Source organism: Denticeps clupeoides, chromosome 5 (assembly GCF_900700375.1).
Source record: "Denticeps clupeoides chromosome 5, fDenClu1.1, whole genome shotgun sequence".
NCBI lineage: Eukaryota > Metazoa > Chordata > Actinopteri > Clupeiformes > Denticipitidae > Denticeps > Denticeps clupeoides.
The window spans coordinates 14,818,254-15,070,851 of NC_041711.1; the positions used below are offsets into that span (position 1 = coordinate 14,818,254).

Consider the following 252,598-nt stretch of genomic DNA (forward strand, 5'->3'; position numbering starts at 1 on the left):
TAAAGGCCCTGGGCCCCGGAGGCGGTTGTTTAGAGAGAGAGGGACTTTTAATTCAGCACCTCTGCCAGGCCAGGGGAGTCAAGTCAGCAGAAAGCAAGCATCGTGTGACCAAATCCCCCAGAACTCTCACTCAATTTATTCTGTTACAAATGCATTATAATTATTATTATTTTTTTTTTTGCAAAATGCAGTAAGATTAATTATTCACTTTACAGGGGGATAATTAAAACCAAATTTTCAAGTAATTGAAGGAAACTTATTGTGATATGGTGAGGGAAAGTTGTCAAGTGTGCATTTTGTAGTCTAATTAACACAGACCCACCAAATTTTTTTTTAACTATTTCTATCTACGGTATGTGTGTATGTTTATTTCTTTCTTTGTGTAAGTGTTTGTGTGTGTGTGTGCACAGTTTTCACAGGGCAAACAACACCTGAGCCTGGCAGTTGTATGAATTCCAGAACCAAAGGAAAACACATCACCCTGTTTTAATGTTTTCAAATTATAATTATCCACACACACACATGCACACAAACACACACACACACACGCACTAAAACTATACAAAATGACTACAGAAGAGAGAGGGAATGATCCATTGTGCACACCCACTACTGTTAGAGTGTGGTATACATGGATGATGTCAGGGCAGGCAAATAAACGCACTTCAACCTGACACTTCTGTGAAATCATGAGAAGTGGGAAGCAATTAGCGGGAGAATCGCATCACTTTCCGACGTCATGAGCCATTTAATTGAAGCTTTTCTTAGCCCTGCCAGGGCCACAGCTCAGCTCACAGACATAAGGCCGTGCTTAATTGGGTTTGTTAAGAGTCCCAGTAGTTTGAGCTTTCGCAGGGGTGCTGTCAGATGCTCCAGATGACACTTACGATTTTGAAGGTACCACTTTCACTGTCCACTGTGGTAGTGAAATGGTGGCCCTCCCGTGCCTGCATCATTTACTGGGGCATGCTGTCATAACCTGGTCCTGCTGACATCTGAGCAGTGGTGTCTATGGATGGATTTCAAAGAAACAAAAAAAGAAGTTTATTTATTTATTGTAGAGGAAGGGCATCTTTTCACTTTGCAAACAAGCATAATGGAATAAGGTTGGCGATCAAGCATTCAAGCATGAATTATTATTTATTATTAGTAAATATTATAAATCAGGATTGTTTCTGATGACTACAGAAATGTGTAAATGTACAGAGGAACTTATGATTGTGAATGCTTATTTATATTCAGTGTGATTTAAGGAAGCACCACTAGATGGAGCTGATCCACTGTGGACAATCACTCCCTTTTGGTCTCCAAATGGATGACATCATGCTCACCCATAGTCCTTACTGGATCTGTTCCCTGTCTTCTGCAGCTTTGAAGCCAGGCCTTTCTCTATTCTCTGTTATTGCCGTTGCTGTGAGAGATTTGTGCGTTTTTTGCTTTCGTTCTGACCATCGCACCTGCGTTTCTGTTTGCTTGTACTGCTGCAGAAGCAAAGCGATTTAGTGCTTCTGCAGCTTCATTCATGCAGCGAACATGACAGGCGGTGCTGCTGCTGATAAGAGCTTCTGAAATGTCCTTCTGCCATGTTCACCTTGTATTCAAAGAAGCCTTTACACCAAATTGTGGTCCTCCTGTGCTTCAACCCCAGAAGAAAAACCTAACTACTATAAGTCTCTTCAGGCGATTCACTCAAACATGGCTACTGGGCCTTGGGAATCATTTTTCTTCTTTTGCCTAATTTTCTTTAGCAATGTAAAGGCATGCAGCTTAATTACATGCAGCACAAAAACAGAAGTCATTTATCTATAGTCTCGCTGAGCAGCAACACTCAAAAAACGGGCTCGGTGTAATAGCGAAACAGGATTAATGCATTTTGGATCACACAGGATAAAAATGCCGCCCACCCATAACCTTGCAACAAATATGCATGCTCTGAAATTAATTTGAATGAAGAGCTTGTTGTAAGTGAATTAATGGTGAGTGCATAATTTCTGATGCACTGAACGATTGCATATTCTGAGCATTGTTGTCTTTGCATGCAACGCTTACAAGAGAAATTCGATTGTTATCAGGTCTCAGGTCATATCTGTATCAATCAGGTTGCAATTGATTGGCACATATAGATTTCGGAGGATTGTCAACTCGTCCTTGAATGACCCTACTTATCTTTCCAAGGTTAGCACTCAGAGAATTTAACATTAATACAAGTTTCCCTAGCCTGGCTATGAGCATGGCTAGAGATGTATAAAGAGTACTTTAGACATTCTGCTTCACCATTCAGAGAGTGGCAACTCTATGTCATCATAAGGGAAAAGGTTTTTCCATGCTTTTTCATGCTTTGCCCACCCACAAAATTCTCCTGGAAAAATGCTGACATGACTTCCTGTTTGCACCAAACATCATGGTTGGTGAATGTTATTGATGATGTAATTTCCTTGAATGCTATAGGCCACTCTCCTCCTCGTCCTGCCTCTCTCTTCCTCATTAACATTTAAAGGTACAGAAACGGCGCGTCCTGGGAAAATTTCATGGCTCAAAGTTGCTGTAATTCTGCACCAAGGCTGAATTTCGGAAAGAGACTTCAGATACAGTATTAGGCCACCGCCAATAGAAAGAATAGAACTACTGATAGAAAAGCAAAAAATTAATCAGGGGACCTTTAACATGATTTTTAAATTTGTTCTGTTAAATTGTTTTTGCATTTTTATACAACTGTAGTGTTTCTCATCCCTAATCTTGGAGTAATACATGCAAAAAACTTTCCATTCTAATTTGGCCTTGACATGATGAGCCTGACATGATTCTTAATGGCCTTATAATAAAGGTGGTAGGTTGCAAGTAGTGTGAGTTTGATTGAACAGTTTGTGCAGTACTTTACATTACAGTACTGTACAATTTTTCCTCCCTCTGATGATGAATCTTCAAACTGCTGTACATAGAAACCTTTCAAGTGTACATAGTGTACTGTGTAACAGTCCCAGTATTTATAGAAAAAAAACAGAACAATTCTGCTCGATTGAATCAGATTAAAGGGCTTTGAGTAAAAGAAGAAAGAAAGAAAGAGAAAGAAAGCAGAAATAATAATAAAGTTGCTTGAGAGGCTATAGAGGTCTGAGTCAATTTTCCAGTGCTTTTCTGTATAGCCTCTTCCTCCAAACAACATAATCCCTCAGTGCATTTCCGTCTGAAGTGCCACTGTCTCCAAACAATAAACTGGCAGAGCTGTAACAACCTGGGAACTGAGGGCTTTTACCAACAAAACACACACACACTCACTTTGTTTCTATTCATGTCTTTGTCGGAACCACCAAAATGTCCCTATGCTGGTGTTTGTCACTGTTAACACTCTGGTCCAAATAGGTGCAAACACACTTACCTGACATTTTCAGGCTGGAAGTCCTGTCTGGATAGAGTAGAGAAATCTGCAGCTTCATCTAATAGGCAAAAAAGCCATAATGTGTGTTGCAGTAAGGGAAAAAGGACTGGAGCTGTATCATTTAATAAAACTACCACCCAGGTTCGAGTTCCCTGCATCACATGTCTGCTGGGTCGCATCAAGTGAGTTGTGGTGAGTTCTTTCACCAACACCTCCATGCTGGAATCCACTTACATTTTTATGTTTTTTTCTTTTATTATAAAATGCAATTTTATACAAATAGAATTTTATGCAATCAATTTGTCAGCTTTGGATTCTGTTAATAAAACATGATGCAGCTAATCCTCCTGCTTCTGTAATTCCATGGGGAAATAGGCAAAGGCGAGGAACCATGGAGCAGAAACAGTAAACGTAACATAAAATGGGATGATGGCCGAATAACATTCCACCAAAGACACGCTATGGCTGGGCAGAGTCTGTCCAGGTTGAAGAGCAGATGTCGTGACTGGATTGGGAACAGGTACTCTGGACGAAGGGGTCTGTGGTGATTATTTTTACATTTACATTTATGGCATTTATCAGATGCACTTATCCAGAGCGACTTACAATCAGTCGTTACAGGGACAGTCCCCCCCCTGGAACAACTTAAGTTCAAGTGTCTTGCTCAGGGACACAATGGTAGTAAGTGGGATTTGAACCTGGGTCTCCTGGTTCATAGGTGAGTGTGTTACCCACTAGGCTGTGATTATAATATCATTAATCCGGGACGGTGATCAGGTGCGAGCGTGTGTATGGTGTGCAGCTGCAGGGGCGGTGCAGGGCATCACAGCTTCAAATAAAAAATGAAACAATGGCTATTATAAGCACTGCTCTAAAACATCTTTCTAAATATCTTCAGAATGTCTTCCAGTTTTAGTACAACACCTACGCGGTGGTGCAACGGTAAATAAATGAACAAACAAAGCACCTTAGGGTGTTCACATTTATTTTTTATTTAGTCAGTTCAGTGCATAATGGCAGCGCTCCTCTGGAGAGGTAATTAATATTACAATCAGCTTTGATGAGGCTTACTGAGAGGTGACTCACTGGATGTCACCAGCTGAAGTGGAGAGGACCTGATGCTAACAGTCGCCTCCATTCAAATTAACCCAAAGCTCACATAGTTTTAAAGCCCTTGACATCACAACTTCATCATAATTATGTATAAAGTGCTAATTATATTTAAAAAATTGCTGAACTTTCACATTCAGTCATTCTTGACCATGAGGAGCATGAATCAGAGGGAATTATGAATTCTCATCTGCTCAAAACTTGCTGTTCACAATGTTTTCACTTAAAGTGTTTTTAATGTGTGTCCCTTTTACATTTCCTGCTGTTTTTAAAAAAGTTCTATATAATTCCTACAAGGAGTCGATATTGTAAATGGCCTAAACAACTCATTTCAATTACAAAGCGTCTTTATATATAGTACAGGCCAAAAGTTTCGACACACCTTCTCATTCAATGTGTTTTCTTTATTTTCATGACCATTTACATTGGTAGATTCTCACTGAAGGCATCAAAACTATGAATGAACACATGCGGAGTTATGTACTTAACAAAAAGTGGAGACCTGACCTCCACAGTCACCGGACCTGAACCCAATCGAGATGGTTTGGGGTGAGCTGGACCGTAGAGTGAAGGCAAAGGGGCCAACAAGTGCTAAACACCTCTGAGAACTCCTTCAAGACTGTTGGAAAAGCATTTCAGGTGACGACCTCTTGAAGCTCATCGAGAGAATGCCAAGAGTGTTCAAAGCGGTAATCAGAGCAAAGGGTGGCTTTGAAGAAACTAGAATATAAAACATGTTTTCAGTAATTTCACCTTTTTTTGTTAAGTACATAACTCCACATGTGTTCATTCATAGTATTGATGGCTTCAGTGAGAATCAACCAATGTAAATGGTCATGAAAATAAAGAAAACACATTCATTGAGAAGGTGTGTTCAAACTTTTGGCCTGTACTGTACATACATATGGACATAAATGTGTTTATGTGTATATATCATGTTTGTGTTCATTTAATGAATTATTTAATATTCATCCAAATGCACTACCCCAAAGGCTTTCTGACAAACTTGAATATTTAGTCTGTGGATTTTTAATGCTTTGTGAATTCAACCACTTCTGCCTTCCCATTGGAATAAATGACTCTTATTTGATTTCCATGTATAAATTGTATTGTTGTTACTGTTAAATTATATTAATTCAGAGAGCAGACATGAAAGCCACAATTTAAATCAATTTATTTAGAAAACATTTTTTTCTGAGTTATTTATAGTATGCACATTTTCTTACTTGGTGACAGCAATGTTAATTCAGTAGTGATTTAAGTCAGCACACCCCTTATGAATTTGAAAGTGAAAGTAAAGTGACTGTCATTGTGAAACACAGCACAGCACATGGTGACACAACGAAATGTGTCCTCTGTATTTAACCATCACCCTTGGTGAGCAATGGACAGCCATGATAGCTGGCCGGGGAGCAGTGTGTGGGGACAGTGCTTTTGCTCAGTGGCACCTCTGTGGCACCTTGGCGGTTCGGGATTCGAACTGGCAACATCCTGATTATGGGTCTGCTTCCTTACCCACTAGGCCACTCCTACACTTTCTTACAATTTCAACATGCTGTTAAACCCGAAATGGAGACGTCACTGCACGCAAAGCTGCAGTGACTTTGGGGCTCCTGGTCTGACAGATCAAATAAATAATGGCAATGAAAAGGTATTGTAGTGGCCCTGTGAGAATTCTTTTTAATTCGTTAAAACAAGGGCAATCCACTAATTCCTCTGTTCTTCGTCCCTGGGCCTTCGCTTCCAATAAAGGCGCCTGGCTCTCTTGTACCAGCGCAAAATAATTAAAAACATTTGATCCTTAAGTGGTGAAATGAGCACTGGGGCTTAAATCTCCAGGCCTGGACGAATGCCTGGCTGGCCTCCAAGCTGGTCTTATCTTCGTGTGTATAAAGAGCTGGAAAGAAAGAACAGCGTTCACAGAATGTGATCCTTTCGGTGGGTTGAGAACCATGTGCACCATTTAGGTCAATACTTCAATAAAGACATGGAACGAGTTAAGGGGTCATATTTCCTCGGTGATAAATCAGACCTTGTGCATAGGGAATGTTGTATATAAAGTACATGTTCTGGATTTATCACAAAAGTTGATACAAAAGTTTGCCAATGATGAATAAGAATCAAAATAAGTTTGTTCCTAATAAGAAACAAACTATTCATAAATAAACAGCAGAAAATAATCTTTTAATCTTTTATTGACACATTTGCCATACGGCCAGGGCACAAGAGCCATGAGGCAGTTCAAAGAAATCTCTTTTATACAATTCCCAATTTAAACTCCCATATTACTTCAATCTTTCCAACCCACAAAAGGCGTCTGATTCTGCCCTCCTTACTTCAGCAATATGGTTACATGTCACAATAACATAAAGATTATCTTACACATTCCTGCATGCAAAATACATAAGATTCCCTACGGCTTTAAATGTTCAAACAGTGGGTTGACTTATTCTATACCAACATGCAGTGCCCCCAACCATCTCCTACAGGAAGTAGCTAAACTTTGCCCAGAAAGTTTCTAGGTGTTCCTAGATGTCTCCACCTCTCCCCACCACCACTTGTTTCTGACTCATGTGAGATTTCAAAGCTTGCTGGAACTGCAGCGTTGTCAGTTTTAAATGTTTGAGCCTTGCAAAGCAGAAGTTCTTGGGCAAACAAAAGAGTTGTCATCAAGGTCACAGTGCTGGCATCTTTTGCTTTGTTTTTGCCCCTGTGTAATGTCTCTCTCCATGTAAAAAGATACAAAGGTGAGGGCGATGCTGAAGATCCAGTGGGGCTCTGCACTTTGTGAACCAATGCCAAGTTTGTTGTTTTTATTTACTCGTTTATGTTAATTTCTGCTGCAGGGACATGACTTTCCCTCTGCAGAAGGAGGACAAGAAAAATATCCATCACTGCGTATCATGAATTGAGATCAGAAATTTATGCAAACAGCTTTTGGCAAATAATTAAGGGTTTCAGTGGAACGGCATTGGATGTCAATGGCATTAAATGTCAACTGACTTCTCTTCAGGGATCAGATCCCTCTTGGCCACTTGAGGCTGTTCCATCAACCCGTCACCATTGTTAAACATGTATCCGCTTTTTATGGATGAAAATGTAACTGCCAGCTTCTGCTGTTTTGCGAGCTTGCAGGGGCTGGAGACATGTGGCCCTTTCATCCTGAACCATGGCCTCTCTGTTATTATTTCCATGAGGAGCGTGTGGAGGCATTTGGGAGGGGTCTAGTATCGGTGGCATGATATGAATGCGGAAGCAAATTATCTGACGAAGCCACAGAAGAGCTTTTGGTTTATTGCTTAAAGAAATGATGTGGTGAGATTAATGCATTGAAACAACTGATTATATTTAAATTTCGTGCCATTATATACACGTTGCAGCATGTGGAGCACACTCACTAATTTTTAATCGTTCACCCATGTTGGTGTTTGTTTTGGGAAATGGTGGAGAAACGGAGAAGAAAAAACATGGATCTTGATTTGGCAGAATGTCTCTTTCAGCGGATGCTGAAACCTCAGATTATTGGTGCAACACTAGTCTTGATGCATCAAGTTCAAGTTGAATATAGTACATAGTGAAATGAAACAACATTTAAACAAAATAACTAACATAAAGTGCACATGTGTGACATCGGCAAGCCAAGCTACATATACCAGGTTTGCACACTGCCACTCTTGGCTCATTTATTCCTGGCACACTGTTCCGGGCTAGTTGGAAGGAGCTGGCGGACAGAATTCTTCAAAAACTGAGATCAGGACTCTCACTGAGACACAGTAGGAGAGTGACCTTTTGGTCTCTAAGTCATTCCAGCATCCCCTTGGCTTTCTGTTTGGGATCATTGTCTTGCTGAAATGGGGATTTACTCTCAATCTGTCATACAATGAGGCACAAGTACAAATCTTGCATAGCTTTTATGTACATGAAAGATGGCACAGGGGACCATGATTTACAAAATAAGCACTGTTCAGCATGAAAATTGGAATTTCTTAAGCAGTGAAGCCTTTTCACATAGTCAGATTAGTTCCAGTTAATTCAGATTTCAGATTTGTTCCAATGAAACGTGTGTAAGTTAATGCAACAACAGATTAATTTATGCTACATTTCAACGTTTGTGTGAATGAGCTCTAAAATGAGCTCCCTTCCAAAGCCTACAGTCAGACGCTGAGATTTCATGAACCCTTCCTTCATTTCTACAATGTCCAGTTTAGTCCTGTGGATGGACTCTGGACCTGCTGCTTCAACATACAGCAGCTTCTACAAAGGCTTTGATGCTAAACGGTATGCGGCCCCAGGCACAGACAATTCCAATTTTATCTTATCTGATTGAAATAAACTGTAGATGTTCTTCTTCATAAACCATAACCCTTTCTAGGCAAGATAGACAGATAAATACTTAATTCATTCCAAGTAGAGATTTAGGAAGAAAGGAACTTGTTTCGGGCTAGGTGGTTACCAAACAGCATGGAGAAGTAAAAATGGTGTATTAAATTTAATGCCCTTCATTGTTTTTTTTTGTTTTACCCGACACAGCAACTAGAAAGGATGCTGCATTCGTCTCAGCCCCCCAATCTACAAGCACAAGTACATTAATTACAGACCCTCTGCAGTACAGTAAATGCCATCATCAATAACGGATATAATGACTGGACTGCGCACTGTGTGGTGGACCGATTTAAGCAGTATGCAGCTCATGGGTCGTGAGCTGCAGCCCCTCAATGTTTAGTGGTGTGTTGTTCTGGCTGCAGGCTGAACCTGAGGTTGAAGAGTAGCTTCAGGAGAAGATGGATGGGATAGAGACCTTGGATTAAAAAAGAATACAATAAAGTAATAGCAGCCGACATGTTTCTCCCTCTGTATCATGGTGATCATCTGGATTAGAACAGGGTTCCTTCTCTTATCGCTCGTCGCTGCAGAAAGTGGTGTTGCAAAGGGGGTGCACTTAATCTGGGTTGGATTTTGCCAAGTGAGACATTTATCACGCAGGCCCATTTCTCTGCAGGGGGCTGGCTTCACCTTCTCAGTGTGGACCCACAAAAACTGCTGCTGTGCTGCCTCCTCTCTCTTTCTCCTGTGCTACTCTGGGATCTCTGGGACCCTCCAGTTCTGGTAATTAGACTGTATCTTGGACTGCCAAAGAGGTCCCTGATATTACATACTGCAAAAGATGCTATTCCTGCAGAATGTCACTGCAGACACTCTCTTTGGTTTCTATGCACAATCCTCGCCTAATGATGTTGGATCACAAGATCAGTGGAAGTGTGTAGGAACATCCTGCTGTCATGCATGAGCATGGTGGAAATGGCAGTTCTTCAGTAATGAGCTGCATGTGTGAACGCAGGAAAGCAACACTTCGGGATATATTTCCCAGTGGGTTAGAACTTCCCCACCTGACCAGTATGCATGCTGAAATGAAGAATACCTCTTGAAAATCTTTTTATAGAATCTACAGTCAACTGCTTCATTTGATTAAGTGTTGCCAGGGCGACCCGGCGTAGAAATGTTATGCTGCTAACAACAGTGCAGAAACTACAATCAGTTTGAAACCTGCTGGGAGCATCTTTCCTGAAAGCTACCAGACTTTAAACACTTTTATTCAGTTTGCTTCTGTGAAACACATATTTAATCATATCATGTTACTTAAACTCAATTATCCTACTTTCTGAGGCATTTTAGATGAGAATAAAATAATATCTGCCAGCCCAGCCATTCACAAGTAGAAAGGGGAATCGGTTTCACATTTGAAAACACAAGACAATACATAAAATGGTAATAAATATGACTGTGCAAAATTAGAACAAGGCAATAACTAGTGTATTTACATTTACATTTAGGGCATTTATGAGACACCCTTATATAGAGCGACATACAATCAGTACTCCTGATTGTAAGGATTCAGGGTTAAGTGTCCTGCTCAGGGACACAATGGTAGTAGGTGGAGTTTGAACCTCTTTGTGGTCTTCTGGTGTGTTATACGCTAGGCTATTACCACCCTAGAGCAAGGCCTGTAGTTCAATAGTGCAAGTTCAACATATATAACACTCCTAAAGTAAATAACTTAAAATGTGATATACAGTAGGTTGTAAGACAGCGCTGAACCATTTGATAGGTCATTGTGACACCTTGTATATCACCTGGTTCAGTTAAGGTTGAACAGTTTAACTAGTAACTAAGTGACTGCAACAATGACAGCTAGTTAAAACATTATAGGAAAATACTGAGTAACTCTTCTCCACTGTCACTGTTTTCTTGCCAGCCAGTTAAGATATTTACTCATGAACACTACCACTATGTACCATCCGACCTCTACAACTCATACAAAATGCAGAAGCACGACTGATCTTCACCCTTCCCAAGTTCTCCCACACCACCCCCCTGCTACGCTCCCTCCACTGGCTCCCAGTAGCTGCACGCATCAGGTTCAAAATACTGATGCTGGCCTACAAAGCCAAACATGTAGTAGCACCATCCTACCTCACAGCCCTTATTACACCTCGCACTGCACCTCGTATACTCCGAGCCTCCAGTACTGCTCGCCTGGTCCCCCCATCGCTAAAGGTAAAAGGAAGAAGTTTATCTAGACTCTTCTCCGTCTTGGCCCCTCGGTGGTGGAATGAACTTCCCTTCGAGGTCAGAACAGCTCAGTCACTGAGTATTTTCAAACGGCAGCTCAAGACCTTCATCTTTAGAGAATATTTAGATTAACTTGTAACCTTCTGATTGTCTGACTTATGTCTAGAAACTACAACAGAGTGAATAAAAAGACTGTATTCATAGTTGGGGGTCCTAATGAACCAGAACTGATCACTTCATTGATGGTAACATGAAAGCACGTTGCCAAATGCCTTAAATGTAACACGAACATTGGTGAATGTGCTCACACATTCATATAGTAAAGGCGAGATTCATCTCCCGACTTCGCACTACTCTACGAAGGCATTCACTGTTTTGCTACATGGTCTTCTGACATCTGTTTTAGGTCGACACCATGACAGACAATGCAAGCAGGGAATTATGACTATAAGTATGAGCAGTGCTTATGTATTATGTTATAGCTAATTGGTGGCTAAATGCAGTTTTATTTTCTGTGAAAAAGCATCATATTTGTCTACATAATGTATGTCTTTCCAACATGAAAGTGAAGTGATTGTCATTGTGAAACAACGAAATGTGTCCTCTGCTTTTAACCATCATCCTTGGTGAGCAGTGGGCAGCCATGACAGGCACCCGGGGAGCAGTGTGTAGGTACGGTGCTTGGTGGCTCGGGATTCGATTCCTTAACCGCTAGGCCACCACTGCCCCAATATGCATGACTTATATGTGACTTATAATCTCGCATTGAAGGCATAATTGTGACCACAAGCAGGAAAATAAAGAGGCCACCAGTTTTTACTTCTTAGACAGGTGAATGCGGTGTGTTGGTGTCTTTTAAGTCTCAGATGATCAGTATTGCTGAGTGGGATCATAATTCCACTGAATAGCAAAGCAAAGCTCATTATAAAGTTAAATTCTTTCAACATTTAGCACAACCATTGCATTTTATTTTGGGTCAGTCCCTTCAAAAAAGACATTTGGCTCAGCATTTATCTAATTTCGAGTGCGTGACAAAAAAAAACGAACCTTAACTACAAATCAATGTGGAATTAGGTATGTCAAAATGACTGTGATTGAAAATCAAGTGATGTGATGAATCTCCATTGCTGTCATGACAAACCAGCCCTTTTTTATTTGAGGACTTGAAAATGTACCCTTGTGCTTGGGGTAAGAATGAGTGACAGGCAGTTGGTGATAAAATGGTGAGTTCCATGCATAGTTAAAAAGGTTGTGCATGTGTAGTCTGGCAAAAGGTTCCCTGAACGCCGCTGGTTCTCAGTGACTGATGTATTTCTCCTGTTCTCGCTGTTGTGTACACTCTACAGGGGTTGGCCCTTGAGGGCTCTGTGTGTGTGTGTGTGTGTGTGTGTGTGTCTGTGTACGAGTGTGTATTTGTGAGAATGTGCGAAGGGGCAGCTTGTTTCTTTTCAAGAGCCACTTTTGTGAATTTCGTGATAAGATCAGATTTGAATATTGCCTTGGAGAAGCTTTCTTCCACAGGGGTCCTACAGAAGTGTGGCTGAGGTCGTGTAAGGCTACAGCATGAACGGAAAGCAGAGCGGAGACACGTGGAAGTGTGGAATGGTTCAGAAGACCCAGGTTCAAATCCCACTTACTACCATTGTGTCCCTGAGCAAGACACTTAACCCTAAGTTGCTCCAGGGGGGGACTGTCCCTGTAACTACTGATTGTAAGTCTGATAAATGCTGTTGAGGATAGTGACTATTACTGAGCATTATTGAGACCCTTGTGATTAGTAAGGAGTGTGATTTCATCAAGGGCACATTGGTGGATGAGAAACATCACATTAATGAGTCAATAAATGACAAAATGTTTAGATCATGGGATATAATGGGCTCGGTGTGGCCACCATTTCAACAAGGACCTCTATGCACTTTGCCTGTCTCACTCTGCACGCCCCCTGAATTGGACTCTGGACTCGGTATCTGCACCGTCTTGTTCACCTCAACTTTGCCAGCTGGGCTGAAATATCACCTCCCCTTTACTAACCCGTGACCCTGAACATGAGCCCCCCCCCGCTGCTAACCAAGCCCAAGTGGCATACATTATCAACCACATGAATGGACTTGCAGTGGAGTGGGCCACAGCGCAAAGGTGGTAGTAGCCTAGTGGGTAAGACACTGGCCTGTGAACCAGAAGACCCGGGTTCAAATCCCACTTACTACCATTGTGTCCCTGAGCAAGACACTTAACCTTAAGTTGCTCCAGGGAGACTGTCCCTGTAAATACTGATTGTAAGTTGCTCTGGATAAGGGCGTCTGATAAATGCTGTAAATGTAAACGTGAAATGTAATGGAGCACCCACTGCGTTTTTTCCTTGGGGAATTTCATCATGGTCGTCCAGGAAACAAAACTGCGAGAAAGGTGCGACACTCCACCTCTCCGCCCAGAGCCTCCACACACTTCCCCCAAGAACCACCACTCACCCCCTGCTCCAGCCCTCATGGCCATGAGCAGCAGAGGGACCTGGATCTCTGTCTGTATTGTGGTGGTGGAGGACATTATTCCTGTCTTTACCCAACCTTGTATGCAGCAGGAAAATGCCACCTCTTACCAGGGGCCCAGAGGCTCTGGTGTGCATGGTGTGCACCAAGCCAGCCGGGGGCAGACATGCTTCCCTACACCTGATGGACATCTTTGAGGAGCCAAAAGAAGAATAAATACAACAGTGTCTATTGCTTTAGTCACTCGTTCATTGATCATAGTTATGCTACTGCCGATTCCTGGACTGCCCTTTGGTATATGACCCTGTCTGCTTTTTGGATTACCCCTTATGCCTTCTCGGATTTGAGTGAAAGTGAAAGTGATTGTGAAGCACTGCAGCACTGCACATGGTGACACAACGAAATATGTCCTCTGATTTTAACCATCACCCTTGGTGAGCAGTGGGCAGCCATGATTATGGGTCCGCTTTTGCTTATGGGTCCACGTCCTTACCTTATAGGCCACCACTGCCCCAGTGGTTGATTGACCTTTGAAGTGAAAATTAAAAGTGAAAGTGAACCTTGGTGAGCAGTTGGCAGCCATGACAGGCGCCCCCGGGAGCAGTGTGTGGACTTAATCTGGACTCGGTTCTCGGTTTAACTGTCTTGGCTGTTCTAGGCTTGCTGGGTGACCTGTGCTCCACTTCTGATCTTCCTTCACCATCCCTCTCCCTCTGCTCTGCTGGGATCACAGACGCCACCTCAGAAACCCAGCTAAAGGGAAGACTGTGGAACATGCTGACCCATATTTGCAGAAACCACTCTGTCATAGACTGGGGCTTTTTTTTCTCCTTTTTTGTAAGGATGAGACTGGAGGGATGATTTCTGCACCATTTCACCTCCAGTCTCATGAAATCTGCACGGCCTCTCGCTTCGATTGGGGAATGAAAGCAGACGGGGAAGCGTGTGCATGTGTGTTTGGATCTAAGTAACCAGAGAAGGAAAAAAAAAAACTAATAATAATAAGGGGAAAAAAACACAAGTGCTCCAAGGCGCCCAAGAGCCACCACTCAGCCAAGTGTTTCAGGGCTTGACTGACACACTTTAGGGAAGTGGGGCTGAAATGGGGCATCCGTCATGCTCCTGAAAATCGGGAGAAAGCAAAATCTGGGTCAGTGGCATTGACAGGAGGATAACCAGAAGAGAAAACTTCAAACAGACCTCGCATTTTGGGGGGCAGCTTCACATTTATGTTGCAGAAATCTGTAACTTCACTTGGCACCCAAAAATCAATCACATTCAATTTAAGTACATACACAAATCTCTGGAATGTTTTCAGCATTTTCATTTTGGTTGATCCACATCCCCAAGAAATGTTTATTAGCTATCTTAAATGTCCTGGTTGAGACTTCTCTTGTTGGGTTTAAACGTAGGAACACTACGCTGGAGTAAAGGCTCATTTTTTTTGTTTTCTCTTTTTCGTTTAACTGTTGCTGCCCTCTTAATTTTATCTGCATGTTACCTTAGCATTAATGTTAACAAACAGATTCACTAGAGGACAGCATCACTAGAAGATTTGAGTACATGTTCTGAAGGACAAAGTAGTGTCCAAAGGCCTTTTTGACTAGTATCATTTTTTCATTGGCGTTTTCATGCACTCTGAGTGACAGAATTGTAGAGAAGACCGCAACAGGTTATAATATCACAAGTAAATGTTCAACTGAGGTGGATCTCATGAGGTTTGAAAGCAATTTCTGTTTGCCGCTGGGAGGATTTAAGATCAGTCCTAGGGCTACACAATTAAAAAAAAAAAATCTAATCATAATTTATTTGACAGTTATTGCAAGTGTATTAAAGTGTATTAAAAACTGTAACATTGAACTATGAACTGCGCTGAAACTAGTTACTAGCTAGTTGAGAGTGATCACTTCATTGATGGTTACATGAAAGCTCGTTGTAAGTCGCTCTGGATAAGGGCATCTGCCAAATGCCGTAAATGTGATCTGATTGGAAAGCATAGCTGTCTATCGCACAGGGACATCGACACAACATGGTTAACTGTCATTTCAAATCCTGGTGGTCTGCCACCAAGAAACGCAAAGAGATCAGAACTGTTTTAGCCTGAACTTTGTTTACTCTGCTGCACACCCCTTGGACGAACTCAACACGCCGCGCCCCTACCGTGGCGTCACTGCAGCTGCCTCTCTTCTGCCTGCTCAATGTCTCTCTCTCACCGTCTCAGGCCAAGACAGAGTCTGGGGTTGCAAAATAATCACAGCCATTGTGATTTATATAATCACATTTATTCAAATTGTGATTTCAGTTACAATCTCAAGTCAGCCCTACTCAGGTGTAATCCGGCGCATGTTGTTGCATTTTCCCTGACTGCAGTTCCCCGGTTGGTGTTTCGATGTATGTCTCGATACCTGTTTGGGATGGACATCCTTGGCGCAGCGGTGAAAATACGACTCGCTCATATGTTCTTCCACTTACGCCTCTTGTTATTTATTTTTCCAGCAGATGCCCAGACGCAGAATGGCTGCCATTACTCCTGTTTTACGATGCACTTTGTAACTCAATCAGCTGGGTACATCTGGAGTAATTAAAGAGCACCAAGGTCGATGGAAACTCTGGAGGTACAGGCCTGCGTTGTGTCAGCATGCGCACAACTACTACACGTGTCGTCGTGTTCATCTGGGTGCTGGATGATGTGTCAGAAGGCATTGTGGGTAGATTTGCACTGTAGTCAACAAATCAACTTAATGGAAAGGGAGCAGGTGCCGCGATAAGTGAGTTGACGGTTCGTAATCTGCATGGATGTGTCAATGGTTGCAGAGAGAGATGGATGTCCCTGGGGTTTGAAGCCTGCCAGAAGCGATGAGGTCTGTTTTATGTTCGCTCTCTCTTCTCTGATGATATTTTGAAGAGGCTTTCAGAGGGCCCTTCAGCATTTTTCACCCCAAAAAAATGATAATGAAAAGAGAGGTGTTTGGGGGGGTGATTCAAACCTGAACCTTGGTTTGAATCATTGTGATGTCAGGGACCAAGATCTGTCCTGACCGTCTCCGAGATAATGACTGACACCGTCACTCAATCTCATCCAAAGACCTTTCTATGAAACAGGAAGGCTGGATGTAAAATCTGGCATTATGCAGGAGTGAAATGCACCCCGGCGGAATTTTAAACCCTAGCTCAGGAAACGTCAGGCTGGTGCGTAACCCCTAATAGCCTGGCACAAAGGATCCCTGATCTGAAATCGCATATGGAGGAGGCCAGGATCTTTAATGAGCCAATCGACTCGCAGATGCCCCGGAAACCAAAAAAGGCGCTGCATCAGACTAACATAAAGACATCATGAGCCCCTCGTTCTCTCCCCCCACCTCCCATCTACACACCGATTTGATTTCATTTCTGCACCTTCACCGCACACATCCGACACGCCACCAGAAAGCCACAAGTGGACAGAAGCCCGACCTGCTTGCGATGCTAATTAATGGGAAAAGCTTGATGTTCCACATGGGATTTGCCGAGCAGTTTCACGATGGCCCCAGTGGAAGAAAAAACCTTGATTGGCCCTCTTGATGTATAATTCACATTCAGCACGCACTGCGGCAGGAACGCAGCGGCGTAATGATGTTGACGGCGGCTTCAAACCCCTTTAAAATGATTAAGATGTCCGAGGCATTGGCTCTTTCCGCGTCTTTATCTGCAGAGGATTTCTCTAAAGTGTTCCTTTTTTTGTGTGTGTGTGTGCGCCGCATGAAAAGGCCTGTGTTCGTTTCGGCGGGGCAAACTCACTAATGCAGTGGACGATGGGGTTGGGAGATGGCCTCGCCTTGTGTTTTAAGGAAATTAAATTTGCACGCAAGTGAATAGAATCAAGGAGCAGTAAGTGCAACCATGGTTTTCTCAACAAAAGAAATAATGAAAAAATATATGAGAAAAAAAAAAAAAAACAGCTGCAGGGGCTTCTTTGACCCTGCCGCTTGATGGCTTTTTTCCCTGAAAGTCATTTGCAAGTCTAATTTCATTGATGTGATAACGGTTTATTTTTGTAAAGTTGGTTTCATGCTAAAAAGTATAAAATGTTTTTTTGTACTTTTTTTTTATAGTGAAGTGTTATTGTGTCAATGCCAGCAAACAACAAAGCTGACAAAACTCGCTCCTCTAAAAGCTATCATCCGCCAGTCACAAACAATGGCGAAAATGGGATCATTCCTGTCGAGTGTGTTATGTGTTTTGGCAGCGCGAGCCTTGCCCTCCTCGCTGCCCTTCATTTTTAATTAGTTTTATGACGGAACTGCCCCTGCCTCTTGCCGGGTCGTCATTGTAAATAAGAATTTGCTTTTAATTGGCTGGCCTGCTAAAGGTTATGTAAAAACCTAAAAAAATAAAAAACAGGTACCTTCTTGAGGGCTGTCTGAGGAGGTGGCTTCCTTAATCTTATTCATTTACATTTACATTTTTTATATTTACAGCATTTGTCAGACGCCCTTAACCAGAGCGACTTACAATCAGTAGTTACAGGGACAGTCCCCCCCTGGAACAACTTAAGTGTCTTGCTCAGGGACACAATGGTAGTAAGTGGGATTTGAACCTGGGTCTTCTGGTTCATAGGCGAGTGTGTTACCCACTAGGCTACTACCACCACACTACCACCCTTATGCACCCTTCAGTTCCCCTGACCCTGGTACATTCTGTAATGCCCCGGAAAGCGCCCCTCGGTCTGGACCCTGGCGTTGTACTAAATCTTTCTGTTTCTCTCTTTCAGCGCTCCTTTTCCCTTTTTCCTTCCCTCTCCTAACTCCTCCATTTTTATCTTTCCATAAAAGGCCGGACGTACAAATGGAATATCCCGCTGCCCCTCTATGGTGCTTTGATTGATTTGTGTCCAGAGCCACTCCATTTCTCTTCCAGCGCCGGCTCGGGCGCGGCAGGCCGCTCTGAGGGATGGCTGTGTTTGCTCAACAACTATTTGCCGTGGAGTCCCGGCGCCGAGGATTTACAGGGCGAACGAGACGCAGGGTGGCGAGGAGGTCAGACCGCGCCCACAGGGTTCAGATGCTGCGGCATGTTAATGGCGCTGGGTAATTAAATGGCGTGATGGTTTCTGTATTGGCACTGGCCTGTGCCAAACAGATGAGAGGAAGGGGCGGGTCGTGCCGGGCTGTCAGAGAGGGGGCTGTGTCCTCCGGCCAGCTCAACAGCTTGACATCCATGACCCATAGATTGGATAAGCCTGTAATTACGGGTAGGGCACATCAGCCTGTGTCCTTTTTTTCTTTCTTTCTGCCACCAGCATTTATATGTGTGTGTGTGTGTGTGTGTGTGTGTGTGTGTGTGTGTGTGTGTGTGTGTGTGTGTGTGAGCGAATGACAACATATCATATGTTGATCAGTATCCTTCTGAATTTTATTGTTCAGCCAGCAGTCAGAAGTCATTTGTGGTTGTTGCTGTGGACAACCTCAGTCTGACGTCATTATGCTGTGATTTGTGGGCATTTTGGGACATCTGGCTCCCTAGACATGTTGTAAAAATGTCTTTAGAACACTTGACGTTTTGTTGAATGGTATACATCCATTGATTGGTGATTTGGCAAACTAGCAAAATCAGCTGGAATCATGGTTTTAATTTCCTAGTGTCATTCATTTTAGCAAAAGCTGCATGTTAGGAAAAGGTCTCAATGGTGCTAAGACCAGAAACAATGTTGTTAAATAGTTTTAGCTTTTTTCAGGATTAAAAGGTCCCTACTTGAACCCAAATCCGTCGGGCTCATGGTGGATCAGAACAGTGTCCTGCCCAGGGGCTAAAATCGAACTTTTACTCAGTCTTCAGTCAAGCACTGCGCCGCTGAATATATCTCCATGACACTCTATGACTGGGGATACGTACATTGGAGATGTTCTGGAATAAAAGGGCTGGTAGTCTACCTTTGGTTCTATGTTCTACCTTTGGTTCTAATCTATGTTTGGTTTTATAGTGGTTCTGGTCATGAGATGAATAAAATCAAGGAAACGATTGAAAAAATCAGAGAAAGTGGTGGCTGTTTAAGCCGGTTGTGAATTTGAGTTCAAGAGGAATTGCTTGTGGGTATTGCTGTGGTGGCCTAGCGTGTAAGGGAGTGGACTCGTAACCGAAGGGTTGCGGGTTCAAATCCAGAACTGCCAAGGAGCCACTAAGGTCCCCTTGAGCAGGGCACCGTCCTCGATGCTCAGTATCACAATGACAAAAACAACTCAATTGAGGAACCCAGTTCTTACAGAAGAATGTGAATAGTCACAGTAAAATTAAATAATCTTCAGAAGGTTCTGAAACAATGCACATGACGTATTGACAGGAGAGGGAATAATTAATCCAGGATGAAGGTACATGAACTGTCCATAATCACAGTGGGCTCCTCCCCTTTTTTTCCACACCAGCAGTCTTATCATCTCTAATATACAGGTAAATACCAAACAATCCTTTCTGGTTCATACTTTCCAAGGTTACGAGTTTGGATGCTCTGCCTGTGTTCACTTTGGGTTCTCCAGTTTCCTCCTGATGTACACTAGGTGGTTTGGCGTTTCTGAATTATCTGTATTTGTCTGTATGTATGTGTGTGTGTGTGATCTGAGGTGGGTTGCTGCCCCGCCCTGCACCCAGTGTCCCGGGATGGGCTCTGGCAGCGTGCTCCAGCATCAGAAGTTTGTGTTTGCTGACTGGCCCGACCGGACCGGATCAATTGCTCTATTGAGAACTGAAACTTTTAAAATGTTGTACGACCTCTTCACAAGTTATTAAAAGCACATATTTCTGCAAAATTTTACAATCCCACACAATAATTGCATTTTTTTTGTTCCGCCCGTCGTCACAGTAAAAGCTGTATTGAACTCATGTGTGAACAGAGCAGGTCTTCTATGAGCCACATAAGTGATTGGATCTGGACCTTAATCATGCATGACAACAGCAACAACAGCATAATAGGGGCTGTGGTGGCCTAGCAGTTATGGAAGCAGACCCTTAATCAGAAAGTTCTCCCCGGGCGCCTGTCATGGCTGCCCACTGCTCACCAAGGGTGATGGGTTAAAGCAGAGGACACATTTCGTTGTGTCGCTATGTGCTGTGCTGCAGTGTTTCATAATCACATTCATAATTTTATACCTTAGTGGTATAAAACAGAGAGAACTAAAAGCTTTTTAGGGTTTAAGTACTTGCCCCTGACTAAAGCTTTGTCTTTGCTTTATGCTTCTTTCTTTTCTATTTATGGCCTACGTTGACTGAGTGTGGAATATGATCTTGTTTTCAAAATCACTTTCACTTCTGTGCCCTAGATGATGCTACTTACTAAAGAAATTCATCCATTCCCGTGTGATACTGTGTTGCACGTAGCCTGGGTTGACATGTGTGGCGAGACAATCACCATCCACTTCCCGGTGGATTTTTTGGTACCTTTTTTTTTTCAGGATATGGAGCAGGGCCTGAGAAATCAAAGCCCTGTTTGTCCACTCTTTCCATTCATTAAGAAGTCACGTTCCTCCCAGGATTGTGTGACAGAGAGAGCTCACAGCACCGATTTTCCTTTCTGAGGGGGCCTTTCTTCGGCTCAAAGCCCCCTCATCGAAATTCCCCTCACAGAGGTGAGGATCCCGAGGCCACCGCCTTGACCGGGTTCGCCAGGCACAGCAGAGTCCCTCAAACAAGAGTCCCTCAGGCCTTCCACGGGGGCCGTTTCCACAGCGCCCTCGACCCCCTTTACATTGAACGTCCCACTCCACTCCACCCTCGCCACCCTGACCCAACAAAGTTCAACTTCAAAAGCTCTGACCTTCAGCACACCAGGGCACAAGAAGGGACGAGGAATTCCTGATCTGACTGAGCCTGAAATCCAACGCGACCTTTTCTACGGATGGCAGTATGTATGCGGACTTCGTGGCAGTTCATATAACTAATTATTGTTTTTACATCATGAATATGATAGAACCACACGTCCACGTATCAAGTTTTTCTATGATGGGTTAAGTCCAAAAGAAGTACTGAAATTCTGCCACGTTGCATGAATGATTTATTTTTTTCTACTACAGTGATTTATGAGAAAATGTTTTCGTCCTAAGTAAAACTGTTGGTAATTAATGACATTCTTGTGAAACAATAGAGCCTTTTCACTTTGTTCATTATGTAAGAGTCCTGCTGCAAAAATGATCATATTTGTTCATTATCACACTTTTACTTTTTGATGCTTAAGAACATTTGAAGGCCACCAGACGTTTCATATTCCTGAATCAGTCATGATGGGCAGGTGACAAGACAGTCACGTGCCACAAGGTGACAGTTCCCCATGGCCGGACCCTCTGTGAAAAGAAGCATTTACATTTACAGCATTTTTCAGACCCCCTTATGCAGAGCGATTTACAATCATTAGTTACAGGGACAGTCCCCCCCTGGAGACACTCAGGGTTAAGTGTCTTGCTCAGGGACACAATGGTAGTCAGTGGGATTTGAACCTGGGTCTCCTGGTTCATAGGCGTGTCTCAACAAAACGGCACATTCACATGCATATTATTTTCATATGCGCATTTTTCCGGGACCTGCCTCATCACCTGTGCGCCAGGCCACGCCACGCCACGCCACGCGTCTTCTCCGCCGTTTCCATTGGGCGGCAGTGCGCGTTCCTTTAAGCGCGATCTGCAGCGCCCGCCGCGTCTCATTGGAGCTGCGCGCCGTTGTGGGGAGAGGATGGGCTCCGCAGACCACCACGTCCCGTCCGTCTCACGCACCACGCAGCACGCAGGCCACGGCTCCGGTCCGCGCGCGGCGTGACGCGCAGGGCTTCCCGTGGATGCGTCCCGCGCGCGCGGCGCCGTTCCGGTGCAGGCTGAGGCGCGGACTCTAGGACCGGGGGAGTGGAAGCCGCCAGCGTCCACGCAGCGGCACCGTGGACCTGTCCTTCCCGCGGACCGGGGACGCGCGGCGCGGCGGATCTCCGGAGGAGCCCCGGTTCCCCCAGCCGGACCGACTCGTCTCCCCCTTTTTTTTTTTTTTTTTTTTTTCCTCTCGGACATAATCGAGCTTTTCTCCGGCGTCACGTGCGACAGAAAGTGATCCGCCGCAGTCCGAGCGTGCGTCAGATCTGCGGCAGATCCACTCCGGATTAAAAACTCGCCTCCCGGCTGGATGGGATCCCTCTTTCTCCGTCTCCTCTTTTATTTCACTCGCACCACGACGTGGAGGAGGTGATGCTTTTATTCTCTGCCCAGCTCTGACCCACGCGGAGTCTCCGAACACTTTGTTTTTGGGGGGTGAGACACCGTCTGCTTTTCCTTACTTTACACGCCGCGCGTCCGCCTTTACGTGAAAGTTTCCCCGTGGCGTGGAGAAGCGCATCTTCTTCCTGGGAATAAACGAGAGAGAGAGAGAGAGACGCGCAGCCCACGGGGCGCGATGCCGTCAGACCCACGCATGCTGTACCGTTTAAAAATGCAAAATTTGGAGAGAATCGGATGCTAAAATCCACGGGTCACATGTTTCTTAGAGAGAAACTGTTATTCTGCGGCAAAAAGGCGCCGCATTTTGGTACCAATCTGAGCAAAATAGTATCTATCTATCTATCTATCTATCTATCTATCTATCTATCTATCTATCTATCTATCTATCTATCTATCTATCTATCTATCTATCTATCTATCTATCTATCTATCTATCTATCTATCTACGTGTCTGTAGTGTAAAGTTGCGCGCTACCTTCTTTATTTCAGTGTGGACTGTGGACACGCGCACCTCGCACACACACACGCACGCCGATACACGTCTAGCACACACACACACACACACACACACACACACACACGCGTATAAAAAAAGCACGACCCACAGCCGCATGGCGAGGAGTCACGACGCGCTGCTGAGGAAGTTGTTCTGCGCGAGGTGGGGACCCTTCCCAAAACGGACACGTGGGTTCTATTCACGTCGTGTGGAACCTGGCAGATTTCGCGGAAGGTCCGCGGAAACGAGAGTGACAAGTAACCGCGAACAGACCATTAACAACAACACCCACTGTGACATTAAAGAGGACCGATCGTGGATTCGCGCGCGCCGCTGTGCCCGGTTCGGTCCGGCAGAAGTGACCAGTGGGTCGCGCCGTCCCACGTCCCACGTCCCCAGAACGGCAGCATTAATAATCATTCCGTTTGGTGTTTTACGAGCGCAATAATACCGGCGCAGAGCTCCCGTGATGCATTATTCACGCCGAACACCGAGTTCATATACAGTACCGTTTCTTTTTTATTATTTTCGTCCTACCTACGATTCGATCAGGTTTGTGCTGCGATTCTTCCCCACACGCTGAACCGCGGAGAGATTCAGAAGTTGTCCATAATTCATATTCTGTTCTGAAAGGGTGGGGACAGTCAGTGTTGGTTGCTGAACGTGGTCCATGTTGCAGGTGAAATGTCGCTTCACGATGGAACATCTGCATCCGTGTAGAGAGGAACCTGATCAGCAACTACCAGTGGAAGGATGCTTGATTTATTACAAACCCGTTTTTCAATGATCTTAGCAGATCTGAAAAGTCTGGGGCGTCGGGCAAATCTTTATATCTCCTTGGCAATGGTCATTTATTATTAATATAATAATCGTTTCTATTATTTTTCATGGACAAAAAAACGGACCCTGTATGTGTGTATTTCTTGTATCTGTAGATTTGAGTGAGAAAAAGATGTGTGTATAAGTATAGCCAGAATGTGCATGTTGGAGGTTAGCTGGTATTTTTAGAAGCCCAGAAAGCCCCTTTGGGTTCCACCGTTAATTTGTACGTCAGAACGCTGGAGCTTCTGATGTTGTGTAGGGTACGCAGCGCCGGCTTGCAGCTCCCATGATGCATTATTCACGCCGAACACCGAGTTCACCTTTTTGATTAACGGGAATGTAACATTATGACAAGAGAGTGGCGTACGTAAAAAAAAAAAAAAAAAAAAATCCATTTCGGTTTCATTAAAATGCCAGAACATGAAGGCGGCAATCTCTGATAACGCTGCTTAATGAGTTTATTTACATACAGATCATTATAAAGACTAATTGGGGGGAAATTTCATTTTTAAAAATTGTTTTATTGGCTCCGGTAATTGTGGGGTGGGGGGGTGGGGGTGGTTGGGGCTCGCTTGAGGCGAGAAATGTGGCATAATAAGGGGAACATGCTTGGGGGTCTCGCCGCTTCTACAACAGCTTGGTCGCCTTCGGTGTCTTGGGCAGGCGGCCACTGGGAGGGGCGCGGTGAGGCCGGCAACTCCCAGAGAGCTCCCCGGGTCAATCTGTACTTCCTCTGTGCCATGAAGGTGCAGAATAAAAAGCGAGCTATGGAGACGGGCGTTAATGGCTGCTTCTTGGAACCGGATTCGGGCTTCCCGCCACTTTCGTGCGCCCAGGCGGCAACAGCCACGGCAAGTTGCCGCGGTGAACGAAAGAGGGGAAGTGAGTGGGCGGGACGCCCTGATACACACAATCCCCTTTGCTTAAGCGTGCCCCAGGAGGTGAGATTTGTTTGGGCAGACATCACTGGAGCCTTGCTGGGATGTCTTCATTATACTGGGGCTTATTTTAAGGGGTCGTGGTGACAAAGCATCCAGCTACAACCTCAGTCTTCGCTCCAGGGTCGCCACCAAACTGTAGGCACATGTGCATTTCATGTAAAAAAAAAATAAGATTACTTCATTTTACTAGCAGTCAAGTATTTTGATATTAATTTCCATGGTTATGGCTTACAGAAGATGAAAATCTGATTATTCTAAACCATTCACAATACAGAATACTAACCCTAACCCTAGTCCAACGTCAGAAAATTATCTTAGTAGAAAGGGTGGTAGAAGCCTAGTGGGTAACACACTCGCCTATGAACCTGAAGACCCGGGTTCAAATCCCGCTTACTACCATTGTGTCCCTGAGCAAGACACTTAACCCTGAGTTGCTCCAGGGGGGGACTGTCCCCTGTTACTACTGATTGTAAGTCGATCTGTATAAGGGCGTCTGATAAATGCTGTAAAGTGTAAATGTATCTTCGTTTATACAACCAGTACTTGGGACTGAAGGCGGTTGAATTAAAACATAAAAAGAAATGACCTTTTTTCACCATATTATATTTATTAAGACGTGCTGCGTCAGCATATGCATTCAGCCAATGAGACGTGCGGACGCGATGCAGGGGGGAAAAATCGTTAAGGTATCCAATCCAGAGGAAAAATGAGATTTTGGTCTATTTCCACCGAGTGACATTTTTCATCGCCGGCTTGTATTAAAGTAATCACCAGATCTATTGATCTGACATGCGGCCATTCATTTCTCGCGCCTGCGAAGAGACGCACTCGATGGAGGAGGCCGTCGTTTTTTTTTTTTTTTTTGTTTTTTTTTACTGTGTTTCTGGCACCTTGGCAGCGTCGCCGCTTCAAAGGCCACGCGGTAGCTGTCTGCCGCGTGTCAATATCGAAAACGGCTGGCCAAATTATGGCCTGTCCCCTTTCTGTCTCCCCCCGCATTAGCGCGGCAATATTTCCTCGCTCGTCTCCATTAGGCATGTCCCCGGCGCCAGGAGCTCCGTTCGCTCGCAGCGATCTGCTGTTATTTGTCACCGCGCACCTTGGCGCGGGGGGGTGGGGGGGTGGCGGCCGGTGAGACGGTTTTAATGGCCGGTTCCCTCCACCTGACAAGGTTTTACTGAGCTTCCAGCAGGGCTTCCAGATCTCCCTTCTCCGTGACAAATGACCGCGCTGCCAGGCCAAGTCCGAAAGCCGGACATATTTGGCTTGTTAGGATGTCTTTGGCCATTAAGGAAATCTGCTGGTGGAGAGGGAGCCTTCGTCTAAAAAAAAAAAAAAAAAAAAAGGACGGTGGGGGTGTGAGCGGCGACCGCGACGAGGACGTAGGTGCTGTTACGCAACGGAGCCAGTTCTCCAAGGGCTACCTGGAATACCGGACGGAAACTGCTCCAGTGGAGTGCGGCCAATCTGCCAGCCAATGGCACGGTGCACAGAGTCCTACCCCGTGGACGTTGACGGTTTAAGGGACCTGATGCCCCCCCCCCCCCCCCCACACACACCTTTTCACCTGAGCGGGGAGAAGTACGTCCGTGTTTCCCGCACCGCCCTTAATTCCGCCGGGAATGGGATGTTGGGGCGAGGCTGTTGCGGCGCGACATCCTCCGTTTTTGGCTCGGCAGCGCCGTCGCACCGGCAGCAGGCTAATGTGGCGACATGAGACTTTTAATGGAATCGTTTTCCAACTGTCGCCTTATATTGTGGCTCTGGAAACATATGGGAGCTTCCCCAGGGACGTGGGAGATGAAATAGTGGTCAGTCACTACACGGCGAAATAAGGAGCGAAGTGGCAAGAGGGCTGCCCCCCCCCCAGGATGAAATTGCATTCAGAGCTGTAATCAGTTTCTGTCGTGGGTGTGTATTTGTGTGTTTACGTGCTGGAGGCAAGACAAAAAAAAATACCAAATCATTTTTTTTCTCTTTGCCAGGGTTGGTGCACGCAGAGGTTATGATAATAAAACGATCATATTTATTCCTGGCGCATCTCAGAAGAAAAGTCCTTTTTTTCTCCATCCTGAAACGCTTGCGAAGGTGACGCCCGTGGCAATACCTGAATTTTTACGTTTGACGGCCTTATCCAGATCGCCTTACAGTAAGTAGTTACAGGGACAGTCCGCCCGGAGACATTCAGGGTTAAGTGTCTCGCTCAGGGACACAACGGTAGGAAGTGGGGTTTGAACCTGTGGCTTTCTGGTCTCCTGGTTCATAGTCGAGTGTGTTAACCACTAGGCTACCAGCATTCCTGTATTCCGGGACTGACGAAGAGAAAGGCGGGAAAGTGTAATTGAGTGATGCTGTGCTCCGGTTATTCATTCATGAGGGTCCTCGGCGTGACCTGCGCTGCCGCGGAGATGAACTAACTTCCTTCACAAGTCGCCGCCTTTCAGACAGAGACCTTGGTTCTGTGCGAGGCTGCAGCTGGTCCTGCTGCAGAAATCCTCCTCTGTCCCCGCCCGTCCCCAGCAGGGGACTTCGCCAGCAATATTGCTTTATTTCTGCTTTTCTTTGGTGCGGCTTTGGCAGCGTTGATAGAGTGATGTCGAGTTAAACCGAATGCCCACAATCCCCGCTGTTGGCAGAGGCGTCGTCCTCTGCCGTGTGGGACACTGGGCGGCCAGCCCCGCTGAGGCGGTGACTCAGCGCGCTCTGATTTATGGAGAGCGTTATGAACAGGGCCCGGGGGACCATGGCCTGTGTCTCGCCTCATATTGAAACCTGTCGCCCTGGGATGGGGATGAGTGCTCTGGAAGCCCCGCCCCCTCGCCTCCATCACCATGTGGGTGGCAGGAGAGAGGAGCTGCTATGAAAAGAGCCATAAGACTTTACCAACTGGAGTTGCACTTTCAAACTAGATGGAAAAGAAAAGTATTACATTCAAATATTCACTCAAATATCAGTGGAACATGTATAAGGTGCTCAACAGGAAAAGCTATTTAAAGGTCCCCTTACATATCTTTTTTCTTTTCTTTTTTTTGCTTTTATGTTGGTCTTAGTGGTCTCCTAATACTTTATCAGAAGTCTCTTTCTGAAATTCAGCCGTGGAGCAGAATTACAGCCACTTTGAGCCAGTCCCACAATGCCATTTGCCCAGGATGCGCCATTTCGGTGTGTGTAGCTTTAAATAATAATGAGGAGGAGAGAGGCGGGACGAAGAGGAGAGCGGCCTATAGCAGTTGAGGGGGCTTTCTCTGAAATTAAGTCATCAACACCATTTGCCAACCACAATGTTTAGCGCAGACAGGAAGTCTCGCATGACAGAACTAAAAAATACTCTTTTGCTCAGTTTTACATTTGTAAGTATTTGGCAGTCACCCATTGTGCAAGTTGTCCCACTTAAAAAGATGAGAGAGGTCTGTAATTTTCATCATAGGTACTCTTCAACTGTGAGACACAGAATGTAAAAATATCTAGGAAATCACATTTATAGGGAAATTACCAACATTTACAGTGTTTGTGGAATCCAGCCATGTCAAATAAGTTGGTTGGGTAAGCCAATACTCAAACACGGACTTACACTAAAATATTAGTCTCATGATGAATTTTAATAATAAAAGCAATATTCAAATAAAAGAGCGTCCCCAAAATGATTCACTATTAATAGTAAAAGATCTTAATTACGAACAGATGAGACCTTTTTCCGGTTCAGTGACCTTATTAAAATGCAGGAAAACTTTGTACACACATAAGAAATGCCTTTTTAGAGTTTTATTGAACAGACAAATCTATTACTACAAAGGACTTTTTAGGGCTTTTTGGGCCTTTAGGGCCCTAGTGGTCAAAGGTTTGAATCCCAATCTGCCAAGGTGCCGCTGAGGTGCCACTGAGCAAAGTACCGTCCCCACACACTGCTCCCAGGCCGAGAAACTTTTGAACCCTGATGCAAACTCTGTCTTAAGGCTGAGGAGATGCAATGAATCAGAAAGCCGTTATCACTGCAAAGTCTGCACTCGCAGTGCGGAGTTGTCAGAGGTCAAATGTTTCCTGTAGGTTTGAAAGATTAAAAGATCTAAAAGATCCAGCCAGGTTTAATCTTCAATGTTCTCGCTAATGGAAGGAATTGTTTCATTTTTGCTCAAAATCTCACAATATATTATATTGATTATTTTTATTGATATTGATTCTATTGGTTCTTTTATTAATCATTCATCCTGGCCCCTTTGAAAGGAGCCCAAAAGTATAATGTTTCCACCCCCATGCTTCAGAGAGGGTGTGGTGTTCTTGGGATGCAACTCAGCATTCTTCCCCCTTAATACACAAGTTCTATTTTAGTCTCAATCGACTCATCTCATTCTCCAAATCCTTCTGTGGATCATCCTGGCAAACTTTAGATGGGTCTGGACACGTACTGTCTTAAGCAAGGGGACCTCTTAAATACTGCAGGATTTTAATCCACGATGATGTAGTGTGTTACTAACAGTAAACTTTGTTATTGTGGTCCCAGCTCTCTTCAGGTCACCAGTTCTCCCCGAGTAGTTCTGGGCTGTTTCCTCACCGTTCTCAAGATAATTTGTACCCCAAGAGGAAGACGTGTGCACCTTCACTGGTCTTACGATGGCATGTTGTAGATCTCTGAACACTCAGAGAAAAACCAGCTTTTCCTCAACTCCATTTTCTTATAATTGCTCCAACAGTTGTTCTCTTCTCACCAAGCCGCTTGCATATTGTAGATTGGCTCATCACATTCTTGTGCAGGTGTACAATCTTGTCCCTGGTGGCAACTCTCTGGTCTTGGCCATGGTGGAGGTTGGAGTCTGACTGTTTGAAGGTGTGGACTGGTGTCCTTTATACAGATAAGTAGTTCAAACAGGCGCCATTTATACAGGTAATGAGTGAAGGATAGACAAAGTAATGGCACTGTGAGGGACAGAAATCTTGCTTGTTTGTAGGTGCCAAATACTTACTTTCTGCACCGTATACAAATAAATTCATTAAAAATCATACAATCATACAATTTCCTGGATTTTTTTAACATTCTGTCTCTCTCAGATGAAGTGTACCTATGATAACAATTACTGACCTGTCTCTTCTCATCAAGTGGGGACGAATTGCAAAATCTGGTGCCAGATACTTTTGCCCCACTGTTCACAGCGAGTAGATGGGAGGCAGATTAGAATGATGCTTAGGTGATAGCAGAGCTAAACTCGCATTGTGATGGAGGTCGCTGTTGAGGGATCACCATGATCCGAAATTCCACCCGACCATATTGTACAAATGAGTTTTAGAACGTTGCCCAACTGTGCAATGTTCCTTTACAGCAAATGTTCTGTGCACCATGACATAAACTAGCATTTATTATCCAACTTTATCCGACTGCCTCACGTCCACTGTGTGAACAGATCTCTCCGACAGACTACTTGTTGAGAGCTCCCTTTTGAAGCGTGCTGGCAGACATTGATTGCACTGTCAATTTGTTTGTTTTTTCGTAACCAGCGCTGTGAGTGACCTTTGTCAGTTTGTAAATGAGCAGTTCATGGCGAATGACAGCCGCGAAACTGAGCGGCCCCGCGCCCCAGATTAACTCTGGCCCGGGCTTTTAATGAATAAGAACATGTGATGAACCGCAGTGCGGGGCTTGGTTATTTCACGTTCACTACTGGACAGCCTCCAGGGAGTGGCCAATGGGATCAACATCAATATTAATATTTCCCCCCATCCAGCTACTTCTTCCTGCTCCTCTCCAGACCACACAGCCATGAGGCACGCGCCCCACACACTTCACAAGGAAGTGTCAAGTGGAGTTTGTTTGATATCACCAGTGTATTACTTTTTTTTTCTGCTGGTTAATAAAAATGCCCATTAGGCACTTTAGGAATCTGGTGCTTCCATTTGGTTTTGTTTCAGTGGGAGATGGGTAGAACGTAGACATAAAACTGCTCATCTTAATATTATCACTGCAAAAAAAAAAGAAGTGCATTTGAGGCATAATTACCATGGCGTTAACGAAAGCACCATCAACACTTTAACAGTGGCTCTCGCACACCAAACACGTTTTCTGTTAATCTGCGATCATAATCGTCTGCTGGCGTCTAGGGGCGCGCTGCCTCAAGTCATTGTTTATCCCCTGGATTCAGCCTTAGCTGGTGGAGTCTACAGAAACTCCTGGCTTTACCTGGCTGTGCCCTGACAAGATGCCTAATGACGCCAGGGGACAAAATGTAGTTATTTCTTTGTTTACTTTTTTATTTATTGGATAGTACCAGCAGTTTTTGGAATGCAGCTTGTCCAGTGGTGCCCACTAGATTCTGTGTATTCAGGAATTTAAATTACTGTGCAGAAATGTTACATTTATGACATTTAGCAGATGGCATTATGCCATTTATGCCCTTATCCAGACCGACTTAAAAACAGTAGTTACAGGGACAGTCTTCCCCCTCGAGACACTCAGGGTTAAGTGTCTTGCTCAGGGACACAATGGTAGATGGTCAAGTGGGATTTGAGCCTGGGTCTTCTGAGTCTTGCCCATTTTAGGCACTTTTATTTTGGAAGGGAATATTTAAAAATGTAAAACATATATATTTCAATCATTCGAAAGTGAAAGTGGTATTACGTTTAGTTGATTACAATTATTCTGTCAATCTCTAGCAAGCGAAGTGTTGGATCTGTTAAACTCCTTCCGATCTCCAAAAAATAATGTATTGCTGCTTATAAAATAATAGGTCAAATTAGTTTTTTTCTTTTATTGACGAAAATAAGGAAATTCTGCAATAATCGGTTTAGTTAAATCCGCAGTTGATTAATGTTTGACACCGCTATTTTTTTTTTTTTCAACAAAATTGCTTGCTGCTTAGATAAACAGTGGTTTACTTTTCACTGCTATTGCTTAGAACTACATTTACATTTACAGCATTTATCAGATGCCCTTATCCAGAGCGACTTACAATCAGTAGTTACAGGGACAGTCCCCCCTGGGTTAAGGGTTAAGTGTCTTGCTCAGGGACACGATGGTAGTAAGTGGGGTTTGAACCTGGGTCTTCTGATTCATGGGCGAGTGTGTTACCCATGTTGTTATGCATGATAATTATTTGTGAAGCTTCATTGTGCCAAATGAAAATGACATGATGGAAATAAGTCATGCATGTGCAGTGAATGTGTAAAAATGCACATGGTCATGGTGGTGAGGACAACAATATTATCTGCGAATGTACAGTGTGCTGTCCACAAGCTCACAGCGGCAGGCACTTTCAGTCGGACTGTCGCGGGGGATGACAATCCATCCAACCCGGCAGCAGGAAACAGATCATAGTCACACACCGGGGTCACTTCGGTGAGCACCAGTTCACCTGACCCGTGTCTTTGGACTGTGGGAGGGAGCCCACACAACCCAAACGCCAGGCAGACGGAAATTCTATCAGATCTCGCCCTCGCAGGTCGGGGGTTATTTTGTGTTGTGTGAGGGTTTTATTATGGTGCAGCCCATGAAAAGCTCCTTCCGCCATCTCTTCTGTGGTGTAAAGGATTGGGCGCAACGTCGTTCCCATGTAGAATATTCCACCCAGTCATGCTCAACAAGGGGAAATAATGGGGCATAAAGCAGGGTGTGGAGTAAATCAGGCGTTGGATTCCGGTGCGGTCACTTGTGTTTGGAGCGATTTGGGGTGGATCACTTATCTTTTATTAAACGTGTGGTAGCAGTCTCTCTCTCTCTCTCTTTCTTCCTCCCCCCTCGCCCCTGTCTGGGTCGTGATTTATATTCCCGTCTCTCTCAGCAACGGGCTACAGCTGAGGCTTCCTTTAGACCCGTGAACCGCAGGACTGAATAGCCAATCGGATTGCTTCTTTTTGGGGGGTTTGAGCTGCATTTCAGCGGTGGGGGGGGTGCAAGGTAAATGGGTCAGACGGCTGGGAAGTTGAACGAGAGTCCAGATTGCAGGACTGAACGTCCCCTCAGGAGCAGGAACGCATGCAAGTTGGGGACATTCTGCCAGTCCCCACTAACGTGTGTGTGTAAGAGTGTCTGCACGTGTGTGTGTGTGTGTGTGATGGAGATACATACAGAGAGTCGGTGACTGAATGACGATGTATGTATGTGATGGTGACTGTGAGAGAATGAGACTACGACTTTGTGACTGAGTTCATGTGGTAGAGAATCTGTGTGTGTGTGTCTGTGAGAGACGTACAGACAAGTGTTGTTTGTGTGTGTGTGTGTGTGTGTGTGAGAGAGAGAGAGAGAGAGGTTGTGAGACATACAGTCCGTGTGTGCATTACTTTATGAAGTAGAAATAATGGGAATGGCAATCTAAGCTAAAAGCAGGATTGGTCCTGTGGCTACATCCCTAATCTTCTGTGAAGTGGATTCTGAATCACAGCCGCGTGGTATTTCCCCCTCAGGAGAATAGATTGACTTCCAGCCGTCATAAGACGCCGTTTTTGACTCATGCATTTAACCCATTATCCTTAAAATAACCGTCTCAAGTTTCATTGCACTTGTCATTAGGACAGTGACTCGATGGTTAATGTTCGCGACGGTTCCCGGAGGGGCGGCGGTAGTTCCGAATGCCGACACCGTGGCGTACACGCGTAGCTTTAGCTCTTGCTAAGTAACCGGCGTGGCAGGAGCTGGGGGATTATGCTGGCGCGCTAAGCCAATCCATCAGACTCCGCGGCCCGACTGTCGCCTCCTGCCGACTTTCTGGGAACATCATCGAGGCAGCCGGCCGGCCACGCTGACCGGAAAACATCTTCCTTTCTGGGGCTCGTGCAGATACGGCGATGTTGTGGGTGGGCGCCGGTGATGGCTGGCCCTTGTCGGTGTGTGCACGCCGCCCGACCTTTGCCAGTCGAGCGAAGAATCGATCTAAGACACGGGGGCATAAGGAAGGGAAATAATTGGCCGTATTGGAACTTTACCGCAGCGCAAGTCTCGGTGAAATAGGGACGCGGTGGAGAGCCTGCGTTCTGTTCTTTAAATTGTCCCCTGCGGGACTCTGCCTCGATTTAAAATACTAAGCTGCCCTTTGCGCCACGTGGACCGAGACTGGCATTTTGCATGTGAAGATACCAAATGATTTATCCTCACCAGAGCACCGTAGTTTCTGTCATGACTGAGACGGATAATTTCCACCTCCTGTAAAGTTCCGCCGCTCGCCGTAATCCCCGGGCCCTCGGCTTTAACCTTCCGGGAGACGATGGCGAGTCTCAGTGCTGCTGAGCCTCAGGTGGCGCGTGTCCATTGTTCAACCGCGGGCGCACAAGACGTTTCGGTGTCGCTTCTGAGCTCAGGTCTGAGCCCCGACCGCGCCCTGTTCTCCGTGAGTTCAGAAAAGGCGGGCGGGCAGGCGGGAGGTGGAAGGCTCCAGGCGAAGGAGAAGGAGCACCGCGGCAAAAAGTGGCAGGTGTCGGTCACGCGTTCCGTGCCGAGATGCTCATTAGCGGTGACCCTCCTGTGACCAGGGCACTGCAGTCCACCCTGACTGGAGGGTCCAAGCAAACAAAAGCATCGACGACGGTGGCTAAAGGACTTCTACAGCCGTAGGCGCTCTGTGAAACGTCCCAGCGTTTCTCTTCGGTGAAAACAGGCGGTTAGGTCTCGCTAGGCCTGTTTTTTTGCATAATTAGTAAAATCCATTCTATTCATCTCTATAAACACAACGTTTTTCTTTTTTTTAGTTTTTTTTTGCACTGTGCAACGGTTGACTGGTGCTCGTTTAAATGACATCTTTTCTTGGAGGATCATGGGTAATTTAGTCACGAGGCCAAGCACTGCAGCACTGCTGTGGCTGCTTTTTGGTTTTAAACCAAATGAGAAAAGCGACCCTAATAACCTGGACGAAGTGATATGTCGAATTTAAGAGCGGAGAGACCGCAACGTAATGAGACTTGTTTAAAGCAGACCAGAAATGTGATTTTTTTATTTATTTGCTTTATTCATATGTTCCAGCGTTCAATTCAGGTAAATAGGCCTCCATATGTCACCGGCATGGAAAATCCTTGTCAGGTAAAATTCCATGAACTTGATGTGTGTTTTACACACGTCTTTCATGTAAACACGCATGTTCTCTGGACCGACGTCTTTGACTAATGGGGTAATTATGAGACGGTCCTTCTTCCACCCAACTTACACATCAGTGGATAAAGTTGGCCCAATTCAGAGTGATAATGTGCTGGTCTGAGTTCCTGTTATTAATGAACATTGGAGAGGGGCGGGGCTGTTTCATAACGACGACACCCCCATCCCCTCAGCCTCTGCCGAGCATCTGTGGTGTGCTGGATGGTTGGGTATGATCATCTGACATGGAATAATTGGTTGAACGGGGTTTGTGTGTGTGTTTGTGTGTGTGTGCAGTAGGTATCAGGAGTTTTTTTGTATCTTCACACAAATAGAAATGTTAATAACTCTCAGAGGCAGCAGGCACATCAATTTTTCACCCCGCTCTTTTTTTTTTTTACTGGAAAGGGAGGAGGAAGAAAGAAATGAAGCAAAAGAGGCGAGGGGGAGAACGAAGCCTCGCGTTCCTCCGGGCAAACACCACACTACTGTCAGCCCCCAACCCCCCCCGCTGAGAAAGTGTTGGTCTCTGGCAGACTCTTCGGCTGGATAATTGAATTTGGTTGAATTCAGCAGGGGGAGAGAAATTATTGGGGGGGGGACGCGGCTGGAAGACAAGGTGGAGAAGACGCAGCAACTTGACAAGTGCTGCTGCGCACGATAAATTCTCCTGCAACGGGGAGCCTTCATCTTCTGTCCTCTTGTTCTCCCCCTGCTGCAGCCAGCACAGCGAGATTGTGGGGGCCGTTCCTAATTTTATGGTTGTAGAGAATCACCGGATTCCTCGCTTGTTTGCAGTTGTCAAGGTGTGGTGCAAAGCTATGTTGAATTAAATCAACATAGAATTAGTCTGATTTCCCTCAAAACCTCTAGAAGAAGCATTTTATTCCCACTTTAATTGTAGTAGTAATATTATCTATATTGTTTTTTTGCTATTGCAACTAATGTTCGCATCCATTGGGAATGCAACAGTGCGTGAACCAAGATAAAAATTGCGATTGAAATGTGCATGATTTTGGATCCTGGTTCCAGAAAACAGAATATTGATGCTATTTCAGTAGACCCTGAGGAAGCCTTACCTGAAACTAGGAAACAAGCCCCATGCTTACAGTGTAGTGCCCTATAACAAATGTTGAAAATCTGATTTATCTCTGGCAAAAGAATAGTTTTATCTAGGGATGTGTTTGTAGGTGATATTGGTGAAATGGGTTTGAATTACTGTGAACAGAAGATACTTTTTTTCCCATGTACTTGGTACAGAAAAAGGAACAGAAAAAGAACCCAGCATGACCCCTGTTCAAATGGAGCCATGACACAGTTCTCAACGTTTGAAACTAACCACGGATTTGGATCATTATTACCCTCATAGTATCTGTCTCTAAAGGCCAGGATTATGAAGAAGGTACAATTCATCCCACCAATGGCAGGACAGTATGACCATCAATCACAGGGCAAACACTCACACCAGAGGTGACTTAACATCACGATCCTAACCTGTACATCCTGGAGAAAAGAAGTTCTTTGTCTAGAATTCATGGACATTGTTCAGGTGGATCTTTTTTTCTGGAGCCGAATTGATTCGTGTGGTTACATAGTTCCAGTCCAGAGCTTCACAAATGAGAACCGTGCAGTATGACCACAAGATCAGAAGATCAAATTCATCAACAGATTTTTCTCTTTTTGTTCCACACCTTTTTCTTGCTAATTGCCTGTTCCATGTCTGTCCTCTTGCCATTTCTTCCTTCTTCTCTCTCTCTCTCTCTCTTTCTCTTTCTCTTTCCTGTGAACACTTCAGGGCGTGCGAGTCTAATTGGAAGCCTGCGATATCCACGGTTACCACTGTAATCCAATACCAAGAACTATCCAGTATTTCATAAGGCCAGAAAGCTTCATCCCCAATAAGAAACTCAGAATATAGGTGCATTTAAAAGTACGGCAACATGTTGATCCATGCGCCATCTTAACAATTACCAGCAAGACCTGTTTCCTTGGAAACGACAGAATGTCGTCTTGCATATTCAAATGGAAGAGACTGCATGGGAGATGACAGTTCTGGAAAATGTCACATTGTCACGTTCGGAATTACTGTGTGTGTTTCTTGCTACACATTCCGCTTGATTGTGTCTTCATCGCGGTCTACCAGGAGTGTAGGTGCATCTCTGAAGGAGGGTAGAGGATGGCCTGCTGCATGTTTGAATGAGAAAGCGGGGACTCTCGCCCGTGGCACCTTCTGAAAATGGGAAAAATACAGCAAGGCAACTTTGTGCGACGTGTTTACAGTCGGCGGTGAGGACATGCACAATGGCCTTCTCAAAAGGGACCTGTGGCCAGTGACATCATGCGTGGCCACTGGCCAGCTTGGAATGGCATTTCTTTCCTGTGTCTAGCAGCTCACCAGGGCTTGTGGGGTGGCTTTCAGCGTCTGGGTCACGTGTGGAGCCTTTGTCAGGATTCAATGTGAAAGTGAACGTGGCGAACGTGTCAATTAAGGGTGACGGGCCTTTCAAACGGGAGCTTTTCTAAAGGCCTCGATGGCCAACTAATGACCGGCCACTGCTGGCACATGTTGTTGTCACTCTCGCCGGGACGCCTCATTGTGGACGCGGCGGCCACGCAGGACACTTGTTTTCCGGCTTGGTAGATAATGGGCAAGGGGGTCCAACTTGAGCGGCATGCGCCCAGCAAGCCGGGGTGACACATTCTGACACGGCTGCCTTCGTGTCAGTGTGTGGGTAGAGGGTGATCCCAAAAAAAAAAAAAAAGAAATCCACAGAGTGCATGAATCACAAGGATCACTGTGGTACAAAGAAGTGCGAATCCTTGGCTTTGTTTTCCCACATGCTCTTGGCAGCCAGCAAGCCACATAAATTCTATTTTCATTTTTGGCACAACTCTACATAACCAGAAAACAAAGAGCGAGGGAGATGGGATGGAATATACCATCTAAATGAATCCTAATCTTCATGGGCTGCACCTTCTCATGCAGACAAGCCGTTTCAGAAGGACATCGTCCATTTGCTTCAACAGTTTAATTCTTCTTTAAATATTCATAATAGCAGATTCATAACGTTGTCCAGAAGACGAGTGTAATTTAGAGCTACATAAAACCTCGACTGGGACCCATGTGACCCTGTGTGGAGACCCTGCATGGAGAATGACCCTTCGACCTTTCCCTTGAGGGCAACAGAAGCATGCATGGCGTGTACAAGGCGTCTTTGTGTAGAATATACTTGATGCCTGCACACATTCGCAAGCTCATCGTGTTCAGACTATGTGACTCTGTCTTTCCAGCATTCACGTGCAGGGATTTATTAACTCAGTTGCTAAAATTCATCAGGTGGCAAAAGGTTTTGGCAAGTTTTTTGGGGAGTAATGCTCCGCTTTTGCAGTTTCCTTTACTTTGTTTCTGCAAGCAGCGAGAAGTGCATCGTCTGCTGCTTGTTTTTTCTCCCCCCATTAGTTACTTTCACTGGTGCTGAATCATACGTTACCCTGGTCCTTGAACACCTTTTTTCCATTTAACAACAACGAGCCACTTTGCATCCACAGAGCGAGATCTCATTGATTTGCTGGGGCCTGGAGAGCTGGAACCCTAACGCTTCTCCACTCTCTGCTTTCCCTCTGCAGGACACAAGGACAGGTGAAAGATGAAAGCTCCCATCCCCCTCCAGATCCTGCTCTACGCAACTGTCATCCGGAGCTTGAAAGTGGTGTCAAAGAGAGGATCAGGTAAGGCCGGGCTGACTGGTGTGAATGCTCCAGGTTTGTTTGCCCTTCATAACTGGCATGGTGCTAGTGCTCTGGCTTTGGATTTGTTTTCTGTGAAGGTGGTCAGATTTCAGATCAGAGCTTCCGATCACTGCAGCTAGATACATTTGAGGATGTTTCATGTCGAAGGGCTTCGAAGGACTGACCAAGTGCACCCTTAGAGCTTTTCCTTTTAATACTTGATTTGTATCTGTCCTTTTCTGGCAAGGTTCACGGTGAGCATCGTGCCCTGCCACCCATTCCTGCACAAATTCCTTCTCCATCAGAGGCTGTAGTGTCTGTTGTAAAAGGACTCCTTTTTTCTGATTGATGAGACAACTTTCGTCCGGTGATGGACAAAAGTGTCTCATTCTGTAGATGCCTGTTCTCTGTATACCTCATTACCTTGTGGTTCCATAGCAACAGCTGGCAATGTTCACAGATGTGAACGTTAACGTCGTGGTCCACTGCTGTTAGGAGTGCATAATTCCCTACAGTGTTTTTTTTTTAATAAATGTTTTACACTCAAAGCAAAAAAAAAAAAAATACTAATAATCAAAAGTGTAGAATCCTTGGACAGCTGTGGGTCTGGGTCTGTAGAAATCAGCCTTTGAAATTTCAGTAAAGGCTTTAAGGATGTGAATACAGTGACATCAGGTCATCACAGAGAGCGTGGCCGGCATCTCACTGAGTGAACACAACCTTCATGGTGCTTTTTACAATCGACTCTTGAATGAAAGATTTCTGCTGGGAGACTAAGCAATCACCAGACAGCAGGAACTATTTGAAATGAGCGTCAGGTCCAATTATCTGAAATGTTAGTTTGGTTTCAAATTCACTATACCATTGGTATATTACCAGTCAATCGAGGAGAATCACCTTTTTTACTGTATTGTCAGCTATGAAAGGGGATTGAATAAAGAAGACGATGGGCAGATTGTTCAGCTGACCCCTTATGAAGGCTCTTTATACCACGTGTCCTCATACATCAGCAGCGGCGAATGTGTCATCTGTGTGAACACCGCCAGCTGTTGCTATGGGAGCGAATAAGAAAAGGGAGACGGGACAACAACAAAAAAATCTCAAACCAATAAAATGGTGGCGTGAATGTTGTGTTTTTACCCACTGGCAAATGTGTGTTCAATTTCTGAGTGGCAAATTAATTAAAATCCATCTCCAATGATAAGTGTCCCTGGCCCATTCATGTTCCGAATGCCTCGTAATCAGCCGATGCTTTTCGGTACGTTTCCGTAGCCGGCTGTTTATTTGCAGTTGGCGAGAACGGTTGCGCAGTTTGCCCCGCTCTTGTCTTGCCACAGTAATGGCTGAGATCAGGGAGATACAGAGCGGTGTCCTGTGTCCCGTGGAGGGACAGATGGCACCATTCCTTGCGGGGAGCGGCAGTCTACTCCAGTGCCATTATCAGCTCTAATCTGGAACAGCGGGGTGCTACTGGGTGGCATATTGGAAGTGTCATGCGGGAGCAGATTCACCATGCAGAGTTGTTGGAGGGTAGAACACTGAAAATGGCCCCGAGAGGTCACAGGCTGGACATATACCCGATTAAATGGGTGATGCGAGGGAGCTGACCCTCTGACATGTCAAAGGTCATTCCTTCTTTGTGTGGTAATAGAAAAATCAGCAGGAATACATTGTATGTGTACCAGAAAGGACCAGTAAATGTCTTCAGGTTATTAAGTGGCCTATTGACAACAGCCATATCTGGCATTTTGTAGAGGCAATCACTCTTGTGATAGTGACCTTTCATGTATTGTAGGTACATCAATCAAATGGACTTGTCCCGCCCTCCTCACACATTAAGCATCAAAACCATGTTTTTTTTTTTTTTTTTTGCTCAGAAATGGAAGCCTTAAGTGGCACCCAATTTAAGCAATGTTTGCAGTGCATTTTATCCACCCGTGTTTCTTGTGGTCAACTTTATTCCAGGACAAACGCCGATTTCCAGCCCTTCGCATGTTGGACACAGTCATCTCACCTCAGGCCCGAGTCGGGCTTATCTCACTTTCCCCTGACTGAGGTCCCCTGGGCTCCCTCCCAGGTGGTTGGATGTGTAGCCTGGGGAAGGGATTGGGAAGCTGGCCCTGTAATAAATGAAGGCTCCACAAGGCTTGGTCAGGCCTGCTCCATTGTTCTGCTTGCCTATTAGAGACTGGTGTCTGGCTCGGCCATAAATCACATTGTTCGTCTGGGATGCACTGTAAATCCTGGTTAGACCTGGACAAAATCATTTTGCGGCATTTATTTATACATTTTTTATTTAATTTCCCTCGCTCTGTCCTCCAAAAGCATTTAGTCAAGCACTTGTGCTCCATCCAGGCTGGCCACATCAGATTCCATGTTAAGAAGCATGTTTTTTGCTTTCTCATGGAAAAAAAAAGACTTGTCTGATGAAGACCCCTGAAAATAGAACAGCCCTGGGGCATTTCATTTTCTCAAAAGGTTTCGGTCAGTGGTTTATTCATTTCCTCCTTCTGCTTATGAACACTGGTGTATTATTGTTATTTCGGCATGGCCACAGAGCCACATTCCTATAATTGTTAAATGAATTTGAACAGATACCGAGTCAGTGAATTCAAAATGTAATATCAGGTGCTTTTTCCTGGAAGAATTTTAAATGGCTGAAAAGAGTCCATTGGGCAGACTTGGCAGCATAATGTGTGCTGATTACAGTTCTTCATACCTGTCATTAGTTCCCAATCTCTTGCCGATCGGCAAGTTAACAGTTCTCCGCTGTCCTTCCTCATCAAATGGCTGAAATGCTGATTTTGACTAAATGGATGACTGAACAGTGCAATTATTCTGTTCTACTTGTGACGTTGAACGCAGCGAAGTGTGTCAGGGGGATGGAATCATTTCAGTGTCAGTGCTTCAGACATGACCACAGAAGATGAGCACATCCGTACTGTACTGTTGCCCGCAAGACAAGATCCAGTGGAAGGGGGAGGAAAATGGAAAGGGAAGAGGAGCCAACATGGTGGCCCTCGGGTATTCCAGCAACCAGATGAAAGACAAAAGGCGTTTTACAAATTGGGATGAAGCATATTTTTGTGCGTGATGAGGTGTAGACCATTAACTTTGCTACAGTGTCTTCTACCTTGTCTATTCCACTAGGGTAAGGCAGTATCTCTGTCCAGAGCTCACGCCTCGGAAAACAGGAGAATGAATGTCGATAGGAGGCTGGCCATTTTTTACCTCACCGTTAATCAGTGATGAACCTGCCATTGCCTTTTTAGCAGAATCTGATTATAATTGGATTTCCAGCAATTAAAATTGATATTCAGTCCCCTTGTGGTGCCTGCACCTTTGCTGTTTCCATTGTGCTCTACCCTGGCAAACACAATAGGACTCCATTTATCTCTCTTGTTTTTTGTCAATATGGAAAACCCTCTGCAGAATTGTCTGGCTCCACCGTAGCTAATGTGGAACCCTGGAAAGCACTTCCATGGGCAATTTCTGTTCAGCCATGTCAAATATCAAGCCAAAAAAATTAAATACACCATCAACACAGCAGCCTTGTGTCCTCTCCACCTGCAATTAGTACCTCAAACTGTGGTCGCCCTGAGGTGACATGCTAGGGATGACTTCCACTGAGGTAAACTCCCCATGTGACCTTGACATCGGCGATCACTTGACCATAGTTTACGGTAACAGACAGAAAAGCCCCGGAGAATAGGCTCCTGTCAAAAATTCATTTGTTACTAAACGAAGCATGGTGCCTGCATGTGACGTCCCTTCATTTATCTTAAATCAAAGCAGCACTCATTCACGCTGCGGGGAACTCCAGTCCAGAGTGCTCTGTGATAAACACTTATTCTGACGTACTTTATGCATCTGTGCCCCTCTGGTCCGAGCCTGGTCTCAAACCTTTGAGCCTCAGAGCCTTGAACCAATCGAAAAAGCCCAAACTAGTCCCTGGTGTGGAACTGTGGATGATTTTATATATAACGTTTAAAGTCAGAAGAGCTTGCAGGCATGATTGACAGCTCTCACACAAATATGCCTCCTTATTCTGGACGATTTAACCCCCTTCCTGTCAATAAGCATTGTGGTTGAGCTTCTGGAATGCCAGAAAAATACGGCCTTCTGTGTAAATACGTTTAAAATAACACGCTGCCCATCATATCACCTCCATCTCCACAAATCTGCCATTTGGCCGCTGTGAACAAATTCAGCACCAGCAGTGGAGAACTGTGCCAGGTAGTAGACTCTGCACTTTACTGAGAGATGTGCTGACAGATCTGGCTTCTCAAACGGAAAAAAATAATAAAATCAGTGCCAGCATAACACCTTCTTCTTCATGCCATTAAATAATTAGGGTTGCCACATTTCATGCAATGGGGCATTGCCACAAGTGCCACTTGACCCACCACTGGTAAATCGTACCTACAGGTTTACTATTGATAAACTTCATCACAACTCGGAAAAACGGGACAAACCCTATCCTGTGCTGATTAAATACCGCACATTAAGCGACCTGTAAATGATGCTGTGACTCGGGCTACATACATTTTTTGGTACCCTGCAGAGACTACCAAGGGCATCTGACACTCGGCGAAATATAAAGATCCGACACGTCAAGAGTTTTTCAGTCGCAGACAGTGTCACAACCAATACATCACCATGAAGCCTATCCCTCACCGACCCCAACGTGCCCACTCATTGTTTGACCAATAAAACAAAGGGGCCTTTAATTGGAAAAGACAGTGATTTCTAACAAGGGACGTCAGCGTGGAGCAAATTCAATTATAGCTGTTCACTTGACTTTGTAATTGATATTAAACGATGTTAAATATGGCGCTGAACTGTCAGCAATGACAAGTGGAGGTTGCGCCCAGAGTGAAAGGATGACGCCCTTGGTTTGAAGCGTGCCGTTTTTAACAGGAAGGACCGGAAGCCTCGGAGAGGGTCGGACGGTGAACGCCCACGCAGGCTATTACGAACACAGCACCGGGGGGCTGGTGCGACACTGGGGGATTCAAGCCAACCGTACCGAATATTTATGCTCGCAGTGCCCCTATGAAATTACCCACAGCAATGAAGTACATGCATCAATGAATAATACATTAATAAAAATCAACCCAGGAATGTTCTCAGGATACGCGACGATTTATTGGATAAACAATGTGCCCCCCGACCTAAATCGCAGAAGGGGGGGTTCTCAAGCATATGGTCACAAAATTGGAACACATAAAATTTGTGTAGGCCAGTTTTCAAAAGCAGGGGATCTATTCCGCAAATTAATTTATAATTAGATTCCACCCTCGGGCCAGTTCTTTCCATTTCCAACCAGTTGCGGTATTGATTTGTGGAGCCCGCGATGCGTAATCTGCTCAGCGGCGCTACCGACACACTCTCACTTGCCTTTTTAATGGAGCACCATTGTTTCCTGCTTTCATTTTTAAGGAGCGTTCACATGGGCCAAGTTTCATTTTCGGGCAAATTCCCAGTCGTGTTGTGCTGATCAGCTTCTGTTCCTGATTTAGGCTTTCGGAACGATGATAATGATAATAATTACCACACGGGTGTCATTTTAGAACCCAGCTGTTTGGTTGTTAGCCATGTTTCTCCTGTCACTGACACACAGATTATACACAAATGGACACACTCTGATACACAAACACACACACACACACATTGCGCCATTTAATAATGTAGATGTAGATGCTACTCTGACTGTTTGGCAATCGGGGGGGATGAATCGGACGCTCTGCTCTCCATTCACTCCCCCCGCCAAACAGCAGTGTGGCCTGAGGAGCAAAAAAGACCCGCAAAGACAGAGAGAGGAGCACCCGACACCATCCAATGCCACAAAAAGGTGATCAATCTGAAGACATATTACCCAGCCACTCTCCCAGGAGGCTGTTCTCCACTCCATAATAGTGTTACACGAGTGGAACGGCACTAAATTGGCACAGAACTGGTCTATTGGGACATCTGCAGCAGCGCAGTTAAAGATGTGTAAACTCGGAACAGCCGCTCGGAGCTCACTTAAAAGTGCACTCTGGTCATTTGACGAGTGGTGCCTTTTAACCTTTAAACATCACTGTTAACCCCCGTCTCAAGTGTTATTCTGCTCAAATATAATATATAGACTAAATATTGAAATATGGAACAACTGCCAAAGCTTGTCATATAATTGTCTTTTACTTTAGAGAAGAAGTCTTAAGAGGTTTGGGTGTGGATGGTTATTCATGTCTACCAATTCAAAAGAAAGGGTTAATGCAGCTATGTTCAGAATGCTTCCTGTACAAAATAATCTCTACATAAAGATGGAGATATATTGTATATATTGTACATTAAATATTTTCATTCACACATGATTTGCACCTGAATCTTCAGATCTTTTTTGAAATTCTTCTGAAATTCTTCAGAATTTTTTTTATATATTGTATATGAAATTGTATATGAAATATTTTCATTCACGCATGATTTGCTCCTGAATCTTCTGAATTTTCACTGTCCATCTCCATCTTTATGTAGAGATTATTTATATATATATATACACACACACACCCACCAAAAGTTTGGAGGGTGTCACAAAGTTTTTCTTTTTTGTCAGTTGTTTCTGTGCTGTATTGAAGTATAATTACTAGCATTTTATAAGTTTCAAAGGATTTTATAGACATTTAAAAAAAGTTTATGCAAAGAGGCCAAATCATGACTTATGAAATTTCAATGTTTTGTTCCTCAAGCCACTTACTTCTCACTTTAGTCTTATACTTTAGTGCTCCATCATGCTGGAAAAAAGGCCTCGTTCTTCACCAAACTGTTGGATGGTTGAGAGAAGTTGCTGATGTTTTGGTACCATTCTGTGATCATGGCTGTGTTCTTAGGCAAAATTGTGAGTGAGCCCACTCCCTTGGATGAGAAGTAGCCCCACACATGAATGGTCTCAGGATGCTTTACTTTTGGCACGAGACAGGACTGATGGTAGCGCTCATCTTGTCTTCTCCGGACAATCTGTTTTCCATAAGCTCCAAACAATCGGAAAGGGGCTTCATCAGAGAAAATGTCTTTCCCCCAGTCCTCAGCAGTCCAATCCCTGAACTTTTTTTGCAGAATATCAGTCTGTCCTTTATGTTTTTTCCTGGAGAGAAGTGGCTTCTTTGCTACCCTTCTTAACACCAGTCGTCCTCCAAAACTCTTCACCTCACTATGAGTGCAGATTTACTCACGCCTGCCTGCTGCCATTCCTGAGCAAGGTCTGCACTGGTGGCACCCCCATCCCGCAGCTGAATAATTTTTGGGAGATGGTCATGGCACTTGCTGGACTTTATTGTGCACCCTGAACACTTCATCCTCTCTCCTTGAAGTTTGATGATCTGATAAATGGTTGATTTAGGTGCAATCTTAGTAGCAGCAATATCCCTGCCTGAGTAGAGATTTTTATGCAACACAATGATGGCTGCACGTGTTTCCTTGTAGGTAACCATGGTTAACAGAGGAAGAACAATGATTTCAAGCATCACCCTCCTTTTAATGCATCCAGTCTGCTATTCTAACTCAATCAGCAGGACAGAATGATCTCCAGCCTTGTGCTGGCCAACACTCTCACTTGTGTTAATGAGAGAATCACTGAAATGATCTCAGCAGGTCTAATGTGGCAGGGCTAAAATGCAGTGGAAATGTTAAGTTTTGGAAAGGCACACACCTGTCTATACAGTTCCCACAGTTGACAGTTCAAGTCAGAGTGCAAACCAAACATGAAGTCATAGGAATTGTCTGTAGGATTGTCTCAAGGCACAAATCTGGGGAAGGTTACAAAAATAATTCAGCTGCTTTGAAGGTCCCAATGAGCACAGTAGCCTCCATCATTCGTACGTGAAAGATGTTAAAAGGCATCATGTTTGGGGGAACAAGTTGTGTGTAGTATTCTGAGGGAAAAAAAAAAACTTTATCTATTTTGGAGTGAGGCTGTAACATAACAAAATGCAGAAAAAGCTATGCGCTATGAATACTTTCCGGATGCACTGTAAATCTGTGCCAACCAGGCTGACCCATTGAAGCCACAGGAAGCCCCTGATTAAACTTCTATTGTTTTTTTTTTTGTTTTTTTTAAAGAGGTGGATAATTTTTTTTGGTGAAGGATGAAAAGAGAAAAGAAAACACTCCCATGTCATCAGAAAACTGTTAATAGCTGTCATCCCCACCTCTCCTAATGAATCAGGGATAAAAGTCGGGATCAGAATCATGGGGCCTGTTGTTTCGCATGACATTCTGATCCCTATTAGCATAACGCCATAATTTGGTCGCCGGTTTCATCTGCCTCTGTGAACACGGCAAAGGAAAGGAGCCACCGACAAATCCTCAACGTTCGCTCCTCTCTTCCAGTCACTGCTCAGATAAATTGCTTTCTTCGTTCACAGGCCTTTGACAGGAAATATTCACTGGCATGTGTAAGGGAGATGATTTTGACGATGGTTTGAGACAGGCTGGCTGCGCGCTGCAATGCCCGCTATATTTTGCAGTTGGGGGAGCACATCAGATAATCGATATAGATTTTTTTTTTTTTTGGGTGCAGGAGAATGTCTCTCTTTCTCCGTAATGTGTGTCTTTTCCTTTTTGGTGGAATTTGGTGATGCATCGGTGACTAAACACTGTGGATGTGTGTCATGGTGCGGTAAACTCCATGATGAGTGCCAGAACTGGGAATACAGCGATGCGTCTCCGTCCCTCTTAGGGTTAAGCCCACCTTGGAGAACCTGAATTCATCTCCCCCTGTTTCTTTCTTTTTTTCGTGCAATATTCCCACACGCTGCTTTTACAAAACCTTATTGTTCCACTCTGGGTTAATTAACAAAGGTCGCTGTAAGGGGCTCTTTCTCCCATTGTATGTCCTTACAGAAACCCTTTGGTTCTTTTATATGCTCTGTCACATTTCTGACCAGGCTGGATTCTGTTGCCAGTGGAACTTTGTCTTTAGGGTTGACCTGTCAGAGACAGTCTGCAATACACTGCTCACTTTGACAGCTGCCCCAAACATGAGCCAAGCAGTTCATCGCTGGCAAAGTTGTGAGCTATTCAGTGCCATTATTCCCAGAGCAGATGGCCACACCCTAATGGTAGGGTTATAACGAGGCACCGTGAATTGGCTAAAAAGTCATGTTAATGTGTGAAGATTAAAAACAGTTGAAATAAAATACATTTTGGAAAAGCACAACCATAATCTACCTTCGGCGCCACCTCTGGTCACTAGGTAGTGCACTAGTGTGCGGAATGGGACGTGGCACAGCAGTGTGGAAAACCCAGCACACGGACTGCACGAAAAGCCAAAATGCACAAAGTGCAAAACATGAAGGGATGCTGGACTGGCCCGACTTCAAGTCTTTTACCCACAAGCTAAACTTTGACACTCAAGCAGGTGTGAGTTTCCTGCATTTACAGCATTTATCAGACGCTCTTATACAGAGCGACTTACAATCAGGGACGGTCCCCCCTTTAGCAACCTAGGGTTTTATGATTTGTAACTCAAAATCTACAGAAACTGAATGAGAATTGCTGGTGTCTTCCTCTTGCACGTTGCTTTGGATAAAAGTGTCTGCCAAGTAAAGTAAAGTAAAGGGTTAAATGTCTTGCTCAGGTACACAGTGGTAGTAAGTGGGATTTGAACCTGGGTCATCTGGTTCATAGGTGAGTGTGCTACCACTGCACTGCTGCGCCACGCAGGAACACATCCAACTCCATCCAGCTACACATGCAACATTTTATTATTGTTTTTATAGCCTATTTATTTACTTTATTATTTTAAAAGCATTTTTGCCTTTTTAATTACTATTTTTTTAAGAAAAACAATAAAGTTTATGGTATCATACCAAATCACAAGCTGAGTGCTTAATTTCCTCCCTCCTTAACAACACGGTGGGGTTTTGCTGTTCATTTTCGATTGTTGGATTCGGCATTGCGCCTTTGAAATGGCACTCAGTGTCAGGTGGGTTTCCGTGTGAAACGGGAGAGTGGAGGGCTTACGTGATCACCCCGCACTGAGCTCCTCAATTCTTCATGGCGCCTGAAAAACAAGGGTCTCAAATGGAAAAACGTTTTCCCGAAATATGTTCATATTTCTATCATGCACCCTGTCCAAACAAACACCAGCTGATCTTGCTCTCACTTCCAGAAATGATACCAAGACGCTTTCCTTTAATGGCCTCTACTAGGACACATTTGCATAAGAGCCACTACTAATAATACATTTAATCTATTTTAAAAATTACCTTTCTACAAATATTGGGCGTGAATAATGATTTTAAATGACTGCAGTGTTCCTTAGCAGTTCATTCATGTTACGCAATTGATCACTTGCCAGGCTAATTAAACAAACGGATTTGTCTTGCTCTTTTGAGCCGTCTCTAAACCACAAAGGTATCATTACATTTTCTCCGCTTCGGTGTGAAATGGCAGAATAAAGCTGATATTAAAATTTTAAAAACTCATGAAAACGTTACTGGCCCCGGTCAGCCTGGAAGTGTGCTTTGATGAGAAATAATGGCAGTGATTTAAGAAACGCACTTATGAATTCTCTCTACAGTCGCTGTAATTCCGAGTTGGCTGCAGCGACTCAGTTGCACTATAGGTTCCCCTGCTGCAGGAATGGATTTAGGATTATATGATGCTGTTTGTTCTAACTTCTAATTTCCTCAGCATATAGCATCCGCATAATGTGCCTCCTGAGGTATGATGTTGCTGCTAAAGGGAAGAGGCATTCAGATGGTGCAGAATGATAATGTGGCAAATTGGCCAGTGGACATTTGTTGGACATTTGTAGTTTTTGAGGTCATATTTGAGCTCTGTAGTGAAATTATGTCTTTCACTGTCAGGCCAGAGATGAACAGGTACTAGCCGGGCTTCTCTTATCAAAAAAAGAGTACTCCAACCCTGGATTCCTCTGGACGTGTGCTTAAGATTTTACTACATGCATGGTAGCATGCATTGATGTTTTTGCCATTCATCTGCCTGTCTTCCATATTGTAAACCCCCCCTATGTCTTTACTGTTTTTTTTACGTATATTTCGCTCAATCACAAATATGGCTCATTTAAACCAGGAAATCCCACATTCAGGGAAATAAACAGGGACCTGAGCCATGCGTCTCAGAAATAACTATAAATGTCAAATCACTCAGCCCTTTATAAATGGATTCAGGAGAGTACCGGCTGGTGTTTGTAGCCAATTTTTGGGATTATATGTGTTGCTGATAATGAGCTTTCAACAGGGAAGGGATTCCAGCATGAAGGAGGCCATTACTGCCTTTTCTTGTCGCCTAATTGCAGAAAATCCAGTCCGGCTTTCAAAACTCAGCAGGTTTTTGCAAACCTGCAGAATGTGGTGTGGTTAAGAAATAAAATGAATTCAGTCTCTCCTTCTCCCACTCACTGAAATCACTGCCAGGGATTATCCTTTGAACGCTATCCTTGAACTAGCAGTACATGATACAGTGCGATGGGATTCTATCTCGCTAGCTGCTCCTTCAGGCACGCGGGCCCGGAGTGCTGAAGGTGCGAGTTGATGGCCTACCAATCTTTCTCCGGCCCACTACGGCATTGTTACCGACAACCCAAGGCCACAAATAATTACCCATCCGCTGACTCAACCCTTCAGGACTCCCAGCTTGTACCTGCAGTGTGCCCCACGGGAGACGGGATGAAGAAATTAAATAACAGTTTAACACGTGAGCCTCCTCGGCTTGGTAAATATTAGCTCCAGGTGGAGGGTGCAGGTCTGTGCCCGAGCGATGTTCTTTTTGGAAGTGGTGGTCCTGGTTTTAACCTATTGATTCCTGACTAACTTCCCCTGTTGATTTATGTTTGTGTCGTTCCTGAGAGCTGCTCCAGATCCATAGTCGCAATGAGCAGACTGACAATAAAGATCCACCGACTGAATCAACAAAATCAGGGCTCGATGAATCGGCATCTCGATTAAGCACTTACTTCAGCTCCTGTTTTAGATCCCTAAGCATAATCTGAGTCAGACGGCTGCGGAATATAATATTAGCTTCTTATTGGTGGCAGTGGATTCATATAGGTGATAAGAATGGGAAGATGCTAATCGATGATGGAACCGAGATTCCTACTTTGGAAGGAACCCTTTCCTACTGTGCAAATACATCACCTCATATTTTTCTTTAAACTCTTTATCCATAGACGGAAAATAAATAAAATGTCATGCTTTATTACACTTTGCTGCTATACACACATAATTAATAAAGGTAAACCTGCTACCCTTAATCAATTATTGACGGTATAAATTAAGATATTATTATTTAGAAGGACCGTATTGTGAATCCTTTTGGATTAATCATGTTGACATAAAATAGCATAGTTTATGACATATTTGAAGGTTTACCTTTTTGAACTAATTTACAAAAACAAATGAAGATTACTTACGCTAATTTATCTTCACTCATTTGTTTGCTTTTGTGCGACTAGTAAGTAATGAATTCTAGAAATGGCTGGTAGCTAGTCAGTATGGTTGCTATGGTCGTTTTGTGGTGAAGTTATGTGAGCTGATTGATTTATTTCCAATCGCTCTGTCACACACCCGTGTAAGGAAGTATAATAATCCATTTGACCTGAAGTGTGAGTCTCTGACAGCCTGACACAATTTCATTCAAGTGCTGCACATTCACACTGTAGCATTGCAAGCATTTAGCAGTTAGCATTGGTTCAATTTAATTCAGTTCAATTTCAATTACCACTTATAAACTGATAAAGTTTGTCTCTAAAGAGTTTCTTTTAAACATTAGTGGTGCTGTGCTGTGATAAGGTGGTTACGCAGGGAAATTAATCCAACAGAAATTACTTTTCCATAACTGTAATGGGATTACTTTACTTATTACTTCCTAGTGAATTGCTCTATTCATGTTTTAGTTTCTGAAGTTGCTCTTTACTTAATGCAAAATACAAGGATAAATTAAAAGCTTTCTGAAAAGAGAAATTCTGAAAACACAATGAAGAAATGTATACAAATGTTTTTTCTGGGTTATTTCAATTACAGCTTTTTATTACACATAATGGTCTTGTAATGTTCTATTGTGTGCTGATTTGTGCACATGCTGTTAAACGACCTGTTTGAGATTTGTTGCTTGTTCCCCACATTAGCTCGTACTATATGAAAGGCCGGTGTCATCCTCACATGCTAATGAAATGCCCCGTGTTTTCTAGTGGCGGAGGTTTCAAGCTTGTACATCAGTGCATGTTGTTTAATGCAGTGGATTCAAAATAATGAGTATTTCTCATTGTGCATGCTAGGCTCGGCCTTCAGTTTCATACTTTCATACATTATCAAATCCAGTTTGGGGCTTTTTAGACACAAATAATTGAGTAATCATCTTAAATGAACACTGTCTATTAATGTTAGAGATGGCCAGGACTGACGTCTGTGTGACATAATCATTTTATTATCAGCCGTAGCACCACCTTAATCATAACAGAGAGCTAATGTTGCTAATTATCGAATATTAGCTAATTGCTCATTGAGCCTGTGCCAGCCAGGTTGATGGAACAGGCCCTAAATTGCCGACCGGACTTCTGACGGGTCAAGGGCTTCCTCATGCATTATGTCTCCATTTGTTTCTCATGCCGCCAGGCCTGAGTATGTTGCATATTACTATGTTGTCATGGACAATGTAATGTGTTTTCATATGTTACACAACAAGACACAATCATTTGATCATTTCACTTGATTATAAGATATCAGACTCTCATGTGACAAGAACTACAAAAATGCAGTGTCTGACTCAGAATCAGACTAATTAAATCTGAAGTCTCTATCATTTAGACCGGTGGTTTTCCACCTTTTTTCCTGAAGCCCCCCGCCTGTATCCAAGACCACCCAGGACCCCCCAACCCCAATTCCTTCTTGCATACACACATTAAAAGAATAACAAGATTAATTAAAATAAAGAGTTGTAGGTTTTTGTTCTTATTTTACACTGCAAGGTATATAGATTCTATATAGCTGTAATCATTCCTAAAAATTTATACCTGGCTTGAAATCGACAGAATTCAGCCCAAACCCAACTTGACTTGTTATGCTGTGTGGGGCATTTAGATAAATGAATGTCACACAGTCACAGTTTTTACTGTGACATTTCCATACAGCCATGGCCCTGTGAGCGTTATATTAAATTATCTCTCGCGATAATTAAAGTGGTTGCTGTGAATTGCAAATCACATGACCATTTAATTTTAAAAATTGAGAATTTTACACTTTTACCAATCACCAAAATCGATTTACAAGCAACCAATCATACGTAAAGGATTGGTACTATAGACTGGGTGTTTGTGTTTGCTGACCTGACCCAAGGCAACCTCAGCCTGACTAAAATGATAGTCGGACCAAGATTTATAGCATAAAGGATTATACAGAGTTAATGTACTGCGACCTTTGGCGCCCCTCTGGGTTGGGAAGAACTGATTTTGACAATCGCTGGCATAAATAAAGAATAGCAAAACTACAGTTGGAAGACAACAAGATGTCTGCACCTTTCCCAACTATTCATGGAAGCCTCTGCTAAATAATTATGTGATTATCATTGCTTTGGATAATTGAAGCGGCCTGTCTGGCATGTTTTCATTTACAATTACAGCATTTCTCAGACGCCCTTATCCAGAGCGACTTACAATCAGTAGTTACAGGGACAGTCCCCCCCTGGAGACACTCAGGGTTAAGTGTCTTGCTCAGGGACTCAATGGTAGTAGGTGGGGTTTGAACCTGGGTCTTCTGGTTCATTGGCGAGTGTGTTACCCACTAGGCTACTACCACCCTGCCTTATTTCTCATGATTTTGCTTTGTGTGCATTTTAGTTGTGTAGTTGCATGTTGCATGGCCATTTAACAAAGCTGTTGTGAGTGACTGTTGAAACAAACAAAACCTTGAAAACTTGCCACCACACTCTCTCTGTGTTGTTGTTTTTTTTTTTTTTGTAAGAAAGACTCACAAACCTAGCATCTTTTTTGGCTTCCTCTTCTCTGGTGTTTATCACCATAACAACAATCTGCTGCAACTCCAGGGCTGTGTGAATCTGCTGTACCCACTGCATGCTTCTCTCGCCCAGCCTCTGAGGAAATGGAAGAGATTGTTTTATAAATGAGGCAGTCAATTGAAAGACAGAGACCATCCACTCTCAAACCCCCAGCCTCGGCCCCGCCAGAGAGAGGTGTGCTGGGAAGCACATCCAGATGAATCTTGCATCTCTCCTCTCAGCCAGATATAATGGGCTTCAGATGGCAAAGGTTTTTGATTCTGAGGACTCGACTCATTCATATGCCGCTTCTGCCTCGACTCGAGTTATGCTAATCTGCTTTAGTCAACATGCTGCATTTAATTGTTAATAAGCAGCCGTAAGAGCAGCCTGAGCCTGGATCTTTACAGGATCCTGGTGTAGGGCTGCTCATCTGTGAACTTTGCTTTGTGAGAATGGGCCATGGCGGTTTGCTGGTCACGAACAAAATCAGGGATTCTTATTCTAACGTGCCCTCAACACAAGTGCATTTTGTTCCAAAGCTCTCATTGAGAGCAATTTTGTTGCCTCCCCTTGCCTTTGATCTTAAGGTAATGTGCTTGCTAAAAAGGGGGCGGTTTGCATGTGTTTGCATATATTTGCATATGGATATATGTTATTGTTTGGGAGGGCAGCCACTCCGCATTTTCCCGTCAGAAATCAATGGCAGAACTGAGTCTCATGGAAAATTTGGCCAAATCCATCTGAAAGAAGGCATTGCTGATTCTATGTTTATGTGTGTTACTGCCACGCGAATGTCCTTGGCAGTGTGAAAGCCAGCAGGAGGTCCTGTTCTAAATCCTTTCCCACAAATCCTTCTGTTTTGTATTGTGTATGGATTGCAGTTTAGTATGCATTTCTGCATACTAAAAGTAATATTATATTTTATAACAGTAAAATAGTTTCGATTCAAGACATTGGGAATTGCACGAGATTGCCCGCATCACCATCGTAAACTAATAAGCTGCATTCTTGTTAACTAGATGTGCTAAAGGTCTAAAACAATGTGACTTTGGTTCTATTGGAACGCATAACAATGAGCTGTGTGTCCTTTGTTTGGTTTTTGATCTGTGGCTTCGCTCCCTGGAGTCTCTGGGATTTTCATCCGCATTTCTCATAAAGTGCGGGGCCAAAGGGCTGAGAATGTTAGTGGTCCCGATGAAACGGGCGTGTTGTGTATGTCAGTGGTTCAGCCTGGGATGGTGGGATGCAGGTTTATGTCATTTGGAAATGCGCGTCCTCCATCTGTAATATCATGTCAGTAATCTTCTGAATAATCATAAGCGAATAAAGATCAGGGTTATGTAATACATACATCTGTACATTTGTGTGTGTGTGTGTGCCAGAAAGAGATTGAGAGTCACTCAGGAGTGAGAGGATATGGGATTGTGTGTGTAGAGTTGAAATTGTGTGCATATGTGCGTGCAGGTCTGTGTGTATGTGTGTGTGAGTGAGATGGAGTACAATGGGAGTGTGTGCATTTAAGTGCATAGGTGGTATGTGTGTTTCTGTTTGAATCTAAAGAAATCGAGATTGGATGTGGATTTGTGTGTGTTCCAAAATAATAGTAGAAGGGTGGGCAGGTGATTGACAGGGAGTGTTTGTCATGCATGTGTGTAGAATGCAAAGAAGCACTGTACACATATATAAATAGTAGCAATTAAGAAATTAAAAGCGTGTGTTTCATTGCATGTATGTATTTATTAATGTGTGTTAGTTGCATTTTAGTAGCAAATCTCAAAAACTGAGAATAAAATTGAGGATTGATATTATTCTAATAACATTCTAATAATCTGAGATTCTGGATTTCTGCTATTAGTGTAAAACAGTAAATATTTACCTTTTTGTGTAATGAATTTACCAAATGTGAGGATGTATCTTTAAATTGCAGAAAACAAATGAGCTAATTCATGATCCGTATCATGTCTCAGGGTTGGTTAAGGAATGAGGTGCAAAAGAGTTCATTCATTATGAGAAAAAAGGGATGTATTAGTAGCACAAAAAAAACAGTATGAAGGCCAAATAGAACTGAAAAGCTGAAGAGAAGCAAGATGAGGAAGAGAGACACTCCAAGGCGTGGTCAGTGATGTCTCCGGTAAGGAACACTGGCACAGGGAAGTGCGGCATGTTGCGCCATGGCAGGGAAACGATCCCCTTGTGATCCACGACACCAAGAAGTGGACCAGTCTGTGGTTAAGTGGCTGGAGGGCAGAAGAAGACAAAGACAGCAGCGATGAGGCTTCGTGGGGCGTTGGTCGCAGGGGCCGAGCCCCTCACCGTGCCCGTTCAGCCGAATCAGGAACTCTCCAAAATGGCCACATCAACGACGGCAGTGATGACGAGACTGACAGGTGGGCGGATGGTATGGGTATGCGCCTCCCACCACGCACGTCCTGAACATTGGGAGTTCTGCACCATCCCTCCGATCTCCGGGCACGTAAAGACAACGTATATGGCAGGATAGCAGGATTGCAACAAAGTAACTGCGCCCCGGCTCAGCTGCAGAGAGCGTCCATCCTTCCCGGCAGGCACCGACACCAGCTCCCTGCACACGCCTACCAGCAGGGAGGGATGCTGGAAGCACCAGTGGGGACGTGCAGTGGCAGGGGCTGCACGTGTCCAGTCAATTCCACCCTGCGGTATGATAAGCGGTTGTCAGGTGGTCCAGGTTTGATCCAGGTCATCCAGAGCCAGGGAGGACCAGCAGTGCCCTCAGTGTGAGAGCCCCGTGGTTGCCGCCATCTACCCAGGGACGGATTACGGACCGGGCCAGCAGGGGGCCGCTGCCCAGGGGCCCTTGGGGTGCAGGGGGCCCGTGGGGCCCCTAGCCCAATACAATTTCAAACGCAAACAGTTTTTTTCACATTGGAGAACTTGCAATGCGTAAATCATGGAGAGACCTATCTTTTCCCATGGTAATAACCAGCCTGCTGAATAGAAATGGGATGATTAGCAAAAGTGCTTTGATTTAGAGCATGAATTGTATGACATTCAAATAATGTTTGTTATGGTACGATCTGGTTGTGCTATGTTGCTACCTGTCTCTATAAACAGAGATGGGTAACCTGGTGCTAACATTAACGTGAGGTAATGGCATTAGGCAGTACTGATTATAATTTGAGATCCAACTTACTGTATCAACTTAAGCCACCTTCTTTTCACTTTTTCTGAGGTAAAAAGCGGCAAAAGATTTTGTTAACATCATTCTGATTTTACAACACGGAACACCGCAGTAGTTTGGACCCACAAGTGGCATGGTGACGTAGCAACTAGCCATCCCAGACAATGCCCAGGGGCCCACACGACCCATAATCCGTCCCTGCATCCCCTACCCAGCGTACTCAGCCCTTGGAGGGGGGGGCGCTGTCATGGCTGGGTTCTGCTGAGCTCACAACCAGCACCAATCAGCCTGACAACAGGGCTCTAACCACAGACAGCTTCTGCTGATGAGGCGTCCGTGATTAGAACCCTGTAAAAGGGAAGAGGCTACAGCAGGTTAACACTGCTACGACTGGACAACCTGTGTGTATGTTTCTGTGCTGACAGTTGCCTCACGGTTTGCTTGTGTTCTCCCATTTTTCGGTTCTTTTTGGACTTTGTGCCATTTTTGTGCTATTAATAAATCATTTTTGTCATAATGACTACCGTCTTCATTCCCTAACCAACATTTCATTCCCTAACCAACATCGAGACGTGACAATCCGTTGCCATGTTTCTGTTCTTTGTCGGCCATTTGGTTTCTGTTCTGATCCATGTGAGACACGTAATGATCACCCTACCACTCCTCCTGTATCCCAAAATCTATTCGGATGTGTATGTGTGCGTGTGTGTGTTTTTATATATATATATATATATATATATATATATATATATATATACACACACACACACACACACACACACACACACACACACACACACACACACACACACACTATTTTTATATATAAAATGAAAAAACAAACCTCACATCTGATTTGTCTCCAAATCTGAGTGATTCGTCTCAGTCCGCATAGTCATTTGGTTCTCAGTGGACAGTTTCCCTCAGTAGAGCTTCTCCTCCACCACGACTTTTCACACCACCCTATTTGCTGTGCATTGACAGATGGGAAATGAAAAGGCAAAGTGTTTTCTCAGCTTCAGTAGCCTCTGTGTGTTTAGGACGATGCTGGTGTAGATTTCTGATTTCTGTATGCGCTGATTGACAGCGTTTCCTGTGGCCCCCTCCTCAGTAATGACAGATATCAGAGACTCCAGGGTAATTGCTGCCTGTAGATTAGTGACGGAGGCCTTCAGGATGAGAAAAGGAGGGGCGTGCTTATTTATTTATCTGCATATTGAGACCTTCCCAGTGTGTGTGTCAGCGCTTAATTACAGCGCAATGCAAAGAGACAGACAGATGCTGAGTGTGTATCGCACTCTCTGTACAATGCTGCTGGTGCACGAATCCGTGTGAGCTTCCAACACGCAGTGATATCAAACAAGATTATTCACTTACAGCATTCCGCGGATGCCCTTATCCACAACAACTATTCATAAGCACACCAGTCGGGCTCCTACGCAGACCTTGTGGACCTCCTGTGACCTCACCGCAAGCTATCCCACTTCTGACACCATGTGTAGTGCAGGAAGAAAGCGCCTGGCTCGTTCTTCTTGCAGCCAAGTTGCATGTATGGTACCCCGAGGACACTTGTTCAGGACTAGAAGGGTGATGGTTGGAAAGGTTGGAAAATTGGAAAGGCTTCTCCACTCCATTGACACAAAGCCTGTGTTTGCTACCTTTCATGCCAAAAGGTCAAGGATGCCTACGATACCAGGGCCTTGCCACCCATAGCGGGTAAGGAAGCAGAACATAACCAAAGGTTCATGGGTTCATGGCACCGTCCCCACACACTGCTCCCCTGGTGCCTTTCATGGCTTCACACTGCTTGCTAAGGGTGATGCAGGGTTAAAATCAGAGGACGCATTTCATGGTGTCACTGTGTGCTGTGCTCTGCTGTATATCACAATGACAAAAACAATCTCTTTTTTCTTTTCTTTTTCTTTTCTTTTCTTGCACAACCACTATGTACCATTCGAGTATGGGTTGAATCATAATTGAAACCATGGTCTCAAGAAATATTATGATTCACACTTAATTATTGAAATGCTTTTTTTCAATGGACATGGTGTCACAGAAAACTTTACGTTGCAAGCAAACTATTCTATGTAGGCAGGAAGGTGTTGTTGTAGATTAATCCATGGTTACATATAGTATAACAGAAAGAATTTCTTATATTCTTAGAAATGCAACATGGTGGTGTTGGGCTGAAACGACATTTCAGTATGCTGGATTCTGTGTATGTGGTAGTATTGAATCTTGAATTTTCCAGGGTTTCTGCAGGTTTAAGGAAGCCAAATTTAAGACTTTTAAAGACCTTTTAAGGACACTTTCATCAGATTTAAGACCTTGCCAAAGGCCAGAGTTTTTCTTGGCAGATGCACTTCTAAAATACAAAATCATTTTAAATATTATTAATATAATATTTACATGTTATATTTTATATGTTCATTCTCCTTTCAAAATCTCAAGGGCGACTACAATATTTTTTGTTTGTCATTTGTGAGTAATTTCGGTCAGTTTTTGATATCGGTGACATGGGCTGTTGCCTAGGGAAGCATCAAAAAAATGTTGATGGGTATAATCCCCTGGGATATTTTTTGCAAACCAGACCCTCAAATGATAAATTTGTTTTCGTTTTGTGGAAATAAATAAACAACATTCAGATATTATACAAACCCAGTATAAGAATATATTTTCAGTAGAATCAGTGTGCAAAGTTCCTGAGACCCTGGGCCTGGTAGGTGTGTTCAGGAATCCATTCCTGCTTTTAATAAGCCTCTCGAATGCCCACCTATTGCTTGTATAGCATACTGAGACTGAAAAGTAAATTAGGAACTGATTAGTAGCCATTGACTAAAGGACACTAAAGTTTATTAAAAACAATTTGATGTTAAATAAATGATAGAATGTAAACATGAAAGAGAAAAAAAAATCCCTGTGATACGATATGATGCAAATGATCATATTTGTACCGGTCAATAATAAAAAAAAAAAACATAATGTACAATAATTTTACCCCTTTATTTTAGTTATTTGCATGACAAGGTACAAATCTCTGTTTTCATCTGACTCCTCGGGCGCCTGTCATGGCTGCCCACTGCTCACCAAGGGTGGTGGTTAAAAGCAGAGGACACATTTCATTGTGTCACCGTGTGCTGTGCTGCAGTGTATCACTTTAGTGAATCGAATGGGCAAACGTCCAATTACGGGTATGCTTCTTTACCCACTAGGCCACCACTGCCCCATTTATGCGCAGTCGTCTCACATGCCTTTACAGGCAATCAATGCACAATGTAAAACATTTTGCCGCACAATGATGAGTGGTTTAAGTGCAGATTTGCATGGCCGAGGTGTAGTTAAAGAAGACGCAACATCGACATCAGACTTAAAGAAATAAATAGGAGAAAGATCCCACTGACTGCTCATGAACCTGCCAAGATTAACAGCCCTAACGTGACTGCTGCTTTATGACTAGCACTGCGTCTCTCAGATATACAGCGAACCTGTTTTTATTTATTTATTTATTTATTTACTTCTTTTTGCAGTCACTTCGGTAAGTGTGCCACACGGGGGACAATTTGGTCTCTCGAAAAAGGCAACGTCATTCCCATGCACGTGCTGTGGAACTACCCGGAAGTGGCCACAAATTACTGATTACAAGTAATTTTTAATGATGTTTAAGGCCTTTATTTTGGAAAATCTAATTTAAGACTTTCATTTGATGTTCATTTTGCCATATAACGTAAAAATAAACAAGCTCTCAACAATCAGCTGCTTTCTTAGATTTCCTTTCAAATATCGCAAAAGTCAACCCAGCATGACTTCTCTGATTATTTAACATCAAATCATTCGCTGCCGCCCAGCCCAACGTAAACTTGTCATATCAGCGCGAACGTCCCCCCTCGCCTGTACCTGTTCACCGACATGGCAACCAAAATCTGTGTGAGAATGGTGGGGGTCTTCAGGGGGATGTCCCTGAGCGCGGTGGCTGGCCCCCTTCCTGCCCGTCACACTCGCCACATGTGGCCCCGTTCGCTCAGCTCTTCCGGAGAAAGGGAGCGTCGTGAACATTGCGCTCCCGTTCTCCTTTTATGAATCTTTTCTCCCCCTCATCCTCTGGAGGCGACCGAAGGAGCTGGAATTGGTCTGAGGCGACAATGGACCTGTTCTGCGACGCGCACAAGCCGAGTGAATCGTTATTGGCCGGGGGGGGGGAGGCCTGCCAAGTTCGGGTTTTGTTTCTGTCCCTCCTCTGCAAAGGGAGCGAGACAAAAGGAACAACAGCGAGGGAAGGGGGTGTAAAAGAAGTCGACGGGGAGAGGAGGACTGACGTACCGCGGGAAACACAGGGCTCTCTGAGCGGCACGGACGCCATTCACGGCTAATGCCTTTCGTGGCTGTTAGAATGAAAAAGAAAATTACCTGGGATTCCCCCCCCGCTTTTCTCCTCCGGAGGAGACGCTGCTGTGGGTTCGTCAGGATGTTTCTCTTCACCGAGTTGTCAGGGCTCCGTCAATGGGGCCTTTTTTTAATTGCTCTGTGCCGTGGCTAATTAAGTTGGTCATTTCTATGCGCCTTCGAGCACAGCCTTTCAGGCTTTTGGTCTGTTGTTACATTTGGAGCGGAGCATGAAAACACTCACAAAAAAGAAGAAGAAAGCCTGCTGGTTTTTTCTTGGCCAATTTGATTTATTTCCGATGCCCGACCGCATATTTCTCTGTCTAATTTATTCTCAGTCCCCCGTCCTTGTGTCTGTGTTTATATTTACTGCATCTCTCTGCTTTAATATGATTTTATATCCCCTAAATTGGCTGAGCATGCTTGTGGATTTCCCTGCAGTCTTCAGATCAATACATTCAACATATTAATTAAGTTGCTGCGTTTCTCCCGCGGTGGTCTTCTGGACATACACACATGCCGTCCCGTCCGTATCCTGGGCTGAGGATCGGACACCTGCCTTCACCCAGCTATCCCGCATGTTTATATGGCACAGGGACATTATTGGACTGTAAAGGCAGAATCGGGGTCCAGTAGTGCAGAGACAAAAAACAGCAACAGCGCAAGTAAAGTGCAAGATCCTTTTTTCTGTTGCCTTTTGATTAAATCTGATAAAACTCGCTACAGGGATGTAATTTCAGCATGAAATAAAGTCCAGTTGTGTTTAATCTGTGCAATTTGCTTTTTACAGCAATAACGATATAGCTTTTTATATTCTATAAATGTTACTTTTATTCCAGTCTGTGCATTGGGCTGATTGTAGGAGTTGATTTAAAAAAAGATCTCAACAGCTTGACCCCAACCTCATGAACCTTCGTTTCACTTGACCTTCCACAAAGCAAAATGGCCAAAACGTGCCAGCGGTCTCCAGACAGCTTCTTTCATGTAGCTGGTGTGTATATTTAAGGAAACCCGTTGGTCTGGGCTCTGAACGGAATAAGCATGAGCTTCTCACTCTTGCGTATTGATTCTACCCGGGATGGGATGAGGTCAGCGAGCAGTGGGAGAAAGTGGCGTATCAGTCTACAGGAGGTGCGGGCTGGGTAGGGCCGTATCGACCGCCCCTCCGCCATTGGCTTCCCTGATAAGGATAAGTTGCCCAGAAAGGGTGTCACAGAGGGTGGCGGATGGGAGACGGAGCCCTGGCCTGCTGTGGCTTTGAAAAGAACGGAAGGCAGCGGGTGCAAATCTCGTCCGTCGGGCCTTCCGGACAGTGCCCAGTTGTGCCCGGGAGAGAGTTCTTTCAAAACCAATAGCATTCAGATGGAGGGCTGTGAATAAGCCAGCCTCTGGAGTTTGGGCTTCCTGAATGGCCTGACATTAAAGAAAAAAAATGCCAATCTCTCTCCACCTTCACCATAAATCTTGAGATAATGTTTTTCTTTTTGTATTATCTGTATCATTGGCTGAAAGTGCTGAGGGAAGAGGCCATTTCTCCACAGTTACACTGCGACTTGGCCCCTGTGAATTTTCTGCGCTTGTGTGGAGTCTCTTTATGCGGATGGACCTTATAGACACAGTGTGAAATTGGATGCAATGAGGGCTCCTGCGCCAGTCTATCTCGTCGCTTTCGATTATGACTGAAACAGCAGGTCACCCATTTGCTGTGCGGTTTCTCCAGCCAAATGGGCACACAGGAGCGTCTGCAGTCCCCACAGCTTTCTGCACTCTCAGCAGAAGCACACTTTCTATCGTTCCTTCTCAAATGGGATTAAGATTTCTCTTTTCTGCCTCCTTTCTGGCGTGGCAGTGGGAGAATTTAACCATTCACCGTCTGTCAGGACTTCAGTGGGTGTTATAAGGCCTATTTCTGTGCCATATTACACAGAAATGCATGTAAAGTGCATTTCTGCCTCAGTGAAGCTCATGACCCATCCAGACATGGAGCGTGATTCTCCCGTTTTTTGCCAAGCCCACACGCCCTTGTTTTTATTGCATTGCTGAGTTGATGGGATGCCCCCAGCTGATGGGATACACAGAACACAGAAATGCAGTAGGTCTGTAGAGTAAAAGTGTGAAGGGAATTTTTTTCGTTCTGTTTTATGTCTCCTCTAGGCTTTTTGCCACCCCACATTTAAAAACGGATGAGACAAATATTTTGGAAAATGTCATTTTCAGAATGTGAGTATCTTTTGTTTGGTTGTTTTATGAAAACAAACTACTGATACGGATTTGATGACATTTTCCACATGGATTTTGAAATGTGAAATATAACATTTTTGATCTCCTACTGCTCTACATTTAGTCCATTCACCAGCTGCTTTGATGTGGATTTTGTGACCTTTGCTAGTGCAAGTGATAAACGTAATGAGCATATTGTGACAAAACACAAATGTAAGATTTAGAGTTTAGTGAAAGTGAAGTGATTGTCATTGTGAAACACTGCAGCACAGCACACAGTGACACAATGAAATGTGTCCTCTGCTTTTAACCATCACCCTTGGCGAGCAGTGGGCAGCCGGGAAGCAGTGTGTTGGGACGGTGCTTTGCTCAGTGTCACCTCAGTGTAACCTTGGCGGATCGGGATTCAAACCTTCTGATTACGGGGCCGCTTCCTTACCCGCTAGGTCACCACTGCCTAGTTAGAAATAGTTAGAAATAATCCATTCTGTAATCTGTCACTCTGAAGTTGAGCATGCACTCACCTCTGTATTATTTTGTTTGTATACAGTTGTGAACAATATGGGGCCAAATAACAACATACTGTCATAATAGTATGATAATAATATTTGAGTATACACATGTTTATGTTAGTAGTATTACTAACTAGTGTTGATGTTGTTATTATGCCAGATTTAAAATGTTTCCTGCGTTTATTTATCAGTAAAATGTTTGGGATCTAGCACTTGGGCGCAAGAGTTGGGGTTATAACTATAAACAACTACATCTAAGGCACAAAATGATTCTATTATGTCACCTTTTTACTACACAGACATGCTGAGAGTGCTTTACACCTTTCTTAGAAGGATTAAGACCTCCCGCATCCCCTTCAGTGGCAGAACAGTTTATTAGTCCAGATTGCAGTAATTTATGAGCAATCGTTATTTGATCTCATTCTCTGCGTCCGTCATCTCCAGGCAATTCCAACAGCTCATCGTGTCAACAACAACCACGCAGTCGGCCAGATATGCTGCTTAACTCTCAATATTTGCCGGCTTACCGTTTTCCTCTAATTATTTGTCAGAATTTGCTAATTATTTGTCAGAATTTTTTATAATTTTTTTGCTAGCATTGAATATGGACCTAAGAATATGGATAATATATCACTGGTTTTGATCCACATGCACACACACATGCACACAGCATCCACCCCCCTACCCCGTGCCCCTGTTTCAGTCCAACTGATTATTTCCCCCCCCCTTTCTGCTGAATATGAAAAAAGAGCTTAGGCCGGTAGCCGTTCTGCATGTTTGCATTGTGAGCGCCGAGTCCCGAGGTGCGCGAGGACCGCGCCGGATTGCGCTTCTGTCCCGAGGCTCTCGCCTCTTTTAGTATGCAAATGACAGATTATCTTGGGGGGTCCGTTTGGCACCGGTTATTTCTACCAGGAGGGGATACCAATCATCCCCATCATCATTTGCTTTTGAAATCATTTAAAGCCATTCCCACGTTCCTGCAGACAGAAGGGCGCGACCAAGACCTTGTTTTTCCCCGCGGAGTGCAGCTTCAGCCTCGCATATTTACATCATAAAGGCATCTGAGTCATCGCCATTCCGTCTTGCGCGTTGAAATAAATACATGCTTCCCTGAGCTATTCCTGGCGCCGGCGATAGATGATTGAGTCGCCGTCCTCCTCTGCCACCGCGAGGTTGCACTTCCCATGAACTTGATGCGTTGATGAACCGTCGGCTATTTGAGTATTTGCAATGATGTCTCGTCACGTGGGAAGAGGCCTTTCAGATGCATCGCAATTTTGTCATTTCTGATGATTTTTTGATGTAGACAGATGAAATCTGTAGATGAAATCATAGGCCAAGCTTCTGAAGCATATAATGGCTAGGTGATGTCAACACAGGTAATTATTTAAATGAGGTGACCTAATTTTCACGTTGTTATATACCCTGCAATATGCCTAGTTCCTTTGTATTTTTTTTTCCCGTCTGTTTCATAAGCCTTTTTATGCATTTTGGATGTTTGTTTAATAATGCCTCTACGGATGACTCTTGGAATCAGCATTACTCAACGCCAGACATCTTTCTCAAGTGGCAAACCCCCCTCTTTGATGATGTTTACAGACTAGCGCTTGGCAAATATGTGGATGTTGGCTGAACGCACAGTATTTCTCATCCCTCTTCCTCCCAGAGAGGTGCGGCTCTTTTAATTCCCAGAGGAAGGGAACCTGATGATAGGGAATGTGCTATCCGTGCATTTCTCCCAGGGGCAGAACGGCATGATTTCTACTTATTTAATTATGAATTCTGAACATTACAAACAAAAACACCAGGCTTATTTTATTCCTGACTAAACACACAAACAATGACACTTTCATGCACATTTTCATCTTCCCCTTCCGTCCATTATTCAGAGTATACAATAAAGAGCGGGTCCCAGGTTGGACTTAATGCCATGTTGGAGGTTTGATGCATGGAAACCTGCTGCACTAATATATGTATTTTTTCATTGTCATCAGTCTGTAGCTCCAGTTCCTTATAACCATTTCTGAATAAAATCACTTGTTTCCTTAAAGTGTTTAACATTTTGATTGATTGAGTTGATGTGTATTTGCAGGACCAAAACAAATGAATATTTTCATGAGGTATTTTCCTATAAGTCCTCATGCTTTAACAGACATGGTATTGAAATCCACCATGTCACTGGGTGGTACTATTAGGCTATTTTGTCTGTTGACCTGTTGAATTTCCTCCATCACATTAGACTGCTTGAGTTGTGTGTGTCTTTGGGTTCATATATCATCATTCACTCTGATCAGTTTACTGTCCTTCACCCTTCTGCTGTCACCTGTCACTTAACATAGACACAAATAGCAGAGCCTTACCGTGACACTGTGACAAAGGAAAAATGTGTGACATTCTTAATAAAACCCTAATTTCACCTGAGCTCTGAATGTGATGTGATCATGTTTACTTGTCCAAAACACAATCACGGTGGCTTCTGAATGCACAAATTCAGTCTGATGCTTCCTGAGCAATCAACAGTGTAACTACTCGGCAAAAAATATATTTTTATCATAATGATATTTCTCAATGCACACGATGCAATCAGCAGAAGCATGTGAACAGGGCGATTGGGGCAGGCAGCATTTTATTAATGATAGATAAGACTTGTTTAATAATGGAGCTATTAATATTTACTGAGTGGTTAGTGGTCATTTTTGACCGATGTGCTCACTAAAAAATTTACAGCTGCTAATTATTAGCATTAATATTGCAACCATTAACACCCAATGTGAGCATTCTCAAATCATATCATATTATCTTATTATATCTGCAAATGTATCATACACTTATTTAACAAATATTTTCCATTGAAGCTTCATAATAATCAACTGATCAATGATATAAGCACTAGTAGCAGTGCAGAAAAACACCATTATATTAAAAAAATATATGGAATTTGAATCTGATTGTTTTCTGGTGTTCAAGTCCGCTATTTTCTTGTAGGTATGCATGGTACAGTTACATTTGTTTGTGTGTGTGCGTATGCGCAGTCAGCCACTCTGGGCGATGGCCCCCAACCTACACTCTGATGTCATCGAGCTGAATGGAGTTCAGACTACAGGGTGCAGTGATTTCAGCCATTTACAGCAAGCAAGTGAGCAAGGTTTCCAGCATGTGGACTGCAGCGATCATCTGCCATGTCCAGAGTGGCAGTGAAGTTTAATACAACTCAGGCTTAGTAAGAGTTCAGAGCAACGATGGGAACGATATTTATCGGGACAGGGTAAAAACAGGGCAGCCTGTGATTAACAAGTGAAAACCTGAATTAAGGAACAAGGAGGTTGGGTATCGGTGACTGCACGCTCATCCTGCCCGTTCCAGGGAGACAACAATTCCTCATTTTCAGCACCACTTAGCTCAAAACATCAGCTTGTCTAACATCAATAAAAATCCCTGTGTATAGTGCTGTAAGAGTACTTAACATTTATTTACTCCCATTAGAAACTCATTTCATTCAATTTTTTTCATTCCATATATATAATCCATTTAGCTTGTTACAGTGTGTGGTCTCGCCACTAAGGGATCGCACCACGGCTTGCCTTTAATTATTTCCTTAACTCACTGTAATTGACAGACCTTTATAGGGAGGGGAAGAGAAGACACAATGTGCCCCTGGGCCATAATAAAAGAAACACGTTCGAAAAGCAATTCTTAAATGTCCCTGTGATGAGACATGCCCACAAAACCGGGCATTTCATTTTTTTTGCGTGTGTGTGTTTCTTGACCTTGATCCAATGCAGAAAATGAAGTCGGTTAATGCAAGTGGGCCTAATTTTGGTCGACGGGGTGTAGCATCCCGCTACGCACCAGTCCGCAGGAAGTCCATCTTTCCCAGCATTAGCCTGTATATTCTCCACACCCCCCACAGGCCTAAGAGAAACATTATTTTTTAATAAGCTCCATTATATCATAAACGTGGCAATTTTTCCAATCTTATCAAGGCAAGGTTTATTAATTGAGTCATGTTGCGTTGCCTCGGCAGGGACGTGATGTGCGCAACATTTCCGAGATGAAATGTTGAAGGACGTGTAATAGGTTGTACGTTAATTGTGGAAGTCTGGATTGTATTTTTTACCCTGCTGTGAATCGGGTAATGTGTTGCCACGAAAGCAATCAGTCGGCATTTGGAAGAGAGGGCGAATTACCTGGACGAACACGGACACAAAGGGTGGTGGAGGGAGAATGTCGCCCACTCCAGTTCTGAATTTGCTATAGGTCACCATGAGTGGACTCACTGAGGGCTGGTGACCCGAGCTGTCTGGGGACCTGTCTTTCTCCTGGGTGAGAAGGAGAGAAATGCCCTTAACAAGATGGCCACTGCATGTTTTGGGAGAAGAACTACTCACTGTTCTTCTTCGTGTTGAAGGGAGAGGGGCTATGTCTTCCTTCCCCTTCGCCTGTGTCTGTCTTACCAACCAGTCCAATTTTGCAGAGCTGTCGACCGCTCTCTCGATTTCATGTCTCCGTGTCTCGGCCTGTCTGGAGCCATACATTGAGAGGACGTACAGTTTAATGGCCACTGGTTGTGTAATGACTGTGGGGAGACTGGATGCCATCACGAATCTTGCATCCTTAAACAGGGCCCAGGTTAATAGCATGAAGCAAGTCGCGACACCAGGCAGTTTCCGTGGAAACCAGGACTCTGCTGAAGATTCCACAGCGAAATGTTTGGAGTAGACAAGTTTTTTTTTTGATGGTGGGAAAAAAGAGAAGGAAGATAAAAGGTGAAGGTTTTTGCTCTCTCCATTAGAAAATGAGGCATTACATCAGGGAGATCAAAAGATCAGAGGACATGGTGGAACATGACAGCGCTGGCCACCCTTGCCCGAACCCAACTCATCAAATTAATTTAGCTCATCTCTATTAAAGGTGCAGCCTGGTAGAAGGCATTTTTATTTCACAAATGGAGCCATTTAACACTGTTTAAAAGCCTCCAGATTAAGGGTCTAGGTCCCGACGCACCATCTTGCCATGCATTTGTCCTTTTACTGGCTAATGCACACCGCTGCTCGGCAGAAAGAGAGATGTTCTTACCGAAAGACGCTCTCAGGTTCAGCCTGACAGGCTGTCAGGGAGCTTCAGAGCACCTTTCACGACCAAACTCTTGTGCGGCTCACGGAGCGGCTCATTGTTCGAAAGGAGCCACTGGAGGGTTAGAGATGGCAACCATTCATGGCAACCAAAGTTCGCTTCACCCCATGCAGTCAGACTGTGCTCCTTCTGTGGGATGTAGAAGCAAATTTCCCGTAGTTAACATCGGTACCTTCCCTGCGTATCAATATCTGTCTGAATGTGTCTGGAATGAGAGGTGCTCAGGTGTTGGGAGAGGAGATTAAATGTTCGCCCGCAGTAATCTCCCCCTTCAGAACGGCGCAGCGTAGCCGAATCGCCCTGGCAATTGTGAAAAGCAAAGCAGAACAGATGCCTGGTAAGCCTGGATGAGGCACCTACACCACAGGTAATCTCACTACCGGCAGATGTGTCACATGGAGAGGGCAATGTCTCGGCACGGTTGAGGCACAGTAGATAGCGCTCCCATGTAATTCCTGCTAATTACCGGCCAGGGGAAGATAAGAGCCGCTGGCGAAATGATAAGGTCGGTGAGGGGAGAAAGAGGATCCAGGCACCGAGCCAGTTTGGACAGTCTGGTTTGAGAATGGGGGGGGGTGGGCGGAGCTGTCTTCTAAGTGGTCTTCGCCTCCCTGCCAATCACCTCGGTTACGGCTCAGTTGTGAGACTGGTGGATTTGTCAGGCTGCAAGTGCTCCGGTATGCGTTGCCTGCCAGGACAAAGTTTTTTTAGATGTGGGCCACGCCAGGCGTCACTGTCAATGCCATAGTTCATGCCCTTTTGTTTTTTTCCTCTTTGAGCTGCAGTTAAACCCACCCGTAGTCCACCAAGGATTAAGGATTTGGATTTACATCTAGTCAGTGTATTACCTATCTGAGACAATGACTGGATTAAGTCATTATCTGGACTGTATTATCATTATGATGGACAGTGTAGCATTCACGGCAGAAAAAAGAAATAAAAAATCTGCACCTACAGTAGCTTGGTTTCCTCACCTCTCTGCTTGTCCTTCCCTGGGGGCTTCATTGTTCTTCCCTGAACCAGAAAACCTAGAGTGATCACTTCACACTGAAATCGATTGAAGCCTTGACATCTCGCATCTTTTTTGTTTCCCACCGTAACCCACCGTTCCGGTTGCTGGAGGTCTCACCCAGTAATGGGGAGGCCGTGGATGTTAGGTCAACTGTCGGGCGGCCCCTTGGCGAGGTCGGCTCATCAGCCTGTAGTTTCATTAGATGCATCACCACATCATTCATTATGGATGTTTGTTTGAGAGAGTGCTGGAAGATGCAAGGGGACAGGTTCTCCTTGTGGACTGTAGTGTTTGGGGTTTGGGGGAGGGGTCGGGGGTGGGTCCTCTCAATGCTGCACATCCCATGGTTCAGTGCGGGCTCTGGCTTGACACATGGGAGAGGATGACGGTGAGAAATTGCCATTTGCCCAAGTGCATTATCGTGTTAGCACTTCATGTCTACGTCGCTGTGTCTGTCTGCGTTCTCCGTCCAACGTCGTATGTGTGGCTGCTTATATGAATAGACAGGACCATTAAGAGGTGAATTCACTATTTACACTATTCCCCTCTTACTTTCTGTCTTTCTGTTCAGATGTTAACCTTGTGAAGATGCAGTGGCCCATTAGATGTGATTTGGTTAATGCTGGCGCTAATAGGAACGGGACATTACGCCCGTAAATGGACACTGACCTGCAGATGGCCCTGATTGTGAAGTTCTGGGAAAGATTTTTTTCTCGCTGGACGAGCAGCCACTCATGAAAGCCATCGCAGTCACTGTCAATAGAGCGGCGGGGATCGCGGTTTGTGTCTGATGTTGCACCACAGATGGGGGCTGGGGTGGAAGTCCATGCAAGAAAGAGAGATACGAGGCAGAGAAGCGAGTGCTATTAGAGATGAGATGGCGGGGACATTGAGGGAGAACGGATGAGCGGTTTTGTGCTCTGGTGATACAGTTCTGCATCATTCTGACCCAGCTCTTCGAGCGCCGCTGAACGTGAAATGCATTCCTCATGCTGGAAGGCTGTTGACTTATGTCGGGGGAATATTTGCAATGGAACTTTTTAGATATAGACACATTTCAGTTTCACTTTCACATTAATATAAAAAAAATTGGTTAGTCCATTGAAATAGTGGTTGGAAGCACCTGATTAAACCAAAAAGAATATTATTTTGCGCATTCAGGACTACATTTATTGTACAAAATGGCCACATATAACCTCATTAGAAAAAAATGGGTCAGTTCTGAGTCCACAGGATTTGGGTAAAAAGAGTAAAAAAAGAAATTAATTTCGTTTTCGTAAAGCGGGGCAGCCAGTATTTATTGAGCATATATAGCAGTATACATTTCTCTGTCCTTGCTTGAGATACTTTTTTTTCCATTATTTCTCTGTGATTCCACCGGCTTCCCATGGGAATGGCACTATTCTCGCGGGGTCTGTGCATCTCATTCCTGCTCTCCCATCCTCAATGAGCCATGTTCTAAATAATCATGGGATGTCCTTACAAGGGGACGTCAGGGGAAGCTGTGTAGAATTGGTTATTCCCCGCCCTGTCAGAAGGGCATACCGAAGGGTATGTGTCCAAAGCAAGACACCCTGACTTACTGGAAGTATTTTTCAACAGAGAGCATGTTGTAGACTACACATAGGGTGCAGATGCATGCACAGTAAATTGATATTGGTGATGTAAGGATCATAAAAATAATAAATACATATTATTAAATGGTCTGAACGGTTTCGTCTTTATAATATTAATGTATTAAATAATTCATGGACCAAAAAAACTATTTACAAATACATAGTGCTGTTTACAGTAATGCTCTGAAATATGGTTCTGTATGTATTTAAATGACAGAAACAATTCAGACATAATATTAAAAAAGTTTGTCAAGTGACTGTTAAAAATTGCAAAACTCCTCTTTTAAACAAAGGATTTTGTTTTGATAGGAAATCGATAAATAGTCACAGAATCACACACATTTTTCATTGCCGTGTATCCATTTTTTTTCGTTTGTGTAAATTTTTTTTAACATTTTCAAAATTAAATAGACCAGAGGTTTCCTTTATTGCAAATAGCGATTTGAGGCATTTGAAAAAAAATGTGCCCAACCCCCACTGTGGCATCCTGGGAGGACAGTCGTTTGGTTTTTATTTGAGACTTAAATCAGCACCTGCTCTGAATGTGTCCACATATGTAAGTAATTGCATCAATTAAGGTAATTAAAAGGCGGGGTTGAGTGGTGGAGAGAGAGACCCATATGCCCCGGGGGGGAAATATGAAGTGGTTTTGGTGGTGGGGTGCTTTACCTGTTATTTTTAGCTAACTGCACATTTATGACACAATAATATTAGAGAGAGATTAACCTCATTCCAGTGCTGGCCTGGATGCTGGTGTCGGATGCAGTATTGCTCTGAATCGCACAATAGGGTTAATAAGCAATAATGAAATGTTGAGGAGCAAAAGGCACCCACCCGTTCCCTTGCTCCGAGTGCTCCGGACGTGAATTATTTATGAAAGTGCTGACAAAAGGAGCACAGGTTCGACGTGTCGGGGATCCTCCGAGGCCGAGCAGCCGGGCCAGATTGACTCAACGTTTCTGAGTTTTAATGATGGTCGGATGGTCCTGTGCTGATTCCCCGGTGTCAGCAAGAACGATTGGTGGTATATGGGAGCTTGAAGCTTGATTTGGCTCTTTTCCCCCCCGCTCTCTCTCTGTCTCGCTCTCTCTCCCCCTTTCTCTGCAAGTCACCAGTTTCTTTCTCACTGGCCTACATGTCTGCCTCTCGTTTTTTCTGATATATTTCAGACGATTTTGCACATTTTTCTCTCTTCCCCCACCCTCTCTATCTCTCTCACCCACCTTCCACTTCACTTTTATTTATTTTTATATTTATCTTGTCCCTTGGCTTTTGTCACCCTTCTTTAGCACACATTCCGAGCCTGGTCACATTCCCCTGGTGGCCAGCTGATGGGCCCGGGATCCTGTGACATGGCTGTGGTCGCAGCCGGGCCCAGGGCAGGTGTTCCCAGGCCTGGTGGCTTTCAGATTAGCCCCGGGACCTGTGGAAGACTTTGAACGGCCCTTGTCAGCATGCAGAAGATCTGTTGAGGCCAGATAAGACGCAAAACACTTCAAAGGCACTTTTAACCCCACAGAGAGCGGCGGCCTCGATGCGCAGCCGGTTTAGTTTAGTTTGTTCGTGCTTTGTTTTAATTGCTGTGTTTGATTTTATTTGTATTTGATTTATTTTTTTAGTCGTTTTGCCTGCTAGCTTTCTTTCCCCTTCCCCGCTTTTCTAATTCAGCTCTAATTCAGGTTTTTTAAGTATTAAAAAAATTTAAGTACACAGCATTAGTTAAGGTTTTACATTTCTGAAATAATTTCATTTTATTTACCCGGATTCAGAACCCTAACATTATGAAGAAAATAAAAAGCCCAATGGCAGAAATATTACAGGCACAATTCAGTATATATGCACAATTAAAAATGTATGCATTAGAAGAATGGATTCTGGATGCGCCACTCGGAGTTTTGAACATTTGGCATGAGGACTTCTGTTAGCCTTTTCTCAATTCAATCTAATATTGATCTTCAGTTGCTTTGAAAGTTCAGCTCATTTTGCTAACAGGGATCAAAGCGCCGCTAGTCGTTTCCCACAGAAAGTTTTGTTCGTGTGAAATGAGTGTCCCGACGAGTCCGAAACAGGGGTCTATTATTTTTGCAGTACCACATCCGCAGCACTCTCCATGCATGTTGTTCACCCCTCTCCATCTCGCTCGTCCCTCCCCAGCCCCCATCTCTCCGTTTCCGTCGCTTTCTGAAATGGCCCCAGGCCGCACTGTCCCATCATCCCAAAAGAACTCCTTTTGAAAATAATTGGAGATTCATCTTTTTTCATGGACAGGCACACCATCTAATTCTGGTGTACTTGCTGTGTGTGTGTGTGTGTGTGTGTGTTTCCTTTCACCACCGTGAATTCTTTGCCTTGACAGTGCTGCCGCTTCCTTTCGCTTCTGTCTCTCTACTGTGAGAAGCCTCCTCAAGGGGTCTACCTCACAGCCCACACGGCTTGGCCTGACACTCTTTCTCCCAGAGCTCGGATGTCAGTCCGAGTGGCAGCCAGCGGCGGTCGGTGGCAGTCGGGCGAATCCCAGGAGAGGAAGCTCTGAGGGCGGATGACTGGCCTGACCGGGACCCCCCATCCCCTCTCCTTTATGTGCTTTTGTTGCCATCAATAAAACGCTCGTTTCCTATGGCTGAAAGTGCTATTCCAAATGACACCGGGGGTGACGTCTCTGTTGGCTTCACCAGGTGCACAGTCTCCCCCCCCCCCTGTACACTGTCTGCGCTCGGAAACCAAACGGGAATACAAATACATACACACATGCGAAACGCACATCCACATTTCACTGTCGGCTCTTAAAACCACTGCGTTTTACAAGAGGGATTGTGTGTGGTTGCCTGGATACTGCATGGCCGTGGAGAGAATGTGTCCAGTGAGTGTCCCTCAGGTCCTGCCCGCCGGAGCAGCTCTAAAGGGAACCAGCGCTGCCAATTACTTATGTCGCCACAAAAAAAGCCGCAGAGGAAAGATGGCGCAAACTCCGCCCTGAGTAGGAGACGGCAGTCCTCCTCCAATAAAAGTGATGTCCATGGCTCCAAAGACCCACAGAGTCCCATTTATTCACATGCTGGCCTGTCTCAAAAGACTTTGATAGATGAAGGCACTAGTATTCTTCAACTGTATTTGTTTGGTGACACTAGAGATCTATTGGTGCCTCACTCTTTTTCAGCATCTGCCACCTTGGTTCTTGGATTTGAATTGAAGATCAGTTGTCTATCTCAGTCTTTTTACTTTTTTCAATCGTTAACATTTGTCCTCAGTTCATTATGACGGTTCACCTCACCCGTGAATCAGTTCCCTTTCTCCTCTGTCTAACCTTTTTTATTAAGTTAAAGATCTTGGTATTTGAGACTTGTTTAATGTTGCTTATAGTATATTTTGTACTCACATTTGTTTGCACCATCTAGTGGCACTTCCTTCTATGACAATGAGTACAAATTCACCTTTGCAACTGAGAGTTAGGGTTTATATTCCAGAGTATATCTAAAAATGTTGGTATTTTTTCATAATTATGATGGCAATGTACTAAAAAAAATGATCCCAGGACTAGCAGTTAGCTAACAGCAAAACTGGGTAACCGCTGAAAGAGGGGAAATACCCTGAAATTGAACCCTCAGCATTTAGGTTCTTCATGCATAGTTCGGGTGAGGAGATTTCTGAGGCTCTCCCTTCTTTCATCTGGTAAAAGGACAAACAGACTGCATTGCATTCCTGGATGTTTACCACACGTTCACTGGACTCGTAGGCAGTGGGAAGGAATAATCGATGAATAACTGCCTTTCACAGGAGAAAATTAGATTGGCGGAGGTGGTACCTGCTCGTCTTTTGTGCAAATCATTTGTTTCTGGCTCAAAAGGGAGCGTGGTTTGTAATGGATCTGTGATGATTCATTTTATCATTAGCCTGGCATATTTTTATAATTGATTTGAAAGTGCTTCACAAAATGAATACTTCCCAGGCCTCATTAACATTGTTTGGCCAGCAATTAGGGACCGTTGCTGGAACATTCTGTGCTTTTTCATCAGGCAGGGAGGCGCTGTAGTAGAAGCCGTGGTTGTCGGCAGTGTAAGTTTGGTAAAGGTGCATTTTTTTAATTCATCTTCTTTTTTTTTGTGGCAATGTGGCACCTGTGTCCTCACTGAAGCATGTTTTTTTTATTTTCTGCTCGATTCTATGTTTGTCTCCTTGTGACAATGATGTCTCCTGCTAAGTTTGTCTGTTTGTCAAGCCAACAGTGTCCTCGAAACGTTTCTCACTCGTCACCTCTATTATCTCTCTTCTTTTTTTTTTTCTTGCAGTCCCTTTATCTCGCCGCCGTTCTCTCTCTCTGTCTATTCCACACACACTTTTTTTACAAAACTTCAGCATGCTGTCAGAGAAGGTTAACCACACCTTGCAGTGAACGGGAGCTTTATTGTGTCATGGTACATTCATCTTACTTTATTAACAGTGGCTTTTGTGGCCCTTTCTAACAAAGCAGCTTGCGCTACATGGGGAATAATTGCAAATGAAAGTAACCTGCGACTCCAGAGCACTTTCCATTGGCCTCGATGGGAATGTATTACTAAGTAATTCTTTCTCGACATGGACCGGATATGTTGGGAAATGGCCAAAAGTGCCCAAAGAGATCCCTGCCAATGAGATCCCTAAATCCCTTCCACCCCCGTACTTTATGCTCCGTATATGTCAGAAAATTATAAATTGCTCTGCCATACAAGATTAATATTTCTCTCCTGGGTTTGGTCATAAGTGAACCGCTAAAGTAAAGTAAAAAAAACGAGAGCTTTGTGTGTTTTTTTGTACAAATCCTGGAGCAGAATATCGTAGGATATTTCCTACTGGAGGAAATATGAGTGCGCACATCTGTCCAAAACTTGGGTGACACCCTAAACGCACGGCTGTACCCGGGATGCAAAGACGATGCCTGGCTGCAGCAAACAGTTGAGGACGCGGGGACCTCCTCCGCCCTGAGCGTGAAGAGAAGCCCGTTCCGGCGTGGGGTTTCGGGCTGAAATTAGCATTCCCTTTTTCTGTGTCAACCGTGTGTGATGGAGCTCATATATGATGCTCTCAGATGTGGGTGAGAGTTGTTCTTCATTACTTTAATAATTCAGTTCATGTGTAGCTGCGAGCATACAGCCGTGAGGGTGGAACGGAAAGAGGGAGCGATGGAGACAAAGGCAGTATAGTCGGATCAGCACCCTCCTCCCACTGCAGCTGCTGGTTGCGGGTAAGCTGGCACAGAGGGACGACTACTGGAGGCATAGGCCACTTTTGTTCCACTCTTAATTAATAGAGGGGATTTTACTCCTCTCTTATTCCCCTCTTTCTCTATCGTTCCTCTTGTTTTCCTTGGCAGCAAATGGAACACCCTGCTTTTTTTCCCTCCCCCCTACTGGTCAGGCATGGTTCAGGTTTTTATTTTTTCACGTGTCCCTCGTTCCCAGGCCTATCTGAAATAGATCCCATCCCTCCCATCCTTTACCCCTCCAGGCCCTGCGGGCACAGATCAAAGGCCTGTGTAGGGCTCTGATGTTCCGCCTCGTCCCGGAGCTCGAGCTGCTGGAGCGGCTGTCCGGCCAGCGGCCATTACCACCTATCCTTCCCCTCCGGGCCCGTACCTGACCCCACTGTGGGCAGGCTTATGCAGAGTGCAGTTATAGCGCTGGCAGGTGTGCTGGTCTGAGGGGTACCCACCTATCCCAGAAGTTGAACTTTTAACGTAGCTACATGCTACATTCACCTTGAGGGCACTTTTTTTTTTTGACCTGGACTAAGTTTAGCTTGTTTGGTAGTGCAAGGCCTAACCATTTAAATAAATAATCAGATTTAACAGGAAAGAAAGATGTTTGTGCACGTGAAGTATTTGATGGTTAAAATCATCCAGAATGAGGAAGCAATGTGCATCAAAGACGTCATGAGGCTCCTCCCATTTCAAACTTCAAGATCGTCTTATGGGTGACAAATAATCGCCAGTTTCTCTTCTTCAGGGCGCAGCTAGCTTACCCAGAAGTTAGTAATATTTGCGATAATCTAACTACACTAGAAAATATGCCCTTACTTAGCGCATGGTGCTACTCTTAGTCTGAAAATAGCACCCTGTTTGTGCACTTACACAACATGGTTGTCATATTATATGTATGAGTAGTATATTGATGTGTTGGTGTTTCCAGGGTGCATGTTGAGTTTAAAGCAGGCACCAATATACAGTCTGCATGTTTGGAAATGTTATGATATTCCTGTGTATTTGTGTGTATGAGTGTGTTGGTGTTGTTCACGTTTACACATACTGTATGTCTACGTCTGTTTGTCTGACTTTGTCAACACCAGTGAGACCCACAGCATTGAAAGCTTTGTCCTTTTTGTGTTCTTTTATGTCCCTCCCATAACCTTTCAGTTTCTTTTTTCCGCAGGACTGAGTATCCCCCACCCCAATCCTTAACCCCTCACCAACCATCACACCCAGTGCACCGCTCACTCACCTTTCCAGAGACAGCCGTGAAGACAAGCTGCCCACGACAGGGGCTAAGCCCTACAGACAGAGGCTAACCACATCTGCCGCTCGGTTGCCCAGTCCTCCAACGTCACAGCATGTTCCCGCCTCTCCCACCGCTGCGGGCAGGCAGGCACATAATGGGTGCACTTCACTTCACGCCAGGCATTTAATTACAGTTATATGATGAGGTTGTGGGGAATGAGCATGCATTATAGCCCGTTATCCACAGCAGAGACGCAAGAGACGTGGAATTCTGTGGACGGTGTTACCATTTCAAACTCTGTTCAAAAACACATCATTAAAGATCATGCGTTAGAGACATTAGAGTTATCTGCAGCGAGACGCAAAGCTGATTCCTGTGGACGGTGTCCTGGTCTGAGTGGAGGTGCTGCAGCTAACAATCCACCTAGCCCAAAAGATGACAAACTCCACACATTGTTAAAGATCGTGCATTAGCATCGTGCATCAGAGACACAAAGCTGATTTGTGTATGGGGAAGGACGGATGGATGTTTTAACATGGTCCAATGTGCTTGTGTAGCTGAGACAACATGTCCATGAGAATGTAAATGTGATGGATTGTGTGTCTGTGAGTGTGTGTGTGTGTGTGTGTGTGTGTGTATCAGCATGTATTATCCTTACTAACTCATGCACTCTGGAGACTGACAGAAAGCACTAAAGGAACTCTCTGCTCTTTAGAACGTATATATATTTCCTTCATTCCCATAAGGGAAAGAAAGAGGGCTGTGTAAGTGCTGTTTGATCTTCAACAATGCACAGCGCATTTATTTATTTCTTTATGTCAGATGGGATTAATGCAGGGAGGGTGTGCTGTTTTTTTGTGCCATCTCTGTGCCTTTGATTGTGTTTAAAATGGCGCGGCTGGGTCACGTTTACGTGAGGATACTCGTAAATGCCTTTTGGACACCTCTGTAGCATGTGATCATGCCTAATGTGACATTAAATGGTTGTAGAAATGAATAATGCAGTGCTCTGGTTGAATATGTTTTTCTTCTGGATCATTTTGTTGATGAGATGTGTGTCTGTGAATGTAATGGGGTTACGGAGGGGGTGGGACGATAAACTGCTACTGCAACATCAATGTGGTGTGCATCACCACATTGTATAGCACAAAGACAACATTTATTCATGTATCCTTTTATGTGTTGAGAATCAGCAGTGTTATGATATCTTCCACATTTCTTTTAGTGATCCTATATTTGTCTGGTGCTTCATAAAATGCGGCATATGGGTTTTGTTCATTAATGTCACGTTCACTTGTTCACCCATCAGAACATTGTAAATTAAAGCACTGATAATCTGCAGGTTGGTGTTGGTAGTGGGCGTGGTCCTGGGGCCTCTACACTATGGATTAAGCAGGGTGGTAGAGCTGTCAATCATGCCAACAAGCTCATCACCTTTCATCATGAGAAAATACTTACACAGATTAAAAAACTGTTTATTTCTAGAAACGTAGAAGACCCCATCAATACATCTTATATATCCCAGAGTCAGTGCAACATGCTATTAAAAGTTGTGTGTCATATCCTGACCACTTCGACTTTGCCAAAGGGAGAAATGGTGACATTGTAAGGCCATCGCTGATGCCGATGCCATGCTTCACCATAAATGTGCTGGGAACAGGGCAAAAGGTGGGGATGCTGTTTTCTGAATGAGTGTGTTGAGTCAACGGGAAGTGTGTAAGAGTGCAATATGAAATATAAACAGATATGAGCCGTGGGACCCCACTTTCCACATCCTCCCTCCTCAATCTTCCCCGCTATCATTCTCAATTTCCAACCCACCCACCCACCCACACCACCCCGTGCCAGAGAGCCTCCAGGAGCGGAGAAGAAAGCCAGGCATCCATCACTGTGATTGGGGTCCCGGCGCGTGGCCGCGGCCTCTCTCTACCATACCAGCTCCATATGCCACGTGCAGCTGTTCGCTGCTCATTGCCGCATCTCTCCATCTGAGAGCCGTCGTGGGCAGGGTAGAGCTTCCGTTGCGGTGGAGGAGTCAGGTAGCGGCGGGAGCATGGGTGTCGGGGGAAGCCACGGCCGACACAGAGCGGTGGAAGCAGCGTTTGTGTATCTTTTGATGGACAGGGCTTTGGAGGGTGCTGTTTTGGCACCTGCATTGGGTGTTTGAGGAGCGCTGTGAAGGTCAAGACAGTTTACTGATGAAACAGACACAGTCCAGACACAAGTCCAGTCCAAAATGTCAGCTGACAAAAATTTTGTCTCAGAGCGATAAGTCGGAACATAATGTGAGATGAATCTTACAATACCTCTAGTAGGATAGGTGAACAAGCTGCTTTTTCTCTCTCCAAACCTGTCTGCCTAGCTCAAAAGGGTCACTTAAGGTCACCTTTTATCTGCCTTGTAAATAACCTGTTGATCGGCGGCACATTTACAGCCTTTTTTTTTTTATTCCATTTTAATTTTGATACACTTGACAACTTCTGAATAATACAAAACAAGAGCATCCAGACAAGATCAGTCTGTGGCTTTGTGTATCTGAGCAGCCATGTATAAATATGCTGCTCTTAAATTACCCATGATGCATGGCATGTGCACAGCTGTGTTTTCATAATCCTATTGGTGCAGCGATCGTACATCATCACGGATTGCAATAGAGGAGGATCCAGCTGGATGGGCTTGTCTTCCACTATCCACTCGTGTACCAGATGTTGTGGAAGTGCACAGTAAGAGTCTGGACAGACAATAACCATTAGAATCATATTTAGAGTTTGTCTAGTGGTGCGCTACAGGCCAAAAACTGCAATTAAATGCAATATGAAATATTTATATTCAGACATTGGCAAGGAGCAAGAAACCCAAACAGTTTTTTTGTCAGTAGCCTCTGTAGTGAAAAAAAAGTCCAGCCATTTGCCACTGGGCAGTTTATATTACCCACAAAGCCTAAAATGACAAAACAGCTGGTGCGTGTCTGATGGTAAGCTTCATCTAGTCCTGGACGCTCGGTGTATACACTTTTGTGCTCGGTATTATTCTCAGTTAACTGACATCAGTGCGGCTCACCGCCACTGACAAATGGCTGTATTAAGAGAAGACGCGGGCCTAATAGGATTGATCCATTCTTGGGAGTGATCAATGTTCAATTTGATGCTACCTGACCTGAGGAGTTCATCACTCCCACTGACCTTTACTTTCCTCCACTAGTTTAATTTCTGCCTCGCTCTGGCAATCATGGGCAAAGCTGACATGAAAAAATCAAACCCAAACAAAGGACAAATATGACTCGACAACAAAACAAAGGTGTTTTTACAGGGAGTTGGAGAAATGGGTATCGGACATAGATGTGGCAATAGAAATCTCAGTCATAGCATTTCAGATGTGAATCAGCACTGTTGCTTCGACCCGGAGGGATGATTTGTGTAGGTCAGATGAGAAAATAATGTTGGCTAATTAAGCACTGCATGTTACACAATTACTGCTTGTCTAATGAAGTAAACTGGTCCATGTCTATGGATTGGGCTTATTGCTCGGGGCTCCAGTTAGGAATAAACAATCAGCAATTCAACAGCGTAGATGAGTCTTAGTGTGGGGCACATATCCATCATGAGCAGTATTTTGAATGAAAACAGGCAAAAACAGAACCATTTTCATATTATTCCATGGTTTAAAAAAAATTATTTCACTTTAAATGCCTGGATGCATAGCAATTTCTGGTCATGTGTTTAGGCACTTCTCACCCAAACTTGGTCCAGATTTTATAAAAAAAATAACTTTTTTTACTACTCCAGTCTTCAACACATTTAGAGGATCTTCAGGCCTCACATGGGTTCTCTGAGAATTTAGCAAAATGTGGTCTGGGCTGCTATGGTGTTTGGCCTAACAAGCCATATCTGGTTTACTGCCATTCATTTCCAGAAAAACAGACGATGTTGTTCAAAGGATGGTGGTAGTCCAACACCTCACATCAAGACTTGATTTTTTTTTAACAGTTTACAGCCAAATGTATAGAAAAGAATCAGCTTCCAACTGATTATTTAAAGTCCTCAGCTTTTCTTTATGGCAATCTTCCAGTAGACAACCTGGGGTGAGAACATACTAGAACATTATGCTAAGTGCTCACACATATCACAAGAAAAAAAAAAAAAAACATCCTAGGCTTGTTGCTCTAATTGAGCATGAAAACGGTGACAGTGCAGTTTTGTCTCTGGGGATAGTTTGCCAGACTGGAGTGAGGCCTGCGTCATGAATCGCCATAATGACTAATCCACCAATGAGACTTCTCATCCATCTGGAGGCCATCACTTGGTGAACGGTTAACAGGGTGTTGCCGATGGAGACTCTTGTGCTGACCTCCATTAATATGTCGATTAGAAGCAGGTGCTAGGTTAAAGGGCCCTTTGGGGTAAGGCGAGTTATATTACAGGAAGTCAATGAAACGCTTCCTTTCAGGGGTTGGTGGCACCTAGAGGCTGGAGGATACAATTGCGGCTGACATACATCAATTACTTGCATGACGCATCAACCTTACATCACTTCACATTGATGTATTGATTTATCTGACAGCACATCGACTTGCATGCACCGATTGCAGGTTCGGTGGCCCTGGAACAAACTCAGGTGTGTAGCTAAAGCATGCCAAGCTTGTTCATTTCTCTTTCCATTTAATAAGGATGCTTTTATCAAAGCCATTTACGCTGATATCTGTTCTGTTGTCACAACCAACCAAACATGAACTAAAATACAGTATACTTGGGAAAAATAAGATAGCACAGCACCATTTTTTTTCTCAGCTGGTGTCTGTGTTGAGTAAAACACATAGTCTTTATATTCTTCACTAAATCACAGATAAAATTCCAGTTGATCATTAATCATGTTCAATGGTAGAAATTAAAAGGCAGGTTTATTTTTCAGAGCTGTATCAGAGAGTATCGTTGTATAGAGAGGTTTCCACAAAAAATATTCTAATGGACACACCACAAAAGTATGATCACATGCCCATTCCACTAGCCATGTCTGTCTCCATGTGGACCATGCATTTTAATGACTGCCCAGACTGATCTGTATCTTCTCTGCATTCTGTGAGCATCCAATCCTGACCACCCGCTCATTGAAGAGCATCTGTTTTCTGCAACTGTGTGTGTGCGTAGGTGTGTGGGCTAGATTCTATTTCTCATTTGCCTTGTTCCCTCACTCTCTCTCTCTCTCTCTGTCTGACTGTTCTTCTCAAACTCCCCAACTCACCTCCACACACACACACAGACCTTTCCTGTTCTGCTCCTGCTGCGATCCGTTGTTCATGCTGGAAGTCTCCCACTTGGAGAGGAATTAAGGCCTGGCAGACCCACATTAATCTTCGGCTGAGTGGCACAGGGTTGGATCCACATTGCGTCTGTCGGGAGAGATTGCGTTATCCACCGGTGGAGATCAGGACTTGGGAGTCTGACTCTTATTTTTTTTTCCCCCCTCCGACCTCATTTACTACTGGCCTCTAGAATTGTGCAGGTCTGATAAAGCTCATAGCAAGATTTGGAATTCTTTCATGGTTCCAAAGCTCCATGTTGTGGTCATTAGGGGTGGAACGACACTTTTGACAAAAAAAAAAAAATAAAATAAAATTTTTCGTTAATTGTCACCAGACAAACTTTCAAACAGATACATGCAGCAACTGGGGAGAAACACGCAAGTGAATCTCATCATGCACTTCTTTACACCTCTCACAGCTCATCAGTTATACAGGTCATTTAAACATGCTTACAATATCGAAATCAGTTTATTTAAAAAAAAAAAAAAAAAAGGGGTCTGTAGGTGACTCATACAGCTATTTCTTACTGGCGGCGAGCGGCTGAATAGGGGAAATGGACCTGCCATTCACGCTCGATTCTGAAGCAGCAGTCAGCTTCTTTTACTTAACTCTTTATTTCTGTAAAATCCAACGTCTTCAGAAATCGGTTGGTATAAGCAGTCATATAAAGTACCTCACTACTTCCCAAACTGGTGACACAACTGTCACCAGCCCACGTGACCCAAAGTGTGTTATTATGGAAACGCCCCCTTCCCCAGACTCCACCCATTGCCCACCCTGTAGGAAATCTGTCTTGTGCAGGAGCAGCATGATCTATAGGTTCATAAGTAAACAATCAGTGAATATTATTTTATCTATTTGTAAGTGTACATAAACTGTGATTGAAATAGCATTAAAAAAATAACACAATGTTTTGCAGTGTTTTGATGCTGCTACTGTGCTGGCCCTTGGTTTTCCAGGAAAAGTTGTGTCCTCCGGTTTTAAATCATCACCTTGGTTTGTGTTTCCTCACCCTCTAGGCCAACCACTGGCTAACTAGTTGACCATCAAAATTGTCATGAGTTGCAGCCCTAGGGGCCAGGTTAATATTATTTTATACTTTATGTAAAACGATAGTGTTCTCTTTAGGCAGTTTGGCATGTTCGCCTTGTATGACCATGGGCCACAGGAGCTTCAATTGTTTCACTGGTCTGGGGCTGCGTTTTTAAAGTCTTGATCCAGATCAGACTTGGCTGCAGAGTTTGCAGCAATGCTGCGCCTCTGTAGTATGGCTAGATCAGAAAGATTCCGGTCTGATATTGCATGTTCAGTTCATGGAAACACGAGAAGAACGTTTGAACCTCACCTAGAAAAGACCAAGGCTGGCCTCGGCTGCCATACTTGATTGTATTACTTTGTATTTGTATTGTATTTCCACAAACACTGAGCATCAACATTGCCTTGTAGAGTTCTCATGTGTGCTAGTGAGAGAGATCTATAATGTGCAGCTCTAGGGGATGGAATTCCTATACCCTGATCTGCCACAACAGTAAAACTACGGATATGTGAATTGAACTCTATTGATTTATCTTGTTACAGTGGCTGATTGATCTATGTGGAGACCTGGAAAAAAGCATGGCATCAGATTGCAGTATTAACAGAGTGTGGGCTGGTAGAGGCAGGGTGGGCAATCCTCTCTTCGTCTGCTGCATTAATAATGACGTAACTTTCACAGTTGGCACCCACAAAGAGGTTGTTGCCACCCACATATATCCCTTTATGACAGTGCATAACTTTGTCTTAACCTTAATTTTAGCACCGGGTTTTGGTGAAACGTTGTTTCGTGTCTAACCTGTAGCTGAAATGACAATAAAGCTCACTTGAACTGATGAAGGCAGGCAGAGAGCGAAGGGGATTGGCATAGCCATTGGGCATTCGATTGGTCAAGCAAACCAGGGTCAGAGTGAGAAGCAGGCGTGGGCAACTCCGTAAGAACGGTCAGGTGAAGGTAGTTGGCGTGAAGCAGGATCAGTAAATGACGAGCAGTGGCAAAGGAGAGACCCATGATGTTGAGCCAGCGAGGTTCCAACACGTTCATGCCCACGTCTGCTTCCGGGTCGGCACACCCTCCGTGGTCGCGGTGGTGGGCCGGCGGCCATGATATGAGGTGTTCCTTCAACGGCACACATCTCATGGTAGGTAGAGGATTTGCTGCCAGGAGATACCAGGAGAAAGGTCTTGTGGAGTCCACGTCTCTGTGGGTCAGAGCTGTTTCGGGGTGTTCTCAATATGTGACAGTTTTTGTTTATTATTTAATGAATTACTGGTGAGAGAGTCATACATTTGTTTTAGTGACAGCCATGAAAGATGCAACATCCATGCACACTACAGGAGTCCCACTGGCAGATTGTGCATGAATCATATATGCTTAATCAACGTCAAGGATTTTGACATATGAGACATATATGAAAGGACAAAATCCATGCATGTAGTGTATGAAATGGGTCACTCATTATATGCACCATTACAACATCTACCGAAAAATTTGATTTTTGTAGACCTGTCACATAACACCTCCGGCAATGCTGTGACAGTCCTAATTGAACCTGTCTGGGATTTCTCCAACTGCACTCTTCAAATGTGGCACTTTTCACAGTATATCACCAGCATTCTTACATCTTTCATACATCCTGCATATTGCATGACTGGAGAAGTTTTAGCCGGGCATTGTCCATGCAAGATTATAGCCTCAAATCAACCGTGTAATTTGGGCCAACTGAGCCCTGTTCCTGGCAAATTATGTCTGTGTTCTTGTTGTAACAGATGCCTTTGCAAACAGCACCTAGATTAAAATGATTGTGTGTGCTTATTTTCTCCACTCGTGCTCATCTGGGGCCTTATATTAAATGGTCCTGACAATGGATGGATAGATGGAGCTGTTCCATCAATAATGATTTCATGTGGATTCAGCCTCAGTTAGCTTAAGTCCCACAGTAACCGATCTCTTATCGGTGTGCTCATTCTATTAATACAGTGTCAATACGGCGCTGCAGAGCCACCCTGGGGTGATGGTCGGCATTAACGCAATGCGTCTCCCTTTGCCTGCGGGCTTCAGCAGTGAACCTGTGGCAGGGGGTGGTCAGAAACGTTCTCAGGTTCGTTCCCCCCCTTCGGCCGCTATGGTAAACAGCACAGGTTAATGAAGTCATCAGCTCCCCACTGGAACGGTCCTCCTACTCCCCCAGGAGACGCTTGCCGCCATTACGAGCCAGACTCAGGCGAAGAAACGGCATCCGGAAATAGCCGATTTCCCACCTGAGAAGAGAGGAATGTTGAGGCGCGGCCCCCGCCCTCCCCTCTTTTCGGCTCCGCCTCCCCCCTAACAAATGGAAGAGACCCTCCTAATTGATTTCGCTCGCTGTTTATTGTGTTCCGTACTGCAAACATGCGGCAAAAACAATCACTCCCTCTCCCTCAATATTCGCCACATCCCTCTCTTCTAATCAGCCCGGCTCTTGTTCTTTATTTATTTCCGCTTCCTTTGGAAAACGACTCAGCTCAGCGGCGCTCGGTCAACAGTGTCATTTGATGATTATCTGAAATGCAAACTTTTCAGCGCATCCATCCATCTCCCTAACGATCCTCCAAGCCTGTCTGCGGAAGGCCGGTGTGTGTGTGTGTGTGTGTGTGTGTGTGTGTGCAGGTTTTGGGGAGAACCTTCATATCAGCTGCTCAAGCCCAGCTGCAGAGGCCCTTCAACAAACCAGTCCTCTAATTAGCCATCTAATTAAACCTGCTTACATACACCGACACAATCAGCAGCTCACAGTCTGATCTTTTTTTTGTCGTTGTGACACACTACAGCACACGGTGACACAACAAAATGGGTCCTCTGCGGCAGTGGGCAGTGGGCAGCCATGAAAGGCGCCCAGGGAGCAGTGTGTGGGGACGGTACCTTCAATTATAAGTCAATTATGGCTAGTCCAGTGTTTCCCAACCCTGGTCCTGGAGGAACATCTGCCAGGAAGACTTTGTTCCAGCCCACATATCTCCACAGTCTGCCCCACTCGTTAGTGGACCATTAAGAAACACCTGAACCTAATTAAAGTAGGGCTGAAGTGAAGACTGTTCGGCAGACGTTCCTCCAGGACCAGAGTTGTTAAACGCTGCGCTAGACCACCACTATAGTAACAGTATAATGATAAATTATACTATCCACAGACTTTAATCTTGGTAGGTTTTGTATAAAATTTTGCATTACTACTGATAGATTAAAAGCAGAGGAAACATTTTGTTGTGTGCACCGTGTGCTGTGCTGCAGTTGCATCACAACTGGCAATCTCTTCATTTTCACTTATGAATGAAGATATGACTGTACATAATCAAAATATATCATTTCTTTATGAAAATGTAGATGTGGAAGTTATCGTGCTAGTTTAAAAGGGGAAGGGGTCTGTAGGCATGATTGACAGCTATCACACACCCAGGTATAGCACATCTTCCCTCGGTTTTCTGCGCTCCTAATACACCTTGTCCACAGGGTGTGTCAGTGGATGTCACAAACATGACTCCGCCCACTTTAATCCAAGCGTTCTGATTGGTGAACAAGTGAATGTGACATTAGTGAACACGACTCATGCACTACGTGTGCTGTGAAAATATGGTCGTTAGCATCACCAACTCGACTAATTAACGTACCATTAGTCTGTTCCGAGTTGAACCAGGCCTACATCTTATTGTGCCGCTGTATATGATATGTTATGAAGTGCTGCATTGCCCTCTGTCCCCTGAATCGGCGAAGGCCCAATTTGTATCCTATTTTTGGCCTGCCTGGCGCAGATTATTCAGTGGCCTCTACTTTTGACAAGCCCTCATTGCCACATACGAGTCTGACTCTAGGGCGCTAGGTGCTGTGCTGGCATGTGGTGTGGAAGTGGTGCCACGGAGACAGCAGGACTAATGGATTCCGCCCTGTGTTGATGTAGCTTTTCATGTGCTGAAAGTATTCTGCGAGTCGTGGCGCTGCTGCTGAGGCGTAACAGTGATGCATTTAAATACCTCAAAATGAACGGGCGGCGTCCTTACCATGGCTTTTCTGCTTGTGCGTGTGCGTGCCACTTATGTGTAAAATGAATGTGAACGGTGGTTTCTTCCCACGTCTTTGAAGCAAACACAGCAGTGCTTTCCAGCCAGCATTTGACGACTGAGCCTCTGACTGGTGCCAGTGTCTGAAGCGCCGTGCCAGAGACGGCTGCTGCTTTACCTCCTCACCACACACGGATGTTTTTTTTTTTCATGCTTCATATGTGCATATAGTCAAATTGTAGGTGTTTTATTGGATTTCACCACCGGGTGCTTCATCCATTTGGATTTGGAGCTCTTGGCAGCAAAAGTCACTTGACTTAAATTTCACAGATTAGGAAGCTGTACAATGGACAGCACCCTTTTATTGTCCAGATTAACCAATACATTAAGTGTATGAAATATGGACTGGGTGTCTGTTATTAATGAATTCAGCTCTGGCGATGAATATGTATATTTAACAACATAAAATGGGCCTTGTTATTTCATGCTGGTCTGTGGTCTAAAGGGTTAATCCACTCCTGTAGTGTTTTAATAGCAAGATTACACACATTATTACATAGTCCATAATAACATACAGTATGTCTCAATGATCTTTGACAGGCCCTACAGTTAATACCCAACACACGTTGACCCTTTCTGCACACAAAGAGAAACAAAAAGAGAAACGTTGGGAAGAAGCGAGTCAGAGAGGGACGTCCTTCCAGGGTAGACTGAGCATGCAATAAGTGTCAGTGCAGAGTTGGTAATGATTTGTACCAAAAAAATAGTCCAATAGGTGTAGTAGTAAGAAAGTCCAAAGTGTAGTATAGAGCATGTGTCCATGTTTGGAGGTACTGGACATTGCAGAGTAGGTTTTAGTCCAGTGTCATGGTCTACTCTGCTTGTCTATTATAATTCTACTGGTCTATTTGAAGATCCCTGAAGCTTCAGCCGTTGTGGTGTTGGTGGCTGTGGTGACCCTCTGGTACGGTACAGCTACTCAAACCGCACTGGAATGCATGAATCAGACAGGAAGAAACACATTTACATTCCTCTCATTAAGCAATAACACACTACTGTGCTGCTCCATTTGATAAGAGCTGCTCGGTCAGCGCTCCGTGTACCTCAGTTTAACCGCTGCTATTTATGAACAGATACCGCATCCATAAACACTGATGGAAAGTTTGTTTTGGGCTATGGAAATAGACTGACTGGTTTCATCTGTGATTGGCTCTTGGTGTTGTTGCTAAGCAACATTATTCATTCGGGTAGGTGGCAGATGCTGGTTTTTCTATACGTTGCAACCTTAAACAATAGGTTTTAACTGATGTGGAGAGTCTCTCTTGGCCAGTCGTTAAAGATGTTAAAGCTTACTTGTATTATTAATTTAACATGGAATTATGTGCAGCTCTATTTTGCTATGCACGGTGAGATGAATAGAGGCTGAAATGCTTTTTTCTTTCTGTGACGCCATCACCCTGCTCCAGTTTTACCCATCATCCCCAACGCTGTATTTAGGCGAAGTGAAGCCCACGCCCTCGGGCCTCAGCAGCACCGAGTGCTGTGCGAGATTGGCTTCTTTGATTTGTGGCTTTTTGTCACAAGGCCTCCTCTCTACAGCAATATGTTCGGTCCCTTTTAACAAAAAAAAAAAAAAAAAAATTAAAGCGTGGCTTTGGGAATATAAAAGGAGCACATCTTTGTCTAGCACTCATCAGCACCTCTTAATTCTGGCAAAGGGATCCCTGGGTCCCTGAAAAGATTTCTCTCTTTGTCTCGTGCTTTCATTAAACTCATGGACTAAAGCGTCTTTCTTCCCTGAACAGTACATAAATGACTGTATTATTCGCCCGGCCCTGGTCTATCATATTAAGTGACTTTAAAATATCACTGGCTGCTGGGGAGATTTGGAGAGCTTGACCCGCAGCAGAGGCTGGCGTGTTAAATATTCTGTTCGGCATTGTTAGGCAGCACAGCGTTGCCTCGGCACCTCTTTTCGGGCAATTTCGGGTAAACGGCTTGAATACTGGCTGCCGGTGCCAGGTCTCTTAGAGTTCAGGCTCTTCGTCGATGGCTGCTGAGATGAAACGAGTGCTCTTCAGCTGAAATTCAGAGCAGGAAAGCTGTGTGTTGCGGCTCTGCTACAGATATTGCCCAGTCCCGTACGTCCAAATCAAAAAATTTGCAAACATGTATATAGGTTCATTAGTGTACAGAGAATGCAAAGTATACTGAATTTACACGGTCTTAGAAGATTTTCGGTCATTAAAAACTTGATAAGGCCCACTCGTATATCACATGCCCTGTTGGAACCTGACAGCCCAGCCAGGTAAGTGAACAGTGAGTCGGAAGTGACAAGCTTATCAGCAGCAGGATAGCAGAACATTTAAGAAGCAGAGCTATTCCCCCCATTTGTTGTTTGAATATTTTGTCTGGCAAAGCCATATAAATAACATTACAGTGATTAAATCCAAGTCGAGTGGATTGACAGTTGGATTAAAAGATACAAACACAGCGAGTTTAGGAAGGAAAACAAAAAGCAGGTGGCTGGAGAATTGTGGGATTTGTAATTCCGGGATGGACCGAAAAGGCCCGTCTCTATTTTTATATATATATAAATTTTTTTTTTTTTTTTTTTGGGGGGGGGGGGGGGGGGGGGGGGGCTTTGTGCTGTCTGTAGCATAGTCGCTCTGAAGCACCTCTTTGTCTCTCACGGAATTACACGAGTGGAACAAACTGCACTGTTTCCCTTTTTATAGCACATTAATGGCGCTCGCCTTCAGAGAAATGCAAATGCCAGAGTTTTGGATCACTTCCTGAAGCCAGGAAGTGAAACTTGTACCGTTTCTTGTAAAAAAAAAAATGTTTTTAGCTTGCCTGTTAATTTCATTTTTTTTTCTTCTTGAACCCAGACCCCCACTCCCCATTTTTAAAATTTCGTTCTTCCAGGGAAATATGTGGTTGCCCTAGGCGTTGTGGAGGGTGATGCAAAATTGAGAGACGGGTGTGAAAGAATTCCACAGATTTCTTCTGGAAGCCTCTCGTCTGTCTTACAAGATCACAGATATCCTGTTTATTGCTTCTTCTCCATCTCTGCCTGACTTCAGACAAAGAATCCTCTGACTGGAGGGGCTTTTTCGACAAGAACGTGGCAAAAATGTGCCGGAGCTCAGATGACACACAGACAGTGCTGTGTCCGATAGGCCCTATGAAAACCCTTTTCCAGTCCATGCACTGGTGGGCTATATAATCCTGCTTATTAAGATTATTCTTTTGGGTAGTTTAATGTAAAGATTTTCACAAGAAAATAAGTTCTTTTACAGATGATGAATTTAGCATATAAAAGGGTGAAATTGAGAAAATGAACACCGCTACTGGCTAAAAGACCTGAATAAAATCTAAAAACCTTTTTTTTTTTATGTAGATTTTTTTTGCTCAAAGTGTTTAAAGAGATGTGTGAAATTTACTTTGCAAATATCAATTAAAGTGAGCATGTCACTACATCCCGACTTGACCTTACCAATATTTGCCTTTCAAACGCACAACGTCTCCATGGAAGACGCGGTTTCACATTTCCCGGTAGTGGATGTTTCCTCCTGCTCTCTTCTGATATTAAAGGCGACACTTCTGTTAAACCTAGAAATGTCACCATCGCTTCTAATACTGATAATTTAGCTTCACTATTTTATTACCAGCACTGCCATAAAATAACTAATTCTAATGCTCACTGATACTCTGGGCCATAAAAAAGCCGTTAATAGATTTGTGCCTGGGCGCCAGCCCCGCTGATGGAGCTGAGAGACGGATCTCTCCGTGGGCTGGACTGGCCTGGCTTTCCGTATGGCTCTGGTGTATAAACAGTTTCGACCTAGGTGAGGCGACTCCCCTGGCTCTGACATTAACCTTGAGGAGTCATATTTTTATGAGCACCGGCCGAGTAAGTGATGTTAAACTCAACACGAAAGGGCAGCAGTGTCACGTTCAGCCTCCTGCAATGCCGCTGACGAATCCTCAGTACGTCCTAATGGCCACGTTGCGCCCCGTTTCTCTAGAACGCAGAATATTGTCACCTTGCTAATTGCCCGTTGTTCTTATGCCCACAACCGTTAAAAACAAGCATTCCACATGGTGCCGGACGGGCGGCTAACTCCAGACTCACAGGCTGGTATGAGGTGGAGTAATCCTCCATGACACCTGATGCCACCTGTCCTACCTTTCCGTTCACGCTGGTATTTGGCAGCATGAGCACTTGTCCATCATCTCCACTCCTGTGGACCGGAGCCAGCGCTGGCAAAAGCCGTTTAACCCGCCCTTTACACGGTCAGCTGGAGTGACCACGGTAATGAGGAGCAGCAAATAATGACACCATGTTGGGTTTTTTTTACCTAATCTGGCAATAAATAGAAAGATCCAGATTTGGACATCACCCATGACATGTCTACATCTCGCAGTTGAATTGAGTCTATCCCCTGAATTGCTCTATCCCTACTGCACAATGTTCTCCCAGACAACATATTGGGACAAAACACGACTGTTTGGCCGGCTCCGCTATTTGAGGGATTAGAGAAGATTTACAAGCCACAATAATAAAGTCCTTCACCTTGGGACCTGTTTTTAATCTTAATTAATTTCGGATAATTCCTCATTAACATTGGCAAAGCAAGAGCTCGGCCGCCATGGTTCAGTCGTGGCAGCTTGTGGTTTTTGAAAGCATTGATACTTTTTCGGGGTCCATGTGGCCTTTTATCCTTTTTACCCTCCCCAACAACCCCCAATAGCAAAGTGGAGAGAAAAGTGCCTGTGAACAAAGCCCCCAGTCGTTCAGTTCGAAGCCTGCTGGCGTTTTGTTAAGTTACATCTGTTCATTTTTAATACCATAATTAGTGCTACTCCCGGCCTGTAATGCAGGAGTCATCGGCAGGGACCTTCAGACCTCCTGAGCCTTCAAACTCCACACATGTTATTGTCACAAAGCTGTTTTAAACTACTGGCAACTTTTAAGAAAGTGAACGCACCAAAGTGAACTGCTGGTTGAAACTAGCATGATTTCAGACATGAGTTCAGCGCAGTTCCTGACCTGCCCTTATCAAACCGTGAAGCCACCCTGCAGCACTGGAAATAATGGAAGGAGCAGTGTGGTTTCATTTGTTAGTTAAGGTAGACGATGAGGCATGGCTGCGTTGTAAAGCCACACACTGTGGGCTGTCTGAGCTTAAAGGTCACCAGAAGTAGTAAGACGTCTTCATGTGCTGGCATCATTAGTACATGCCCTTGTCACATGGCCACTGTTTCATTAGGACAGGGAGGCTTGTGTGGTGAAATGGTGGCACTCATCTTAAAAAAAAAAAAAAAGAAAGAACATAATAGACAAGTGTAAAAAGTCATGCTTAGTACCATAATCATTGTGAGTTAATAAGGGTAAAAAAAAAAAAAAAAAGACAATCTCCTCTTCGGGGGAAGTAGACACTGGTCTTTACAGTTTAGGTCTGCCCCCCTCCCCCTTGTCTTTATTCACGTTTCGTTCATTTGTACCGCTGGTAGTTTTCCAGTGCACTTAGCGAACAGACTGTGCTTGACGTTCTCCAAATGGTGGACCATACTGCCTCAGAAATAAGCAGCTTGTCCAGTCTGACCACCTCCCAAGCAGCCCCTCCCGCAACGGTTCTATTGGAACGAAGAGAACATGCTATAGTTTCCAACGCCATGTCTGTTATATTGAGATTTCGTTTCACATGAGTTACACGGTGCTGGCGAGAGGCAGAGACTGTTGGTCTGGTTTAAAATATAAAAGTATTTGGGGAATAAATGAGGATAGCACAAAAACCGCATGAAGTCGTTCACTCTCCTGCGGGAGACATCTGTAAATCGCATTATTTATGGGGATTGCAAATTGCAAATAAAATCTCTTCAGGTAAATCCACTAACTGTTGTTGGTGGGGCTTCGGTGAAAGAAGGACACAGTTTGCCTGGTGCGACCCTGCGGATGCAGGGCATGGGGATTTCACTTGATATGGGGCCAGTCTGGCCTCATCCTCACACATTCATATTGTGTTTTAGTTACATTCGTTACATTCTACTATTTATAAGCTGCATTTGAGTGAAAGGATGTGCCTACCATATCTGGTTGTCAGTTATTAAAAAAAAGAAGAGAAGCCAATTTATGTTACTATAATTATTGAAGCCTATCACATCTAGCTCTGGTTTCTGTAAATGTATTCTATTACTGTAGAACAAATACTGCTACTTCATTTCAGATGGGCAGAGTGGTTCATCCTGGCGGTTCTTGCGGGTGCCATCTTGCCTTTGGGGTGCCAGAAAGGTCAAAAATGGGCCTGGAAAAAAGACAAAGTGAGAGATTGTGTTCATTTGCTTCCAAGAGGTCCCAAGTGGCGATTTGGGGCTTAATTCAGCGCAGCCGATTCGCCCACAGAATGGCATCCCAGCTCAGTGGGGATGTGGGACAGAAGTCTGCAGCATTTGGCATGAATTATACTTACCGTACCGAGCCCACAGTGTCCACGCCACCGTCTGACCTACTTTCGCCAGACTTACGGGGAGAATTGAATAAATGATAGAGAAGTTAGGATTGGGCCAGTCCATGCTATGGGTCTTTGGTGGCCAGTTTATTACATTTATCGATTGGCTAATGGTGAATAATGAATAGATATTTTTTTTTTATTCATACATTTTTGACATATTTTCTTCCAATGTAACATGCAGTCCTCTTTCACTTGATCAGAATGCAGAAGCCAGCAACGTTCCTCATGTGTTCTTTAAGGTTGCTGTTTGAAGGCTCGGCCGTGAAAGGTCACGGAGAAAGACTTCCACCCCTCTCCCCCGGCCTCTCTTGCCCTAGTGATGTCTGAGGCTGCATTGCATATCCCGGCAGGTGACTGTGGGCTGGTGTGGGAACCGATTTGAAAGAAAGCATTAAACCCGAAGCCACGGCGTAAACGAGCCAGGACGGTTCCAGCTCATTAATGATTCAGACCTTGCGGATGATTCCTAAATAACGGCGGCAAACATTCTATTTATGCCTCTTTTTTTTTTTTTTTTTTTTTTTTCCCCGTTCTTAAAACCGGCCACATTATTTACCGGGCTGCTTTACCAGCCATTGCTGGCCATGCGGCTGTCGCGATGAGGAGGGGGGAGAGAGCGGCGCTTTAATTTACCCTTACTTCATTTAAAATGCCCTTTCATCTCTGCCGCATGCTGGAGCGTAAGCAAAGGTGCTCTATTAGGCACTTATAGACGCGCACACACTGCTAGGTCCCGGTTAAGCTTATTCGCAGTCCTCCTTGGGCTCGGTGGGAAGATGAATGGCGCGGGTGGCGCGGCGTGTCACAGGGCGGCTCATTTTACCGGTAATCGTATTGTTTTTTCATGAGGAAAAATTCCCCGCAAAAGTAATAAAAAGGAGGAATGAGGCCGCGTCTAGGCGGCGCGCCGCACATCATTCAGTGCGGGGTGGGAGGGGGCGGGTGGATGGATATGAGTTCCCTTGGTTCGCCCGCCTGCCTGCCCCCTGCCCCGACTCTCTCCGTTGGTTCCCTTTAATGTGTGTTTGCGGTGCCTCTTCCCCTCCTTTAATAAGGACATGTGAGTGTGTGAATTTTTTATAGAGTTATATAAGAATGGGGACCCCTGGAGACCCTCTGCCCTCGTTTTTTGTTTCATTCCCTTTAAAAACAAGCACAAGCGCAGCCGAGGAGCCCTGTGGGGGGAGATCTTCCCATTAAGGCGCAGTAGTCTCTCATCTCGGGATGGTGTTGCGGTGCCTGGCGATACTCTGGGGCAACGAGCAGCGCCAACAGAGAAACGGCTCATCAGCAAGTGATATGCAAATACATGAGGGGAGGGGAGTTTGGAGGAAAAGACAGCAGAAAGGGCTGTCATGGAGGTGGAGGACGGGGAGAAAGAGAGATCTGGCGCAGGTACGGAGTGAGAAACGGCAGGAATAAAGAGGGAGGTGGAAGACCCGGCAGAGGGCGCGGCCTTGGGACAGGTGTTTCATATGTATCTGGAAGACCAGGACCTGAAGACGTGCACTTACGAACACTCCTGCTTGTTCCCCTGTACAGCAAGCACAGCACACGTTGCACACAATGGGAAGTGTGTGGGGACGCTACCTTGCTCAAGGGGCCCTAGTGGCAGGTTGGGATTTGAACCCACATCCCTTTGGTTATGAGTCCACATCTTTAGCGGCTAGGCCACCTCTGTCCCACCACTTTCTGACTTTTGATTATTATTAAAAAAAAAAAAAATTGTTGAATATTTATAAATATATTTTTCTTTTATTGATCGGCTTATATATATTTGGATCCATGGTGGCTGACCTGCCCACTGGCTTAAGGCAGATGCCAACTGCAACAATGAGACTCAATAAAATGTTTGCAAGTGTTCCGATGGCCTCGTCTGACATGGAACGTCCATCAGGGCCGTCATAATCCTCTTTCACAAAGTGTTCCACTTTCCCTCAATCGTGCATCTTAAGGCAATGCTATTAAACTATTGTTCTCTGTCTGTCTCTCTGCAGCACCTCTCTGAAAGGGGTTTACGTGAGCTTTTTGTGGTCTTGCTGAGCTCCAATCTTTCAGCATTTTGCGCTCAGTAGATCTGCCCTTGGATCTGACCACTTCCGTTCCCATGATGCTCTGCCTAATGTCTTGTAAACGGCATGATGCCAGAGGCATTACGGTGGAGGCCAGATATTTTAATTCTTTGTGTTGTTAAAATCTCACGCCACTGGCGCACGCTGTGTTTAATGTCTGTGTGAAGAGGTGAGCAGAAAAATGCGTGTGTGTGTTTGTTAATAGCCATGAATTATTATCTGATGCCTTTAAGTTACGGTACTGCATGCCTTCAAGGTCGATTCGTGTAGAGGTACGTTGCAGTGAGCGTCTTCCTCTACACGCAGATTATGAGAGAGGAGACTTGCTGTCAATATGGAACAAGTGCAGCACCTGCACGGAGATAAAAAAGGAAGGGAGAGAGGGGAAAAGAGGCCACGGCCATTTACCAGGAAGACGGGTAAAATATGGCAATCCTATTTAAAATATATATGCTGTCCGGACAGCAAGATTAAGGGCGCCTGACAGCCGGACTGCATTACCCGATATTGGGGTTTGGAGGCGCAGGACAGAGAGATAATTCACCCTGTGAGGTATGAGATTGAGTCGATTTGATTTTCCCGTTATTTATGACCGTGTGTTCTGTTTGAACCGTTCTGATTGTTAATCTTGTTCCTGTGATATTTTATGCTAATTCATGGGTTCTGCCGCAGGGCCAGTACTCTTGAATCAAATCACAAATACTTGAACATTTTTGTGCATGTGAAAGGCATGCAGTGTGTGTGTATATGTGTGCATGAATATATATATATACACACACACACACACATGTGTTCATGCACACATATACACACACACTGCATGCCTTTCACACACACACACACACACACACACACACACATATATATATATATATATATTTTTTTTTTTATTTTTTTTTTTCACACACACACATAAATGAATATGTTTAAGAGACAGTTCAAGAAATGTCTCTTCGGGGGCCACACAGTAAGTGGGGGCCACACAAGACCTGTTCATTCTACTGATACGATTAATGCATTTATTTATATGTAAAATATGCTGATTATTTTATTATTTTACTAAAATGATTGTTTCATTCATTGGCTTGTAATAATCAGAAAAACACTGAACTTTTTTTCCCTGCAGAGGCCACAAATCAGCTAATGAACATGCCATTTAAAATGAAGATGAAAGTGTCAGTTAATTATCTGCTAAAAAATTACGCAAGGCAGATTAATCCTAATAATATAAAAAAAAAAAAAAATCTCCATCATTACTCCCGACCATGCTTGTCAAGTGAAGATCTGTGAGAACTGTTTACAAGGCCGGGCCGATAACAAAAAGAAATGGAAACACTCAAAAGTGCAGTTATTATCCTCGTGTCACAAAATTGCTGTATAATTCATCTTATTTAGAGAAAGCAGGGGAAGCGGAGACGATACAAACCCAGGCCGGTGCATTATCTTTCCCGAAGAAGAGAATGGGCGAGGATGCATTTAGAAACCATTATTAACTGGTTTTTGTTAATCTTGTGGTCCTTGCATTGTGTTTTCTCCACCCTGCTCAATGCCACAATGCACCCATGGAAACTGAAAATAGCTGCCGTTGGATAAATAAGGGTTTCCCTCGGCGGCAAACTGTAAAACTTCAGTTCACTGCGGGTCGGCTGGTTTATGGAGGATTTAAATTTTACGGGCTCCTTTGGGACTCGATCAATATGCAAAATGCATTTGGCCTTAGCCTAGTGGTCTGTAGTTCAGGGTCACTGTGGGTCGCTGGATCAGGATAGCACGTTAGCGTGCTCTCAAAGCGCCAGACAGCGAGCTTAGCTGCTTTCCAGCACCACAGGTCACCCATTTGCAGAGCTTGCAGAAAAACGTTGCGACAAAAGGGGGGTTACAGATTCTACGTGGGCGGTGCATGTAGAGTGCCACAATTCGCCACAATTCGCCACTTAGTATTGACGCCTGCTGAGAGGCTGAATCCGACATCTAGTGCATATATCTATGGGTTAGATAGCGAGTAGAATTTTGGTAGCCTCTGTGGATTTGCTGTGTGAACCTTTTTGCACTTCAGCTTGAACTGTATTATAAACTGTACTAAAGCTCGATAGGTTTAACATTGTACAGTTTATACAGTTGTAAAAATCAATTCACATAAAATAATCAAGATAATCATTAAAACCAGGATTATTTCCCAGACTATAATCGTTCCACCAGAATTTCTAATCATTGCAACCCTAGTGTCAGTACATGATACATCTGAGTAACTGAATGTTAACAGAACATCGTTGAAAAATTTGTGTGTTCAACTCTTTAAAATCACACAAAGATCTGTCTCTTGCAACACCTGAAGCTGTCACTTCAGGAGCAGTGGTGGCCTAGCGGTTAAGGAAGCGGCCCCGTAATCAGAAGGTTGCCGGTTCGAACCCCGATCCACCAAGGTGCCACTGAGGTGCCACTGAGCAAAGCTCCGTCCCCACACACTGCTCCCCGGCCGCCTGTCATGGCTGTACACTGCTCACTCAGGGTGATGTGTTAAATGCAGAGGACAAATTTCACTGTTTGCACTGTGTGCTGTGCTGCGCTGCTGTGTATCACATGTGATAATCACTTCACTTGTCCAACACAACGATCGTTTTTTTTCAATCGAGATCTTTTGCAACGGCTTTATGATTTGCTGGTCTATAGACCGATTCAGTGTCATTACATTAAAATAATAGTTTTAGCTGTTTAAACAGCATTCCAAGGCAAATTCCTTTCGAACAAAATGACTTCTTCACTTTGCTTCTCAAGAAAGCTAGTCCTTGTGGTGTTGAAGGGTTCTACCTGGAACAAGGAAACATGAGGGTTCTTCTTGCATGGTGTTCTTGCCTCGACAGATGAGCCGATTGTACACGGCCAATGTGTGCGTATACACTTGTAGGGGTATATAAATAGGTTTTAATGTCAGTGTGTATTATTCTACCACGTGTGTGTGTGTGTGTGTGTAATACCTGAATTGTGAGTAGTAAGGCAATTAACAGTTGTTTAACAGGGAAGGGGGTAGGACTACTCTGTACAAGATGGGGAGTGGAGTGGATCTCTTTGTCACCGCTGGTGGCTGGGCTGACACCGCGAAACGGGCAGCGCTGCCACACGGCGTAGGTTTTTTCTTTATTCCTGACTGCAGCCTGGCAGCTCATGTTCCCCGTGAGCGCTGACCACCCACGCCGACTGTGGGAGAGAGAAACAGTAATATCTATGTCATCGCCCGCCTGCCGTCTGCGTCTAATCAGCGCTCGTGTGCGACTCCCTCCCACTCAGTCTCTCGTGAAGTTACATCTTGTGGAGATGTAAGAAAAATGCCATCGTTTATTAAGGGTCTCCTTTGCGTGTAGCTGCACGGGGCCGGAATTCAAGGGTGTCCTCCGTAATCGCCACCCATGCCGTTTAGTCATGGCCTCACATGGTAATCTCTGCCGACCTTGGATGGGCGCTGCGCAGGACACTGCAGCACGGCGAGTATTAATATGCACGGATGGGAGACGATTCGCTGCCCTCCACCCTCCCCACAACCACTAACCACCACTCCTCCCTCCCTATATCCATTTCACTCTGTTGGTGTCTCTCTCTCTTTTCCTTCTTCACCCCCCTGACCACACAGACTGAGTGAAATATGGCTGTCTGTGCAGTATTTTCCCACTGCTGTATTCCCTAATGTCACATTATTATCAAATAGAAGCAAGACTTGTGTGGTAGAGAGGAGGATCTAGCTGCCCCCACATACCTTTGTAATTATTTACATTTACAGTATTTATCAGTGACTTACAGTCAGTTGTTACAGGGACAGTCCCCCCTGGAGACACTCAGGGTTAAGTGTCTTGCTTAGGGACACAATGGTAGTAAGTAGGATTTGAACCTGGGTCTTCTGGTTCTCAGGCGAGCGTCGTACCCACTAGGCTACTGGGTGTTTCTGACACCCAAAACTTTATTGATGCTTTTATGAACAGGGGAGGAGCCTGTAGGCATGACTGACAGCTCTCACATGGCCAACTTCCTCATTCTGGATGATTTAAACCCCCTCCTGTCAATGTGTCACACACCCAGGTGTAGCACAGCTTCCTTCTCTTGCCTTTCTCCTCCGTTTCCCTCTGTTCTCTAAACTCCCGATACCCCTTCTACAAGGGGTGTGTATTGGCAAGGATACATAGGTCACGATATGATAATATCATGATACTGACATTGCAATATTCTACAGTTCACTGAAAATGGAAAAACTGAGCTGAAATACAAGATGCTGTGTACGATACAATATGGGCACGGAAAAAAAATATCGATATTTTATGACCGCTTTACCCTCTACTCAGGACATGTCAGGAACACGACCAACATGCAGATTTTCAGAACTTCATTGCAAGCATTGTAATGGGTGAACTGGTGAAAGTGTCACTGGTAGACATCTTATATAATGGCAGAATCATATAGCCACATGGGCATGGATCCTGGTAGCGATGGAGGCGAGGACCCCCTTTTCTTTTTCCGGGATTTCCCCTGTCCGGCCTGCTGCTTCTCATTCATCTGACATGACATTTTTCCACAGTCATCTGCTGAATCAGTCCCTTACTCACTCCTCCTGAATTGGACAGTAATTTCATCCCGCGCCACGCTATGGAGAAGAAGTGCTGAACAAAAACCAGCCAAACAAAACAGACACAATGGCTGCCATGCTGAAAATGTTACCCCTTTTAATGCTTCCTGATTGTTTCATTTTTGCTCAGATTAATTACCCGTGCCCTTTGAAGAAAGCTGAACATAATGGCTTGTCAAACGGAACACGACTGATCCCGCTGAGACCGTAAACATGCGTTGGAATGGAGAAGATGACATTTCATCGCCTCCATTTCCATGGAGGAGTAATACGGGTGCAGCAGCTATGCTAACATTGCATGGCATGGAGGGATTCCGCAGCCAGAACCCCCACCTGGCGCTTCCCCATCGTCCTACACTGCCAGAATTACCTGGAACGTTCCAAGGAAACAACATGTCTTCACTCTCGCTCTCATTCTTGTCATCCTATCCTGCTGGAGAGCCTCCAGTACCGTAGTGAGGACAAGTAGAGCTTCTAAAACTGATGCCGTGATGCAAATGTCCACAGACAGTTCTAGATGACGGAACCTACTGCTGCCACCACAGGAGCGGCGCTCTGAGCTCTCATTACATTACTAATGCAACAAAACTCATTTTTCACGTCACAATTAATCAGGGGTGTAATGGTGGACACATTTGTACCGTGCTGCTCTGTACACAATGTGCAGATTGATGCACACTGAGTGAACATGGCTTGCTGCTTTAACCACTCTCCTCTTTCTTATTATATTTATTTACCAGTGAAGTCTGAGCTCTACACACGAGTCGGATGGGTCCTGAGCAGAACGCTTCAGCAGGATGAGGATGATTTGTGTTTCCTGTCTGTAAGGCCAGCTCTTAAAATGTAGATTACTGATTGACAAAATATTGATTGACACATAACTGTATCAAAATAAGCCACCATGTCTAATATGTGTATCTTTGTCAAGGTGTTCAGATGTCCTTCCATTTTGAATGCTAGAATAATATAAATAAATGTGTGTGTATATATATATATGTAGGCAAAGTAATACATTAAATGAAAGAAAAAAATTGCATATAGAGTCTGAAATTCAATACTACTTTTACTAATAATATTAATAACAATAATAAGAAGAGTGGGGGTGGAGAGCTTTACTCAGTACTCTTCTGTTGCTTCAATTTACAAAGTTCTTTACAGAGCAAAATCAAAATTCATGGCACAAAATTGTGCTTCAAATGCCAATCAAGCCTTTCGCTGCTCAATGTTCTTTTCCAAGATAAGAGGAAATGGTCTAAATGTCGAAATGACATCCTTTCTCTCACAACAGGGGAAATAGGGTTTCTATAACTGGTGTCTGTTAATTTGAATAAAGTTGGAAGTCATTAAAAGGATTCTTTTTTTACAATCCTGAAACTCATCAAGGGCGTTGTTGCTGACCTTGATTCACTTTCTTCTTTTCTTCTTCTTTTTTTGCTCTTTGAGGCATTGGAAGTGTCCCTGTCAGTCAATTAGGCTCTTAGTGGTTTACAAACTGAAATCTGTTGAGTTGTTTCTTTTTGTGTGGAAGGTGGGTGGTAGTAGCCTAGTGGGTAACACACTCGCCTATGAACCAGGAGACCCAGGTTCAAATCACACTTACTACCATTGTGTCCCTGAGCAAGACACTTAACCCTAAGTTGCTCCAGGGGGGGACTGTCCCTGTAAATACTGATTGTAAGTCGCTCTGGATAAGGGCGTCTGATAAATGCCATAAATGTAAATGTAGGTGGAGAGCAGATCTATTCACCAAGGCCAAATGCTGACTATTAAAATAACCATACTAACCATCCACAATGAGCAATGGGCATGTGTGATTTACAGCATTGTAGTGAATTTCTCTCCTCAAGCTATGACCTTATAAAAATGTCTTTGTAATTATGGTCTTTTATCGGTAGTTGAAACTGTGAGGTCAAGCATGGATCATGATTGCTCTTTGCCATTTATTATTTGCTTTCATTTATCTTAATCTTAGTCACACTAACGCACTTTTCATAGCCACAGAATCCTTAGAAGAGTTCACACAGACACCATTTGCTCACACGCCCCTCCCGATGGCCGATCTAGAGTTGCCAATCCGCCGCGTATGCATGCATTCTGGGCCGCAGGATGAAAACGTCTCCGTGCTGTTTGCTGCGGTGGTGCTAATCAGGCCTCTCCCTGCCCTGCGTGAAGGTGGATGGACGTTAAAACAAGCGCCCAGGATCCCGCAGCCTCACTCTACTACTTTCCCCTCTTCCAGGAAGATGATCAATGACAGTCCTGCTGGCAGCCGGCCTCAGCCAGTAAAGTGAAATCCGCTGATTCCCCCGTACGCCTTCCTCCCCCGTACACCTTTTTATTTATTTATTTTTTACTGGCCTCTTTTTTCCCCTGCCCTTCGTCCAATTTGAGAAACAAGCCCAGAAAATGAATTATGTATATGCAAATGTCAGTAACTATTGCCAAGATTGCAATTTTAATTTTCTTCCATTTTTCCCTCCTTTCTTCTCACTCTCTCTTTCCAGGTGGATTTATTGTAAACTCAATTTGCATCGGATGTCAAATTTGCTGACACGGTGCATATCCGTACTTTCTTTAAGCTGCGTGGCGGTGGCCAGGTGCTTTGGTGCGTGCCGTGTGCTGGAGCGTGAGGCTGAGTTATGAAGTTATCAGCCGGCAGACCTGGCTAATTGCGCAGAGTAAGACAACTTGTTTAAATCAACTGCAATAAGTGGCTCATTAAGGAGCAGCGTGGCCATGGGAGGGGGAGGAGTCGTGGAAACTCGGCTCGGCAGTGAGGGTAGGCCGATGAGTGATCAGGTGCAAGGGTTTAAGGTTCTACAATCCCACAAATCCAACCAGCCAGGCGTAACAACCCTCTGACGACTCAGTTATTTAATTATTTGTTTTTTTATTAAATAATTGAAATAAGCACAGGTTTGCTGGCGCATGTGCATTAAATAGGTACCTGTCGTGGTCGCAGCTCTTTGGGGAAGTTGTTTGCCAGGAGTGTGTTGGTTCGAGCGATGGAAAGCGCGTGCTTCTGTCCTGAGGCCTCCTGTCGGCCTGTGCGCCCCTGACTACCATCACTCTGAATAAGCAGCCAGAGCTGCGGGTCGCCGCGCTGTAATTGAATTGCATCTCTAATCAGTGGGTTGCAGGTAGTTTGGGTTTCTGTGTTTGACAGAAATGTCCTCTCATCGCCTGCGGTTCCAAGACGCTGCTTTTCTCTGGCAGGCCGCGCCAGCCGGTGCTTCACCGAGTACAGCTCGGTTTGTGGAATTTTGTGCGTGAGAGACAGAATGTCCAGGAAATTCCAGTGACGTTGTCACAATGTCTGATTTTCTTTATATCTGTAGTTGCTTTTCCTTTACAGATTTCCTCAGAAATAAAATTAGTGTGATCCCATCCTTCCTTGAAGATTTTGTTAGGTTTAGCTCAGTTTTAGCAACTGCTTCATTTTTTTCTAATCGAATGCAACTCAATTGCAGATATTGTTTGATATTTGCAATTTTAACATTTTGCTGGTCTTTGAAAATACAGCTATGAACTAAATGCTCCAGTTGCTGCTGGAAAACCTGCCCTTCTTTACCTCTGGGTTGACTGGGATGCCTCAGTCACTATTGATATGAAAAACGAGACCTGGACTTCAGGATTCCATGTGAATAACTAAATGCTATGTTTGTAGGGCCCTACGAAATCAGTTTATAAATGGAAAACTGTGTGATTATGGCATGGATGAGTACAAATGAACCAATGCCATTTGACAAATCACATTTAATCACTGTTCAACAAGTTCTTGGGCATTTACTGTTTGCTTTACATGTAAATAATATGTGCATTTCATGTAAAGAACTTTCACAATGTTACACATTCTTCTATTTGAATTAAAGTGCTTCACATTTGGAATCAACATAAAAAAACGTATCAAGTAAACAAACATTTGTGAGACCTGGAATAAAGAAAAAATTGTGCCCACTAATAAAACCACGTTTTGAATCAGCTGATTTGTTTGCGTGACCAAGAGTTTGCTGAACTGCACGGAATTTGCCGAGTCACAGACAAATGGTACAGATTCGACACTGACAGCCTCTTTGCCATCGCTGACCTTGCGCTTACATTGCGTTGGTGTGTGGACGTCTCGCCTCAACCGGAAACACGTGTGCTGGGTTGCAGCAGCCAGAAATGGCAATTATATGCAGTTTACAATGGAATCCATTTTATTTGTTGGATTGTGCGATTCCATCCGTGTTTTCCGCATCACAGAAATCATAGGACCCCATGTTAAGGATAGCATAATATGGCTTTTATGAAGTATTTCTAAAGGCATGTGTTTACATTTACATTTGCATTTATGGCATTGATCAGACGCCCTTATCCATAGTGACTTACAATCTGTAGTTACAGGGACAGTCCCCCCTGGAAGTGTTGCTCAGGGACACAATGGAAGTAAGCGGGATTTGAACCTGGGTCTTCTGGTTCATAGGCGAGTGTGTTGCCCACTAGGCTACTACCACCCTATGTATGAAGATGAAAGTTAAAGCTGGTTCAGAAGAACAGAACAATGTATTCACTGCAAAGCATTACTGCAAATATACGTCAGACAAATGCAAATACCATCCATATTTCCACATTTCTGAACAGGATTATGGGAAAACATAGTATGCTGAGTTGCATTGTAATGCCCCGTAATTTGTGTCACATGAAGGAAACCTTATTGGTTGTAGTACAATGAGAGAAGTGACAGCATGCGTACTGGAGAGCCAAATGGTAACGGCCCGTTCTGAAGTGATTAGGAGGGATTTTTAGCCGGGCCGGCTGAGTTGAACACAGGAGAATGCATGCAAATACTTGGAGGTGAGAGTGAGTTTGGTTGTGCTTAGGTGCGCATGCTTGTTTGCAGGTTTGGTAGATGTGTACAGATGCATCTGCGAGGGGTTAATGTTTGCATGTGCGAGCGCGAGAAGCAGCACCGCGCACGGTATCCTGATTACCGCTGTGATTTAAACACCACGGCCTCACAATGAAATCATCAGTGCATGAACCGAGTGTTGTGCGGGAGGAGAGAATTGAATTGGTAATGGTTCCCAACATCTCTGTGCACGTTCACGTCCCTCCCTGCGCCCTGATACGAGTTATTTCACTCCATAACCTGCTCTAAATTCAGCGTGGATGTGGCAGAGACATGTAAAAGGTACAATTTCATACAATATCCCTGCAATATTAACCAGCCATGCTTCTTAATTGTGTTCCCAAGGTGTGCTGCATCTTGACACTTGAACTGCATCTCTCCACGGGGCAGTGGTGGCCTGGCGGGTACGGATGCGAACCCGAAATTGAACACATTTCGTCACGTCACCATGTGCTTCACAATGACAATCGCCTCACTTTCACTTCACTCACACAGGAAGAAAATGAAACACAAAAAAGAGAAGTCGACGATACTGACCTGTCAGCACAACAGAGAAGGGGGTGGGGATGGGAAAGGTTGGAACTGACTAATGCAGGTTGACAGCGGCCCTTCAAGAATATTTGCACAGCTTTTAGTTCACATATGCCGCCCATCGCATTGGCGGTATGCACATCCTTCAGCTTTCTGTCCTCAGGCTATTGGTTTCACGGGGTACTCGGAGGCCTGGAATACAAATGGTCAAGCTGAGCGCAGATTGAGCCGGAGAGGCCTGAGTCAGGAGCTTTCACCCCGCCTCGCTCTAGCTAATACGCCCATGAAAGCAGGTCTGCACCCTGCATCCGTACGGCCTGATTCGCCTTCCCGGTGTGTTTCTAATGCAATGGCTTTCTTGATTGGACAGTTTTAGTTTCCCAGGGGAGCACCCTGGCACATGGAGAAATGATTTGTCTGCGAAATAGTTGTGATTGCTCAGACTGGGGTGGCTGAAGTGGGAGACACCTTGAATACTGCACAAAGTGTCTTTTGGTCTGAAGTGTTAGCAGGATTAGGGCAATGCTACGGCCCTATTGCATGTATTTATATAGCAGTGATAGAAATGATTGTGGTGCTCTGAAGAGATTCGCCACTGAATGGCCCCGAATTCAGACCTGAGGTTCTTTGTGGGCCCTATTTTCAAGGACCTATGTGAAATGTAGTGCACAGCACGTTAGCACAGAAATGTACATGATTTACAGAAATAACCAGAAAGAAGAAGTGGCTGCTTGCTAGTTATCAGGCCATCCAGGCCTTATTTGTTGGTGTCTAATTATTTATGACATCCAGAAGATTAACTTTATTAATGGTTTTATGAACAAAGTTAAAATTGGGAGGAGCCTATAGGCATGATTGGCAGCCCTCAAACACCCTGCTTCTTCCTTCTTCCACATGGTCCAAGTATCTTGTATAGCAGCATGAAAACATGTCCCTGAGGGTTTCTCTATCTCCCATCAGCCCTGTCAGCGTTGAACATCCGAGTGGAATGTGATTTGTATAGTTTGGACACTGAATAAATTAAAAAGGCTGGTGGTGGTATCATCCACGTGTATTTGGAATCGGGGCAGCCTGAGTGAGGTATGGGGGTGGGGATTCTCACACATTTGCATATAAATGACAATGGGGCTGTCAGTAGGGGAGAGACAGAGAGGCACAAGCCGAGAGACGTGTCGGCATCCCGCAGCTGGCAGGACGCTGCCGGGGAGCGGCACGGTGGCGGAAGTGTGTAAACATCAGCGTGTTACGCCTCGCACCCCTCATCCATTCCACATTTATAAAGGGGGCACATTCACATTCTGCCATTATTGCTGCAGCACGAGACAAGGAGAGAGCAGTCGAGCTGCTTCGGAGATTCCGGTCCGGAGGCTTTCCATGCTGATTTCTTAGCCGATGGAGAACCTGATGACCTGGTTGTTCGGCCACTTGGGGGTCACGTAGGAATCTGGCCCACAGATCAGCAGTTGTCGTGCAGGCCGGGGATCAGACGGCATCTCTCCCCCGCAGGAAATGCACCGGGAAGAGACTTATTTGCTTTGGACCGGGGCCAGTGCTGAGCTCAGGGACCGGTGTCTGTCATTCACTGTGTTTGGGGGGGGGGGGGGGGGGGGGGGGGGGGGGGGGGGCTGTGTTTGAGGCGCTGCCTGGGTTTACACATCTGTGTGCGTGTGTGTGTGTGTGTGTGGACATTTCTAACCTACGCACCATGCTGCATGGATCTCTACAAGTGTGTGCACCCTCCATGTGCTCCTGAGTGTGTGTGTCTGTACATATACGCTTTCCTCTGTGATAGAATGTTTTTTTTTGCCTCTCTCTTTGTTGAGGGTGCACAGCTCAAATTACTCTTGCTCCCAGGCATGTTTTTATGAAACAGTGTATGTGAAGTGGATGGGACGTTATAGTGTGCTGACTGTCTCTGTGCATTGAGCTGTTGCTTCTGAGCAGGATCCCCCACAAACATCCAACAAGGATGTGTTCGCATTAGGAAAAAGGCTGGGGCAGTGGGACAGGGAATTGGAAGGTTGCCGATTCGAATCTCGAACTGCTGAGGTGCCACTGAGCAAATCACCGTCCCCACACACTGCTCCCCGGGCGCCTGTCATGGCTGCCCACTGTTCACCAAGGGTGATGGTTAAAAGCAGAGGACACATTTCACTGTGTCATAGTGTGCTGTGCACTTTCACTTCACTTTTCATCCTCATTTGTGAAAGTGTGAGGCAGCGATGCTAAATTAATTTTAGTAATGCCTCTGTTTTTAATTTGAATTAAGTATGAGGGCAGGTCTCTGAGTGATGATTCATGGGTGGCTTGGGCTGTTTCTGCTCATCGCTTTCCTCCAGGGAGCAGCCAGCTCACCTATCTCCTTAAACAGACGGCACAGACACGCCCCTACACATCCCCAACACTCCAGAACCCGTGTTAGGCACCCAAATGTTAATTGCGTTTAATCAACCTCAGCACTGCATTTGTTTTCTGCGCACGCACACAAATCATCTTGCCAAAAAAAGAAACAGAAACCTTCTTGGCTCGGTCATTTATAATAAGCCTGAGGAACATGGTTAGAATTTGGAGAGGAATGCAGCATTCTCACAGCCGTGCTAAACATCCACATGAAAACAGTTTAATTGAAACCGCTTTGGGGGGAGAAATCATTGCGATTATGAACTCTCTTCACTTTCACCACTTAATTAAACCGCTGACATTCTCAACAACCCAGATCTGAAATGAATAATCAATCAGTTGGCTGCAGGATGTTTTTTGGAAGGGGTGGAGCACCACCAGCTAGACTCAGAGAGAGTTATGATTTTAGTCAGTAACTACCTCCACTTTACAGCCCTGATGCTGGACTGCTTTCAAAAATAAAGCAAAATAAGCCGGGGAAAAAACAGCTTTTTAATAAATTGAAAATGGAACTTGAGAGGCTCTTTGCATTATTTATGTAAACTGCATTAATATGAAGCCATTCAATTTATTATGCATATACTGTACACTTATGCATTTAAATCATATGGTTCAAAGATATCATAAAATCAAGATCTCTCCCATGCAGTGTAAAATGGATAGGTGTACTATACAGAGCGATAAATGGATTTCTGTACTATCAATAAAAAGAAGTAAACAAGCTATGTTAATAGTTTGTATTGTTGTTTTGTTAGCTACTAGCTTGTGGAAATCAGAGATTTTTACTTCAAATAAACATTTTTGTTGTCGCGGTTACGCGTTAATGTTAGGCTTAGTTTTTATTTGCTGGTGGTTTGAAAAGCTTTTCGGTCTTATAAATAATTTAAGTCACAAAATGATTATAGTTTAATCGTGTGGTTAATGATTATAGCCATCGTGTGGTGCAGGCATCATCTGTTTTCATCCGCTAATTACCAATTACACTGACGTCAATCAGCATCTCACGATCTTTAAGCATTCAGCTACTGTGTACCGCAAACACACAAGTGACGGAACCTGAAACAACATTATTGTAAAGTCACACACCATACCATTTACATGCACTCCACGTTCATCCTGCTGACATTTTTTAACACATTTTTAAAACTCTTCCTTATGTCCTGCAAAACCGAGGCCTTTCCACTGTTGATGATTAAGAAATATACTCTAATTACGTTTAGCTATGTTAGCGTTTTCAGATTAGCATGCAACCATGCGGTTATTAGTGATGAACAAAAAACACTGCTTAATTAGTCAGCCCTTGATTAGTAAAGTTAGCCCCTTGTCCCTTTCCCTTTGTTGCCATGGCAACAGAGAATTGTAGCACTTTAATAATTTCTCTCCTATGTTTGGAAATGTCAAACAGTGCCAGTCTGATACCAGACTTCTCCTAGTTTTAAAGAAGGAAAATTGGTTTTTATTTATCACTTTAATACGGTTCCCAAAGCCAGGTCTTCAATTAGCTTTTTTCCCCTGCTGCGCTAATTAGCTGTGTAGTTTATTCCACATGCACAAAATTAGCATCCTAGCGTCTTTTTAGGAACTGTGTGCAGATCCTCTTCAAATTTGGCTATGGAGGAGTGGGGTTGCTGTTGTGGATTTTAATGAAATTGCGTGGATGAATAATGGGACATGCTTTCCTTCTGTTAATTAGCTACTGTGCTGCTTCTTTTGTAAAATAAAACATTCATAGAGACACAATTAGCGTAGCCTGTTGAGTGCTCGGCAGCTGTGCACACCAGCTGTTTCAATGGAGAAGGGTGGAGGGATGCAAGGGCTGAAAAGGAGATCGAAAGGGCGAAAGAAAGATCATGGAGGTTGGGGATTACATGGGTTACCTCAGATGACCTTTGGACATTTTGCTGTTTAAACAGCCACACAACTTTCTTTTTATTATCTGAGTTCAGCAACGACTCTTTTTTTATCACCCACAAACCTAGACAAGTCCAAACCTACAGGCCAGTAGTTAAGTTTTACCATTGTTGTATATTCAGGACAATCAATGCCAGTTGTGGTGTAACTGTCTCAGCCCAGTGATCATGATTCCTACATTAAAGACCCAATGACTGTGTTCCCAGGTTTTACACTGTTTATACTGCTCTTTTGGGGATAAATTACAGACTACCTTGCCTGGTCCTGCTGGCTTTTAACTGGGAGCAGAGATGAAGGGGAGGGCGTGGCCCTGATGTCTGACCAGTAGAGGGCACCAGTGCACGTATCCCCAGTAGGGAATATTACGTCACTCAAACAAATAAAATCAAACAAAACCAATTTATAAAACATGCCCGTATGATTGACTTCATGTAATAATGGCACATTCTGGCTCCTCGTTTGCTGCTGACTGCTGTTTCAAAGTCAATGCATGAGAAAATAATATCCACGAAGGAGACATCAGACGCAGCAGCAGAGAGAAAAAGAGATCTGTTGGCAGAGCTCACCACAGCACGTACGCCGTTATTTTTTCAGTGGCGATTTTATATTTCAGCTGCGGCAAACCCCTCAAAACAGCAAATTGACCCGAGAGGGCCTCTATCTGCCCCCACTGTCCCCTGGACTCTGGAGGGGCCTTTGCCTGAGGCACCCAGTTGTCCTCCACTTTCTGGGCTGAAGGCACGTGACTGGTGGCCTCCTGAGGTCTAAAACACACACACACACACACACACACACACACACACACAGAGATACCAATGCATGAGGTAGAGAGAGATAGAGAGTGAGCGAGCGAGGGCCCTGGCTCAGAGTGGGTCACAGCTGGTGCCGACTCTTGGGCTCGGCTGGCTGCGCAGTCAACTGCTATTCATCCAAACACAGCTGCAGGCTCAGTCCTGCCCCACACACTATAATGAGCATGTTAGTATCAGCAGCCTCCTCTCCTCTCCTTTCCTCTCCTCTTCTCAGGCCTAAAATGTTGACATGTGATCATGTTGTGAAAGGGCCATGGCAGCACAAGCTCTGTTCCTTTTATGCAGAGAACTGTGTCGGCGATAAAAAAAGTGTGCGTGTGTGTGTGTGTGTAACATTCAGTAGATCCTCAAAATGACTAAAAAAATAGACCCCCCTGACTATCACTAAGACAGCGGTGCAGTAACATGCTGTGATTTTGTAGATAAAATATTATTACTGAGCTATTATTACTGAGCTCTGCACAGATTTCTCTTGAAAATAAATAAATACATAACTCACACCGCGCTGCCTGTTGTAGTGTAAGCGTCTCATTCATTCGGGTCAAGAGCTGTGGTGGCATCTGCTGTAATTGCGCAATAATAAACGGGAGGTCATGCTTCGGTCATGTACCACAGCACACCACTGTGGTACAAACACACTGTCCCCGCATTTCCCCCTTAATGTGTATTCATCACTGTGGTCATAATGACACGACAAAATGTGGGAGGACAGGGGAGACATCCGGAAACTGGTGAACATGTAACACTTAACAAAGACTTGACGGAGAACAGAAAGGAACAGGGCAGCTTTATACATTAGACATATTAGACATTATACACAATTAGGGAACATTACACAGGACTAACGTGAAATGGACCGGATCATGACATCCTCTGCTTTTAACCATCATCGTTGGTGAGCAGTGGGCAGCCATGACAGGTGACCGGGGAGCAGCGTGTTGGAATGGTGCTTTGCTCAGTGGCACCTTTGTGAATCGGGATTCAACCTTCTGATTATGGGCCACTTCCTTAACCTATAGGCCACCACTGCCCCAAAACAAAGACATTTCTCATCCCTGGGTGGGCTTGATCCACCAACCTTTCGGTTAACAGCCGAAATAAATAAAGCTGGTCACATGTTATTATGAGACCAAGTTGAGTTTTTTTTGTAATTTCAGCCATAAACGGTGAAGCACCTGAAGACAAAATAACACACACAATATTGATCAAATATTAGATATATTAAATAAACTATTTTTGAGTGAGCTAATACATATAGTTTACTTCAATAGTTTAATTTCAACTGTTTACCTCATACTAAATTTTGCACGTTTGACTTGAGGCATCTTATCTGATGTTGTCCCTTGTTTTTTAGGTATTTAAGTTTGCTTTAATTTTCAAAATCCACAAGTATTGATCATCTTTTTATAATGTATTAATTTAATTTTTAATATTTTTATTTTTAAATGGGGGTCTTCGTGAAACCATATTTCAAGGCACTTTATATGGGGTTTTGTTGTAATGACAATGAAGCCTTTTTTCAATCTCTTGAAACTGTGGTCATGATGGAAAGGTTCGAGGTTCCATGTGTGTATCCTGGACCCTTATCTTTCTTTCACTTTATGAAAGAAAGCATAAATGTAAGCATAAATATGATTCTGAAAGTTTTTTAAAAGCATCTCAGCTGTCACTGTGATAATGAGTCGTATTGTCCCTTCCAGAGCCCAGATAGGTCACATTATTGACTGTGGTATCTCAAAAGTAATAAAAGAAAACAGAATATTATTTAAAATGTTATTGGTTTTGTTTTCACAAATGTATTTATTTAGTTAGTTTGTTTTATGTTATATGTATATGACAGATAGCCAGTGACCTGTATCTATTAGAATTGTGCATTATAGGATGTTCTTTTTAAATGGTTTGTCCTGTTTTCTTAACCGCAATGTACCTGAGGCAATAAATGATTCTATTCTGTTCACAATTAAGATGTAAGACTTCTTGAAATTGCCTTAAATCAAATAAAAAGGTGAAAACCCTTTTCACTGAATTTAAAAAAAAAATGATAGGACAAAAAATGTACAACTTCTCACCACATTCCCCCTCTGCTCTCTCTGCAGTGGATGGCTGTACAGACTGGTCGGTGGACTACTTGAAATACAAAGTGCTTCTGGGGGAACCGGTACGGATTAAATGTGCTTTATTTTACGGATATATCCGCGCAAACTACACGCACGCCCAGAGCGTCGGACTCAGCCTCATGTGGTACAAGAGTACGGGGCACGGGGACTTTGAGGAGCCCATCTCGTTCGATGGTGTGCGGATGAGCAAGGAGGAGGACTCCATCTGGTTCCGGCCAGCCGAGCTGCAGGACGTGGGACACTACTCGTGCGTGCTGAGGTAAGGCTTTTGCTGTCTCCTCTGTCCCTGGAAGTGCTTTGCTACAGAATTAGTGCAGCCAAATGGAAGGTGATCATTGCTATGTCGGGACCCTCGGGGCAGTACAGCCCCTGCTTCTCCTTGGGCACCGCTGGAATTGTAAGGGACAGGAGTTACTGGAAGAGAGGTTGTTTAACAACGCTCTTTTGACCAATCCTCTCAGCCCCTATATCATTGGATGCAATAGGCTCCAAAAACGGGCCCTCTGCCGAGCGAAAGGATCTGCTTACTTTAACATGCTAAATTAATTTTTTATGCATCCCACGGTACCAATACGGCATCAAGTGCTATTGACAAATCCATAACTCTCCAGTTGCTGAAAGGTAAAGGAGCTGCAGGGAGGGTATAGAGATTAATTCACAACAGACACAGAATAAGGGAAGATGGAGAGATAAGTAGAGTGAAGGAGTTGGGGGGAGGGGTGGGCAGATAAAGGAAGCTCTGAAGACCTCTCCATCGCCCCTATCTACCCTCTCGAATAAAGAAGGCTGAAGGCTGTGTGATTTATGACGTTTGTAGCGTTGTAAAGTTTCAGCGACTGGAGCGTTTCATTAATTTAAAGGTCGTTTGCACCCATGTGAGTGTAAGGTCACGCTGTGCATCGCTCAGGCTGCCAGGCTTCTGGCTTTTTTTTTTCTCCGCACAGGAAAATGTGCATCGCCTGTAATGGAGCATTTCATCATGCTGAGTGATTTTGTGTTTGTGTAATTAGCCATTTTGTGATTATGAACATTCATATCATCATATCATATCATAGTATTATGTAGAGAGTCATGTATTCAAAAATTTTTTTTTCATATATAACTGATCTAATGCACATTTTTTATACAAATCTCAGATTTGAGACTGCAATTAGTCACATTTATCATTAAATGGTCCCATGACCATCATTTGATCATCATAATAATATAGCTTAAAACCAATATGTCTTAGAAGGTTTGGTCACCAATGACTGTCATTGAAAGCAGAGCAGAGCAGAGTGAGAGAGTGTATGCAGCAAAAGAAAACATAAACCCAATTGGAGTTTGCCGCAAAGAGGTGGGTTAGTTGTCCCTTTTTAATATTCGCTGTAACACCACCGGTGGGAGAGGGAAGAGATAAATCGTGAGATGAGTCGAACAGGTTTGGGAGCTGCGTGCCATTTCAGCGTTGACTGAGCGCCAAACACGGGGTCAGTGCTGAATATCAGCTTTGAGAATTACTCAGTTCACGTGACAGTCTGAGCATTTCGTTCTTCAAGGATTTACAAAAATAAACAGACAAAAGAAGTGGCTGCAGGCTAGTTGTCTGTACCTTGGTGACGTGGAACTGACTAACCACCCCAGCCCTTGTGTGTGTGTGTGTGTGTGTAACAAAGTTTTTAAAGATGAGGCATGACTGACAACTCTCACACATCCTAATTCCTCATTCTAGACGATTGAATCCCCTCCTGTCATCACACGCCCAGTTGTAGGGCAGCGTCCATCTCCTCCCTTTCTCCTCCATTTTCTACACTCATGATAGTGACTGTTGCATTTGGGAACAAACACAGTCTGCATCTGCCATTTAGAAATTTACATTTACATTTACAGCATTTATCAGACGCCCTTATCCAGAGCGACTTACAATCAGTAGTTACAGGGACAGTCTCCCTGGAGCAATTTAGGGTTAAGTGTCTTGCTCAGGGACACAGTGGTGGTTAGTGGGATTCGAACCCGGGTCTTCTGGTTCATAGGTGAGTGTGTTACCCACTAGGCTACTACCACCCTATAAATCATGATGAAACTGTAGTATTTTTCTTTACTCTTGTTGCATTTAATAATCAAATAATGCAGCATATGTGTTTGGGAATGACGCCCAGGCCTATTTCAACTTAGAAATGCTCCATGGGAAGGAAACCACTTCTTGTCCCTCCTGATCCACTCGGAAAGAAGCAGCTATTCACTTGCTCTTTTGAATATATATATATATATTGTTTCACGTGAATATATATTTGAATGAATCGAGAGGAAATAAAAGCGCACACACAATGGTCACGAATACGCAGTCCAGACCAATTTGTCATGTCTATGAAGATGTGGCGCTACAGCCATTGTAAACCCAATCCTACCGACCCAGGCTGATCCGAAAGAATCCGCTGCGCCATTCACTGTGCCGCTGAACAGACTCAGCCTCTGCTTGCCTGGGAATGAGCGTGGTGGCTGGAGTCCCCGATACTCCATTCACCATCGGCTTGCCTCAGGAGCACAATCGCTCTGCAGCTGAGTTATTGTGTAATCAGGCCGAAAGTGGAGCAGGGAGATTTGATTTGGATGAGTGTGTTGCTTTTTTAGCTCGTCACAACCGTTTACTTAATTAGGGGCAACACTTACGCCGCAATAAAGGAAAGAAATAATCCTTCCCTTTTTTGAGCTATGTGCAAACCTCGGCGCAGCTCCAAGTGCCCGGCAAGAAGATGTCTGTGACGGAGTGAAAGAACGGGCTTTTTTCTCTGACGGAGTGTCTGGATGCTCCTGGAATTATTGCCCTTGCACAAACACTCAAAAGTAGCATCAGTTTGAAAAATCCCCTGACAGGCAAAATGTGTCTTTTCAATGATGCTGACAGAGAAGAAGAAGAAAAAAACTAAATGATGCATCTTACAATAAACCCTCATCTAGTTCCACACGTACGGAAACAAGCCACTCACCTATTAATCAGAAGACCAGAAAGCCCCAGGTTCAAACCCCACTTACTACCATTGCATACCTGAGCAAGACCTGTAAGTACTGATTGTACGTTGGGCGCTCACGTTTTTAGGTGGCAGTGGTGACCTAGCGGTTAAGGAATCGGCCCCGTAATCAGAAGGTTGCTGGTTCAAATCCCGTTCTGCCAAGGTGCCACTGAGGTGCCACTGAGCAAAGCACCGTCCCCACACACTGCTCCCTGGGCGCCTGTCATGGCTGCCCACTGTTCACTCAGGGTGATGGGTTAAATGCAGAAGACAAATTTCACTGTGTGCACCGTGTGCTGTGCTGCTGTGTATCACATGTGACAGTTACTACACTTTATCTTTACTTTATGTAAGTTGCTCTGGATAAGGTTGAAAATGTAAATGTTTGAGGAAGCACTCGGGTACAGATGACCCTGAATAAAATATTCTGAAAAAAATGTTACACCAATATTTTCAGGATTTAGAAATAATATAGAACATCTTGGAATGTACTTGAAGCTCCACTTTCAGATATCTGATTATGTGCAAGGAATTGGATTGTTTCAGCCAAAGTAATCCAACAGTGCACCACATTACTCACCCAAATGTTCCGATAAGCATTTTGTACAGTATTTAAACTACCTTAAAGAATCATATTCACATAGTTTTCCTGAATTTCCTGCAGACCTGAAACCACATTTCATGTCATATATAATATGTATAATGGATTAATTATGATACATGTATATGCAATTAAATATTCCATTACATACATAACAACTTATGAAGGCACAGATAGCAATAGTGAGATTTGTGCACATGGCAGCTGAAGACATTTATATGCACAAAAAAAATAAAAAAAGGTTGAATATATGGATGTCAGATGTTGACAGTAACTTCAGCTTTTCAACTCTTCTAGACACAGGAGTTTTGGACTTTTGGGCTACTTTTAGGCCAGTAAACCTTCGTGCTTGTCATTTTTCTGCCGCTTGGCCATGCAGCCCCCTCGACGGCTCAGTATGCAGGGAAACTGTATATTGTGTGTATGCATAATTGTATGGTAATAACTTATTAACCTCCTAGGTAAAGGGTGTCCTTTCCTGAATGCCTCATTAGTTTGCTTCATTATAAAAGGCAGTTTGTAGAGGAGTTCCTACTCAAGGCAGGAAAGATAATAAAAAAATAACACACAAGTTCATTTTAAAGCAGCAGCACAGCCTCCAGATACACACCATGGGTGGGAATAACAGAGTAACAGTGTTATGGAACACAATATGTTGCCCAGTATAACAATGATATCACAATAATGCTGAAAAAATGCTGATCCTGTAGTTCTCCATATACTGCAGGACCGTCATTTTCATTCTCTGAGCATCATATGAAAAAATCTTTTAAGTTGTGTTGGAAAGCAGCATGTTGATAATGTACCACTGTACTGTTGGTGTATTGTTGCTGTATTGATTTATTGTCCTGCGCCACTGTCTAATGGTAATTCCTGTATTTTTGTTTAGTTCATAAAGTTATAATGAATCACTGGCTATTTTGCCAATCACAGCATCCAGAGCCTGGGTGGGGTCAGGTTTTCCAGACAAGCTTCCTCTTGAACCCTGAGCAGCATCCATATCAAACTGCTGGGGTTTATTTTAAAAGAAAAAAGAGAAACTAGTAAAAGCTCTTGCGGCAAGATCTCAAGACCTGCGCTCTGGGCGGAGTAGAGTAAACGGTCCTGGAACGTGAGTGAAGGGGACGAGTTCATCCACCTGTCAGTCAGGAAGCAACTGCTCCATCAGCAGCCCCTTATCAATTATTCTCCACCCTCAGTTACTCACCTGAAGCCCCGGAGAGAGGCGCCCGTCACGTCTCATACGCTCACCTGACTAACGCCGCGGCCGGATGGGAGTTGGACTTCCCAACATCCTGGCAGCAGTGTTACCCCCCCCACCCCACCTACATTCTGCTCATTAATCACCCCCCAAAATAATACTGTGACGCCCATTGTAACATCCCGCACAACAGTGGCAAACCGCAGTAGTTAGGAGCAATAATGCAGTGTGTTAGCATTATCTAACCGTAAGCCATAAATCCTGCGGCCCATTCAGGTCTCGGCGCGGCAGATTGCGGGGATATTGCCGGCCGTGTTTTGTTTCAGCCCGCCGCCTTGCGCGCACAAGCAGTTGCGTGTGTTAACATATTGAATTTGGATTACGCCGTCGGCACAATGGGGAGACAAAAGAGAAAAGTTCTCGTTTTGGGGGCTGCGGGATTAGGATCTCCCAATGCAGAGCAGCGGCTTCGCGGATTTTATTCGTTTTTTTTTCTCCCCCACTCGTTTGCGTGATCAAGGCACGCGCAAAGCCATAAACCCAGACTGCGAATAAATACACACAATGTGTATGTGAGCAGCTCACCGGTGTGTGTGCGTGTGCGTGTACGGTCCGTTTAAATGCGAGGGATAAATCATCCCGACACGTGCTGCTGCGTTCCGGTGGGAGCGAGCGCACATTAACTACTGCGTAGCTCTACGGTGGATGGCAGCTGTTCACGTTGTCATGGTTGAACCTTGAGCGTCCCCTCCCTCCCTCCCTCCCTCCCTCATCTGTTTTGTTACCTGTCCGTTTCTCATTTGCATCTTGCCCCTCTCTTTTCCAAACCTGCCCACACACACGAGGGGTCAGGGGTCAGCGATGTAAACGCAGCCGTGGCTCGGTAAACGGGATGGTGGCGGGGAGCAGCCTTCAGTCAGCATGCGAGATCAGCTTTAAACCACCACGTGGCTCCCCAAGTGAAACAATCGGGAGATATTCGCTGTCGAATGAAGGTCAGCGACTGGGCGCTCGTGCCGGGGAGACGTGCCCCATGGCGGTTGAGCATCCTGAATACAGCGGGATACCTGACAGATTCCTGCTTTCTGAGAAATCACAGTCATTAACAATCCATCCTTATTTCTTTCTGTCTTTAGTTTTTTTCACACAACAAAACAATCCCAAGTTAAGCGTTCGAATTAACCCGGGAGGCCGTGTGGAGAAATGCAATCAGCGTAGTAGCCCGTTTGCAGGTTATATATGGGTTCCCTGCATGTTTGCCCATTCTTATGCTGTCACCTGCACCTTCAGGGGCCGCGCTCGGCCCCTCACAGTCCCGCCCGATTAGTATTCCGGGCTGGCAGCCACCGGTTATCTCTAAGGGACGTGACAGCAGGAATGGGCCATCCAGGCCCGTTCGTCATTCGGCCCGTACTCTAGGCCTGCGCTATTGATCCCGCTCGGCTGTCAGGACGAATGAAGGCGCAGTGACTAAAGAGGGACTTACATGTGTGATGTATGCCGCAGCACATTTACCATACCTGACAAGGCCTGCCCGGGTTAAGAAATGGATAATTAAATAGAGTACATACAGTAAGGGTAACAAATAATCACAGATGGGACGAACAATACACAGTATTTTGCATGAAGACACACCCAGTTAGAGCTGTACAAGGCCCAAGCCCGACAAGTACATATTTTTTAAATGAACTATTCACTAAACAAAAGGTGGATGTGTTGTAAGGGGTGGTAGTAGCCTAGTGGGTAAGACACTCGCCTGTGAACCAGAAGTCCCAGGTTCAAATCCCACTTACTACCATTGTGTCCCTGAGCAAGACCCTTAACCTTAAGTTGCTCCAGGGAGACTGTCCCTGTAACTACTGATTGTAAGTCGCTCTGGATAAGGGCGTCTGATAAATGCTGTAAATGTAAATGTAAAATGTACTGTTAACTACGCCTATCAGTGAACAATAAAAAGAATCTTGTTACAGTGAGAGCTCACCACATTATTGTAATGTGCCCACACACACAGCTCTTTTGCTCTTTTTTTCCACACCCCAGACTTTGCTTTCGTCACCGGTGAAACCGAAGTGTAATTGCTAGAGGCATGCGTTCGTTTCACCTCCTTAGCATCCATTTTTGCATCTTTCTTGCGCTAATTGAAACGCATCACCTGACCACTTATTGTGCAAGTCCAAGCATGGCCCAGGCCCACATGAAATGATAGAAATTAAGCCCAAACCCATCTGGTTTGGATATATATAAAACATGCATGCATATAGCACATAATGCACCTACAGTGGTGAAGTATTTTTTAAAACCAACTGACAACATAGCTACTTAATTTGCAATAAAATCAAAATAATTGGCCAATGCATTTGTATTGGAAAATTGCATGAAACAACTTGATTGGTTGGCATTTGCTCTGCACTCTATTAACTTTCAAAATGTGTAATTAGTTAATTTTTATTTGATTGACAATCTTATTAAATATGACAACTAAGATGTGCTGCAAGATTAGTGGCTGCTTTATTATCTTTGTGTGGTGTTTGGGTCTCTGGGACCAATTTCAATGTTTATCAAATGGAAAAATGTTGCAAAATATTAAAATATGTACTTTTCAGTGACATCACGTTGCATGCCCCTCCTCTAGTGGAGCTGCATAAATATGTAGACCGCACAGCAGTTAAGTATATAACATGGATGCATATGACGTGTATGATTTAGACGGAACCTGATCTCTGGTTTAATGAAATATGTAGACCGGTGGTGGAGTAAAGACCAAGTACAGGACACATTGGGGAGTAACGTGGGGAATTTAGCTGTCACTTCTATGCAAACCCATCGTGAAAGGATGCTTTGATAAAATGATGTGATGAAAGGCGTTGTTAAGTGCCCCGGAGTAATCTCTTCAAACACAAAGCGCTACGAGGCTAATCCGTAAGCAGCCTGAGACAACACACACTGCGCTGGCTTATCTCTCACTATTAACCAAAGACAGGTTGTTAGACACATGCTGCTGCTTCGTCCATATTGTCATGTCTGGCTCCTGGGTAGCGACCTTATTTGGCGTTGGACTGAGAAACAAAGAGCTCCGTTTGAATACGATGTCATTATAGGTCTATAGCAAAATCCCTGTGAAATTAAAACTATTCCCCAGTGGTAGAAACAGGAACGGAGATGACCTTTCCTGTATTCCAGCTTAGATTGTAGATGTTTTCTTTTTTTTTTTTTTTTAACTTTTTAGCCTTTAATTTAGTTTTATTTCCTATTCTTTCTATGATGTAGCACTTATTACACAATTTTTACGTGAAAAAATGGTCAGTATCTCAGTCGGCTCTCTGCTAATAGACAAAATATTTATTTTGTGCTTTATCAGCGAACAGATGAAATTTGCTGATTCGAGTAATTGTGTATGAATAATTCAACCAAATTAGGTCAAATAAGTACATTTTATTATTGTTGTTGATTTATGGTTTATTGGTACTGGGTGGTGAGGGTTTTGGTAACTGCAGGGATGGAGAACTGATGTAGATTTAAACAGATATCATCTTTCCAGAATTATTGGAGATTTTTCCTGCTCTCCTGCATCAGCTCCCTTAACTTAAGTTACTGCTGAGGAGTCCGACTGTGGCATCCGTGAACCCGCTTGGCAGCACAAGGTTCCCCACTACTTGCCACATCACTTGCCATCAGCTAGAACCTCCTCCGCCGACTACGCGGCCCACTTCGCGTTAAAGGTCAGGTTTGACTAATTTCACAAATGGAACCATCTTTACTTGAGTGTGAACTATGGGCATATGTGTGCCTTGTAAAATGTCAGATTGGGCTCAGATTCTGTACATATGAGGCACTTAGCCCCGGCGATGGTGCTGGTGGTTTCAAATCCCAGACCAAGTTCTGTTTGTTTTAAGCAATAATGCAAGATTGAAGGAAATGTTTCTGCCTCCTGTACAGCTTGCCAGTGTGTGTGTGTTTCTTTTGAGCGTGCCCACCAAGGTCCCCAAACTGGCTCTACTCAGAGTAAGGCCCAAGACAGGGCGCCAGGATCTGATAGCCGAGACGCTGACCTTCTCTCCTCATATCTGATGCGTCTTTTTATCAGGCAGACAAAATGTCAGAATCCAGTTCTTCAGCAAAATCAAATTGCCGCAGCCCTCACCCCTACCTCCATCACCACCGCCTCCAAGGCCCCCCAACACAAGACAGCCCAGTCAACTGCAATGCTGCGGCTGTCACTCAGGAGATGAAAGACACGATATGAAAAGTGAGCCAGCCTTTGAGAAAAAAATAAAATAAAATAAATTTAATCCATCCATGCAATCGAGTATGACTGTACTGCAGGCTGCTTCATCCTCTACCGTCCATCAGTGTGCATTACCATGTTCTCTTCACAAAATGCACGTGATATTTATATGTGGGTGAATGTACCCCCAGGATCCAGGTCAGGTGGCCAGCAGACGTAGGAACCAGTGCAGCGCCGGAGCTAACATCTCTAACGTTCTTTATGGCATTTGGAGAAGAACGATTTCCCGGTAACGGTCCGGAGGCTGAGAATGACAGACTACAAACCTTGTAGACGAAGTGGGGTGACATACCTTCAGATATTTTAAGAGAATGTGTGATAATGAGGATATTCGTGAGGATATAGAATAAAATACTTGCATCAGCGATTGCACTAAATGTTGCAGCCTGCTATCTGAAACCATGAGCTACAGTCATTGATGAGTAACTCTCGCATTCTGTTGTTGAATCTGTTGAATCTATTTAGCATAACTATACCTTTAAACCTTTTAACTCCTCAGCGGTTACAGCAATGGTGATTGAGTCCTTAATCAATCCACGTGAAGCTTTTAATTTAAGGTGATTACATTCCGTTTCTTCTGAATATAAAAGTGCTGGAATATGCTTCGTCTCAGTTCAAATCATTTGACCTGGTAAACAAATTGGTGTGCAGTGCAACGTTCTGCAAGAATTTTCCTCTACATAGAATTTGGACAGAGGGGTCGTTTGTGAGGGGAGGGGTCTGGCGTTTAGGTAGAGAAACAGAGAGATATGGAGTGATAGCAGGTAAACAGTGACGGGCATGGTTTTAAAAGGAGGCTAAGTGGGGGGATGTTGGACCGGCCGTTAATCAGTTGGCCTCGCGGGCTGACACATGAGTTATGGCCTGGCCTCAGGTAGTGGCCCCAGCCCTCCCGCCAAACGCCTTGACCTTCGTTTGGGTCATAAATAATGCACCGGCCGTAAACGACTGATTTAGGGTAATGCACGGCCTCTCTAGCTTGACAATACTGCTGTGGTGACTGTAGCGAGGGGGATCTTTAAAGCCCTCCCCCGGGACCCCTCCCAGCTGATTTGGCATCTACTCGGCATCTCCAGGCTGGGGCCATTGCTAACAGAGATGAAGCGATAGTGGCACTGCTGTTTGGGGATTAATTGAAAGCGACTACATTGGGGCCAAAGGTCGGCACCTTTCTCACCCTTGAGCATTGGCATTGGCAAATTCCAGACAGCACAATTTCCTGTATTATTTTTCCCGGATATAGAGTTTTCCTGGAATTGCGCTAATCTGCTTTCAGACAGATAAAAGGCGAACAGAGCTGGGATTAAAATCAAACAGGCAGTGGGCAGGTTGTGCCCTATTGATGCATGGATGTTGACAATCAGGCCCAAGTATTTCCAGCGGTCCTGAAGTGGACGTGGACGAGTTCGAAGGCCCTCCCCTCACATCGTCTTCCCATTCTGCTCTGCCACAGCCGATCTTTTTAATTAAGAGAAGAGAGAAATCCTTCAGCAGTGCTCCCCAGAGGTGCAGGATAATCTTGAGAGCAATTCACCACAATTCCTGGCCTTGTTGTTCAATTTCGCAGCCAGTAGACGGTGGGCCAGAGGACACTCTCCGTCTCGTTTTTTTCTCAAGCACAGGCTTTGTGAGACGAAAAGGGGGGAATTAGTGACTGATCCTAATGATTCAACTCAGTGAGGGTCTTGGTCCACAAGCTACCTAATTTCCATGGAGCAGCTGCTACGATCTCTGCTACGTGATAAATTCAACAATGGAATATCCACACATGCAATTAAAGTAGGAGCAGGCAAAAGGCCTGACCTACTTTTGCAGATGTTGACTCGGCTCCACCAAGCTTATCTGATGTTATCTGAATGCAGGCAGACTTCTGGATCTTCTATACATTGCTGAATAATTAGTAGTGATCAAATGATTAAGATGCACTTTTTACTTGCTTCCTTGTATGATGTCATGGCTCTACACATTAGAATTTAATAATGGAAATCGTGGCACGGATCAACCTCCTGCTATATAATAATTTTCCAACACTGAGACACAGCGCTTCTCATGGGAAAAAAAATGAGCTTTTGAAACCTCAACAAACGTAGCAGAGACTGGCAATGCTTTGCTTGCTCATAAATATGCAAGTGTCCTTTATTTAACATTGCGTTTAATGTCTAAAGCCAGACACCAGGTTCATGCTGTCCTGTGCTTGCAACAAAAAAAATAAAGAAACGGGGAGAGGCATACTGCGAAGAAGGGAAGGTGCGATGTGGAATTGCTAAATGCTCTCCCCGCTGTGCCTGGAAGGTATCTTGTACATACATATTCTGTCACAAAGGTATTTGGCAACATTTTCACATTGTCGGATGAGCCTTCCCACTCCCCGGGCGCACGGACTGTACTTAAGGCGGCCGATTCTCGCACTGAAATGCCAGTCACTGTATGCCCTGCAGCTGAGTATGCTAGCTGTCAAAGCTGCATTCCCACCCCCCTCGCAGAAATGCTACGTGGCCTGTCAGCACCGAGAACTGCCGCAGAGACAGACGTTCGCGGGATTTTATTAATATAGTGACATTATCTCACCATTACCATGCACCCCTCCCACCTGCGGTACAGCAAAGCAATGCACAAAACATCCCAGTTATCCAACATGGCCGGAACGACACAATGGGACAGAAAAATAGCTAATGAAGCGGGTCACACTGGTGAAAAGGAGATGTAGGATGTCCATCGAACAGTCATGCACAGCTGACGCTCCCCCCGCCCTCTTCCCTCCCTTCTAGAAGGCCAGTTGATCGGCCTCGGCCAGAATATTTAACAGGGAGGAGAACTCGCGGGATCTCATTTGCACAGGTGTCCATCTGGTGCAAGTTGTCTCCGATAATCTCCACATCACATCGTATTTGCATTCAGGCTTCATAAAAAAAAAAGAAGAAAAAAAAAGCAGCACGCTTAGCCTAATTAGCATGTGTTCTAGCAGCAGAGGGTTCGTAGGCCCCGCTCTGTGGGTTTGATGCTCAGCCCACTTGACTTTAACACTATCTGCAATAACAGGCTTCATGGTCTCAGGTTTAACGATCCTCCCAAAGCAAAGGACAGATGCCTCTGTCCTTAGTTAGCAGAGAACTATCGAGTGTAGCTTCATCCCATGCAGCTTCAGCCCCTGTTAGCCATATTAGCATTAGAGCGGCTGCATGCTCCGATCAAACACATTGATCACCAGACCCGGGCTTCCCTGGCCTACTCCTAACAAAGTCTTAGATGCTCAATACCGCCTTGTCTATTGATTTGCGCGGCCCATAGATTTGTGTGCGAAGGTCACTCAGCCAGGGCCAGGCCCAAACTTTCACCTGCTTGCGACTTACTCTTCGCGCTGCAAATCTAGTTGTGGAGGAGGGAGTGAGGCTTCCTGGTGGTGGAAGCGAGGGCCATGATTGAATTTCCCCCCTTGCTCAGTGGCTTGAGACATATTTTCTGCTCAGGTTCTCGCAGGCTTTGACTCGTATGACAGCCAGCGTCAAATTATTGACCAGCTTCGCTGCCAGTGTATCGGCCACGCTAATAAGATGCGACATGCAGCGAAATTGCAGTTGCAGCCTATTGATACCGCACATCTGTGGTTGGTGAGGGGCTGGGCGGGTGGCATGCCTCTGGTCTTACCTTCTCTCATCCCCTCCTCGTCGTATCCAAAGACAATGAGCATTCCGTTACCATCCTTTTTCCCCCCACGTCGGTTACCACCACTCTCACAACATCAATCCTGGCACATCATTTTCTGCTAGCTTGCACTGTATCTGCATAATGTATGAAAACAAAAGGCTCAATCAATCTTCACTGCTGTTGATTCTCTGCGCTGCCGGCCTGCATTAGCCCCCCCACCTCCATTCCAGAGTTTCCATTCCCCCATTCCCTGTTTTCCTCCTGCCTCCGCAGACAAAATCACAATGGCCAGGTTCATCTCTTCCACATCATTCTTATTTATGCTTAAATGGATGAGCAAACACAACACAACACAGCTCAGCATGCATTTGCACTGGTCCGGTGAAGTGCCACCTGGTCAAGGGAGAAGGGCTATTGTGTTTTTTTTTTATGGTGATGCTGGATGACTGTCAGTTTCCAACTGTAGCTTGCCATCACCTGGCGTGAAAGGCATATTTGATATCAGAAATGCAAGCCGAATTTAAACAGGATGTTGATTGCAGCTCTGGATGCCTGGCTGATATTATTTCCTGCTATCAGAGGCGCCTGGCTTCAGCATATCTGCGGCTATTGTGTTTTGCCTTTGTGTTGCTTTCAGCAAGATAACTGTGCAATTGGTACAAATAAATAAACAAGTGCATCCTACAGCATTTTTTAGTTTGCACTTTTCCAAATCAGTTGAGTTTGTGAGGTTAGAATTTTTTTCACATCCAAACCATGAGAATGTTCACATCACATACTGGTCAGATGTGTCATCAGAGGCATAGGGTGAGTCATGCTTTCACACTATTCCATATTTCTGCACTATTTTACTTGAAAGGTTTAACTACAACAACAGCATGCCCAGTTCATTTGGGTTCAGTGATCCTCCGATCCTGTTCAAGCTGACCACAATTGAAGAACCACTTAATGTAAAATGATGCCTAGCTTGATTATGCCAGAACATAATTCTCACCACAAATGGACAAATTGACCATTTCAAAAGGACTGAAACAATACATCTCTCCTTCCATCTTCCTTGTTAGTGTACTTCATTTGCATATGCCCAAATGAATGACAAATCAACTGGACTAAACCGCACACGTAGTAACCCCCAAATAAAAATCTCCAGCTCGCTTGGCCCCATGGTCCCGGTACTGTATTTTACAGCTGTTTGCTGCGTAATCTCTTTTGGACATACTGTATTACATCACTGCCATGATGCGTCAGCAGCCTGAGCTGGCACACTGCAACGTTTGTTTTTACTCACATTTCTGTTCGGGGAATTGTTTCCCAATAAATTCAATCATGGTGTTAAAAGCACTCAGCGTTGTTAAAGCTGCTGAAAGTGGCATTATATATAACCCAAGAAATTAGACTCTTGCCTTTGTTTCATAAATACTTGAATCTTTATAACATATAATCTTTCCTCATTTTATCTCATGACATATCATTGACAACAAACTCATGGCTGTTTTTTTTCTTCTACTTCCTCCAGGAATTCCACATATTGTATGAAAGTTTCCATGTCACTCACAGTGGCTGAGAATGACACGGATGCTTGCTACAATTCCAAAATGAAGTATTTTGAGAAGGCGGAATTGAGTAAAAGCAAAGAGATCATCTGTCCGGACATAGAGGACTATGTTCAGCCTGGGAAGGAACCAGACATAGTCTGGTACAAGGTAAGCCATACGTAGTGAACTTCAGTGCATGTTCATGATCTGTTGGTGTGAAAGTGAAAAGTTTTATCTGCATGAGTACATATATGTATGTATGTACATGTGTGTGTATATTTATGTATTTATTTATTTCTGTATGATCCATGACATGACTGGATCATACAGAAGAAGAAAGTACATTTTAACAAAAGAAAACTTCACTGAGGTTACCTGTGTAGAGTGTGCATTAGCACCTAAAACCATTAACCTAAAATCATTACCTCTGAGCAATCCTGTAACTAACAGTGTAAGAACCTAAGCCTTCTGTATCCCAAATTAGAGTCTTCGCTCTTAAGTTGCATTTGCTTCTAATGGCAAGACAGTCTGAATCTGTTCCCAGTTCCAGCCCCAAGGGCTATGCAAACATGTGGGGAGAGGGCAGCAGGATCTCCATTACTTCCCAAGATCACTGGCGGAGCTCATTCTCATTCAGCTGACAGAATCTGTAAATCACCGCGCTCTCTTTTGGCACCCACACTGCTGAATTAAAGGGAGCCATTTTGGGCCTTTGTCTCTCCTTGCAGTGCGACATTTCGCTCGATACTGTGTCTGATACAAAGTAGAAGGCAATGTTAATATTTTTTCTTTTTTATTTCCTGAACAGATTAGTTTTAGTTTATATTATACTAATTATTTGTGACCGTATTCACTGGAGAGGAGTTGTGGTCCTAAGTCCCTGCAGCCAGCGGCGGATAAATGAATCGGATGGAAACTACAGCGCATGTGTGGTGTGGAACTCATAAATAAATGCTTACCTGTTCGGAACAGGGCGCTAAACTGCTCATTTTTTAATGACTCTGCCTAAGGTCATCTCAGCTCACCGAAAGCATATATTTAGATAATGTTGTTCATTTTTCATAGAGCAAAAAGGTATGAAGCAAAGAGCTCTATGCACCATGGGGGTGGGGGGGTTCTCCCAGCTACCCGGGGGGTCCTCAGGCGATGTGTCCTCCTTGCAAACTTATCTAAGTTCATCCCACATGAAACTGCAGACAGAAAGGTAGGCGATGGGAAACCCTGGCCAATTCATCAAAAGTAGATGAGCGTCGCGTTAGATATCCGCAGCGCTTCTGCAGTTTCTGTGCGAATTGAATTAAAAGACAGATAATGACTCGGGCCCAGGAACCTGCAGTTATTTGCGCCGCTCCAGAGTGGGTTTGATTGAATTCAGTCCTCCGTGAGCACAGGTGGAGGCCAGCCTGCCGTGTTCCGCTTCTGGTGCCAGGAGGGAGCTGGTGGAAGGAGGAGACAGAATTTCTGCATTACAGCCTCTGTTGCTGCCTGGTGCATTCCATCACGCATGACAAATAAAGATGTGTCCTCAAGTAGGCCTGGGCGATATGGCAAATATGATCATGATATATTTTCCTATATTTTGCCATTTCAAAGCACCTGGACTAAAATCTAAAGATACAAGTTTTATAAGCATTTAAAGCCAAATCTTATACATTTTTGAAGCAGTAAAATACTGTAAACATTGTAACATGCCTTTTCAACATTATATTTCTGTTAAATTTATTGTCATTTCAGCTATATACATGTTAGACAGTACATAGTGAAATGAAATAGCGTTTCTCCGGAACCTGGTGCTACATGTAACAAAATGGAACAGTGCATTAGTACTTGATATTACAGATAGATAATCAAACAATAAACAAATATGTTTTATATATAACCAATATAACAGAGGTAGTGTGTGTCTGTGTTTGTGTGTGTGAGTGTACCTTTGGTACCTTTTTCCGGATGGTAGGGGGTTGAAAAGTGTATGTGAGGGGTGGTTAGTTAATTTTGTACCTCATCGGCCATTAACAATCTATTGCCACACAATTGATGAGAAAGCAGTTTCCTTTAATAAAGAACTTGCCAAGATGTCTTGCACTGCCAAACCGCATTGTGGGTCTGTCATTTTAAACAATTCAACATGTCACATGCGAGGAACAAAGCTTGGTTGTCTCAACACACCCACCATCAAGAATTAACAAGACACAATGCATACGGTCACAACAGAAATGGTGTAGGAAAAGGTACACTCTGACTGGCAGTTGTTGCACAGATTTCTGGCATATGTGATTGAATAAATATGCCCATTGGTAAATAAACCTCTATCATATAATCATCCAGCCCTAGAAAAGTAATTTGCATATAGTAATTTGTAGTAGAAATGAATAAAGTTGTTTTGTGAGAGGTTTCAGATTGTATTCTGTCTTTCTGAAGGAATGCAAGCCCAAGCAGTGGAGACAAAGCATCATCAGGAAAAAAGACATCCTATCGATACGGGAAGTGCGGGAAGACGACATTGGAAATTACACATGCGAAATACAGTTTGGGAACTTTGTGGTGCGAAGAACGACAGAACTCTCTGTGACTGGTAAGTGGAACTCTTGCAACGTTGTCTGCTTTTTCCTGAATTGCAAGGCGCTCCTCTGACGGTTTCGTTGATGGGACGCGGTAATCAAATGAAAACCAGATCTCTCAACGCACTGTGGTTTTTTTTGGCTGCGTGCTTTGACAAAATCTACACAATGTCGAAATGAGACCATCTCCAGGCTGTTAGCATTACACATATCCTGATTTGTTGAGGCAATGAGAGTCTCACAGTAGGCATCTCGTCAGAAACGCTGGCAGCATGGGAAGCTCCTTCATTTCGAGAAGCTCTCTTTCAGATCGTAATTGCCACAGATGTTATGGCTTCCTATTCATTACTTAGAACCAGTTAGCAATTGTTTGTCACATGAGTGACTGCAGATCGAGGAACTTCAAACAAATAATAATTCATTTCAAGAGGATTCTAACAGCTTTTTTTTTTTCATATTTAGAAAGAAAACCTTCTTCGTTATTTCTCTGCTTCATTGTCACGTTTCTCACAACAGAAATTAGTTTCTCTGAACTCAAGACAATGAAAGCAGTTCACAGGGCGAGGAATGGTCTAAAACGCTCAAAATGTTAATCACATGGGGCAAGACTAGAAAAACAATTCTACAACAATATAACAATATCTAAACACTTCAGTGTGAGAAATGCACCTAAAAACGAAGTGCTTGTACACAGAAACTTTTTATACTGTCTGCAATTTATTATGTAATGCAGTTTGATTCAGTGATTCATTCTACAAGGTTAATTGTTCCAATAAAATGGGAAACTAGCTGCATAACTAATTTCTTCCTGCACGCTGTAAAAATTTTAACTATTCAATTACAGATTTTTGCAATGAATTGAATGTTTTACATTAATCTCAGTTATTAAAACATTATGGCATTCCTAGTAATATGTAAAGCAATATTCCTACTTTTAAAAAGAGAAATTCATAAAATGTCTTGAATAACTTGCTCAGGACTTTTTTTTTTGTAAGATAAGCTAAAACCAAATAAACTGTAACTGAATTACTGATGAAAACACAACTTTGCTCGTTGTGGCTATCAGATCAGAAAGGTGTTCACACATTGAGACACATTATAAGAGTTTTGCATCATGTGCTTTAGCATTTTCTATTGTTTTTGCACATAAGATGAGAAATGTGAATGTTCATTGCTGAATGCTGAAGAAATGCGAGCAGAATCTAATTTCTGTTGTGAGAAATGCACAAGAGCAATAAAGGAATACGCTAAACCGATTGCGGGCCCCGTGGCATAGGCACTTTCTCTCAGCGGTGACTGATTTAATTGCTAAGCGGCAGATATCCTCTAAGCCACTACAGCAGTTCTTAACAAAGACTGCTGAAATATTTAAACCTGAACTTTAAAAACAACATTGTGTCAGAAATCCGAGAGACAAAGCATTAAAGCTACTTGTCGCCACGGCTCCTTGGAGGATTGATACATCGGCCTGCTTAAAGTGTGTCACGTACGTATCAACATCCAGCTAATGTCCCAGCCTTTGTGAGTACATATAATCGATAGACAGGAGCCGACAGCTGAAGCCCGAGCTCGACTTTTCGCTTTTATTCTCTTCACTCGTCCTAATTGGGCTATTTCTCAGGCAACACAGCCACCTAAACTATGGAGGCTGGTGAATAGTTAATTCCCACTGTTAAAGCACACGACCGGCCCAGGTCCTTATGGAGAGACTCTAAGACGGGATTGATTCTGCCGGCGGGGGGGTCAGCTCATTTCCCTCGCTCTCTGTCTGCCTGATCTGATGAATCCATCCTATGCTAGCAGTACTCCGTTAACCCCAGCGACCTGCACAACTAGCATGGGGGGGGGTGTCCTTTGCAGCTCTCCATTTTTGCTCAGACAGGGAGGGGTAACTACAGTGGTGGCCTAGCAGTGGTGGTCTAATGGTTAATGAAGCTGCCCCATAATCAGAAGGTTGCCAGTTCGAATCCCGATCCGCCAAGGTGCCACTGCGCAAAGCACCGTCCCCGCAGTAACCAAATATGGATGCTCCCAGGGCACCTGTCATGGCTGCCCACTGCTCACTAAGGACACATTTCGTTGTGTGCACCATGTGCTGTGGCATGTATCACAATAACAATCACTTCACTTTCACTCTCACCACTCCAAAGGCCTGCCGCTTCTACGGCATCTCTTTCATTCCTTATCTCGCTGAAAAAGTTGCTATTCGTGTTCCATCTTTACACGTGCATTTAACGTATGCCTAATGTATTGCAAGGGAAAGAAGGGTTGCTGGGATACGAGCATTGGGGTGGACGTTGCAGGCATGTTAATTGCAATGCACTTGCAGATACAGGTCGGAGGTCAAAATAACTTTTTTTCAATTCTTTGCTGTCTGATTACTACTTATTACACTTATTAGATTTTGTGGAAGGCCAATTTCAGCAATCAATCATGCGCCTCCCAGGATTGCAAGCATCCCCCTTGTGCCGCACCACATGCAGATTGCCCTGTGTTCATGACAAGTAATTATATTGAGATGATTAGGCGAGGCAGTAAACATTTGTTCGTAATCTCCAGCATTTTGGGGAATTGTGTAATGGGGATTTTCTGCCTTGATGTATTTTTTAAATGAACCTGCCAATTAAAGGACCTGATGGCAGGTAGATTATTCAAATGTAGCCGGCCACCATAAAACAAAGAGCCACCACTGACATTAACAGTGGGGGATCGTATCCAGTGATGACTGTCAAAGCCAGTTAGATTAGTTTCTCCCGTCGAGTTTAATAGCCGTTTCGGCGGACTAAATTTCAGCATATGCATTCCTGGCACAGATAAAACTCGTTTGGCAAGGCAACATTTACACATTTAAAAAAAAAACAAAAAAAAACAAAAAAAAACGTGGACTTTCATGAGCCTGAACAACGTAAAAGAATCACACGTGGTTAACAAGGACATGCCTGTTTTTTGTCCTTCATAGCAGTAACCAAATATGGATGTTTATCACTTGCCTGCTTTAAGAAGCCGCTGATGAGAGAGCAGAAGCCCCATGGCCTAATCTGCAGCCACAGATTATGCCACGCTTATCCAGCACTGCTGTTTGCAAAACAACTAGATTAGTCTTATTAATATTCCGCATTAATGGAAATGCTCCCTGCCACTGTCGCGCCACGCCGTAATCTAACAGGAGTCTCATTACCGGACCTCTGCACCCACTGTGTTGGAACTCTGACTGCGAACTGAGAGTTTGGGGAAGTGGTATATTGCCAGCGTCTTTTTCACAAGGACGGACTGTGAACTGTGCTCTGCCAGCACACCGTAGAGCACACATACACACCACTCACTCACACACCTACACCTACAGACATTTTAGTCACCAGTTCACCAAGCGAGCATGCCTTTGGGTGCTGGGAGGAAATTAGAGAACCCGGGGGAAACCCACATCACAATGGGGAGAGCATGCAATCTCCACGCACACATTGCTAGCACTGCGCTGCCGTTTGGCATCCCTCCTGCATGAAAACTGTAGATCTGTCCACCCACTGGTTCTATGCCTCTTCCCTTTCCACATTTGTCATTTAGCCAGAATGAGATGTCAGTTTCAATTCAGTCGTCTCTCAGATGCCTTAAACTTAACAAGCTCGTCCTGCATCATGCTCTGTTAAAAGGCAACACAGTAGGCAACAATTCATTTTGGGACTTTTACAACAGTACACCGCTGTGATTTTGTATATTAAAACCCCCAAGATAAAACTAAAACATAATTAAAATGGCCACTCTTCTAACTGTGGTAATAGCCCTGGCCCCAGAAGCAACTTTTATTTGACTTGATGACTGTAATGTGTTTATATTTGAAAAGGTGTGAAGCAGCTCTCTGAGTCACATCCCTGACCGTTGTCTTGAGGAGACTATAACCCCATCGTTTCTCATTAATCACGCTGAATCGTCTATTCACTGGCCCACGAGGTAGGGACTGCAAACATCCTGTTCCTGATTGTCGTCTCAGAAAACACTAAACTGCAAATGTCATAAAATATGTAATGCCACATGAAAGGGCAGACTCATCTTATCTGAAAAAGGCATATTGTGTATTTATTCACTTTCATGAATCAACTGGCTTGATTAAAGGTCAGCCGACGTCATTTGGTTTCTTTAATTTGCAGGATTGGATCTCACCCACCTTCAAGTTGGTTTAAAGTCCTCCTTGTGAATCTTGTTGATTGTCTCTGATTTATTATTCAGTCTTATGTTTAGTGACAGTTGTCAATTCCTCGTTGATTAATTAGGGTCTAAGGCGCTAATGTAAGACCTGCAGAATCTGAGCCAATCAGAAGCAGAGGATGGAGAACAGGTACAGGCACAATGTACAGGTACAATCAAATCTGTGGTTCAAAAGAATTAGGGAAAAGTTAGTCAGCAAATGTTTTTTGAGGCACACGTTGACCTGACAGTTTGAATATAAAGTGACCGTCAGCACTAATTTCATTAAAAACTTAAACAGGTTTTTATTCACTTGTCTGATGATAATAAAGTTTTTCAAATAATGAAAGTGTAGTGATTGTCATTGTGAAACACTGCAGCACAGCACACGGTGACACAATGAAATGTGTCCTCTGCTTTTAACCATCACCCTTGTTGAGCAGTGGGCAGCCATGACAGGTGCCCGGTGAGCAGTCTGTGGGGACAGTGCTTTGCTCAGTGGCACCCTTGCAGTTTGGGATGCAACCTGGCAACCTTCTGATTACGTGTCCATTTCCTTTCCTTTGGCCACCACTTTCCCCCATTTTAAGGTAAAACTATTTTAAAGGTAAAACTTTCTAGAGACTATGGCTTAAGCTATGATTTACCACAGCTGCATCACATGGCACCGCTATCTGTTATTTTTCTGCATGAGATGTGGCAACCCTAGCTAATGCTAAGATAGCATTAGCTTCCCTGTTTAATACCCACTTTCCTCATTAGCATCAGCCGGTGGCACCGAATCGCAGCTGCCATTATGGGGGTCATTCCTGGCCTCTTTGCACGTCGTCTCATTACCATATAAAGGATGGGCAGGCATAATTACTCTTTTAATTGTTTTTGTGTAATTAGGCTTGACCGGTGTGGCCAGCACATGCTGAGAAATTCTGCTTGGGGTGGATGTGGGAGTCTGCGAGGACATTTTTGGGGGTCAGTTTTAAAGTGGACCGGAGAGATTCCATCACTCTGCCTGACTTGCTCTCAAGCTTGTTACCAGAATCTGTGCAGCCACTGCTGCTTAGGTGGCCCTCGGTGGAGGTAGGAAGGCGATGCAAGCTACCAACAAAAAGGACAACAAAGCCGCGCCCACATAAAGATCAATATTTAATGTCAACTTTTTATTATTATTTTCTCTCTCTCTCTATAGATCTCCCCACAGTGCTTTAGCTGATTTTGTATATTCAGCAGTGATTCATCAAGGGAAGGCAGCCTTTGGCAGCTGGATGCATAATTTGGATGAAGTCGGTGTGTGTGTGTGTGTGTGTGTGTTAGTACATTGCTTGTATGCGTGTGTGGGCCAAGGGCTTTTCTTTCTGTCAGTTTCATCACTGCACAGTGCATAGTGTCGGTGACTCCGTTAAACCTCTCTGGTGGAGAACAGCAGTGGCATTAGCATCAAATCACACAGTCATTAAAAAAAGTGCTACTGGGCCCCTCTGTGTCCACGCGGAGCATGGAACACACACGCAGAGTCCCTGCTGAACTTTTTTCGACCCGTCAGTCAACCCCCAGTTGTCATGGCAACAGAGTCAAACATAATAATGAGAAGCGCACGCTGCCCTTGAATCCGACCTAGAATTGCGTTTATTATTAATTCTTGATACTTTTATTTCTTGTTTTATTGCTGCGAGGATGCCGGTGAGGACGAATGAGAGAGATTGAAGGATGCTTGGGACAGGAGTCTATGAGGGAAAAAGAAAGACAAGTGGGCTAAGCAGGATTCTTGTCTGGTGCTTTGAGACTTGAGTGGACTGCTTCTCAGTGGAAGGGCCCTTAAACATGATGGATTGCCTTGTGATCAATTGCAGTGATTTGTCATGTGCAGAACCACTCATTTTCATAAACGCATTACTGATGGCCTCTGGGGGCTTGCATGCATGTGTGTGTGGTTGTACATCTGACAGAGCAAGAGTGGGTCATGAAATGGAAGGCTTTGCCTCACCAATGCTCGCTTCAACACTGCCTGGAGTTTGAACCTGAAGAACTCTCAAAACCATGAGAAACAAAATTCTCTGGTCTTTGGTGTAAATACCAAGTATCACATTTGGCAGAAACCAGGCACTGCTCATCACCAGGCCAATACCATCCCTACAGTGAAGCATGGTGGTGGCAGCATCATGCTGTCGGGATGTTTTTCAGCTGCAGGATCTGGGAGACTAGTCAGGATAGAGGGAAAGATGACCTCAGCAAACCTGCTCCAGAGCACTGTTGAACTCAGACTGGGGCAATGATTCATCTTTTAGCAGGACAACGACCCTAAGCACTCACCCAAGATATCAAAGTGGCTTCAGGACAACTGTGAATGTCCTTGAGCGGCCCAGCCAGAGTTCAGACTTGAATCTGATTGAACATCTCTGGAGAGATCTTAAAATGGCTGCACCAACGCTTTCCATTCAACCTGATGGCGCTTGAAAGGTGCTGCAAAGGGCCAAACTGGCCAAGGATAGGTGTAGCAAGCTAGTGGCATTGTATTCATAAATAGTTGAGGCTGTAATTGCTGCTATCAAGGTGCATCAATAAAGTATTGAGCAAAGGCAGTGAATTCATATTTACAAGCGCTTTCTAATTTTTTGTTCAGTTTTTGTGGTGGCCTAGCGGTTAAGGAAGTGGTCCTGTAATCAGAAGGTTGCCACTGAGGTGCTACTGAGGCGCCACCGTCCCCACACACGGCTCCCCGGGCGCCTGTCATGGCTGCCCACTGCTCACTAAGGGTGATGGTTAAAAGCAGAGGACACATTTCGCTGTGTCACCGTGTGCTGTGCTGCAGTGTTTCACAATGACAATCACTTCACTTTCACTTCAACCTCAAGTGAACTTTTTTTCACATTGTCATTATGTGCGTATAATTCTGAGATAAACTGTGAATACTTTCTGGATGCACTATAGATATGGTTTGTGTTCACCAGTGTCACTGAATTTATGTTTTTTGGATTTAAAGAAACAACCAGATAAAAACTAGAAAGGACTGCTGTAGGAAAGGAACTTTTTTGCTGTGTAATTGTTTCTGATGAGCAGAAGATGGGTTATAGATATTAATGACAGCTTTTACACAGCCTAATTTCTATTTCTGGATTACATTACCCCCCTCCTGTAAATACATCACACACCCAGGTGAAAAGCAGCTTCCTTCTCCTCCAATTTCGCCTCTGTTTCCTTTTGTTTTCTATATTTTCCTTATACCCCTTCTAGACAGGGTGTCAGTGACCATGCTCACTACCAACACCAGCATGCAGATTATCAGCACTTTTATTAAAGCCTTCTGATTGGAGAACCAGTGAGTGTGACTTTAGCGAACACTCCTGTACATGTTGTACAAGTACAACCCCAAGGCATTTAGAACGCAAGTCTTCTGGTGAAGCGCGGGGAACACTGAAATTGTAAAATAGCCAGTAACAGAGCTTTGCACCAAAACTGACAACTGGAGCTGCTTTGCTCTGATGGTATTGGATATGTCTCTTTCTATCCTTCAATGAATAACATATTCATTGCATATGTTAGATTGCATTTTTTTTTTTTCCAAATCTAACCGTTATTATAGCTGAAGTGATGCTGACATCAATCCACGCATCTGTACGGAACCAGCTGTCAGCAGGGCAGCTTCTTGTCACATGGAAGTTCTCGTGAGTTTGCTGGAGTCAGCTCAAGTTGGGGAGCTCTCACTGTACGATGGAGAGAGCGCAGCACTCGTAAGTTGGGTTATGTGATTTTTTTTTTTTTTTTTTTTTTTTTTTTACGAAAAAAGTACAGAAACTGCCAAGCTGTTTTTCCCTTCTCCCAGACCTGCTGTCTGTTGGTTTGATCTGTGTCATAGTATTGTGATGAGCTGGCACTTTCCAGGCTACCGCTGCCTTTTTAAATAAATGAGTGCCATCTCTGGGGGGTGCTGTCACAAGATTTAAGGGGCAGTGCCGCCATCGGGGACGATGTCTAATGCACCCTCATCGCTGGGCATACCCACTGTAATATAGTTATATATAGATATCATTAGGCAGGCAGGGCGAAATGACAGGCTTTTTAAACGCGTCTCTCTCATTAATTACACAAGCAAATCAGTCCGGCCCAGCGGAGCTGAGTCCAGGTTTTTGTCTGGCCCTTCACCCTCCCCCCAGGCCAGATCCACCCTGGGACACACTTAAGCCCATCTCTCTTCTGTTAAGTGCACTACGCTAGTGCCCCCCACCCCCTACCGTGCCAGCAGCCGTGTTTTATGAGCGTCCTGTTAAAGCGATGGCTCCTCCTCGCCCGCCCCACATAGCTGAGCTCTTCTTTTTGATTCAACATTCATTACAGCCTTACTACATGCTTTGGTAAGAAGGACAATGAACAAGAGGGAAAAAATTTTTAGTAATGGTCTCGAGGTACAAACCGTTGTTGGAACCTTTTGGTCCAATATATGTTCACGCTGGTGCTGATGGATTTGGGTCCTGTGTGGATTTCAAATGCTCATTATCAGATATTCCTGGCATGTGTCATGGTGACAAGTGTGAGTATTTAACCCGCAGATTACTAAGGCCAAACCATATCCAGGAACAGGAAACCGAATCCATTACGGATATTTGCAAATCTAAAACCCAGACCTGACCTTAAACCCAAAATGTGTATACAGACACACAGACAATTCACAGGCAACATTATAAAGCTGACAGATTTTCATGGCACATGGGTGAGGGGTGCAGACACAAGTGCACAGCATTTTTTTAACTCCAAAGTGACTTTAATAAGGAAACATAAATATGGCATGATGACCTAAAACATGTACAAATTAAAGATGAACACAGAGCAGTAATGCATTCATAAAGATTGACAGGGGAGTGTCAATCCAAACCACCTTGGTAGTTTGGGTTTCGAACTGGCATTATTCTGATTATGGGTCTGTGTCCTTATCCGCTAGGCCACCACTGCCACCAAGGGTCCTGATCACTCGTGCGAAATGAGCGGCAGCTGAGAGTGATCCAGATAATCAGGTGAACTGGTTCCAGACCGCCAATCTGGCTGGCACCTGGACATCAGGCAGATGCGTCTTGCTGCTCGACCTTTCCCTGATCTTTCAGGTGCCTTTACTGCCCAACTCCCAAGATGCTCCGCTCACTGCGGTGTGTTTCTCTCACTCTTCAAATCATTAGCCCAAGGCTAACCTCCGGCAAAATAAATATGTAAAGTAGAATGCTGTAATTATTATATAAAGATTGAACATGAAAAGAAGTTATTGTGCTAAGTGCAGTAAACTGAATACCCCTCTGTCCGCCATGCATGTGCATTCAAAACTGTATGGAAAAGTGTCCTTTTTTTAGAACATATTTTAATGGCCTGGTTCCTTCTGTGCAATAATAGATGAGAAGTGTTCACTTATGGAAAAAAGGAAGGACTAGTTACTTTCTAGAGATCTAGAAAGGATGAACTAACAACCCACCCAGCCCTTTATGTTGTTGTATAATTATTTCTGCTGCCTGGAAAATGTTTTTTTTTTTAAGGGATTGACAGCTCTCACACACCCAACATCCTCAATCGGGAAAACGTAAAGCCACTCCTGTCCATACGTCACATGCCCTGGTATTTGCCTTCCTTCTCTACACTCCTAATACCCCTTCAACAAACGTGACCACACCCACTACCAACACCACAATGCTTTAATTTAAGCATTCAAGTTGGAACACTAATGATTGTATAGCCCCCCTGAAATAGCCCTCGATGTGTGTGATGTGAATCTGTACTGCCTTAATTGGCGGGTGAGAGCTTAATCACGTTTCACAGCCTCAAAGGTGAGCAGGAACACACCTGGCCATCCTCCCCATTGTCCCAACAGGTAGTCAGGTGTGCGGTAAACAGCGGCAGGTGTGAGTGGTACTGCGGTACTCCGTACCCGCCCCACACCTGCCACCATCCAGGTGACAAAAGTTGTGGTACGACACTATAACTAGTCCTACTACTTTTTTTTTTAAATTATTTTAAAAGTTGTTTCTTTTTCAGCTACTGCATAGTGTTTCTGCTCCAGTTTCCGTCACTGCGACGGTCTCTTCAGAGCATGCCAGTCCTGATTCGTTCATCTCTGTGTGGCTGAAAAAACACTCTGTGGTTAAAGCAGTGTAGTGACATACGGGCTGCGGCCGCACGTTGGCCAGGACAAAGCCTCTGGTGACGCTTGCACATGTGGATTGTGTTGCAGAGAGCAAAAAAAAAGTGTGAGAAGGGGCTACAGCAGATGGTCACTTCTTAGGAATTTGCCTGAACACGCTGACTGCCGTTTCTTTTTTTATTAATAAGGGCATCTCTCATGCATCTGTTTAAGAGTGTTACTTCAGGAGCACTAAGCCCACCATCCCCGAAACACAACATTGCTTGCGATTATCTGTGGCACTTTTCCCTTCATGGTGACCTGCTGAACAGTGAAGGAGTCTACTGATGACAGCCTTAACAGCAGTGTCCTCAAATTCACATAATGAGCATGTCAGCAGATGCTACAACTACGGCGTTGCCTTAAAATAATCTTTGCTTGTAGCCGGCTGTGATACGAGGCCTTAACATCTCTGTCTGCACCTGTTCATCTAGCAAGAAAACTGTTTGTTCTGAATTTGTACACACACACAGACACACACACACGTTTGGTGCATACTTGAGTGCCGATGCACACGCAGTTGTGTATGTGCGCATCTGACTATAAACACAAGGGCCCGAATGTCATCACAGGCCTTAATGTAAGCCTTATAGCAGCAGCTCTCTCTCCCGGGACGTATTTTCTCTCTGACAGCGAGGGAAGATTAAATGGGAGAAGCCATTTCCAGCTCCGGTTCTAATCCCTCTGCTGTGGGTGAGCAGCCACTCTGCTCCCGGCTCGCTGAAACTCAGCACCTAATTACAAATTATTTTTTCACGTTGTCCCCATTCGCAAGGATGTCTTTTTGTAGACACAGGCATTTCTTTTTGTAATAAATATCTTCATTGAAACAAACTGACTGGCAAGCTGACCCGTGCTGGACCCACCCTTCACTCCTGTATCCCTCGTGCTCAACAGAGGCAGCCTTTGGTGGGCATTCGACTTAATTCTGCTTTCGGTGGAACCGGTGGAACCACTGCAGAGGTGCAAGACCTGCCCATTGGCATTCAGAACTGCCTCCATCCTGAAAATGAGAAGCACTTCAGAGCAAATCAGGGCTCTGTGCCCACATGCATGTTTTTTTTATCTAGCCTGTAGTATGAAGGGACAAGATTCCACCACCCCCCAACACTCTCACACACACACACACACACACACACACACACATCTGCTGGCATACTGTGCATGCACCATAAACAGACTCAAAATAAGTCATTCTGTGAGCTTTGGGAATCGTAGAAAATTGATGTGATAATGAGTGTGCGTGTGTACGTGTGAGCATCCTTGTGACTTCATGCATCTGGGATCTCTAATTAGGATGACGTGTCACATAATTAATGCCTATTCTTGCCAAATTATCACTTCATTAGTGCCATCACATTCTAAATGTCGGGAGTGCCGCTTAACTGCTGCTAATTGCGTGGAAATCACAGAACAATCCACCACCACCTTCCAAATGGGATTGTTTTATATGTTATATTTTTAAAAAATATATTATTCAACCAGAACTCCAGCACACAGCTGATAACAGAGAAGAATCCGTGCAAAGTGAAGGTGGTGAGAACCGAGGCGAGCTTGAAAGTCATTTCAAAGTTGAATTAAATGGAGACAGGAGTTACAGTTTATCCCTTCGTGATTATAATGTACTGTTTTTGGAGGATCCATGGTGAGCGCAGGGGAGCTTAGATTTTGATTTTGATTCAGTTCCACCAGGCCATACAAGAGAATTTCGCTGACACTGATCAGCATGCACACAAGTTTCTCTGTTTTACATTTACGGCATTTATCAGACCCCCTTATCCAGAGCGACTTACAACCTGTAGTTACAGGGACAGTCTCCCCCTGGAGCAATTTAGGATTAAGTGTCTTGCTCAGGGACACAATGGTAGTAAGTGGGATTTGAACCTGGGTCTTCTGGTTTAAAGGCGAGTGTGTTACCTACTAGGCTGTTCATTTCGTTCAGCCCATCACACTGACAGTATTGGTAATCAAACACAGAATTACTGGCAAATAATGATGGGCCAATAGACTGTTATTCATCACTGATATCTATTTCTATTCAATTTGACAGTTTTCAAATAGAGATTTTTTTCTTGGTTGGGTTTCTTTCCCCATTATTTTTTGTTCGTATATTTTGCTGCACAGGCAGCAGGTTTTCTCTTAAACATAAGAAGCCAACAGTGTGGGCTGAACCAGCAGAAACTTCCATCAGATAACATCATGTGTCCAAATCAAAACAGAATTGCTTTTTACGTATATAAAAAAAACAATGTATGCAATATATTATCATGTATTTGTTGTAGGTAAACATCCCGCATCATTTGAATCAGCTCTCTCATTGCCATGGCAACCTATATTTATAGGTTGTATGCCGAGTTAGATTCAAATAATTTAACAATTTCCACTCCAGTGAAGTTGTGTGAAGAAGAATATCTATACAGGCTTCAACAGATGCATTTTCAGCCAAGAAGTGTCATTACTTTTCGAATGCAATCACAATTTAACAAAAATAACTGTTTTTTACTAGATTCATGTATGATTATTGAGCAAGATCATTTAAATCCTAAACCAAATCTTGACTTTATTATTCAAAACATAACAGACAGACAGAAAATACATGCGAATGGCCAGATAATTACCTGATGCAGGGAATGATGCATGTTTAATGATAAATCCGTCCTCTCGTCTGCTCCAGGCAGCGCCTCGCCATCTATTGGCTGTTTAGGGGAAGCACGGCCCTTTTCCTGCAGCTAAATGGCTTGCAATGCCTGTCAAAGACAATGACAGTCAAATGAAGTGGCGTTTAAGTGAGTGGACACGTTTTAAAGTGAAATAAAAGCACTTATGTAAGCAACCTCCCGGTAAGCTGTCAGGGCTTCAAAGGCCATGGCTGAACCCTTATAATGTAGTGCCTTTCAAAAGGCCATCCCTATGAAAGAACCTTCCAGGGGTCTATCCATCCATGTTATGTTAGTCTCTCCATCCTGCTTTCTCTTCCCTGTTTGCCTTTTCGCCCAACTTCCAATGCTTTTCTCTTGTTGTTTTTTTTTTCCCCCAATCTTTTCTGCACATTTATACACACCAACACACACTCACACTCAGCCGCTCAGTCTGGGGGATCAATGTAGTTTTCCTCAGCTTAGCCGTGGCGGTCAGTCTGCACTGACGTGATGGAAATTGATTGTGTGGCTCCCAGGCTGCTCTGTTTTGACAAGCTACAGTATTTCAGTGGGGGTTGGGAGGCAAAAACAATGTCGGACCAAAGCCACGGGTTAATTTATGAATGGCGGGACGAGGGAAGATGATAGGGGAGGGAATAAAGAGAAATGATGTTTGCTGGACCTGTGTTTCCCTCCCTCCCTCGTTTCTGTCCCTCGTCTGCTGGGGAGTAATTGCTTCTTACAGTTTTCACACTCGCCTCCTGTGTCTAGGGATCTGAGTGGACGACTCTCCAGGCTATTTGAAGTTATAATTGTGGGTTGATTTGTAGTCTTCGAGGGTCATCGTTCCAGCCTGGACCATGACGGACCCTCCGAAGCCTCTATATGGGGAACAAAGGAAATAAAAGCATGGTTTTCCCTACCAGCTGGAGGAGCTTTCCCTCCGTTCCCATTGGGCATTTACTAAAATTGAGTAAATCGTGTTTTTAGGGGGGCAGCTTTGTACATGTATGTTCTGCTGTATGACCTAATGCCTCGAAAAGGAGAAAGAAAATAATGCTGGGGAAAATCCCTGCAGGCTGCACAATTCCAGTCCAGAGAATTGCAATAAAAGTGATGGTCAGCCACAACACACCTGGTGCCAAGGGTACGGCGCTCCCCGTCATCGGCCTCAGCTGCTATGCTCTGTACTTTGTCCTGTTTCTCGCCTTGTCATGGTACATTTCAGAACACTCGTCTGACACACGCAGGGGGCTGTATGAGCGTTTCCAGGTCAGACATCTGTCTTTAGACCCTGGACAGTTATGTGGGAGTTACATCCAGTAGTATCTATAGTAGTATTAGCTATATTACACTTGTACCGCCACCAACATAAGGGTGAGCGTGTGGATCTGAGGCACAACTGATGGCAAATGGGGCCTGAACCCCTGACTTTAGGGATCATCCTTGAGATGCAGTTTGGTTTTCACCTAAAAATAACCTACAAGGAAGTGTCTGAGATGGATCCTTCAGAGATGCAGCAAGATCCCTTCCTCACAGAACACACAATAGATGAGTCCAGCAAGTGTTATTAGAATTTAGAATCCATCATACAAAGTCATTAATTACACATTGGTTAAACAAGCCCAAAAGCAAACTTGTTGACTTTGGAGAATGTAAAAGTGTGCATCATTTGGGGGCAGATTTTGTGAATGCTAAGGAAATACAGATGCTCCCTTGAAAAAGCCCCTGAGTGACGTATTTGGTCCTTGGCAGCATTTGATGATGTGCCATCCTTGAAATTTGCGACTTTTGTGACTTTGAGGAACATTGCCATGCACATCTTTGTATTTACCATTGCATTGTTTAGTTCCATCTATACAGAACATGATTAGCTTTACTGAAGTCACAATTCAGTCCACCATCTTACTGGGTTCCTTTAAACGTTATGGGCGCAGAAACCGGCCACCTTCTGTTTAGTATGTGGCTCGATTAAAATGTTGTTGGAGAAGAGCTAGTAGAGAATTGAGTGTGGTTTGCTAAGTACTAAAAAGCACTTTGGGGAAAAAGCAAAAGACTAATGAGTCACTTTACAGTTTTTGAAGACCAAGAAGAAGAAAGAAACTAAATGCATTGTGTTAACCCACCGCTGAACCAGTAGCTTTTAAGGTTCCCACATTCATGATAATTGAAACTAAGGTCAGATCAGCAAAAGCAGATTAGACTGAAAGGTTTCTGCATCAGACCGTTTTTCCACATTCAAGAAGAAAAGGATGAATGTCCTGCTGTGCAGCTCAGGCTTTTTCTGCTCTCCTTCTGTGGTACTCCTGTATCTTCAGTATATTATGAAGCTCAGGTCGGAGAGGTGGAGTGATTTTCTAGATTACTGGAGCTCCAGAGGGAGTATGTTACAGGGTGCTTACCTTCAGTAAGCACCGTATTCTCCTTGTTTTAATCTCCCCACCCCCACCACGTCAGCAGGCAGCATTTGCAGTCACACTGCAGCTGTCATGTTGAGTTATATAATGTTCCGTAACTTCAGTGCTCTCTGTTGTTTTCTCCATTTATGGCAAGCTATAAATAGCATTGGGAAGCTCATTTGCAAATGGTGTCAGTGTGCACTTGCTTTAAAAAAAACTCACAATATGGTAAAAAATGTTGTTTTAACCCGGGTTTACTGTGCATTGTCATTCTCCACCTCAAGATCTAAAGTGCTGGGCATTTTTTTTACTTTTTTTTTTTATGTGGTTCATCCACACTATAGCTTTGTGATATTGTTGCTTGGTTGTCAAGGTAAGAGGATCCAGTGGATCCAGAAGGAAACCAGAGCAGTTCAAGGTGCAGTTCATCTTATCAACTTATCATCAGTATTATTCATACAGGGGCTTGTCCGCTGTGTTACTGCCTACTTTGATGTTATTAACATTTGCTTTAATGCATACAAACTATGACCGTGACAAGTGTGGGAAAGATGGGGAGTGACAGGGAGATGATCTGGTCATCTAAAGGAAGCTTATCGTCATTAAACTCTACATGGAAATGTACAGAGTGTAGCTCAATAACAGTATCTGTTGAAATGTGTCGACCCTCTTGCACATCCGATGGGTGTCCTGGTTTGAGATGAGGAGCCACATTGTAGGAACCACATTTTGAACCAAGAATTTTTCTAGTGGAACAAGCTTTTCTCCAGCTCTTATAACGTTCTCAGAGTAATCTAGCTCACATGAAGTACTCTAGACCCAACCCTTCAACATAAATGATTCAATAATGTTTGCTGGCTGAGGGTCAAGCATGTCAGCACGGACATTGCCGTCAGTGAAGGCCACAGTAACAGGTTAGCATGAAAAGCATTAAAAGCTGCAGTGTTATAAAATGAGGTGGTTTTCAGGGGGAAATTGGTCTTCAGAAAATCACATATGTGGAATATGTATTTCCTCCATTTGAGGAGCCATGAAGCCCATTAGACAGGATAACAAAGTTCACTTGTCCTTTAGTGAACCCCACAGTGTTCACTCTTCCCTGGTCCTCTTGTCTTTCAGTCCTTTGTTTAATCATAAGGGGGCATGAACTTTCTTATCTCCATTAAAGGGGCCACAAAGATAGCCACTCATTTTCTGAAGGCTGCTGACCATTAAAATAGCCCAGAACTGTTTTATTACAGTTTTGCCCTCTTTTTCTTATTTATTTATTTGTTTGTTTGTTTATTTATTGTTTAACTGTGTCCATCCTGGGCATCTTGATAATTGAAGCAGGCAGATTCATTAGATGCTACAGGGAGGTCAGTGTATTCTCCAGGGAAGATTATCAGAGCGCGCCATTTAACTCTTTAATCCCATAGTTTTATGACCGTTAATCTGATATTAAAATGGCCTCTCGTAACATCTGCCGGCCCAGGGTCAGTACTTTATGGGATTTCCTGCTCTCTTGTGCCTACCTCTGAATGGGGCACTATCTGACTAGCTACTGCCCTCTTCTGGAGTGCTTCTCTTTGAATGGCAAAGGTTTTCATGAACACTGATGTTATCCTAAAAAGGCTTTCAAGGGAATTTTATCCATTAAATGGTCATGTGTTCTATTTTATTTAACATCTGCCTGTCTCTCTCCTGCCCTCTCCTTCTGGCCATTCATTTTCTCTTACACATTTCTCTTACACTCTTACACAACATTTCGTCAGTAGGACTGCATTTTGTAGTAAAATAATCATATTTATAATTATGTAAGCTTTGCTTTTGGTTACTACTACACTTTCGAAATACAGATTTTTACAAGGGAACGTTTGAGGAAAAAAATCAACAAGAGATCTGAGAGACTTTAACATCTTGTATTTTTACAGGGTGAACACTCAAGGCTCATTGATGGAGATTAGGCGCTCTTAAAGTTTTGGCTGACCACATTCATGTTTACCATAGCACCGCATAAAGATTTAGAAATAAATGGAGATGATGTGTGAGCTCATTGCCTTTCCATCCCTTGCCTTTTGGACCCATCCTGGCACTAACCTGCTGGCACAAGCCACTGACCTGTTTGAACAGCTGTCTAGGCTGGCTGTAGCCCATTCCTGGCAGAGTGGGCGGAGACCATAGGCCTGCTTTTCATGAAGGTTCACCCGTGCACCCATTTGGGGTGTAATTTGGCCAGTTTCACCCACCTATATATACTTTCCCATGCTGGTTTAATGTTCTACAGTTGAAGCAGGGTGCTGATGAATGACATAAACAGTGAAAGGTCAGCAGTTGCAGGTGTCAAAATGATTTTTCAATAGTACCTCATCAGTCATTGTTAACAGAATCACTGTTTGCAGACTGAGAATTTGTGTCAAGGAACTACCGTCAGCTTTTTTTTTTACCAATAATGGAAAATATATCAATAAAATAAATAAAAGCAGTGCCATTGACCATTTTGAATTGAATATTTATCACTGTTTAAGAGCATGTAGCTTGTCACAATATCAACACGGCAATTAAAAGTCCTCCTGGTGTGACAGTAATGAGCCTTTGTGGATTTGAAAGTGTCGCACTTATACATAATGGTAGGAAATTTGTGAGGTTCTATTTGGTGAAGAAAATCAGAAAGTGAAGCAGAAGCTGTCTCAGTGACTGCCCGTTTCGCTCATGTTGCACAGCAGGCCACACTTTTTTGGCACCATGATCTTGTTTACATTATGAAACTTTATGGTTCTTCAATTTTTAACACGGGTCATGTTGTTGTTTATGCGTAGCGTTCACTCTCTTTCTGGCAGAGGTGTGTCCTTTAAGGCTTTCTTTAATAATTCAGCAAAGTCAGTAAGTGTTCCAGCGGGAGGCGAGAAACAAATTTGGAGGTTTCATCTCTCCGTATTTGCCTTCAGACAACTTTGGTCTGCATAGCACTAGTGCCAACGGCTCATAAGAGAGAGCATAACATCTTATTTTTTTTAAAACATTTTCCAGGCAGAACAGAGAGGTTAATCTCATGGTAACTTTGGCACTCGTGTTTGTGAAAAATTGACAGCAGAGTAACTAGTAATACCAAGTACAAATATTTATACTAATGTGTAGATAATAAATATGATTTATAAAAATCAGGATTTATGATTTATGAAAATCAGGATCAAATAAGAGAGAGGAAACTGCGAGGAAAATGTGCATTGAACAGAAAGCAATATGCTATTTCAGTTTGACCCCAGTGCCAGATGATAGTAATACAATAACACAATAATTACACTCTAACAACAGGCTAATAACAAGGCAATACGACATAAGTCTAGACTGGAATGATTTTAGGGATTAATAAAGGTTAGAGTGTTATAAAGGTTATCTGCACATGCACATATTTGGGGTGGGTAGCCTAGTGGGGAACAAATCCCAAACTACCATTGTGTCCCTGAGCAAGACACTTAACCCTAAGTTGCTCCAGGTGGACTGTCCCTGTAACTACTGATTGTAAGTCGCTCTGATAAATGCTGTAGATGTAAATGTACATATTCACACACACACACTGACTATATGATATCAGTATTAGTTATATTCCTGTGCTCAGGAAAGGCAGTAATAGTAAAAAAGTACACAGTACAATATGCATTCAGTTCACCTATTATAATTGTCATGTCGATGGCTGTCAGCCATTGGCGAATAAAGTTGAACTTTATCTTAACAGGTGGTAGTAAAGAAAGAGGTGAAGCTAGTTAAAAAAGGAAAAACTCAACCAGTCAACCAATATCAAAAATACAATTTAGCAATCATTTCTGTAATTTTCAGAAAAATAGATGTTTCAAAGATTCACAAAAATGCAGGTTTTCCAGAAAAGACTCCCACTCAAGGTTCTTTGCTATTCAATTGCTAGGTAAATAATTTTCACCGTATTGGTATTCCAAAACACTTTCATAGAACTGTAATAAGCAATGTCTGCTCTGCAGTAGGTTCCAGAGGAAGGATATGAATTGTCAGTGCATTGCTAGAAGTCCTGTGCTTTCCACAGTATGGTAAGGATGCAGAGGCCTTCCCAGGATGCATTGGGAGCTGTCAGTGCCACCGTCCTGCTGTTCCAGCTTCCCGCGGCTCTATGGGGGATGGCAGCCGGGCACAGAATCGTTTCTCACTCTCTTTTCCCTGCAACAGCAGGGATCCTCAACTACATGTGTGCTTACAATTGTTTAGAGATACCACAGGCCTGCACAGAGGTTATCTTGGGGATTATGGGATTAAATGATTTTAATTGGTTTTTATCAGAAATAATTGCATTTTATCGGTTTAAACATTTGATTATGAAAGCTCACCGCTGTTTTGGAGTTGTTGTTTTTTTTTCAATTGTGGCAGCTTGTATCCAGCTTCTCTCAGGCATTTTCTGATGGACAAATCATTTCTCCCTCGCGCCGCCTCTCAGCGTGGTGGTATTGACCGCTATGTGGTGATATGCTGTTGAGCAATATCGGGAAAGCTGAGAGCAAAAAGCGGCAGGTGGTCCTCCTGAAATCAAGGGGGATGCCTGCAGTTGTCCTCAAGGTTTACACGCTGTTCAGCCGCTCGTTCATCAAGGCCAAATTTCCCAATGCGACAGAGGACGGTGGAGTTTTTCTGGCAGGCACAGAGAGTGCAGGCTGACCGTTAACTGCAGTGACTTGATTGATGTTAATATTTATATGAGGAACAGATGGAGAAAATGGGCTGGAAGCCTCTGAGGTTGAGGTAGATGTTTTATAACTGTATTGGCTTGTAAAAAACAGGGGGAAAAAATGCACTGAAGTATTTGTCCTTCAGAAACATAACACAGCCTTTTCACACTCAACAGACAATTCTATAATTCAGCAAAGGGAATTGCACGCAATCTCCTAATTAAAGATCGTATCATTTCATTTTTTTTTCAAGCGAGCAGAAAAATTACAACCATTTTACAACCGACTTCAAAGAAAAAGTTTTCACAAAGTGCATGGGAAAAAATCGTTGCTGCACTTTGTTTAAGTGAAAATGAAAGAAAAGTTATTTTGGCGCCGGGGCGAGATTGACATTTTTAATATGCACTGCAGCAGGGACTTAAATTGCCGCACTGAGTGTCAGAGTCCATAAGAAACTGCATTGTCTTCCCCTGCATTGCTGTTTGCCTCAGCACCCTTCTCGTTATTGGGAAAACAATGCATAATTAAAGCAATCATGATTAATTATAACAATTCTTTGCTTTACACATCTGCCTAATTGCAGCTTTGGGAGAAAAAAAAAAACCCACTTTTTTTTGCTAAACGCTTAAACCAAGTTTTTTCCCCTTCACGTTTAGAGCTGTGATGCGGTACATGTTGTAATGACATGTTGTAATGGAGTGCGTGCATGTGTGTGTTGCAGCCATTTTGTTTCCCCCTGCTGGTTTTCTACCAATATTGATACCACAACACACTGCCGTGTTCTCAAACTCTTGTGCTTGCACTAAGGCAAATTGCATGCATACAGATGAGCTTGGTGAATTGCCTCTGTGCCACTGACAGACCCCTCTAAACTGTGGTGGGGGGAGGAACGAAGGCCAATAAGTGTCGAATTTATGAAAGGCTGTGCTGTGCTGAGACTGATCCATTTTTTGTAATTACGGAGAAGCGCGCAGGTATTGCCTGTCAAATTGGGAGATTTAAGATTAAGTCGAATGTCTGCATTTCCTCCCCCTGCCTTGGCTGCTGGTGGGGCAGTATATGGGGGATCAGAGAAGTGAATAGAAGACCCTCTTTCTTTCTCTTTCTCTCTGACATGGTCCGGCTTCATGAAAAGGTACACTCCAAACAAGCCATGCTTGGACAGAAGACTGGGAGAATGGATTTGTTCATTAGATGAAGTGAGAACATCACCACAGGCCCAGCACCGGCGGAGAGAACGGCCTATTAGGATGGAACAGCGCGACATCAATGAAACAATTAAAGAACGACGGAGTGAATTGTAATGATAATTTAAAGGGATTAAATCAATATGAGACTTAATTAAGACAACCCCTGCTTCTGTTAGTGGAGCTCTTCTTCTTGATGTAGGCCGCTGCTCCTTTTGAAGAATGCTCAGCAAATGTCCTGGTTTTGACGTGCATGATGCACTTGGGCTTTAGCGACTCTGATAGTTCTGCTGTTATAGCGAATAATTTGGATTTTAGAGCTGTTAAGTTTTAGGCTAGCTAGAATTGCCTTGTTATTTTCATTCCAAACTCAGTAGGTTCTGGGAGACGAGTAGCCTAGTGGGTAACACACTCACCTATGAACCCACTTACTACCATTGTGTCCCTGAGCAAGACACTTAACCCTGAGTGTCTCCAGGGGGGGACTGTCCCTGTAACTACTGATTGTAAGTCGCTCTGGATAAGGGCGTCTGATAAATGCTGGAAATGTAAATGTAAATGAGACAAATGTCACTGTCCAGCACCTGCAGAGCATCGTCTATCTGCATAAAAGCTTTGAAGCATTTACATTTATTTATCCCTCATCCAGAGTGACTTACAATCAATAGCTAAAAGGACAGTCTTCCTTGAGGTTAGGTGTCTTGCTCAGGGACACAATGGTAGTAAGTGGGATTTGAACCTGTGACTTTGGGATCTTTTCGTTCTTAGGCAAGTGTGTTTCTCACTTGGCTACATCCACCTCCTAGAAGGAATGTGTGTTCTTTCATAACTTTGGTAAAGCAAACGTGCTAGTCATGCAAGACACCCGGATTAGCTGGGAACTGTGTCCGTAATGAATTTAGAAAATGCCTAATCTGTCCAATGTGTTGAGTAGGCTATTACGTCTCTTCTAAACTGCAGGGTATGTCATGTATGAAATTGGAGTTGGCTATTAGTGACACACGTGCTTGCTGCTTATTTACCAATTTTCTGCTGTGGCTTAGAAGAATCTCAGATGAAGGCCTTGCACTGGATCACTGGAGAAACATACTTGGACCATAAAGGAAGTCACAATTGAATTCTTCAATCTTGTGGGTGGAAGTAGCCTAGTGGTTAACCAGACAAAGTCACAGGCTCAAGCCCCACTTATTACCAAGGTGTCCCTGAGCAAGACACTTTAACCCTGCGTGTCTCCAGGGGGACTGTCCATGTAACGACTGATTGTATGTCATTGTGAATTTGGGTGTCTGTTAAATTTTGTAAGTTTTAATTAAGAAAATACATTTTAAAGTGCTGCTCTGTTCTGATTGATCAAAAAAAAAAAGAGTTAAATGGACTGCGTAAGGCATCCATTAAATAACATGATTGTGTTATTATTCATTTAATTAATTCATTTCCACTGGTATAAGGAGCATGTTTTTACGTGATTTGGGGTGAGCTTTCAGTCTTTTAACACAAGACTAAGACAACTTAAAGTTCTTCATTCCAAAAATATTTTAGTCTAAGACTATACTTAAACCATGACCAGGAAATGGACTCTTTAAATCCAATTTTAAGCAGCTAATGGTTGCTGACCAAAATCCCAGATCAGAGGCAATCGTTTACATTTACATTTACAGCATTTGGCAGACGCTCTTACGCAGAGCAACTTACATAAGTGCTTTAAATATCCATCATTGAAATTTGGTTCACTAGCAATCATCACCAATCACCATGTGTGAAACTGATTTCTGAGCAGAGTGAAAGAATCACTATTTAAAAACTGTTAACAATCTAGACACCAGTTAAAACGTCATGCAATGTGAATTATTGTGCAGGTCGCTGTGCAAGAATGTTATCATCCCAGCACACATTCATTATTTGTATATAAATGAGCATCTGATTATGTTTGGGCAAAAACGGGCTACAATAACACATTAAGGTAGCAGTACCTTCTGTAGGGACAGGGTTGAGAACAAGGTGAGATACAATGTCAGGGTGTTGTCTTGACACCTGACAGATTGCTGCTAGATAAAATGCCCTTTTCCTACAATTGCACTTTCAGCATTCAGTATTGAATGAACCCTTGAGTTAGACTCACGCATGAGTTATTCATCTCATTGATCTCAGGGTGCAGTCAATTGGTGGAAGAACCTGGTGGAAGATGATGGGGTTCCATAGATGCTGCATCTGTGGTTTTCTCCAGTTATTCACCACTAGAGCAACAACATTGGGCACAATGCTACTCATTTGTACAGAAGGAAGTGGACATGTGACTTGGCCAGACATGCTGGTCCAGTTATTAAAGCTGTCATGGAACTGACTAATCAGGGTCAGGAGTAGCCCTACATCAGTAAAAATGGAAAAGATGAGGAGTGAAGTCAGATGACGTTTAATCCAATGGGGTCAGCCTAAAACGAATGCTTAAAAAGGAGCTTTTTAAAGGTTGGCCGGAAATGGAAGTGTAAAACAGTTCTGGCCCAAAACACAAAGATTATGGCCCCCCATCTTGCAGCCACTCTCATCCCAGATAACGTAGCTGAGTTGGCAAGGGCCATTCTCCCACCTCTCCCTTTTCCTCCCTTACTTCTTTAAACACAGAGGGTAATCATGCATAGCTGAGAAGCGGCTTTTTTAATTAGAGAGGCTTGCAGTGGAGCTTTCCCGGGAGCTGCTGGGTGGGCGGCTGATGAGCCCATAAAGATACGCTGGCGCCGTAACGCACCTGAAGCAGGTTCTCCGATCAATCGCTAGCAGCGAGGATACGGCAGGGACGGGTGGTGGCACTGTGAGATAAGGTGGCAGTCGCTCACCCACGCCGTGCCAGGGATAGGGATATAAGCGATGGCGAGATAAAGAGACGGGGAAAGAGATAGACGGCGAGAGTGAACGCGAGCGGACTACTGGGAAAATAAAACTCACAAAGTCAGCACTGAAACTGATAATAGGTTGACTGTTTCCGCAGAACTGCCAGACCACTGAGAAATTTTCATTTTAAAACGCCCTCGTCGTTTTAAAAGGAGCGTTATTGCACTCAACTCTGAGTGGCCCAGTGTGCCTTTTAAATCCAATGGCGTGGTCGGGCACCATAACGACCTGCTGCTCAGCCTGTTATTATCTAAGTTGGGCTACCTGTTATTGACCCTGTTCACCATTTTCCCCCGCAGCATACATTCCAGAACCTTCCCTTGCAATCCTGTTTCATCAATAAGCAGATTATGCGATTAAACGAACTTTACTGTGGAGTGCAGCAGGGTAATACAGGAGTGCTTAAGCTGGAGAGAACCTCACCAGCGATGCTCGAGAGCTGCCGTTTGTTTGCAGTCCACTTTTTTACCTCTGCTCTCCACAGAGACGGCAAAGCCGATGGTCTCTCTCCCCGCAGAAATTTCAGATTTGGTCAGAGTGTTCCAAGGTCTGACGCAGTGCGGGAGATAGCTGAGGATTATTGAGGGTAATAGCACACCAATTTTCCGTTTTGCTTTTGTGTTGGAGCGCACCTCTGGAGATGTTGGAAGCTGAAACAAACCAACAATCGTTTTGACCCCACATTGCTGCTGCACTAATGATAAGCCTCTTCTGGGAGTGCATCCCAAGCGTGTCTCCATAATGAAAGTTCTCTGTTCATTCCTTGTATTCTTCCATTAAACTCCCGGGCCTTTATGAACAATTTATTCTTCCTGACGTGTAATAAGAAGGCTTTCCTGACATTCTCGCTGGCATGTTTTTTTTTTTTTTTTTTTTACATTGCAGTGTGATATCTTTTAATTGTTGACAACACCACAAGCCCAAGCCGTTTCCTCAGCTGTGCAAAGTCAAAAATTTGGGATTCTAATGAGAGGAACGTGGTATTTGAGATGAAGCTCATTAGCACTTTGAAACCCTGAAGCGGTGCAACTTGATGAGAGGAACACTGGGTCAGAGTTCCTGAGCAGATGAAAGCTCCACTGCAGAGGTGGCCCACAGGGTCGCACAGCAAACAAATCCAAAGGGTACGCTCATGCTTGATCCTTTTGAAGCCCCTCCAGTGGTTCAATACTGGGTCGATGGACGATCAGTTAAATCTAATATCACCTTCGCCTGCTGCTATTTGAAGGCTCTTTTGTTTATGCCGAGCGTTGCCACCTGGTGCATGTCTGAAAAAAATGTGCACATTGGCTAATGAGTGCTGTTCCCTCAAACGGTTGTTGGATAGGTCGGACAGACTTGTTTTACTTTGAAATGATCGCTTTATGAAGCAAGAACCAAGACCAAAAGAGAATAAAATGATAAAATAACTTAAATCAAGAAGCGAATTTGTCTATTGCTGTTCTTTGTTTGTAACCTTTTTTAATAGCAGATCCCTTTGCTAATCCCCAAAATCCAATGGGAACCAATTATAGCCGGATAAAATGATGACGTTTCTTTTGCACCTAACTGGAACATAGCAGGGCACTTTGACTGTGGAATCTTGTTGAAGTGCAGTACTCTCATCATTAGCCCTCGTCCTGGCGCCTCAGATGTACCGCTACTTTTGGTAGAGCAATTTGGCTCTCCCTGGCTCAATCCTGACATTTGTTAAAGGCTCACCCCCCCAGAGAGCCTGGCTCCCATCACCCCCCCTCCCCAGTTATGATTAGCAGGCCCGGTTGCGCTACGGTCTGCGCAATGCAGTTGCTGACCCCAACGACAGCGATGCTTCACACAGACAAAAGCTTGATGAAAGGTCATCAGGCATGAACTGTGCTTTTCTACAGCTATAATTACGAGATAAGGAACTGATATTGACTCCTCGGGAATGGAGATATCATTTTCGATAGAACCGGCCTTGAATATCCAGTGGAAAACATCCTGCCTTGCTGAATTGATTTGTGCGATGACTTGGGTCTGGCACCTGGGGGTTAACGAGCCCCGAGGGTGATGCTCTGCATGTTCAAATTCTTTTTCTGAGGTAATTACATTTCGCATGTGACAGACTTCATGAACTTTGTGCTCCACTCCATTTTCTTTCCACTGACTCCCACTTGACCAAATGATTTGCTGCAGGAACCATTGCTGGTGTGGGAAGACTTAAACCTAGAGGTTCCAACCTGCATATCATCATCACTTCAGGAAGGACCTCCTTGCTTCCAGAATGACTTCCTCGGTTTCGTTTATTTTTTTCAAGTCTGTGTCTGTAGAAGTGGTCTGTAATGAAGCGTGTGTGGGACTAAGGTCCCCCTCTGGAGTAAATGGGAGGGAATTGGTCTGAGAGGGAGAGTTAATGGGAGAAGAAGAAGTGCTTTTATTAGAGCTCCTCTTCTCATCCATCATCATCTGATCTCCGCCAGAGGAACCACGCCGGCTCCGGCAGGGCCACTTTTAAGAGCTGCTCTCTTGTCAGTTCCACCATGAAGCCATTATCATTATGCAGGAATGGAGGTAATGGAAGAGAATGGAAGGAGGGAAAGTTGGTGTGATGTGGACACAGTAGACTTCATGAGAATGCTGCTGACATGTTGCCTGCTCAATTTAACAGAGTTCTCAAGTTCTCATCTTCTGGTAATTCCATCAATATACTTCAATTTCAAGCCAAATTATTGATTAGTATTAGTGGGCTTTACTGGACAATATCCCTATAATTGCTTGCCAAGCTACTATATTCTACTTACTGTAGCCATTACTGTTTAATGTTTAATTATTAAGCTCTATTAAATAATTGAATAAATGACAGCCCATGTAGGTGAGTTGTGGATTTGCAGATCTTCCTCTCTTTTAGTAATAACTGAAAATGCCTAATGACTCCATTATTTTAATATGAATAAAGACAAAAATAATCCCAAAGCCAATTTTATATTAGCTGACAATTATATAAGCATTTTTTGTATTATTGGACTGCCCACAAATGAGTTTTGCTGCTCTCAGCTCATTTGGGTTTTTGTGAGTAATGCAGATATTTATTCTTTTTGTATTATATCCATATACATGGCATGAAATGTAAATTAGATGCACCCTATTAAAAAAAATACCACCAACTTTCTCTACACAGAACCTGATGACAAGTGCATCACTTAACCAACACATGCAGAGGAGAAGCATGAGGAAGATAAAATTAGTGACATGTGCAGTGCCCACCCTACTACCATTCCTCCTGCCTAGTTCACTTGCCATCTCAGTTACCAGCTCTGATTTACTCAGTTACCAGTCACAGAAAAACATTGTACGTCTTTGTATCTCGCTTGTCAAAAATAAGATGGCACCCTTTGCCAAACCCCTCTTTAGCCCTGAATGAATGGTACTTCATGTAGGGCTAATCATTTTAGGGAATGGCTGTGCTTCCTTTTCATGTCTTCATGAAACAAAATAATCAATGCATATTTTATAAAGAAAGGAGTAATTAGGATAATGAGATTTTCTGCATGAAGCGTAGCTTGCCAACAAGGAAAAAAATGTTTGTGGATCCCCTCGTTTGAACAGAGTTAGTAATTAATGGCCGTGCATTGCGCTTATGCTCATTTCTGGATGGCTAAGCCTTCTCTGCAGGACGAGATCCAGTTCTCATTTGCTTCACAGTCACATTTGTCATCATTATGTCTGGATGATGAACTATCATTTGCTAAAGGTGAACACACAGAAAATGAACAAATTAGAAATGCTATGTACAACACTGGCAGATTCTCATGTCTCATGTCTTTGTTATTCAATTTTCTATATCAAGGACAGTTGTAACGCAGGTGAATAAGAATACGACGGTCTGTGTCATTGTCACCAGTCAGAAGGTTTGTAAGAAACCTCAAATGAAATGCTCTCTTGTTTGTTTCAGGGTCCCAGGGCGTGCCAACTTTTTAACAGATGCGTTTTTCACGGTGGTAACAGGAAGTCATGTGTATTGCAGACATTAGGCTCTGACCTTGGGGTTGCATCAGCCTCATGGGTGGCCCTGAAAATGATGTCAGTTTTCAGCAGCTGCCTACATAAATATCAAGAGTGTGCATACTTGTGTAAACGTTGCATTTTTCACTGATATTTAAAATGGGCAGCCTGCGCAGAGATGACCCACTATTGTGAATAAAGAAGGAACATTCCCCAAAAGCACATTCATCATTCTGAGCCATTCAGAAAAAAATCTCTGTGGGAAATATGTAATTTATTCTTTTGTCACTTCCAGAAGCAAAAGCATTAATTATCATATCAATACATTTTCTATGTGGTACAATATTTATATATGGTAAAAAATAGAAAATACAAAGCATGCATTTAAACATGTTTTTCTTCCATGTTTTTTTATCTGTTATTTTTAGCAAATTCTGAGGACGATCAAGCCCCACACTTATTGTCCCAGATGTGCATTACCACAGCCAGCCATTGGATTATAGACAAGAATACGACCGGCTAATTTTGGTTGTGATTGGCTGCTTCTCATTTGCATACAGATGTTTTCGACTTTCTTTTGCTTGCTTCACTTCATGGTCAATCCCATAATCCCCTACTGCTGCCTCTCCAATTAAAATGAATGGATGTCATTTATTCCCTTTGTACATTTTTGTACCATGAGATGCATGCTCAGTGGTATTTCTTGGACCAATCCGAAGCTTTAAGCTTTGTTAACTTTGTCGAACGTACCGAATCAGAGCCTCTGTGTTTTCCACGTAACTGCAAATGCAGCAAGTCTGCCGGTGAGCAGCCCAGAGTAAAGTGCAGGCTGCTCCTGTAATGGGTTCGTAGATGCGCTCTGATTAACCTTGTGATCCAACGCAGGGGAGGGAGACCACAGCCAGATCGGGGATTAATAATTAACAAGTCCACTTCGCGGGGAGGGGAGGAGAGGACAGAGAAATGAGGATTCAGGAGGGAGGACAAGAGAGCGGGGGGCGGCATGGATGTAGAAACTGGAGCATGAGACACGGTATGAAGTCATTTCCACCGGGGCCTGCCCTCCCGCTCCGAAGAAGGCTCAGGTTTGTGTTGTGCATGGCAGCGCTGAGCTGCGTTAACTCAGCAGGTCCTGCTTTACCTGCTGTGAGCACTCTTGCCAGGATGATCACTCACTAACTTGGACAGGGACCCCTGTAGCTTGTAGATGGACTACCTGGCTTAAACATCAGCGCCATCTGGACTGAAAGAAAAAATGCCCACTAAACATACCACTCAGCTCAGCTTGGTCTCACTGGAAAAAAATCACATCTTTTGTGACTACCTTAAGGGGCAGTGGTGGCCTAGCGGTTAAGGAAGCGCCCCCATAATCAGAAGGTTCCGGTTCAAATCCCGATCTGGCAAGATGCGACTGAGGTGCCACTGAGCTCCCACTGTGAGCACACACTGCTCCCTGGGCATCTGTCATGGCTGCCCACTGCTCACCAAGGGTGATGGTTAAAAGCAGAGGACACATTTTGTTGTGCCATGGTGTGCTGTGCTGCAGGGTTTCACAATGACAATCACTTCACTTATGCAGAAATTTACAACTTATGGCTGGAAAACGGTGCAGTTGTCCCCAATGCTGCTGGGAATTCTCTCCTTAATCACTGCCCAGTTGCCAGATGTTTGTTAGTAGAAAGGCTTAAAATAATGTAATCGGTGATTAAAATATTGCACTGAATTAAGAGTGATAAAAACATAAAAAAAAAACTTGTCTTAGTGGTCTAAGGGCGCTTTCACAACTTACATATACATTTAAGGCATTTGACAGACGCCCTTATCCAGAACGATTAGTGAATAAAACCTTAGTATATTTGCTTTGGTCTGAATTAGTCGGTGAGCTTGTAACATTTTATCATTTTCCTTTTGGTTCGGTTTTCTTTCACAAGGGGGAAAAATCAAGCAAACCTAAATGTGTTGCTTTAAATGAAACGAGAAATTTCTGCGGGGATGTGTCACTGCGGGGACAACAAAAGTAAATACAGGAAGTTGATCTTCTGTTGTGGACAACTTTCACGCCGGCTTGGTGCAAGGAAGGGCACATTCGTATGGCTTAACAAACATGGGGGTTTATTACAAAACAACGGGTACACACATCAGAACAGGATTTACAGATTTAGGACCTGACAGGGAAGCGATACAAGAGGCAACATTTATACACCCACAACAGCTGCACACACTCAGAATGAACGAAACACAACAAAGCTCTGTATTTACAACTTTGGCATTGTGCAGCAGACCTCTTGAAGGTTTTTTCCCTGAGTCGTTGTTGTGGAAAGTTGGATATGGAGTCATTGGCTCTAAAGTATATGAGGCACTGCACCTCCTCACACAGAACATGTGGGAACATACGACCAGGGACGTCACAATGACTCCCCACGATTCATCTTACAGGATGTTGAGTGTACAAACAAAATAACTACATTTACCCATAATTCACTGGCTTGAAATCATGTTCGGTATGTGTCTTTTCAATCGGCGGATTGCGCTGTGTTCACACCAGACCAGGTGGGGAAACGGACTTGTGTTCAATTCAAGCAGACTAGTGCCATAGGTGTGAAAGCATCCTAGGACTTTTGAACCCTACTTTGAACCCAAACATGACAATAAAATCTGCTGTATCATTGCAGTATGTTGCTTAAATTCATTAGGAAACTCTTGTTATCAGGAACGACTCAGGGGTGTTTGGTTTGATGCTCACATCAGATCATTCCCCCCTCATTAAGAGATCAACATAAGCCCACGGAGATACTTTGTACATTTTTTAACATTTTCTGTTCCCCCTCCTCCTCTCTGGCTTTGGGGTCGGAGTGCTCCTCTCATGCTATTAATAAAGTACGGGAATGCTAGGACTTTTTCTGATGGCGCTTTGAAGACGATAACCAATTAAAGAGTCATGATAACGAGATGGCCCTAAGTGCAAGTCTTTTGTTACTCATCGACTGGCTAATTGAGCAGGGTCTGTGCTGTGGAGGCGAATGGTGGATTCGCTCGCTGCCTCATCCATGACCCCTGTCGACATCAGAGAATGTGACTGGCTTCTTCTCTTCCTTTTGCAAAAACGTAGTGGTAGAGAGAGATTTGGCCAGGAACTGCAGAAAAAATATGATTCATTTCTCTTTAGTTTTCAAAACTGAAATTAATATTGCATCTTAATTTGGCTAAGGAAAAATAAAACAAAATCTCTTCAGATAAAATGCTGCCTGTGTAGCTGGATGGACATGCGAAAGAAGGCCACAACAGCATATTTGCATAATTAAATTCCTATTAGTAAAGGAAAAAAAAACTTGTTATGAGCTGTAATACCTGCTTATCAGGCCACTGTGAAATTTGAACATTCTGAAATGGTCATTTTGTCTCTGTATCCATTTTAATTCATTTTATTTGTGGAATTCTCCAAAACATCAAAAATATGTAAAAAGAAGAAATAAGGGGCCTTTTAGTGATTCCCCCTAGCAGACCGATGGCATGAATGCTCCACTGTTGGGTGACGCCATCTGCTCGCATTCCAGAAATCCAATCTGTTGAAAGCTTGAGTCCTTCTGACGTCCCGGGCTGGTGGAATTTTTAAAATGACCTCGGATGCTTTCGCCCTTCTTCCCGCCCTGTTTTTTTTTTTTTTCTGTCTCTCCAAATAAAGGTTGGAATAAGTACACAAATGTTTTATTTAAAGCTTTCTCATCTGCCGTTATCAAGTGTTTGAACAATTTGGCATCTGCAGCCAGTCGGCCTTCGGAGCCCCAGCCGCAGCAGAAAATGGTTTAGTTGGCTCGGCGCTCTTAAGGGAGCCTATAAATAAGAATAAACATCCTCCAGAGCCCATACCGTACCGAGACGGGGGGGTCTCTAGTCTCAAAGCAGTAAACACCATCTGACCTTAATCCATGTTCGTTCTGTGGCATATTCCTCATCCTAATCACTGACATACTGGGTCCCCGAGGTGCTGAAGCCATTAGCCGTGTTGAAATGGTTGTCAGGGGAAGTTTGGAAAGCACATTACTGTTGGAGCCTGGGAGAGAATCTTATTGATGCCTTCTTTTTCTCTCCCTCATTCCCTCCCTCCCCTCTTTCGATCCTCTCATTTCCCTGAGACTGACTTTCATTTCCTCCAAATATTTATTGGTTCAGGTGGAATTGACACTGAGGATGAATGGAAGTGATAAAAATGGCAGTGCAGACATGCAGTATGCTTTCCTCGTATAAGAATACATTTTCTTTGTCGTTTTTTTCTCTTCCAGCCCCGCTGACAGACAAGCCTCCAAAGATCCTCTTCCCATCGGAGAACAAAATGAACACCATGGAAATGCAAATAGGTAAGACACTGGGATTTGCTTCAAGAAGCATGCAGATGCTTCCCATCTAGCTTGCACTGTTCAGCCAGGCTGGCGGTTTGGGTCCAACTGGGTGGCGAGAATGTCCTCAAAAGCCAAAAATCATTGTTCTGATGTTTTCTGGCTTTTTTCGCCCAGTACTGAAGTCTTCATTTGTATGGGTGATGTGTCTGTGCATTTGGGAGTTTCGCTGGGTTTGCTTGGACAGCCGATGTGTTTGCGCATATTGCTGGCATTCTGGTCCTCCACATGGCCACGATGCTGCTCCCCGAATGGCAAACGGCCGCTTTCCACGTGCAGGCTGGCTGGATATATGGGTCGGCTTAATCACCTGGGTAATGTGCAGAGATGGCCACCTTTGTAAGACAATAGGCTTTTTATCTGTCGGAGCTGGCCCCCAGGATGAGCGGCGGGACCGTGGCTTGGATGGCTGAGCAGGAATGGCGGTCTTTAGCGAACCTAACCATCCACTGCTCCCCAGTGCCCCCCCGGGGCAGCTCTCTCCTGAATTTGGCCAGGCCCCCATCCTTTGAAGGACTGGAAATTGGCCATTATGAAGCCTCCCTTTGAAATATTTGTGCTATGGGTGAAACTCGCTGGGATAAAAAGAGTGCAAGTGTCAATCAGAATGCAAGTGTGTGTGTGTGTGTGTGTGTGTGTGTGTGTGTGGCAGCGGATTAGAATGGGGGGAGAAGTGTGAGCGGTGTAATTAGGTTGGAGACTGATGGAGATTTGTGCTTCGTGGCCCACTGGGAAATGCTTGATGGAATAGGCGGCTTCGCAAAGGTATCATCCTTCTGGAAGCTTATGTGGAGTCTCTTTCAATGGAAATATTTACTCTTCTAGATGTCAGGTTTTTGTCAGAGTTCCTTAAAGTTCTGTCACAGTATGAGTTTGCAGCCCGAAGGCAAAATAGCATTTTTTATTTTTATGAATGAAGATGACTGACATCAGTGCTCTGCTCCTCAGCCCTGGAATGGGGAAACATTAATTTGAGTGCATAAGCAAAAGTTTATGAGAAATGTGCTCTGCATTCTCCAAATTCTGCCTTCCCCTCTTGAATCACATTTTTCTGATATACGTGCCTGTCTGGTTGAGGTTTCTCTGCATCCTACACCAGTTCCAAACAATCCAAACAGGTAAACAGGCTGTGAATGTCAGTAGCTGATACATGAGCCTCAATGACATTTTTATTAAATGCAAATTGGGATGTTAATTTAAGCATGACACCAGACCAGCCTCTCTTGGCACGGTGGTGGCTGATCATGGAAAAATGGATGAGAATTCCATTTCGACAGAGGACTGCGCAGAGGACTTTTGTCTGTCCAGCCCACCATGGAACAGTTTATATGCTTTGTTTGGTTCACGCTGCCATGGATCACATGCGTGTTGACGCAGCATTGGTAAGAAAGTGAAGTGATTGTCATTGTAATACACAGCACACGGTGCACACGACGAAGTGTCCTCTGCTTTTAACCATCAAACTTGGTGAGCAGTGGCCCCAGGAAGCAGTGCGTGGGGACGGTGATTTGGCACCTCAGTGGCATCTTGGCAGATCGGGATTCGAACCGGAAACCTTCTGATTATGGGGCCACTTCCCCATAAATAAGTAAATAGTAAGTAAGTTCTGTTGTGAAGGGTATAGTTCATACTGGATAATAGCACATTTGTCAGGGTCCTCTCACATTCAGCTACACTATGTAGTACGGCATGAAAAGATAAGGGCAAGATAACGTTTTTGTATACTTTGAAAAATTTAGAATCCTTTAGAAAAAAAAAAATTAGGGGTTTGCCTTGGAAAAAAAGTGTTTGAATAAAAAAGGCAAACTTTTTTCTAACAAAGATTGAAATAATGTGTTTCAACCGCTGATCAACTAGAATCTCTAAATTAATCAGTTGTACTGAGATTTTCTAACAAAGAATGCCTGTTTTAAAGTGACACACTTGGATTATCATTCCACTGGACTAATATTTGACTGTTGATAAAGTTCATCTCTACATTAATGAAGATATTCCATCTTTAACAAACTTTTCTAGCAACCAGAGTCAGCAATGTCTGGACTGAAGATTGTGAAGTTGAAGCTGAGCTTTATTGTCATTTCATAGTGAACATAGTGAAACGAAATAACGTTTCTCTGGAACCAGATGCTACATGTAACATTTGAACTATTAGAAAAAGTTACATACTGACATAAAGTGCACGTATGCGACACCGACAAACTGGGTTACATAAGGTGCAAACAGGGGGCACAGGCAGTGCAAGAATAACTTTTTTAAAAACATGTAGACAACAATGAGACAGACATCACTAAACATGTGAAATGGATAATAAAAGTAAAATAGTGCAAATACTGCTGTGCAAAATGGAACAGTGCAATAGTAGATGATATTACAGATTGATAATTGTCATGATGGCTGGACATGGCGAGGAAGAAGGACGCATACGCACGACGTCACGAGATTGGATTAATACATGGTACATACAATTCAATGACCCGACAAGAACAGGATAGCTTTATACACTCATACACAGGTGAATACGATTATGAAACTTTACACATGACAAACATGAAACTCCGGTCCGAACTCCGACAAAAAAATCATACAATATAACAGAGGTCGTGTGTGTGTGTGTGTGTGTGTGTGTGGGTGTCAGTCCTCTCTGGGGACTCAGATGTCTGATGGCTTGTGTGATGAAGCTGTTCATGGGCTGGAGATGCTGTTCCTGATATTGACAGAATGAAGTCTCTCAGTCAGGAAGTACAAAATCCAGTTTCAGAGGGAGGTGTTCAGGCCCAGCAGGGTCAGATTGTCAACCAGGTGCTGAGGAATGATGGTCTATCAAGTATACTGAACAGCATTCGTGCAAATGTGTCTTTATTTTACAGGTGGTTAAGGGTAAGGAGCAGGGTGGTGGCGATGGCATCGTGGAATGGCAGCAGGGTCTTTATATGTTTCATGACCAGCCTCCTTTACCCTTTACCCTTCCTACCCAGCCTACTTACCCAGCATTTACCCTTCTCCAAAAGTTTCCCTCCAAAGGTGTGTTAGATAAAAAATATCAAGATGGGAATTTTTCTTAAAGGCACTAATCTCGATAGAATAACAGAAGATGCACTCTTCTAATCTTCACTTCTAATATTCATTTCAGGCTTTTGCTTAATGAGTCAAAATCAGACGAAGAGGTTTGTGCCCACAGCTCTTTTTCAAAGTTGACTTGAGCAGAGTAAATAAATCCTCTTCCCACCACTTTGTCCCATCTGGCCCTGCCATCGATCCACAGTTTGCATATTGAGACTTGAAGGATGGTGGCTGTGTAACTATCTTGCTCCTGCACTTAAAAACTGAAATGCAATTTATCCTAAAACTGGATATCAGTTCTACATTTAACTTGTAATATCATACACCCAGGTTTACATCCTCCTTTCAGTCTCCACCTTCAATAGTACTGGAGGGTTCATAGTTCTATAGATATTGTAATCGATTTTGTACTGGAAAGTTCTTGCATCTTGTTGAATCTCACCTTTGCACTGCGCCTACTGTACTGCTTGTTTGCACCTTTTGTCCAGTTGAATGATAGTATATAATGCATCGGGGCTATGGAGAAATGTTGTCTCCTCACCCTTTGTACAGGCATAAAGCTGCTGATGACTATAAAGTAACCTTGAAGTCCCATGAACTGGTGCATCTGAAAATATCAGAATATTGTGAAAAAGACTTCATCTACATTTTATTAATTGCACATAAACTCAAAAAATGTTCTGTTGGTGATCCTCGTGTTAAAGAGAGCCCAGTGTCTAATTTCATATAGTCAGTATAGTCAGTACAGGGCTTTAAATTAAGTTATTGAAAATGACAGCTTTCACTGTACTCCATTTTTTTAGATGCACTGGTACATTTAATACACTTTGAGTAAAAATTTTAATATGCTACTTGCCTGGTCATGTGATTCAGTCAAAGTTCAGTCAGATTTAATGTTCTCAGTGTATAACACTGAACAGTTGATTAATAATGTAGCATATTCTTTTTATCCCACTCAAGCCATGTGGGAAAGGTCTTGAAATATCTGCCCTGATTACTCTACTCCCACATTATAACCTTGTCTGTCACAGTCACTGAAGTTATTACAAAACTTTGTTTTTCATCTGGCTTGGATCTTTAGACAGTACTTACCTACCTGCAGATGAATCAGAGCAGTGAAGACATTAATGTTCATTAATATAGCTTGATTCATTAATATATAATTTCCTCAATAATATATCTCCGATTTGCAGTAGATGTTATTAAGTATGTATGACAATCATCTAAAGCTCGTTTTGAGCTTCTTTTTATTTGAATATTACGTCTGGCGTGTAATGCAATAGCAATGCATTATGGGTGTTGGAGTTAAAATGCTGCATTCGAGCTTGGACGTGATTTTGCTGAGGCTTCGTTGAGCCATGCACAGGCAGGGAGGCTTACCTGACCCACCATAAAGTGCAACGTTTGCGTGGGCTTTCTCATCTGCCTGAAAGGCATGGTCAGTGTAAAGAAGCCTCAGTTCGGCTTGCCAACATGATGAATGACAAGCCTTCAATGGCGTGTCCGGAGATTCAGGAGGGACCGTATATCCTCGCCTCGGCTCTGGGATCAGCTTTATGAGCCCAGATTCTGCATTGGTCAGGCTCCTTTGCCATCATATATCAAAATAATGTGTTTGTGTGTGTTTTGCCAATAAGCAGTTAACATGCCATGCCCCCCTATTCTGATACACCATCTATCTGAGTTTAATTTTCTGTGCCAAGACAAGATGTTTTCTTTGTTGGTCATCAAGCATGCAGATTCGATGCTTTCTAAATAAGTATAAATCAGTATATAAGTATAAAAAAAATGTAAGAAAAATCACTTGAGTCACTTGACTCGAAGAAAAAAAAAAAGCTGCTAAATGAGATCTGGCTGCAGCCGTCTCACCCCTGCCCTGTGCCTGTCCTGCTGTGTCATGCTCTCCCAGCAGTGATTCAACTACATCCGCTCGCCGTCGCCCCAGAACTTGATGGAGTAAATGTCCGGACCCTCCACCCACCGCATTTTCATCTGCTGGAAGGCAACCCGGTGAACAAATCTTTGGCACAGGCATTTGCTTTGCCTCTCCTCCAGTTATCCACCATGCCTCTCTCCTTCCTCCTCCTTGCCCCGCCCCCTCGCTCTCATTCCATGACCATTACACAGCCGCTCTTCACAAACATACTTTGACATTCAGCTCTCTGCAGCCGTCTGTGACATCAGCACTCGCCGAGGTAACTGGAGGGCAGCAAGCAAGTGGCACCACCATGCCGCCTCCATTTTCATGTGAATGCCCAACTGGAGAGATGGGAAAAATGGGAAATTACAGTTGTCAGAGATGGAACAAATGGGTCACCATCACTATTGCTTTCTTTTGAAGAACAGGGAAGTGTCCACTGAGATGTCTGCTGGTCCGGACGGGGAAATGACGTGTGAAAATGCTTTTACACCATGGTGGCAGAAGTGACAGCTTCCACCACTTGAACTGGTTTCTCCTGCTAGTGTCACAGCATAAGGTGGAACAGGACAGTGAGGTAGATAACCCCAGTGTGGAGGGACGCAAGGAGGTAGGCGAGTCTGCAAACGTGAGATGTGGATCCAACGTGGATGTTGATGTTGCCGTGAAAAAACGAGACGAAGGACGGGCAGGACGTAAAGGCAGAACAACAGGACAGGCGACAATAAGAAAGAGTCTTACTTGGTTTGACGCTGGGTCAAACAGGAATCGCATATAATGACTGAGCAGCTAGCTATGGCCATTTTGCCTATTTATGGTTGTCGTGTCACCTCGTTTCCGCAATGCTCCTGGTCACACGGATGGAATCCTGTGACAGGAAGTACCTTTTTGTTCCACAGATCCAGTGGCAAGAGAAGTGTGTTCAATGAAGAACTAGGTAGTGATCAAAATATATAATTTATTGGTGACAAATCCAAAAAAAATCCAAATGTAGGTTTGATCACACTGGTTTCTGCAGTCAAAAGTTTCAATAAAATCAAACAAATGAATTCAGTTTCTGGAAAACCAGCTTTATATCGACGCACACATATTAAAACAGCCATCCCCATACGCCCACATATGAACCCAAAATGATACGTTAAGTGCCAAGAGAGGAGGGTCATGACGGGAAAACTGCATTATCTTTTATCAGGGGTTCCATTTGAGAAACATCAGCGGACGTCCTACATGTTATATTAAACATCTCAGCTTTTAAAAAACACTGCTGAAAACATACATTCACATGCAGGCATTCTTACATCTATTTCATTATCTGCTCTTGTGGTTTTCTACTTTCTTTTAACATATTAAAACCAACTAGCTATTAAGCTTTATGTTTTGGCATTTACATTTACAGCATTTATCAGACGTCCTTATCCAGAGCGACTTACAATCAGTAGTTACAGGGACAGTCCCCCCCTGGAGACACTCAGGGTTAAGTGTCTTGCTCAGGGACTCAATGGTAGTAAGTGGGGTTTGAACCTGGGTCTTCTGGTTCATAGGCGAGTGTGTTACCTACTATGCTACTACCTCCCAGAGTGCCTTTTTCTCTTTCATTTATTAAAATTTCTCTTTTTCCTGACCTGTCGAGGTTTTGCGTCACTCCATTTTTCACCACTCCATTTCGCATGATAAGGGCTGACAGGGATAGCATGACAGGTCTGTCGCAGCTTGTTGGGGTGACCAATGTCAAGTACAAAGGAGATGCCCTTGCTTTTTCTTTACTCTGCCTTGCTAACTCTTTCTTCTTCTCTATCTTTCTATTATTTTTGTTACATTGGTACCATTTTACATACAATGATTCTATGTAAGTGGAATATTGAAGAGTTAAAATATGTTCGTATCAATTCATTGGATTGACCTAAGTTAATAGCCGATGTATACCCAGTCTACTGTTGTCAGGCCAACAATATCCAGCTGTGTGGACTTCATGCAGATCCTGACGTACCCACAGAAAAATGGCATTTACTCCGTGAACAACTGTGTTTTGTACTGGGGCTTTACTAGCGGCTGGGTAGCATGGCAGCAGGGATACACAGAGGGGGCAGGGGGGCTGAATTCCACTACCGAGCAGAGACAAAATGCTAATATTTAACGGGGGAAGGGTTTGCCATTAATCACTCTGTGTCAAAGCAGCTTGGCAACGAATGTGAGACACGGCCTGGCAGGAGGAGTCGGAAAAGCCATATTTCAGGGCAAGGACAATGAAGTCCTCTGTGTTTAAACAGAATTGCGGCACCATCCGATGCCGGGAAGCATGATTGGAATACCGGGAATCGGGGAACTCTCGCCTGTGCCTCAAGGAAATGATTTAGATGCTGCATCTCAAGGGCAGGACTGAAAAGTCACAGCAATTCAATGGAAGATCATTGATTTTCAGAGCTGTCATCCCTCTCTCTCTCATCCCTGTAATTGGAAGATCATGGGGCCATCAGGGTTGAACCATTGTGACCCTATTTTTACTTTTTTTTCACACCACACATCATTCACAGGCAGCTTACAGAAAGCCTAAATTGAATGTCTTCTGCTTGGCTTGGCCTGTTGCAGGATGGTTTTGACCCTGGTTGCTTCTTGCCGGTCTCCCGCATCAGAGCAAGTGCGCTCACTGACCTTCTGGTTGAAATTGAACTCCTCTTGAGTAGTGCGCTGCGCTATTGATTGAAAGCATTGGGGTGTTAGAGTGATATAAGGAGCTCTTTCTGCCCATTATGCGCTGAAGCTGTGCTCTGTTTTAGATGGTTATGAGGAATGAATGTTCCACTCCTGCTTGGTTGGGCTGGAGCTGAATCAGAAAAAAGAACAAATAGGTGAATGCTGGAAGCAGGCACTGAAAAAAAAACCACACACAGATTTGGTTCATTTTCACATTTTAACTTTTAAGTTTACTTGTCTGGCCTGTAATAAGTGATGGCCAGATCAATCACCTTCACTGCCCAGTCTTCCTGTGTGTTAAACAGGAAAAACAGAGCACTGATTATGTGTAGATTGTTCTGCCAATATTTCATTCCACGCATGCAACATGGCCACGTGGCAAATAGCTGCAATGTAGGATCAACTAAATGAACTGCAGTGCTGCCGAGACTAAAATAATTCAGCCACAAAGCTGTCAAAACTGTCAAAAATAACATTAATTTTTATTATAACGGCTATTTGGAATAGAGAACATGCAGTTTTTACACTCTTTATTTTTCACATTTCTGATGTTGCAGAACGCTTCTTCTAGATGGACAAATTGTTGGTCCCTGACAGACACAGCTCTATTTAAGTTTGTCTCAGTCCTTGGTTACAGTTTTTGTTTTCTTGAGATCTCAAGAAAATCACTTGGGGGCTTGAGAAAGTGAAGACAAAATTGTGATGTTCAGGAAAAAAATACAATAAATAATTCTCAAGAATTATTTCTGCTGCATCATCAAATACAGATATAAAGAGGGAGGTTTCTGTACATCCCTGCTGCTGCTGTGTGTTTACTGAAATGAATGTGAAGTTGGAATTGGCCCAGGCTGGATAAGAGCACTACACAACTGAGAAATTCATTTTCAGACGGTGCGTATTGAGATCGGTGGACTGGCGTGACGTGGACAGTGGCAGAGGGAAAATCCGAACAGGCGCCAGCGCCTCTCATATGTGACTGTCACTGGTGCTATTTTCACAGTCGGTTGCCTGTCCTCGCATGGCACAGTGCTCACAGAAGCCTGCCTCGGCTGTAAATGTCACACTAGAAGAGGCGGCGGGCCCGAGACACGGGCCCGGTCCCCAGGATCAATATTGCATCATTTTTCTCAATTAGAGTTTATTTATTGTTTGTCTGAGAACGTCTTATCCGCATTCTGTGCCAGCCTCCGGAGGATTTCTTGCTGAGAGCTCGACATATGATCTGAGGGTGGGGGATAGAGCAAATCACGCCTGTTACTGCTAATTAAGAATGATAATGAGTTTTTTAGGATGCAATTTAGTTTTTTCCCTCTTAAATTGAGCAGTGCTCCACCCAACTCTGACAGGTGTGTAGCGTTCATCATCCTTAGCAGGTGAAAAAGGCTTCACCAACAACCATGACGAGGTACCTCCATATAATATAGGATTTTACAGATTACTCGAGTGCATGAAGCACCCGTTGCCTTTAACAGGTTTGCATTGAACGAAACGGCTGATGGCCTTTAAAATGGATTACTTGTTGGTGTGCACTTTTCATTTCTCACCAGAGCTATGAAATTACTGTCATTTCATTTCTCTGTTTTTTTTCCTGAGATCCTCAAGTCCACTCGAGTCAATTGAAATGTGTTTTTCGTGCTGAAATTACTATCTCGTCCCAAAGATTTCTTCTAGCACTGATGAAGTACTCTCTGGGTGCAGAATTGGGCGTAACGGAAATAAGCCTCCATGGAAATTGACCAGATACCCCACGTGCAGCAGCTCTTTGTCTAACCTTTCCTTTGTATGTGCCCTTCGCTCCTTATTTAATGCACTCAGGCCCTCTGTGCCATAATGAGCTCCTGTTTGCTGCCTGGTGAGACAAGTGGCTTGGCTGCTCCTCAACCATCATCTCATACTGCTAGTCATCAACGCTCAACACTCCAGCCAGACAACAAATTAAACGCCGCCCCCTAACAGCTGAGATGCAATGGTATAGGCCAGCATTAATTATAAAGAGATGAACGGGAAGAGTCTGAAGTGGATGCGGGCAGGTAGCCCTTCCGGCTTGTGCGTGGTTTTTTAAAAAAAAAAAAAAAAAAAAAAAAAAGCTTTGTAGATTCCTTTTGTTTTCCTGCACTGTGTTTCGGGGGTGTTTTTTTTTTTTTTTTATTCTTGTACAGAAATAAACATCACAGGGAGGATGAAGCGGTAGCCTGGGCTAATGTTTGAGGAGGGGAGCCAAAAGAGAAAAAAAAATGACACCCTTATAAGAAACTTAGTGAAGGGATGCGGCTTTGCTGTTCACTTTGATGGCTGTTCCACTTCTGGCTGTCTTACATAAGTGAACCAAATCCAAGCTGCAGCTGAGGCGAGATGTGCCAAAATTTCCCCGCTTGTGTTTTATGCAGCTCTGTTTTTTATTGATTGATTTATTTTTAATTGCAATTTAATGCTGAATGGAAAATTCAGGCATGTGGTGCTCCTTTTGTTATGCAGGAGGGCAGCATAGGCTGACTTGTGTGTGACCATGCACATCCCTGAGTACCGGGGAGGTTTTTCCAGGAGCCAGTGAGCTTTGACCGGCCTCCTGCAGCCAAACGCGAAGGTCTCAGGCTTCACTGCCACCCCGCAAGCCCTTTCCCACTGTTCAACTTCACAAGCGAATTCACAATGTCACGGTCCGTGTCACTCCTCCCGTCCTCATTCCGCCCCTCACCTCTCTGTGTTTCTCTGGCCCCTCGCCGTGTGTCTCTTTGCAGCCATTTTAAGGCCCTTTCCGTGGCTGACATGTTTTATTCAGAGCTAAAGCTGCTGGAGTGTGAGGGCTTATTCGGGTATGGAGCTGTTTTGTCTATACTGTAGGGGGGAAGACAAAAGCGGTGACACACTGTGGCGAAACACGACCATCAAAAGTCGGGTATCAGCGCTTGGCCACTCATCCCTTATTTCCCTCCCACTTAGCTTCGTGCGCGTTCCCCTGGTGATATCATTCCCACACCAGGCCCCCCCGAGTCCTCAAGCGAAAGGAAGAGGAACGAAATCAAAACAAGACACCGTTTCAATTCAGGAGTGCTCTTGTCCTAGAGCCAAATTGCAAAGGCCACTGAATATTGCTTACAGCTTTTCACCTGCGTTTGCTGACTTTCACTGATGAAAGATTTTTCATTCTTCACAGGCCAGCCGGGTTTAAATTTATACCCTTATTACATGCTCACAGAAATGCTTTGATGCCACTTGATGTGAGCACATGGGCATGCAGAAGAAAAACAGACTTGAATCACGACGTCTTTTTTTTTTCTTCTTTTTTTACCTTGAAGACCGTACAGGAAATTGCCCGTTTTGTTGAAGAACACGCCAGGTTTATTAGCTAAAATATGCAGTCATGTAGACCCTTTGTAGTTTTATTTCCCAGATTTAGCTTGCTGAAAAATGACACCTACCATACCAGGGCATTTACACATGTGCCATGGGATGCACCAGTGGTCTCATAAAAAAGTATTACAATTCATACTGCATATGAAATTAAAACATAAAAATGAACTGAATAAAAAACTCCAACTGATGATGGAATTAGCCTTGACATGCACTTTATATCAAAGCCACAGAAAATGTTTGGTTGCAGACGACGGCTCTCTGTGCGGCCAGTCAAAGCTCACTGCTGTAAGAATGGACATCGCGGGAGCCTGCTTTGTCTTGCATAACAGATGTCTGCAGGGGGAAGTGTAACATTCCTGTGTCGACGGTTGTGGGTGAAGATTCGACACCCCGGTTTTTACATGTCTTTTGTCCGACGTCAACGTGCGAAGTATCAGCCGTCAGGACCGCCCACCCTCTTTGTCTTCACCAAATGGGAGGCACCGGGGGCGTGACATCAGAAACAACAGGTTCTGATTGGTCAGTGACAACTTCCTGTAGGCCAGTGACAACTTCCTGTAGGCCAGTGACAACTTCCTGTAGGCCAGGGGTATAAATGTCTGCACACATGTGGAAAAGGGACCTCTGAGCTATCTTGCTCAGGGGGGTTTCCCTCTCTTTCCCTTCTCTTTCTCTTCTCCCTCTTTACTCTTTCTTCTCATGTTTACTTTCTCTGTAACCTTGGTACCTTTTTACATTCAATATTCACATGTAACTACAATAATTATTTACCGGTGTTAATAAATTAGAAACTGTTCATTTCTAACCTCTGTTGTGCCATGCCTCTTTCTGCCAGGTAACATCAAATTGGAGTGGTTGAATACAGTGCTTTGTGTGGAGGGAGAAAGAGTTTTTTCAACACACTCTATTCTCTTCTCCTACACCACATGGTCTTTTTTACACTGCCTCCGGGAAAACACTGCTTAAGATGGTCAGACTTGAAGGTCAAAGCTGGTATGACCAGCAGTTTAACGGGTCAAACTATCTGGTCAGCCAGTTTAACCATCTCGGCCACCTTAATGTGCTCATACTGTGTCAGTGTAAAAATTGAACCGACCACTGACTGTCCTTTCTATGAAGGTGAGGTTTTTAAGACTCACATGTTGTCATAACTTTGTCACATTTATATTTCTGCTTTATCTTTGCCAGAATACATGCGGTAATGGTACGGGTTAAATGTGACAATAAGGTATTTAGTGTCATTTTTATCATGATTGTTACGCAATGTGGAGTATAAACAGGGAAGTGGCCACAGGGGTGAAATCTGATTGGCCACCCCCACCTGAGCTGTTAATGATTTTTTTAATTAAAGTAGCGTATCAAAATCTCAAGCCTCTTAGACAGTCATTTGCAATTTTAATGTTTGATGATTTGCATATGTTTAAGTTGATAAGTGAGTTGTGTAGAGTTACTCCAAGTTAGGGTGACCAGTCTGGATGGATTTTTAGGTTTTAGGTAATTAAATTAAACTTTCATCATGTGATTGGCTTCATCCCTGTAGCTACTATCTTCACTATCAGTCCCACCCAAACTATAAAACCCTAGACACTCCCATGGGTATAAATGACAGACCTGTTGCTCCCTGTACCTGATTGGATTATAGTGAAAGTAGTCTAAACAATTATCACAAAGATAAAACTGTGGAATGGTTTGTGGGGGTACAGTACAGGCCAAAGGTTTGGCCACACCTTCTCATTCAATGTGTTTTCTTTATTAACATGAACATTTTACTTTGGTAGATGATAGAACACATGTGGAGTTATGTACTTAACAAAAAAAGGTGAAATAACTGAAAACATGTTTTATATTCTAGTTTCTTTGCTCTGATTACTGCTTTGAACACTCTTGGCATTCTCTCGATGAGCTTCAAGAGGTCGTCACCTGAAACGCTTTTCCAACAGTCTTGAAGGAGTTCCCAGAGGTGTTTAGTACTTGTTGGCCCCTTTGCCTTCACTCTGCGGCCCAGCTCACCCCAAACCATCTCGATTGGGTTCAGGTCCGGTGACTGTGGAGGCCAGATCTCCACTTTTTGTGAAGTATGCTAAGGATGTAACAGAGGAAGAGCTTATGGGATTGCCTATAGTGGTGCATTATAATGAAAGGAAATGCAGCGCGATGCCGGCGTGTGTCTGCGAAAAAATAAAAATGTTAATTCCAGGACATCCTGCGAGAACAGAGGGCTTGCTTTGATGGATGCAGAGTCTCAGGACAGCGTGTTTAAGAGTCAGGATGTGCTAATTATCGCCTCTGTTCTCCTCCCTCGGGCACCTGCAGCGTGTTCTGCCAGGTTATCTTGCTTTGTGTTAAACCAAAACATCTGCCGCTCCTGGAACACTTCACGAGCGCAGGCACCATGTTTTAAAGAAAAGACGTTCTCAGTGATGTGAAGGTACCAGCCACTCTACCACTTTATTCATGCACGAGGTGTTTATCACCTGCTTTGTAAAAAATTGGTCCAGGTTTAAAGAAACGTGTCGACTTTTACAGATTGTATCCAAATTGGGGTTGATCAAATGGAATAGCTCCAGACTGAGCTCTATTGTGGTAGAATACCGTCAAAGCTGGGACACCTCCCCATGATGCACCACTGCAATCTTTAGATGTAAATCTAGGAAAGCCACCCCGCCGATGCCTGTGCAGGCAGATAAAATTCAGGAGAGGATGTGCGAGTACAGTGCTTTGCATTAATCATCAGAACTATTCCTTCTTCCTCAGCGGTTATTGACAGAAGTGTCAGAGGGGATTCTCTGGCCCGCCGTTGACGTGTGAGTGAGGGCACTGGATTCTGGCCCCAACATTCTTGTAAACCCCCGAATATTCACTAGGACCGTAGAGGAAGATGTATGCAATACTGTATTGTATGCCATTTTCAGCTTTGATTGACAATTTTTGACAATTACAATCTAGATCCCCTTAAACAAACCTTACTTAGTCCTTGTTGAGAAAGTTGCATAGTTTGCCTTGCAGAGAATACAAGAATAAAGCAAATATGAATGATTGCTGCATGGCTTTCCACACACAGTGTTGGGGAGTAACGAGTTGCGGATCCGAAAATGTTGTGGTTATTATGGCATTCATCAATTTTTTTATTGCAGTAGCTTTACTCATCTGGCATTGGAAGTGGAATTAACAGAATGAGGTGGTGGTTTAATGAATGTGTAAAAGCCTCGCTATTGAGTTTTATGTTTTTCAAGAACCATTCTCAGGTTCTAATCAGAAAAATGTCAGCCAGAGGACTCGTTTCAAGACTTCTCAAACCTCATTCCCAAAAAACCAAACGTGTACTTTTGTATCCAACAAATGAAAACTTGAGGATTTGCTTCTGCCTTTGTTGCCTAATGGCTTTTTCATGTGCACTTACAAACCTTTTAAACCTGTTGTGAGAAAACTCCCTACGTAGCCGGGTGTAGTCATGTGAAAGAATAACGGACGAGTCAGCTAAAGCGGCGGAGGTCAAGCTGCTGGGGCCACGCCTTTGGGTCAGTGAAAGGTCAGTGCCTGGGTTTGCATCCAACTGCAAGTGAAACAGCTAGTGGACAGGCTTGCGCATTCGTTCATTAAATAGTGTGCGTGGTGGGCCCAACATAGAGCCGCGCTCCCCTGTCTGCGGCCAGTCGGCACAGAATGGCTGCGAATTTATTAGTGCCGTCCTTGTGTCAGAGTCAGGAGACGCCGCCTCGTCAGCATACCGGGGAAATTTTTGGAAGATTTACAGTAAACATTTCAACAAATTGCATGTGTGCATCCTCAACATTTCATAGGGACCCGGGCCGCCCGTTCTACAGCACACATGCCGCAGTGCATTATCTGCCAACAGCAGAAATGGAAATAGGTGTCCATCACCTGACAATCGGCGGGGAAATGACACAACTGCCTGTCATGAGCCGTGGCATGGTGTGGGATGCCAATTACTGCTGAGCTCCTGCACCGCACCTCAGTCCGCAGGCCATTAGATCACAGGATGCATGGAGGACGATGCGAACAGACAGGACAGGGGCTGCTCGGGGGGAGATCTGGGCCGGGCTGGAAAACTGCCTGTGGTCCCTTTTGCCAAAGGCGATGTGGTCAGGACAGCAGGGCCTGGCTTTTAATAGGGTTTTTTTTTTTCTTCTTCTTTTTTTGCCAAGCGTATTAGTAATAAGAGGTCCACGGTGGGAAGAAAGGACCAGATAGGAAATCTAATTTTCCATGAAGGATGACACCAAATCATCCAGTCAAATGCGACTTCTGAAGCTCAAGACTATCGGAGCACCTTGGGGTTGGGGTTGGTTGCTCACTGTGTATACAATGAGCAACAATAGTGATTGATTTATCCCACGTGATGGAAGCTGCCTTTTGATGGAGAAGACTGAAATGCTTTGGATGCACAGAGAGCTCCATGGTGTTCCAGCAGCCAGGGATAGGACTCCCAGACTCTCCAAATTTCTGCTTCACTGTTATTTTTCAAAGAAAGGGGGAGGAGGGTTTACCTGTCCTACTTTCTCACATTTTCACAAGTGAACTTTTTCAGGACAATCCACTGCTCCTAATCAGACGTTGTCTCACAGCTCTTTCTTATGCCATCTGGTTCTTCAGCTTACTCTTTTTTTTTTTTTCCGCATCCATCTCTTGTGCTGCTTCTGCATTCCTTCACCGTTTCGATGTTTTCCCTCTGCCTTCGTGTGGCTAGAATTTCACCTGGTGCATTGATTGTAGCTGTTCACATGACCAGAACAGCACTTTCCCAACGGCCTCCTGCATTATTGATGCCCACCGTGCCCACATGCGCACTCATAAAAAGAAGAAGCTGAAGAAAAGGGAGAAAAAAGTTTCCGCTGGCACGTTTGAGCAAAGAGCGGCCATTTTAAATTGTGGATGAACTTCATAGCCATAAATTACTTTGACCCACTTTTTTTCACGCTCTCTTTTCAGCATAATACAACGGCCATCTGTAGTTCTAATACATTGTACGGAGTTCACAGAAATTAATTCTCATGTGAAAGGCTTTTAGCAAATGCTGCTGAGTCACGTGTTGCACATGAGGTTTTTGGGAAAGCGGCCTCGTAAACTGCAGGCGGGCGGAACGTCTCTATCATTCTTTCCGTAACCCTCCATTGCTACCAATAAGGGAGATTGCTGTGGAGCAAACCTCAATCGATAGCCATTACACATGGACCGAGTCCAGCGCTGAACCACGCTGCTGAAGCACCGGTGTTTAATCGTTGGGGAGAGTTAATGAATTTCACGTACCTTTTGGTTACATGCTTGTGGTACCAGCATTAATTAGTGCTCAGCTTAGCCATATTATTCTGACTAGGGGACCAAATATCTCTCTAGTGTTACAGGAATGTTCTGTTCGTTTCCCATAGAACTACACAGGAACGGCTCACTCACACCGTCATTTCCAAGCATGAGAGAAATTTGTGGACATATCTCCACAGAGAGGACTTTCCCCACCAAACTCCGTGTTAATTTCATTTCGGCTGATTATGGGGCAGCGAATGGTCTCGGGCTGTTGACCTGTGATCTGCTGACCTGCCATGTCCCCCTGAGGACAAATTGGACTGGTTCAGTGACCCCTAAAAAACATGTTAACCCAAATTAACAGCTTGTTACAGAAGATAAATTGAAGCCTATGAGCAAGGCGGCCAATTTCCACCCTTTATTCTCTGCCCCCAACACATTGATTGGACTAAAATGGTTCAATTTTCCTGTCAAGCAGAGCATTGGAGAGAAAGAGGTGGAGTCCATGAGCACCACAACCTCACCTTTGTAAGATTTAGCCTTCAAAGAGCATGTCGCATCCAAAGAGAACTTTGGTTGTAATGTTGTGGATGTTAATTATGCATGACCAATAATTTCTTCTGGTGCAAGATGAGCACAGGCCCAGCGTTCAAAGGCACAACTTTGATTGGCAACTCAGAAGATGCGTTGCCACGGGCATCTACGCAATGATGTAATCAGCCACATCCACCTGCTGCCGCAGCTGTTGCTATGGAGATCTTTCTTTTTTTCTTTCTTACTCTTCTTCAGTGGTGGAATGTAGCCGAACAGCGGCAGGCTGAAGACGGAGTTGGTGTTCTGTCAGGGAGCGCATCACCGTGTTATTAAAAACAACATGATGGTTAAAATCTTAATGAGGCTCGGAGATGCCATGACTAGCAGTGTTTTAAGGAGCTGCGGTGTTTGATTATGCACACAGGAGGGAACGACGCGGCATCCTCAACTCGTACTGACAGCTTCATTAACATCATTTTTACGCGTCAAGAGAATATTCACAATCCTTCCTCTTCCCAGCACAACCTAACTCCCTGGACGCTTTTCCGTCCCACCACAGATTCTGAGAAGGAAGTGGCCTTATTCACCCAGGAGCTGTAGTCACAGTCCTGGCAAAGGGCCTTTTTTTCCAGGGGTAAATTATAGTGAAGCGTCACAATAGAGGACCAATAATTGTCGGTTTCCGTGTGCTTGAAAACAGGGATCTGTGAGCATGTTCAGCCCAAACCTCTCTTTAATAGTCAGATTGTGTCTCATTTAGTGACATAAGTGCAGGAAATGGGGGCTGGACGAGTCGGCTGTGTTTTTTTCTGTTCTCATCTCCCTATTGTCTTTCAAGTTGACACGCATTCTCATGAACATCCGAGAACGCCCTGCCATTGCACAGCAACATGTATATAATAGCCTTTAATGTTTTTATTTCACCATTTCTTTGCATTCTGATAGCTGAAGTAAAATGATCAATTTTGCAGAAATCCTTAGGATTTAACGGACTTCCTTTTCCGTGGCAGTGATGTGTGGGGTTTTTTTTAACCAGCGAATGTAATTACAGCCTTGTTTAGGGTGTAATTGTAATCCCCTTTGTCCACATTTTAATGTTATGCTAATCACCGCTGCCCTGCATCCGCAGGACACAGGTGTACGGAAGTACGAGGACGGGGAGCCGCGCTGCGGTCGAATGGCGGGAACGCTAGCGAACTTCCTCCACAATGACATTGAAACTTCGAGAGAGTCAGAAATCAATCCTTTTTTTTTCCTTTAAGGAGGGCTTCCTCGTTTCATACTGCACCTCTTCCATGTCTAATTTCGAACCACTCTCCTGGGTATACCACTTCAGGGAACGGATGAACGTAGCGCTTGGCAACGCCGGCCCTCGTTATAGGAATCCGAAATTGATTGATTCTGTCATCAGTGCGTTAATAGGCTCGCCAGTAGGTCATACCTGTAATCTGTTTAACCTTGTCTCGCGTGATTCTCACCTGTCTGCTCCCTTTGGGTGGAGCCAAATTACCCATACAGGGATAATGGACGGGCGGGACAGCCATGAAGCAGTACATGCTGTCATTATCGGCCCGTTCGTCTCCCTGTCTTCCCCTCCTCCCATTGCCTTTGTACATGCCCGTGTCCAGACGCACTTTTCAAACATCTTGTCAGCCTGGCTTGTTTAGCGCACATCGCTTCACATTAAGTGCCCTACTTAGCAACCAGGTCATAGCTGCAGCTCAGAGGTTCGGCGATCGTATATCATCAAGTCAGGATTACTTCACACGAGGCCATGAGGAGGTGAAGCAACATGATGGCTGAAACCCCTGGCCGGCCTCGCCAAGCTTCTGCCTCACTGGAACTCAAATGGACTTTTCTTTTAAATCCCTTCCTCTTTTCTTCATGGTGAAAGCTTTAAAAGAAGAAGAAGAAGAAGACGAAAAAAAAAAAAAAATGAAGCACTCATCAGATGGCATACAGAGCGCCAAGACCCTCTCAGGACTGTGCCTTGTTGAATATGCATCAAGTCATCTTAATTTCATTATATATTTAACAGACCCTGATGCATCCACATCAAACATGCAGAGCTGTGCCGCGGCGCTGTAATGGCTCTTGCTGATCTCAGAAGCTTCATTTAAGGGGGGCGTGGCAGAGAGTGTCTTTCTCGTATTTATTTTAACGTGCAGCATGTCCCCTTGTTCAGCAGTCAGGTAAAAAGTGCCACAGGCCCGGCTTAACGTTGTAAGAAACGCTGCAATGGATGAAGCATCCTGTTCTTATTTTTTTAATTTTTTTTTCAATGCAGTGGCTTGTTTCCGAGTCGCAGTCGGCCCTTGTGGACTAATGGCGTTACCACGGCGTACTGTGAGAAGCTCACTCGCGTACGTTGAGCAAGCAAGCACTAAACTGACCTAGATTTAGTTTTGTGCCTTCTCTTTTCTTCACTTTTATCTCAAACCAGACTTCCTCAGCAGCGCTACAGAGCACAGCTCATTAATGCTCAGCCTCAGAAGTTCAAAATAAAGCACTTTCTGCTTCCACAGCGCTCCCTCTTTCTGCCGCGCCAGTCCGCAGCCACTCCGTCCCGCACAATACCTCAAACAGAACGCGGCGAGGAAGGCGACGACAAATCCCCGCCAATGAGTTTCAGATCATTTTCCTTGAACAGTGACCCCGATTCAGCCTCCGTTTCTCGGGCTGGACTGTTTTGAGTTGTAATGCAGCGGAAGGATACGTCAGTGGCCCTGCACGCCGTCTGGCTCAGTCAACTCTGGAAACTGGACGATTGATGGCGGCATTGAAGCGGCTCCGCAATTTCCGCATGTTTACGTCTTAAATGCGTCTGCCCGGCATGAAAAGAACAACGGTGGTGCTTTATTGTGGTAACAAATTGAACAAGGTCTTATTTAATGATGCTTCCTGATACCAAGGATCTTTCGGCCGTTTGGCAGCCAGGCTTCCTTTGTCACCTATTTCTTTTGCTGGCACCACATGGCCACACTATAATAAGCCTGGCATCTAGCTGAGGGGGTAAAAAAGAACGTGACCTTCTGCTTTGTCAGCTGCCGTAATGAACTTTAACACGGCGGCACGCTCTCACCCTCACTGTCCCCCTCTGTTGTCTGGACGTCGTCTTTATTTTAATCCTCGCATGACATGGCATGAAATAAAGGAGGTCTTGCGTTTAAGGTTTAATTAACAACACGATCGCACAGTTAAGTAGTCGAGGGTCCACGTAGGCTAAAAGGAAAGTAATAACCCTCCGGTCCCCATCAGCCTTCGTCCCGCGGCGTGTTGGCGCGGTGCGGTTGTGCGAAGGTGGGTAATCTGCTCCGTACATTTTGTAATTTGCAGCTGGATACGTCACCCAGGTCGCGACAAGCGGCGTACGCAAATGAGGTCATCGAGCGAACGGTTGCGGCCTCGCCCGTCAGACGGCAACAACATTGTCATTAATACAGCGGAGGGCTGCATCCCGGCAGGCGGTAATTGCGTTATTTCTAAATGTGCCTCTCCGGCACGCATTCAAAGGAGGCGGTGGAGTGATTGGGCGAGAGATTAAGCAGAGAAAACAAACACAGGCGCTTGATTGAAAAAGTCCACATGAGTGAAATTCAATCGAGTCAAGTGTAAACATTCGGGGCTGGAGACGGCCGAGGGGTGGGCGGTGGTTTAGGGAGGAAATGGTTGCTCATGTCAATGCTGCAATGGCGCTGAAGTGCCACCGTGGCGAATCCAATAATGACCCACCTTCTCACAAAAAAGGTGTTAAACTATCATGCAAAATGCCATGAGCTGGCTGAGCTGAAGCTCTTCCTGCCAATTTTATGCCTTTTTTTTCCCTAATAGTATTGTTCAAAATTGGATATTATTCAGTAAACATTAAATGACACTTTTAATTAAACCTGAATTTAATATTTCATTATATTATCAGCTTCATTTATTGATCAAAGTGGATCAAATTTTGGTAAGGCCTGCCTTTTTATCCATTGTAAAAGGAAAAAATAAGCCTATAAAAATAAGATAATTGAACAAGCATTAATACACAAAACTCTGCTGAACATGTTACTAGAGCTGACACTTTTACCCATTACATCTTTAGCGTCTTATGTGAAGTGTCACTAATCCTTCCATGATGTATCACATAGTCAACAATATTCAAAATATCAAAAAATATATTTTTATTACTTTATTCAAGAAAAGAGATGCAGTTATTAGAATATTTTTTTTGCCATGACTGTGAATGAAAAAGAACATGATTTTCCTGGAAAATGTCTGCCATGTAATAGCAGTGCTATAAACTTTTCATTCCACATGGACAGATCCTGAATTTCATTGCCCGTTTATCCATCCTCTGTGTCTTCTCTCCTCTTCCCTGCCTCACATTCTCCATTTGCTTTCTTTCCCCTTCCTCGGTTTCTCATTTGCATCATGCCGGCAGCGGTTGCATGAAAATTCCATTTTCTCCACAGTCACAGCGCAGACGGCTGCTTTATGCAGTTCACCTCATTTGTAACGTGTAATTAAAACTACCACTGCTCTCTATACCACCCAATCTTGTTTACTGATTGTGTTCCCAAATTCCTGCCTAGTTCAACTAACTTAATTAAATGGCTGCAGGAAAAAAAAAATACACTCGCCTCTCTTACGGTTGTTTCTTACGGCAGAACTCACTTTCAAATGATCTCTCTCACACACAAGGTGGCATGATGAACAATGAGGAGTGACGGCAGGAAGTGCGAGGGGACGCAGCTTTATGGAATGGGCCGTGGGGCAGTGTGCCGGGCCGAGCCACTGAGGCCAGGACCTCCCCCGCGATTCCCTCTGAAATCCGAGATCTGGGTCTCTAATCGGCCGGTGCGCTCTCGCCTTGCTCAAAATTACCTTCCCCGGGCGGCCGCTGCCGATGTAAGTGGAAATGCCAATCACCCCTCGAATCAGGCGAAGGGGCCGGCTCTTCCTTTTTTTTTTCATTTCCCCGTTTTGCCTCTTGCTTGTGTACTTTCAGTTAAAAAAGCATCACTGCTTAATCTGCGTAAGAACACATTAGTAGAAGATGATGATGCTTCCTTTCCGTCACATCCTAAACAGTTACGGTTAAAGATCAGTTACTATCTGTAATTAGGATCATTCGAGGCAACTTCATTATTCCTATTACCTGTTTGGCCCGTAAGCAATGAGCCAAGTGCTGCCATTAGTTGTGTTTTACTAATTACATTTGCACTAGCGGCTGTCTGTGAGAGACAAATGCTGAAGGAATCGTTCCTGGAAGAAAAAAAAATAAAAGCATTGATGGCTTAGCTCCATTGTGAAAGAACAGTCTTTTTTTCCCTCATAACGAGGCTGTGCGCTAATTATCAGAGAGCTGTTCTTAGGCCTAATTAGAGAAATGGCAGCCGCTTGATCACAAGTGATATGCTGAATGATTTTTTTTTTATTTATTTAGATGCTGTTGCTGATGTTGGATTTTTCATAACCGAAGGCAATAAAGAGCATTGTAATGACTTACAGTGGAGTACACTCGCCGCTGTAATGGAATCCAAACCTAATGCATGTGATTAATGTCTTTCCCTCCCTCCCTGCCTCCCTCCCTCGCACGCTCCCATACACTCTGCCATATCGAATGTGCATACACACAAACGTGACACTCGCCGCACGCACCGTGAATTACAAGACCGTCGCCTCTTTTTTTCTTTCTCTTCCAAACACATCATCTGCTTTAAAACAGTTTCAGCGGCCCTTGTTTGCAGACGTCTTGCTGGAGCCACGTTTCTGAGCCGGAGGGATGGTGGGGGGGGATGTAAATCCTCCGGCCCTCCTCGTCATCTTTATGCAAAGGGATGCGAGGAAGATTTACATTTTCAATTGTGTCTCCGGCGGCGTCATCCAACTCCATTACTCCAATGATGGTGTTGTCAGGGCCGATATTGAGCATACTGTATTTATTAACAACACCACCACCCCCCGGTTTGTTGGTTTGTTGTCTCCGCCAAGCAGAGAGTGCATTCTGCCAGTAAACAACACTAAAGCTCACTCAAGTTCTATGACGCATAAATTAAACTTTAACAAACATGGTGCTGGTAGAAGCTGTTTACTGTAGGCGTAGTTTAGCACTTAAAAATGTGTTAGCACTGTCCACAATTTTGGGGCTTGGGGTGTAAGTTCATTCTGACGTTGCATGGTATCGATCACAACCTGACCTACTTTAAGATGAAGCACTATATACAGTGTTCACAAGACCTCAAGACAAGGACATTCACAACTCTGGTCATCAAGGAGACCAGCTCAGTGCCCACAGGTCATTCCCCAGTCGTCACAAATGACAAATAGCCGCTGTTGACGATGTCCTGGTGATGGACTCGGCCGAACCATTGAGATTTATCTACTTGACAATCCACACAGTCCGAGTGGTAAGAGGCCGGATCCAGGTCATTCATCCTTCCTCTGGCACTTGAAGATGCTCCTGTTCTTCCCCAACAAAGAAAACTCTCGTCCTTTGATTGCAGAAGTGCTCCTGTATTATTTCAAGACAAAGGGCATTTTATATAACCAGTCTGTTGTGATAAGGTCACTGCTCTCATCTGTTCTGCTTTGCTGGAATGGTGAGAAGGCCAGTTGAAGTCGTTGTTGTTGAAGGATCTCTTCTTCTTCTTGTTCTTCTTCTTCTTCTTCTTCTTTTATCTTATCAAAGACTGAAGGTCAGCGTGAGCCCCCCAGCAAACCTTACCTGAGTGAGCATCACCATGGCTAGGATGTGCAACTTGATATAGCAGATGGGATGGGCTGACGTCACCACTGTCACCATTCTGTTTCTTGTCTCTTCAAATATGTCAACTCGAGCAAAGCAGAACTAACGCTCTCAATAATGAAAGCAATAGATTACACATGTATGTAATTTATTTAATGTAATTTTCAGTCCATAAACATCTTTACAATGACTTTACAGACAAACAGAAATGTTGATAGTGAGGGTCATTGTGGTGAAGAGCAGTGGAAATTTGATTATTCATTCACCAAAAGACATAAAACGTGTGTTTGTCTCGTCTGTCTATGAACTGTGGTAGTTTAGCTATTCAAAAGATGTAACATAACTCTTTAACATAAAATTGTTAAAGATCTGCAAGAGTGAATGTAATGTTGATTACGTTTCACTGACATTTGTTAGAAGAACTTGGATTAAATTATTCTGCTAAGGATTACATGAAACCCACCCACAATCAGGGATGTTCAGGTTGCTCTGCCTTTAAAAATCTGATGGAGAAGTGTTGAATTATTGACCGCTCATACTGTACTAATAGCAGGCTCAAGTTTCTTTGTTTCTGTGCATGTTTGTTCTGTGTTCTGTGCATAAAACTTTCAATAGATTTGAAAATAAAATGTTTTGGTAAGTATGTTTTCCTCAACATTCTTTTTCATGGCCTCCTTTAAGAACAGCCTGGAGACCCCTGGTGTTCCATTCAGGACCATGAATATGCACTTATGTGGGGGGTTATTCTGTCCTGGGAGCACTCCCTGTAAAACTGAGCTGAAGAGTTCTAACGTCACCTTCCATGAGCCGATGAGTGAAAAAGCAAACATGCTTGAGAATTTATGAAAGGGTACATTGCATAATGAATTGTCCCCCTGCCTTGTAGGTGATACGTTTTAGTTTACGAGCTCAATTATCTTGGCAGTAAAAAAGGGGGCCGTTTCATCTGGCCAAGACCTGCAGTGTACTTAACTTCTTATGACTGGGAAAGGGGGGCAGTGGGCTGTTGCATGGCTTTCTGATGGATTGTTTTCTCATATGAAGTGATGCACTGCTCCTGTATTCCACATGTGTGTTGCGTGGTGCACACACACACACACACACACACACACACACACAAATGTACGTCAGGTTAATGATAAATCAGCTTTAGGCCTTGGTTCGTACAGGATTCGCGTCCTGCAACTTCCTCATCATTTACTGATGCTTTAGATAACGGTTCATGTATGTGCGCATTGAGTCAAGATAATTCTGCTGATTGGGGGGAAAAGATAATAAACCTCCATGTTCCTGTCAAAGAATGGTCACATACCAGGAAATACATTCACACACACACTACCCCTGCAGTACGCTTTACAATTAGCATTAACAACGAATCTCATCTTTGCGACAGTACGTATCTGCGAGAAGCAGTTTCCGTGTTTCCGCTGCAGTGCACCAAGCTGAGAGATGACATGACGGGACGTCTCTGTGCAGGTGCTGTTGCACTGTCAGCAAATCGCCATCACTACACTGTGTCTGTAATGTGCTCCTGCAATACAAATGTTTCAGGCTGGTACCTCGTGAGAAAATGTGAGAGTAATAAAAAAAAAAAAAAACATATTTTTGTCACTCTTCCATGCTGGAATGTGATTCCATCGCTGAACAAGGCCTCTGTATGTTTAAATGGGGCGCCTCGCTTTTGGTGGCTGCTTTCGTGGTATCAGATGCCATAACCACTGAACTGGTTTAATAGGCAGTGATTGAAAGGTTTTACCATCGGACTAATGATTAGAGCAGAGTGATAAACCAAAGTGCAAAATGGAAGGCCGAGTCTATGGGCCGTGACTCGTGAAGCCGTGGGAGATGAAGGGCGGGGTCGGAACTGAAAATAAATAGGCGCCAGGCCAAACATAACACAGGACACAACACAATAGTAAATTAAGAAAGACTGAACTAAGGCTGGCATACGTGGGGGAAGGGAGGACATGTGGCGCAGATGAAACAAAAACAAGACCGTAACTCAAACAGGAAGTGACACCGCGAAAGGTGGCTGCCGGTGACAGTGTTGGTGTCAGCATCTTTTCATCAACGAAGATGGGATTTTACCTATGTAACAAGCTTCTCTATTTGATGCTGCAGTTTTGATACACTCTAGCACAAGGGGAAAAATAGCATTAGTGTTAAATTAGTGGTGGCCTTGCGGTTAAAGAAGAGGCCCCGTAATCACAAGGTTGCCGGTTCAAATGCCAATCTGCCAAGGTGCCACTGAGGTGCAACTGAGCAAAGCACCGTCCGCACACACTGCTCCCCCGGTGCCTGTCTTGGCTGCCCACCATTCGCTAAGAGTGAGAACACTTTTTTTTGTCTCACCCTGTGCTGTGCTGAAGTGTTTCATAATGACAGTCACTTCACATTCACTTTCATTCGTTTATCTGAGTACAGATATGATTGGAGCAGCAGAAGTTTATTAAAAGAAAATGCTGAGGTATAAGAGAATAAATAGGTATTCTATGCAGCTAGCACATGAATATGGACTTATAATGGAGGATGAGACATAGGACTGAGGGAAAAAGCAGATGCCCTTCCATGTCTTGTACTGGTCTAATCGTTGGCACAAATTACATTATTAGGTTCATATAATTGCATTATCTAGGAACAAATCATGCAGTATTGATGTGCAGTATTATTAATGAAATTTTATCAATTTTTTCAGGTTAACAATTAAGCAGTTTAAGCTTTTGCAACATCCGCATTTTCACTTTGACATTGATAATATAAAAGTTTAATGAACAACATTCTGATGTAGTTTAATATGGACTTAATTATGTATGTATGTATTTATTTATTTACACACAAAAAAGCCACATCGTTCTAATTGAGTATTTCCAGAATTTTGGAAAACTTTTCATTGTCTTCACATTGGCTAGAACGCAAAGCTTTTCCTCTTGGGCTCAGGCTGGCTGAGTTTCGTGAAAGTGGATATGTTTACAGCTGGCCCTCGAAATGGCTTCAAGCTGAACAGCGTACGCTCAACGCTTCCACTTGTTGCCACTACGTGTAATGGCCAAATACATCTCACCTCAAAGATATAGCCCGAGCTCGAGAGGAGGGGAGAAAAAAAAACACTTTATTTTAATGTGACAGCTCCTGGATTTGCTGAAGAGAGTATATTTAAATGTGCTTGAACTTGAACCTGCCCATTTAAATGTTGACGTCGCCGCCAGTCTCTCTCTCAGACGCAATCTCCAATCTCTTTACCTGAACGACCCCCCTCCCCTCCATATCCCTGCCTTTCTGCTTGTTGTGCAGATCGGCTGTTAAATGAGATTTTTTCTGTTGCCGGGCCATGGCCGGCAAGTCTTCAGCTGTCTGGAGAGATGGGCGAGAGCCGCCTCCACCCTGCTTGAAATTGCCACATACACGCGTGTCGTTTTCTTCTTCTTTTTTTTTTTTTTTATGCCGACGTGAGCACTTCTTGTGTAAAGCGGGAAGGAAAGTGACAAGTTGACTCCGGAATGCTGTGTTACTTCCCTCTGGATACTGCATTGCTTCTCAGACCTGGAGGCAATGCGGGGATGTATCAAGGCCCAATTACAGAGCACGCGAGAGGGAGAATGTGGAGCTTCTGGGCCCGATTTACGCAGCCCACTCATTATCCTGCTGCCTGTAAGGCTAACTGATGGAGAGTCCTGCAGTCTTGTTTATCTTCTTTTTTTTTTGGCATGAATATTACTGCCACAGCCATATTGACAGGGGTCCAGCACCATGATAGCTGACAGCCTATTCTACCCCACGACTCGAGTTCTATTTTTCACCTTCTTACCTATCTTTCCATATACAGTAGATAAGAATATATCAACTCTGCACCCCTAGCATCCTGCAGACATTACACACTGATGTACTGCAGCATCCATCGATTGCCATCCAGTCATACAGCACCATTTCATGAATCCAGCAAATCAGTAAAACACGCCAAGCCTGAATGATTGTATGCGCCACTGGCAAGATTAAAATCTATTTGACAAAAGAATGTTCCTTTCTGATTAGAATATGTCTTCATTGAAATCTGTACATGTTTGGCATAACTGTGGAACTGACCTGAACTGGCTTTAGGAAATGCACAGATCAGCATGACCCAAATAATCACTGGTTTTCATTCAAATCAAGTTACAAGTGAGTAGCAGCACTCAAGCATCTGTAAAATGAGTGACCGTGGAGGTAAAATAGTGTAGAGTAATGGAAGATGGACCCTTAAATATGCATGCTGCAAAGGCTATTCAGTGAAATTTAAGTTGCCAGGTCATCACATTAACAGTAACAGTGAAGAATACAAGTTCCCCCTTGTGGTCTCCAAAAGCCTTTTTCCTCTTTGCATTGATGAAGGATGAACAATCTGAATTGGAAAACAAGTTTGAGCCTTAACACACAAAGAAAAATGAATGTGATGATTAATAATATGATGGATAAAATAATAAGACTTTAATTAGACCATTATTGGTGTAGGTGTGGAGGGGCTTCTTGATCAGATCCCGATCTTTGAAAGGTCCTTGAGGATGGAAAGTTATGCATTTAAATAGCTTTGCGTGCACTACTGATAAATATACATCCATTCAGGAATACCATGGGAGGTCATCGTACATCGTTCAGTTACCGTAAAAACAGCACATTTATTTCCATGCTCTTGTGTGCTCCACCAGGGTGCTTGTTAAAGCCTAATTAATTTGTTTACTCAGAGTTGGTATATCAGGAATTCTACATACTCACCCCCACCCCCTCACAAGTGAGCTTAAATTGTGCTTTTCATCACTCTTTTTGTCTGCATGCACAAACAGGAAGGGGAATAAGAACCAGGATTACAAGAAGGGGAAACAGTACGTTTTATTAAATAAGAAAAGTAAAGCACACACACACACACACTCAAAATGGTGGGAGAGAGCCGAGGGAAGTAATAGCTAACTGCGTTTTGAACCCAATCATCAGGCAACCCAATCTGCGTGCTGCTGCCAGAAAAGTGACTTGCCAGGCCAATTAGCTGGGCCTGTAGAGTTCCTCTCCTTCTCCGCTGATAACAGCAACCTTCTCCACCCGCCACAGACCCCATCAGCTCTCCAGTCCGACGCGGGCAGATTAAGGGCCATACTAGAAGCCTGTACGCCCATAGTGCTCTCCATTTCCAAGCTGGAGTGGAAAGGGGCAGCCAGGAGGGGTACCAGGCATGGCCTTTCAGAGATAAGATGGCCCGAACGTATGCTGGAGGGAGGACGGATGGACAGCGAAAGGAGGAGATTGGCGGAGACGCCTCTGAAAAGCAGAAAGAAAACGATTAGGGGCATTGCCCCACAGCTGGGCTTCGACTGGTTGATACCTGACATCCCCGGGAGCAGGAAGTAGAGGTGGGGGTCTTGTTTGTAGACACAGAGGGATGGTAATGGTATTAGTGTTGGGGCGCCGGAGGAGGCATGAGCGGAAATGTAAAGAGAGGGACGCCTCATCCAGCGGGGAAACGGAGATGAGACGAGATAGCTGGGCATTATCAGCCTCCGTACAGGGACATCCTGCTCACTAAATGTAATCACAGGGTCAACTTTAATTACATCCTTCTTCAAAAGTGCAGGGATGTGTGAGTCAAAAGACACCACTTTATGCCATACAAAGGCTCCTGTTTTTTTTTTTACTGTGCCTCAGCAGACTTGAATTTGAGGTCTTTATGTTCAAAATGAGACAGACACTAAGCGAGGATTCGTCATTCATTTGCATATAAATCATGCTCTAAAAGAGCATTTATCTTTTTTTTTAATCCACCAGCCTCAGCAGCATTTTCCTTCATGTCGCGATAAAGATCTGATACGTTTTTAGCAACAGGCTTCTCCAAAGTTCTTTTTTTCCATCTCGAGCGGTGATGGAGTTCCTTCATTTTAACCAGGCATGAAAATGACTGCAGTACGATTGCAATGAAAAAAGCATTTCAGACAGAGTTGGTTGCCTCTCCTGCGATGGGGGGAGGTTGCAATTTGCCTAAATTTAAGGCAGATTTGTGAAGGTACATTGCTTTCAATTCTGTTTTCGTCTGAGAGCCTGGAGCGCCACAGCCCCTCCTCAGATGGAAGCCTTCACCGCCCCACCGTCTTCCCTCCCGCCCCCGCAGCCCTAACAGAGGCACTTTGCGCAGCATCGTTTCAGGCCCAGTGATTCCTTGATATCGTTGTGTTGCTACAAACAGTGTGATTATGCCCCATTGCCTCCTTAACACATTTCCCCTCGCCGTCCTGCCACGCCCCAGACCCTGAGCCATTACCCAGCAGAGCCGCTAACCAGCTTTTCAAGTAAAAAAAACGCGCTGCCATCCAGTGAGTCCTTAACAAGTCCTGGCCTTTAGTGCACTAAGTGGGCTGTAGCGTCTTCTGTCATATCGCCTGTTAACTCAGGGGATGAAAAAAAGTGTTTTAGAAGTCTTTTAAAACTTGGGTCCGTATTGTTCCCGGGTCCTCAGGATTTATAGAAATAATCAAGTGGAAAAAAGAGGAGGAACTAACTACCCACCCAGCCCTTTTTGTTGCTGTGCAGTCATTTCTGAAGCTCAGAAGATCATTTTTTATAAAGGAGAGGGGTGTGAAGGCATGACTGACAGCTCACACACACCCAACTTCCTCATTCTGGATCTTTTAAACCCTCTCATGTCAATTTGCCACATGCCCAGGTTTAACACAGCATCCAGCTCCTCCATTTTTCTTCCGTTCTTTACAGTCCTAATACCCATGAGTGTGTCAGTGGACATCACAAAAGTGACCGGATGAACTGGTGAATGTGGCCCCAGTCACTCTTAAAAACTTTTAAAGCCCTGGGAAAATATGGATCTCAAATGTTTTTCTAGGGCCCTATGAAATCCATTGTGTATCACCTAAAAACTATGTGATTTTGGCTTGAGTGGGGAAAAAAATAACCTGCAATATGACAAATCACATTTAATCACTGTTCAAATGTTTGGGCATTTAATTTATGCTTTTGTAAACCATTTACATGTAAATAATATGTGCATTTCATACAAAGCACTATTTCAGATTATTACACATTCTTCGTTTTGTAAATTAAAAATGCTTCACCTTTGACCTCAACATAAAAAAACTTCAAATAATCAAATAATTAAATGTTGGGGAGACTTGGAATACTAAAAAATAAAAGTTGTGCCCACTTGCATGATGAACTGGAAACACGATAACAAAACCAAGTTTTGAATCAGTTGATTTGTTTGCTAGCGCTAGTTTGCTTATTTTCTCTTTTTCTGATATGAGTTATTCCAAATCATAAAAAGAAGTTTGGGTATTGTTCCGCTCTAAACATGTATCCGCAGAGTGAAGGCAAAGGGGCCAACAAGTACTAAACACCTCTGGGAACTCCTTCAAGACTGTTGGAAAAGCATTTCAGGTGACGACCTCTTGAAGCTCATCGAGAGAATGCCAAAGCAGTGATCAAAGCAGTAATCAGAGCAAAGGGCGGCTATTTTGAAGAAACTAGAATATAAAACATGTTTTCTGTTATTTCACCTTTTTTGTTAAGTACATAACTCCACATGTGATCATTCATAGTTTTGATGCCTTCTACCAATGGTCATGAAAAAAAAAAAAAACCTGGAATGAGAAGGTGTGTCCAAACTTTTGGTCTGTACTGTATGGTGAATGTCTCGCCTCAACCAGAAACGCCAACTATACACAATTCCGCGTTTTATTCTGGATTTTTTATTTTATTTTTTTGGATTGCAGAAATCATAGGGCCCTATTTCTCAAGCGCAAGGTTTGATGAAGTTCTTCGTTTTTCATTACTTTGTGTCCACTTACAAGGTCACATGCATACACATGCTTGATGTTGACAGTAGCTTCAGTATGGAAGGTGATTTTGTGGTTAGTGGGGCAGTGCTGTTGGCGTCTGTATGCAAGGTCATTATAATGGCATTTGTCATCAAATTCTGTAAGCTGAGAATTAAATGCCCATTTCCCCCGAGCCATACACTTTTGCACACACACAGGCACACACACGCTCTGTCTCATGCATTCAGATTTTCTTTGTATTTATTCTCATGCTTCAATTGGATCGAAGCCGTTGCTGAAGGGAATTTGTCTTCATGACTGCGAGAGGAACAGACTCATTTAGAGGAAATGGGAATTAAGAAAAGGATTTACATTCAAATCGGACCTGAACTCACAGAAGAAAGCATCCAGAAGCTGTCATGGTGCCCAGTCCGGAGCCTGGAATCACTCAAAATCCAACTATCAAACACTCTAAACCCTCCTCTTTCATTGTGTGAGATGACTTCGAATCCAAAAGCATTGTTGCAGCTTTATCATCAAAGTTGTCCCTGAACGACCTTGTAAGTCCAATATGATGTAGGAGGCAGCAGCGTGTTTTAACATTCAGCGTCAACTCCCCAGATGGGGAGAATACCGTACAGAATGCAGAGGTGCATCATTAGGAGAAAGGGATGCAGGTGCTGCATCTAACACCAGCACTGCAGATTTACCCTGCCACCAGCCAGGCTCTGAAGGCTTAATTTAGCGGATATCATCTCTGACAGCTAGCCTTTACCCATGACTTCTGGTTTTTACATCTTTACCCTCTTTACATTCAGCTCCTACTTTATAAACTCTCCCAGCACATATAATCAATTAACTTCTCCTGATAGACGCAGGCTTTCCGGTAATGCTGTGTAAGGGGACCTAAAATAGATCTGATCAATGTGTGTGTTAGTGTGTGTGGTGGGGGAGAGTTGTTCAGGGCTCTCTCCAAAAATGACAAATGCACGGATAAAAAAAAAATACAAAAAGTACGAATGCCAGGCACACACACATACATCAGAAACTATCGTGGAAAGTTGTGGAAGTTTTTGATTGTACTGTATTTTGGTGCATTTTTAAAACCCACCACCGTGCACATTTTATTTAATTAGCTTCTTTTACGGGGCCACTTCGTTTGGATGTTGGCGTACGATGTTGTAAATATAATCGCCACATTTCCTCAGAGCGACCTTAATGAGATTACTGCAGTTTTGTAACTAATGTAACGATTGGGTTATGGTAGCTTCTTGACAATATTTTAATTGCATAAACCTATTAAAGCCATTCGCTGACTCCCCCGCCCCGGTATGAATGGGACCCGTGAGCCACCACCTCAGTGCTGATTGAAAAGGCCACAGCGAGCCCCTCTGTTCCCACATTGTGACAACACTGAGCAGAGAGAAAATACCAATTACCACTACTGAGCTTCAAACTCCAGTTTGGATCAGAGGGTGCAATATGCTGCAGCGTACACACACACACACACACACACACACATCTAATCTGCAAGTGTGTTTTTTAGAAGATGCCCCAATTGTTCAGCGATTGTTGATTAGCACAATTTATGCCTAAGCCATGCCAAAGGGCCATTTAGGAAAGTTTTTTCGGACTGTTTCCATTTATCAAGATGGAAAGCAGCCATGGCTAGAATCCTAATAAGGAGCTGCAGCAAATCCTCCTTCTCTCTCTCTATTTCTCTCTCTCTTTCTGAAATTTATTTTTTTCTTAGCGGGTGGAAGTGGGAGCAGAGCATGGGTGGAGGGGTGGATAATTAATCCTTTTATGTGGGAGAACTGATAAGAATGGGCCTTTTGTTGTGTTTTTCTTGTCTTGATTCAACCTGTGTGGCGTTGCCATGGCAACCCTAGTGGTGATGCTGCCTGGTGCAGAAAACACAGGTAGGTGATGGGTAGGTGGAGGGGTAGGAGTGGTTGTGGTGTGGCTTGGCTTTTTTCACACACACACACACACACACACACACACACACACCAACACAACGGCTCTCAACTGCTCACCCAAAAAACCTGACCCACCCATTCACTAATCCTGGGCAGAAACTGACTAGTAATCAAAAGGTTGTGGTATCACATCCCGAATCGCCAGGTGCCACTGAGGTCCCTTTCATCAAAGTACCGTCCCCGCACCCTGCTCCCCTCATGGGTGCCCGCTACTCACGTTGTGTCACCGTGTGTCACCGTGTGTCACAATGCCAATCACTTCACTTTCACTTAATTTGTATGCACTCATTCTCTCTACCAGCCTGATCATGGGCACTATGTTGGACATTCTCACTCAGGTTAATAGCCTCCTCCAGCCAGCAGGAATAATCTGGGTTATCCACATCTGTGCCAGACATAAACTGGTCTTTAACCCTCTGCTCAGCAGAATACACAAGTGCAAGTGCGCGCACATAGCAACACACACACACACACACACACACATTCTCACTTAAATGTATTACCTAGTTTAAATCTCACACTGTAAAACAATTTTAGAGCACTGATGACTAAATGTTTTACATTTATGTCCTTTTATGTTATGTTGTTTTTCATTCATTGGTGGTGGCCTAGCGGTTAAGGAATCCCAATCTGCCAAGGTGCCACTGAGGTTCCACTGAGCAAAACACCGTCCCCACACACTGCTCCCTGGGCACCTGTCATGGCTGCCTACTGCTCACTCAGGGTGATGGGTTAAATGCAGAGGACAAATTTCACTGTGTGCACTGTGTGCTGTGCTGCTGTGTATCACATGTGACAATCACTTCACTTCAAACAAGCCCCGTCCCTGACCACATTAATGAAATATCGCAAGGTGAATAAACATGGCGCAGTGCTTTCCTCGGTCGCGCTTTGGCATGAGATGTAAATGCTGTGATAAATGATTTGGACTTCTCTCCCGAGCTTGCAGTGCTGACCTCAGCGTTTCGGGGGCCTGTGGCCAGTGATTTACATGCCCCGGATGGCCACGTGGGGCATCCACAGTACAATGAGCCCACCCGGCCTGCTGACAGGGGACTATATCGGGGCTGAAAAATGAGGCGCTTAATATCAGACTCGTTTAGATTGAGTTAAGCCACGACTTCTGCCTTTATCTCCTGATTCTGGTGGATTAATGCGTTGAATTTATGATTACTGGTGTGTGATGATGAAGGGGAAACCCCTTTTTTTCCCCCTTTAACATCATGCACAGTATTAGCGTTCAAGAGCTCTCCTGGGCGTTCATATTCAAAATAGCACCTTGGTGACATTCTTTGATGACCTTTTTTTTCAAACCTGCGGTTCTCTGGATGGCTTTCTCTCAGAGGGCTTTGATCTCAAGGTTAATGAGAACAAGTGCCACGTGCAGGTCTTGGATCTGTGTCTTCGTGACTGAGTGGCTTTTTCTGACAGCCAGCGCTACCTGCAGGGCAGCCAATGGGGAGAGAGGAAGGGAGCCACGGCACCTGCCAAATCTCATTACATATGCTCTCTCTCTCACTCGCTCTATTTCTAACACACACATATACACATTTTGTACCAGCAGCAAAATTACTATTACAACTAATACAAATATTAGTTATAGTTACTAGTTACTTCCTTCAAAAAGTAAATGAGTTACAGCATTTTAAAAGTAACTAGGCAAAAATGCCTAGTGGGTAACACACTTGCCTATGAAGAAGACCCGGGTTCAAACCCCACTGACTACCATTGTAACACTTAACCCTGAGTGTCTCCAGGGGGACTGTCCCTGTAACTACTGATTCTAAGGCGCTCTGGATAAGGGCATCTGATAAATGTACTCGTTGTTGTCATGTCTCTCCTGCACGTGTGGGGCTGTGTGTGTTTTTTGTAAGGTGTAATCAGCCGCCAACCTTTGCCTCCGATGTAATATTGTTGTCAGAAACGGTAACAGCATTGTAATGATTTAAACAGTAATTGGTTACTCAAAAAATACATACTGGATAAGTAAGTATACTACTGAAAAATCAAGGTAACAAAATACATGGTAGCACAAAAGTCACACAAATATCTGAAATAAATTAGATGGCTAAAATAAAAATGAAATAATACACAACACATGCACAGACCAACTGCATATTGACACATTCATCCACAATATCCTATGAACTTATGAAATCAACACACACGCACACAGGGGCCACTATCACTCAGAACATCACAAGTGGGCCCAGATCCAAGTTCCCTTTCTTCCTCCGGGTGGCCATTTTTTGGGGGGGTCTACTCTCAGCTGGACCACTGGCCTTTGAAAACTTCAGAGGAGCATCTAGAGTGCCGGCCTGCAGATGGATTAGATATTCATGCAACAGTGACGCCTTTTATATGCCTGAATGGTGCCGTGTCTGCTGAGCTCACGCTGTTGACTTTCTTTCTTCAACTCTCTTTCTCTTTATGTGGAAAAAAGAGTCAATTTACAGCCTTGTGAAGGTCCAGCATGGTGGACTGATCTGGCCAAAAGCATCAGAATGTGAAACACACACACACATACACATGCACAGATGAAGCTGTTTCATCATAACCATGGCGGGCCCCCACTTGGCTCCGGGACCATGATCGTGCGGCAGCTCAAGGGCACGTGGGCGGTGAGGAAACAGGGGGGCATTAGCATCCCAAGCAGGTGAGGCTCAGAGATAGCACCTTCCTGCACCCTGCTTCACTCACGGCCCATTTCACACCACCACCCTTCCGCTATCAGCCCTTATCAGCAGGACAAAGAGGAGACCAGTCCCACCACTGAATGAAAGGAGGTGGCGGGACCCGAATGATCCAACAGGGCAGAGCAGCCAGTGGCGTCGGACCTGGGCAGTAAGCAGGTGTTAAACAGGAGATTATCCGAGGGAGGGGGCATGTTCTGGAACGTGCAACCCAAGGTTTATTTAGTCAATGGTGGTGAAATGAATCAAGCTCTTTGTTGTTTATCAGCACCGCTGGAGCCTTTTTTTTTTTTTTTGCTGGATGTGCTCAGCATCATGACACAAGCTACTGTTGTTATGGTACATGATACACAGAGGAAACATCACTGAAGCTCCTATAAGCAAACAAAAATGAATTCTTACAAAGGTGTGGTGCATATTGCATCAGTCTGAAATGTGAGGACATGTGGCCGTGATGCAGTCCTGGCATAATTCTCTTTACTCAACCATTAGTTGTACATGTGTGCAGTGTGCATGGCCAGTCCTAGTGAGATTAAGGACCCAGAAGATGAACATTAATGATGTTTTAATAAACAATGTTCTTCCCCTCCTGTCAATACGTCACACAGTTAGGGGTAGTGCATCATCCATCTTTTCCCGGCATTGACCTCCATTCTCTACACTCCTAATACACCTTGTACACAGAGAATTTCTGTTGATGTCTCAAATGTGACCACGCCGACCACCACCGCCAACATGCAGTTTATTCAAGAATCCTGACAGATGAGCTAGTGAATGTGACATCAGTTGTGGCACCATACAACAACCCTGTCACTGCACACCCATCAACCCCGATCAGTTTTAACAGGGGGTCACCACAAACTCCACCCACGGAGGACAGTAGTGATTGTTTAAGGCAGCCTCTTCCATCTGAGAGTGTCTGGCCTTACCTTTCAAGAAGTGTAGTGTTTTGTACCAGATCCTTTTGGTTTGGCATTTTGTGAAAAGTAAAGTAAAGAGTGTGTTCTGTTCTTGCACCAGGAAAATGTGGTCCTTAGAGGTACCATGTTAGACCAAATCTATACCATGTGTCCAAATATTAACATGCTGAGCTGCTATCTCCTAGAAATGTTTTAAATCCCTTTTAAAATTAAAATCATTTACATGCAACGATACCATTTGCATCTTGCATGGGGCACCTACTCAGCAATGGTGTATGGCTGGACTATTTTAGTAAAAATTTAAGCAGTCTTTGGGGATAGTATTTTAGTATTTTAGCACTTTGTTTCTGGCTGAAGTGGCATTTCAGGGGCAGTGCTTCATCTCCTGTAAATGCATCATTAGATTCAGCCCTGAAGCGCTCTACTTCTTCTTCCACACCCGGTTTCTGCTGCAGCATCAGATTGGCACCACAGTTCCGTCGCTGGACCAGCTTCCATTGTCCCCAAGGTCATTTCCTTCAAAAACTGTGCCTCCTTATCAAAGATCAGCTCTGAATGCATTTCACCAGGTCTGGTGTCAGAGCTCTGATGGGCTGAATCTCCCTCCTGTCTCTCTGCTGTCTGTGCAGCTCGACACGCGTTGGCTGCTTCGCACCCTCCTCCCAGCCCTTCCTACCCCCACCCACCCTGTCCAATTCAGAGAGGTGCCATTGATCTCCTTCCACTTCACTCTGCTCTTCCACTTTCTTCCTGTGCATCAGACATGACCTGGACCCACTGACCCCTTCTATGTGTGTGTGTGTGTGTGTGTGTGTGTGTGTGTGTGTGTGGAAGAGGGCCATGTTCAGGGGTCGGCTGTAGCCTCAGTGGATGTCCTATGATGCCGAAGCTCTGTGAAGCTCTTCCAAACACCTGGCGCCCCGCCCAGGGTGGCACTAAATCCTGTAGGCCGCAGGCCAGAGGACCATGGACACGGCCACATTATGGCCATCACCGCACAGCCACACAGCTGAAAAACAAATAAAGCATTCTGCCTTTAATGCTGCAGCAAAAACTGCACAAGACGGCTTTGAGGGGCTCTGTAAAATGGTGCTAAAGAATTTTGCTGAAAACCAGTCCTGTGCAGGTCCACCGCATCCTAATTTTGACCTAAAGATTGCGAAAATGGCATAGAAGTCCTCGTTCTGGCAGCTCGTTACCCCCAGGGGACGCCACCACTCTGGGACCGTAGACTTGGGACTTTTTTTGTCCTGTGTTGATTATGTCTGTACCTTGATTCCTCTTGTGCAATTTATTGATCTCCTTGGTACAGGAACCAGTACAGAAACATAAATTCGCCTGCAGTCTCACATTCTGCCTAGTTTCAGGGCAAGATCTCTATTCTTATACCCCTCAAAATATCTGTCAAAATGATAAAAAAGTTTATTATAATATAATATATCAAGGAATAATATCAAGGTTCTTCTGTTTCAAGTGCCCGCCCACGAACACGGAACATGTAAGAGGCAAATTTTGAATTTGTCTCAGAGTATTTAATAGACATGGAGACCACAGCGTTGAAGCATCACTCAGGGTTATGTAAATGAAACTCGGGGTTCTGGGCAAAAAGAGCAGGCATCATAAGTCTTAGTTATTCATGAAAACTGATAAAATGTTCTTAAACAGTTTTCCACTGCGCCGGTATTTTGAGAAGTTTCTGTTTGCTGAAAGTCTATATATCTATATAAAAGTGTATATATCTGCCCGCTTGTGCTTTCCAAACACCAGCTGCTACTATTCCTGTAGAGCAAGGTGAGAAACATCTTCTTCAGCAGGTCAGATGTACATTTATTTAGCCGTGTGGGGATCCCGGCACAGATGCATGAGAATTAGTACTGAGAGTATTGTGCATCACTGCTGTATTTCCCACCAAGTCTATGGGTAAACACACACACACACACACACACACACACTGCATTATAGCAGTGCAAGTCTGCTAGTTCTCCGCATTTTCTGTCATTTCTGTGGCCTGTCTAGGACAACCACTGGTATACACACATTCACAAACACACACACATATACAAACCCATACATATAATATACACACCATGCACTGTATGCTTGGTTTTCATAGGACTGATGAGAGGGGACAGTTTTATTTTCTCATTAGATGGAATGGAAGGGTCCCTTAATGTAGCCAGATAAATATGAAAGGGCATGTGCCTACACACACGCATACACTCTCAAACACACAGGGTGTGCAGAGAGAGCAGGAGCTCAGCTGGAGGGCCATTAAACATGATGAGCACTTTACCTGTCTGCCCTCTGCAGGGACACACACACACACATTTACACACAAAGCACACATGCTTTGTGTGCATATAGCTCATATTCACTGAGTGCTTCCATTCTGCATTTACACACACACACACACACACACACACACACACACACACACATTTACATATCCTCATATGTATATGCACATACCAAAAGGAAAAAAAAGACAGTCACACAGAAACGCACTGACGGTTGACTGGGCCTACAAAGAAAGGTTATGATTATTTTTGTCATTATCATAACAATTGTCATTAGAATACAATTGACATTGAATTCAAACATGTGCAATTAATCTGTAAATACCAACTAAATAAAACTGTGAAATTGAGCTCATAGCAAAAGTCGTCATGAGCTTTTAAAGTAAAGTTAATGGGAACAAATCTTGTGGTTGAAAACTAAGCTGGGAGGGAATGTTAAAGTGATGCATTTGTGTTTTTATGTGACATGCAATTATGACTGCACTGTTAACTCTTTAGAAATGTGAAATTGGGCACAGCTACTCTATGGATTCTGTGACACGGGCCATTTTGAGGAATCTAGTAAAGGAAACATGTTATAAATAAAGAGAAAAAGTAATTTTTATAGATCCGAAGGTTCATAATGGAAAACCATCCCCATTGTCTAACTTTAGAGTAGATGTGTTAGCTTTTGACTGGTAAAGTATGAATGTGTTCATGTACGATGCATTATGCATGGATCAGAAATAGTATAAATTTCATAACCCCATCCACCAAGCTGTCACATGCACCAGCAGCCCTCTGATGCGTCGGCCATGTCCGGCACGTAGAAAAACAAGATGTGTGCTGTCACGTTAGGCGACGGTGCAAATTGCACATCTTGGCTAATAAAGTGACAGAGAAATTGCTGCCAGCAGCTTTTCCCTGAAAATCTCTGGTAATGCCCCCATGAGCTGCAGCATTACACAGACGCACATACATACGGCAGCGGCAGATTAACTTCCCCGCGACTCCTGACTCTGATGCCATTCACGTTTTAATTATTGCTACTTTTCTCCCCCTTCTCTGTATCTCCGCTGCTTGTTTTTGCCTGACTCTTTGCCCCCTTTTCTTTCTCTCCATGTCTTGATGTTTATCTTACTTTTCGTTTCTCGGTGTTTCATTCTCTCTCATGCTCTTCTGCCTTTAAAGTCTTGTCATGCTGCCCCAGGAAACGTCTGGGCAAATAAAGGGCTCTGACGAATCTGGCCGATTTCTAATTTGAAGACGTTGCTCTTGGATTTGCTCACATTTCAGTCCTTGGTGCAACTTTTATCTGATTTTAGTTCTGGGACTTGGGGGGGGGTGGGGGACATAAGAGAACTTCCACAACCAAAGTGGTTGTCAGCATTTCTGAAGCAGCCTAAACTCCACCTGTGTAAAGAATTTGAACCCGGGATCAGCTTTGCTTACTTTCTGGCTCCATGAAACCTCAATAATACCTCTGTAGACATCTCAGGACCACGCCCACTACCAACAGCAACATGCAGATATCAGCATTCAAGTGTTCAGATGGGTTAACTAACCAGCAGAGGACCCAAGCAGAGAACTGCAGTGACTTTGACATGGTAAAATTGTGAGGGACTTTATACAGCACGGTCAGCGCATTTCTCCAAAACTGCAGCCCAGAAACAACTCCTACCTGGTCAGAGAAAACACCCATATCAACAGCCAAAAAGCACCTACAGTAGGCATGTGAGCATCAGAACAGGGCCATGGTGTGATGGTTCTCCAGATCTCAATCCAAACAAGCATCTGTAGAAAAACAAGTCAGGTCCATGGTAGCTCCACCTCACAATTTGTAGGAATTGAAGGATCTTCATCTAATGCTGTCGTTTCAGACCCAATATACATTTAGAGGTTCATGCCACTTAGACTTAGACATGCTCAATTAGACCTTCTGATTGGCTAATTGGTTGGACATTTATCACCTTTGGACCAAAAGTCAGGTTTGGATTCCTCCACCAAAACCAGTCTCACCTCATTTCATCAAGTCTCCATCTTCCCCACTCCCCCTCCCTATTCACGTGACAGCCGCAAGTTTGCTTGAGTTTTATGTCCGTGGGTGAAAATGTGAGCCGGAGTTGTGTTGCGGGAGATAAGTCACGGTGATGGCTGACAGCTTGGCCGGCCACATCAGCCAGTGATCGTTATAAATGCAAATGACATTGGTGTAATTGAGCGAGGTGTCTGCCCACTACTTTCTGCACCGAGACACTATCAGTATGCACCAAACACACACACACACACACAGACACACATAAAACATGCCTCAATGTTCAAAAACACACACACACACACACGGAGACCCTCAGTTGCCATTTGAATGGGAAATATTTATTTGTCTGTGTGTCTCCTTAGTGCTTTTCATATGCAGGCACATTAGTACACACACACACACCGTTCTCATCAGAAGCGATTAACAGGGTGTGCGAGAGCCATGGCAATCACTCCGGAATCGCAGTCCTCCGAGTGCACGGGCTTAGAATTAAAAGAGCAGGGGAGCTGGAAACGTTTGAAGGGTTCGCGTCCAGATCGTGACTCTCGCCGAGCGGAACTGTCATTCACCCGATCACTCATCATTCAGAAGATTAGACTCGGTTTAGTGCCAACACTCAGTACTCATTTCACACACACACACACACACAAATAAAAGAGCACACTGTTTTTCAATGCATCCCTCCTTCAAACACCATGGCCCAGAATGCATCAGCGGCTCAGAGGACGTTACATAAATGTGTAGCTGGTTCGGAAATAAACACGCAATTTGTGCTCGCCTCTTGTCCATGAAATGCATACTTGTTCTTCACACTCTGCCTGCATGGTGTATTCTGGGAGCGGGTGGAATGATTGACAGGTCAGCAGTTGACTTAAATTTATGCCCGTCGCTGTTCCAACGCCCAACCTCCACCCCACTTTAAATGCTCCCTTGCTCAAGGTCATAATTTACTTTTCCTTACTGTTTGCATTTCTCCTGATAGCATTGCCTGTAATTTATTGTATTGTTTTAATTAAATGGATTGAGAGGCGTAAGTGCCTGTGTTTTTTTTTAAGATGCACAAAAGGATATCTGAATTCTGAAAGTCCACCAGCATGCCCACACCAGGCGTAAAACCGCATCTATAAACCTGAATGGGCCCTAAACCCAGACGTGCGCTAACCAAATTAAATGGTTATACAAATGTCACACCGAACGGGGGAGCCAGGAGCGAAGACCACATATCAATTTACAAGACGAAGCACAGGGAAGCTGGGAGTAAATGAAAAAACAGCCATCTTTTTGTTGGGAGGGGGGGGGTTATGTTTACAAGACCTTGCGGGAAGAGTGCATCTGTGTTTCGGCTCGGTCACAGTAGACACAAAAAAGTCGGATGTCTTATATTGTGCTTGTCTGTACAGATATTTAAATATTATGTGTCAGCACACTGGAACGGTGCGTCCCTTTTCCCCCCGAATTTCTCCTCGTCTGTTGACATTTTTCATGGGTAATCTGAAGGTTCGCCCTCATCAGCCGCGATAGCAATGCATTCTCATCTGCCTTGTTAAAAAAAGAAAATGTAGGTGCCGGGTCATCATAGGAGGTAACCTTGCCCTCCGTGGACACTGCGGCACTTGTCCAATAGGTTTGCCTTGCTGCTGCAATCAGCGTCCTCAGTATTAGTGCTGTGTGATTCATGACTCACCCGGTTTATTCACCCAAATTCATTAAATAACTCATGACTCAGGAATCTGAGGTCTCCATTGAACCAAATCCTTTGAGTCCTAACTACACTTAACTAAATTGTAAACTCCATTACATAAATACATATTTTAATCATTAAAACATCAATTATTACCATAACTTACAGTTTCTTTGCCCAATCTGAATCTGAATCGTTCACAGAGTGGTGATCGCTCCTAAAGGCAGTAATATACTTGCTGTTAACTACGTATTCAACGTGCGCATAATCAAAAATTTACTGAAGGGATATGGATGCAATTCCTGCGTAATTTTATAGGGGCAGTGTTGCAATATCTGCACTAAACAAATTATTATTTTAAAGAACATTTATTTATTTATTTGTTTGTTTGTTTGTTTGTTTATTTATTTATTTTGTGCCGTTGACACTGACTCTTGGTGGTAAAGATTATGACACAGTACGCAAGTGCATCAGCACGTCAACGTCATGCATGGATGAAAACATGCAGCTGAATCTGAATAAATCAAAGGAGCAGATTTAATTTAAAAGTGATTAATTCTCAAACTCAAGGCATTTTACTTTATCTTAAAAGAAGATTCAAACACTTCAGTTAACTCGATTGGCAATACTGACTCCAGTGATTCACACACCCGGATCAGTGACTCAGAGGGAGTCGGATGACTGTGGAGGCCAGGTCTCCACTTTTTGTACATAACTGCACGTGTTCATTCATAGTTTTGATGCCTTCAGTGAGAATCTACCAATGTAAATGGTCATGGAAATAAAGAAAACACATTGAATGAAAAGGTGTGTACAAACGTTTGGCCTGTACTGTACATACATATTCATAGTTCACTCTTTCATATATACACAAGACACAACTATATATATTGTCTCCCACAATTCATAACCCAAACCAAACAGAGAACTCATACACATTAACAAAATAAAAACACTCATGCCCCTACATCAAACACTAATTTCCCCCATTTCAAGATGGCCTATAATGGCACCGTTCTACTCCTATTGCAAAATGCAGCACACAGTGGGGAGTGGAGACATGACTGCTGCCTGGCATCAGTGGGACCGTGAGAGAATCACTGTTCCCTCCTGCAGATCCTCCCTGCCTTCCACAGCCTTCTTTATCATCTGAGCTGACCAGTCTTTCATTAGATGGACCAAGGCCCAGAGCGGTGCCAGGAGATTCAACATCTCCCCCTGACACAGCAGGACTTGTTCTACCATCACCCTATTGGAGACAAATTGCCTCTCCTCCCAATGCAAAAGCTTAAGCACAACCAGCAGGCATGACTGGAACTCTCCTGGGCAACATGGCCATTGACTACAGGACAACAATTAAATTCAGATGAAAGTGGTAAAACTAAATATTTTTGTAGCTATATTTGAAAATAGAAATAAATATAACAATATAATAAATAAATTCCATTAGATGGAAGTGTCTGACCGTGAGCATATAAATATTTGTCAGGAAAACCAAGTTACGTATGGTTTTATAGTACCCCCTTGTGTGACTGAGAAGTCTTCTATTTTGTTGAGCTGAACTGGGGTCCTGTGTGACTGAAGGTCAAAACTTAATTTACTTCATTTTCATTCTCATCAACTTTACAATGACACTTGTGTCCTGTGGATGGGGGCATTACAATCCTAGAAGACAGCACTCCCATCAGGATAGAAATTTTTCATCATAGGACAAAGGTGATCACTCACTGTCACTTTCAAATCAGGTTGCGGTTTGCAGGAATTAACATTCACCATGCAGGAGTATAGCACAAAAGTCTATAAGAAGTCTTCCTCTCCATCCACACTTCATTCCAGGCTGCAGAACTCATTTATTCACGTTCTTTTTTTAATTTGTCATGTCCCTGTATCCGAATCCATAACAACACAGAAGAAGTAGGAATATTCCTGGTTATTTATTTTATATAAGTCTGCCTGGCACTCTGATTGGCTGAGACGTACCAGGATTGCCTCCATCTCAGCATTCTGACCTTTTTAATCATTCATCCGTATTACTTTGTTTTAACAGTAAACAAGAGACAAGGATCTGAAACCTACCTGACTTCTCATTGAATGTTGTTGCTTAGCAACAACACTGACAGCAGGATTGTGTGGAAATATTTAATTACAATGAAATAAGAAGTTTCTCAGCAAGTTTTGAAGTCTTTATTGCCTCAAACACCATTCATAAGCTGTGCAATAATTATTAATGATACTAAATGGCATCATGGCTGTGCTGTGGCCACAGGAAATGCAGATTGTGTCATTTGAGTACATGCTGCCTGTATAATGCTGCCTAGCATCAGCTTTAACATATGGATCATTGCGCAAGCACCAGGGATGGTTTTTTTAATAGATACACCTGATATAAAAAGTGTACACACCCCTGTTGAAATGCCAGATTTTGGTGAAGTAGAAAATATTAACCTAAATAATTTCAAATATTTTTCCACCAAATATTTCATCTGACTGTTCACCTGTGCAATGCAGTGAATGTGTGTGTGTGTGTGTATGTAAGTGAAAGTGAAAGTGAAGTGATTGTCACACGTGATACACAGCAGCACAGCACACAGTGCACACAGTGAAATTTGTTCTCTGCATTTAACCCATCACCCTGAGTGAGCAGTGGGCAGCCATGATTACGGGGCCGCTTCCTTAACCACCAGGCCACCACTGCACATACATAGATGTATGTGTATATATACACACACAGACACATACATACACACATATATATATAAATTGATATAATTGCAACATTTAGACAACATCATCTTCTTTGCTACTGGCATTCGAGCAGTAAATTGGCCAAAAGGTTGGGTTCAGGCTCAAGTTATATCATTTTAGTCAGTTAAGCTCATGCACTGAGTGATTGGTCAGCACGAACTGCCGGTCTATTGTACATTTGAATTCTTATTACAGCTCTAACTGGCTGTAAATCGCTGAGTAAAAGTGCTGGCTCATCAGTGTTATGACTGCTTATGACGGCTTGAGGTTCGAGTACTGCAGGTGTGTTAGCTATGTCTGTTAATGATGCGTTTGTCGATGCCAGGCACAAGTACATTTCTTTGTTGAAATACCAATGGTGGAGAGTCTGTTGATCTTTCTAAATGTCATCCCCAATGCCACAGTGAATGCATAATTCTCCCCCCACCCCTCTTTCTTTCTCTTTCTCTCTCCCCTCTGTATATAACCACACAATCTATACAGTAGCCTCAGATCGACCGGCCACAGCCATCCGGACTTACATCCACCCATTGATCTGTGCCGGATTGCATTAGATTGCAGGGCCGCTGCTCTCGTATCGGGAGCCACTGCCATTACCGGGCGTGGTTTGATTGGAAAGCGTCCTGTCGTTATTATGATTGGACAACAGGCAGGTCGCATGGAGTATAATAGAAAAGATAGAAAATAGGGAAAACAAACAAACATATGCAAACCAGCCGCCGATGAACGTTGAACTCCACCTGTTGACTAACGCTGCCGTGCATGAGCTTCCTCAGTGGACGTGCAAACCATGTCAAAATGCCAGTCGCCTCACTAATTGACTGTAAGTAGGAGTGCTGCCTCAGAAATGATTGCAGAAACGATGAAACAAAGCTTAATGAACTCACTCTGCAGAAGTGATTATGAATAAACCAGCAGGTTAATGAACTCACACACACAAAATGCAGAGTAATGCTGTCTACAGTTTATGGAAATGTAATTGTTGCATTCATCTTCATACGTGTTTTTTTAAATGCGTTTATTTGATTTACGCCTGTGATTTCAGCAGTGTTGGAAAGAATAGAAAAAAAAAATGTGTTTCAGAAGCAGCGGAAGTCTGGCTTTGAAATCCTGCCTGAGTTTTTGTGAGCCTCATGCAGCTCCCTTGTTGTGAAAAAAAAAAAAACCGGATCCCTTCTCCTGCGCTGTCGCTGCCTCTTATTACTCCCATTTCTGCCGACACAAAAGGCTTGACAACCTCATTGCTCATTGCCGTAATCAAGCAGAGTTCCAGACACGCTTGTCTCGGCCGCTCTTCGAGTGAGCTCTGCAGATTAGCAACAAAAATACCAGGCCCGAGCGGGAGGCACATGCCCGATAGCATTGTACTGCCGCGCCTGTCCTGTCGGAGATCGGCAGCGAGCACAGAAAGCCCTCACTCCTCCGACGCCCCACCAGCACGCGAAAACTGCGGAGACCGAAGTGGCCAGCGCTTTATTGGAGGAACGGCCGGCTTCTCCAGTAACACATGCTCATTGATATTGAATATGTGTGTGTGTCCTCACAGGCATGAGAATGGAAGATTCTGTTCAAATATCTAGACACACACAGGGTTGGGAGGTAAACCTGTACATGTTGTAGCCCAGTGGCCAAAGGTTCCGTTGTGGGAATAACTAAATGGTGCAGTCCCTGCGGCAGTGGGATTGCCAAATGTGGGATTTTTTTTTTTTACCTTCAAATCCTCCAAAATGTGTCGAAAACAAACTGCTACACTATCTGGTAAGTATTGAACAAATGTAAGTGTTTTCTGTAAATTACAAGTTACTTTTAGCCCAATCTGGCAAAACTAAATCTGCCAGAATGCTCTTTTTTTGTATTGATGTAATCATAATGATGGTATATAGAAACACAAACAAATTTTGCTGCCTTAACAAATAGCTAAAATAGTGGATCTCTGCTGATTCCTAAAATATCTAACTTATTTATAACCCTTCGGTGTGTGTGTGTGTGCTTTAATGTGTACGGCACACACCGCTGGCAGCCCAGCCACACACTGACTGCTGGGTTCCACTCTGGAAGAACCGCTGCCAACACTGCAGCTTTTCCCCTCCTCCTTTTCTTATGACTGTGACTAAGAGTGGCTTAAGGAAGGCAGCGAACGATAAGAAGAGTGAGGGAGAGAGGGAACAGACAATCGCATTACCACTTTTCAGCCTGGGCCAGCGGTTTGGATTTAAATGGATCCGGGCATCCAGCTGTCAACACAAGCCAAGGTTATGTGTGTGTATGTGTGTGCGTGTATGTCTACAGAAGACATAATGTCTGGCCAAAAAACGGCATGCCTCATCACACCAGGTTAGTTCGGACACTTTGTCTGCAGTCACTAATTGGAGCATACGCCAGCAGTCCCTTTATGAACTCGCTGGGACGACATTCCGGCGAATTCCCAACATAGAGGCGGTGCACGACATGAAGGAACACTTCAGTAGGGGAGCGGTGGATGCGCTCCCCCCACATCTGCACCTGACAGAGTGGTTCCTCCCCCTCGGGTCCCAACGTACTGCTCTGCAGCTCTACAGTGACCTCCGGTGGAGTGGAGAGGAACTGTTAAATGCTGCTTCCTTGGGGCAGGTGCACCGAGTGTCGGATTTTTCCCTATATACAGAGAATGGTGTGTGTGCGGGTGGGAGACCGAGAGGCTGGTTTGAAGGTGAATGATGTTTGCTGGTTGGCACACACAATTTCACAGACAATCATTATGTCTTCTGTCGTCTGTGAAGTCTTCAATAAGAGCAGTTAAAAGGAGGAAGAGAAAAGCACAGTAGAGCGTCAAATCTCCAGGGGCTTTGAATTTGTGCGTGTGTGTGTCTGGATCAGTGGCACACAGAGTTTGGGTGCTCGATGTTTCTGTTCTGACTTCTGCTGGATTGATGTATAAATCCTCCACCTGTCTGTGTAAAATGCCAGGAGTCAAGAGGAGGTTCGGCGTTTGGGTTGAACTTCGTTAGCCCTGTCGACTCTCAGTGGTGCACTGTGTGTGTGTGTGTGTGTGTGTGTGTGTGTGGGTGTGTGTGGGTGTGTGTCAAGTGAGGTTGTGGTCTCTTCACCCTTTTTAGATGTGCCTCACAACCCAAACAACCTCACAACACAAACCCCTCACTGTCCGATAAAAAAAATATAAGAATATTTGTTTTTTGTGTGTTCTAAAAAAATGACAAAAGATGTCCTAATCCTAAAACTGAACTCAGGACCAACAATAATCATCGTATTGCTTATTTTAATGTGTTTGTAGAAATCATGGAATCTTTGTTAAGATTAACACATTTTTGTTCCTCACTAGCATATACATAAAACACCTCACCTACAAGACCACCCCGGTAGCTCGGTAGCTACTATGCACTTCATTAGCCTACTCCACACTCATTACTTTAGGATTCAGAACACGTCTTATCAGTAACGCAAAAATACTCATACACACACACACACACACATTTTTTCTAGTCAGTTCTCTCGCTTTCAGGGTCTATGGGCTGACTGTACACACACACACACATACACAGGATATTACTCTAATGAATGCGGTCACAGAGAAGAGTGTGAATCAGGGTCTGTCGTTACCCATCATCCTCTGTGTCCGAACCATGAGAGGTTCTCCCTGGTCGCTGCCCACGTCTCGCCGGTTTTTAAAATCACTGTGGTGCAAAACATCTGCCCGCTGAGGATGTGTAAACCGAGCTGTAGAGCTCTTCCGATTGGCCGGGAGTTTGTTTTTGTGGCCGGTGGGGACGAGCCCTGAGCTGTTGTCGGGTATTTGGAGACTTTCTGTGGGAGGCTCAGCAGCATTAGCCGAGCTTTGGGCTGACCTCCATGGCGCTGACTGGCCAGCTTTGAAGGGAGGTCAGCGCGCGCATTCCAGCCGCCGAGGCGAGGATTCCGGCTCTTCTTTATGGATTATGTGTCCGCTGCAGGACGACTCTGCCCTTTCCCAGAGAACCAGAGCCCAACTCACTTCGTTTCCTTTCCTCCTTCCAAACAGGCAGCCCTGTGAACCTCACCTGCCGGGCCTTCTTCGGCTACAGTGGAGATGTGAGTCCGCTCATCTACTGGATGAAGGGGGAGAAGTTCATCGAGGACCTGGACGAGAGTCGCGTTCGGGAGAGCGACATCAAGTAAGGCTTCTTCCCGCTCCTGCAGTGCGCCCTGGGAAATAAATCCACCTTGGGTAGCATCAGCATCCTTTCAGTACAATTAAAATAAACTAACATACAATACCTAATTTAATTTTCTCCCAATTACAGTCAATGCACACAATTCTGCCGAGGAGTGATTTCAGCGTATTAACAGGCTACGGTTGCCTGGCAACACCTCCTGGCATGTAAATGTATAATTCAAGCGATATGTGGTCACAGGTGCGGGGTTTTCAAGTATTTCACAGATTTTATGTCTGGAACAAATGATTTTTTTTTTTTACATCCTTCTAAGCTGAAAATGTCCAAAATATAGACTATAACACAACACCCTCGATTATTACACCCATCATACCAGTATTTCCCATTTCGGAATTTTATTCCATGTAGTTGGACCCTGAAGATGGACCCTGCCTTTTAAACAGAACATTTAGATCCTTCATCCCCCAAAAAAAGTGTTCAGGCCTGCAAATGGAAAGTAAAGTGAACAGGAGTTGAGCGATCTGCATATAATAAAAAGTTCTTTTTATGTTGAGCTGCCACACGATTTGTGGTTCTGAGGTTGATGGAAGATTCTGCTGTCGTTTTTGGTTAAATATTACCCAAAGAGCCACTGCTCCGTGTTCAGGGGACAAATTTATGGGTGCATAGCCAGAATTGCGGAACAGTAAAATATCCTATTAAATTCTGCCGCAGCCTCCAACGAAATTGGGCAATGAAACTGACACAAGATGGTGTGTGTATGTATGTGTGTGCGCTAGCATTTAACATTCATACACACATAGGTCAGGATCACTTTTATCCCACTTAATTTTCCCCTACTTACACTCATGGATACCCTAAAGTACATACGTCTGAATTTAGCTTTAATCCTACATGCATTTGTCAGTTAATTGGAAGTTATTTGGAAGCAAGCTCCTCCACTCACCTTCTAGAGCAGAGGTGGCCTAACATGTAAGGATGTGGACTCGTATCCGAAGGGTTGTGGGTTAAAATCCCGGACCCCCACGGTTCCACTGAGGTCCCCTTGATCAAGGTACTGTCCGCACACACTGCTCCCTGGGCACCTTTCATGGCTGCTCACTGTTCACTAAGGTGTTAAGTGCACATTTCATTGTGTCACCGTGTGCTGTGCTGCAGTGTTTCACAATGGCAAAGACAATCACTTTCACTTTCTGCCAAGTCCTGCGTTCGGGAATATATTTGACCAAGAAATGAAGGAAGTATCTTCTGAGCTCATATGCATGAGAGCTGTCACACGTTCACTAAAGCACTGTGTAGTTTTTTTATTTGTGTAGTTTAGCGACGATCTTCGGAAAGCACCTCGCCTTTAGATATCTAGGCACCTTGAAGCCAGAATCCTGTGTTAAAATGTGCTGTGCTGAAACAACACATCAGAGGCAGGTAATTGCCCCCACAATGCTTGGCCCAGCACTTCATGCCGAAATTAGTCATTTCATTAGCGCATGTTGGGGAGTTAATGATGCATTGGGTTTTGTCAGGTCTGCCGTGACCTGTGTGATACCTCTGCCCCGCCTCCACTGACAAGTCCACCCTCTTCCTAGCCCTCGGAGTCCTGCATACACACACCAGTGGGCTCCGCTTGGCACGTGAACATGAAAACCAAGGATCCAAGGTTGTAAAGACTTAATATTGATCAGTCATGGGGTGAGACATGTAATAATAATAATAATAACTATTTGGTATTTAGCTATAAAGAGCTTGCCTTGTCAGCAAGACCAGGAATGCTGGCCTATCAGAAGGCGAATAAATCTGCCGGAGAGTATAGTAAGAACAGCTCTGCAGTTAATGAAACGGATTAAAGGTCAGGGCTGGAAATGGCTTGTTTCTACAGATTGCTACACGTTTATAATGCATGTGCTGTACAGTAAATGTGAGTGTGAGAGTGAGAAGATCACGGCCTTCTGTTTATTAGTGAAAGTGAAGTGATTGTCATTGTGAAGCCCAGCACAGCACACGGTGACACAACAAAGTGTGTCCTCTGCTTTTAACCATTAGGCCACCACTGCCCCCAGCAATTTTTTGTAGCTTTTCTGATTTTTGTTGAAGATATGAATACCTACGTTTCAGTGATACTATAAGCACTGTAAGAACTATTATGCAGCTATGTAAGTACGTTTTTAGTTTTGTAGGGTAGGTTGCTATAAATAGCTATCCAGAAAAATTCTAAACTCGCACCAATGACGTCAATGGCATTTTTTAAAGGACAAATGGGTTGTTGGCGTCCTGTGATGTGGTCGCCATGGATTCATAACAAGGAAACTGTTATTTGATTTGTGCCAGGTACAAGTATCAGGACCAGAACCAAATAAAAATAACCAAATAAAAATAAAAAGGAAACCATGCATTTGCTAACTATGCATTAATGAATTAGTTAATCTATCTTATTTAGTATGTATATTTTATGACTGCTGTAATTATTTGGAATAAATATATGATCTGGGTCCTGGGAATTAAATGCACTTAAAATTAAATGAGGACATTCATTATGAATATTTATATTATATAGCATTTCATTAATTATCAGTTTGATCTTTTATTGTAATATGTTGTTCATAAAAATCTGTCAAATTGGACCAAAAGAGACAAAAGTTTCCCACGATGGGGAATGAGCTGACAGACCCTTACGAGAACATGTCAAGAGCTGCAGACCCAAGGCATTAGGAAAAAAAAGAGAGAAATCTCAACAATGGCTGCTTCCACCCTCTAGAGCCTGAAATCGTGTTGAACCAATCGTCTTGGCCCTGGACCGTAACCTCGGAGGGTGAAATGGTGCGTCTGGGAGAATCAGTGTGTGGAAAACTCTGTCTCTGTCAGTTAATCAGCTCTGCGATGATGAACATCAAACAGGGGTATCCCTCCTGCGAGAGTTGTCAATCACCACAGCCTGGAGAGCAGAGAGGCCTGCCGCTGAACGATTTCATGTGGCGGTTTACTCTGCTTCTTTCTTTCTTCTCTAATGGAGTTCAGCCACAACATTAAAACTACTGACAGAAGTTAACATTGATGATCTCATTAAAGTGGTGCCTGGAAAGGGCTGGACAATCAGTTCTTCAGTTTCATGTGTTGCGGGGTAGGAAAAATGGTCCAGGAATCAAGACTGAGTGAGAGCTCCTTGGTGTCTTTGGAGTGGAGCAGTTAGGATCTTCATAAGGAGTCCAAAGCAGAACATTCGGGGCTGTGTAGCTGTGACCATGCTGACCAGTGTCCACCACTGAGAGCTCCTACAATGACCATCAGCATGAGCACCCGGCAAATGATCTTAACCTATTGTTGCCAAATTCCACACCTTCAAGATTCATAACTTTATACTACATTTATACTACATCTAATATATACTAAGAATATATAGATAAATCATTTGCAAATATTAGCATTTTGTGTGAGAGTTGTTAAATATTAGTATTATTTCTGCACATCTGGACAGGTGAGAGCTGATGTGGACAGCACAGTGGTTTTACTGTTGTGGCTGTTTGCTGTATATTTACAGCACAGCGTGAGGTTCTCTTGAAATCAGCTCCTCATTCGCTCCCGGCTCATTTGAAGGGCCTCTGCGACGTGTAGGAGGCTCGGGGTTTGATGTGCCGACGCTCGCGTCTGATGTCGTGTGATCACAGTGGGCTTCTGTGCTGCTCCAGCTCCTCACACGACACACAAATATCAAGGGCCTCCACTCTTTCATCCCGCTCCATGCTGCTTTTCACACACTGTCCCTTCTGTCTTTCTCTTACCCTCCCATGTTCTTTACATCCTCATTCCCTCCATCTTCTTTCTTTGCCTTCTTCTCTCTCAATTTTCGTCTCAGGTGCCCCAGAGCTCTTCTCCTTCAGATACCCGACAGGCATAATGCTGAACACACAGGGCTCTAATGGTGTGGAGAGGCTTTTAAAAAGCGAACGCTGACACATCTGACCCACCATGTTTAGCAGTGGCTTTTCTGACAATTTAAGCTGGTGTCACAACACACATGGTCAAGCTGCCTCTTTAGCTTAAAATTTTTCCTCCAGACATAGAGCCACGCTGACCTCTATCCAGCCCTGCTCACCCACCCTGATGCCCCGTCCTGCCCTGCCTCTCCTTGCCTGGCTGACCAGGAAATGGGAAGTGATGGATCTTTGAAGACAATGGCAAGAGCAGAGGAGGGCAAAGGTTGTCTGCACATGGCCTCCATCAAGCAACAGTTATTGTAGGAAAGTTTAAAGAAGGATTTCTGTTGTTCAAAGATAACTTCAACAATGCACTGCACATGAAATACGAGTGAATACAAGTAAAAATACTGAACTTGATTATCATTAAAGTGCTTCTCCTGCCTGAAACCAGAAGATCCAAACATCTCAGGAATATACTTAACTCTCATGAATCTTGAGTCTCATGAGTCCAGCATCTTCGAAAGTATTTTATCTATAATTGTATGGTAGAGAACATAACGAGGGGTGAAATTGAGATATACAAATATTATGAAAAGGTAAAAATATGTAAATAAATTCAGAATATTTTTTTTCCCCTCCAGAATATTTATTTATTTATTTGTACAATTTAACCAAACTCAAATAACTTCACAATTGTGAGACTTGTGTGAGAAATTGAAATAAAGACATGCATTTTTGAATAAAATATTGTTCACAATTATTCTAAAATACTAAATGAATTAAAAAAGTTTGATTAAAATATGGCAATTTTTAGTTTTTGTTCTCCTGGAAGTTGTCAAAATGTCACTTATGCCCATATGGCTGTTGCCCCTCTATATTTTGTAGTATGGGTGCCAATGTGACGTATATATGGGGGAGGTAGTAGCCTAGTGGGTAACACACTCGCCTATGAACCAGAAGACCCAGGTTCAAATCCCACTTACTACCATTGTGTCCCTGAGCAAGACACTTAACCCTAAATTACTCCAGGGGGGGACTGTCCCTGTAACTACTGATTGTAAGTCGCTCTGTATAAGGGCGTCTGATAAATGCTGTAAATGTAAATGTATATAGTATATTACTAGTTCAGAGCATAGATGACAAGGACAGTGTGAATGTGCCAAGACACAAGTGATTTGCTGCAACAAGTTTACAACTTGTGAAAACCCTGAATTGGACAAAGAACAGGTACAATTTTGAGTGCTGTGCCTAGAAGCCAAAATCAGCAGCTTATCTGGGAAAAAAGTGTGCCCTCGCTTGACCCCCAAAAATGGCAGAAAACCCTGATTAAAAATGTTAATTTTTTCCCCTTCATTTGTGCAAGGGCTGAATAATCAAGTATAAATGCACATTATGATGAAAAACGTTTTTCACGTATGTCATAAAATCGAATGGGCTTGGCTGCTCTTGGTTAATTCTGCAGTGAGAGCATTTCAAAGTGGACAAGTGAAGAATGCAGAGTAATGAAACTGAATATATGAAAATTCCACTGTTATGTGGAAAAAACATACAATTTCTGAACACTGGAGCGTCTGTATAAGGAGGATGAGATTGAGAAATGTTCATAACATATTTGTTGTTGGCCCCTCCAGATTCAGAATGAGCTTCAGCATAGATTTCATCAGTTTCTGGCTTACAGAGTATGACAGATGTTAGAAGTCAACAAACTTTTATTCCATCGTCATAGAAATGCCCATGCGTAGCAGGAATTACATAGGAAGTTTTGGGAGTTTGGTGTCATTGACCTCATAATTAATCTGTCTGTTTTCCCATGAAAATGCTCTGACCAATCAATAACAGTAAGATTCTCAAGTGACTGACAAGGAGCACTGAGCACCTTGGGCATCAGATAAAGTGTACCTCAGTAAACTTGACCTGTCAGGTATGCTGCAAAGCAAATGTTTTCTAATACAGTGGATGTAAAAAAATTTACATCCACTACATCCACATCCAGAATAAATTATTTCAAAAGTTTTTCCTACCTTGAATGTGACATAAAAATCCAAAAAAGAAAAAACATGCCATAAACTGAATGCATAAGTGTAAACACAAAAAATGCACACAAAAAAAAAATGTGGACAAAGTACTCACATTCATTACTAAAGTAAAAGTACAGATTACTTCCACTACAAGTGAAAATCTTACTGTCAAATTTTACTTAAGTTAAAGTACTAAATTACATTTTTAAGTACTTCTGGCACAACACATACACAACACAACAAAGCATTTCTGGCACAACACAGAACCTTTGTTTTTTTTTATTGTACCGCCATACCCCCCTACGAAACAGCATGGTACCATCTACCAGGTATGGCCTGCGTGTTGGCATGCAGCAAAAAAAAATCGTTACAACACAGGTGCTCCAAAAGTAGCCTAAGATGACAGATATGGACATAACATTATATTCATGTTTAACGTCATGTATAACACTCCATTTTTACATGCTAACTTTATAAACTACATTTAGAAGACAATCTTTGCCTTGGTGGTCAAAGTAATTTCACTAACTTCTATCCAAAAGCTCAGACAACTTCATTGCAAACTTTAACTTGTAACTAATAAAATGTTTACATACCTCAATATGTTTGCACGGGTTGAACATTGTCATATAGTTAGTTTTAGGCAGACACAGCACACATTTAATATGGCCAAGGATGTGAAAATGGCACAGTATTGATAGTACTAGATAGAAATGTGAAGTAAAAAGAGCTATATTTGTCTTTAAAATGTAGTGAAGTGAAATACTACTCAAGTGAAGTACAGCTACTCAACAACTCTACTTAAATACTTTACAGTACTCAAGTAAATCTACTTTGTTACTGCACAACTCTGAGTACTATCAATATGGCATCTAGACTAGGCAAAATATTTCCACTCTTCTTAGAAAAAGCTACACCTGTCAGATTGTAAGAGCATCTCCTGTGCTCAGCCCTCTTCAGGTCACACTGATTTTTTATTGAATAAAGGTCTTTGCAGCTCCTGTTGGAGCCAGTCTTTTGCTGCTTTGGATGTATACTTGGGCTCATTGTGGCTACGTGCTTAGGAAGCGGACTCGTAAAAGAGAGGTGGTAAGTTAATATCCCCAACCACCAAGGTGTCACGGCCATTTGGCATGGCGAGGCAGGTGAACGGAGATGATGAGAAGATTTGATGAAGAAGAAGAACGCATTTGCACGACGTCACGAAACCGGGGTTTAATCTTGTGAAGAACAGGACAGGGGAGACACATGTAAAATAACAAAGACCCGACGGAGTACAGACACGAACAGGGCAGCTCTATACAATTAGACACAGGTGAATACGATTAGGAAACATTACACAGGACTAACGTGAAACACCGAAGTAACCCTTTCTGGACCGGATCATAACAGAAGGTGCCACTGAGGTCCCCTTCATCAAAGTGCCGTCCCCACACACTGCTTCCCAGGTGCCTGTCATGGCTGCCCACTGCTCAGTGAGTGTGTTGGGTTAAATGCAGAGGACACATTTTGTTGTGTCACCGTGTGCTGTGCTTGCTGTGTATCAGAATGACAATGAAAATCACTTTCATTTTCATGTTTAAAGATGAAATTCATCTTCATCTTCAGCATTTTAGCAATTGCCTGAAACGAGAAAAGTATTTGAAACTGTTAATCAACCTGGCTCTTTAATAGGAGTGTAGTACACTTGTTATATTCACTGTACAGTTGTACGTAAATTTCACCGAATGATAATTGCTTTGTGGATTAGTTCTCCAGCACGAAATGCAATCAGATTTATTGGGAAAGCATTTCTGCGCCAACGGTTAATCCATCCTCAGAAATGTCCTGGTAAAAAAATACTACTTTTAAACATAACCGTGCTCCAGCCTCTCTGATTAACATAAGAGGTTAATCACCGTGGAGGCAGCGCTCATCTAACCCCCTGCAAGTGGCCTGTAACCGCACAGAGCGTCTCTGAAATGTGTATCATCATTGCAGGAGCTGCAACGGTGCAGCCACTCAAGCGACGACTCCAGAGCATGAGTGTAGAAGCTAATGCACACTTACTGTCTGCGAGAGAGCCCATCACTGCGAAGAACGGCACTGAACAGCGGCCTGAGAAGCTTTTCGAGAAACGTCCACCCTAATGGACTCCTCTTCCACTCCCATTTCCCTATTCAGTGGGGGCCTGAGTTGTTTCCTCGCCCACTCGCTAACCTTTGACCTGGTGTGCAGGCACGGATGCACTATTCTCACTATTAACTATTCTGCAGGGTTTCTCAGAGGCTCAGTGCATTTGCAATATCAATATCATTAAAACAAGGTCTGAAATCATTTTTGTTCTCTTTGTGCCATCAGTGTTACCGTACTAGTGGGACGAAATGACTTTAACACATAAAACTCCAATGTATAATTTATCAATAACAACAAAGATAATAAACCAAAGAAAAAAACATTGTTCATCCCACACAAGACGTAGCCGGAGATTTAGACTGCAAAGTATATAAGAAACACACAGTATGCAAATAAATGAGTTGTTTGATTGGCAAGCCATGCTCATCGTCACAGCGTAAACACTGTGACTGTGAAAATCCCACACAAACTCCTCCCACTCAGGCCATCCCGGCACCAAACAGAGCCAGCAGAAATAATATTCAAATCCTCGAGCCATGCATTTCTCCACAGAGGTGTCCTGTCAACCCCCCGACCAGCATAACTACAGATCGCCAACCCTTACATACAGAGATACATACATACATATTCCCATCCCCAGTGCAAGAGTTGATATTGATGGGGGAATATGCCACTATTGTCATAATTACATAAATTATCCAATGCATCAATCGATTCTTGTCAAATGGGAACAAGACAGCAAGAGCGCAGGAGTGAATATAAACGTGAATACATTTCAGGGGAGGATGAGGGCTGCAGAGCGAGTTGCTATTCTGTTCTACAATTAAACAAATGTTTGCTCGTTTTTTTTTCCCCTCTCTCTCTCTAATCTGCACCTTATCAGCGTTATAAACTGCCGATTAGAAGCGCTTTTCGTGGACTGTGCGCAAAGAGTCGCTCTCCAAATCGTCCATTATCGGATTTCTGTCCTCGTCCCCGGCGCCGGCATCGCTCTTTTGCAATTCAGCTGATTCACCCCCCTCCTCGGTGGCTGGAGGAATTTGCCCATGATTAATTGTTATTATCCGCATTTGGAGTGTCCCCCCGGGGGGAGGGGGCAGCACTCTCCCGAACACTGACTCCACGCCGGCAGGCCGGCCGCATCAATACCTGGAGCGCCATAAAAAGCGGCTCAAACTGCCGCAATATCTGTAAATGTAAAGAAAGCCCAACATTATTTCTCCATTTATTCTTTTTCTGGCTCTCGTGAGCCCCAGCAGGGGAGGTTCATTTACTTTAAGAAATATTGTTTTTCTTTTTTCTTTCGTTTCCCCCCCCGCATGACTCCAGTTTCCATGGCAGCAGATATGAAAAGCTCTTTTTTAACCTCATTATTTAGTTATCGCTCCCACTGTGCAGAAGAAAAAAAAAGCTCAGACTTCTGATTTGTCTTTTTCTCTTTTTTTTTTTTGGCCCTTTTGAATTAGTCATTATCATCTTGCCGAAATTTGATGAAGAGCACGCTGTGTACCACAATTCCGAGCGCGTTTCCATCTGCGCTCGTCCCAGTTCTGGGGGCGCCATTCGCTGGCCTCTCCGGCGATCCACATCTCCTGGCATCCTAGGATCCCACAGATAACCACACATGGGCGCGTTGATGGACACTTGTCAAGGGCTTCCGCGATGCTGATGTTTTTTCTTATCCTTCTTTGCCCTCATCCAGAACCATCCGAGAGCACCTTGGAGAGCAGGAGGTGTCAATCTCCCTCACCATCGACTCTGTGCAGGAGAGCGACCTGGGAAACTACTCCTGCTACGTGGAGAATGGCAACGGCAGGAGGCAGGCCAACATCCAGCTCATCAAGAGGGGTAAGGGCCCTGCTAACCCACAGAGTCTTATAATTGTAGCTCCTTGTGCTTCTGAGACCTGGAATTGTCCCTCACGGGTTAATTGGTGACAGAAGAGTATAAACTATCCAGATTCGGCCAGGATAATAACCAGGTCTCTAAATCAAGCAGGTGCTGGATGAGATATGTCAAAGTTCTTACCTCTTTGCACAGAAGTTAGGGTTAACTTGTCAGCCAGATTGCTCCTTCAGGTCCATTTATTCCATGTAAATTTTAAGATTTGGAAGACAACAGAGTTCCTGATCTAAAGATAGCAGGATGATACATGAGACGAACAAGCAGGAGGTTCCTATTTCTTTTTTAAGATGTACACAGGCTCAGTGCACATCTGCTGAGAGGTGAGAGAGAGATGAGAAGAGACGCTCAGCTTGAAGCGCGGGCCATTTTCCGGGTTAAGAACTTTCAGAAACCAGACTGAGACAATAGAGTTAATGTAGTGTATGTGCAGTACTTGGCAGGCTGAGCTTCCGGTGACTCACTCTTCACGAAGACCAGAGAACGTATCGCCCGCTGGTCCTGATGCTTTATTCTTCACGCAGGCTTGACTGCGTGATGACGCTCCGTGTAGAGTCAGAACACTTCTGCACTTTCATCCCAGGAAGAACATAAGCGCCAACCAGTTGTTATTTCTCACACATGGCAACATAGCCGCTTAATCTGCAATACAGCCAACATTTTCCTTCCCTGTAGCAGTTTGGAAAAATGCCTAAATGGATTTGATTGGTGAATGGTGAATGGCGAATTTGAAGTGAATGGAAAGCGCCTCCATTGACGCCATCAACACGTACGTGCAAGCATAATATTGTGGCTCGAACCTCCTTTTAATAGTTTATAGCTAGGAATGAAATGTTTAACGTATTTTTAAACAATTGAGAGCCTTAATCGATATTCATCACACTCTGTGAGTGACCCTATGAAGAAATATATGCAGTATATGCACCGTATTCATGCATTCATATTTACATTCATGGCATTCACGCAGAGATGCGTAGTCTCAGGGCTATTTTATCCTGTTATGCAATGTACCAACACCAACTTGCAGATTATTAGCATGTAATTCAGCTATTTGGGTGGGTGAATCGGAGATTAGTGAACATGCCTCACACGCTACATAGTATAGCTCTGGGAACGTAGAGCCCACTGAGGCTTTTTTTCAGTAGAGCTGTAATTTTTTTTAAATACCTTATTTCATTTTGCACCTTTGGAGTATATTAAAATGAAATTGCCCTGTGCCGTGCAGGTTCACTGGGACTGGGCTAAATAAAGAGTTTTTTGGATGTGCGAGGTAAATGGAGGGGTGAGTTAACCGGCGTCGACCTCCGGCTTGAGATTATTTTCCACATAAAGAGGTCTTCACACTTTAATAGGTCACTTAAACATTAGCGAGCGGAGTGCTGGAGCGGAACTGTAAATGTAACTGTGACATATAAACCTTCCGGAAACGAGGACATGTTCATCACTTTGGGGCAGATCTTTCCGCATTTTACACAGATGAGCTGACAATGGCGGGCCAATGAACACCCGCTCATCTATAACTCTCCCCTTTAATATTAATGCACTCTCGCACATTCTTGATACAAAGTGCAGATGTCGGTCTCTCGTTTCAAAATGAACTGTTTCTTATTCGTCTTTCTGTCACAAATCTTACACCTCTTTTTGGAACACTGGTACCGATAGTCTTTGGGAGCATCTGGGTCCCACAAGATTCTGCACGTTGCATCCTCAGCCAGCCCATCCCTTCCTTACCTCATGTCAATTTCTGCAGGATCTATGGGCACGAGACCTGGAGTGGTCTGTCTGTCCTGGCTGAGACATGGCTGTCATCCCTCCTCTGAGCCTTCTGCTGAGTGGCGCAAACTGATCCTGCCTCGTTTCTTTTTAAGTCTCCTTTCATGTGTGGACCACTGTTGTTTCTGGCGAGTTCCACTTCTTTCTTTTCTGTGGTGACATCCTCACATTAGAACACTTGTTCAGGTTCTCCCTCCGTGGCTTGAAAGCCATCAGTCTTGAATATTTTTGCATAGCGAGTTGTTGCGCTTTTTTAAGTTTGACTCTTTTGAGAAGACTTTGATGACGCCCCAGATTCATTTGATTCGGAATATGAAAGGTTCTATTCTGACATGCACATCTCTCTATAAACTACAGGAGCCTGTGTCGGCCCCTTTACTGCAAAATGGCCCAAAATGGCTGCCGACTGCGGTGTCTATTCCTTTTTTTGGTTAGTATGTTTCTTTAATGCACTTTGTGTTCCAAAAAGCTCCACATGGGCAACATTCAAACTGCTTAACTGGAAATAAACATTTATTTTCTGGGAGCTAAGGGGTGAGCTAAATTCAATTTGGCCTGATTTATTCTGGCACACTAAATTGAGTGTCTCACACAAACACACAAATCAAATAGAAAGCGCAACAAACACACACTGAGAGGCACACATGTATGTGTTTGTGCCAACATGCATACGCATGTGCACCTGCTGGGCAGGACTGTGCTGGGCGTTGGTGGATGAGCGCTGCCAACCGCAGAGGACTGATATTGATGGAGATGCTCAACGTTGCGCCTTATTTCTTAACTTTTATCAACCCACTGCTGAAGATGAGTGGGCCTGATGGCTGAAGATTGGGGTCAGACTTTCCTCTGTCTCTTATAATGGAGCTGTGGTAGCGCATGGGAGCGTGCAGCTCTACTTAAAAGCAGAAAAGAGAGACGGAGCCTTGACCGTGATTTTAAAAATAGGATGGCTATTTACAGCGAGGAATTAAAGTGTCTTTGAAGATGTCATTACCTGCTATAGTTCTTATTTAATGCATTGTTTATTTTGGTGTGCCGAGGCTGCTTATCTGCATTTGACACCATTTAAAACTTAAGAAAAATTATCTGCAGGCCTTTGGTGTAGAAAGGAAGCCTCAGGATGCATGTTATAAAAGATCAAATCTATATCTACAATACCTAAAATTCATGTATAGGCAGTATTTTAACTGTTTTAATGAGTTGACATTTTTAAGTGCCTGATTTGCAGTTATAATGCAGGTTTGGCCTGCCACATACTTACAGTGGAAGAGCATAGTTGAAAATTGTACATAAAAACATGATTTTTTTATTCCATCACCCATCTTCTAAAACTGCCATGCTGCTTATCTGAGGAACGCTTGAGAGCAGTTCAGTTGCTTCCATGGAATTCTCCTCCACTCCTCCCAGGACACAAATGTAGAAATATTTTTTTTAGTATGAGGAAACTCGATATTTGCCCCCTTAATCAATTTCCCACAGTTCTGTTCTGGCCTTAATCTCAGTTCCATGAGGTCCATTTCCATTAAATGCTGGAAAATGTGCTCCTCCAGGGTGATTTTGGGTACCAGGACTGCTAGCTTGCCTTACAGGAACAGAAAACAGACTGATTATGAATTTAGATGTGATGTTATCGTTGAAGGGTCCACTCTTTAAAGATGATCCATGGGCTTTAAAGACTGTCTTCATCTCAACCTGAGCTTTCCAGACTCCCTAATTTGTATTAGTAGGAGTAGTGGTAGTTTAAATCACAGTGAAGAGTTTATAATTGCTTGTCCTGTACAAATGGCTACTATTGGAAACATTTGTCTTGGAAATCATCTCAAACCCTTGGGGAAAATGTCAGAGTGTCCTTTCTGTCGAAGATCTGAGCTGGATTCTCATTGGTCTGCGTGTGTTAACGGGGTTAGAGCAGCTAGCCCGTGTTAAGATTGTTCCTTGTTTGTACAGGCCTGCGTCTGTGGAGAAAGCTTTCTTCTACTCCTCTGCGCCAATCAATGGATTTTGGCTGCCGGTCTGAAATGGCCAGTTGTAAATCTTCTGGGCTTTAAGTCCTCCTGTGTTCCCATTATGTAAGTAGTTGGTCCACGGCCACGGGGCTTTTCGCTCCCACCTTTGCGAGCTCTTTGGTAATTGTTTTCTGCATTACGGCCTCTGGTGCATTGGCCACCTCTAATAAGTCATTAACGACAGCTCTTCTGTCACAATCAGTGGCATTCTGACCATTGCCAGAAGTGCTGGTGAGCTTTCCTGATGAATGGCGATTGGTTGGCTGTCCTCCTTTTATTTTAACTGCTGTTATTATTGTTATTTGTGTCCAAGTACACTTTGGAAACAAAGGCAATAATAATTTCATGTGTGTGAGGCTGGAGAAATTACTGGGCCTTTGGAGGACACCAGGAGAGAAAAAGACATTCATAAATAAATGTATATATTTTTTGTTTCACAAATACGCCTTGAACACCAACAGAGTTGGTTTTATTTTTCATTTCATCCCCGGGGATTTGGTGAGGGATGCTTCTCATGTTGGCTGAAGGCCTTTGAACCTTCAAATATTCCTTATGTTTTCATGCATTTCTATGCATTTTTCATACTTAAAATCTACTTAATTAATCCTTGTCTTTATTATTATTTGAATTCCTTGAAGGTTTTATGCTGAGCTCTGCATGTTTATTTTCTTCATGTTAGATCTGCATTTATCATCATTTCTTGGCCGGAAGAGAAGCTGTCAGAGAAATCATTTTCAGTCTGAAATTAATGGGCACTCAAAGCCAAACCCACCATGAAAGCCCCCAAAGTCACATTCCAAGTCAATCTCTTCCCATTGCTCTCCCTAACAATGAATCCAATCCGTCACACTCTTCCCTCCCTCAAAGAGCGAGCATTCCGCCCTTCCACCCGCAGCCCGCAATACAAATGTCACGATTGACAAATCGGAATGGCAGCGTCTCCTCCGAACGCTGCCCTGGCGCCGCTGGAGAGGTGGGAGAGATGATGGATCACGAGATGCCGAGCAGCTTCGTCAAATCCATCAGTACATAAGTGAGGCACGGTGCCCAGCGGCCAGGGAATACTTTGTCTTAATTTCCTGACCGTTTTGCCTGCCGGAGGGGCGGGGTCTTTGTAATTTAATCTCATGTGAGTGACATGTGCTCATCAGATTACATAGCCAATCAGGTCAAGGGCTGAGAAGAGGCAGGAGGGATGGAGGAAGGAGAGGCAGATGAAATGCATAGCTGAAGGAAAGGCAGAAGAGGGGTGGCGAAGGTCGTTTCTGGAATGAGGAGGAAGAAGCAGATAGAAACACACCTCCGCCATCATCTCACACTGCTCTGACTATCCAGAAGATCTGAAGTTACCAGACCTCCTGCCATGAGCTTCAGCATCTCTCATTCACATGGTTTTCACATTTTTGGCTATTTTGGCTACCTTTTTTTTTTTTGGACATTTTGGATTTTTGGATAGCGAGTTAGTGAGTTTGTTTTAATATCTTGGAGACCTCTCTCAACCAGAGAACTATCTCTATAGACAACTAATGATTCTCACAATGTCCTGTGGAGGAAGGCTGAAAACACAGGGCCATAAATTGTCAATCAGGTGGAATTATTAATAATTTACCGAAATCACATGCTTATGAATCAATTCATTAATTAATTCATAATCACGGATTTGGGCTCAACTTACCCTACATGGGTTAAAAGCCAAGGGCACATTTGTGTCACTTGCTGTGTATGACAGCGACAAAACTTCACTTCATAGATGAATGTTCTGGACATCAAATGGAACTGCAGGCTCGACCTCTCCTGGGTGTATTCTATTGCTGTATTATTATTTACTGCGTTCCTGCCATCACACACTCCCATGATGCGCGTAGCGTCTGATTGATGCATGCGCTCTTTTCAGTGGGATTTTCATTGTGCTCGTTTTGAAGGCCCTCTTTAGGTATTATTAGCAGATCTGTCATGAACACTGCGGGGTGTGTGAATGGCCAATGGAAGAGCTTGGAACTAATATTGGCCAGTGGACAAACCGCTGCTAGTTTGCATTTTTAATTATCAAGAAGATATCTGCTAATTTGGTGAAACAAAGGACCGTTGAAAATACTATGGTGACCTTCACTGCAAATGAGTTATTTTACAATAATAATTTTTTTAAATAATAATAATAAATCATTTAACAATAGTATTTCATGATTGCCTTTGCTAAGGAATGTATACCAAACTGATACATGTGAATAATTAGAATTTCTTTGGTTAGTAGGTATCTTGTGAATAATGAGGTGAAGGTGGTTTAGCCAGTCTCTCCTGTTCATCTGCTTTTTCTGCCCTTGGGATGGTTGCACCATGATTCATTTGGCTTAATACCTCATAAAGCATTTTTCCTCTATAAATTTCCTCTATGATTTGATTTAACTGTTCACTTTTTGTAAATGTAGTCTAATTCCTGTTTAGTCACTGTAAAACAGGCAACTAGGTGAATATTCTTGTCAGACAATTCTGTTCAAAAAATTGGATAATAGATAAAAATGTCGGTGGTGACGGCTACATCCCTGACAATTGTAACAAGGCTAGAAAGCACTCCTCATGGACAGTTTATTTAATGCTGCAGCGAGAATAAGCCCATGATCCTCCGCTGTGTGTAATGCCTTCATTGCAGCAGACCGCACACGTTCAGTTGGCTGCCGCATGAGTGCTAAACTGTAAATTGAAATTGTTGTTCGCAGGCCTGATGCCTGGGCTTGTTCTTCAGGAAGACAACATTTCAGCTGTGAACAAAGGTTACAGTAGCTGCTATAGAACAAAAGCTGCCTATTGTCTAGTGTTTTTATTATTATTATTATCGGTCTCCTGTAGGTGGCAGTAGTCGTTAATGTCGCTTTATTGTAGTCAGTATTCTGCTATCAGCATGCATTCTGTGTGCATTTTTACTGCTTTAAAGTGAAGCTGCAGTTGAAATGACATGTTCTCTCTGTGTCATCCTCCTCTGTCCATCTGTCCCTCAGCAGAGCTCATGTACACAGTAGAGCTGGCCGGAGGTCTGGGGGCCATCCTTCTTCTGCTCATTTGTCTGGTGACCCTCTACAAATGCTACAAGATCGAGCTCATGCTGTTTTACCGAAACCACTTTGGGAGTGAAGACGTGGATGGAGGTGAGCTGTAGATGAGTGAACGTGTGTGTATAGAAGTCTTGTCATTTATTGTAAAAACACTTGCTTCCTTTCGTATGCTGAAAAGGTAGCAGGAACTGGAAATTTGGAGAACGCACGGTTCCAGTTTCATAGAATTGGGCGTTCTGGTTTTCAAGATCAGATGCATGATCTCACATGTCATGAGAATTAATATTTTATCCAATTAAAAACCTTTCAAAAACTATAGACTTAAGAAGCTTGTCACATTACGGTAGAAACATGCATGCATATTCCAAATGAAGTGTTTTGAAAGGTTTAATTCTCAAAAGGAGGGGAACCTAGTCACCGAAACCCATCTGAAGAGAAGTGTGTTCTTACCTGACAGCCATATTTTTAATGAAAATACTTACATATCACATAGGTCACAATGCAGCAGATACAAAAGAACTGCAGTCTGTGGATGTGCAAGATTTCTCATTCACAGCGACTAATTAGGCCGTTTTTACTGATGTGGCTGTCAAGCAAAAAGACTTCTCTTCCTCGTCTTCTTCCTCGCCAATTATCAACAGTGTAATTATAAACTTTTTTTTTTCCATTCTTGATTTAATGGCAAGAGATTAAGCAGTGACTGTATGGGCGATATAAAAACTTCTTCTTCTTCTTCTTCTTCATCATCAATCCAGAGTGATTTCCCTTAATGAGAGTTTGTAGAGAAGCAGTGTGAATGTATTGCGAGATTTGCAGATTACTTTAGGAGGCAGCGAGAGAGAGTGAGAGAGAGAGAGAGAGAGAGAGAGAGAGACGTGTCAGGGAGCAGGTGTCATTAATACTGAAAGGTGGCCTACCCCCTAATCGCCCTCCCCACCCAATCTTGGTTTGTCTCATCAGCTCGTCTTTTTTCTCACCTTGACGCTTGACGCATCGGACGTTTCCATGAAAGTCATTACCAGCTATGTTGGGCAGGCTTCCAAGGAAAAGGTTTTTTTTTTTTGCGATAATAGAAAAAAAAAATCAAGAAAGGAAGCCTGGCATGGAGACCAAGAACCTGAGCCTGGAACTTAATGCCGAGCTGCGATTGTCTCCTCTAATTGTGCTGGGCGAGTGTTGCATGGCACGAAGGAAACAGATTTTCAATTTGCTCTCTGTTTAAGGGGATCACTTTCAATAAGCCCGCAGGTCCCAGCAGAGCAGCACGTTCCCCCCAACCCCCCTCCCGCAAAGGTGATTATTCTGCACAGAGAACACGCCCCCGTTCACAAACACTCATGTCCAGCACTGCAGCGGCTTCCCCGGGCTTCACCTGGGCTGCTGGGGCATTTCTGCAATGCGGATGGGATATTTTATTTATCTATTTTCATTTGTCTAGTTGACCAACAGTTATCTGAGATAAAAGCCTTATCTGATGAGAACGTGCACCTCGCAAGCTGCTGGTGGGTGGGCAGAGCTGCAGCCAGACTGATCCCTGGGGATCGACAAAAAAAATCGGCCGAGCGAGGAGTTGGCGAGTTCACCCAGCATCTGTATGGTGAGCGCGCCTCACTCTCATCCAAGAGAGGGAGCTTCTGAGCCCCTTCTGAGTCCCAGCTCTTTGTCCTCAGAAATCGCGGATCTGCTCTCGGAGAGCGTGATTATTCCTCCTCCGACTTCTTTCTCCAACCACATCTTAAAGGAGGCTTCACTATATCTGAAATTCCCAATATCGGTCCACCAGATGCACCCAGCAGTTTTTTTCCTTTTTCACGAACTTGGATAGAGTTTCAAAAGATTAGGAGGTTCTGGGTCCTCTGTGGCCCAACCATATCTTCCATTAACTTTAATGCAGAATGAAATATATAAAGGCTCTTGTAATTTTTTTATACCCTGGTCACATGTTCAGGTACTTAATTACTTAATCACAATTATTGTCTATGAAAACATGCAAATTATCATGCATTGACATGAACTGAAAATCCTTCTGCTTTCTAGATATTTGGAACCTAAGTTCTTCACCACATAGTTACAAACTTTACCACAAATTACGAACACTGAAGTAAACATGTTTATCATCCACATGCTAATTTAATAGTAACTGACAAAACTTTAATTATAAGGAAAGGCAAAAAAAATCTGCATTTTAAACATTTGAAAATGGCACTGATATGAGGGGAGGCGTGATGGAGGCGTCTGCGCTCTGAAGTGAGCCAACGCCACTGCATATGGATCACACCTGCTGCCGCGAATTTCCTACCACGGGCCTGTAGAGAAGGATAAAACCGGCTCCCATGATCTCAGGCAGTCCCACACTTTCTTTGAGGCTGGCACAGGGTGGCATTTGCGAAAGCGACTGGTGAATTATTGCCATTTTTTGCATTAAATACTGTATGCATTAGATCTGCTGCAGGTTTATACGACACGCTGGAATAATAAGTCACTGAAGTAGTGTGTGAAAGATTTCCTTGCTGGCCTGTTCTGTTCTGCACGTCCATCACTCCCAGTAAAACAGGTAAACGCCACCATCTGGCCTCTGGTGACAGAGAGTGGCCATCATATGTTTGTGCAATGGAGGAAAATACAAATTGCAATGAGATTTTCAGACGTACACTCAACAAGTTGGAGAGCAACAAGAGAACCGTGTGCACTGTGCTAAACTCCTCAGTGCTTGAATTAGAACTGTTGGGGAACTGGAGAAAGGGAAGGAACGCTGGCAGGCTGCCACTTCCTGTTTTGGGGGGGGTTAAGTTGATGGGGTGCGTTCTCCCGTACAGGAGTGCCATTCTGTTGCCACTTCGTCATGTTGGGCCTTTTCTCCTCTCCATTTAATCCCCTCCAATCCTCCATCAATCATGGCTTTCATGCACCGATGGACGCTTGCCACCTATACGCCGGCTTTTACTCTCCCGCCTGAACCAACAAGGTGTTTATAATGTGCTTGGCGAGCTGGAGGTGGCATTGCTTGGCAACGGATCAGCAGAAGAAATAAAAATGCCTCTCCACCCGGCCACTACCCACCTTCCCCCCGAGTAGCTGGAAGGAGCGGCGGTGAGGGTGCCGCGGCGTGGGCGTCATGCAGCACCTTGCCAGATGGAGCGATGTCTGAATCTGCAAGTGTGTGAAGGATACATAGCATGCGCCCAGGAGCCACTAACAAGTGCTGGGAAGAAGACCGTGGCTTGGTGGTTTGGTAGAGCTAAGGAGGACCTTCCCCATATGGCTTCTAAGTAAACAGCAGCATCTCTGGTCAGGGTTTCAAACCTTTCCCAAAATCCATTCACGCCCCGTATTGAAGATGCAGCAGAGTGAACCTGCATGAACAAAAGCATGTAAACCCAGCAATGTTCTCAGTCTGGGAACATTGATATCACCATTAGTGTACGTGCCGAAAGGTGACTGTACTACTTTTACTCCTTTTCATGCCCTAAAGACACACACACGACGGAAAATAATAGATATGAAAATATTGTAGTATCTTTCTTTATGACTGGCTTTGTGTTTCAGAGCAGACGCCATTAAGGTGGACTTCTGTAATTTGTGTGCATGCTGGCTTCTGGAGGCAGACTGACTTTGGAGCAGTGATCAATGCCGCACGCTGGGTCCACTCAATACTCATTGCTTTGGCGGCGTGGCGCGGTTCATTCTTCTGTTGGCAAAACAGTTTAGGAAATTGCACATAAACTGTAAAAGCTGAAGCACGGGGCTTCAGTTTTGCAGAGAACTTGATTATTCCCTCAACTTTATTACATTAAAAATATTTAGATGCTGATAAAGCCTCCACTTTTAATTGTAAAAAATTAAATTTTTCCAACCTGTTTCTAAACAAAAAAGTCTATTTAACTTATATTTTGGTCAATGTATAATTTAATCTTGACAGCAAGTCATTTAATAGCCTTCTTTTCCTATCTATGCAGAAATTTAAAGACATTTGTCCCTTTTTGAATGTACCATTAATCTGGTTATGATCACTCAAACCTTGCAAGCTTACCTTCTTACTGGCTACCCAATGACTTAATAAAATACTCCACAAAACTTCTTTATTCGATTGAATTAACATTTTTTGTGATGTCATATTGATTTAGCCCTTTGTGCCTCACAGAGAACAAGGACTACGATGCCTACCTTTCCTACACCAAAGTGGACCCTGACCAGTGGAGCCAAGAGACACGAGAGGAGGAACGCTTCGCCCTGGAGATCCTCCCCGACATTCTAGAAAAGCATTATGGGTATAAACTCTTCATTCCAGACAGGGACTTGATTCCTACAGGAAGTAAGTCCACCAATGGTGAAAACCCACAATGCCTTTCAGTGTTCAAGTGTGTATGTATGCTGGCTGACCTAAACGTTCACATCAGTCAAGTCATGTCAATGTTGTGTTTCGAGTTCCCTTTGCATCATAAAGCCCCTTTTGCTGCCTTAACATGAATGCGATGCTGTGCTAACACCCATCCCGGGCTCTGGATGCCCGTCCATTCATCCAAGCGAACGACGCTCCCCGCGGTACAAACCCATTTTTGCAGCAGGCCCCAGAGTGGCCTGGGAACGAGAATCCCATTTCCGGCCCCGTCTTTGCAAGTGATGTGTTGTTATTACACGCGACACTGCGCTGATCCCATCTTGAATATTACCGCATGCCAGCTGCCTTTTGATAGCTTCCGCCAAAAAAACAACATGAATGGAGTTTGACTCGTAGCGCTTTACTGGAGGATTAGGATGAAATGGTAATGCCCCTCACATAAGATCCTGGCACATTGTCATCTTTTTTCTTATTATTTGTCTTTTTCATATTTAAATCTATAAATTTTCTGCTTTGAAACAGCTTTTTACCCCTTCCATGCCTGCTCAGTCATTTCCTCGTCCCTGTGTCCTATGTGTGTCTTTAATGTCTTCTGTCTGGGGACTATTCATTTTTAATATGGGACATTAGGCTGAAATTAATTGCAGGGATGTCTTGTTTTTAAAAATACTCAACTTTCATTAAAGACTACGCTTATCTAAATCATTAATAAGAAAGCGATTAAATTGTTCTGGGGGACAGAGCCGCATAAAGTCCCATATTAAACTGGAATAAACTGTTTTTAGTAAAAATTGAGTGCGGGAAGGCGAACGCATCCAAGTTTATGCCAGTTGTCCCCTTGCTTTTGAATCTGATGAGTTTCTGTAATGGTGTTACCGCACGTTTCAATGTTGAAATATTTATGTTTAGGTTTCAACAGCGATCATTTCCAGGATGATACGGGACTGCTTAGAGGTACTGGTCCCACAGCTTCTTCTTCCTGTGTCAGGCGCTCTGCATGCTACAGGGCCACCCCTACCTGACCTGCGCTACCTGCCCAGATTTTCAACACCACGTGCTCTTATTTACTTAATTATTGAACTAATCGCATTTTATGACGATTTCCAGTGGATCGTGCTACTAGGGTCTTGTTTTCCTGGTACCGTGTAAGATGTGCTGCATGGGAAGTGTTTGCTAATGTCACATTAAATGCATCTCCTTTAATGTTGTAGAGGAGGAACAAACTGCCCACTCAGCTCTATTTGTTGGTGTGCAATTATTTCTGACACCCAGGAGAAAAGTTTTTTTATGAACAAAGTTTAAAAAGGGAGGAGTCTGTACATCTGATTCACTGCTGTTGTTAATGAATGAATGCAGAATGCTTTAATTCAAGCATTCTAATGGGTGGAACTAGTGAATGTGACATTAGTAAACATTCAATGGAAAATATGTCCCTCAGAATACATTTTGAGTATGTATCAATGGGCACTATTTTTGAACTGGCGCTAAGCATGGGGCTTGTTGAAAAGCTCTTAGCGTAATGTCGAAGATCTCAGGACTTATAAAATAGATAGATCAAACACGATGTTTATGCATGTAATGCATTGGCGGGCGTTGTTTTAAATGATCCAGAATGAGGAATTAGCATGTGTGGTAGCTGTCAATCTGTTTATGAAATAATCATTAAAGATCTGGGTGGCAGAAATAATGACACACCAACAAAAATGGTAGTTACTTAGTGAAGAAACGGTGTGCTTTGTGTACATTTCTATTACATTTCCCGGGAAAATCCCACAGTGGTAGTAAGCGTGGTTTGAACCTTCAGTTTTGCGGACGTCTGGTTTAAAGGCAGCAATGCTAGGCGTTTCCTCATCCTTGATAGGAAACGCAGCAAAAGAAGAGAAATACATGAACACATACGCTTGATTTTTGTAATATATTTGACAAAGAAATATTGTATTTGAAGAGAGGGGTGTTTCATTCATCCATGACCAGAATTCAAGAAAAATACTTGGTTGCACCTGTGTACACGACGTACAGACTTACAGTTTGACTGTACAGGTCTGCGGTATCATGAAGGGGAAAAGATTTTGCGCTCACATTCGGAGCAGGAATTGCAGATCAGGCGGCCCCAGGCAGGATCAGATAGTCCATCTCAGGCCAGAGAGGCTGGGAGGAGGCAGGAGAAGATGCAGAACTTCTCAGCTGCTCTCAGAATCGAGGGAACAGGATTTGATTGCTGAATTAGACCTAAGCAACATGTAAAAAAAAAAAGAAACCAAGGGCACTCTAGTGTGCAGATAATAATCCCCCTGGTCTGTGGAAGACACAATAATGGGCAGGATATAGGCACTCTGTTACAAGCCCGATGAAAGCAAGCCCTTCAATCTGATTTGTCAGATTAGGACACAAATGGTGGGGAGGCTGTTTTTAAGCGTTAAGAAAATTGTTCCTCTTTGTTAAAATCCACTCTGAAGGGACTGATAAGTGCCCAAGTCCTTGTTTGATGTCGTCTCCTCTGTCTCGTGTGTTTTCCTCATTCTGTGTATGCTCGATGTTGTCACTGTCAATGTTGTCACTCGTTTTGTTTACTGATTCTGACAGTTTGATTAGATGTCCTCCCATTAAGAATATCTCAGCCCTTTTGAATCTTAATTCCATGTATTACAAGTTCATGAATAAATTAATGAATGTACATATTTTAACAAACTTTCATGTCATATGTGCGTTGCAGAAATGAATGACTGTCACCTCCTCTGTAACTTTGGTTCTTTGCTCGCTTACTGCAGCCTACATTGAGGATGTAGCACGCTGCGTGGACCAGAGCAAGCGGCTGATTATCGTCATGACGCCCAACTACGTGGTGCGGCGAGGGTGGAGCATCTTCGAGCTGGAGACACGGCTGCGCAACATGCTGGTGAGCGGCGAGATCAAGGTGATTCTGATCGAGTGCGCCGAGCTGCGCGGCATCATGAACTACCAGGAGGTGGAGGCGCTGAAGCACACCATCAAGATGCTGACCGTCATCAAGTGGCACGGCCCCAAGAGCAACAAGCTCAACTCCAAGTTCTGGAAGCACCTGCAGTACGAGATGCCCTTCAAGCGCCTGGAGCCCATCCTCAGCCACGAGCAGGTCCTGGACGTCAGCGAGCAGGGCCCCTTCGGCGAGCTCCAGACCGTATCGGCCATCTCCATGGCGGCCGCCACCTCCACCGCCATGGCAACGGCCCACCCAGACCTGCGCTCCACCTTCCACAACACGTACCACACGCAGATGAGGCAGAAACAGTACTACCGCAGCTACGAGTACGACATCCCCACCTCCGGCACGCTGCCGCCGCTCTCCTCCCTGGGCAACCAGCACACCTACTGCAACATCCCCATGACTCTGATCAACGGCCAGCGGCAGCAGGGCAAGCCGCCCCGCGAGCAGAGCCTGGAGGAGGCGCACGCCAACAACGCCATGCTGCCGCTGCTGCCCCGAGAGACCAGCATATCCAGCGTCATCTGGTGACGCGGCCCGCACCGCTGGTTCCCATCCGCCGCGGCATGGCGGGCGGCCTGGACCGGAGACGCCCACGCGCCGGGGCTGTGGTGGAGGCGTGGCACAGGGAGGCGCTACCCTGGCAACTGCTGCTGTCGAATTTGCACCACGACTCACGGGGAGATTTCAAAAGCAAATTCCAGTCAATACAGGACACTTCAGAAGGACTCGCAAAGTTTGTATTCGGGGACGGGGGTTTGTCAGCGGGAGGGAGAGGGCACCTGCGTGCACACACTCACACTCACACACACACACACACAGAAATACTGACACACTTTCATGCAGATTCTCTCAAGGAATACAGGGTCTTGTACATATATTTGCGGTTTCTTTGTAGCATTTGTAACCTTTTTTTCCAGTTATGGTCTATTTTTTTTCTTTGACATCTTTTTATCATACAAATTTTATATCTGATTTCCCTTTTCTGTTTCACATATGGACTATTGGAAGCTCTCTATTGTGACTTAGGTGGAATGGCTGTAACTTTATCTGAATTCGTTGGCAGCAAGTGTAATTATTTCTTTTCTTTTTTTGTTTCGTTTTGGGTATAGCGGAGTAGCTTGATGTTCGATATGAAGGAGCAACATCATGTCTTTTTGTTTGGCCTGTGGAAAGATGGGTATTTCTTCTATTAAAGGGGACTCTTTAAAACTAAAAAAAAAAAAAAAACTAGATTATGCAAAACAGTTTGGAGGCCTGCGGAAAAGCCAACCAGAGGAGACGTGGAAGCAGAGTTAGACTTCGCCCGTGACGAGCTAGTATACCTGCTCCCTCCAGATATCAATACTTTCTATTAAAAAAAATGCAAAAAAAGAAATAAAAACAAAAACACGACAGCCTTGCTGTTTAGCTTGATAGTAAAAATGAATCTCATCTTTAAAGAAACTGTATATTATTTTAAAAGAAAGAAGTATATTTTTGTAACAAAAAAAATTGCTTGGAAGACATACTTAGTCACATTTCATTCCACTAATGAAAGGTTTAGGGTGACATTTTGATTCCCTCACTAAATGTTTTACCTTTTAATTTAAAAAAAATATTTTTAATGTTTCTGTCTTAAATGCTGATTAGACAGGAGCAAATATATATGTGTTTTGAGGACTTTTTCCCCATGATGGTGTCATTTCTGAGTGTGCATAGCTAGATATGTTTCAATTTATAACAAACACCTATATCTATAAATATAGATATATATATAGACATATTTATATTAACAAACACATTTCACAATGGAAAGAAAGTGCTGATCATCAGTGGAAACACAATACTGAATATTCCATCACTCACTGCATAGAAGAAAAACTTGTTGACCTCCGCTTAGTGCCTCCCTCCGTAGGAAGCGCCACCTGTTTGTTTGGGGTGGCATTGCATCAGATATGCACTCTCTCACTTCCTGTATCAAAGGCGTGGTTACTGCCATGACATCACTTCCTCTCTCACCCAGTCCGTGTCAGGGTCTAGCCTTTTCTGGTGGTCTGGTGGTTCTGCCTGAGAGACAACATCTACTGTGGTGCAGCACGGCAACCCGACGGATGTTTCGAGCCCAGCTCACCCCGTCAGTCTAATTTCGTTGAAGCCATCTTGTTCTGCAGACCTTTTGGCCTGATAACACCACCGTGGCATGAAGGGCATAAGTGAAACCAAAGCTGCCACCCAGTACCTAGTACACACCTTTACAGTCAGCCTGTTCTGATGCATTCAGGGTGCTGATGGAGGCTTTATGCATCACAGAGTCACACGCACAGGAATAGAGGCTGTCCGTTATTGTTCATTTAAAAATATATATTTCTATTTATGTTTTCATTAATTACTCTGTATTCATTTTGTAATGATAACCATGCTGTGGAAGGACAGACATTATGCAAAAATCTGCAGTGTAACCCGCGGGCAGGACGAGAGGTCAAGGAGGGTCATCGTACCTGTCCTACGGACCCCAAATCATCACCACGGCCGTTTCCGTTCATCCTTTGCCCGTTCACATCTGTAGATGTTCGCTGTGTTTCTGCTCGGTGTGTTGCTGAACAACGTGTTGAAAATTGTCCAGTCGGAATTGAGGCGGGCAGATCTGAGTGGGCACCTATCAGACCGTCCGCTTATATCAGTTCTCTCCTGTATTCTATGACATTGTGTATATAAATTGAAATGGTAATAAGATGAAGACAATCTAGCCACATTCATGAAACCAATGTTTGCATTTTCCAAGTGAGTGGCAAATTGTTTTATGAACATTTATTAAAAAAATAATGATGATGATGATAATAATAATAATATATAGCACAGACTTATTCCAGGCACTTTTTCGCAGTTTGGAGACTAAAGATTTAGGTTCTGTTGTTTCTGTTAGGTCTCTCCTGTTTTTGGATTCTTCTCTTTTTTATTCTGTACCTGCAATGTTAATTGAAGAGATATTATTATTAATAATAATAAAAATACACATTTAATAATTGTTCTTTACACTGCCCTGGTTATATGCTGATGTGAAAATGAATGGCTGCTCTAAGAAGAGTGGTCAGCTGTGGCAATGACATTTAGATTATTAATGCTTGCCTGGCTGTCTCATTACTCTGCTGAGTGGCCCTTCACTTCAGGTGACCCTGGATATCAGAGCACAGGATCCATTCATAAAGCGTTAATGAATCGCATAGTCATGAGTATATATATGAAAATATCACTTTTTTCCCCCCGTCACAACCCCAGTCTCATGACCGCAAGCTTTCGACGTCCCACTGCTGCCTGCAGCCCAGGTTTATAGGAAATTATACAAATCATTGTCAGGTTTGAGTGTTTTCATGCTGCTGTCGGACATGACACTCATCAACTGTCACACGTGTTTTCTCCAGGACTGAGTCGCTGGCTGCAGAACAGAATCAGGGAGCCTCACCCCATCACACCCCTGATGAAGTCGTCGCCTCCGGCTCTGGGTGCTGGAGGCAAGCAGCAATGCCAAAGCTAAAGCTTCCGGAAAGTGCAGCGCTCCAAAAATAAAAATGGAAACACCAGTGGCCAAACACCCTGGTCCACGTCACCCACACCCCAACTTTTTATCTTTATGACTTTGTTTCCATGACAGCAATTTCCTTGCATCTAAAAGCAAGGCAGCCTAGTTTGGTGGGGGTGGTAGTGTGTGTGTTTGTGTGTGGTAGAGTGGGTGCTATAGGCCGAGGGGTGAACATTTAATAATAATTTCAGTGTCTGCTGGGGGGTGTTGTGATTTGTGGTGCAACAGCTGAAATGAAATAAACTGGACATCCGTGGGCCTTTAATTTTGCAACATAGTGCGTGCATGTGTGTGCGTGTGTGTGTGTGTGAGAGAGAGAGAGAGAGAGAGAGAGAGAGAGAGAGCATGTATTAATATCTTAGTGGGGGCAAATACTGTTGGTCCTAACTGGAAAAAGTGCATATTTACAAAGAACACACTATATAATAATAAATAACAAATCCTCACAAAATATAACAGTAAGTGTGTATGCATACGTGTCTGGGTTATTTGGCCCACTTTGAAGAATGCTGACCAAAAAAAAGGCAATCCTTCCTTTCAACCCTAATTAAGATAAGATCAGGCCTAATACTGATCACTGTCTAGAGGCAATTAAGTCAATAGTCGCCCTATTAATTCCCTGATGAGGCAAACAAATCAGGTTACAGTCAAAGCCTCACGATCCACAGCCTCCCTTCCATAGACAGAAAGCGAGGCCGACGCCCGTCATCCGCTCTGCTTTGTATGCCAAAGTTTTCTCTTTTTCGTCAATGCATCTGTAGACATGGCTACTAAGACTACTGTAACACACATGAAGGTAATGCAGCCAAAGCACAATGTACATAAAAAAGCAAAAGCCAACCAATACTGAACAACATAATTTATTGATATAAAGCAGAACTGAGCAATCTTCAAACGTTCTAATGACAATGTGGCTCCATGCAATCGAATTCAGCTTTATTTGCCCTTCCATTCATGGCTCCTTGCTGGTTCCTTTACTATCAAACTCACTTTCTAAATGTGCGTTGGTGGGATTTCTTCCAAACTTGTTCATAAATTATGCAGTTGATGCTGTTTTAAAAAAACTGAGCTGACCTCAGACCAGCTGGGAATTCCATAAAGCAGTTGGACTAACCAATAGAAAGGAATGTGAACAAGCTGAAATTTGTATTCTCCGGCGCATGCGCTGTGAGCCCATGCCACACAACATGAGTCTTTACTGTGTCAACGCATGGAAATGTTCCTGCAACGACGACTGTGATTTTAGGCAATTAAGGTTTAGTCGGCACGGCCGTTTTTCGCCTACGTGCGTCAAAACCTCTAAATATGGCTGCACTACCACGCTTGCGTCTTTGCCACTAAGACCAGATGTTTTTCATTTCAAATAAAGCATCGCCATCTGCCAGGTTACTCTCTCTGTCTCTCTCTCTCTGTCACTTTCATCTCGAGCAGGCATCGCATTTTCTCTTCAAATAAAACCATCCGCACTTCATTAAGACGTGGCACCATAATGAAGAATGTTCTCGAAATACATGAAAGGGGGGCGCGTTACTAAGCCACGCCACGCGCTCTGCTGATTGACAGACACTTCCTGCGTGTTTACGGACTGTGTCGCGTCGCATGGTGTAACTCACCACTCTGACTCACAAGAAAGCAAGGTTACTTCACGCCTGCTCAGCTAAGTGGAGAATTGTTGCTTTTCTTATGTTATGTGTGTGAGGTATGAAAATAAGATGCTTAAGAAAAATAAATTAACAGATTCAAACAACCTGTTTAACCCTGCATGTGTGCAGGGAGACTGTCCATGTATCCACAGCAGCTCAAGACCTCTCTATAGAGAATATTTAGATTAGCCTTCTTATTGTCTTACTTATGTATAGAAACTACAACATATTGATATAAAAAGATTGAATTCATAGTTGAATAGTGAACCGGAATTGATCACTTCATTGATGGTAACACAAAAGCACATTGTAAGTCGCTCTGGATAAGGGCGTCGGCCAAATGGCTTAAATGTAAATGTGAATCTTCAGATTGGGGCATCCGATGAATGCCATAAAAAGTAAATGTAAAATTACACCACTGGCATGAACTTTGAAATGTAAAAGCCTGTTGTGGCACATGGTCACTAAACCCTGGTCATCTTGACAAGGCATCGGACAGCTGTACAGTTCACACTTAGGCCTCATTTACACGGACGTCTGGACCAGGCGTTTTTTTGGCATTCATGGAGTCAGGTGAGCACAAACTGAACGCTGACCATTATTTGTCACATGTGACACACCACAGCACAGCACCCAGTGAGTATGTGGTCTCTGCATCCCTTGAGGGAGCAGTGGGCAGCCATGACAACACCCAGAGAGCAGTGTGTGGGGACAGTTCTTTGCTCAGTGGAATCTCATTGGTTCGGGATTTGAACCAGCAACCTTCTTCCTGGTTCCGAACTGCTAGGCCACCACTGCCACACCAGTGATGGTAAATCATCGCTTAAATATTTAAGTGAGACAAACACATGGTTTCCTTTTACAGTACTTCTCTTATTGACACTCCACCCTCCACTAAGAGACTCTGCTTCTGATTTGCTCAGCTCCTTCATGTTATACCCAGTCACATCAATACATCTATGTTTTCATACAAAATGTGGAAGGGATGACAAACCCCAAATTGAATTGATTAAAAATGATTTAGATAAAATTTGTAAAGATTTGTAAAAAATTTCAACTAAATTTACAGCATTTATCAGACGTCCTTATCCAGAGTGACTCACAATCAGTGACAGGGACAGTCCTTCCTGGAGACACTCAGGGTTAAGTGTCTTGCTCAGAGATTAAACTTGGGACTTTGTGGTCTTCTGGTCCACAGCGAGGCCACTTGACTACTATCACCCTACCACCCAACCATTTCATACGGCAACCCTAATTATGCATCTTTCTAGAGCATATTCTTACATAGGATCTGGACACAAATGCACCTTTATTCCTGATTGCATCCATGACCCCCAGGCTTCCATGTTTGTCTGTTCATTCTACAATGACAGATGGCTGTTTCCTTCCAGGTGAATAGTGCTGCAGTCGGCTGAGGGGGGAACCACACCTGTTAATTACAGAAACAAGCATGTTGCCAGGTAACTAATAGAAGATGCTGGGATGTTACATCCACAGGCAAATCCAGGAAACATGAAACAAGACAGCTACTCTTCATTGAAATTGTGGCATGATGATGTGCAGGTCTTAGGTCTCCATTGTTTAATTAGACCAGATTCCAATTACCAGATTCAGCATGGATACAGGAATCCGATAGTTCCTAATATGCTTCTCTAAATTGCCACTGAGGTGGCACACTGATCTTTCCATGGGAAGAGATTAACACAGCATGAGAGACAGTCCCTTGTGACTGGCTCGTACTAATTTTACTTTGATGTTTCAGGAGGTTCCGTCAAATCAGCCCCCACTGTCTGAAAAGGCAGCGTTGCATGAATTGAACGCAATAGAGTTTGCTCATGGGGAGGGGGGGCTATATGGATCCTGTTCCGTCCATTTCGTGTGTGTTAATACTTGAAGTGGTTTTTGTAGCTGATTTGCATTTGTTGAATAAATCAGCAATACTCACTGACTCCTATGCAATCTCCTTCAATTGGGTTAACCCATATTGCTAACATTCTCATTCCACGGTGATATTAATGTAAAGTCTTGGCCTTACCAATGGATGAGCTATACAAAACAACAACCGGAAGTGCTTCACTTCACTTCACTTTGGCCAATGCAGTGCAAATTTTGGGGGCAGTGGTGGCCTAACGGGAGCAGTGGTGGAAGAGGCCCCGTAATCAGAAGGTTGCCGGTTCGAATCCTGATCCTCCAAGATGCCACTGAGCAAAGCACCGTCCCCACACACTGCTCCCCGAGCGCCTGTCATGGCTTCCTAGTGCTCACTAGGAAGTGGTGGGTTAAATGCAGAAGACACATTTCACTGTGTGCGCCGTGTGCTGTACTGCTGTGTATCACAATGACAATGACTTCACTTTGTCACTTTGTAACTATGAACAGGATATGGGAATAGTCTTGTAAATAGTGGCCTTGCGAGTGCAAAATCATATCCTGAAACTGGGCTGGGAGTAGCCTGTGTCTAAGAACTCTCTGGCTTGTCTTTAGATGTGAGAGCATGTGAGTTTTATTTATTGTAATATAAGGTTATCATTAAGGAACTCATATCAACACATTCTCAGAGCAAATGTTCTAATGTTTCTTCTTCGAGTCTGAAAGCCCTAACATTCACCAAACATTCTCCAGGTTGGATGCTCTGTGCTTTGTGGATATGGCTGCAGTTGCCTCACTGGGGGCAATGGAAACTTCAAAGCATCCTGAGCTGATTTCCAATGGATAAGACTGCTTCCACGGTGGAGCTCCAGGAGAATCACAACTAAAAAAACTCTGAAGACTGCATAGCCATGTGCAACCTTGCATTCACAAAATGTTGAAAACGTATCTTTTTTCTTCCCAAAACCTTTTTGTTTTTACCTTTTTAATCTGTTAGAAGAACTTTTAGCATCTAATGGGTCCCAACATTTAACAGTGTTTGGCCTAGTGGGTAAAAATCCCGAGCAGCCAAGGTGCCACTGAGGTGCTACTGAGCAAAGCACCGTCCCCACACACTGCTGCCCGGGCACCTTAATCAATTCAGTTTGGGATTTGCCTCGTATTTTTGAGAATCATCCCTTCCACATTTTGTATGTAAACATAGATGTATTGATGTGAGGTGATGGTTAAAAGCAGAGGACACATTTTGTTGTATCACCGTGTGATGTGCTGCAGTGTTTGTCACAATGACAATCACTTCACTTTCAAATGTGATGTGGGATCAAGGATCTTTACTTTCAAAAATTGTAGTATGTAGCATCTATAAGTAGCTTTCTATCTACTATGAATAAGATACTACCATCTATAATCTACTATACCCAGAACAACCTTCATTCTACAGATACTGATCTTCTGGCCATTACAGAAAAACTACATGCTGACAGATAAGCAAAATTGTAATCAGTGCTAATCTTTCTGAACCTTTCAGCAGTATTTGACACAGTAAACCACAAGACTATCCTGACCATCTTTTGGAGTCTGGGAATTGGTGAATTGGCATGGCAGAGTATAGCTTTCTATCTGTAGGACAGATCTTACCAGTTGACATGGAAGGGGACCACATCTGCACCTCATCAAATGGTGAGCCCTCAGGGCTCAGTACTTAGCCCTCTCCTGTTCTCACTTTGCATCAAATCTCTTGGTGATGTCATATTTTCACATTGGTTGTACTATCTCCAACTGATCCAACCTCTCCAGCTGATCCGGAACGCTGCAGCACAACTTGTTTTAAACCTTCCCAGATTCTCTCACACCACTCCACTGCTGAGTTTCCTCCACTGGCTTCCTGTACCTGCCCACATCAGATTCAAAATTCTGATGCTTTCTTACAAAGCCAAAGAATCGTCAGCACCCTCGTACCTCAGATCTCTCATCACTCTGCACCTCGATCTCTCCGATCCTCCAGTACTACTTGACTGGTACCACAATCTCTCAAGATACTAGAAAAGCATTCATCTAGACTCTTCTCAGTATTGCCTCCTAGGACTGAACTTCCACTAGATGTCAGAACAGCTGAGTCATTCAAACGCAAACTAAAAACCTTCCTATTTAGAAAATACTTAGACCGAAAGAGCTCTTAGGTACACTACATATTAAAAATATTTGAGTTGTTATGTGAACAGTATCTATAGATCAGGCCCTAGTGAACCAGACAAGGGATTTCAATGATGGATATTTAAAGCACTTATGTAAGTCGCTCTGGATAGGAGCATCTGCCCAATTCTGTAAATGCAAATGTAAATCTAGAATGTTCCATTCATTGCCCAGTTGTTCCCCAACCAAAAATTCCCACAAGCAAACAAAAGTAAAAAGTGTGTAGGGACGTTACTTTTCTCAAGAGGTACTTTGCTCAAGGGGACATCAGCGAAAACCTTCCAATTATGAGTCTGTTTTTCTTACCCGCTTGGACACCACTGCCAGATGTAAATACAATGTGATTAAACACCAAATCATCTATTCCTTTTTTACACTTTTATAGCCCTTCTGATACCTATTAATCAATTACATTTTTAATCAAATGTTTCAGTAGCATAATGTTATTGCTGTTCAGTCAGACCAATCCTGAAACGGGGGAGGCAGGCTGCAGACATTGGCTATGAAACACTGCCCTCCTATGGTCATGTTGACTGGATTATTCTGCAGACACTGAAAGGCAGGAGAAAGAGGAAGAGATGGGTTTACACCAACATTAAAGCCACTCACCTCCAAAACAGATCTGACCTGTAAAAGTCTGAACCCTGCAAGACCAGAGACCAGTCACATCAGCTCTTCTGTGGGACTGGACCATCAGTGTGTGTTGAGCTCTTTTTTTATAATAAAGATGAACCTCTATATAAACTATAATAATTAAACATTAAGTAACGCTCATGAAATTCAGAAATCCAGAATCTCTAAAAAATAAAAAAATTCACTACTATATTGACTACCTGATGTGTCATTGTAATACAATAATCAACATAATCAATCATTATATCAGTATAGCCAATATGTACATGATATACACTTGAAATCTGATTTTGAAATTGTTCTCGTCTGTTACCTCCTCCTACTTTTCCCTATATTCCCTAGATAATTTCCTGCTTTCAGATTAGTACTTGGCATTAAGTTTTACTTATTTTACATATGTGTGTGTGTGTGTGTGTGTGTGTGTGTGTGTGTGTGTGTGTGTGTGTGTGTGTGTATGAATGAGGTCATGTTGATTTATTGGACTTCAAGAAACACATTCAACCCTCAGCAGCTTGTCAGACTGACAGCACCAGACAGTAAAAAAAAAAAACCCAAGCACCTGTCAGCACACACCTTCCCACACATCACATCACTCCTCCTCCCCAAAGACCTTTACAAAGCATCGGGGTCACTCTCCCGTCCTCGTGGGCACCAGCGAGCCCCTCAGACATTAGTCGCAGAGTGATAACTTTGGTTAAGGGGTTAGATTGATGGGGGCTGATATTTGGGTCAGCCTAAACGATCGCTGAGTGGGGAATGATGGCTCTGAGTCTTTCGTGGACTATGAAATGTCTTGAAAGCATAAAGGTCGAGCCTGTGCTGCATGGAGTAAATTTAGCTTGAGCGGAACGACATCACTTTTCAGCCAGTAAAATGGCAGGAAGGCCTGGCAGCCAATGAAATCTTATTAGTCGATTAGAGCCTTCCATCAAATCTTCATTTTCTGATGGAGTACCTTTTTTATGGTCTTGATAAGCTTACATTTGATAAAACAAATAAAAAAGGCTACCATTTGTAGATTAATTTATATCACGACTGAAACTAAAGTTGTACATTATAACAAAAAATAAATTAATGAATACAAAAAATAAATAGGCTAAATAGTATTGTATGTGTATCTGGATGGACTGGGGTTTCGGTGAAAGGAGGCCACAACTCACCTGATGTGACCCAGCATACAACATGATTGTCTAAGTTTACCTTGGAAGTTTACATGCGATATGGGGCCAGTCCGGCTTCCATCGTGGCAGCGGCCATGTTTTGTGTATTGTACATTTTTTGCTTTACGCTCACCTTGCATGCTGGTTTTCGGCCATGTCCCATTCCATTTACATATCCAGAGCAAGGAGGGAATATAGCAGTGGAGTGGAGTGAGAAAATTTAGCAATGGTGAAAATAAGTAGTACTGCAGTGTTCTGGATCAGCTGGAGTGGTCAAGTAGTGCTAAGAGGAAGACCAGCCAGAAGTGAGTTACAGTAGTCCATTTTGGAGATTACCAGAAATAACTATCTGCATAGCCTGTGTTGAAAAAAATGGTCCAGTATTCATAATACTGATGCTTGCCACCAGAGTCAAACATGGAGTAGCACCATCCTACCTCACAGCCCTTATTATACCCCACACTGCACCTCGCATTCTTCAACAATGTATCTATTGTTGTTCTGGGTCCTACGTTGTTCTGGGTCCTGGGTTTTGGACACTAGTACATAGCGATTTGTTGTGATTTTCTGCCACATCATACCCGCCGTGCATCGGGGGTCTCCACGGCGACCACAGCAGCCGCTCCGCATGCTGGCAGACGTGTGGCTCAACTGTGTGACAGCTGTGTTTTTATTAGCATGGAGAAGAATAATTAACTTGTTATTATCTTTGGCAATTAAGAGCCTAATTGGAAAGAAAATAAGACTTGTCAAGGGGGAAGCTGCAACATGGACACGCTGAAACAAATATAGGGGAAATAATTGAAAAGATCATTCTTTGTGTTATATTTAATGCATCTCCACACTTTGGGGGCCATGATGGGTAGAAGTGTGTTTTTTCTCAGGGTACGCCATGCTGGAGGATATCTGGGAGAGGATCCAGCCTCTTCACTCCCACACCAGCTCAATTCGTTCCCCAGTAGGGTAACAAAAACCTGGAAATGGAGGAATGAGTAGATGGGCACCAGCTTGAGCTCCTCTAATAAAATTAAGGCACAGAACAACGGCAACCTGCATAGACCGTGAAATTTAAACAGCCAGAATCAAAATGCCAGCCTGTTCCAATATAGTATTGCATCTCGTTCATGGGTGATCCCTGAGAAGAGAACTCCTCCAGAAAATTAGTGAATGAATTGAAGACATCGGTAATGAGGGATGAGAGCTAATTAAATGACACCTAACAGGACCTAGGTTTGCAACAACACTTTGAGACTGTAGGTCAGTGTTCTGAAAGTTTCTGCTTTTCAAGCAGAACCATCTGTGGTGATAGTGGCAGAACCACTGAAAGTGAAGTGATTGTCATTGTGAAACACTGCAGCACAGCACACGGTGACACAACAAAATGTGTCCTTTGCTTTTAACCACCACCCTTGGTTAGCAGTGGGCAGCCATGACAGGCACCCAGGGAGCAGTGTGTGGGGACGGTGCTTTACTCAGTGGCACCTCAGTGGCACTGGGTTAAGGAAATCAGTGATGTATATCAAAGGAGACAAAAACACCTACTCAGGGTCAAAGGGTGACTATAGTACAGTGGCATGGGCACATCCCTTGTCATCAGCAACAGAAAGTGTTTCTGTACCTCTGACGTGGTCCTTCATTATGGTAGAGCCCTGACCCGGTATCCTGTATCTGTGCATATGGAGATTTCACTACCAAAATAATTAATATTTCTAAATATATGGGCTGTTAAGACCCATAATTTATCATAAACCACCTCACATTCACTGCTCGATGGATATATAGAATTCCAGCAGGTAATGTGAAGGAGAACAGGCTTTAGTTTAATCTGTTGTAATTTTGTGCAGTGTTTCAAACCTATTGAAGGCTCTGTACAGAGGGCAGTCACACTCAGTCATCTTGGCAGGATTTTGTGGTTCTCTTGGGGGGATCATTGCAGGCTAAAATGCTGCAGCATTCACTTGAGCCACAGAAGGGTTGTATTTGCTGGAGCCCGTCCCAGGACACCACTTTTCCAATGCATGTTGCAATATTTGTCTTCTGGTGAAATTGTAGCAGAAAGTTCAGTTTATATTTGTGATTTGACTATGATTTTGTCTAATCATCACATTTCTGGACCTCATCATAACAGAATTTAACTAATGTAAGATGCACACATTGCTTTAAAGGAATTATTCAGCTCCAAAATGAATATTTACTGATGTAATGGCTAATGAAATTATAAAAAAATTAATAAAGCCAGATCAAAATGGCTATCATTCATCAAAATGAGCATAGATTTAGCATAAATCTTAACAAGAACTTATCAATCATCCACTTAACTATTCATAAATATGTTTTCCATTCTGGGTCTCATTCCTGCCTTATTCGTGTTATTTATATGTACAATAATATACGATGCATTTTTGTCAGTTTTCTTGTTGTAAATGTCTGAACGATATTCATAACTAATTTGGCAAATTTTCGAATGCTTCTACCTGTTCACGTTTGATATTTGACAATAAAGCTGACTTTGACTTTGACTATTTAAAATTTTCAACTACCAAGTGTTACATGGAATCTAGTCAATCTAGTGAATTATTTTTCCATGAACTGTGCTAAATAAATTCCTAGATTGATAGTGTGACTAGACGCTAATGTCTCTTATGTTGCCAGATTGGGAGGTTTTAAATGTGAAAGTTCAGTCACAGTTGTGAGTACAAATCAGATACAGTTCAGTAGCAGTCTAAATAAAGAATGAAATAGTGATCAGACCTAGCAACAAAGGTTTAAATTTGAGGCGTAACACACTGGGGTGTGTCAGATCAAAGCATCAAAGCTTGTGAACATATTAATTTTATTATTGGGTTAAATAATAGGGTCATAATGTGGACAATCTGAGAACAATTTTAAATAGAAAAGAAAATGAAACATGAGGTGTTCTGTATGTAGACGCCACCTTTTCAAGGACAAACACAGCAGTGAATCATCATTAAGTGGGCAGAGACGGGGCTCGGGTAATATTTCAGCTACTAATAAAGCCGAGATTACAGAAAGAACAAGGAATTCCCATCCCGTCCCAGCCTTGACGTCCGGCCATGTAAACTGCGCATTGAAAAGGGCACGTGTAAATTATGAACTCAATACATCACAGCTTTTTGGGGTCATGCATTGCGATGATGAAACATTTCACAGGATGAAGATGAATGTCAAAGAATAAAACGGCCAGCCATTCACATCAAGCTAAATTCCGCACTGACGGCACCTCAGACGCTTGCACATGGGTTTCTTCAACTATATTTCTTGTGTTGTGACACTTCAGGGTTCGAGTGGGACAAAAGTGGGCTATCAGCTCCTGGAATGTGACTGATTGACTGATTGGCCGCGATTGAGTCTTCATCTTCAGAGCCACAGACAGAAGCTGAGAACGTGGAGCAGGTACTTCTGCAGTGGGAGAGCTCTGAAGCTGGCTGTCATTTCACCGGGAGGGAGGAAGAGAGAGAGCGATGTTGCCTGCGGGAGAGGCGGCGCTCTGGTGAGCAGATTAATTGGAGGCGAAGCACAGAAAGTTCTAGAGCAGCGGATGGCCTGTGACAGCTCTACTGGCAACCCTGATCAATCAGTCATGATCTCCTGCCTCATTTGGAATGGGAAGAGATTAGTCAGGGAGACAGGGCGTCACACAGAAACTTCTCCTTTTCACCGGGCCAGGGGTTGGCCGCCCAGCACCAATGAAATATGACTGCTTCAACCTCCAGCTCTCTCACCATCTCTTCAGAGATAGTAGCTGTGTGGGTGGACTGGCCTGGAAGTTGTGTGCAACACTGAATAGAAATTTGAATATTAAAATGATTTGTATTTTCTCCAGGTATTAGGATG

At 43.8% G+C, this 252,598-nt stretch overlaps 1 protein-coding gene across 4 annotated transcripts; it reads left to right on the top strand.

Annotated features, from left to right (window-relative positions):
• The first annotated feature begins 21,228 nt into the window (after nt 1-21,228).
• Nucleotides 21,229-240,691, top strand: il1rapl1b (interleukin 1 receptor accessory protein-like 1b). 4 transcript variants are annotated; one of them, XM_028979445.1, is made up of 12 exons: nt 21,229-21,412; nt 38,692-38,793; nt 114,497-114,776; nt 128,756-128,942; nt 131,193-131,346; nt 163,687-163,761; nt 213,484-213,616; nt 223,360-223,505; nt 230,332-230,478; nt 234,527-234,697; nt 235,634-235,678; nt 237,493-240,691. In XM_028979445.1, the coding sequence occupies exons 2-12, from the start codon at nt 38,712-38,714 to the stop codon at nt 238,215-238,217; spliced, it is 2,145 nt and encodes a 714-aa protein (XP_028835278.1). In that variant the 5' UTR covers nt 21,229-21,412; nt 38,692-38,711; the 3' UTR covers nt 238,218-240,691. The 4 variants fall into 4 exon arrangements, with proteins under 4 accessions (XP_028835278.1, XP_028835276.1, XP_028835277.1 ...); XM_028979443.1 differs by lacking the exon at nt 21,229-21,412 and adding an exon at nt 22,542-22,796; XM_028979444.1 differs by lacking the exon at nt 21,229-21,412 and adding an exon at nt 22,542-22,730.
• The last annotated feature ends 11,907 nt before the right edge of the window (nt 240,692-252,598 follow it).

Coding starts and splice junctions, on each gene's coding strand:
- il1rapl1b (XM_028979445.1), top strand. CDS start 38,712: ATGAAAGCTCCCATCCCCCTCCAGATCCTGCTCTACGCAACTGTCATC. Junction 38,794..114,496: donor GGTGTCAAAGAGAGGATCAG/GTAAGGCCGGGC, acceptor CTCTCTCTGCAG/TGGATGGCTGTACAGACTGG. Junction 128,943..131,192: donor CAGACATAGTCTGGTACAAG/GTAAGCCATACG, acceptor GTCTTTCTGAAG/GAATGCAAGCCCAAGCAGTG.